The sequence below is a fragment of the Oreochromis aureus genome, linkage group 23 (assembly GCF_013358895.1).
Source record: "Oreochromis aureus strain Israel breed Guangdong linkage group 23, ZZ_aureus, whole genome shotgun sequence".
Taxonomy (NCBI): Eukaryota; Metazoa; Chordata; class Actinopteri; order Cichliformes; family Cichlidae; genus Oreochromis; species Oreochromis aureus.
Genome location: NC_052963.1, coordinates 33,128,887 through 33,338,954, shown reverse-complemented (window position 1 = coordinate 33,338,954; position 210,068 = coordinate 33,128,887). Strand labels below are relative to the sequence as shown.

Genomic DNA, 210,068 nt, shown 5'->3' with positions numbered 1-210,068 from the left:
AGCCCACTTTAGAACAGAGAGCCCTACAAATCTCACAAGTCCCCCAGTTTATCAAAGCCGATCCGGGAGGCAAAGCCGCCCCCTTCCCAGTCATCTCATGCCCTCACGCAGCTTCTCATCTCCACAGGGAGGTGAAGTTTGAAACCAGATAAATAGCTCACCCCATTTACCAGCAAGCTCAACACCTTGATTTCCCCTGAATATTTGTTCAGTGTAGCTGGGTGACATCTCATCTGGATTTTTATTTTATTTTATTTATTTATTTTGCCTTTGCTTGTTTGCAAAAAGAGGTGCAATTGCTTCTAAAAATAGATCCATTGACCCACTTTTTTTTCAATAGGACTCACTGGTATTGTCGAAGAGAACAGATCGCATCAAAAATATCCACTCATCATCTTTTCAATATAATCTCGAGTTTATGATGACATTGCCCTTTCAGTTAGACGCTCAGCGAGGCCGACTCGGGTTTCAGGCGTTGGGGTTCGATGATGTGTTTGAACATGGACACCTGGAAAATATTCCTCAGTGAAAGCAGCAACCACACCAGGCTGTAACGTTGGGCTAACCGCCTGCCTTGACCTTTTATAGACATGTTCATGAGCCACGAGCAACGTCAGGCACCTTCAGGGATTTCCCTCCAGGGAAAGAGATTAGAAATAGATTGTAAAAACTGTACATATAGGCTGTAGGTTATAAACATATGTTGAGGAGTAAATTTGTTGTCAGTGTAAATTATTCTCTTCAGTCATTCGAATACCCTGTGTGCATGGCAACGTGGCAAGGAGCTTTGGCCAAAGGTAATGGATAAATATTCATAGTCTAAATGAATGCATGCAGAGTTCTTACGTAAAAGCCACTCTGAGATTGTAAGGCTCACAAAGGCTTGAAGCTAAATTGTGCAGTTGTTTATATGTTCACCAAAGTCCATGCATCCTTTCCATCCATCTCCTGAACCACCTGTCCTATCCCAGCTGCCTTTAGGTGAGGGGCAGGGCTCAACCTGGACAGGTCGCCAAGGCTAACCAGACAACAGCAGGCTCAAATTATTGGTCATCAGGTCATATGTCAATCAATAGCATTCTTCACTCTTATTGGAAGTCTCTTCAGCTGCTGGGCTGGAAATTGAGAAAAGTTTATCTTTGTTTCCACCCACTTCCTGTCACCTGTGGTTATTTCAACCATAACTGCTTGAAATCACATAATGCCTTTCACTTCCTCTGGTCGCCACATCGAGTTGCTTCCAGCTAAAAGCCCCAGCTCAACTTCTGACCCTTGGTGTTCATACTGAACTGGCACATCTGGGCTGATTCTGTCGGTTATCATCCAGTGTTTTCACACGGACGGTTCAAAATCTGTTTCAGGAAGAAAAAAACCCCATCTACCATTGACACAAACATAGCCCAATAATTAGCTTAACTGAAACAGTTTAAAGTAGCTAAGGTTTTGAATGTTTTGACTATTTATCTTAAAGAGATGCAATAATAAGTTCAAAGCACAGACTAAAAGATGGCTGTAGCTTCAAGTCTAAAAACTGAGGCTAATCTAGAAGTGCCTGAAACCTGCTGTCCTTCTAATGGCCAGCAGGAGGCGACTGCAGGAAGCAAGACTTTAAACCAATTAGTGGTGTTGCAGAGATGCGACTGGCTTGAGGGAACGATGTCACGTTGACGTGTTTCCCTCATTTGTCCAAAATAAATATCTCCCAAGGAAGACAATAAAGGCTAATCTAATCTAATCTCATCTAAGAAGTCTGGTTTTATAGAAGCAAATTGGAAAAGTCTGCCAGTTGCCTTATCTATGACCTCAAAAATACACTCATCACATTTGTGACGAGTGTATTTTCCGGTCCTATTGAACCTAGCATTATGTTCACTTCGCAAATTATGGTCCTCATTAGATTAAAAGGGGATGATAACGCAGGGTATGCTGCAGGGTGGGGCCACCTTCGGACTGACAAGCTGCAACCACAGGAGTGTGCAGTGGCCCTGCTTTTAACACATCAGTCACTGTTTAGCTGAAAATAACACAGTAAATGTTAACAAAAAATAATATGTAAAGAGCTAAAAATGAGTTTGACAGAAAAATAAATGTGAAGTATAATAATAATAATATTAATAACTGACTAAGGGGTAATGGGTAAACACTTGAATTTGTCCATGTCTTCCTTAAAGTAATGAAAAGATTCATTTAAAGCAAAAAAAAAAAAGAAGTAGCTAAAAGTAATGAAAAGTGTGCCCTGGTCCAAAGAGTCGGTCCTGGGGTTTGATGTTTTTCTCTTTCAGATTCTTATGTTTGAGGCTCGTTGTTCTGATTTTTGACGTTTTATATTTTGTGTCTAAATGTTGGATTCCTGTTTTGATTTCTTTCACCCTCTGACAGCTGGAATATGCTCCAGCATCCAGGCCTCTCGTGTCTTTGGATCTCTGTTTAACTTGGACTCTGACTGAGCCACAATAAAGGCTTATTTGTTCTCTTGTCCTGCATTTGGGTCTGTTGTCTACTTCTAAACTGTGACTGAATAGAGAAACGGCATAAAATAAAGTGAAGTGACTGTCGAATCAAACAACATTACTTAATGTCTGCATTAAATCAAATGAAATTGGAAAAGACGGTAATGAACAGGAGAGGTGGTGCCGATTGGGTTCTTGGCTTCATCTGACAGGGACGTGATGTTTTTCAGATGGAAAGGTTGGGAGCCTCTAACCTACAGAGAACTGCAGGCTTGTATCTCGTAGGCTGATTAGCTTTGTGTCTGAGGAGAGGTCCGGAGGGGAGGGCGACGAATGGCTCGTATCCAAAACGATCTGCTTTTAGTCTGACTTTTTCTCTTTTGGGTTGATTTACTGACAAATCGTTCTCAGGTGGAGTGACAAATCAAACACGGCAAAATGGAGCTTTCAAAATCTTCCAAAAGGAACAACAAGGATGACAAAACAACAGCAACCACATCCAGCATTTGCACTTTATTATGAGCCTTCCTACATGTTGGAGGATATATACATGCTATTTTTAAAGAGCTGCTAAACCCACATTACCACATCCTCATGAATCGTTCTGGAATAATAAAAACTAAACATTTTCTCCAAAGTGAGCTGCAAGTCATCTAATGGGAGCGATGATAGATGTAAAATCCTGGACAACTCCCCTGACACCTTCTTGTAGATCTGAATCCAGACAGTGTGCTCTGAAGTGCTGCACTTTCATGGGAGAAAAAAAGAGGCCTGCTCCTATGGCAACAGAAAATCAGTTAAATGAAGACAAACAGGAGGCCTCTGAACCTCCACCTACGCGCACACTAAAAAACACAACCTCCTTTCACAAATCCATCAATGTGGTAACTTTGTAGACTCGCTGAATGCTAATGGCTCGTAGCATGCAGCGCTTAAATAGGTCACGACTGGGAATAATTGTATTAACTGCTGTAAATAGAAATAAACAGGGAAAAGCGAAGAACAGTAATGGCTCGTCGGGATCTATTCAGACGCTTTCTCAGAAAATGGTGGAGAAGTCTTGAGGGAGGCACTCAGTGTCACATTCTGACTTTTTCTAAAAACTGCCATCTGCTTAAGAAAGCCAATTACAAGCAGAGAGACGGGAAAAAAAAAGAAACGTCTTTAAGACTGGAAGTTTAAACCTGATAATATTCTTTAGAAAATGAGGCTCAATAATGTTCACTCATATCTGAATAACACAGATAATATGACTTTGAAGCTATTATTGCCCTTTTTTTTACCTTACATCTCTGAGCTATTGTACAGAATGCATTAAAATGTGATTAAATGAGCTGTAATTCAGGGTGAGACGTGGGGAGGACATGAGCAGAACGAATTCCTCGGCCCGCTGTCTCTCTCCCTCTGTTTTTGTGGATCTCCAGTGTCAGAGAGTCATGGCTGAAATGACGCCAAGAACGTACTGTTCCCCGAGCAGCCCACAAACACGTGAACATCGGAGGCCTCTGCGGCGAAAACAGCAGGAAGTCGATCGATTCCTCAATCGGCCAAAAGTGAATTCAGCTGCTCGGATGTTCGCACACAAATACGTTTTGCACTCATGCGCTTGAGTAATACCGTACCACAGCTGCAGTCACATAAATTCCTAGCAGTAGTTATTTTCTGGGTTTCTTACAAAAATCCCTCGTGTCCAGGGAGCTGCATTTACTCGACAGCACATTCGTAATAGTTGTTGGTCAAGCTGCTCTTCTCTCTCCAGCTGACAAGAGCAAGGTATTCTTTAAATGTTTGAACAGATGGCTCCCGAGAAGTCTGGAGGTAAAAATAAAAACATGTGCACGAGGTTTCAAGGCTCAGAATGCCATCTATTCTTCATCCCTTATCTCCTCTGGGATCCTTGCCTGGGGGCTGATGGTTTTGGAAGCACATGCACACTCGTCCAGAAACAACAGCATAATGGTAATATATAATTTTGAGGTTGCCAACAGTATAAAAGCATTCCACTGTGTGCAGCATTGCACATGCAAATCATGACTTAAAAGACCCAAATTATATTCGGAATATCTACAGAAACATCAAATTAAAATTCACTGAGTCAAAACTGAAAACCTCCTTCGGTCTGTACTGAAGACTTTGTGTTCCGTTCACTGACAGAGGCACACCGAGATGTGATCTTATACATGTGGCATTAATGCAGCACCAAAGCTTTACTGGCCGGGGATTGGATTATCCTCTTGCAGCAGTCAAAAATTATTTACAGAAGACCAATTTCTGTAGTTTTGCCTCTATACACCACCACAGTGGATTTTAAATAATCAATCAACATGTGACTCAAGTGCAGACTTTTATCTTTAATTCAAAAGCTTTAAGAAAAGTATTGCATTAACAGCCAGTTTTAGACACAGTCCCAAATTTTGAGCAGCAGATGTAATCATGACACGCAGTTTCATGGCCAAGTGAGGCCCGTTCACCTGTTTTTCTGGCTCTAAAAATGGGGGCTGTGCATAAAAATGTTTAGTGCAACACTTTTCTGAATCACAGCTGAAAGTTCAGGCACATCCAGTCCTTGTTCGATTGATGGTACACTGGCTAAATCACAAAATACCTGTGGACCTGACTGTATTTGCACAAATTTAGAACTTTGACAAATTTAGCATCTTTCAGCAACAGCAGGGCATCTTGAGAATGACGACCTTTTAATGATGGAGAGCTGAGGAGGCGCACTAAGCTGTGTTGTGCCAGTGGCTATGTTTACCTGCTCTTTTACAAAAATGTGAGCTTCTTTTTTAGTAACTTTTTTACTGAACGCCGTGCAGTGATAGAGTAGTTTTGTCAGCGGTTCTTCCACAAAGAGCACATATCACACTTTGTGCCGTGGGTCGGCTTTCATACTGAGGGCTACAAAAGGTTTAATTAGTCCAAATGTTCCACACTGGCTAGGATGAACCTCACAGGAGAAAGAATGACTTATTTGCGGAAAGACAAACAAAACCATTTGAAAACTATGTGGAACTATGTGAAAAATTCTGGCAGAGATTCAGTCAGAACAGATGATTGGTGCGTACCATGCACTGATTTTGTTGCCTGCCCAAATGTGTATTGTAGTGGGTGAAATGGAAGGAGCTGTTTGTTACTTTTTGCTTTATATATATTGCTAAAAAATGTCGTAAATATTTTGGGACATGTAAAGTTTATTCTAAACAACTCAACATGCGCTCGACCAAATGTGACAAACCAAGAGCTGAGCAGTTTATTCTGCAGGACGATGAAAAATCCTTACATAATATTACACAGCAGCATCTCTAAGGGTCTACTCAGAGCATCCCCAGGGGCCTGTGGAGACATTACTAACCGTGCTCGAGGACCAAATATGACTCTTCCTCATATCCTAAATCATCAGGCTGGAGAAAAACATTTGACAGAAAGAAAACACAGATCTCTGCGGTTTTTCAATGTATGCCCGGGGAACGTGCGAGATGAAGACATAGTGTGAAGGGCGACATGTATAAAACATGAGCAGATCGGGAGCGAGGTGAACTCTGAGCACTGCCTTGGAGAACAGACTAAATATGAAGTGTGTGTCTGATTTATGACCCTCTAACCTTTTCACCTGAAGATTCAAAGCTGCCACGTTATCTTTTTAAATATCAGAGAAATCTGCGCTGGTTCGCTCTTTGCAAATCCTTAAATTTCTTCTTCTTTTCTCCCTCAAAACAGTACAATGCATTAGCTCACACTGTGTACCTGCTACAAGACAGAGAAGATTGTGCTTCCATTCTCACAGGAGAGCCACTTAGTGCAGCTACAACGTGTGCATCCATCGTCACACGTGGCAACAAAGGAAGCCTTTGTTGTGAAGATACAGCGAGGAGTTTTTCGAAAAAGTAGACACAGTTGTGGAGGAATGCATGAATATCATGTGTGATCCGTGTTAGGGTGTATTTCCCCATTAAGTGCCGAACATAAACAGATCATTGCACACATTGCTGGAATCCCATGTCAAGTCCTCGCCACTCAACCGATGCGAGATGCGAGAGCTGACAGCTTCGCAGGAAGACACATTACTATTTCAGCTGCTGTTGCTGCTTCCGTGCTGCTGTGCAACCATTTTGAGCCATCCCTGAGTCCTGCTCTTAATTGTTAATGATTTCTTCAAATGCGAGCGGATGTCTCGCACGCTTTCACCCCGAGAAGGCGCCACATTCCGAGATGTAAGTCTGAGGCGAAGCCACAAATTAGCTTTGCGCTGGCTGGTGAGTGGATATTGTGAGAATGCGAGAGCGTGCCGAGAGCGCGAGGGTGTGCAAACCTGAATCTAAGACTAGATTTTCAAAATGACTTTGATCGTGTAGTTCTGAATTATTTACCGGGGAACTGGAAAGCATCTGAAACACGCGTGGCCACTCAATGATGAGGAGGTAACGCAAAACACAGAAAGCAAGGTTATCCTTTAAAGGGCTTATTAAAGTTTAAGGAAGAACAGGGGTGGGCTTTAACTTGACAGAGGTGACTGTAAATTCATGTTTTTCACTCAGGTTTTCCAGGAAGTTATTCCAGAGGAGCCGCAGAACATGTAAATAGAGTTACTACAATACCACTAAGTCTTAATGCAGGGGACCAGCCATACAGCAAGGGGAGTCCTTTTTTTACCCGCAGAGATATAAACACCTGAAATGACAAGTTAAATGTAATCAATGTAATTAAAAAAAAAGAGTAATTTATAAAACAGTTTAATTAGAACTTAATGAAAACATTTTATTCAGGCTGTAATATATCAACAGTTAATTAACTCTTAAATGAATTTTAGTCACTGTTGCTGTAAACACATGATTTCATGAATGTGAGTGTCTGTCAATCACAAGGCTGCTAGGTTGATGCCTAGCTCACTTTGACTTATTTCGAAGTACCCTGAGACAAGATACTGAACCCTGATGCATTAATCAAAGAAAAAATGCATTTCCGTGAATGAGGATTGTAGTAAAAACGCACTTTGACTGCTCAAATTAAGTAAAAAAGCACAAGTCCATTTACCATTTATGCATGCTTAAACTGCAGCTGCTTCCAGCAAATAATAAATATTAACTGGCTCATATAAGGTTAAGTAATTTGTCACTTTTCTATAGTAGGTCCTTCTATGAGATTTCTTTCGTCCCTCGTTCCTCTTACTTTTGTCTGTCATGTTTCTGTCATGACTCACAAAGGTCCTGTGGCAAAATTTCACTGTTGTTCATCCTTTGTATGAGAAGTCTGACCGTTCCTGGTTTGTAATCTGAGGTCTTCACTGAGCATTTACAATATGGTCATCTTCTCTTTAATATGTACGTTTTATATTTCTGTTGATCAATAAAGAAACGAACAGAGCTGCAAATATCAGCGCCTGTGGGAGTGGCATCTGTGTGAGTTCAGGTTCATCATGCGGTGATTCTTGAGTGGAAAAGATGATGCAAAAAACTAACAAGGAACACTTTATTATTCTTTCTTCCACTGGACACAGCAAAGATTTTCGAGTGGTAAAAATCAAACAGATATTCGAAATATTAAATAAGTTAGAAGAGTAAGGTTTAAAGGGCAAGAGCAGCAGATTGAGCAATAAAATTGCTCTAAATAGTAAAGAGTGATGAAGGATCTTCTGCAAAGTCAGCATGTTGATGAGCAAGAAGAATAAATAATCATAATTCCATAATCCCACTAAAGGGAGCAGGGAGGTGTGTGTGCGTGTAGGAGGTTAGAGTGTATCACACAACTGGAGAGTTGTTTATGTCAGTGGGAGGAGGCGAGAGTCATTTACAAGTCTGATGGCCTGTGGTCAAAAACCGCTCCTGAGCCTCAGTTGGTCCTGATTTCACACTCCTGCTCTGTGACAGTACCAGTGTGAAGACACTGCGTTGGAGGTGTGTTGTGTCCCTGATGTTACTGCGTGATCTCCCGGTGATTCTGCTGCGGTAGAAATCTTAAGTAGCGGAAAAGATGCTTGTTGGATGTGTTCTGGAGTTCTGTTTTTTCCCTGAACAGAGAGCAACGAGGCCTGGGAGGTGTGCTGAGTTACGGCTTGCATATTGTTTGTCAGATTAAAAATGCTCCACCAGGTTCCAACAGCACAAACACGATCCACAGGTCCAGTTCAGGGACTGAGATTAGATCGGCTGCCTGTTTAGCTTCTGTAATCAGTTTGCTGTTAAAGAGGTGTTCATATTCAAAATTTAAAATTGATAAGGTCAACGCATGTACACAAGTTTCTCCTACAATTGTACAAAACTGAAATTCCACAAACTGGAAGAACTTTGTGTTTACGAAGTAAATTCTTGAAGCGTATAAATCAATGTTAATAAGCTCAAGCCAGGATACTAAAGATACTACGACACTGAACTTCGTGGCTCCACAAAGTTCTAAACAAAGTGCTAAAATTTGAGTTGGACACTTGTCAGCTGGTGACTTCTTCATTGTAATTACCTGCCTGTAATAAGGACAGTCAAAGAAGGACAGGTTGCCAGGAGACTGGAAGAGCAGAAGGAAGGCATTAACACTGACCTTTAGGAGACGACAAGGTAAGAAAATGAGAATTATGCATCACGTTGTTCAGGCCGTGATTCAGGGATGAGAGAAAAATGACACAGAAATCATTCGTTATTTAAAGAAACAGTTATGATATAGACCAAGTCACCAACAGCAGACGGTTGAATCTCTGATCTGGTGGGTCATGGTGTAGACAAACCTCACACTGCTGGTCTGTATGGAGATCAGTGCTTTGGTGGGAGTTTTCTTCATGTATATGTTGATAAGGAATAGACCAGATGAACCATAATGAAGCCTAAAGTGCAACATTTTGCCCCTCACCACGTGAAGTCACGGGTGTTGGTTTATTTTATGTTGATAGCTTTAAGGTTTCAAACTATTATGATCATAATAAGTGAAATTTGAAGTGAAAATGACTCAAAGATGGAAGGACAAAGGAAAAATGATGGATTATTTTCAAAGCTAAATAGTACCTGATATACTGGAAGAAACCGGTTCCTTCAGTTTGACTGCGTGCGTTGTAGCAGGATTACTGTAAAAACGTAATAACTGGAGTTGTTCTAGCTCTGTGAAAACTAGACAGTTTAAACAAGTACTATTAAACTGGCTAAATTGCAGTACTGTGGTAAAATGTACAGTCAGACCGGTGAGGGGCAGCTTGTGGTGTCTGTGGTCACTCTTAGACTAGATAAAGGTTGAGTCATCAGTTGAACCTGATGATGCTCTTTTGTCTTACAAATTTAGACAACAGGGTTTGGAAAGAAGTCACAAGAGATCACGTGACATCTGTTATATTATAGAATGAAGATTGCTAAATCTTACAGAGCAGGGCAGGGAGCTAGCTGCACCGATGTTCACAGTGCAAGACTGAAGAACCGAACACAGTCCAGACGAATCCCTCTTCCTCCTGCAGTTTCGGTTAGAATCAAACTTTCACGCAATCATCATCCAATATGGACGTCTTCCTCCAAATTCTGCTCCAGGTCAGATCATATTTCTCATTCAACTTACTTTAAATCTCATGCTGCCACTGAAGCTCTGGTTGTTATTGAGGAGAGTCATGTTGCCTGCCGTCTTGGTACCTATGGTTCCCACACTCGTCAAATCCCACTTTAACCCCTTGTTTGCATGTGTGCTGCTTCGCTGAGCAATGTTCTGTATCCTCAGCGTGGCCTGCTGTATACTCAGGTGATTGATGTCAGGCGATAACATTTACAACCTCTTTGCTAACAATAACTCAGACTCTGAGTTATCTTTTTACTGCTTCCAGAAACCTGCGTGAGACATCTGATAGGGTCAAAAATAGTTTACCGCCGTTGGCTATAGCTCCTTGGCTGGAGTACACACAAAAACAAAAAGATGCTGAACGAAAGCACGCTCACGTCAAATAACCAGAACAGATGCAAGCATTTGAAACAATTCAAAGGGCTGCGAGGGCAGGTGGTCATACTGACCTCTAACCAGAACGTCAAGATATGCATGAAGTATAAAAAGCAAAAGCCTTAATATCACCAAATTATCTCAGCCACTTTATATCTGCACAGATTCTCGATTTCCCGTCTAACATCAACAATCTTATTTCAGCACATGATATTTCATTGCTATGTGTGTTATATTGCTGTTCATCTAAATGTAAAAATACAGATTGGCTTCTGAAAACTAGTGGGTATAATCAGAATATTAAAAACATGAAAAATCAAACCATAAAACTGAATTTAAGAGCAGTCTACGAGTGTCTAAACTCTTTTTGACGACTGATGTTATTTGCCAGCTCATCCTAAAAACAAATCGTTCAATGATACCTCTTTCCTGGAATTATGACACAGTTACTAAAAAACAAAAGCAAAAAAAAAAACTTGTTGTGAGAAGTTTCATGCAGGAAGTATTTTCTTTCTGTTCTGTCCTTTTGGAAATTGAAGTTTTAACAACGTTTCGGTTGTGAGTGATTGTAGGAACTATTTTCTTTCTGTTGTCCACATGAACTAAAGGAAGTGTGTTACTGCACAGTTCTGCTGTGGGGGCGGCTATCATGAGTGATCATCTGGGCAGGTGTAGTTTGGCGATGCAGTTTAAAGCTGACCTGCTCAGACGGCCATTTGTGTTGTTTTTCTGCGTTCTCGATGCCTTTTTTGGCTCATCACTGTCTGGTCTTTATTGATGCCACTGTTGTTTTAAAAAGTGCTACATAAATACATTTTATTTCCCTACTTATTGCATTAAACGTTGGAGAACTGGTGTTTGGGATTTCTTAAAGTAATCAGATTATGATTTATGAATAAAAAAATAAAGAAAGATGAAGTAACACATATGATGATTTGGGACGGAAGCTGGTCTGCTGTGCTGACGCTGTCAAACTGATGAAAATATAGGAACAAACTGCATTTTGTGCCCATTTTAGTGTTAAATGTCAGACTGTAGATTAATATTTAAAAGAGCTTTTTGGGGGGTGTTGGGTAAAGTCAGTGACAATGACAGTGAAGTGGCCTTACAGAGGATAAGGTGAAGTTTTCGAAAAGCAAATCATTTACGATTGACAAGGTCACTAAAAGCAGTCGTAACATGACATTTTCAGTTCGAGAGAGAAGAGTGAAGGAGAGCTCGACTGCTGAACTGCGGTTCAATCGCTGCACAGCTGTTACACGAAGCCTTGGAGACCCGATCAATAATGTTGATTACACCATAAAACACACAGAACTGAGGGAAGAAGTAAAAGCTCAAAGAGACAAAGACACGCTACTGTTTACACGGGATTCTTTGCTCGAGTCATTTCTCTTCGTTTGATTTTCTCTTGGTCAATGACACAACACTACATGCTTTCCTCACACTTCACTAGAAAAATACGTATGTCGCATCTATCTTTAATTTATTCAGTTCACGGTCGCTCCTGCTGCTTTTTTACACCCACTGACGACTTCCTGCAGCTGCAGCAAACCAAGCAGCTCAACAGGAAATGTGTAGATTTTGCATTTCACATTTTACGGGAGCTGTTTGGTGGGGTGCACGGTGGCACTGCGTAGATGCTTTTTCCCTTAATCCACTCTGTGAATGGACTCAGTCATGATAGCACACACAACCTGTGACATTCAGCTGTTTACACACAAATGTTGCGGTGGTAATCCACAAAATCCGTCTCAAATCCCCTTAATCACAGATGGTTGAGCCTGAACAAAACACCGTTAGTTTCAATCACGCATTCAGGAGCATCTGAGCAACCGGAGACCTCAGCCTCACAGAGGATACAGGAAGAGTGTTAAGAGCAGGTTAATGGAGCAGCTTAATTCATGTGCTTTAAATGTGCCATTACACTACGGTCAGACATGGATAAATCAATGTTAAGTTGAAATATACTTTTCCTAAGTAAGTTATGCACATACGGACCTGGAAAAAAGAATATTTTATTATATTATATATATAAGTATGTTCATATTTGAAAAACAAGAGGTTTAGGTGATGTTTAATAATAGGAGAAATGCAAAATAAGCCAATTTTTTTTTTAATAAAATTATATTTTGTTGTACAATTATATAAATTAAATTTGAAATGATGAATTACAGCAGCAAAATTTAATTAGTCAGTGGTTTTTAGGCTCACAGTTCATCAACAACTGAGTATTTCTGACAGGGAGATGGAGCTTACTGGGTGCTGGGGTGGTGAGGGGTTTAAAAACAGCAGGCTGCAGTGACATGCTGCAAGGAGAGATGGGAAGTTTTACAACAGACTAACAGATTTGGTGTTCAAAGTCTCCACACAGCTTCCAGTGTGGCCGTTTTCTCGATTTTAAGACGTAATCTGTGATTACGTCACAGACCGCAAACTTGTAAAGAGAGCAGGCTTTAAGTCGTTTCAAAAATACTCAAATTTAATGTGAAGAAAAGCCAGTGATGAGTCTAGAGTGCCAACAGAAAAGTCCACAATGTCCAAGCCCAAAGGCGGTTCATAAAGACAGGAGCATGACCAGCAGAATTCATGTCCTTTCTTATTCTATATTCATCAGGTTGTGCACCGTGAATTCGTCTCCCAGGGTGAGACCATCACAAGTTTAAAGTACAGCCCTAAGTTTTTCTGGGCACTCAGGCAGTTCTTTCTCTATTTGCTTTGCTGTGATTTTGTTCACTTCCAGAAAAAGAAGACGCTCTCCGCTTGGACACAGTGGAAGGGATCACATCTGTGAGTGCAAGGAGACATTATAGGATGCTGGAGCAACCTGTAAATGGTCCAAAGTTCCACAAGAAGGTGGCCTTAAACATGTGACTGGGCAGAACTTTTTGGTCATACCTCATAAATAAGACGTGTATGATGCAGGGCAGTTTGAGCATGTTAGTGAACTTCCTGGCTTTGCTGCATGAAGCACAGCTAAGTTAAAATAATAATTAAAAAAAACAAAAAAATCTTAATTCAGAGGAAAATGACTGCTTTTAGTTTAGTTAGCTGGAGTCTGATGCATTGCCCATGAAAAGAGTCTAGTAGGTGACCTCTTGCATTCATACAAGGAAGATCAATGTAAAATATCCAACCTTTGCAGAGAGATGTTAAATAGAAAAACTGAAATAAGATAGTAAATACTATCAGGTCAACCTTTATTTAGCTAAACTTCAACTTGGATCCTTTTTTTAATTGTTAATTAATTAAAAAAGGAGCTTTCCCATTTCACAATCTTCTTTGAAGCTTATTTGAAGCTTGTGAAATGAGGAGCGCCAGAAAAAGTTTTAGAACCACTGAACCGGAGTCAAAGAAAATCTCTAAAGTCACAATGATTCAAATTACAAAAAAGGATTTTGTGCCAAACTGAAAATAAATTGGGGCCAAACCATCAAGTAGATGTTCAAATATTCAAATAAATTAGTGGAAACTTTAAGCTGCATGAAAAAAGATCAGTGAAGTCAATGGAATATGTTTTACAAAATATTTCACTGTGGACCAAAGAGGTGGACTATAGTGAAAGTAACCTGGAAGCTTGTTGGGTTTGAGCTGTGCATCAACCCAACCCAACAATACCAACAACATACAAAGCTCCTGACCACACTGCAGCAACAAATGGCACAAAGCTGCACCAGCTCAGCAGCAGAGACACGGTGAAGGAACCGACGTATGAATTTTATGACAGATTTGAGGTGCAGAAGTTCAGACATCTGAAGGCTTCAGTAATTCAAGCCAAGGAGGAGGAGTTGGATGAGTTTGGAGTGTCTGAGCAAAACAGTGATGAGGGAGGGAGGGAGGGGCGACTGGTTTGATGTGAATAATTTATCACTTGTGTTTCCACTGCCTTTGTTCTGTGTCCAAAGAATCCCAGTTTTAAGTTTTAATAGCATTTGTGGCTGGACTTATTATGTGTGATCAAATAATTCTCAGTCCTGGGATTAAAAAAAAAAAACTATTCTTTTTTCCTAGCAGTGTAAGTTATTGAGGCCACATGGGGATAGCCAATTTCTCTCTACCCTTCACCCTCTAATTTGAATTTTGCAAAACATACAGACATGTCTTGGGTATTTCAGTGGCTGCGCATTCATCAAAGCTGTTCAATCTTTCATTGATTTAAACATTTACTTTGGTAAAAATTCACATTATTAAGCTTTACTGGAAATAACAGATGGATACTGTACACTTGTTAATTCTTAATCCGGCTGTGTGACAGGCTTGCAAGACTCTTTTATTCAATATTCCCATGAAAGGACTGCATCCAAGTAAGATATACTAGCCCGTCTTCATGCAAGCTTCATGCACAGTCCATATATTGTACTTTAAAAGCCTCTTAGATGAAAAAAAAAAAGAAGAGGATGTCTACACAAGTTCATGCTACAAAGACGGGAAAGGTTTTCTATAGCTGAAAGAAAGGCATTAGCTTGGGAGCTGGCAGTTGAGATAATTTTAGAATTTGATGTTATCTTGTTAAAGTGTGATTATCACATGGGTGATATGTTAAGAGAGAAATTCAAATACAAAAATGAGGCAGGAGTGATCAAGATGCATCTCGTTTCATCATTTGGGCTTAACGGTTGAACTCTGACGTCTGAAGTTTGCAGCACGGTCTGATTTCTGAGAGGAGTTAGGCGCCTCAAACACACGTTCACCAAAAGCTCGTGAGCCAGAGTAAGCGTAACTTCTCTGGCAGGTTACAACAGTATTTAACACACCGTCCACTAAAAAAAGAAATCTGCTTTAAAACTTGTGAAATCAAAAAAAAAGTTACAAACATGAACCAATGCTACACCTACCCTGGGATTTACTTCTGCAGCTTATTAGGCTTATATGGAAAGACTGTGTAATAATAATAATAAAAATAATAATAATAATAATAATAATAACAACATGATAAAATAATGATAATTATGAAAAAAGTAATTATGCTGGCTGCACACTGTTATACAATTTTATATGTGTAGATTTTCACTCGGAATGCGTGAAAACGAGACAGTGGGCTAGCAATAACATGGAGGATGGCTAGCTAAGGTTCATCTGACGCATAAAATTAGCTTTAGTAGCATTAATTAGCTAATAGCAATAAGTGGATTGTTAGATATAAGTAACACATATTTAAACAAATTGTTGTTAAAATAAACCAGTTTAATAGTTTTCTATTAGAAGTTCTAATATTTTGTGTTTCAAATTAACATACATAAGGAGGGCAAAATATTAGGAACATTTTAGTGTAAGTACATGACAAACACCCCTAAAAATGAAGAACGTCATTAAAAGTAGAAATCTACGGCTGAGCTGTTGTTTTGGATCACATTCAATTTCAGGGATGTACTTAATGAACTGGCAGTGGGGGGGGGGGGTAAGTAGCTAGAAGAGTAGCTGAGGTGATTAGTAGTGGCTGAAACAAACAAAAATGGTTAAAGGACAGCTATGCTGCCCATTTTTAGCTTGGTATTTTATTCTTGGAATCTATATACATAAAAAAAATCTCCAGAATTTAGAACATCCTCCAACAGCAGCGCCTTTTCTGGCCAGATGTAATCAGCACCTCTGACTAAGATGAACATATCAGGAACGTGACTGGTGGTTTGGATAAAGGTGATATCATCTACGTGGGGGTACATCAGACAAAAATAGGTAGGAAGCACCGACCTATACGGTACCAAAATCTTTTCCCCTCGTGAAGTCGTTACCTGATATAACACACTCCTGTTTGTAAGCACAAAAAGCATGCCTGGTTCACATGGAAACACTCAGCTCCATACCTATTAAAATCTTATCTGTGGAGTTTAAAGTATAATTGGTAGCACTCAACGATCCCACCAACTGTCAAGGAAACAAGAAAGTGGTTTTCATTTTGCGCCCACTGTTTCAGCATTCAGATTTCCTCAGCTGGCTTAATCAGTCGGCCCTCTTTAGTGTGAGAATGAAAGTTCACACCGAGACACAAGGTTTTGCATTAAATCCACGGACGCCTCTCTGCCGCTTACCCTCAGGTCAAGAGGTGACAGCTCAAAGAGCGCCTTAAATCATGAGAACTGCTTTACCTTTCAGTGGAGCTGGAGAAACGCACCTACATTAAGTCAGTAAAGTCTGAGGATTTATCCGGATCTGAACGCTTCCCTCTGCGCTGCATATAAATGGATTCGACTCGGTGGGTTCAGCTCGAGCCTGACAGACTGCGAGGGTTGGGTGATTGAGCGGCACAGGCCAACAAGCAGCAGCTGCATCATTACCTTTTCATACTAGAAAACATACATTGCGAATTAAACAAAAGGAGCAGGTTCACGGCTCTGATTTCATGTTCGGGTTTAAAGTGATAACAGAAAATCCTGGCATGCTCTCAGCTGCAGTCGATAAGGTCAAACTACATTTAAAGTTGAACCTCTCTGCTTTTGTTGCCGTGTACTGTGAGGTCAAGAGGTCAACTTAATTTTCCACCCTATAAAATCAGAAATTGGTGAGCAGCTAAAACAGTGAGAAGAGACTGAAACTACATTTGGATAAGAATAATAAAAAACGAATCCAATATGTAATGTATGGCAATAAAAGCCTTGGGGTAACACAGCATTTAAGTACATATTAATGAGTTGACCTTTGTCCTTGTATTATTGGCTTGATTTGCAAGAGCTGTAATTAAAAGTGGCAAAAAAAGAAGGCTGTAAATTGATGAAAGCGATGCCGCTGTAACCTCTGGATCAGAACACAATCTCTAGTGGGTGGACTGCACACTGAAGTCCAAGTTTTAAATGTTTTCTAAGCATTTATTTTAAAGACGCTGCCTCTGTGGCTCTATTACCTGCCGTTTGTGTCTCAGCGTGCACACAGTAGAGATACAGGTCAAGCTTGGGAAGAGTTTTGCAAAGATTGGGTCATTCCGTATAAAATGAACCAAATCTGAAAAGATTAAGAATCAGCTGTTTTTTTTTTACAATAGCTTTTGCATATTTAAATAAGTCGTGTAAAATTTTATCTTTTTTTTTAATTTATTTTATTTTTTTATTACAATGTGCATATTAGTATTGTACAGCACTTTGGTCTACCAGGTGTGTTTTTAAAGTGCTATATAAATAAATGATGATGATCTTCATATTACCATTCTCTGAGCAAAGGTCCTCAAAGTAAAATAACGAGTGGGTTGAAATTTCAGCATTTCTGAGCCCTCACAAATCCTCAGAACTAACCAAGTACAGGAGATACCACCATGAAAGTTTCTGGGCTGACAAACATATTTATGCTCTATTAAAAACCACAACCAAATTCACTTTAAACCCACTCAAGGTGCCAGAATCCACAGACAAAATCAGGGTTTTTTTGCAATCATGATTCTGATGTCTAAGCATTAGCATCATCGAATACATCATCATTTCAATTAACTTTCTTATCATATAGAGGTTCATTTTGGATAACAATGTGGCTGGTCACCTTTTAACCCAAATTTTGATACCAGGCTCATCTTCTAGCTCATCTGTAATTCCGCTATTTTAAAATAATGTTCATATTTTTATGTTGATGCTCAGAGTTTGTCGTAGAACTGCGATAATCAAAAATCAGATTTTGCCCCAGGATCTTTAAACGTCCAAGTGTTTCAATGTGTTTAGTCCAGTTTATGACGTCGCTAAAATGTGTTTTTTAGCCCTGAAAATGTCAAATTCTGCAACACACACAGCAGGAAATTGAATGTGTGCTAATGGAACTGGGTAATAAAAGAGTCTGGGAACACACATAGGCATTATGTGGAAGCTGGATGATATTTTCTTACCTTGAAGCCATTAGGTGAATTGACCTAAATCTTTTAATAATTTTTTCCCCTATTAGCCACCAGGGGGCGACTCCTCTGTAGGAAAAGTCTCTCAGTGCCCTTCAAACGTGCTCAGTTGATCTGATGGTGATCATGGTTTCATTCTCTGGATGCGAGTCTTGGAAAATACAACAGCTAGCCATTCATTTTCTTCCTCTTATTCAATCAGTGTCACGTAGGACTGGAGCCTATCCCAGCTGCCACAGGGGAAGATTCAGGTACAGGTCACCAGTTGTGTTGTAGGGCTAACACAGAGAAAAAGACAGTCGTTCACACCTACAGTCTACTAACTGCGCGTACAGGAGGAAGCCGCGGTACCCGGAGAAAACCCCAGGTGGAGAACATGCTAACCGCCACGCCACCCAGAGTACAACATTATTTTAAAACAATGTTATTATCATTATTATTATTAGAGTCAAAAATGAGGTTAGCAGGGAATGCTGCAGGGCGGCCTGTCATGTGACTGATGAGTCACTGCTCTATGAGCATGTAGTGTCCCGCCCCCTGCTGGTGATGTTTGGTTTCAAAAAGCTGATATTAGACACCGATACCAAAAAACCCCACTCTTCGCATCAGGATGATAATTTTTCATATACAGTCTAAGGTGGGAACCAGGGCAATGTTAACTCCTGAGATTGGTCTACAAAAAACAGGTCATCCCTGCAGTGCTCAACTGATGCTTAAACGTTTGTTCTTTTTATTTTTAGAATGGGCAGGGCCGTTCTGAGTGTGGGATTGTCTTCTAGGCTGATTCAGTGCCTGGACTGGACATCTGGACTGTTTTTAATGCAATTATCTAACCAATAATACGGCTGTTGTCCCGTTAATTGTACTAACAGCCCATCGAAGACGTCTGAGCTCCAGTCTTGGGGAGTGATACTCTAAGATTTTATTAGTCTGTTGTTTAGTGCCAATTTGCTAGCATCTACCTCAGATGAAACTTGGTAACCAAGCAAGCTAGCCCTGGCTTCACTCCATTCTGCCATAAAGCTAATAGCAAAGCTTCAAAACAGCTACAGCTACATCATCTTTTACATACAGTCTATGATGAAGCTATTAACTTCATGATAAATCGCTCTAATCAGCCTAACATCTTGTTTTACAGCACACAAGTAGTTTATCGAACCTTTTTTTGTCTTAAAATTACATTTGGTGAGCACTATTAAATGTTAATGGATTAACAAAAAGACTCCAGTCTGGAGCGCAGTGTTGCTCAGTAGCCGAGCATTAGAGGAAACAAACAGAGGAGATATAAACGAGTCTGAGTGATGCTTGTACAACAGAGCTACCGCCAGAGGAGACGTTTCCATTTTACATGATTGCAGTTGTTTTAGAAACTCTGCCGCACGGATAATGGCACTTAAGATGCTTATTGTTCACTCATGAATGAGTCATGCAATAGTCAGGCTTTTGCTGTACAAAACAGGCACATCGACAGAGGAAAAAGTTTGCTTTGTGAGAAAGCTTTGATATTTTCCTTTTAAACAGCTCCATTAATTGCAGCTTCTCTTCACACAAAGTTGGCCGGCGCCCTCACACCCAGTGACCACCTTGGCCAGTCCTTGGATGCTCGCAGCCAGTTACAGATCAAGAAAAGGCACTAATAACGGTTTCCTTCAGCGTGCACGCTGGGACGGCTCGGATTTGTGTCTCAGAGTGATCTGTCGAAGTTCTACCCAGAGCAACACTGACTCAGTGATTACATCACTGCCTTTAGCCAAGTCAAGGACACACAAAATCAATGCTCTTGATGCAAATGCACAGTGGGAATTCACTTTAAAGCTAATAACATTAAGCTCAGAGCGCTGTGATGTCGGCCCACATTGTAATGTTATGTAAATCTGACCATATGACAGCTTCATTTAAATCGAGAGTGTGCAAGATTATGCGTGATAGCGGCCCATTTTGCTCCCTCATGCTCATCTCTGCTTCCCGGTAAATAAATCAGGGCACAATTCTGCGTATAAGAAGAAGACATTCAAAAATGCTGGAGCTGGCCCCCGGAGACTTGACGCCGGATTTCTTATGCAGAAGAAGAAATTGGAGGGTACATCATGTTGGCTGGAGGGCCCATCACTCATCAATTTGTTTGTAAACACCAGATTTATGTGCAGTAAAGCAAGTCCTCGGTTAAACTGCTGGGGGGGCCTTCGTTCCCCCTCAGACACACACCCACACACCCACCCACACAAACAGGATCGCCTGCAGCATATTTAGGAAAAAATTACGAGGAAATCTCCTCACTGCTGGCATGTCAAATTCTTCAGTTTACTAGCAGAGGAACGGGGGGGGGGTGAGTGCGTACTCTCCAGTTTACAGCTCCCGTCAGGAGCTGGAGAGCAAACAAGCCGATGATATAACCGCAGTATTTACTGTCAGCATCAGGCCAGCTGTGGATAAACAGCCTCTGTTTGCTTTCACATTCTCATGTGCATCAGTCGTCAGTGACCAGAAGAAACCCCGCGTGAGGGCCTTCTAGCGTTGCAGACGGATCGCCTCGTTCGTACCATTTCAATTTTGCAGTCTGCAAGAAGGAAATAAAGTGCTCAGCGACTTACTGCTGATCTGCAGCTCACGAGTAAAGATGACAAATGGAAAGGATTAAATCAAGCAGGTCCTGGAAAGGTGGCAGTTTAGAAAGAAGGAAAAAAAAAGGTCTTTAAATTATTCTAACAACTCCATCAAGCTGATCCCAGCAGTGAGCATACTTCATAGTCGAGTGCATTTGCTGATTGTGGCCCTAACAAAAAAAAAAAAAAAAAAAAAGAGCAAGAGAGACTGTGACACAGGATTGGTGTAATTAAACCACAGTCTCAGTTATACACAAAAGAGTGTTGCAAGTGTAGGATTTCTATTAGGCTGGTGATTCCAGCTAAGGAGTGTTTGGGGAGACGTGTAAGCAGGTGCATTAGCTGCTACTGAAGAAAGAGAGTGTCAAGTAGTCACGGCTTTTACTTGTTGGGGATAAATCTCTTTCATCTGCAGGTACAGTGCAGAGGAAGTCACCAACAGGTGGCACGAGGAGAAGACAGAGAGAACGAGCTCATTACCTGGGCAATCCACCGGACCAGGAGCTGAAAGGCCAAGTGTTAACCGGGCGGCGGGGGAGGGGGTGGACGGGCCCGAATCAGAGAGAGAGGTTTAAGATTTTTCATATAATTAAACAAAACACAGCAAAAGGAAGCAAGACACAGAGACGTGTTGCTATTGCAAAGCTTTTATTGAAGGAAGAAAGAAAAAAAAAAAAGACTACATCAAGCCCCTTCAGAAGATCAAGAACAGATGCTTTACTCAAAACAGCGGCTCGGGCTATACGAGGTGAGTTAAAGCTCGGCGGCTGCAGCCTTAAGCACCTGATGGAGACATCTACAAAGGGGATCGTCTTTATTTACTTTGGTTAAAAAAAAAAAAAAAAAAAGGTAAAGAAGTGAAATTCTTTGAGGTGAAAGAGGAAACATGAAATACACAGCAAGAGTAAGGTGATTCAATACTGCTCAGCCAAAGGCACTTTACAGATGGGGCTACGACGACGACAGCAGACAACGCAAACAAATTCACTTATGAAACCGATTTCTTTATATCTACATATGAGAGGATTTGCATCATATGTGCTCCAATGAAAGGAAGCGTAACATGTTCAAAGACTATCCATAAAAATAACCAATACATGAGTTTGACACAGCTTCAGCGCATCAGCAGAGATTTATTAGTGCACATGGACCAGACCAGGGTATGCTGAGCAGAAAACGTGCTAATAAGCCAACTTGAAATCATTCATAACTATTAATATTATCTGATTATTGCTTTGTGAGCGCATTACATCCTTTTAATGTAAAGGCCTTCTCTAGATAATAAAGCTTCTTCTTCTGTTGAGGAAAATAGCAAACGGCAGTGATGGACGAGTGCAGTTTGGAGTCGGATTCCAGGCAAATGGAAGTCCAACATTCATTTGCCTTTTAGCTGTTTTGGTTTCCTGAATGATGTCTTGTGGTGTTTTGCAGCTAGACGCCCCAGAGTGACTTGTTGGAAAAGTGAAATGGTTTTTATCCAAGCTACTTCACAGAAACCGCGCTGCTGGGTGAGAACATGAAAGTACTGCATTTTAGCATCTTCAGCTCAAAACAATGAGCCCAAAGATGCTAACATGCTCCAAGAAATGAAGGGAACGGCACAGTCTGGTGTTGATTATCTGCACCTTTCACTTACGCTACTTAATCAGGTGTTAAAGACATCATTAGATCATCAATAGAGAAATTTTGATGTAAATGTTTATTGATGGCTGTAGAATAATAACACCAACACTGCAGACTGGTTCCTTCTGTGTGCCAGAGGTTACAAAATCTCCTGGTAAAGCAAAAGTTTGATAGTGCTAAACTAAAACAGGGCGGCAGTAATTTTGTTTTCCTGGTAGCCATCAGCAGATTTTCATGAGCAGCTGACACGGTGGTCTGTGCAACAGCTGGAATAACTCTGGAAACCTCCTGGCAAAACAAGAGCTCCACTGTTCGACGGAGGCAGAGAAGGCGACGAGGGGGAGCGAGAGGGAACCTCGGACGGCCGCTCACTCGATGGACAGCGAACTTGAACTTGAGAAGGTTAAAAAGCGGCATTCTTACAAAGTAGAAATACCACCAACCCAAACCAAACCTAGGTACTCGTTAGCTTCGCGACAGTGGATGAGTCTTAAATGGAGGGCAATCCAGTCTTTGTGACAGCGGTGCGAGGGAAGGAGTGGCAGGAAGGTATCTACTGTCACTTCAACCCCTACATGCACCGAAGATCTGAAAGAATTCCTGATTTTCCTGAACCGAAGCGCTGAACTGCTGTCACGCTGGGAAGTTTGCTTTGGCGGCTTTGTTTACGTCTGTAGCATCCACTTACTGAGCGCTGTCGAGGCATGCATCATATTTTCTACACAGCCCAATTTTATTATAGATGTGTATTTTCTGTTATCAAATATTACTAAAATATGAATGAGTGGCAGCTGTTACAGTAAAGTACAGCAAATCAGCAAACAGAGGCCGAAACTAAAGAAATGTTTAACTAACTGCAGCCTGACTCAGAACAGAAGGCTGTGGCAGAAATGCACAGCTGCCACGTCCACTGCTGCAGGTCAGCTGCTGTTTCATGTGTAAAAGTCTCAGCGCATCTTTAATATTGCCGCCTGATTATCCAAACAAGGGCCACAGAGTGACATGCTATCGCAGCACGAATCCCATCTGAGCTCTCGCCATGGTATATTTTTCCCAAAGTATTAGGAATAAAAAACAGGAGAATAAATCTCCAGTTACTAGACAGAACAGACCCGACTGTCGCAGCTTTAGCACTCTTAATCACCGCCTAATTAATTAAGCTGAGATGCTCAAGATGACTGTAGACGTTGGTTCTAAACAGTTCTGTGACACCGTGGAGACATTTTTAAAGATCTTTAGGACAGATTACAGATTTTTAGTCGACGCAGTGCACTCGCTACTTACTGAACTGTAAAAATGCTGTATTTTGGGGGTTTTGTATATGACCGATGGACCTTTTGTGTACAGCAATGCGCTCCAAATATTGATGAAAAATGTCCTGAGGACGAGAAGTTTATGTTGCCTAACCTTTTTAGAGAATCAGCCCTCGCTCCGTTAGTGCTGCAGGCATGTGAGCTAGTACCGAATGTAAACTGCCTAACCAGCTTCCACCTTCTCAACTTTAAATACCCCGCTCCATTTCAAATAGAAAGCTTTGTCAATTTTTAAGTTAAAGAATAAACAAGCAAAAAAAGAAAATCTGTGACAGTAAAGGTTTGGTGAATTTGTTTACCTTATTAGCACAGTCGTCTTTACAAAGCGATACCCTGGTTGAAACTCTGCTGTAACAGGACGCACTGATTACATCTGATGCAGTAAATAGAGACCAGAGGCGATAAACAGGACTAAATGTTGTGTAAGGAAAACGGGAAAGAGGAGATACATGAATTGTTGAAATGAAAGTTAGAATGAACTGCTCTGATCGAGCCTCGGGAATAATGCGCCTCGGTTTATGTGGCTGACTGCAAACTGCTCCAGCTAATAAACTAGCAAACCACTGCAACTTGCAGTTACTTGTAGTTTCAAAGTACCATGTGGAGATTTTCTAAGAACAAATCAACATAAAGTTTCACTTTTGTTCTTCTGATAAAACAGCTGAATGTTCGTATGAACCTCATGTTCTGCTAGCTTGTAGGTGATCTTCACTGTTTTTGTGGCTGCAGAGCTGCGCTTTGGATTTCTCTGTTGTCATTTTACGTTTGTGGTCATGTGCATCTGCTTGTATTTGATTTGTGCCTCACTATAGTCGTCTCACATCACTTCGTTGTCTTTTCATCTCTGTAGATTTTTCTCGTTTCGTCTTTTTAGCTGTTTTCTGTCACTTTGTCGTCACTCTACATCTCGTTACAGCTTTTTACTTGTTTTGTTACTTCTTGTTGGAATTTTTCACTTCATGTTGCCATTTGCCTTTTTAAAATTCTTTTTACTTGTTTTGTCATGTTGCATGTTTCAGTTTTTTGGTTGGATGGGGAAACATTTTTCTTTTCATTTTTCTTTTTTTTTTTTAAATTTTTGTTTATCTTGTCTTTTTTAAAGGCTTTTTGTCACCATTTTTAGGTTTTTTTTCCAGGGTTTATGTAGTTTCTTTGTAGTTACTTTCAATTTTTACTTTCAATTTCTTTGGAGCCGAACCATTTTTTTTCTCTTTACAGTCTTTATACTTGTCTTATATAATTTTGCTGGAATGTTTGCATATCTGTGCCATCATTGTGTGCCTCTCTGTGGTCTTCTTTGTCTTTGCAGTCGTTTTGTGTCACTCTGTATCTCGGTGTAGACACTGTGTGCTTCTTTGTGGTCTTTTTTTGAAGGCGTTTTCTTTGCCTGATGTCTTTTTTGTGTTTTGATTGTCATTTTTTGTGATAAACAGTAAAGTCATACTCCACAAGGTACCTTAAACTCACCTAGTACTGCTGTAACATCGGAATGAACCATCGGATTAAGCTCTAAAGCGTCTGGTCCATCGCTCTTGGATCGAGCAAATAATATAATCAGTTATTTTGGGGAAACTCTCACGGTCCCTTCTTTGTCCATCAACTTTGAAACAAACAGCAAATATAAAAGATGAGAGTTAATGAAACAATCAGCACTGACATAAAGCACAGAGACACACAGTTTGATTACAGGGTTACAATAAGGACACTTATGATTGCATCTGTACATGTAAAATATTTCCTTAAATCATAAAATTTCTCATAAAGTGTCGATGCAATTAACATTAAAAATTGCATAGGCATGGAATATTCTTTATTTCTGTGAGAATGCTTAAAGAACAATCACTGCTTTCGTCTATGGTCGTTAAAAAGGGGCAAGTTACACAATTATAGGCTGAAAAACAACAAGAATTAAACTCAACACAAGGTTGTGTTTATATGATTGTGCTGCTCAGGCCAAAAGGGAAAATAATCAACCATATGCATGAAAGAATATCCAGCTGAAAGGAAAATATTGTGCTAAAAAGGAGGTGTGTTTTTTTTGTTCTCGACAGCGGAAATAGCTGTTTATCATTCCTGCGGTACAGAGCAGTTTACTCTAAATAATGTGGAAATACATACAAACATGGCAGTTTAGATTTGCTTTTTGGAGTTATGCGGAACTGTTTTGAAAGCCTTCGTTGGGTAATTTCATCCCATTTTGTGTACTGTACTCTGATTTGTGCTGCAGAAAAAAAACCAAACACGTTTTTTCCTAAAAATACTGCTAAAGCTACAATCACACACACACACACACACACACTGACATCCATCCACAACTTCACCTGCACAGTAAACATGTTAAACATTTTGCACGTCCTGCTCTTGTTTTAGATTAGAAGAAGAAGTCAGAGAGGAACATTATGGGCCCGTGCATGCACGTGCAACCTGGCTAAAAGATATGTACTGGTGATAAATATGATAATAGGATGATAACAGGGGGTGGTGATGTATATTGTAGACGGATTTAGATTTAAAGTAGCAGTGCAAAAATTGTAGGAAATGCTTAAAAGCTCTATGGCTTAGAGTTAAATGATGAACCAGCTAGCTTAGCATTTTTACAATAAAATAATGCAATATAATATAATTATAACTAAACCCTCTTTCATTGAGCTTTAGAGATCCTGGAAGACATTGTTTTTTTTTTTTTACCTTCAGACTGAGGAAGAGCAGTTGCTTCTCATGTCTTCCTCTCTTTATGCTAAGCTACAGGAAAAAAAATTTAAATAAGAAAAACTCTTCTGCAGTGATTGTACCGAGTAAATAATTATATGTGAGCGTGTGAATGTGATGCCACAGTATGTTTTGTTACTTAAGGTGAACATTTATATAGAGGCATATATATGTAAATGAGGAATGCAGGCTTTTGTGGATGTTTGCAAGAAACCAAAAGAGCGAGCGAGGGCCGGGTTATCACAGTTTAGCTGTTTAGAGGTCAGTGGTGGCCTTGGCGGTGAGGGCCTGGATGCGGCTGGTGTTACAGTTTTTGCAGAGCACGTGTCCATCCAGCGGGTAGCAGCCCTGGTTATCCCCCTCCGAGAGTAGGGAGCCGCAGTCCTGCAGGACACAGATAGTCCGTTAGTCCACAAACACAAACAGGGTCATTATCCACGCTCACCGGTCAGACACATTCATCCTCCTCTCTGCACTCAGGCTCTAAACGACACATTTACTGCTATTTAAAAGCTCAGCCAGTGTCACGTTACGGGAGCCTCTCTGCAGAAAAGCCTGTGCTACGGTTCTCTGCCAGTTGGTGAGTCTGAATGGAAACAACTGGTTAGTACTCAGACACAGTTGGGCTTAACTCCCAATCTTTCAAGGATTTAAATTCAGACCTTTTTTTCCCCTCATGTAAAAGTGTTTCTAGCAGAACATTTTTTCTAAGTATGATTGCAAAATGTGTGTCCTCTTTTACAGATCCTAATATAAATGTATTTTAGCTCGTCTCTTTCAGGAGTGGAAGCATCAGATATTTGTCTATTTCTCTGTGTTACGGCTCCTTTCTTTGTCACGGGTATTAATGCAAAGTGTGCTCTTGTGTTTTAACTTACAGTGAGAATGATTTGAGTGGAGAAAATATTTTGTATTTTTGGAGCTTTTACAGTTAGAAATAATCCTCATTCATAGTAAAACTTAAGCTTAAAATAGGCACCTCAATTTTGTGTGAAAAAAGCAGTTTTAGCCTGCTCCCCTTTAAACCACTTTTTTCTGATTGGCTGCCCCTCTTGAACTTGTGGGCGGAGCTTCCGTGCCTGAGACGTCCATATTAGGGATATTCCCACTCAATGACGTGATGCAACAAGCCCAACAGTGAATCTGTGTTTGGTTCACAGGGATTATAAGTACTTATGGAGAGATTTATGGAGAGTAGGAAATTAGGAAAAGCTCAATAGATTCAGTTTTATACGAACAGCTTTTATGGAATTTTACATCTTTTTAGATAAACTGAAAAGATGGCAACGAAAGGAGCATGTAGCCAAATTGCATGACTTCATAAGAAAGGTAATATGTTTACAAGGCTAAAGAAGTCACTTTGATGAGTGATGAAATGTTGCATCCAGATGAACAAAATCAACTTTCTGAGAATTCCTTACCATTATTGAGCATGCATCACCTTTATGTAAACTTAACCAGAACTGCAGGTTTAACGCCTCAAATGAACCAAATAGGAAAACATTCCACTCTAGTGCCTTTAGTTTATGTCATATTGAGATATATATTCTTATGTAGTGGTAGTTAGCAATGAGACAGAAAAAAGTGGTAAGCCTGTTTGCTTTGTCACTGTGAGCGTGTTAGCCTTTTTAGCTCAAAGCAGCGCAGCCTGACAGAGACTTTTGTGGTTGATTCTTTGATTATCGTTTCCTTTTTGAAGCACTTGGCTGATTCATGCATCACATCTTGTTAATTCTTGGAGATTTTGTAGACTCCGCGTGTTCTTTTTCAATATGCCTTAGCTCTTGTTTGGCCCTTTTCAAAGCAAAGTAACACTGAGTTACTACTGAGCTCTGCTCTGATTGATCCAGTCTGGGAGCAGACGCACTCTTAATCATGAAGCTCACAAATACCTGAGAGATGACTGTGTTTGTGTTCTTACCGCTCGCTCTGCTCTGTGAGCCTTACTTGAAAATCGGCTGTTGAAGATTTCTGTTATGCTACAATATTAGGCAACACCACTCTTAATAATTGGTACGATTATTGTTATTCAGTTTTAATCTATAGTTCTTTTTTCATCTGTGAACATTATCTGGATGCTTATTGTAAAAATGATGCTCTTGTTAAAAAATTAATACATAACAGGTCTAATTATACAGAATTAATAAACTAATTTTTATGGCACACATTTATGATTGATTATATCATAGCTAATAATTAGTACATAACATTATTATCTCATTTTTTGTTATTCATATTCAGTTATTCAGTTTAATTAACCATCGTTCTACATTCTGTTACAGCGGTTATCACACAGTGTTGTCAGGCTCAGATGATGTGTGTCCCTGTGTCACATCAGGCAATCATAAAGTCATGAAACTGTGCCTTTTTGTGGCTTGGAGACATGACAAACTACACATTGCTTCTCGGTCATTCACGCTTGACCTCTTTCACGATTTGCGTGATGTCACTGAGCAGAAGGCGCCGCTGACATCCAGGAAAAGAATGTAAACTGACGATGGCAACTGGAGCAGTGTGTGCGATACCGATCTGTCGGCGCCATTTCACAGCTCGTCCTGAGTTGCACCACCAGCTTCACTCCTCTTCTGTTCCGCTCATGTTTACAGGTGTACACAGCTGAGCAGTAGAAATAATTAAAAAAAATGCCCTCCTATTGGTTGAGCTATCAGAACTAAAGAAACTGTCGAGGAGCTTTTGTGTCAGGATGTTGTGAAGTATGCTAAATGCTCTGTGGGAATAAACAATCAAATTCCGTGCACGACATGGAAAAGGGACTCCCTATGATCCAAGTCGGGCTGTAAGCGTGCAGCGTGAACCCGGGGATGCCAAATGTTGCAGCTCTGTAGTCTGACTGCAGCCTTCAGCTGGTTTCTGTGTGTTGTGGTAAGATGTGGTGAGGTGTGCGCTCTTTACATGCCAAGAAACAAACAGAATGTACAGATGCACACAATGCTATGGCATTATTTTTCCATTGTCTGTGACACTGGCTTACACTCAACCTTCCTTTCTCTCCCCAACACACACACACACACACACACACACACACACACACACACAGAACTCCATCTACTCATTGCTCCCTGGTGACAAAATTCTTCTCTTGTTGAGCCCCTTCAGCTGAACTAATCTGCTCTGCTTTGCTTTGACCTTTATGTCTGGCAAACGCTCTGTGTGCTCACGCTGGCGCAGCTCTTTGACAATGTGACACGTTACTTCTCTTTTAGCCGGGCACGTAACGTCTCAGCGCCGCTTATCAAGCAGGCGAGCGGCGCCTGACAGATTGGTTTCTATGTAAGTCCGTGAACTTTGCAGAGGAGAGACGGGAAGCTATTTCGAGGCAGGTAAGAGAGGGATGATTCACTCGTCTCGCTGAAAAGGTGACTCGGGGGATCGGTGTGTACGTTATGCCTTATACCTTTATGCAGTAATGACTGTCACCTGGAGCCGCGCAACATTATTCAGAACCATCACTGCTAATTATAGAGGACAGACACACACACACACACGGGGAGAGGTAAACACACAGAGCTCGTACCTCACAGCGGTAGCACTGCACATGGAAGTCACGGTCCAGGGCCACAATACGAACGGTCTCCTCCTGGCCCGGTGCCGGCATTATAGGCTCAGAGCACACACAGCAGCGAGGGGCAAACTTCCTGCGAAAAACAACCAAGAACAACAGAAATAAGCTCAGAACAATGTGACACAATGTGACCTTTACTGACTGTTTGCCATTAGCCGAGTTTTACTGCACGGTTCAAGCAGAGGTGCAACTAATGGCTCTTTTCATTAGCGAATTAATCTATTAATCATTCTGTCTGTACGTGTACAAAAAGGACATCTCTAAACTCAAGTTTAAATTGCTTTTGTGTGACACGAAATCCCAGAGAAAAAGCAGCAAATCATTCCGAGAGGCTAAAACTAAGAAAAGCTTTGACATTTTTCTTGATTTAATAAATAAACGAATGATTTCTTGACCGTCGGCTCTCACAGTATTCGCCAAACTTCACGTTGTGCAGCCCCTCAATCTAAGAACCCGTGATTATCATCTGACAGCCGGGCACATCGACAAATGTTTATAGCCTTTCGGTGCAACTATCAGGACTTGTGCTTCCATGTGTGAGTCACGGTTTAGGGAGGCAAAGAAATGATGAAAAAGCGACCAAAAAGCTAAATCACTGCGATTGTTGTGGTCTGTGTTGCTCTTCACATAGACTGTTGAACCCGCTTCAACATTTACGGAAGATATTCTAGAACGTTCTTATGACATTAACTGTGGTTTTCAACCATTTTAATACAAAACTGAAATAAAAATACTGTAAAGTTCTATTTATTTAGATAAACTTCATCCTTTATTACATCCATCCTTCTGTTTCAAACCAAATCTCAACTCATCTGGTTTGTGGGTGTGCCATATTTCAAATATTTTGTGCAGAAACACTCAAATATTTTGAGATATTTTGAGATTTATAATCCAGACACAGCTTTCATTATCATACTTATCATACCGATGGCGCAATTTCTGTAAAAACTATGAAAGGTTTAACTGTGAACATAAAAATATACACGAGGGCTGATGCCCGTAAATGTTGCCACATTTGAAGTCACTCAAAGGTTAACTATTTCATCACTCAAACATGAAGACTACACAAAATCTAGAAAACTACATTTACTAAATATAGAGAAGGCATTCTGAGAAACCTTATCGGACACTCTCAGTGAGTTTTACAGAACAAACCTTTGAACTAGCAACTCTGGAAATGCCTTCAGCAGAAAGAGGTCTGTCTAACAATAGAACTGATGAGGATATGAAAAGTGCAGTGAGATTCTAGGTCCTGTCACATGACCGAAAGTTCTTCTGTTCTACACATGCATCCATTGTCTGTGAATCGGGAAGTAAAGAGGTTAGGTGGCTTTGGGGAACCACGGCCAAAAAAGAAAGAAAAGAAAAGAAAAAGAAAGATTCTTGTCGTGGCTATTCCTCGACACAAAGGGCCACGCTGTGGAGGCCACGCTTGTCACGGGAAATTAAACACGGGCCTTGCGTTGAGCTTCCCAAACCGAGAGCTGCACACTCACGCCAAGAGCCAGCGTTTTACTTCTGTTTCCCTTCTGGTCACTGAGTAAAGAAGGAACATTTCTGGGAAGCTAGCAGTTATGCAATGAGTGGAGGGTGACAAAATGACAGGAATGTACTACTAAATTCATGTCTACATATCCAGTTCACTAGATTTGTGAAACCGTTTGCAATGTTTCCCAAAAAGGAAGCCCTAACATTCTGACGAGGAGCTTTAAAAATGCATGAATTTACAAAGTTACTAAAGGATTTTAAAACAGCATGTCTTGTGTTTTATGTTGCTAAACAAGCTGTAAACACAACACTGATATATTATCACTTCATGAAATCTTTATGGGGGAATTAAGACACTAAGCAGGTAGAAAGCAACATCAGTATCCATTTCTACTGTGATTCTGTTTGTTAAGTGGTGAAGGAGCCCTCAGTGCATCACATGTAACAAAAAAAAAACAAAAAAAAAAAACAACCCACATTTTTAAGTTCTCGTCTCTTTAAGTCCCGCTCGCTAGATGCCCACTTTCGTCTGATTGGTTGCCCCTCGCTTGGCTTCCGTAAATAGCACAGCTCGCTAGATGCCCACTTTGGTCTGATTGGCTGCCCCTTGCTTGGCTTCAGTAAATAGGAGAAGTGTTTCTAATCCTCGTCTCCTCTTCTTAAGCAAGAACTGTACCGTGACCGTACAAAAAAAGTTGGCGCTGACCTGACACAGATTATTACATCCACTGGCATTAAACATTTAAGTTGCCTTTTTGGCCACGATAACCTGGTACCAGCTCCTGACGTACATGTACAGCAGACGGATGTAGCCAGGATTACATCACCCATTGGTAAATGTAGCATGGTGGGTGAAAGTGACCGAGTACCAAAGGACACCACATTATCAATGAGCATAAAATAGCCATGTCCTAAAATACACAGAGCTCTAATATATTTTTTACTCAGAATAGGAAAGTAACTTACAAAAATAAAAATAATGCTTTTTTAAAGAAGACGTTAAACTTGGAACTGAAAATTAGGAAAATGTTCACCGAGGTCAAAATCAAGTGAGACGAAGGGTCATTTTCTCACAATCATCTATACAGTCGTACTTTGTTTTATATCCAGAAGAGTTGCCCCCTATTGGCCGTTAGAGGGAATGAAGGTTTAAGGCACATTTGCAGTGGAGTCACGTTTCTGTCCAGAAGCTATTGTCTAATCCAGGTACCTTTAAGGTTAATCCTGGCTTTGCTGTACTATGAAGGTGGTTCACTTCTTTCAGGGGTATAATCACCATGGTAACCTACTGTATGCCGTAAACCTAACCTACTCCGGAGCAGGTTACGTTCCAGATTAAAGGTCAACACGCACAAAATTACTGGATGAGCATCAGTGAGAAATATAGATTCTTAGATGGAGCTTTAGTCTCTGTTGGCTGCAAACAGTTTCAAACACCATGGAGGCCGTAGCTGAAGGAACAAATATAAAAAACATTCATTTCATGTAGGGCTGCTCAATTAATCGAATTTTAATCTAGATTACGATCTGGGCTTTCAACGATCATTAAAAATGACTGAGCCGATTATTAGCACCTCCCTCGTGCTTTACTCTCACGCTGCTCCGTGTGGCAAATCGAGCGCACCTCTCTGCGTTTCGAACACGCAATTAAGAGGACCCGAGGGAAGCTCGGAAAGCTCGGAAAGCTAAGCAGAAGTTATTTGGAGAGGAGAGGATAATGGCTGCTGAAGAAAGAATGCCGTTGGTTGAAAAGAGAGGTAAAACGACTGCAGTGGTGTGGAAACATTACGGATTCGCGGAGTCAGACGTGGATCAAGTAGACATAGTGTGTAAACTTTGCTACGGTGTCGTAGCTGCACCACAGAGCAACACTACAACTTTATTCAATCATTTGAAGACCGCTCACAAAGTGACATACGATCAAACAATGAAGGAACGTAGAGAAAAACTCTTGACAACACCTGCTTCATCCTCACAGACCTCCATTCACGCTACCCTGTACAACGCAACTAAATATCCCACCAGCTCCCAGAGACACAAGGAGATAACAAACGCGGTAACGTTTTCCTCGCCAAAGACCACTGCTCAATTAACACAGTGAACAACCAGTATTACGCAGTATTTTGAAGTTCACTAAACATAGATGTTTACATTTTTCATTTATTTTTTTATATTGCAAACATTTGCACTGTTATCAGTATTTGCACACTATTTTATATTATTTTTTGACATCTTTAAAGCCATTATTCAATACATTGTTATTGTTAAATAAATATCGTCAAATAATCGAGATCTCAATTTCAGTGAAAATAATCGTGATTATCATTTTTGCCATAATCGAGCAGCCCTAATTTCATGAAATACTTGATTATAATCCATCAGATTCTACTGTGTCCGAATGATATTCATAAATCCCCCGTAGACACTGCATTTAGCCTTGCTGGCTTCAAATAGCTCAGACTTTAAAAGATCTGCTATATTAATAAAGTCGTACTGACCAAAGCGCTTAAAGCACACACGTTTAATGCTATATTATTCTACAGCGCTTTTCCTTTCACACACACTCACAGTCTGCTGCTTTGTCTGCAGCAGCTGTGCTGCTTTCAGTCTGTATTATATGCTTAACCTCTTAATACGTTTCCCATTCATCTTCCCTTGTAATATCAGCCACTCTGCTCCCATTACACTTATGAATAATTGTAATTGGTCAGCTGCTGCTAACGCCACATACAGGAGAAACCCTGGGGAAACTTATAACCAGCTTTGTGCGACCTCTTATCTGCGTTACAGTATGACAAGTGAAAGCAAACTTCCCTCATGCGTACACATCGTCTATTAATGTAAATGTAGCGATGAGTAAAGCTCTAAATCTAAAAGGGACTTGTTTACATACTTGTGAAAATCCTCGATGCAGTGGATGTGGTTGGAAGCGTCCACAGTGAAAGGGATGCCGTCCAGGCTGCGGTGACACACCACGCAGGTGAAGCAGTGAGGGTGGTAGGCTTTCCCAGTAGCTCGCAGGATGCGCTCCATGATGGGCTTACTGCAGATGGTGCAGGTCTCAAGGGTGTTCTGTAGACACAAACACACAGACACCCACACGGTTACACAACAAACCTGATGATGAATGAAGTGATTTTGATGATTCACTTACAGTGGGCCTTGTTAACAAGTTGGCTAAGAAATTTCACCAGCATGGAAAATGTGAAAACCCTGCATTTTCTTCTAGTTTTTGTAGGCTGTGATTAGAAACTTCCTGTCGCCAGTGTTGCACTTCTGGTGGCTCTGCGCCCATTTGTGCTTGTGCAACTTATAAATCCACACTAGGGACCTTTAGCTCGGCTGTCCTCAAATGCCTCCGAAGCTGAAGGAATCTGATTAGCACTCCTCTCGAAACACAAACACAGTCATTTTTCAGCTGCCCTCACCCACACTCCATCCTCCCGTATGCAAGAGTGCGAGCAGTAAATATTTCCACTTTGTGATGACTGCAGGATTTCTGCAGCCAGGCGACTGGGCAAGCGGCCCGCGGGGAGACGTGGCCGCTGCCTGCCTCTGACTTATCTGTGGCATCTCTCTTCTTAATATCTGCCGGGAGACACCATTTGTTATTTCAATATTTCATAAATAACGACTGCCTCTCTAAACAGCAATGCAATTACAGGGGGATGGATATATCATGTGAGAGTGATCAATGTGCGGCCCGATGCGGCTGCGTGCGACTTGATGGGCCCCGCCGTCGCTGCTCCTCGCTCAGGCATTTCCTGGATCTCTGTTGTCTCTCTGTTCGCCTCCTCCTCCTCCTCCCCCCCATTTTGCGCTTGGCTGGGCTAAAGAGTGCACGGTTCAGCTGTTCCCATTGGCTCCCACTGTAGTAGCAAGCTGCCTCAGTGTTTCCAAACACAGCTCGGGGTGTGTAGCAACACTGCGCTGCGTCATCGGCTGCCTCCCAGTCGCACCGCCGGGCCCTGCCGCTTAAAATGACACTTCTGTGACCGCTCGGCCGAGGTAAACTCGCAGCCGCCGCCCCCCCGTCCGGCTGTGCGGCACATGCACCGACGTTCACAGTCTGTATGCAAATGAATGAAGAAGCCTTTTACAGAATGAGGCTCATTGGTTCAAGTGCACGGTTAAACTGCTCCTGACACGGCTCTCGTAACACGATCGCGTGCCACCGGAGGGCGAGAGGGCAAGAGAGGAGGGCTGCTGACGCCTGACTGCAGGCTGGAGAAACGTGGTTTGAAAAATGGCCGCTTCTTCAAGGCACTCCTGGAGAGGCATTATTTCATGAAAAGCAATGAGTGCAGACATGCTCAGCATTCCCCCCCTCCCCACACCCCCCACACCCCCCACACCCACACCCCTCCAAGATGGTAATAGAAATAAACATTATTCCCAGGGCAACATTTGTGTATAAACAATGTCCATATTGCAATCCCGCTCGATCCTGGAAGTGGAATAAAGCCTTTAATGAGCTCGCTGCACTGAGCCCTTGAGGTTTGCCTCACGCACGCACACAGACAGAGAGAGGTAGAGGTAGAGATCGAGAGAGGGGGGAGAATATATTTGCAACCTGAGAATCTGAGTGAGATACCAGGGCCAAACAGCACTAAACCATCTTCAACTCTTACTCATCTGCCTGCATTTCTACTTACTTATTCTCATCTGCCCTTCATGTGGGAATACCTTGCCCTTGTTTAGCTTAACTAGAGCATATGATTTCACAGCACACAGTTCCTCCGGGCCATTGTAATGAGTACAGTACTCAAAAGACAAAATTTCTCTCTTTCTCTCTGATGGTAAGATTCTATGACCTCAATTCATTTATTCTGCTCAGCCGCTGTCGTTTTTCCCATTCACTCGTGACTCCTGTTATTTGGGATTAGGTAACGTTTATTAAGGTCTGTTACACAAACCCGGGTCTGATGTCAACACAGAGAATGCTCATGGTCTGCGGTTGGGCACGACTTCCACAGATGGTTTAGGAAATTCTGCATAAATCACTTCATGCCCTCCCTGTCAGACATTCAGGTCCCTTGTAGTTTGCCACTAGAGGGCTGTATATGTCTGCAGATGTCCGGGTTTTACTTTTCCCTTGACTAAATGTGATGTATTCAAGCATATGTATTCTTTTTTTCCTCCTCTCTCCCTCAAACATTTCTCTAAGTGTTTGCCCAGAAGGCTAAACAAATGTCTAGGCAGATGAGGTAAAGTGAATTTAGGTCAGACAGCCTCTTGCTGAACCGAGGGGTGAGTAGAGTGTGTTAAAGTCAATCGCGACCCCCCCTTTTTCTTTCATTGTAAGCCATTTTTCTTTTGCTGTAAAGTGTTCTGGCAACACCAAATGAGAGCTCGCACAGTCCAGTTCAGCTTCTCACCGTTTGGGAACGGCCCAACAAAACGGCGTTCGACACAGCTGTCTGTCAGGATGAGAACTGCGATGGCGAACGAAGCACGTAACGGAGTCAAACGGTCCCATGTGATCCGCTCTGAACATGAGAGTCGGGTGACAGAAAGAGACGCTCACACCAGAAAAAAATACACACCATGAAGGCTGGGAGTCTAATATTAAGTCTTTTGTCTAGTGAAAATGTTTCACTAATTTCCGCTTCAAGTCCACTTGTAATTTGCAGCTTTACTGGATCAAGTGACAGTCAGCTCAGTTTTCAGAAATACTGGAGGGTTTGATGATAATTAATCAATTAGCCCGCACTTGTAAAAATACTGACGAGAAAATAAAAAAGCTAAAAAACTCCATTCAGTTCCTGTAATGTAAGCGAGGGAGTTTGCTTGTCTGGCCAAGACTTTAAAACTTCCATGCCTCTTCTCTCCTCAGAATCCAGCGAACACTAATGTGTCTCTGTGTTTCAGTGCAAAGAGCAGCTAAAGGTAAAAGAATGCGGGAACAAAGACGTGTTTTCCGTGTTTGCACATGAAACGATAAACAGCTGGAAATGTGATGTGGCACACTGTTGAGCTGAAGCTGTTCATCGTCTCCGCAACCGTAGCAACACAGATTTTTACACCTCTCTCTTCTCTCTCTTTCGCAACTCGGGCTGACAGGAGGTAGGCTGGAGATCAGTGAGGCTACACGCCATTTATGACCTGGCACGCTGAACTCAGAGCGGGCCAAATTTACAGATGATCTGATTCCGTGTGCATGTGTGTCACAGAATGTGCTGGTCGGCGCCCGGCCACGCCGTGTGACATCGCTGCACTCTGCTGAAGGTAGCTCTCTGATACCTAACAAGAGCTTGTGGGAAACATCTGAGCGCTCTTCATGGACTGAATGAGAGTTAATGACTTGTTGTTGAACTATGAGTCAAATCACTGACCTCCCGAGGGAAGATGTCCACTGATTTAATGAACCTTGACAAGCAGCTTCTCTCCCTTTTATTGCTTAATATGAGTCAATCAAGCGGGAAAAGCCTTTTGTTTAAAACAGTTACTTACGTATACAAGTATTTTCTCCAGTGTCAAGTAGAATGGAAAAAAAAATTAGAATGTTAAAAAAAGGAAATTTCCCAACACAATTCAGCCTAACATAACACTGCAAACCACAAGAACAGAGTCAGAGGTTTTGGGAAATGATGTTAATTTAGACTGCACGGACTGCAATGCTGTTAAATCTCATGTTAAATACTGCACTTCTGCCAGGTGCTGACATCATCCTAGATATGCACCAGGTTACCTTTGACTTCAGTTCTTTCACACAAGAGCAAAAGGAGCCAAGAGACCAACTTCAAAATGAAGTTGAAGGGGTGAGATTAGAGGTTTGCTTTCGTTGGCTTTCCAAGTTTATGCTAGGCTTTGTAATAGATGCTTGTTTGGATCCAACTACAACTGTTCACAACATTAACCCTGCATGCTGAAAGTGACACTTAACCAGTGCATCTAAAGGGACCTCTCTGAGCTTCCACATATGGTGATTTAGAAGTGAGAGACCTGTCTCACCACTGCCGCAGCCGACTGTGTCACAGCACAAGTATCAAAGGACACCTGATGTGTATCTGTGAGATGATACCAGCTTTGACAGCGTGCCAGTATTTGACACTTTGGGATGGAGAACAAACTCAAAGACTGACAGCTGAGCACCATGGGTGCATTACAGACTCAACTCTGTGGTAAAACACAACGCTCCACTTACTCTTTACACCACAGATGTATTAAATAAACTTGATATGGTGCTGATAACTCTTCCCACTGGTCTCTTTTGGTTTTTTCGTACAAACCAACAAAAAATCCCTGCAGTCCCAAAAACATTTCCCAAAACAACTGTTAGAACAGAGACAGCTACAAGCTGCTAACAGGGCACCTTCAAAAAAGATTAGACTGAATCTTCCGACTATAAAATTTTTATATTCCCTAATTTTTTTCCTGACGCTACAAAAGCCTCGTGCAAGGTTGGGATGTGGGTGGGACAAAAGCAGGAAAACGATAATGCAAATGTGCAGGAGGAAGCAAACGTGGAATCTAAGAAAAAAAAATCTGGTTTGGCTCATCTGACAGACAAGGATCTCGTGACCGGGAACCCGGGTCCGTGTTTGGGGCAAGCTGACGACCTGCTGATTCATCTCCTCCAACCATTTTTTCTAAAGGATAGTGGGGTACACACTGGACAGTAGACACGAATAGACACACTAAGAAATTAAGAAAATGAAATTTAAAAAAATAGGTAAATTGATTTGATTCTGATAATATAACAAGTGATACTGGGGTATATGGAAAAAAATCTGAGCTGCAAATTTTTTATGATATTATCCAAAGTGTGTGTCTCAGTCAGAATCACCTCACAGCCCTGCGGTTTTCCCGAGGTCCTCTGAACATGAAGCTAGAGCCAGCAGCTTATTAGCTTCTTGGCAGAGTGCAGTGACCTGCAATCCTCATTGGTTCAGGAAGCCAGTGCACTCGGCTTCCCTCCACTGACAGCAAAGGCATCCGAGGCTCAGATGGTAGAGCAGGATGTCCACTAATTGCAATGCTGGTGGTTTGATTTCTGACTCCTCCACATGCTCAAGTGTCCTCTGCAAAGACACCAAACCCCAAGCAGCTCTAGATAGCAGCTGAATTTCCCACGACATCTCTGGTATGTGTGCGATGAGGAGAGTAAAATCTAAATTTTAAGCCAGTTAAAACGTGCTATTAAAGTCCAGAGTTTTATTAGTCAGTTCAAAAAAAGAAAAAGAGGGGAAGTATTCGTGAAATCGATTCCCTACTTTTGTCATTTTCAGGCAAAAAACCCCTGAAACGTAAAAGAAATTTTATCATAGCTAACTGAATACCTTTTGGTTTGGGAGCTTTGCTCTGAGAAAATCAGAAATCCACAATGTTCTTTCCAAGATCAAACAACTGACTGAGAAAAAGAGATGACGCCTTACATCGATTTATTAACAAATAGTTCCTCTTTAGCACAGCAGTTGCTTACAACCCCACATACTACAACTGCCAAGGTCAACGCTGTAAAAGCTCTCAGTAGTCAGTATCTGTGTATGCACGCTGTTATTTGAAGCAGTTTCTCGAGGAAGAAGCAGTTACCTCACTCACAGCTGACTTGGCATCAGCTTCTCTTAATGAATATTTAAACTGGAGATTTGGCAAACCCGTGCCCGTGTTAGCGTTCGCAGACACTGATGCTGCTAAGTTTCTGTTCATCGCAAAAAAGGAAGCAAGAGCGTTAAATGAGCAGTAACGGTGAGCTTTTTAGAGCTACGCTGGGTGACTTCATAAAGCAAAGGGAGTGCAGTTTTATACGAAAGGTGTTTTTATATTCTTAAAACAAATCACGAAGGGGTCGGCCTGGAGAAAATCCCAGAAATCTGTTGTTGTTGAGGGAGCCTGGGATCTCATTTAAATCCACGTTTTTGCAGAGGGACTGTGGGAGCATCACCCTCACCTGATACGCGGTGTGCTCAGGCCACGGAGATGGAAAGGTCTGTGTTTAAAATTATGTTTCCCCTTCAGCTGTTTGAGTTCCGTGACTGTGATCATCTCTATGCCTCATCCTGAGAAGGTTAACAAGTGATCAGCACCCCTGCCTCCTCTCACCTGAGACCCCTGACACAATCTCACCCTCAGCCCTCGACATTCAACCTAAATTCCCTTTAGAAGCCGTCACTGCTTTCCAGTGAGCAGGACTGGCATCCTGACTCCGTCGATCTGTGTAGTTTCTAAACATTAGGTCCTCAGTTGTGAGCGCATGAAGATATATTAACGACACTTGACTCCTTTACAGAATCCTGTCATTTCTAAGCGCATTATGTAAATCACCCACTCGTATCTTCTCCACTGCCTGGATGCAGATGACTGAGGTGTGCATGGTTTTTTTGTTTGTGTGTGGGTGTGAGTGAGCATGTCACACAGTGGAAAGCGATTCTCCTAATGGTTTGCTAACTCAGAGGATCAGTGACCTTGAAAGTATCAGCTGCATAATTCACAGACGGAGCGTTTGTGACACTCATCTGTGTGCACGCCAGTCAGTCAGGACGAGCGGGCCGAGGTTTCGGTGTCTCTGACCTGGAAAGGCCTCGTTTCCTCAGAGTCTCCTGTGCTCAGCTCTGCTCAGCCCTGTCTGTCAGGGTAATAAATTCACACCGGGTTATAAATGACCAGCACGTGCAGGAATGGGATGGCATCCCGCCAGAGCTTCCTTTCCTGTTTTGTTTCTTTTTAAACACCCGGTCGGCTGGATGGTCTCGGCAGCCGCCGCCCCCGAGATCCTTCTCACCAGCAGCCCGTGCAGGTTTCACTTCAAAACAACGCAAACTAATGAAACAGCACACGTCCGCTGGGATTTAAATTTTCATACATGCTAGTACACACAGCTGCGTGGCTTTACTTGTTCACACAGATTTCTTATTTTAGCTGCGTGATAACATCAAGCTACTGCCAACATGAAGGGACAGGGTCGACCACTCAGCTCATGCCTCGCTCAGGCCTTTCTTCAAAAAATAAAAGGTGGCAGTGGGGGCCCTCTCTCCGGCTCAGGCAAAGTGGCCGGCCTGCCCGTCTGCCTCTCCGCCTTAAATTCAGCTCCGCAGCAGAATGTGACCCCTCTGGACTTTGGGCAATGTCTCCTGCTCTGGTTACAGAGAGAAACTGACAAAGACCCCGGCAGTAGTTCTCTCATAGCATGAGTTAGAGTGACATTGTGGTGGGTCAGCACTGGGTCACGGATATTTTTCTCTCCTGCTTGCCTCTTGGGGGTGGGGGGGTGGGAGCGGAGCGGGGTGGGGGTGCTTGGACGAAAAGCAGGAGGAAGGTTTAGTGGGTGCCGATACATGGATTTGCTCTCTTGTCTAAACAGTGTATTCTAATAACAACACGCGCGCTTTTCATTTTCCTGCTTGTAATGGATAGGACGGCTGCATTTCCTGTAGTGCGGGTCAGTAATAAGAAATAATGACCTGCTTGAATTTAGCTGGCTCACACCCACTGTACGGCACAATTACACACACGCGCATAATTGTCTTGGCAAGTCTGGAGACGCACCAAGATGTGAAATCCTATTCATGCAAGTGCTATCTAATTGGCTCACTCCTTTGAGGAATTAGACCGAGTTAATCACGTCTGAATATACAGAACTCAATTAGAACTCTGCAAGCTAATGCAGACAGCCATGAATATTTGATGACAAAGTCAGCAGAAAGCCTCCGTGTGTTCGCCAGCTTCACATGAAAAGTCGAAGCAGGGTGGGAGCACACCTGCCGAACTCTGCGTGGCGGCGCTCCTGCCGTGAGCTTCAGCGCCGCAACGGCGCGCAGCGACAAGGGGCCCTGAACTCACCACGATGGCTGAAAGTCTCTGGATCTGACTACCTGGATATCCATCACGGAGAAGTGACAGGTGTGTGGGTGGTGTGCAGTCATCTCTAATTAGAGCCATATTACTGTCACGGAGGCTCTGCTGCAAACTCCTGTGTTGTTCTGTTTATATCACTGGTGGTGCATATGAGAGGAGAGATGATCTTCTGTGATTGGATGTATTGTTTTCCTACATCGCCTTTCTCAATGACAGCAGCAGCCTTAGGGGACTTCACGGGGATATCCCTTTGTTAGCTGGGAGAGTCTGCTATGATGTGCTGTAGAGGACATCCAGGAGCCCCAATACAGCTGGCAACGTGCCTGTCGCCTCTGGGTGCTCCGACATCCTCAGCAACCTCCCTCCACTGCCTGGATTGTTTGATTATGGCGTGCGTGTTTGAGCTCGTTCTTCTTCTGAAAAATTCAGCACATTTTTTGTCGCCACGAGATCATCTCTAGTCCCGCCACACTCACAGTCTGTTTATTAGCACCTGCTATTCACACATTCACAGTTATAAATCATTCCTGGGTGATTCCATGAAAAAAAGGAAAAAGAAAAGAAAAATCAGTGAGTTCTGCCCACCGGACAACCTCAGAATCAGCTGATGTTCTTTGTTGCTATAATTACAGAATATTTAATGAAATCACATAAAGTCATGTTCCTGCTTTTGGTCAATATTTTTTTCCAGCATCTCTGATCTCTCTTAACTTTATAATCAAATTATCATCATTTAAGCTCTGTTAAAAAAATGCAACCAAATTAAACGTACACCTGCTCCACGTGTGACAGTCAAGAATTTGTTTAAACTCTACCCCACTTTGAGTATAAATATCATGGCATATATCATATATATTTGAACAAACGGCACTGTGACGCAGAGGAACAGAAACAGGAACCCGGGATGTTTGATCAGTTTTCTGATAATTTACTGGAGGAAACTTTCAAGGCTCGTATCAGGATGTGGGATAGATGACTGTTGAAGACAAGTGATAGCACATGAATGGTCCCCTTTATACCTTCGATACCAGGATCATCTTCTAGCTGTGATTCCTTCTCCGGCCTTGCACTCAAGCACACTGTCAGTCGCTGATTTTTCCCTCATTTCCCACAATCAAATATTATTTTTCAAAATTAAATATTCGTTCAATGTGCAATATTAATTGCACACTACTGATGCTGAAAAATACCACATTGGCTGCTTAACATGATGGGACTAAAGACAAAATAATCCAATCAAACTCCACCTTCACAATGGATCAGCAAACCGAGTTTTCCTCCAAGTGCACATTTAAAAATTAAACAGACATAAAAAAAAGAAGCAGTCCATCAGTTAAGCTTTTATAAAGGCGGCATGAATGACGGCGACCAGTACGGGTGACATCACTACTTTCCAAGACAGACAAACGGCCGCCGAGGGTAAAAGCTCATCAGTCAATCACGAACGTTTCCTGGTGACTGGCAGGTCAGGGCCGCCGTGTGAAGTTCTTCCTTTACAATGGCAGAATGGAAAATCTTCCACAGTGTGTAGCCAAAGAGACCAAAGCCCATTCATTTTAAATAACGGAGCCATAGTACAACACCAGATAATGAGCATAATTACATTCAAGCAAGTTGGCGTCCGTGACCTTGATGGTCTCTGAATTTCTGTCAAAAGCGGAAGAAATAGATTAAGGTTTTTATGTAGGCAAATCCCTATCTCTTTATTACTGCTCTTTCAATACGAAGCTCTGCTCCTGATGTGACCTTGTGGTACTTACATCAGTCTTATTACAGCACACTTAAACCGGCTGCTCTTTGGATGATCTACAGTCGCTGGGAGTGGCAGTATGAACAGGAATGTGGGGCTGCGATTCTGCCTCCAACAGGAACCTGTCTGCAACACTCTTCCATTCACTGGTGTCATTTAAGCAGATTGAATGGCTCTGTTTACCGTCAGAGAGACTGAAGTGAAGGGCAGCTAAAAAGCCTTTTTAAAGTAAATTAACTGGCCCAAAACTTGGCTGTGGTAATGCTGCAGCAAAGTAAGCGAGCGCTGTAGCAACACGGCGGATATGAGCACACTTAAGAACAGTAGGCATGGTAACCTGTGTAAGCAATTAACCTCGGTGACAATGAATCCCACTGCTGAACTTCTTCAAAGACCAGCTGAGCTATCAGACATGTCAAGAGTCCCTGTTGCTCTCAGCTCCGTTAACTAATATGCTCTCATGGTTACAGTCAGACTTCCTAAAGTGAAAGGAGAAAGAAAATTGCTGTTCATTTCTAAGATTACACCAGCCCTCACTGCTATAATCCCACTGATTGAGAACAGTTTGGGGTTTAACCACCTAGAAGATATAATGAATCTACTTCCTTATGCGAGGCTGTGAAAATGCCAACCCTTATTTTCTGTCATATACAATATGGATACGCTGTTGCACATTAAACATGGTTAACGTTGCAAATACTGCAGATACATACAGCCTAAAGGTTCAGGCTTCAGACTACTCTAAGTACTCCATTTGAGAGTATTTCCTCTACTCTTGACTCTGAATGATATCAGTGAGAGGAGCTATTGCTAATATGATCATCTCAAGTATCCACCTGCTGTTCAAACCTTCAATTTACAAGTGGCAGCCAAGCGCAAGAAAACAGAGCTAAAGGAAGGCGTAATGGAGCTGAAACTGTCTGTATGAGACAGATGAACTGAGGCGTTGTGTCAAGGCCCACAATCAGGGAAATAAAGATTATTTTGATTTGTGAATGACAGAAAGTTATTCTAGCAAAGTCCGAGAATAAAAAGATGGAAATGAGCAAAATGCACCGACTCTTTATAATTCTATAAGTCTTTAAAGATGGTTGGTTTGATGAGCCCTGCAGTTAACTGCTGCTTAACAATTTATTAACAGATCGTTTACCAGATTGATTCCATAGAGCAGCGGGTATGTCTGCTTACAGTCAGCCTAACAAACTAATTGTTGTATTCCTGATGGTGAAATTTACTTGTGTGTCATTTTAAAGGCGCTCCCCTCTCCGTTCCAAAGACTCGCATGTACATGTTTCAAGACTGGCATTACAGTATACTCACTTGTGGATGTGCAGGTGGACAGTTAAAGGCAGTCTCCTCCTGTCAACTCCTAATTTGGCCAGAAAAGACTGTGATTTTATAAAGCATGAGACTCGAGCCTAGTTCTCTCTCAGACCAAAACCATGGTGCCTGCTGCAGCTTACATTAGCAGGAAATAGTGTGTTAGCATTAGCAGCAATTTAACGAGAGAAGAGCCCAATATTAAGAACATAATAATGCTTATGAATATTCTTGACTATTGGACGCAGGGTTTTATTTGTTCAAATCCAGCACTGGAATGGCAGACACAGCCACCAACAATAAAAAAAACAAACAACACATGCCCCAAGGACAGCAGTCCCTGAGAGAACGCAGCAAACGCAAACAAAGGAGCACTGCACTCTCTACATACACTGGTGTAATTATAATAACACATGAGCCGTAGCTGGTGTTTCCAGAAAAGAGCTGACACCTTGAATAAACTCTCGGCCTCTTAAATACCTGCACTTCTTCCTAAACGTATTACATGTTATTGCTCTGCAGCACCTGAGACTGCATCCTTCAGAACAAGCCTCAGAGCTTGTTCACTTTAATGTGCATTTAACTGCATCGATTAACGAGATTAAGATTTATCTGGAAATTTGTGCTTGAGATCACAAAGCAGGTCCTCTGGTTTTGGGGTCACTGTATAAACTTAGTGTGAATGGCGTCAGAAATGCAGGGTTATATAATAAGGAAATGCATATTTTGCTGTTTTTGGGAGGTCAAGATTGCATTTTTCTCCAGATGAATAGCCATAGATATATCTGATTAGCTTACCATCGACACATACGGACAAAGGGACACAGGAAGCCTGACTGGTCAGAGAGTACAATCAATCCACCAGCCTTGATGTAATAAAGTCAACTAATTATGAGCAATTGGAGTAAAAATATCACGCTGTAGATCATTTTTACTTTAAAAGCATGAAATCAGACTTCACGTGGCAATGCAACTAAATTTATTCAGTTTTATTTGGATAGCAATAACACCTAAAATCAGATGAAGGAGTACTTGGCGACAGTGGGACAAAAAACCTCAGTTTTCACAGGAAGAAACCTGAGTCAGAATCATGCTCAAGGAGGGGCAGCCACCTGCCATGAGCGGTAGGGGATGAGGGGAGGAAGACAGGACAGAAGACATGCAAGAAAGGGAATTATCTAATGATAAGAACAAATGCCACATACTAGCACCAAGCTACAAAAAACTGCAGTTCCTTCAATGTCCACTCGAGGCTCCAGCAACGACTTTGTGCCCACAGACTCCCCATTCTTAATATGTCCAACTTTACAACAGAAATAAAAAAATTTACAGTCTGATTTATATAAAATGGGTGCCGTTTGGTGCACTTTTTAAAATAATATATATCGCATATCAATCGGCGGTGATTAATTCTGCTCACAGCCTGTCTACATGTCTACAATGGTAACCCTCATGTCCGTGCTCTGCAGCTGTTGGCTGATAGCTTAGCACTCCACTACTCCTATAATCCTCTTACAACCAAAATGGGACAGTAAAGCTAAGTTTGAGGCTTTGATGGCCATCTTTAACAATCAGCAAGACAGACAGACCGCAGTAATCATTACTCACAAACATCACCACAACATTTATTTGGAATCACTCAGAAATACTGCAGAAACACTGTTAGCCGGCATTGTTGGTTTCTGGTGATTAATTAGTTCCAGTTTTGCAGGAAACAAAGTCAGCAACAGTTTGAATCATCTGGAAAACATTTCACAAGATAGCTTTCTTCGAAAACGGCACTAAAGCTCAAAACTTCTGCATCTCTCAGTAACAATGACGGACGTCTTGCCAGGTCGTGTGTGCGCACATCCTTACTTTCCTCCTCGTTATGCGTGTGTGCAAATACTGAATGGGGTGATCAGGAGGACACCTCAAGCTGAGACACGTCAGACAAGGGAAAAAACAAAAAAAACCCAAAACAATGGCAATGCCAGTGTTTTCACACTGACACGATCACAGATCACTCCATGCAAAATGACACATTAATTGAGCGGCTGTAGAGTTTATCAGCATCACCGTGCATTCAAATAGGCGGTGATAAGACCTCTGTGGAGGCAAGCCAAGGGAAGTGCCACGGACAAAGGCTGATTTCTGCCCTCCAGTTTACGGGCCGGTGGTGTGACTGAGGCTGGTTCGAGAGAAAGATAGCAGGTTGTAAAATCAGGAAGTAGACAGGAGCTGATAACACATCTGTGTGAGTTCCTGTACATTACTAAAAGGAATTACTAATATCTAGGCAAACAGTTTGAACGAGGCAAATCACCCTGCGGAAGAGATGGATCTCACCCGTTCAAATGCCAGTATTGTTACACAGAATATGTAAAGTCCCAGCTCAGATAAGAGCGCTGCTGATCGCCTGCTCTGATACATGGCAGAAAACTTTGTTGGATGGCAATCAGCGTGCAAAATGTATTCCTCCAATTCCTGGCAAAGGGATTAATAGAGTTTTGCATATTATTATACAGATTCTACACACAGCAAGTTTCCTCAGGCACCTGTTATACCTGTAAGATATTCTACATCAAATATAATACGCTGCCACGGGCTGATGGAAAAATCTATTTCGCAGAGAGAGCACACAGCATATGGAAATAATTCAAGAAATAACAATAAATTGTTTTCAGTTTTTAAATGACTTGCAATGTTTTTACTATCACACATCGACTGTATAGTTTTACAAATGTAGTCTCGACTGTAAGTGAAACAGTTAAAGGGAACTCGGGGAAGAATGCACATGTTAAGCAACTGTAAGTGTCATTTTTTTAATTAACTTCGGTGCTTCTGGTGCTGGACTACTTGCACTTCCAAGACAGAAAAGAAATCTCTACATCTGCTGTTTTTATTTTGATCATGTATTTATGTACTTTAAGCCAGGGTGTGAGGTATAGAGACAGATCACTTTTAAGTTTTGGGTTTAAAAAAAAAAGTCTTTTAAAGGCTAATCCTAAGCTTCTGGAAAAGCCTTTCCAAAACCCCCGACCTCAAGCCTGCTGAAAATGTGTAAACTATGCTTTAAAACCGAGTCTGTGCCAGGAAACCAAGAAGAACAACCAAATATTCACACAGAGTTATGTTTGCTGATGGCTACCAAAAACATCTGGTTGAGGTGCAGTTTGCCAGACAAATATTAGTGGAGGTGCATTTATACTTTTTAACCTATATCTATATTATTTTTGAAAGTGAGCAAAAATAGAGAAGACGTGCACCTGATTCTTGTTTTTAAAGGCTTTAAAGGTGTATGCTCTGCAATTATTTCACCCTGGCAAAACAAAACAACAACAAAGAAATCAAAAGGCATAAATGACCACGATGCCAGCAGGGTGAACCTTAACCTTTAGTGACTAAACATGAGAGCAGTTTCAGTCGTCCCATCTGACTGTTGGCAAGTAGGTAAGTCAGTAGACTTCCTAAAAAGGTAACCTCTTAGGAGAAGCAGGCATTTAGGCCATTACAACATTCCACCAAACTAAACCAGCCTCTGCTTACGTGCTCCTTCAGGATGGAGAAGAACTGCTGCTAATATCATGTGACAGGTGAGAGTGTGAAGAAATAAATTCAGTGTGTCATTAATGTTGGTTTGCTCTTAAGACATTCCTAGACTGACTGACTTGGAGGCTAACTTGAAGTTTTCCTCTTTCCTCTCTGGGATTTTGCATTTCTCTTCAGAGACTCAACTCTCACGTTCATTCTCTAATCGCACAGAGGCGTATGACCCTGAGGATGGGAATAAAAGAAGAAGAAATTACTTTCATTAAGAAATTCAGATTTCCCCCATCCTTTTGATCTTGTGCCAGAAGAACATTTATGCTGATGAAATGCATAAATAAAGTTCTTAAATTATCCCATTCCTCTTTAGCGTATGTATCAGAGTTGGAGAACTTCCAGACAAGACAACTACAATCACACTGAGTGCCTCTGAAAAGAGATGATTTAAGAGATGGCCTGCCACTGGTTTAAACATCATGTAGCTCGGCTTCAAGACTTTACTGGTAAAATGCACATCGAGCCATTTCCTGCAAGTGAATGAAAAGAAAACTGAATAAATGTGGCACTATGTGCTGTCAGGAGAATCAGCATTACCTAATTAATATCCCTAACAAACAATAATCACCATTCCCAGATTTTGTTTAGAGACTTCTTCTGTCCTCAATGTCCCTTAAAGCGCCTCTAACCCACCTTAACAAAAAATATCCTTATCATGAAGTAACTAAATCTTAATCATCTTTAATGCATGTCTTACAGTTTGGACACTGGGGTATTTTTCCCAAGAAGAAAAAGGACTGCTTGAACGCATTTGAATCAGGAGCTCCATGAACAACCTACACAGGTTTTTCATATATGTGCACACACACACATATATATATATATATGTACATAATATATATACTTTGTTATATACTGTCATTTCCCTATGTTCCCACTGCATAATACGATGGGCAGGTGACCCTTAACATGTCAAATAGAGCTTCTTAGCACCCTGACAATGCAATCTCAATACTTTCTCATCTTTTTAAAAAAGGACTTTTAAAATAACTCTTTTAAAAGTCGTCCTCTCTGTCATCACAGCAGCTGATCTCATCCTCCAAACTGACACATCTGTACAACTGGATGGATGTCACTCACTCTATCCTCGCCGGTTTCCTTTCTTTCTTCGGCCTGTGTAAAAGCACCTGTAGTCAAAGCACAGGGCACAGTTGTCCAGTTCAAAAGGGGAAACAGCGGGAGCTCAAAGACCAGGAAGAAACGGAAAAGGCGGTGCAAGAGTAGACAAAACAATCTGTTATTAAATTAAGATTGGGACCACGACCAGTCTGCCCGTGTCTAGTGCTTCACTTAACAACAGGTCGAGAGGTGACTCAGCCTGTTTTTGGTATTAAGTCGCTGAAGCCAAAGAACAATCTCAGCTGTAGTCACCATATTTCAGCCAGCTTTTAATTACGCAGACAAGCTCAGGCTGCAGCGACTGAAAGAGGCGAGAGACTGTAAATATAAATGTACTACTGCTGGAATATTTACTGTGTTATCATATGTGTATTAATAACATCGTATTCAATTTTCATTTTGAAATATGACAGTAACTGTATTCCTCATATGACTCACTTATTTTTAAAAGAAAGCAAAAGAAAGTTCAAAGTATTACAGTTAAATTTAGTTTTCCTCGCTGCAGCGCACAGTTATTTCCCATCTCAGCTTCCAGGAATGACCCGCCGACTGACATCTAATATCGCTGACAGTAAGAAACATGTCCGTTCCCGCTGTGGGACCGATGACCATTTTCTACTGAAACTGAATGAGGGAAACACTTCTGCTTAATAAATTCCTCATGGTGTTGCCAGATGACGCGTCTTTCCTGATAATATTGTGCAAGGAAACACTTTCATGTGTGTTGTGCAACATACTGACAAGAAAACCAGTCACAGTTTTGTAAGCTGGAATAAAAACATTCCAAATTAAGAATAACTCACACAAATTTGTGGCTCATTTATCCCCAATCATTTCTTCCTTTGATAAGAAAAGTGATTATTAATCGTTTAGGAGAAGTCTTATCTCATCCACAAAGAGAATTAACGCCATGTTTCTTGACTTAACCATATCTGGCTGTTCATCAGCCGTCACTGTAGACAGTTATGCATCATTTAAGAGTGATGTGTGAAGGCAAACATCATTCTTCAAACTATTAAAAATTAGATATATTAAAAAAGGCCATGAATGCATATCTGACCTGATTATTTCAGGAGAAAAAAATGGCAGGTGGATCTATCAGGTAGTGTTGGGTGAAGATCAGCTAGAGATGAGAAGCCACAAGTTTTGCACCACCTGCTCATGTCTATTACAAAGGATCAAGCTGTGCCATATTCACACCAATCAGCCACAGCATTAAAACCACCGAGAGTTAAAAGTGAAACCTGGGTCTTCTTGTTACAATACAATGCTCTGCTGGGAAACTTTGTGTCCTGGAATTCACATGCATGTCACTTTGACATGTAGCACCTAACTAAACATTAATGCAGACCAAGCACACTCCCCTATAGTAATAGCAGAACAAGACAATGGCATTTTTAGGAGCCTCCTGAACAGTTGTGATCCACTGAGACCCCCCTAGACAACAAGAACAGGAGAGTTTTGCTGTATTTTATCGTCACTGCTATCATTTGCCATAATAAGCATACGTATGATTTAAAACCTATATTTCAAATGTCCAGAAATTGTTTATTTGGCCACCTGGGGACAGTAGAACAAGCTTCAAAAACCACACTGAACTTGCACGATAATCTAGCTAAGGGAGGGATTATAATCCAATAAAAACATACAGGCAAGAACTGCTGCTGCATTATATTGTAGCGCCTCTGTGGGCGTCCACACAGGCCCTCGCAGGCACCATCCGATGAGGAAATGTATGTCATTTGGACCCAAGTGGACTCATATTTGGGGACGTGGAAACTATTACTCCCGTGGCACGTGTTCACCAGCTAGTCTCCAAGTTGTTCTCCCTGTCTTATGATGCAGGGCTGAAACTATAGTGTAGCATTTTAAAGCTTTACGCTAAACAGCAGCCAGAGGAAAGTCGACAGGAGCGAGAGAAAAAACAAAACAAAAAAACCCTCCGTCTTCACAAACCTGCGTCCATTCTGCTCGTTTCCTGCTCCTTATTTTCACTCTCGGACTCTAATAGAGCTCTGCATGATTCACAAATCAAAGCTACCTTATGCTGGGCCTCCAAAGTGAAGTCCTCCCATTTCCTACTATCTTTAAGCAAGCTTTCTTCTGATTGGCTGGCACTTATTAAAAGCAGGTGGGTGGTGCTTCTTTGATTGTATATTCCTATACTGACATGATATAGAGACAACAATAGTAAGAAAAAAAACAGCCTTAAACCAGGAGGGCTCATTCGCAGTGATTAATTGAATGTACCTCATGCTTAAGATGAGGACTATAGCAGGATTTCTACATGACAAAAAGCAAGGAAGAGGATAATAGGTCCAATTTAAGTAAGCAAGTGGGTCAGCAGTTACACACAGCTGCAGGCCAGCTGCCTACTAATAAAATTTATTAGTCAAAGATGTTTGAGAATGTCAAAACAAGCTCAAAGAACAAACTTGTTTGCTAACCAGCTGACATTAGTTGTGTAACAGGACGAAAGTTCATTCAGGAAAAGAGACACAAGAGAGTTTCACTGAATGACCAAAAACAAAACGAAGCCAATAAAGAAGAGGAAATGAAAATGTGTGTGTGGTGAGAGGTGGCAGCCCTCTGGGCTTTGATGAAATGAAATGTGGTTGCCTGAAGTGAAACCTATGAAACATTCCAGGCACAGCAATACCCGATGATATAATGTGCACTTTTAAAACGCGGACGCATGTAGTGAGCCTAAGTGAAGTGTTGAGGCAGGTGGATTTAAAAGAAAGGAAGCTGCTTACAATATAGCAAGGCTCACAGTACGCCTTCTTCTCCACAGCATAGAAGGGCTTTCCACGCAGCTTGGTGCTGCAAGTCATGCAGACGAAGCAGTCGACATGGAAGACCTGGTCCATGGCAGTGCAGCCGGTGCCTTCACCCACTACGTTCTCTCCACAGCTGGCGCAGCGCCCTGGGGAGAGGAAGAGGAGGAGAAGCTGAGAACAGATTCCCCCTAAAACCACAGATTTTTCATTTCTTAAAGTAAATAACATCAGTAACAGTAAGGCTAAGAATAACGCACAAACAACATAAATGTGGTTGTAATGGGGAGCTGAAACCTGCGACTGCTTCCGTTCGCTGCGATTGGTGCTTGACCTTGTGAGCGGCACCCTACAGTGCAGCAAATCTCTTACTTTCAGCCTAAAATGCAGCCAGGCCGAAAGCAACACTCTTAACAGGTTTCTTAGAAAGATGTGAAAATAAGGATCATGTATCTACAAGGTAGCAGATACAAAGAGAGGGTTCTGCTTCTTTGAGTGGGAATCTGTGCATGAAAATAATTAAAGAAAGAACACAGCTAAAACTCTCAGCGTGCACTTTGATGAGAAACATCGGACAGTGCTTTAAAATCTGACATCCATTCATCCATTTTTCTTTTCCAATTAATTCCGCAACTGCAATTCAAGAACCAATAAATGTTTAACCTTAAATATTCCCCATGTGTGGAGAAACCTTGACAGATTTGATTTCAGGTATCAAACAACATTCAGATGGAATGAACTCCAAACAGCCATCAAGCCTTCGCTCCCTTTAGAAATCCTAGAGGTTGTTAAATCAGTGCCTTTTATGATTCTTTGATTAGCCCAGCCACGAAGGGGTGGGTGAGGGGTTGGGTTCACAAGCCAATCCTAGTGCTGGACCTAATCCCGGATAAATGGTTATGGTTCTGATCAGGACGGGGATTTGGTGTAAAATCAAACATACAGAAAAGAAACTGAGATGATTGTCTGCAGTGACCCTTGAAGCCAGCTGAAAGAAAGACGACTAAAGGCTCTGCTGAAGGCTCTGCTTAGAGCTCTCTTGTAAAAGAGATTTTAATCTGAATGAGGCTCCCTGCTTAAATAAAGATTTGTATATACCCGCCTCACATCGCGGGGGAGCTGGATCCCATCCCAGGTGACACTGAGCATGAATCAGAGAACATCACAGGACTAAGACTGAAATACAAACAATCATTCTCAGTTGCATCCACACCTACAGACATTTTATAATCAGTTGGCCCAACATGCATGCCTTTGGAAAGCTGAGAAAACCCAGAACCTTGCTGCTAAGTAAAAGCATGCCACCCAAGCCAATTTTTTTCTGCCACACCTAATTCCCACCTTATAGTTAGTTTTGAGGACTCTGGCAATGGGAGTCTCAACATAAGTCTAAGGATCCATGAAGAAAATGAATTGGTCAGTGAACCAAAAGGTGACAACGTTTACCTGCTTTCCATCATTTGTCAGCAACACTGTGCCGTAAACAAAGAGGAAAGTTGAGCCACTGAATTTATAGTAACTTGATATGAGCGTTAAGTAAATTCTAATAACGACAGCAGCCGGCAAAGAGCCAAAAAAGAAAAACAAGAACTTGAGAAACTACAACTGAACGTTGAACTTAAAAGCGTTTTGACATCTAAATCGAGGATCCGTAGACCGAGCTTTGGTCCACGCGTCACCTCGCGCTCCCTCGTGCCACGAAGCTGGAAGCTGTCCCTTTAAATGCTTCATTTCCTGACATCAGGGGCGTCTAATCTTCATTTCTATTTCAAACGCTGGATAAGGAAGGATTAAATAATATAATTATGCCACATTAAAGAAAGCATACACATCACCAAAGAGTGACATCTGTTTAAAAAGTTGAGCATTAAATGATAAAAAGAAAACTTTAGAAGTACAACGAAGTCTTTGTAAAAGGGGCACAAGTGAGCTGATATTATTGCTCCAGAAAGAGGCTGATTGCATATTGCGGGACATGGCATTTGGATATCTTTAATTGAGTTGGAGATATCTTTAATTGAGTTTAAGATGTCCTCGACTCAATGCAAGTTATCTTCAACCCAATTAATAACACTGTCAATTTAATTACTGGTATCTTACAATAATAGGGTTTAAAAAAAGATATCTGAGAATGTTTTATTTTTTACACATCTGAGGACAGATGCAATCTCACAGAGCAAGCTTGATACAGTATATTTAATTAATTCAAGTTCAGTTCTGTGGATCATTTTCCTTCCCTTTTCATTTTTTGCTTCATCTAAAGGCTGATTTGGGCGATGATTGACACTCTGTATGTTCTGAACAGAGCGGTTCGAGCGTGTTACACACAGAGGCGAGACACTAACCGGGGGGAGATAGAGTATCTGATGCTCGCATTTTCACAGTTCCACTTGCCGTTTTCATATCAAAAATTCAAACGGAGTGTAAAGCGGATTCTGTCTCAGGTATCAGCACAACTTTTGGAAGTCATATGTTGCTGAGATCAAATATCTGCTTGACTGCGAGGCTTGCAAATGGTATTCTAATGTCACATAACTCATTATCTTATCAGTGCAAATGGGGGAAAGTTGCTTAAAGAATGAGCGGATCCACAACTTTCTTTTCCTTTTCCAGCAACATTTTGAAATCATTATTAGAACACTGAACATTAGATATTTTTGCCTCTTGTATTAGATGACTCAGGATTCATTGAATGAGGAAACTGACATTTCCCTTCTAAAAATTCTTGTCACAGCAGCATTTTGTACATTAATTTAGCGACTTCTGTCATCCAAGGCGACTTATAGCGCAGACAGGTTTTCATAAAGCCTGCCACCGGTTTCATCTGCTCCCACAGCTCTATCCACACCTCAATTATGGCTGTGTTACCTACTGTACAGGGAGGCAGATTAAACAAACTAGTGAAGGCACGTCTCGGGGGGACATGTGGGTGTCAGTGGAATCACAAGCAGGGTAATCACTTCAGAGAGCCAGAGGGAAAGAGAAAGGGAGAGAGAGGGAGCGAGAGACAGAGACGGAGCACGCCGAGCCTGTTAGTGGCTTCAGATCACAGGCCATCTTCAGTGAGTGGATGAGAATGCCAAACATGTCCCACAGGGCTCCCACTTTAAATAGCGAGAAGGAAACCTCTCGGAAATCCTTTTCCTTTTGGCAGTCTGTGATTGCGAAGGCCCTCAGGAGCTATTTGTGCACGACTGCGAGCGCAGTGTACACAGTTTCGCACCAACACACACACAGGAATAAAAAAAACAAAACATCCCTCTGCGTCTGACATGCCACACATGCAGACGAGTACATACAAACACAGACACATGTATCATATAGTGTACGCGTACCCACAGACACGCCGTGCCACGCTGCGCGCAGCCCACACATGATTTCACATCAGCGTGGAACAAAGAGCAGCAGATCTGAGCCTCTTTCAAACTACTGTACGCCTTCTATTCCTATACATTTCACATTTTAATAACAAGCTAAAGGCAGCGTTTTAATGCAACTGTGTATACAACTCTTTATTATCACACATAATCAGCCGGCTCCCTTTTTTCTCTGTTAGACAAGGAAAAAAGCAGCAGTGTTCACACTAAAGCAGCTGAAACCAGAGATTTGTTTAATTTCTTGCTGGAATAATGACATGATTACTATAATAATGGTAGATCCATTCAACTGATTGACTGACTCATCTCCTAAGCTCTGATTTTAATTGTTAGGAAATAAGTGTTTTGGATTCCAGCTCCTCGTGTTCTCTTACCACGAACATCGCCGATGGAAATGATGATCTAGTTTTTACCTTCTTCAAAGAGGTTATATGGTAAGGTTTTTTTGACCGTTTTGTTACTCAAAAAGCTGTGGACATATTTATAAAATCCTACCAATTTGGGCAAATTAGAAGTAATTCCATTCAGATCTGGGTCCAGGAATTTTTGAAGGGATTCTTCACCACTGAGAGACAGGCTACATCTTCACATACACATTTTTAACTGAAATAAGAGAAACTGACGGTCTGTTTCAGATCCAGATATCTTTTCTACAACCTGAGAGTCAGAGCACGGTGCTGTAAAAATATAAAGCCTTCCAGTGCATCTGTAACTGTTTTTTATCAGCAGTCTTACTGTATGATAATGGAGACGAGTGCTGTGTTTTACATCAATAATTTCACACGATGGAAATAAGCATTTTCAATTTTAAGACACTACTTCAATTGACTTCTTGAATAATACAGGACAGCAATTGAAGCAACATCGTATTTACCCCCGTGGAGATGATCCCAAATACTTTCGAACTATTTCAGCTGGGCATAAAGGAATCATGAAAGGCCTCACCGCTCCCCAGCGTCCCTTTGCGCGGGGAATGGAACCAGAGTCTTGATATCAAAACTTCAAATACTTCCTGTAGAACCAATGCAATGGTGACGGGGTGGGAGGGGGGAGTTCATTTACACTTTACTCACTTTCTTTCCTTTCATTCTTCAACCCTCAGAAGTGTCTCTTCTCTGTTACATCGAAAGTCAAAAGAAGGACTGAAGAGAAAAATCTTTTCTTCTTTTCTTTCTTTTTTTCTTAAAAAAAAAACGAGGCACATTCCCTGTGAGCTATAGAGGCTTAGAATGGTTAGACAATTTAATTGGATAAAAGGAAAAGATTAAAGAGGCCCTGACTCTGTTCCATAAATAATTGATTTCTAATGTATTTGTAGTGGCAGTGAGACGCTGTTGTTTGGGATTGGGGAATGTTGAGTGGCAGAACGCTTCAGATTTCCCTCAGTCTTTGCCTTCTTTGTTTTTTCACGCCGTGATATTGAAGCGGCATGAAAGGCAGAGAGGGAGCACACTTGCAGCTCAATTTGATCTTACATCGTCAGAAATCAAAGATCGTGCATGTAAAGAAGGATCGCAAGGAACTTTTTTTTGTGGGAGACCAAACTTTTCGCACTATGTTACTAAAGAATACAATTCTGCTGGCGCAACCCTTGCAAACCCCAAAGGCAGAGCCAGCGACTGCAGCTCGTATCCAAAACTAATAAAAGAACCACAAAATCCATTTTGGGACTTCAACTAAAGTTTTGTGCTTGGATTAAAACATCTGATAGACATGGTGGTAAAAACAGAAAAAGCATCTAACTAAACTGTGTGTGTTGTGTTTTGATATTAATAAAAAAAAGTGTAAAAAACAAGGGTAAAAATAAATAGAATTAAAAGACACTTAACAACCACGTGACACCTAGAAATGGTCTTGCATTACAGCTAATAAAAAGCCTACAAAACAGCATCAATTTACTGTGACAAGTTGGAAAAAGGTAGGCTGAATAAGCGCACAAAGTTGTGCAAGTTCTTCACGCTTGGAGATATAAACAACAGGACAGTAGGAAGCAAGTCTGTCGAACACATTAGGAGTGTGACTGCTAGCTACTCGAGTGCCAGAGGCCGTGATTTGTGCACTGTTTCGTCTCTTTCCCCTCTAGGTTAATCTACTTTGTTGCTTCAGATTGCCCTCCATGCTGCCTGACAATGCTGTGGCCTTCAGTTGCCTTGGAATGACAAGAGAAATCGCTGTCATCGCTACACTTCAATCTCTGAATGCCTCTTTCCTAACCCCTGCCTTTAATATCATTCCCAATGTCAGCAAATAGCAATCTGCAGAACTGCTGCGGCGATGGTGGAGGATGGAGGATAGGCGAGCCTGTGCCACTAAGCATTACAGCTCAGCCTGTCAGGGCCCACGGCGGCACAGAGAAGGGGGGGGGGCTGAGTGTAGGTTACATGTTTTAGAAGCAGGTTGGCAGGAACGACGTGGAGGGGTGCCAGGGAGCGAGCGGGGCTGGCGAATGGGGTGAAAGAGAGAGAGAAAGCGGGGAGAGGCAGGGGGACAGGTAAGCGTGTTTGCAGCACAATATTTGTACAAGCAGCGCGCGTGTGTTGATATGCTGTTTATCCGCACTGGGCCGTGCGCTCGTAAGTGTGCCTGTGTTTGCGTGCATGAGCGTGCGGATGTCTACTCGTTCCTGAGGTCAAACGCTCACTCACAAATGAAATCTAGCAACGTGAGTGCCCGGAAGCCTCAGCTGGGCTCGCACGGCAGCTGATCTTGCAAGCCTCAGTGGAGCTGTCTCAACGAGGCAGGATAGCAAGCGCCGAGCCTGGCGGGGGAGGACGGGGGAGGGGAGAGGAGGGTTGTAGAGGGGATGGTCACCTCACGTGAACCGCTGCCAAAAAGCGGGCTACTGTCGCTGGGAAAAGAAGCCCCATGCTGGCACGCTGCATCAGCTGAGAAACTAGAAAGCAGCGCGGCGGGGTCAGCGGCAGTGAAGATAATGAGAGCGAAGAGGACCAATAAACTCTGGTGACCTGAAAATCAGCAACCCTCCCCTGCCCCCCCCTGCTCAAAATAGAAACAAATGACTGAAAATCAGTTGCAAACAAGATGATGACATGGCAGAAAAACTGCTAAGATCTCATTCATAAAAGAAATGAATTATAGACAGTTGAAATAAAGCAGAGCTGTCGGTTTTTGTGGAATTTCTACAATCTGGCAAATTTATAGATTAAGATTCAAAGCATTTCACGTTATTTACATGAGAAAAAGGGTCTTAGAAGTCAAATCCGCAGCCTCACACTGACATGCATACAGCATTTTTCTTATAAAAGGCAGCTATGATGGATCATCCGTGGGTATTGTGTCGTACAATTCAGCCTCTTGCAGTCGTACATTATAATCCACTGTAGGTGGTATAGTGATGCATGGGCTTTAGACAAGTTGCCATGTCACCAGACTGCCTCATATGCTGCCCTCCTCCCCCTGGGTGGTCTGTGACCTCCTTCCAGCCGCATTATGCTTTTCGATCTCGTTGTGACTGCTCCAACGTACATATACACAGAGTCCAAGACAGCACAACAAAGTGGACACTTAGCCGCTGTACCTGAAGGATGTCCTCACATAGAAAAAAGGGGGGAAAAACACTCATCAGGCTGCAGGAGCTACAAGAAATTCAAGAGTTAAAGAGAGAATGAAAACAATGGATTTAGGAGATTTTTGTCAAATGCTTTGCTTTTAATTCTTTCAATGCTTCAATTTAAACTTATAATCCTTAAGATTTCAGTTCTGGTTGATTTAGCAACACCTGTGGTTTCCATGGTAACATCAAGTGCAGTATAACAGTACAATGAGTGAACTGTTGCTTTGCCAGTAATAACACAGATGAGAACCTAACGTTTGCAGAGCAAACAAACTCGTGTTGTTTTAATAAAGAAGTCCCCCACTGAAGCCTTGAAGCCTCATCACCATCTTATTTATTTTTTAGATGGCCGACATGAGCGCTAGGAAGCTTGGTCAGAAAGCGTACAAACAAAATACTAGAATTTCACACAGGACTAGTTAATGACCAGCCACAGTATTTGTCAGAGAAGGCCACAAACACTGTGGAGAGGTCCAGTCTACAGGCTTAGCTGACAATTAACCTGATGAGCAAACTCTGATATACCTGTAACGATGTACACCACAGTAAAGGGCATTATTATGTTTAATTCAGTGAATTAATAGTTTATATAATGATCACATTAAAGAACCATTTTTAAAGGGATGGTACTGCTTTTTCCCTCAGCTCACATAGTGCTGACAGGGCTCACTTAGATTAAAAATGAACAACCACAGAAAGATTAGACATTTCTCCTTGTTATTCTACTTTTCATCTTACTTTTAATGTATTTATTTATTATTTGACCTGATTGTTGTTGATCCGCCTTGACATGCAAAAGTGTTTGTGATTAGGGGTTGTGTGAGTTTGACTGGAAACAGCAATTTTGGGGGGATTAATAAAGTTGATCTGAAAAAAAAATTATATAATATTTTTCTTCTGCTATTTAAAACTTTGAGCAAAAGGTGTTATTATTATTCCCTGTCTTTTATCCTGTCTTATTCCCCTCACCGCCAACTGACTGCCCCTCCCTGAGCCTGGTTCTCTTGGTGGTTGGGGTTAAAAAGGGGTTTTTCTTTTCCACTGTTACCCAGTGCTTACTCACAGGAGGTGGCCTGATTATTGCTGTTGTCTCTGTATTATTGTAGGGTCTTTACCTTACTATAAAAAGGGCCTTACGGCATCCGTTGCTGTGATTTGACGCTATATAGATAAAACTGAATTGAATGTTTAATTAGGAACATAAAAAAATAAGACATCGATGCATAAAATATAAAACACTAGGTTTCCAAGCCCAAACACACTGTTAAACTGTTGCAGCAACGCTGGACTCTGGGCTTTACTTTGAGGACCTGTGCTCCTTTACGCCAGCTGTGGAAAACGCTGTGCAGCAAAGCTCAGTTTTCTGGTCCGTATCAGCTTTTATTTAATCGTTTATAACATTTATATTTATAAGTTCAGCGATGTTTATTATTGTAATTACAAAAAAAGCTTTAGAGCTTGTATAGATGTCATGTCGTGGTTATTTTATCAGTATCAACATCTAATTAATGGCATACACAGGGCGACGTGTTAACCAGCTTGGATTATCTGTTTGGATGACTGGAACCTTTCTGGTGGATGTGTGTGTGTGTGTGTGTGTGTGTGTGTGTGTGTGTGTGTGTGTGTGTGTGTGTGTGTGTGTGTGTAAATGGACAGATATTGCCTTTGGACTTGATGAAGGTCAACAGGATCAAGACTTTGTAAGTGAATAAATGTAAAGCGAAACAGTGTGTAGGAGATTCGTTCAGCTGTCATCCAATATTTCGTCATAATGCACAGCCCTCCCTACCCGTCACTCAACCTCCCCATATCTCAATAATAATGCAAATTTCAAGCCTTGATACAGTTTAAAGAGGTGAGTTACATAAAGAAAAAACCCTTCCCTGTACAGTCTCTACGAAGGGGGAAATTAAGTAAGCATTTACCGTCAGTTATGTCTGCGCTCAGACGGGGCTTTCCTGCACAAGAGAACTTTTGGTGCACTACAGACAGAGCCAAAGGAAAATCAGCAGCACTGTGCAGCAGCAGTTTCTGGCACTTCCATATTTGCTTCATCTTTCAGCCTCAGAGGTTGCTGCATGTGCACAACCAGTAGTCCTGATCCGTTGAACCACATTTCACCGATGGTGCACTTTGTGTGGCCGCTTCACAGCACAGCGTTAGTTCTTAATGCGTTTCATGTTTTTAATGTGAGGCAGGTAGTTTCAGCAGTATCAGTGGGGTTGACATAAATGGAGTTAAATTAAAACCTGTAATGTTGGATTAAAAGCACAATTCCTGAATCGGAGACGGGAGCTCTTAGCCATTCTGGCACGAACTGTGAAAACTACTACGCGGGGAGTTAATTAAAGAAAATTTGAAAAGGAGAAGAAAAGCGTTCCAATTAAAACTGCAAACAACTTATATTTTTCAGATTTTATTTAAAGCGCTGACATTTTAATGCATTATCACTTTGTACCTGCTTGTTTACTGGAGCTTTCCCCTCCTCTGTATTCACCCTAAATGAATATTAAAAATAAAGCGATATTAAACGACTCACCTTCAGACACTAAGTGGAAACAGTTATCTGTTTTCGGGAAGATGGTTGGCCAAAGGCATTTTCAGACTGTGGAGGTGGAGTGCGGTGGGGTAGCGTCTGTTTGAGGCAGCAGAAAGGTTTTCACTCTGACACACATCCCATTTGTTATGACATGTAGAGGCACATCTAAAAGCAAACTCCTAAGAGGTTGCTGAGGGCGACCTCAGTAAAATGCAAATGAATTCCACCAGAGTATCTTAGACAATGCACAAAGCTGTCTAAACTGGAAGCCTATTAATCCATTAAGTTGTGATGCTCAGTTGTGTTCTGAAGAATTAGAAGCAGCTCCACAAGAGCACGCAGCATGAACCCAAACTTTTTCTGACCCAATTACCTTAGCCGATCTGTTCCTCTGACTCCTCTGGACGGTACTGTTACTGGAGCTACACTGCCATTTGTATCTCTTCCAAGATTCCACATGAACTTTTCATGTGAGGTGTCTTATAAATTATGGGGGCTCTTCCAGCTGACATTATGCGGAAAAAAAATGGCAAAGCCTGCCTTTTCTTCTCTGGCTCTTATCATAAAACAAAGGCTAGCTCAAACCAGGAGGAAAGGCTTTCCTGACAGCTCAGAGTCCTGTGTGGAGTACAGTATGCCCATATGAATCTCTCTGCTAATTTCCAATGACTGTCTGTTAATAACATTTATGCCACTGCTCAAAAATCGCTCTGTATAAATATTGATTGGATATTAAAATTTCACCTTTTTCCTAATTCTATACAGTGGAAATGCTGAAAGTCTGCGATCACAGGGAGGAATTCTCCACTTGTCATTCGGGTGTTAAAGCAGAAATAAAAACAGATTCTCTGCGGCAGAAGGAACTACACTGCATAAGTATCATCATCACTAATTGTAAATAATGCAGAGCATCTCATCCTTTCAATTATTTAGCTTTATGTCCTGGTTTTGGTTGACAGAAATGTAGTGATGACAAAATATTGTAAGTTCCTCTGATGCACAAATGCCAAGGCATCTGTACTGCAAGCTGAGTAGCTGTGTCTTATTAGATTTCCACAAACACAGTACACCTACGCACAACCTAAGTGGATTAAATATGACGGATGATGACATTTGGAGAAAAGGCTCTTTCAGATTACTCAAATCTAATCTGGAACTCTAAATCAGGACTAATCAGTTGCTTTTCAAAGAAGCTTCAATCATAGGGGGAATTTCTGGCTTGCAAACTGGGTTTCTCGCAAGAAAAGCCGTTCTTTTATAGTGCATCATTTTCAGGTTTTTTTAACAGCTTGAGGAGCGTTTGCATTTGGGAACGGCTGCTTTTTTAAATGTCGCCGCAGAAAGTCTTCAAAGACTTGTCCGGCGTAATTGCTGGACTGCAGCAGGAGAGCGTAATGATGGTGTGCAACTACAAATGGTGCTCCACTGAGTCTAATGAAAAGTTTCCTGGTGACATCACAGAGCCAGAGTGTAACGTTAATTCAATTCAATTAACCCCCTCTGGACCAATGAAAACTCACTACGGCTGTTTCAGATTAGAAGCTCATCAAAGACATTAGTGACACCAATAAAACTTTGCTATAGGAAGACAATGATCCAGTCCAGTAGCGCGCTCGAGATCGCAGCCCCACGTTGATTAATCTTGTTAATTACTAGCCTTAGGGTTTCAACAACTGTTAGCCCTCTTTCCCCCAATATCCCCGACAAAAAAGAAGAGGCCTATGTGTCATTAGATCCTTTGTAATTACAAAAGTCTTGCGCTCTGGGACCGATTCTCCCACAGCTCTGGATATACAGAAGGAAACATGCCGGACCGGCGATGATTCTCACATCACTGTGCTGAGTGTATGTACATTATTCAGCGGGGGAGGAAGACGGCTCTGTGGATTTCCAGAGCAGCATCTGCCTGCGCTTGAACTCCATCCTAATGAGTCCCAGCAGTCGCCTCAGTCTCCGGCTCCTGCCCTAACCCTCTTCCCATCTCTCATCGCTGTCGCCATGTTTAACCACAAGATGACCCTCCCTCCCCCTCTTCCGCTCCCGTAACAGCCATACGCTGTCAGCTGGGGATGCACATGCTATCCCTAACTTGCTCTGGCTACCTCAGCTCACATATGACCCATTTCTCAACTCCCCATGTCCTCGCTTTACCAGCCTTCAGCCAGTCAGCCTCAGAGCTGGCAAACAGGGGTGACTGCATGCATGGTATAGCAGTACACAGGGTTCATGCCCAGGCTGCAACACATACACCCAAAAATTAGGCCATTCCTCAGTAAAGCGACTATACTTTGTTTAAGCCAGCAGATCCGTTTGACCTATGTCTAATGCGAACCAATTAAGGTCTTTACATGAGTGCGCACCAACGTGAAGCCGAATATCCCTTAATACCAGTTAAATACACGTCCCTGTAGCTATAATACACCTACACATGGTATCATGGTGTGCTGTGTGATTATGTGCTGATATAAAGCCTGCTGCAGAGTCCCACTGAATGTATTGAATGAGGTATCTAATGGGCATGGGAACTAATTCCAGGGCAAAGGGGATTAAAGGCTAGAGAAAAGAGAGCAGCAGAGGGATGGCACTCGCTGGCAGCTGTGGGTGCAGAGGGTGGAAAAATAGAAATGAAATATAAATGCACAGAATCCTTGCCTTCTGAATCCTATTTTGCAAAATAGTATTAAAACTGGTATTTTGTTTAATCCTGGCAGTTATATATTTTTTTTTTTTCACAATTTTAGCAAAATTAAATATCAAGTGCTACACAGGGGGAGAAAGGGGAAATGCTGTGAAAAGATGGACACTCAACCAAGATATAGAGATATATTAAAATCCATCTCCTTCATCTGTCCAACACCTTCACTGTGTGCCTCGTTCTCATTACACCTTGAGCCAGAGTTGTGCTTTCGCCTTTGATCAAACTGATATAGTTCTGAGACTCTACCTTGAGGACTTCTTCCCAGACAAGAACAGTCAGTGCTGTTTCTACACCATGAAAATTAATGGATAAGAGGAACAAGAATACAGGGTAGCTTTGCACTGCGTTCAATGCTTGAGCCATTACCTGTAGGTAATGACCTGCCGAGGAGGTCCTGCAGGAATTACATATCTTTCTATATTCCTTTTTCCTCTTTGTATTTGCAACACGAATATTTACTCTGAAATAATGCGATAAATAGTCAGTGGTTTATATTTTGGTCGCCTTTCTTGTAATTGTGTTCCAACATTTTCTCCACTTATTTCATCACTGTGCCCCTATTGGCAAATTAATTGGAGACTCGCTGAAAAACTATGGTTACTAGGGAAAAATGTATACTCCCCAACCGCTTACTGGTTTACTGGCTGTCACTGGGGGAGACTGGTCACAAAGAGGGTGCTATACCAAAAACACTGCTGTGATGCTTTGGTCTCTAACGGATTGCCGTGGTTGCTCATCGTTTGATTGGAAGACACCGACCTGTCTGCAAACACTCGCCAACCAACCAAAGAGTGCTGATGAAACTGAAAAGTGCAACAGAGTTCAAAGAAAATCAAAAGGTACAACTTTTGCTCTGAAGGTGAACTTTGCCCATTTCTCATTTGCACTGCAGTTTTCACAGTTTCAGTATCTCTTAGTGAAGATGCCACGAGTTATAGTGGTAATCTGCTAGTTACCAAAGCTATTATGAGCATCTCTTTGCGACCAATCACAAACAAGTGGTTTCTGGGGATTATGTTCTAGCAAATGATGACAACTGTTCTCTAGGCCTGTGCAACTGGGGTCTAAGAGAACCAAAGGTTTTTATATTTCTCTCGAATTAACGAATAATTTTTTAATGTTGCACTTCCCCTGTTGTGTAAATAAAGCCTGGACTTCATGGTCAGATCATTTCTGTGTAGAGCTGTTGTTGCAATAGCCAATTATTTTCCAGTGTCACTTTAAAGGTGGTTTTCATGACGCCTTCATGTGTTCAACAAATCAGTATTGTCAAGTTGAGTGATGGAGAGACAATGAAGAAAGGCTTAGCAACACAACTTGACCAAGTGGTGCCCTACACAATCCTAATGCATGCATAAGATTATATTTGCGCTGGGAACCAATTACACTAAGAGATCCAGGAGGGAATGAGACACAGGTGGAAGTTTTCAAAAATTAAACCAATAAAAGAGGGACAAACAAAAAGGGAACAAGCAGGAAATAAAACTAGGGTAATAAAGATGAGAAAATAACCTTCAAGGCAAAACAGGAAATGAGACAAACAATGAGACATGAAGTCTAACAAAATAGCAGAGACAGGGGAACACAGGAGGCAGAAGAAACTCAAACAGACGCACAAAAACAACAACTCTATCAAGAGAACAAAGGCTGGAAAACCCCAGGACCATGACAAACGTACACTTACGTCTGGACCAATTACAGTCCTGAAAGCTGACTTCTAAGAACTACAATGGTCTGCAGCTCCTGCAGTTCGAACACAGAAAATCTCCAACACAGTTACTACCAACCACTGAACCAGATACCAAACTAACTTACGTCACTACAAGGATGAATCTAGGAACTCTTAAATTCAGGTTTTTCCCTTTTAACCCACAATTTCACATTTTGTTAGTCAGCAATCAAACCCAACAGCAGACAATCGGTCTCAGATTCTTTGCTTTTTTAAAACTAACTAAGGAGCCTGTTTGGTTCTACTTTTAGTTTCACAAAATGTCACAGTGAAAATGACAGAGTGAGTGCTCCTAATGAGATCACACTGCCTGCACTAATGTTTGCAGAACTGCTTTTGAAATCCTTCAAAAAGAATGCTGTTTATCTGCAAAGCTCTTCCCACTAATACTCACACATGACCCAAACAGTGAGTAATGAGCTAATTTTAACCACTTTTCTACTAGCACCTATGACTGTTGTCATGTCAGCGACACTTACTGCTGAGATTCCAGATCCAATTACAGCAAAAATTACTATTTAGATTTGTTCAAGCAGCAAAGCGGGGCTGAGGGAGAACATTAAATCACCCCGAGCGCTATACGGAGCAAATATGTCGCTACCATATATGAAAACACAACAGGGACAAGGCAAATGATCCTGTCACCATGTTGGTAATAGGAACAGGAACAGGAGGAAGGGGCTGAGGGAGAAATCAATTAAGAAACACTGTGATATTATAAAAGAGAAAATATCCAACTGTCTTTATGAATGTTAAGACAGTCAGCTGATGCCCATATAAGGCAAATATGTAAGTTTTTAATTCAACCTCAAAATGTTTCCCAAGATTTTCGTGTAGCAGACAATAAAGCGTCTGAGGTGCCAAATTAATAAATAAGATAATCCGGTGCTCTGTCAATATGAAAATAAGGATGCTGGTGCTATTCATTAGTTCCACTAGGCTGCAGCTCTGTGGTTGGTTAGTTAAACCAGAAGGAGCAAAAATGTTATAATAACATGAAGCATGTTCATGCACGCCAACATGCAGGTTGTTGCTGTATGCTTAAAGTGTGATTATCTGACAAATGCAGGTTATTACATTAACCTCTTTTCTAAAATGAAAATATGAATACAGTTCAATGCTGGTTGGATTTGGTGTTAAACTTAAAGAGGTACTCACAGACTTTTAGGGAATAGTTTTAGATTGTAAAAATGTTTTTAAATGTTGACTTATTTTATTTGATTTGTTTTATTTTTAAATCACTTGCATTTCACACGTGTATATTTGCACATTTGCCAATGCATATTTGTATCTTCAGCATTTCGGACTTTTGTTTCGGCATTTTTTTTTAGTTAGTCTCAGATTCATATAGAAAAATGCAAAGTATATTACTCAATACACCTCCAAAAAAACTGTAACTTCAGGAATAACCTGGTATTCCAGTTGTCGTAAAAACTACATACACTGCAGATCAACTGTAAAAGAAATACTGGCAGTAAGAATTAAATGCATCCTAACTGTCCATATCATTTACTGCATATAAAACCTGCTCTGACTCCACTTATTGCTGAATGAAGAGCTGTTTGATATCTCGAGCTAAGCTTTTTGTCCGTTGCAGCATGAAGAAGGGATTGATCATCCTCCTTTCTGACAGTATTAAGGATAAAAAAAATTCCGAAATGACCATCATGTTGCATTCAATAAGACTTGAGACCATAAACTCATTAGTAAAGTGCTTACTGAGGTTGGAGATCAAAGAAACCAAACTGTTATTTTCTCATAGACTTCAAAATAGTCACACTTCTTTCTACAACCAAAGAAGTCGCCCCCTGCTGATCGTTAAAAAGAATGCAGGTTCAAGGCCCTTATACGTTAGCATACGCTACATCTATATTTCCTTAGCAAAAGCATGTTGCTAATCAGGTGTTGGTGAAATGAGATTTAGGCTCTTACCAAAATATTCCTCAGACGGAGGGTTGTCCATGTCGTACAGCATCTTCTTGGTCAGGCGTTCCAGCTCATCTTCAGGGTGGGCCATGGGAGCGCTGCCCTGAAAACAGAGAAAGGAACATACAGTGGCTGTGACTTGGAGAGAAACCTCAAAGAGGTAATGAACATTTACATCACTCTGAAGAAGCTTATCTGTGATCTGTTCAGCTTTAAAATGAAAGAAAGGGTACAGCAGATGTATATAAGTAACGCAAGTCTAGCTTCAAGTTAAAGCTTCACAAAAACCTGACTAAAAAAGGATGAAGCATGGCCTCAAGGTCAACCAAAACACTTTCACCATAATTAACATGCAGCCGACAGTCCTGGGTCTGCCTTTCCCCTCTGAGATATCTGACCCTGGCTCAGGCCCCGGTGGTGTGCAGCCCAGAAGGTTGAGCATTTCCTTCTGTGCAACACAAGTATGTGGAAAAAACTGTGACCCTGACTAATCCCTGTGTTTGGAAAATAACGATAGCGGAAGAAACAGAAGGGGAAAACATTAGAAGATAGCTGCTTTTTAAGTCTCCTACGTTTGGGCGATAGGTCGGGAGATACTTATTTAATCATACTCTGAGCACAAAAAGATTTCAGGTGTGAGCTGTGCCGGGGCCTAATCTGTGAAAGAGTCTGAGAGGATGACATAACTCTCTGAAGATGCCACTTCTTCTTCTTCCTTGCGAGTCTGCCCTCCTTCTTATCATGCAGCATCTGACATCTGCCTGCTGTGTGTCTGTATGGGGCTGACGTGTTGTGCCTGACATTTTCTGCCAATCATCCTCAGAATTCGAGAATCCCCCTCCTCCCCTCCAGCTTCGGCTCACGGTGCAATCCCGTCACAGGTGCGTGTGTCCTTTTAGACGCCCCAGAGGCTTGAACTCGACACTCTTCGTGCTGCGTGGCCGAGCTTTTTCAGAAAATCAGCGACACTCGGATGACCTTCCCTAGATCTGGGGCCGGCTGAATCTTTACAGAAGATTTGATTTTCAATACTGCAACATGGGCAAAGATCTGAGCTGACCTTTGAGGTGCTCCTAATTGTGGCATCCGGGAGCTGGATGAGTGTGAACTAAGCATTCAGTTCCGTACTAATTTATTCACGGTTTACTCGGTCACATAAAGGAATCAGATTGGTCGATAGAAGATTTAGAGAAAACATATTTTTGTATGCAGAATGAAAGCGTAATTACAGATCCAGTCACCCAGCACTTCTGGTGTTATCGACTGTTATCGTCTGTGTGCATTTTACCCTCAGGTGTGCACATGACTATATTGCACCCTCTAATTCATTCATCCCCCCCAATTCGGAACTCAAGTCGCTGGTATTCCTCAAAATATTTGTTTTTAACACTGTTTTTGTCAAAGTGTCAAGAAGGATTAAGAAAGCTTTGTATAGATGTTTTTTTTTCCCCAAAATGTCGCTGGTGACCTGAGGCGTGTAATAACTTAAGTTCTTTGAATAACAGCATGCTGTAATCTCTTGTAATCTCCAGTTTGACTTCATGATGGAAGGCCTGTCTCATGCCTAAACTCAGACTGTTGGGCCAAAAATTGAGTGTAACGCACACCACAGCAGCATTTTCTTAACAGCAGCTCTGCAAATGAAGACTGCTTGAGCTCACTGATGAGTAGGCATTCATGAAAACGATCATTTAAAAAAAAAAAAATTACAAATCAATTAAGAGCGCCTCGTGCGTAAATTAGCAGTACTGATAGAAGTTAGCATTAGCAAGTAAGCATCCCGCTGCTTGGACTGCGGCTGAAGACAAAGGAAGCTACCATGACTTCCAAAAGTTTCATTTGCTCTGAATCGGAAGAAGAGCTCCGGTGGACTCCACAGTGAGCCACAATTTGCACAGTAACCAAGCTAAAGTAACTAAAAGCACGTTACCGTGATTCATGATTACAGTTCTGACAGGCCATTTACGTTCCCACGGCGAGAGAATAATGGCACTGTCAAAGCTGCTGGCATGCTTCAGTCACGCACAAGGTGTCCTTTGGCAGCAGCGTGTGACACAATATTGAGACTACACTGTCACTCCCAGTGTGCCACTTAAACATGCAGGATTACTGTTGTGAATGGGGAAACTTTTCCTAACCCTAAAATGAAACAAATCTCCAAAAATGAAACAAATGAGTCAGAAAAACGGGAGACGGTGTGCACCAGCCTCCTGGGTGAGAAACCTGCAGCCTAATGAGGACTTCCCTGATCTCTGTCACTGGACCGTGGGTTCTCTGCAGCCAGCACACGTAAACCACAGACGATAAATAAACGAGAACAGAGAGCTTGTTGGTGAAATCTCACAAACGCTCGGGGATGAGATCACGGTGACTGCTTTGTAAACAACAAAGTGAAATTTCAGCTCGTGTCTGAGGTCACAAATAGGATTTCTGGCCCACAGGCCACCGTTTGACTATTGCTGCAGTACGGGAGGGCTTTCAGAGACCAGATTACAAACTTTAATAAACTGTAAGTAAATAAATACACAAATATTAAACTTTGCTTCCACGCTGCTAATTATTTGACATGCACCCACTTTGGAACACAGCACAGACGCTTCTCCCAGCGTATAAACACAGCCTCATGCATTTCAGGATCCATTTTCATGAACATGACTCACCGTGCGTGTCAAAGTTACGGGAACACGTATACAACTGTGTAATTTCAACAGTACATTTAAGGTTGTGTTAGAAATGTGCAGTGTGTCTGAAAAGAGTCAGCTGCGTGGTACGTTTATTTACAGAGATGGTGAGAAACGCTGAGCTCTGCGTACTGTCCACGATGTATCAGCGAGCGTCAAAACTTTATGATGCATGACTTTGCTCGGCCTGGCTCAGGATGCAGCTAGCTCATAATGGAAGCCCAAACAGCAGGCCTCATTAACTCTGAGGGATCGACACGTTGGACGTGCAAATCTTTCTTCTCTCTAGAGAGCAGCTGGGTCTGAGCTCTCGGATTCCTCGGGACCTTGCGCTTCCTCAGCTGCTCAGCCATCATCGGCCAGATCACATGATTAGGAGGAGACGAAAGGAAACGTTCCTCAGCGGCCGGGTATTCCTCGTTTTCACCTTAAATCCCTTTTTTAATAATACAAAATGGTCAAAGGTGGCACACAACAACTCGCACAATAGAAAACAAAATCAATCATATACCTGAAAGAAGTGCCCCTGTTGTCAACCTTCTGCTCATTATGCCGGTGTTGTTAGCTTGAGACAGTGAAGTAGACGATTTAACAGTGTTAATCTTAGCTCCACATCAAAAGCACACTGGAGAGGGAACGAAATGCTGCTATTACCAGAAACAGACTTTTGAGTTTAAGCTTCATTTATATCTTATCCACTCTTTGACACCCCGCAGCAATGCACTGCCAGAGAGTTTAAAGCACCTTGTTAGGGAGTCTTTTGTGACAGCACAGAATAATTTTTCACTTGAATAAGAGAAAGAAATTGCTTCCCTGCATGCTTTATGATTGAGTCGCAGTTCCTGTTCAGCTTTTCAGAGGCAACAATAGAAACCATACAGCAGCTATACGTGCCGCAGACGTGAATTTTTCAGTTATGTCTGGCTCAATTCAGTAAATTGTTTGCCTACGCCCTCGGGACACTCTGCTGCAGTTTCATTGAAGTTGGTGCTTAAATTTAGTTGGCCTAACATCTGCACCCTTCGTACACTGTTTTGCACGGACAGGCTCGCAGGTTTCACTCGTAACACCCCTGAAAGATATCCTGATGGATCGTCAAATGCTTTCCACTTGAAAAATGATTTTGTTAAATGCCAGAACACATAAAATCACAGACAACAATAGCATCTATAAGTGACCGCCGTTGCGTGCTAGCTGATATGGCGCGACAGAGTCTGGGAGCTGATCGCTGCCCGACTGCCACATCTATGAATAAAACCGTGTGCACCACCCACTGTGGAATTGGCATTGTGTCAGACCCGATTAGGTGACGAGTGGAGTGTGCTGGGTGGGGTGAGGAGTCGGGGGGGCTCGGTACATGCTCTCACCTGATGCCCTGACAGCGCTGTGTCCCGCTAAGAACTAAACCTCAGGCTCTGTCTTTCCTGCTTCCACTGCAGTGACAGAGAGTGAACAGGAGAGACAACTGTTCTCAGGGCATCACATCTGCACCTTTGTTAGAGGAGGTGCAACAAAGGAGTCCAAACAGGAAGCTGGAACTATACGCACAGCATCACTACAGATCTGTAGGAGGAAACCACGCAGAGCACATCAGCTGTCACAGTAAAGATCCAACGTTTTTAAATTTGTTGTAACAAGAGAAGACGCTAAATTAATACACTAAATTACATTTGAGAATTTAATTGTCTTAAAGTGGATAAACTCTATATGTGCAAGTAATCCCTGTGAGCCCAGGCTCAGTTTCTTCTTCTTTGGGCTGCTCTCTTTAGACGTCACCACAATGGATCATCTGGATGGAGGATGCCTCCTCCTCTTCTGTCACTACTTCCACGAAACTCCTCTGAGGGCTTCCTCTTTTCCTCCTGCCTGGCAGCTCCATCTACATCATCCTTTGTCCATAAGTCCGCTATCCCTCCTCTGCACATGTCCAAACCATCTCGGCCTCACCTCTCTAACTTTGTCTCCAAACGGCCCAACCTGAGCTGTCCTTCTGATGGACTCATTTCTAATTTTGTCCATTCTAGTCACGCCTATGACATCTTCAGCTTACGTCCAATCTTAACATCTCACTACCATTTTGTAAACCACCCCTTTTGGTGCCATCCTTCTGTCACAAATCACCCGACACTAATCTCCACCCACTCCACCCTGTCTGCTCTCTCTTCTTCACATCTTTTATGCACCATCCTTTGCTTTGGATGGCTGACTACAGGTGTTTAAACTCATCTACCTTCACTTTCTCTACTTTTTGAGTGTTCACCCTCTCATTTACACACGTGCATTCTGTCTTGCTTCCACTGACTTTCATCCTCTTCTCTCAAGAGCATACCTCCACCTCTCCAGTCTCTCTTCTAGTCGCTCCCTGCTACTCACAGTGCTCACAGTGTCAGATCACAGTATCATCTGCAAACACCTAAACACTCAGTTTCATACGGTTCTTTTAATGAGAGAGTGGCTATTCCTAATATGGCCACCACAGGTAAGCAGCTCTACCCGCTGTTTAAACCATTTGTTTGAGAGAGGCAGCCAACCAGAAGCAAGGTGGTTTAAAGGGACTGGAGTTAAAAAAGGGCTTAGATCCACAACGCCCCAGTACTTTTATATGGCACTTTTTAAACAGCTCGCACAGACTCATTCACTGATGGGTGGGTTGGGAGGTATTTGGGGTTGAGTATCTTGGAGTGGAGGAATCGGGGATGTTCCAATTGGATGATGAGCTTCCAACTGGTGAACCCATCCTAATTCCTGAGCCACAGATGCCCCAATAAACAAACACTGACTATTTATAGTGGAGACTTAATAGCAACATGGCTTCTTCTAAATACTGAATCTCATGAAACGAGAGATGACTGAGAATATAACCATAACAAGCCAAAAGGGAAACATGTGGTTGAGTATACAAGGCTGTAAAATGTTCCCATCAGTAACCCACCTGCAAGTCTACAGAAGGCCAAGCAAACACGGCTCATCAGGATCTACAAATACACAAAACTGTACTTTCCTCTCTCTAAAAACAACACACGCACAGCAGCTACAGTACCATTACAGTTTAGATTTCTTTACCCAAAAAGTGAGAATAATTCAAATGTCAGTTCAACTTTTGAGGAATCGTGAGTTGTATCTTCATATTTAGGTCACTCCTTTTTTTTTCTTCTTGTTTTGCATAGTCCAAAAGGAGCATGCGAACACAATGAGACCGAGAGCCGCTGCATAAACAGCACAAGCCACTGAGCTGAAAGCGATAACCAGAAGGGGGGAAAAGTACAAGCAGTGTAAAAAGAGCCCGATGGAAAGCAACACTAATCCGTGTCTCCATCAGCTGCGCGTTCCTTCTCATCTACTTCCTGTAAATGCAGCATTGCACCTTAAACCAAGCACAATTGTCTTGCCTTTAACAATAGCCGAACACTTCCTGCATGATCAGCACAAACTGAAGAAAGACATAATCACTCACAGACACATTTATCCACAGATTAAATGATGATGGACTTCACAATGCAGAAATACTCTTTAGTGTCAATGGAGCTGCAGCTTTAAGTCAGAGCAGCTTTAGTCAGCTCACAAAAATGTGACACCCTGGCTTTTTGTCTCTCGCAGTCACAGCTGTATTATTTGAAATGGACATTGAGCCTTTGGAAGGGAATTGGCTTATTAAAATAATAGTAATAATAACCACAACAACAGCAAATGGACCACTGCATTAGTGAAGGTTCACGAGTGGATTGAATTTTCTTATTGGATTGGAAATGTCTAAAAATATGCATTTGTTGCCGCAACACTAAACGAGTGATTACAGCAGCTTAGGCGACTCTGTTTCACCAGAACAATGAAAGGATTGCTGGATCAGTCATGCTATCCTTTCAGAGTGTGCACGCGTGTGTGTGTATGTGTGTGAGGGGACTTCTGCACGTCATGTGTTTAGAGTCAAACGTGCAGGTTAAATGCTGTGTATTAACAGCTCTCACTTTATAGTGGATGGTATTAATTGTATCAGGGTGACACAATATAAAACCTCTGAAAGCTCCTTTCATTTATAAAACTGACCAGGGTGCACTTAGAGGCGGATGAGATGCCACTCTCTCTCTCTCCGACTCCAAATGAAGGTAATAAAAACATCACCTGTGGTGAAAGTTTGCTTTGTCATTTCTCCAACCGATCGCATGTTCGTAGCTTTATGTAATCCAAATGATGAATTTGCAGCCTGCGATGTTAAACAGGTTACGAGTAATCTGTAACGCATTACACTTAGAGAGGAGACATCGCGGCGCTGCAAATTAAGCTCAAGGCCACCTTCTGAGGAGGCGCAGATAAAGTATACATTCTCTCCAAACAAAATAGGTCATGCTGTTTCAGCTCCAATTAAACAGAGAGGAAAAAAATAACAGTCAACTGTAGAGCAGCTGTGTACAGAGCAGCCGACGATAATTAAAAATTAACCAATTCCATAATTGACTTTTTCCACAGCCATTCAAACCTTTGCTGAGAAGTGAATTCACATAAAGGGATGAATTTCAGAGTGTTTGCAGACATGTAATGTATGTAGAGGGGCCTTTCAATGTTTGTAAGATGTGCGTGTGTAAAAACTAGGTCATCTGTTTGGAACTGACACATCCCCCTGCAAACAGATATTTGAAAATCTGAGCGTGCAGAGAGGGGTGCCACAAGCAATCTAAAAAAAAGAAAAAAAACCCCAACAACAACAACAACAAATGACTGCACAAATTGTTGGGACGGAGATAAAACTTATTTGGCATCTCTTTGTATACAATTACCATCCTGCGACCGGAGCAAACACCATATTAAAGAGGATGCAGGTTTCCCTGGTTTTGGGTGCGAGCTCCAAGTTTTCTCCTGCAGTTTCCTCATGTGGTAGCCTGGATCCATATTTAAACACATGTGGTGGACATAATGAAGATTCATACAGGTTATCCTTTCAAATCGATGTATCGGGAACCTGCACTTCCCTTTTGTAATACACAGTGGTGCCGATCTCCTGTGTAATTTTACCTCTCAGGCAAAACCATGATATATCCTTCCCATTTCCACCTAAACAACTGCATGGTTTATCTGAATGACACCCTGAGAGATATCTCCTGACCAAACGCTACCGCTGAAACGCTGCAGCCAAGATCACACAAAGGCCGATCCGCTCGGGGACGCTTCCCCGATGTGGGAAAAAAAAAAAAATGATTCGAAAGTGTACACGTTTCATTCAAGGGTGGATAAAAGCCTTCTATTGTGGTCGGAGAAGGATGTGAGGAGGGAAGAGAGGACATCAAAAACTGAGAAAACTTGGTGTGCAGAAAGGTGTTGAGGAGATCATGTCCAGGAGGATCCAGCAGGGGCCACTGTTCATGCAGGTGGTTTTGGCCACATCCTTTGTGACTGAACCAAAAAGAGCCTTTTCCTTACTGTGTGATCAATACATTAACACAGCCAAGCAGTGTCAGACAGTTCATCAGTTCTTCCCCATTGAATGAAGTGAGCTAATTAAACCCATTCTTTACTAACTAATCTTGGACACAGAGGGCTGAACACTCTTCACGCCAAATATTTTTTATTGTTTACATACAGGGACAGTCTGTCACTGGAGTCAATGCAAGAAAGCCATCCGCTGTGCCAGTGTCAGCTCTGGTATAACAAAGTAATAAACGGTGTTTAGAAAGCCTACCTCACCTCTGCTACTCTTTCACTGCACACAAGGGCTGTGGTGATGAAAAGCTAGAACCATCAATCAAGCACAATCTACATGGACATTATTGTACAGCACTGTCTGGAATTTAACACAATATTAAAATAGATGGACGTGGAATTCACAGAGATCAGACTTAGCTTCACTAGCATTATTGCAGCCACCAGCTTTGTCTTGTGGTTGCACCGTCACATGACTTGGTCTTTTTTTTTTTGCGATTTGCACACCACAATTTTGCACGTGCCCAACAGTGACTTGATATTTGAAAAATAAACAGAAAGTTTCTCAGCCATGAGCAGTGGCTGACCAAATGGGTCATCAAATTAAGAAATAAAAAATATCATCTAGTAAGATGAACGCATAACAGCAGAATGCTTAACCTCTGAAAAGTAGTAGAGAGGGTCTGCAACCAGTCATCGGGTTTCTAACTGTTGTTGTTCAAAGACACAACAAGATTTTACTGTTTGCATTGCAAGAATATAGCAGACTAATGGCATATTTACTAGAGAACTGAAAAACAAAGAGTGAAGTCTCAGTGTTCTGTGCTTTGGTAGCCGTTTTATGGATGCGAGTCCCTTCCTGTTGCATGAAAGGCTCGGTTTCGGATAGTTTTTTCTATTTTAAGAAAAAACTATCAAGATGCACGGATATCCCTAATATGGTCATCTGTGGCAGAGAAGCTCCAAACACCTACTGCTCAAACTTTCTGTTTGTATGAAGCAGCCAATCAGGAGAAAGTTGGCTTGAATGGAAGGGGAAGTGAGCTAAAAAAGCATTTCACACTTCAGATCGAGAAAGTCTTTTGTTAGAATGTCGTGGACCAAAAAAGGCAGCACTATGCTAGGGTGGTTTTTTTTGTTTTGTTTTTTCCAGTGGTGGGAGATAATGGAGCTCACAGAGGAAACTTGCATAAACATGAAAAACAAGATGCAAAGTGAAACAGAAAAGCCAAACCCAGCACTCAGGGCTACACCAAGGCCCAGAACAAGACAGGGAAGGATTATTTTGAACTGTGAATCATGCAAAGCTTATACAGAGTATAAAATAGGCCCAGCCTTTAACTTGGCTAATATGTGAAAAGTTGGGCTTCTTATGATTGATGTCTTAACATAATAATAATAATGATAATCTTCAATCAGCTGACTGCTGAGCCGATGCTGAGTTTTTCTCTCTTTTCTTCCTGTGCAAACATTCTCTTAAAATTTTGAATCTCCTGCAGCTTCTTAATATTTCTGATTGCGCTGTTGCAGTCTCCTGCTTACTGCCTTCTGTCTCCTCGTCCCTTCATTTCCTCTCTTGACATTTAAAAAGCCTCAGTTTTAAAAATCTATCACGCACAGAGCACTACAGTAATGTGGCGTGGACACAGGTCATGAGCTCTGAAGGTGCCTTTAAAAACAACTTAAAATCGAACTTTGAAAACACTGTAAAAACATCTTCAGGCCCACTTAGGGGCTCGTAACTTCCTACTCTCTGGTCTTTTCGCCTGACAGGGTAATATTTTCAATTAAGAAAGTCTTTCCACAGCCTTTTAGCTTCAGAACGAAGGGTGCGCTTGCTTTGGGAAGAGTGGGTGGTTTGTTGTTGACGGGGGGCTGTGTGAACTCTATTTTAGAACTCGAGAAGTGGGTAAATGCCACCAAAGCCCCACACAGCAACACACACTATGCTTTAAAGCTGTGGTAAAATCTCAGTACTGCAGGATATGGCTACACCTCTTCAATCCAGCCCAGCGACGACAGCAGGTTGAAAACAAGAAAATAAACTGCTCAGACATTTTGGATTGCCGGAGCTCACTGAACTGCAATGACAGGTATCGATCGGGCCAGTTATTTACCAGCCAAGCCGTTCGTCTGAGAGGGGGCATGAAGAGAACACAGTGGCAGGGGCTATTATTTATGAGCAGTTATGTGACAAACACTTCTGATCTACGAGGGGTTACGACTGGCTGAAGGTAACGGCCAATCAACAACTAACAAAAAAAGAACCTGAAAGCAACTACAACAATATTCAAGTGACACCAATAAGCTCATCTATAAAATGAGTATCATGAATCAAATAATCATTAGAAGGTTTTCTAGAACATTCAGGTTGCAGCTCTGTAAACAAAAGCTTTGTAAAAATCATTTTTATTCCATGTAAAGACTCAGAGCTGCACATCTCTTTATTGGAGTTGCCTGGAAATAAGAATCTGTAGTTCATTGGAATTCACACATACAATTGAATGGAGCCTTCCAGGAAAGAAAATACCCATGAAAAGCTGCATTACATAGATTTATAGCTGTTCTTTTTGAAATTATTTATATGTCTTTCATAACCCAACACTAGGCTTACAGTGGCCATACGCTCACTTATACTTACAGCGATAATGACCAGGACACTTTGTTCATTTACTAATGCTATAAAATTGTATTTAATCACAAGAAACCCAGCTATTTAGCAATCAGACAGGGTCATTTATGACCCCATTATATTTTCCACAGGAATCCGTTTTTAATGGTTTTGTCTGTTGTAAATCAGAGTTTGTATATGTGGAATACTTCAGAAATCCTGCAAAGAAACACTTAAAATCAAGCCTTCCTCTACACTACTTCTCTAGGTTTGCAAGCCACTTGACTGTAAAACGGCGCAGTGATTGGAATTAGAAATTAAGATACAATCAAAGCCTATGGTGTTCAAAAATTATTGCACATAACCTGCCATTCTCCTTGCCATACTGATGGACCAATTCATGTAAGGAACTATGAAATGGAGTTACAGGAACAATACTACTCGAAACTATTAACCAATTAGTAGATACTAAAGAAAAGTATTATTTTAAATCTTTAGTGACCTGTTATGATTGTAAGTTCACCTTATAATTACTATCAAGGAGTAGCTGTGGTTAAAAACTCTCAGTATGTTCCTTTTTTTTCCCAGCAGGTGGTTTTGTATACCATCAGGACAGCTGTAGTTTTAGTGCACAATTAAAAGTCTTCACTACGTTGTCATTATTTTATTTATTAGTCATCTGTAGAGGCATTCCAATTTAAAACAAAAGTCAGAACTCCCATACTTCAGCAGCTACTCTGATTTTGAACAGCGGTGGTAGTAAAACATCACTTAGGTAATCAGTTTTCAATATTGTCTCATGCATTTATTCATAGCACAGCGTCTCTATTAACCTTAATTGGCCCAGTTCCTCTATGTTGTTACACACCTGTTTTAAACCTGGAAGCAGTAACTGAGAGGAAGCTTTCGAATGTGTTGGCAAGAAAGTGAACCATAAGGAGATCCGCCATAAATCGCTGACCTCGGATCAGGTCCGCCGGACTGACCTTTAGTCTGCGAAGCATTCGGTAACAAGATCCTGAGTGGACCACCGCTACACACCGGAGGCACAGGAGTATTTACATACAGTAGCTTGTACCTCTGCAATGCTACGGGGAATACAGCTGATCCTTGTCACACCGTCTGACCTGCATTAGAGGTGTAATGACTTCTGATGATATGGCAGACAAGAATGTGTGCTGCATAGTTACAAGGCACAAGTCAGTCAACCGATACGAGGCCAAAGATTTAATATTCCAAACTGACATGAGCTTAAAGGGTGCGAGGATGTAAGTACCTCATGTGGCTTTTTTCAGCAGTATGTGACAAAGTCCTGCACAGCCTCCTATTTAAATGACTATAACAGTCTTTATTTTTAGATTTAGTTATTAAAATGGAGTAGGCTTTACACTGCTGGAAATACCTGCTGTGTAAATGTTTATTGATACCAGTTTGGTTTCTCTTGCACTTTAAAGATTTATCTTACACACCCTTACATTTCCTCCCAGCAACTTCCTGATATTTTTTCAGAAAGCACAGAATGCTTTAAAAACTTTAAATTGATGAAATGTCAAGCGCATCCCTAGTCAATGCCTGTTGCAGCTCTTAGTTTATGTGTATATTGTAGTTATATTTACTGGTTTTTCCAAGGGCCTCCACCTCGACTGACCTGCTGCTGTGGTATTCTACACATGGAAGGAGGCACTTCTTAAAAGAGCTCACCACCAACCAATGAGCTCAAAGGTTGGAGCAAATATAGGAGATGTTTCCATATTTACATGAATGACTAGAAATTTCCTGTCAGCTGTACAGTATTGGTGTGGTTACCAAAGACTGTATATAAAAGATGGCTGTAGCCATTGTGACATCACACACTGTTTGTGAAGGTTCAGAGTCACTACGATTTACAAAAGTTGACGAATTGCTGATACGCTTCAATCGATCTGGGTCAGTCTGCTCCAAAGACTGCGTCTCGTCTGCGATGCATTTATGTCTCATACGGGACTCGGCTGATGTTACTGTGGTTATATAAAAGCAAGACTCCCAACTACCTATATCCTTTTGCAGTACATCCCCATTTGTGCAGGAATCAACCAGTTTTGAACCATTTCTAAAGCAACGAGTTTACAAGTTGCAGATCACACGCCGCGGTGCCAAACCACTGTTTTCCCTACTGTAAAGCACACCCTCCTTAATCCTGCTTGTTGACGCTAATAAAAACCACAGTGTTAAACATAACAATCATTATGTTTTATACAGTAAGGTGTTAAGTGTTTAATGAGGTCATGAGTCAGTCAAAAAGTATGTTTATTTTGTTTTTCCTTGACTTCTGTACAATCCAACTTCTTTTTGCATCCAGAGGATTCCGAAAGATAAGATACCTTATGCCATTCTTGGATGCTGTAATCTTTAAGTAGCGAGATTTTCAGCACAATTTCAACTAATTGAATTCAACTAACTTAAAAAAAATCCTAAGAAAAACCAAATTAATGCTCATTTCTTCCTTTACTAATAGCAGACATCGGGGTTTGGTTTGTTGAGATAAAATGCTGGTGGTGCCAATTCTCCATCCTCTGCCATTAAATCTCGTCAGCAGAGATAAATTTTAACTGAAACGTTGCCTCTGACAAAAAAGTGGAAAACATGATGGAAAGATGTTTTTTATGCACACAGAGATGTGATGTTTTCATCTGTCACAATATTTCGTCTCGCCAGTGGATTTTAAGACAGCTCCGGTCTGTTCTTATTTTATGCGTTTCTACTCATTTGGCAATGCGTAAGAAACACATCAACGTGCCAGCAAAGGCAAATATGATGATTTCTAGCAAGTAAACATTAATCCAAGTTTATAATTTTGAACTAATCTGCAAATTACTACTGCAAATTTCTATTAAAGGCACGGACAAGTTCTATGTCGTCTTGGTGCCGTGAACACGTAGCAGTAAGCAGCATTAACTGCCGGACTAAAGCTCACAGACTACTATTAAAGAAAAGCAGAGAAAAGGCTATTTTTGCTTTTATGTGTAATCTTGCCTTCTTAAGACATGGAAAAAAAACAGTTTAAAGGGCAAAGCAGCTCACAGGTGTAATTGGAGTATTCATACTTAGATATGCGTGGGTGTGCTTTTTCAAAATCATAACTCATTTTGTTTTTAATTGTGCTGTCAAGACAATAAGACTGAGAAACTGCATGGAAAATGTTCTAATTATACTTTCAGATTCATTACCTGCACAAACGCACTCGGATTCACACATAAAGGCTTATTTTAGTGGCATCGTTCTTCTGAAAGCACCACTGTAAATTAATATAGCAGGAAAAAAAACGGTTTTACGGAAATAGATGTGATTGTGTCCTTAAGTATCGTGGCGTTTGAATAGAAAACACATAAATGTGTTGAGGTACAGCGTGAGAATTTAAGGCTGCTTTTTCTGATGTTAAGACTTTATGGTTAAGTAAAAATAGAAGGCAGCTTTAAGGAATTCTAAGGAGTATTTATTTCATTCCCATGTAGCCGGAGGGAGATTCTGTAGACTGAAGAAAAACACATAAAAATATGTGGATGAGCTTTCTATGTAAAGGCTCCATGAAGCTGTGAAGGAAATGAAAATAGACAAAAAGGACAGTAGATGTGTATATGTGACATGATCACTGACCTGATGTAAGAAAAATCCATGTTTTTAATGAGGCCAGCGCATAGATGCTAAGCACAAATTGTCAGTACAATAAGAAATATGGAGCCGTCTGCCTGTCAGTACATATTTGGTACAGAACACACTGCAATTTGTTTCAAGGTGCATCTACATGCAGAGAAGATCACAGGGTTACAGATAACATGTCTTCATCTCATCGAAGCCTTTGGCTCTCGCTTTGTAGTTACACATGGTGGTAACCCTGCACCAGGCGCTGAATTCTCTCTGCAGCCGAGCTGGTAACCCGGCACTCAGTCTGCTGGCTTTTTTAAGATCTGCACATGGTTCTTAAATTTAGGGCAGCTAGGGTCATCTCCTGAGGAGACACGCATGTGATGTAAACAAGCAAGTGTTCACACATGCATAAATATAATTATCTCTACCATGCAAACCTACCTCTGAGAACTGGGGTCCTACACAACCAAAAAGCAACAACAAAGACGATTTACAGGTAAGCTACAGGTAACCAGAGCTCATTTTTTCCAGCATAACAAGGAAAGTCCTTTAGTTAACTTTTTCATGGTAACAGTCAGTTAGATGACAGATTACAGTCACCTGACATCAGAGAACAAAGAAGCACACGTGAAAGGTTTTCACTGTTTTTAACGCTCAGACTCACTTCACAAACAAGGTCTTGGACTGTTATCACTTCCTTTTTTTCTTGTAGCAGGAGCCGACGACACCACCGCAAGCACGAGCACGAGCAGCCCACATCATCGGTTTTTTCACACATTTTCTAAAATGCCCCCTGATGACAGTACCCAGGTAAGGAAATCCCAAACAGTTCATTCTGGTTATCTATATACAGCGTTTTCAGTGAGAGAAACGTTTCCACATATCAATGGGACTTCTTCAGTCCTATAAATGTGCCAACATTGTGTTTGCAAAAGCAGAAATAAGAAGCAGACTGAGAAGTCACTTGGATGAGTGATGTCCAGATGAACAGAATCAACTCTGTGGGACTTTTAAAATGCAGCACCGTGATGCGATATTTACTTTTATCCTGCGATATGACATCATGCTATACATCATATAGTCTTCCATTGTGATTGTAAATGTGCAGTCTGTACAGCCAGCGATGCATTACTTAAATTCTGACTAAGCTCTCCCTGGAGAATGAGGTGCACTGATAATGTTAAAGGACTCCAAGATCTCACTTCAAGGGGGGTGTGGGGGGTAATTAACAAACAAAAGAGGAAGGCCCCTTTCAGGTTTCTCTCTTCACTTAAGTATAAAAAAAAAACCCAAAACAACCAAGTCCAAGTTGTCATAACGGGACTTCCAGGGAGCAATTAGTTCCTAAAAATGATCCGTGCTGATGTCAGCACTTTCATTATTAACATTTCTCATAAAGTCAGGGCATTATTCAGCACGCTTGAACGAAAAATGTGGGATCTAACAACAACTTTTGACTTCTGGTCATTTTTTGAATGCTTTGAAGTTATTTACTCTTTTTTTTTTTTTCTTGTTTCACTGAACTTATACACTTTTTGTGTTTTGTCTAAAGCTCGTGATGAATCCTCTTTATTCCACCTCAGACAGAAGCTGTTTTTTACTTTTCAAGATCTGCACAAAAGCATAAAATCATTCTGCACTTTCCATTTTAATAGCTGTTTGATTAGCCTTGAAAGTATTATTTTTTTATTAGCTACTCTCTTAAACACCGTAGTAATATTAAAATCAGGAATACTTAACTTTGCCTAACTTTTGATCGACTTTCACCTGGATCAGTTTATAGGTTAAAAACACAGTTTTGGGAGATGATTCGTACCCGATTACACAGCTATAAAGGTTTCTCCGGACATGTCCTGATGGCGCCATATGCAAATGTTGTCGGGCAGGTCAAAAGCCAACGTGGCCAGAACTGGAAGGCAGAAATACGTCAAGCTCTTTCAACATGTTTGACAGTTGAAACCATCATTGACCTTCGAGGGGGCTTTAACTGGCTGCGGGGACTGAGCAGTGCAAAATAATCCTCTCCTGTCAAACGTCACTCAAGCTTAGCAAAAACACAGGGCATCATCCAGCTCAGCTTTGCTCCAACAGCTGGAAACACTGAGAGAATCGCGGAAAATGGTACGTTAACCGGCAGCCATGAAATCTGTTTGAGATCAAACACTAGTGGATTTAGGTAATTAAGTGTCGTTGAAGTGTGTTAATGCAAGGAGCTCTTCTCACACCTTCACTTTGCGGGTGAGTAAGGGTACGTTGGGGGATTGGGCGTAGGGTAGCTGAGGGTGACGTGGGGTGACGCCGGGGACAGAGCAGGCGAGCTAATCAGAACTAGTCTAGATCACAGAATTTCATCCAAGGATTTTCTCTTCGACTTCTGATGAAACTGACCTTCTATGAATACCCTCAATTATGCAAAATGATCTCTTTAATAAAGTCCTCAATCAAAGTCACAGACCCCCTACTGAGAAAGTCCCGGGTTGCATAAAATCACCATTAGCTCTCAGTGACTTCAGATGGCTTTTGATAATTATGACAAAAAATGTAAATAGTTCATTTTATATGACTGGGCTTTGGGTTATTTACACAACAGATTAAAAGACTCACTTTAAGTCGATTTATGACTGTTTGTATAAGGTTATGAACATGTCACGACACTGGGTCAAGCAGAGAGATGATCATAAAGGCAAAGTTGACAGAGCCTGCTTTCATTCTAATCTGCCTTTTATGATGTCCCTGCTCTGCTTTGGCATTAAAACGCTGCTATTCTGGACACAAGTGAGAAAACAAAATGATTAGATTAAAGGTTTGGATGCACATGTTTTAGAGGAGGTTCAGCTCAGATTTGATCACTCATTTACAGCCCATTCATGGATATGGAGCATTAAAGTTTCCTGATGTGTTTCACAACATCCAAATACAGCAGGAGGAGGGGTGGGGGTGAGGGGTGGCTCACAGCCCATTATCTTGCTGCAGAATATCCTTGGGAAAGAAAGACAAATATATACATATAGAGCACAAGCTATATCTGTAAAATTAGTGATTCGCTTTTATCTGAAATCAAAGAGATGCTCGCAAATGTAATAAACGCCACCTTTTGTTTTTTAATAATGCATCATACTGGGACCGCAGTGAGCTTTTCAAGCAAAATGTAGACTTTTGTTTTGAACAAATATAATTAGACTTATTTTTAAAATACTTGCTGCAATGCTGAATCTAATTTGTATTTAGTAAAGTACAGTCCTTGATGAGCTATTCCCAGAGGCTGGGAGGCCCAGTTTGTATTTTCAACCATCATAAAATCCTTGAATTAAAGAAAACTCAAGGGCCTTCCACTTTCCAGAGATTGTCGAAGGCTGGATATGTTGAGATTAGAATAGCTCGTCTCTGTGGCATAGATTCTATGGGACAACAGAGGGTTTTTATTCTTTTTAGTCATGTACAAATCTATAAAAAGGTTTAGTACTCAATCCTTTGCCTTGTTTTTTACTATATTGTCTGCTTGTTCCCTTTAAAATATTATTTATATAATTTCTGTTCATCCATCCGTTGCTTTCTATTTAAGCAAGCCAAGGTTGTGGGGGGGCTAGAGCCAATTCTAGGTCTTGTTGGGTGAGAGTCTGTTGCACAGAGACGTGCTCATAGGCTTCTACATTAAAATGCCTGATTTCAGAGCATTAACAAACATTTAGATTCTGGTATAAAAAATGGTTTTTGGTCTGGATAGTGTCTCTGTTCATAACTCATTCATTGGGATTGATGGTGATTGAGCAGATGGGCACCCGTTAGTCTGCACCTTAACTGGAGTCACTGAGCTGGACCTCTCCATTCTGTCTGAGCTGTTGGAACCTTTTAAAGCATTTTTAATGGAGCTTTCTAAATGTTTATTGTACTTACAGACAGTCAAGTCCACTTTTGGTCAATGAAATTCTAACCGTCTGTGCTTCACCTGGAAATTTTATGGATGCAAGCCAAACAAGAGTCAGATAATAACCTCGAAGATATGGCTACTTCTGGCTCAAAATAAGCAAATAAACAAATAAAACAACATGGTCGTTGCCAAAACACTAAAACTTAGACTTCAAGATGCAGACCCAGAAACTACATCCATACACTAGTAGACCGGGAGACATATTGGTGCAGAGTCCGCACTGATGCAAATGCTATCAATCTGCATTCCTACCCTCGCCTATGGCCACAAGCTCTGGGTCATGACTGAGAGAATGAGGTGTGGATACAATTGGCAGAAATGAATTTCCTCCGTCAGGGTGAAGAGCTTAGTTATTCATGATAGTGGCTCAAAGTAAAACTACTACTACTCCACATTGAAAGGAGCCAGTTGAGACGGTTCAGGCATCTAAGCAGGACACCTCCTGAGCACCTCCTAGGTGAGGTGTTTTGGATATTTTCTGCTGGGAAGAGGGACAGAGCAGGCCCTGGAAACACTGGAAAGATTACCTCGGTCAGCTGGCTTGGGAACACTTGGGAACCCCCCCTCGACAGGTGGGGAGTAGGTGGCCGGGGAGATCTGGGATTTGGACTGCTGCCCATGGATGGATGGTTGGACAGTTGGAGGGATGGAATCAACCCATTAAACACTGAACTCACGCAATAAAACAAACTAACCAACTGAGGCAGCGGCAGACAGACAACTCCTGTGTTTTGTGAGGTAAAACAGTGTTTTCGTCAGTGGAGTGTGGTGGAGTGTAACAACTTCAGTTCCCTGTGGAAAAGACCTGTCTGAAGGCAGGTAAAGCGGTGAAAATGCTCCAAATAAAGCGTACGAGTAAACCAACATTTATTTCTTGCCTACAGTCTTCTACTGCAACTAACACACTGACTATGGATCTGAACCTGGATCTGAAGGCCCCGCGAAACCAAATGATTTACCCAGTGAAAAGGTTTTCATCATAAAGATCAGAAAGAAATATGTAGAATAGTTTTACTGAGTTTTTTGAAAAGCGCAGCAGTTCCTGACTAAGAAAACAACATTTCTCGCACTTTAAAATAAAACAGGTCAATCTAGAAAGTGATTGCACCATAACACAGTTGGTTTAATAAAAAAATACAAAAATGTATATCACGTATCATCATTCAGTCTAAAGATTTCCATGTTTGACTGTTTTTTAAAAGCTCTTCTTTGCTTGAAGGACAGTCATACAATAGCTCCTAACCCAGGGGTCAGCAACACGCGGCTCTTTAGTCCTTATACTGCGGCTCCACGTGGTTTGGGAAAAAAAATTAGAAGTATTTAGCTGAAGTACATTTTATTTGTGTTTAGTTCTTTTTTTTTTTTAAAACTTGTAGTTCTATATTGGAATATTGTTGTGATTTTGAAATATAAAAATAAAATTATATTATTTTTTTTCATCGCTCAAAATAAGCGTCACACTCGGGGAAGCCGGTGTACCCGCCTAAACGCCGTGCATTTATCGAGACTTTCAACCCCAGACAGGCCAATTATGGATCTTCGGATCCACATTATGTCGGCAGCTGTTCTCAACCGTGAACTATGTTAAAAACAAACACCGCTCACGCCTTACAGACGACAGCTTACAGTCCTGCGTAAAGATGAAAGCCCCGATTTGCAGACGCTGTGCGCCGAGGTTCGGGACCAGAAGTCTCATTGTAAACATATCACGGCAGACCCGACGATGTTTGCATGGACACGCTTTTCAGCATCTCTTTATTGACCACTTTTCACACACGGTTGCTGTACACATACAGCTGGCTGTAGCTTTTCAGCTCACAGCCCGACATATACCAACAACAGCAGAGAGAGCACAGACTTTAAGGCGGCGAGGCGTGATTGCGGGTGCCTCTCAGGTGCGTCCGACTCCCATTCAGCGGTACTCCAGACCACGCACCGCCACACACATTAACAAGGTAAAATAGATATTTAGGCAGAATTTTGCGAATATCTTTTTTTTTTTAGCGGCATAGTGCTTTTTTTCCAATTACTTTTTAAAAGGGTGGCGGCTGACAACAGTTTTTGTTTGCTACATGGATCATTTTAGTTCAGCTGGGTGTCTTTCCTTTTGTTATATTTCTTTAAGAGTTCAAAATGTGTTAATTACATAAATAAAATGCAATTTTCTCTTTAGCACTTCATGGATTTACACACACCTTAGTTGCTCTGTGGATTCTTTTAAAAACCAGTTAAAAACTTTTCTGTTCAAACAAGCCTTTTGTTGATCTACGTATTTTATATTCTTTACATTTGATCTTTTACATTGTGTATAATGTCTATTGATTGTATTGTTTATTTTAATATTTGTGTACAGCGCTTTGTGACTGCCTGTCTGTGAAAAGCGCTTAATAAATAAACTTTACTTACTTACTTTAGTTGTTCACACAAAGCACAAAGGTAAAAAAAACAATATGTACAGTGTTATCTTCATTTTAGATTTCAAAAAGTATTTGCGGCTCCCAGTGTTTTCTTTTGCGTGGAAACCGGGTCCAAGTGGCTCTTTGGGTGTTAAAGGTTGCAGACCCCTGTCCTAACCACATGCACATGTTTGGAAACTGACACATTCACATTCCAGCTGTGCACAAATAACTGGAAAAATAACTATTACAGTGAAGTACAAGCTTAGGTTTACATAACACAGCTGGTAGATTCACTGCTGAAGTATACTAGTACAAGTTGCCTATTATGGTGTAAAGCCCAACAGGTTCAGGTTTAAATAACTTTATTCAGAGAATTTCAATGAAAGATGGCTTCATACTGCTTTGGCAAATAATGTTGCACAAATGTATGCATACCTTCCACACAAATATGAATACACAAATAACAGTGATGTTTACAGTACGGAGATCTGCACTGTTGCACACCCACTGTTTTTCCTTTATTAAATTGTATAAAGCATAACTGGAAAGCTACAACAGAGAGAGAATGAGACCAGGCTGTGTTTTTCAGACTCTTGCTGTCTTGCTGTGACCTGCAAGGCTCAGTGGATGTGGGTGAACACTTTCTAAAGGTTCTGTCAGTGAGCTGCTGAACCAAGCAAAGCAGTTTAAATACCTGCGGGTCATGTTTGTGACAATAAAATGGAGGAGGACTTCAACGGGAGGAATGAATGATGAGGTGGTCTAAGAGATAACCAGAGCTCTTTATTTATCTTTTGATTTTGCAACTTTAAACCATTGGCACCTGGTGACTCAAAGACCACAATTTCTCATTTAAGTGACTGAAATCCTTTCTTCCCATTTTTGATATATCTGTAGAGGTTCACAGAGGTTTGAAGAGGAGCAACTATGCTTTTGACAAATGCAAACTGAGGTGGTTCAAGCGTCCAGTAAGGACACCTCCAAGTCAGGGACTCCAGGGACATCTAACCCTAACGCTGCAGGACAAACCTAGAACACATTGGAGGGATTAAACGTCCCAGCTGAGCGTAAAAATGCCTTACAATTCTCAAAGGACAGCTCGGCAATTCTACTTATTAAAACAGGAAGTGAAACTCTTTAGAATGAGAATTGCTTTGTGTTTTGTGTGTTGGCATATTTTCATGGGAGAAACTGGAACTCCCAGAGAAAACCCACAGAAACAAGGGGGGGCGAGGGTGCCTCCTGCCCAGCTTCAAACCCAGGACCTTCTGGCTGTGAGGAAAAGAGCTAACCGCTAAAACACTGTGCTGCCACAGTGGTTAACCTAAAGCTATCAACTTAGATTCTTAAAGTGACAGAAAATATTAGACTGGTGGATGTCAATAACGAGATTAAAGCCTTTTCCAACTACCATATCCAAGAATATGAACAACGACTGCATTATGATGATGACGTTCTTACCTTTGGTGGAATCGTTGGACTAGTAGTGTATGGAGCCAAGCTGGGTGGCACATCTGTAATGTAGGTCTTCTTGGGGCCTGGAGGCTGGTATCCTTGGGCTGGGACTGCTTGAGGTCTTCTAGAGTTTATTCCACTTACTTGGGGCGCACCTGGATGCTGCTGTTCTTGATATGGCCCCGGTGCCATTGGGGAGAAGCCAGGCTGTGGCGGGCCATAAGCAAAGTCAGGACCTTTGGGCTGAGCGGGCATGTACTGCACCTGTGCGGGGCTGCGAATGGGCTGCTGGCCAAAATTGTGCCCACCTGGGGCTGGATGCTGGGGTCCAGGCTGAGCCGACCTCACTTGGACATTGAAGGTGGGCTGGCTTGGGGTTGATGCTGTAGCATAGGAGGCTGGAACCGGCTGAGGAGCCATGTGGGTTTGAGTCTTGGCCACAGGACTTAGAGGAGAAGGTGATGTAGATGAGACTCCCCCAGGAGCTTGAGGTTTGGGCGTAGACTTCTTGGTGGCAGTCAGTGGAGGCTGAGTTGGGATGACCATACGCTTGTAACCTGTCACGGGAGCGTTCGGGGAAGAGCCTGCTGAAGGTGCCATGGATCCAGAATTCTGAAAAGAGAAAGAGAATTTCGGTACTGCTCAGTGACATTTTAGAAGGCACATATACATAAAGAAAAATTTAAAAAACAACAACATTAAATGCTAATATTAACATGTCAAATCTCTCATGTTTTCCATCCTAGTAGAGTTTGATACCACATCAAGTTTTGAAAATTAGCATAGCATAGCAATTTTCTAAAACTGCCCATCTCACAGTTACATTAAGACAAATGATAACCAGACTTAATCTCCTCAGCACCATGCATATATCCGAAATATTTAAGAGAAATCCTCTGAAAAAATATTTCAGTTCTGACTTCTTGCTACATGCAAACAGAAGACTGCCATGTCCACAGCTGGGGTGCTAGCATGACTAAAAAAAGATGCTAACTGGAAAGTAAAGTGAACTAAAAGCACTGAAATGAAATCCTGCACAGTGCCAAAATAATACAACAGATGTATTCTACAGCATTTCACTGACAGCGTAGTTTACGCTCAATAAGTATCCACCCTGCTTCCCGACAGTCAATTATACGGCTACCTCGACAGCAGAGGCTCTACACTGTCCATGACCACCCATAATCTATGGCTAATAAAGCAGGCGGGGTGGGGATAAATTGTTTGGCAGAGGACGTCGTGACAGCAGATTGGCAAAGGCAAATGACACTTGTGCTGACTCCAGCTGCTTGGACGGGAAGGATTTTAAATCACAGAGATTTGTGGCGCTGGCGTTCCTGGGAAGAGATGCCTGTAAAGCAGCAACACAACCCGGAGCTGAGATTCTCTCCATCTGAACGACTGTGGCGTTTTGATCCGATGTCCAAAGGCTATGTCTCATGTACAAGCCAAACTAGAAGAAAATATAGCAGCTAATAACAGGCAGAATAACAACACTTCATTCATATGTCAGAGGCTTCTGCCCCGAGTGTCTCTCATGTAAGTAATAATTGTTTTTCACCACGACTACATATCGGTGTCAGACATTCAGCCAGTCTAAAAAGGGTCTATCATTAACCTTGGATGGCCTTATTAGGTTACTGCCTGAAGCCAAAAATCAGAGTCAATTACTAAATTTGCAGCACTAAGGGAACAAAAATGAACACTTGTAGTCTTTAGACCCTTTGCAACCCGGTTTGATGAGATGTCTTCTAAAATGGGGCAGAGCAACAATTCCAATCGATTTCCCTTCAAAGTTGATCAAAGCCGGCTGCACAGAAATGTCACACGCCATTTTCCCCACACTGCTACACTTATGTAGTAATTCTATCAGTGAAACGTATACAGTACCATGCTCCTTATAATGTCCACAGATAAAAAAGAATTCCAAGTTTTGGTAAAAGCATCAACTTTGTCTAAATCCCATCTAATCTAAGTCAGAGGGGAGCCCCTAAGGAACCATTAAAGGATCCAGAAAATATTTCCTGCTCGCACTAGGATTTCTGTCTCAGTGATTAGAGCTGATGTTTATTTAAAAAGTGAGTGTGAGTATGTATGGAAACATCTTCCCTATGCCCTTTAGGAAGTGAAATTACTTCATTTAAATGTTTCATGGGTTTTAAATACTCTAGATTATTCATTTATCTTTAAGGCCTTAGAACCTACAGTAACATTTAGCTTGCCGGGCAAAGGAAATGCAAATTGGCCCCCTCAAAATAATTACACTGTCATGGTACATTTTCCACAAATTACATTAAGAGAATGGATTCACTCTTTTCTGAGGGTGATGAAACTGCTCGATGCACCAAATCAGAAAGAAAAGTCTGTGCAGGGTAAAAGATTTTCATATCGACTAAACTCTCTTTTTATGTCTTTGACCTGCCAACCTTAACGAGGCCAGTCGGAGGCACTATCAGTGCATCTAAGGGAAGCGATTGATGGGCAGGATCTGAGACTCTTTGTATTGATAATACTGAATGTTATTAGCTGGTAACAATTATAAAGAGTATTTATTTTGAGCAAAAACGGGAAAAACTGCAGAACACTGACTCAATTAGAAGAGCACAGTCTCGTGTAGGCTTGCTTTACAATTAAAGCCCGCTCATTAAGCCATAATTATCACCACCTCTGCTTTATGCTGTTGGGCCTTCGTGTGCCATCAAAACAGTTTCGATCCACCAAATCCTGGTGTCCTATAAGGCCTGTGAAGTTTCCCAGGAGTTTCAGGAAACTAGACATTAACAGCAAATCCTTTAAAATACTGGAAGTTACGAGCTGCAGTCGGCATGGATCTGATTTTTTCCAGCACATCCACCAAAGACTTGCCTCTGTTTACACCTGCTCTTTTCTCCCAAATGAACACACCATGAGAACTGACTCTTATGCCATGTAATGTAACTCAGATCATAACATATCCCAGTATTAAAATGTTATAATGCTTGGGCTCATCACTGTAAATCAACTGAAGATCTATATGTCAGCAGTGATGATGATGATTATCTTGGCTCTCTAGTAAGCGAGCACGATGCAGCATCTGCAGGGATGAAGATGCTGTCCAGGTTGGTCATAGGGAAGAGAGGGGAGTGAAGCTGTCGATGACCCTCACCTTTGGCAATGAAAGGTGAGTGAAAGAATAAGATCTCAAATATAAACTGTGGAAATATTTCTGCATATAAAGATGTCTGGGCTTTGTCTTGGATAAAAGGAGGAGAAGCTCGGTCATTTAGGTGAGAATCAGAGTGGAGCCATGATGACTCCATCTCAAAAGGTGTCAGTTAAGGTGGTTTGGGCACCTCATTAGGATGCCTTCTTGATGCCTCCTAGGTGACTTGTTCTGGGCATGTCCCACCGGGAGGAGACCCCTGATGATTTTGGCCTGGTCACCGCTCAGTGTTATGGATGGACAGATGGATAAATTATATATATATATAAAAAAACGCCTAACCTACATACAGTATTGTGCAAAAGTCTTGAGCCACCTCTCATGACCTTATATTTTGCTAAAAAAATGAGAAATAGGTGCAGGGATTTATTGATTTATTTATTTTTGTAACAGGCTGCTGGTAACAAAATGCTTAAAAAGATACAATTTAAAATATGTTATTTTGTTTCTAAGTTGTCTGCGATCTGTAAACCCAACACTTCTGTTAGGTGCCTTGGTTCATAGGTCAGTGTTAAGTGGCTTAACAAATGTTTGAAAATGGGCAGGTACAAGGACTGGACTGAAAATGAGTGAAAAAGACGAAGAAAATAAAATACCTGCAGAAAGCCTGGAGAACTATTGCTCAACATCCCTTTTAGAAAGTGTCGCTCCTTGCAACCAAATTATAAAGAATAAGGGGGGTGGCTCAAGACTTTTGCACAGCTTGGTTTTTGGCACTAATAAAGTGGGACCTCCCAACTGTATGCAACCTATGATATGAGCATTACTTCCAGATATGAAGTAATGCTTCGCAAAGTATTACGGCCACCATGACAAAAACATTTGCTTTGTTTCCTCTTCATTAGAGAAATCTTTTCTTGTTTTAAAGAGATTTCCTTCATGCCTTTTTTCTTTTTACTACTTTTTGTGATTTTTGAGTAAATCACTGCAATACCAAAAAGCTCTCTCTTTGTTGCACAAAATCAGTGTTGCATATAAAAACAGAACTCCCTCGTACTGAGGTGATAATTTGATATATAAAAGAGCTGCATGTGAGTACATTACAGTATGCACTATTACAAATCAAAACTTGCCAATGCTTTGTTCACTAAAATTAAATTTCAGATTTTATTATCACAATTAAAATTCCACTAAAGCTGAAAAATGATATTACCCGTTTCTCACATCCGAGTGTGGACATACAAGCAGCATCACTGATTTCTAAACACCCTCACACCCTCCTCCCCCTTCTGCCATACACAAACACAACATACAGACTTTAAAAAGTTTCCCCGACCCCTTCAGAAAAGTTAACCCTCACTCTACACTGTAATTCAGACTGACTTTGCAAACAACTTAAGTGTGAAATTTCACAGAGACTCTCAAGAAAGCCTTTTGACACATTAAAAAAGATTAGGAGAGACTATACAAGCCTTTAGGGGGGGCTGAGTAAAACTGTTAACTTTGCATTTCAAACCACGAGGGTGGGGGATTTTTTTATTTTTTTTATGTTTCTCAGCAAGCTTGGGGAAAACCCCTAAAGAGAGAGAAGTTCTGCATCTTTTCAGACTCATCTAAGACCTTGGATATTTTTCTCTCAACTTTTTTTCTGTCTCTCATTCGTACAAAGAAGCTGCTCCCCCCCGTTTGGCTCTGCTGTCCATTTGCATCTGTCCTTTTCAGCAGTTACACTATGACCATGGAAGAATTCCCAATCAACGCTGAGGCGTGCATTAATCTTCCCCCCACAGTCAGGCACAACAGGCACATTTAACAGTACAGTCATGAAATTGGGGGTATCAATTCTCTTCCTAAAATAGTTCCAGATAAGGCATATTAAATATGATTAAATAATGTGTCTGTGGAACGTGGCAAGACCTCTAGCTCTTTTGGGCTATCTCACTCTGTTTGCAGATAACACATATATACACACATATAGGGAATGTTTTGTTCTGTGGATCGTTTATCTGCATATCTAACTGTGGTTTCGCCCCTTCAAATGAGCCCCGCTTTTATGAGTGAATATTTCAAAAATGCTTCTATCCTCGCCTGAAATAAATGTTGAATTGATGAACTTTATCGTGTCGCATCTTTTTCTCTTGAAACACTACCACTACAACTGGTTACTAATCACTTTGGGACACTTTGAGAAAGTGAGCCGACTACTACTGCTCATATTAACAGCACAAATAAAACAGTGTTGGGGCATCAGCCAAATGTGTTTACAACATCTACGACTACTGCTCGCTTAATTTTTAAGGGATCGCTGCAACAGGCAGCTCCGCATATTTGACTCGGCATATTTTCACGCGAGATTCAACCCCCGAGGAGTGTGCATATCCTCCCGGTCCTGAACCGCTTGCTAGGCTTGTTAATGTGTAAACCACTACACTATGGAAATCCGACTGAGAAATTATTTTCTTTAAACAATTTATTTAAATAATTAATTATAAACCTTTTTTTTTTTTAAACATTTACATACATGAAGAATATTTTATTGATTTTTTCTGGTTTCTACATGTTTTTTTCCCCCTGTATCATGTTTGGCTTCTTAAAAACCATCTCGATGTCCTTTTTCGTCTCCACTGGTTCATTGGCATTGCTGCAGAATTAGATGCAACTCTATATCGCAGTAATATTAGAAGAACATATTAGTTTATATTTTCCTTTTGCATATTCTTCGGAAATCCTGATTTCTATTAGAGTTGTGAAAACATCTGAATAGATCTGGTCCTACTCGCTGAAGAGATGAATGTGAAAATATCAAATTCACAGATCCAATAAAAAGGGCTATGAGTTATTTGAATGAAAAATAATAGAAAATATACTCAAATTAGCATTTTCTAATACTGATTTTCCATAAATTATGTTTAAATTTATGTTTGAAGCCCATGAGGGGAAACATATTTATGCAAGATTTTGTGAAACTGAATTATTAACCAAGCACTTGCTCTAAATATTAGATCTTGTGTCTACACAGACAAAACCTGGGAAGTAAGCAGCTAACGTGTACATTTCAATATAAATAAATACATTCTCGTAATAGCTTTTAATGATTGAAGATAGTCATTCACAAGCATATCGTAAAGTAACAGCTGTCTGAGCAGATGTGCAGCAGGTTAAAAGACAATGATTAAATGATTAATGGACTGAGGGTTAACTATGTTTTTAATAAAAGGCATACAGCAAATATATGGGGTGTATACAATGAACTGACCCAGCAATCTAAATGATTTATCATTTTATCTTTAGTCAATAATTAAAAGAAACAAACAGAAAAAAAATACATTATTATCATCTGATGATGTATTTTTAAGTGTTTACAGCAGTAATCTTAATAAACAAATTCAACTTGCAGTTTATGGAGATTCTCAAACGACAGCATCCCTACTGTGTTGTATGAAATTTGGATTAATGCACAGCTTAAACATTTAAAAAGCACAGATTTCACCATAAGATCCTAAAAATATTACAGCCACACTTCTATTTTTAGGGTTAAGGAACTGTTTTCTTTTCGGTTTTCCCATTTACAGTAACTAATATCAGTCAGTGGAGCTCCTGTGCAAACACTTTTGAAATGCACACAGACATGCAGGCAGCTGTAAGATGTACATGACATGGAGATTCTATGCTCTTACCACCAAGACAACCTAGAGACGTTGTAGTTGAACATTAAGTCCATGTTTCAAAATTCATGGTTATGTAATCCCTTAAAAAACTAGGTTTCAGGGGGAAAAGTATGTAATATTTCTAGGATGATGTAACAACATCATACAAAGTAGGGCGTATTACTCACTGATGCAACTGAAAAATCATTTTCGGGAATACTGTGTGAAAAGTTACCGATCGTGGCACTTCTGCAGGCTATCTTTACAAAAGAGGGAAATGTGTGTTTTGTAGCTCTCTCACAGCAGAAACTAATTGTTTCATTCACCTCCTGCAGAACTACAGGCCAGCCTCTCACCACACATCTCTGACTCATCTCTGTAATGAGCTCTCTCTGCACTTGTGACCTCTCCCGCTTCGGGAGAAATACTCGGCTGTTGAAAACGTCCATCGCTTACAGTGTGTCGATGTCATCAATCCCAGAGATGGCCGTCTTAGAAGCTGCGCGCGCTCGCTTGTGTGCTGTAAGCTTGCACGTGTTATGGGGTATACAGATAATGCGCGATGACAGCAGTTGACGGTAAGCCTTTTAGCACTGGTATTTGATGATGTAAAGAGGCAGGTTACACACACTGTCACAGCTTCCTGGCTCAAAGTAAATTTGTCATTGGTTCACCCTGTTAATAAAAGACAAAGGGGTGATACTACACAGTTTATTTGACTAACGAACATTGACGGAACACACAGAGCGCCTGAAGGCGTCTGCCTCTCTCCACAGTTGGCTGCCCCTGTCAAAATTCAGAACCTGCTGCCAGATTGACCTTAAGGTCAATGGGTGCCACCGGCACTGTGGCGACATCATTGTTCCATACTGCAACAAAGCAATCAAAGAGAATTGCAGTGTATAAAACAAACTGAGAGGAAAAACTTAGACACCAAGAAGCCCTATAATTACAGCACTGGAGCGTCGTCTCGATACAGTCCGATCAGCTCGGGGAGATGAGCTGGAGAACGATCGCGCGCTGTGTCGGAGCCCCGAAGAGCAAAATATCCATTGCAAAAAATAGTTGCCTACAGCCTTGACCTTTAATAAGGAATAAGAGAGGCTGGCTAGCATACATACCAGTGTCATGACCAGTGACAGCGGCACAAGCTGGAAACAACCGAGGCTAATATTACTGAGCTGTCACCTCTGAGCACAAAAACATTTTGTCCTCACAGCTTGAACTGCTTATGTGTAAAGCGCTCATTTGTTTGGCTACAATTTGTCCTTAAAGGCATAACAGAAGCCGGCTACTCGCGTTCACTCTGACTGACCTTTTTTGCTACTATAGTGTCTCTACATGCACTCTATTGTAAGTGTTCCTCAATGAAAATTTAGAGCAAAGTTTGCCACTGTGGTCACAGTTAAAAGACGAAAAGGGCAACAAAACAAAGAAGACGACGGCGAGGTGATGGGAGGTGAATTTGAACTAAACCTCAACCTGAGGCTAAGAAACGGTCGACCAATCAGCCACAACTTTTGAATAATCATTAATTATCTCATTAATGGATGGGTTAGCTCACGGCGTCACTCATTCAGAAAAATAAAAATAAACCAAAGAGTCCAATCTGACCCACAGAAAAGTGTGAAACTGTGAAAATAAGAGATTTTTGGACCGCATCCAGAAGCACACCCCCAATGACAGAATCAAGGGGCTTTCTAATGTTTCGGATCTTGTGTTTCTTACAATATTCTGACACATTTATGAATGTAAATGTTATAATCGTTATTGTTCTGGCACCTCAAAAGCAACTAAATGTGGATAGGATGAACAGCACACCTGAGGGGATTGTACAAAAACCTGAAACGGTGAAGCGTTCCCATGAGATGCCTCCAGAGTTCGAGCCTAACAAGAGGAGCTGAAGAAAGGTCATAAACCCCATCACACTCTCAGGGAGCCGAGGTACCACCGCAGAGGTCTATAGTCTATATTTTCTGAGATCGCTCAGCAGACGCCACGATCAGTGGGAGACTTGGGAGCAAGCAGGGCGAGCCTATCATTCTGCCATGTTGTGACAGTGAGTGCCAGACGCAACGCTCTGCCTGTTGAGAGATGGGAGTGTCACAGTATGGCTTGACTGGCACAGTGTGAAGTAAAGGCTCCTTAGGGCACTCATGTGGTAAGATCCATCTCAGCAGCATTTCAAGCGCTCGACTTTAGCTGAACTGTCAGCACACTTCAATAATGCTCATCTGTTTTGTATGGACATGACAACTTATTATAGAGACATCAGGATATCTGACAATGAGGAAAAAAATGCAAGCAGAACAATGCAGCGCTGTGGCTTTTTCGGATGAGTGACGGTGCCTTTCTATTTGGGATTTCATACAGTGTTAGCCAAAGAGATGAAACATACTGTACCTGCCAGCTTTTTAAATAAAAACGCTTTTTCTGTGTGGGACAGTTGGAGAAATAGGGCAGACATAAATGCACATAATACTGCATAAAATTACAGCAAATTTAAAATTGACTTGAGCTTGTCTTTTAATGGGAACCTACTGTATTTTGTTTTTGCTTATTCTCTGTATTAAATATACATATATAAACAGCTCCGATGGGACAGGCGGAACAGCTTTACACAAATGCAATCAGGTGAAAATTTAACGAGTAGACTCAAAAGATAGTCGCACGTATGACTACTTTATTAGCACTTTGAAGCCCTGACTTGTTTTTAAACCATCTTCTTGGGAGCCTATCACAAGGAGGGAATTGGGAGTGACAGTTCAGATAATGTTTTGACCTTAAGTTACTTTTATTCATTAATCCACGTTCATACTTTACATGACTGATAATTTAGATGGTTGTGAGTGCCCTCCAGGCTGCTAGCTTAACATACCCGGACAGACAAACTACGCACTAGGCAGCTAAATACTGTAAAAACTGTGAACTTATATTTCAGGCTTCCAAACATTATATACTGTATATTCTAGAGAAGTAGTAATTCAAACCACTGGGATAATAAAACACTGGTGGAAACCTTTTAAACCCCACAAAACTGTGTGCTCCACTTTCTGGGGACGATACTCAACATATAGATCAAACAAACTGTTGTCGAGAGAAGTGAAGAGCGCAAACACCATAAGTCAGAGAGCCCTCAACTTATCGGTGGGTGACAGAAATTGTCAAACGAGTCCAGGGTCCAGTCATTTCTCTTTTCTGAAAGGCACCGCCATGATCAGCAGTCATCGTTGCAGACAGCACCAACATTTGCACTAAAGTTCCCTGCATGCGTGGAAACAAAGAAACCGCTTCGCTGACAGGTTTTTAATTGAGGTGGAACCATGAGTGTAAGTGAGTCGCACAACCTTGCTCCCAGAAGCTGTGGCACTGCCAGAGGGCAGCCTAGTAACAGCTGAGCATCTCTCCCTCTTTGAATCCATCTGGAAAGATGCTACCTCAGTTAAAGCACCGCACACCAAGACACCATCAAACGCCTCCTGATGCAGCATGGCAGAACTGGGGAAGTTTACTATGGGGGCAAGTGTATGTCATTTAGTGAGCCCGGGCTTTCAATATTTTATTCATGGCGTTGCACATTATTGTTTCACAGAGAGTGGAGCCATCAGACGGGGAGAGCTTTTTAATTTCAACTTAAATCTTATCATAACAGACTGAATCAGATCAGAACAAGCTGCTGCTGCTTTAATGGAGAAAGCACATTAGAATTTAATTGGGACAAAAATGTCACTGCTTATTTTCAGGGGGAAGGGGACTGGTTACTTAATTGGTTATACAGTGGATAACTAGTAAAGTACATTACTGCTGTGTACACATTTCTCCTCAAAAAGACAAAACATGTTTGCAGACTATTTGTTTTAACTTCTTTCATATTAAAATAGGACTCAAATGAATTGTCTTTGAGCTTCAGATATGACATTTCCTATTCCGAAAGTCAACACATTTTACATTTTACAGCATGTAACAGGGATTAGAAACAACTACAGTAATTACCGCCTGCTGTTGGCGGACTAGGTGACACTTTTTGCTTCTGTATTTTCCCTTGTGCCTGTGCGTAGTAGCAGAATATGCTCTCTATAGTCAGCCAACAGCAGGGCACCAAATCTATCAATCTCTGCCTGTGAATGCAATCAGTGTGAAGAGATACACCAAATAAATCAGATTTGACAGAGTGCAGATATTTGGATTTTAAAATATCCTTAAGATGAGAAAGTTATACATTTATTCTTATATCCATCCACCATATTTAGCTTTGATGTCAAGGCGCGCATGAGAGTTGAAATATTCTGCTTTCTTCTGACAGTTTACAAAATAAACTGGATGTTGAAGAATCTCAGTAGGAGGGCTGCTGATTCATCTGATTACTAGAAATGCACCACAGGTCAGTGTGAATTAGAGGTTGCAGGAGAAGCTTCTGCAGCCTCCACCAAAGCAGTGGTGCTGCTCTGGTGCTTGATGAGCACACTGTTTTGACACTCATCTGGGCCTCCTTGTTAACTCCCCCACAACAGATCTGATGTGCTTAGACAGGCCTACGCTGCATATTAGTAGGGCTGGTTGGGCTCAGATTTCAGTGCATTTCACTTGCAGGACTTAGCATGAACACACTCTCCTGTGTTTCCTCCGATCACCGTGCCAAATAAAAACAGTTATTAAATATTCAAACAAGGTTTCGAACAAGCAGTAAGCCAGTGATGGAGCGTAAAAAGGTGGCCCAGTGGTGGCTGCTTGTTGTATTCAAAAAGCAGCAATTTCATTCTTTAATTCTTAATAGTGTGTTGGTGATGATTTTTGAAATTACTGCTGCACAAATAAGGTTTACTATAAAGATCTGCAACCCCAGCAGCTCCACCTGGGCTAACACCCTAGGTTTTCATACTCGTCCTGTCTCTAACTTCCAGCAAAAGCTCGATATTGTGCAATAGCCCAGCGCAATTCATTTTCAGGGCCTAGTTTGTTAGCACAAAGTAGCTAACTGAAGTAGATAACACTGGCGAAGATCAGTGGTTCCAGTAAGCTACACTATATGGACAAAAGTACTGGGCCACCGACACATTAGACCTACAGGAGCTGCTCAGACATGGAAACCTATGCCGCGAAGCTCCCGGCTCACAGTTTTTGTGCTGATGTTGATGCCAGAGGAGGTTTGGAGCTCCGCAGTTATTGAGTCAGCAGAGCACGCGCTACATTTATGACTCAGCACATGGCAACCTCGCTCTGTAGCTTCATGAGCAGTTGTGGTTCCTAAACGCTTCCACTGTGCACTTTGTGGAATATCTAGGTGGAAATGAATTTAACGAACTGGCTTTAGAATGCTGCAATGCCCATCTTTATATACTTTTAGTGGTTTCAAACAGTGGAGGTCAGACGACAACACGACTCTTGGGCCTCAAAGTTTAACATCTTTTATTCTTTGTTACGTCTTTGCTTTTAGATCTATATTTGTGGCAGTTTTAGATGTCTCTGAACTTTTCACTTAGAACAGTGATTCTTAAAATGTGGGCTGTGGTCCCTCAGTGGACCATGAAGCTATTGCAGTTCAGCAATGAGGTGTTTCAAGGAGAAAAAAAAAGAAAAACAAAATTTTTAATTTTCACGTTTCTAATTTAAGCTAAAATATTTAACTTTAAAAAGAAAAAAACAGCAGGAAATAATGAAAAGAAAACAGCAGCTATCTGAAAGTAAAAGTATTAATGTCGAGCCCACCTCAACAAGCAAAATCTTACATTTGGAAATGGTAAAAATGGCTTGAAGTGTGTATATGCAAAAAATTAATTTGAACAGCATAGCCTCTTTTAGCTTAACGTACAGCCTGACAGTCATACCCACAGAGGACAGTGTGTCTGTATTATGAGTATATTACATGGAAGGCTCCAATCTTATGAGTAAAGATAAATTAAATTCATTTACAAGGATGCTTTGCTGCTATAGATTTTATGTCAGTGATTGTAACCTTGTTAGAGAGCTCTGGAAGGCAAAAACCTGTTGAGTAATAAAAAATGACATCTGTTTGGTTCTACAAAGCAGCACGCTGGTGTTACGAGAGCGACTGCATGATGTCTGACTGCAGTACATACCTATTTTTGGACAGTAGACACTTTGTCCCGTCACCGCAAGAATAGCAAAGGTGTAAACTGATCATATTTAAACAGTAAAAATATTCATTTTATCACCTTGTTGGCTGCAGTTTTGATTTTTCAGAGGTGAAGAAGAAACAGAAGTGAAGCCAGTGAATCTGTGCACTGTTAACAGAAATTATTTCTAATAAACAAAATGACCTTTAAAGCAACAAACCAGTGAAAGAAGATTAAAGAAATTCTCTTTTAACAACATTAAGATGCTTTTGATTTGAGTGCGGCATCACCAGAAATAACAGAAACCACTAACTCGATAAAGGCCGAAACATTATTATCAGCGTTTCCTTAATTTCTGCTGTCACAGGATAAAGCAAGCAAACTGCAGCACAAACTTAGTTAACTGTGTCAAATAACAAATGGCATCTAAGATGGAACTGGAGAGAGAACAAATGGGAATTATATAATGATCACATTTCATTACCCACTGTTATGCCACAGAGAATACCAACTAAAGCAAACAAAATTGTTTTGATGTCTGTGAAGCATCAGTGCCGGCTGAATGTTTGCAGGAATGCTACTTAGATTTTTATGAATGAGCAGCAACGTCCATTTCAATTTCATCTGGGAGGCGAGCACACATAAGGTCCCCTCTCTGATTCCAAATTTACCGTCGGGAGGGAAGAGTCCTCTCCTAGAAGCTTGAAGGCAGAGCGCAGGGTGGTCTATTGATTTTGGAGTGCTGGCTGTGTGATTGCCTGCGCACAGAAAGCTTAAATCAAGAGCACTCGTTGCTCTTTTGCTTATACAAGTGGAAGATTACTGTGCAGCAGTTGTACCGATGCTGGAGTATGAAACCTGGCCCATTACACACACTCACACACATACACACCAGTGTTATGTTGTACATAATGCATTGAAAGAGCCTGAGCATGGACTGACAGGAGCAGCTGGGTAGGGGAAAAGGTCAACCTGAGTTAATCAGCTAGAATCAGCATCAGCTGAGTAGAAAGTAACTCTGTGTGTGTGTGTGTGTGTGTGTGTGTGTGTGTGTGTGTGTGTGTGTGTGTGTGTGTGTGTGTGTGGGTGGGTGGGTGCATATGTGCGTGTGTGCGTGCACTGCAGAGTGCTCGTATCTCTGGAAAATAAACAATCAAATAGAAAGCTAAATCTTTTACACGGCAACCGCAAAAGGGCATCATGATAGCAGAGAGATGTTAGCAAACTCTGCAAAACGTCCGACGTGAAACGTTTCATTATTAATACATGTCACAGAATGTATGCGCACTCTGCTGAGACACAGGTGGTGTGGCTTCCCACCCATAACCCCGAAAGCTCGCAGCAGATTATGATAAAAATAAACACGCAGATCACATCTGACCCTCACAGGTAGAACCAACACGACAGACATACATTAGTTAGTATGACATTGGGAAGCTGGCCTCTCACAGAGCTGTACAGGCGCACATCAATTTTTCAAGTCATGTTGACAAAAGCTTTCAGACCCCTGTTAATACACGCTGCACGGTTTTTCTCTTCAGGAAAGGTATGCACTTATCATATATTTTATTTAGGAAAAAAAAAAAGCCAGCAGCTAGAAGCTTCACATCCCAAAGATGTGCTTCCTTTTATTACACGTGTACGTGTGGGCACCCGTGCATTGTCAGTATGAATAGAAATCCTTATGTGTTTATAAGAAAGAAAGAGAATAAAGGAAACACAGATGCTTTGTGTTCTCCACACTGTTAAAATTCATGACCTTGTAACACTGACAGCTAACAGCACGTAGACTATAAACAGTATATTGTAGGGCTGCAGTCTGAAGGTCAGCTCTTGTATACTGTACAGCTTTACACAGAAGAATAGAGAAAATAGTTATACTGTTAACTCCACTGTTAAAATGTCTGCTTTCACATTTCAGGAAATCTGAGTATTTTACATCAAGTTGCCAACTTTCATATACCAGTGAAATGACTTTTACCAGTCATTTCGGTGAAACAGATCTCTAATCGGCCCAAAGGCAGAGGTGTATTTAATGTGGAAAGATTCATTTTGTGACTTTATTTTAATGCCACAATATTAGCCCAAATAATGATTTATAGATTAAAAGCTCCAATCGGCAGATTTATGTAAAAACAGCAACTTCAGCAGCCTCCTTTGTGATGCTTACAGGCCAGCAATGGCACCCAAATATGGAAAGAGACTCTATGGAGATTCACACTTTGTTCTTTTGGTACTGGGGGGTGGCAACAATGAGATGAGAAGGCTGATGTCACTCATGCCTGTTCCTTACATATTCACAAGCTCTGCTGGTGGAAGGGCTCTAGTTACATATCATAGGTAGTCATTGTTTTTAATAAAAACCACTGATAAGCCCTATAAACTCTGTATAGAAATGCCCTTTTTTTAATTGATTATTTTCATATACATATATATGTATATATTTTTTATTTCAAGCAATTGCAGGTAATCCATCTGATTGCCTCAGGGGAGATAAGGGTGCCATCACGTAGTCCAACCCCTGCCTCGGTACACCTTTAAGTCTATCAGAGAGACAGATAATCATTTACAGTCAAATTCCTAACCTAAAATGTGGGAGAAAACCCAAGAACCCGGAGAGAACCCACATAGGTAAAGTCCACACAGAAAGGCTTCAGCAAGCCGGTGGATTCGAACCCAGAACACGCTAACCGCTGTAAGAAACGCAAGCTGGAACGATAAAATTTGAACTGACTTGCAGACTGGCAGAAATGCAAATGAAGTTCTTTAAAATAAAAAGCAGAGTCACTTATGCAACAACAGAAAACAACTACAAGCATCGATGGTCTTTAATAATTCATAGAAAAACTAGCTGCCAACTGGCACAAGCCACGCAGACCAGATGGAAAGGTATGGAGGGGGCAATACGTGCAGAATTTCTGCCACAAAAGTTGTCAACCTCAGCACTGTGACTTCAACCAACAAGAGGACGGGATGGGGCAGTACGAAAATACAGCACTATCAATCCACATCAACTGTTTAACCCTAAAACCAGCAAGAGAGGACCATCAGTCACATACAGCAAAGAATGACCATCGATGTTGAAAAGTTAAAATAGTACTCGTTACTTCTTTTTCAAGATGTTTTTATAGCGTTAGAAGCGTTAACAGCAAAAACAGGCTATCAAGATTTTACGGTTAGGACCAGCAGGGGGTTTAATTTAGGGGTTTAGCCAGCCTTATAATACACTGAAAGAAACCAAAATGTCAAACTACTCCTTTAAAACATACCAGAATTAACCAAAAAATTTCCATCCATCCATCTTCTTCCACCAATCCAATTCAAGGTCACGGGGAACTGGAGCTAAAATAAGTAATACCAGCTGTCAGGCGGCGAGTTAGGGCGAGAAGCTGGGTACAACGCTGGACAGGTTGCTTTACACATATGCATGCACGCGTATCAAACTGTGTCATAGAATCATCAGAAATGAGGTGATGGAGTGTTAATGTACAACAACAAATCGACTCAACATGTTTAAAACGTGCCCAAAAAAAATCAGCTGGAAAGAAAAATTTTGATTTCTCCTTAAAATGCCATGTTTTCATTCATTTTTCATCACTTTATTCATTTTACCTTTAAACAAGGTTCTGTTATTTATGCCGTCCTCTTCCGCAATGTCTTAACTCGTGGAGCTTCAGCAGTTATTTATCCTAACGGCAAATTTTGCTTTTTACATAACGGACGAAGAACTAAATGAAAAAAGTCATTAGCATTTAATTTTGCAGAATGGTTCAAACCGGTGCCACCTCTGGGTGAAAACTGAAACGCAGCATAAAATATTACCAAACACGATTCTTGTCCGGTACTGCAAAGACGAGTTCTCGGAAAACTGACAGAGACGAGACCTGCAGACGTCCCGATCTGCTCAGACTCTGAATCAACCTCTGTCTTTTTACCTTGTCTGTTCTGAAAAAAACATACGCTGAGATGTCAATTTGATTTGTCAAAAGAGCATTTCACCATATTTTATGAGCACATAATTTCATGTTATTACAGTTTCCCCACATCAGCACCCACGAACACACTCGCTCACCACAACAGTAAGCATACTAGAAATCATCAAGTCAGGTTTTAGTTATTGCCGTTAAAGCGTATCATTTCAGAGCCGCAGCGTTTACTTCCTTTCTCTCCGTGTCCGCTTTGTTTCCCCTGTGTGGTGCAATAATTTTAACTCTGTGAGCAGTACACCCTTCCCTCTCCCTCTAACCAGAGAGCCAGGAGTCACCTAACCAAAGGACGTCAACACTTGCAATCTTCAGTCTTTGTTTGGCTTTTTCACATTGCACACGTCCCCCAAAATACCATGTTTCTCAGACTACTTGTAAACCTAACTTTGCCTCGTGTGAGTTTCCAAAACCGAAGCATTTTACATTTTAAAGTCGCTGAAGAATTTTTTCCTGAACTCACACAAAGGTCAGTGGATTTAAAGATGTAGATCTCGTATGAAGATACGGACCCCACGAATACCCACATCAATAATTCACAGTCTTAAATTATTGACTTACATATAAATACTTGAATAAATGTACAAGGAAACAAAGCAGATATGGTAACTATTCCATAAATAATCCACAGAAAAAGCAACACCTTTAAGATTTGTTTTAACTCCGCTTTAGCCACATATCCACAGAGTATGAGGCCCCCACAGAGAACGCCCTTTCAGGTATTTCATTTTTGCTCGAATATGTCACTAGAGAAATGATCCGCATGTGTTCAAAGCCCCACTGAGCCTTCCTACGCCAAACACAATTGGTTAAGGTTTTTTTATCCGCTTGTCCTACATTCATTGTGTGTCAAACAATTTAGTGAACTGCCCAAGGCTTTGACTTTTTGAAGTTGCCGTTAATATCGTTTAATATCAACTAATGATATAGGTCAAGACTCATTTTGTCATTATTGCATTTTTTTTTAAAAAAGATGCAACATATATGGGTCTGTTTCATGTGGAAACCTAATTCGTATTTTGAAACATTCAACGGTTTAAAAAACTTTAATTATTCTTTGCATTTTTTAGCACACTTCACAGAACAGCAGCTACAGGTCTATAAGTGTGCCATTTATTGTGTTAATATGAGTGTTATTGAATGCCAACAGTGGCTGCACTCACATACGTCAGTAAAAGCATTTGATAACAGCGTGCTTCATGTCCTACTAAGGTTTTTAAGTATTATAAGTAAAAGCATCAATTCTGCTTACATTTAGTTTCTGTAAAATGTATTTGACAATATTAAAAGGCTAATGTTTCCCTTATAGGTCCATGCAGAAACTGCAACAGTAAGTCATTCTCAACTTTGGCCTGCAGTAAATGCCCAAGAAAAGCACAGCCTTAAACTCACATCTGCATGACATTTTGTAGGTTACGTACTTGTGTGCTTCGAGGCTTGTAGGGCGAGCTGCTCTCCAGGTCTGCCAGTATGCTGGTGAGGGAGTCGATCTCTGCGTCCAGACTGGAGCGCCTCTCTTCCAGCGTCTTTTCTGGGCCTTTCACCTGTGAGAAGACATACGATAAAGTGTTGAGACTCCTTCACTGTTTGCACACTCTACTGTGTTGTAGCTTTCATTTGAAATATATGCACTAGTTGAACTTCTACATTACATTAAAATTAAAAACATGCTATTCAAAAAATTTCTAAAATTGCCAAATCTGTGAGCAGATTTCCTCGAACATGAGAAGCACTTTCAGAGCCTAATGGTGCCTCCACCGTGCTTCATAAGGATGGATTTATGCACGTTATAGCCTTGTGTTAGCAATATGGTGACTCTCCAGCCTACCCAGACTATAGTTACACCATAGTTAGTACAAATCAAAGTGAAGTGAAGCAACACCAAATCTGATTGGTCTCCTTGGTAGTCATATGTTCTGTAAATGCCTGATCAGACCTGAAGTCTTCTCTCTTTCCTGCATTTTAGTAAAGTAACTGTTGTTCAGTATTTAAGTGCTCCAACAGTATCATTCATGACTGTAGAGAAATGCAATCAGACCAGCATATAGATATAAACATCAGCATCACGCAGTCTGTTTCATACTCGCACAGCGGCAGTTTGTTTTTTTTCCTTTGTCCAAATGGTAAATCTACCACAGATGCACCAACCAATCGGCCAGGGACAAGAATTGGTCGATTTCCACTCCTTGGCCTTGACCCTGAACCCCATTAGAGGACCACAGTGAAAACGTTTGTGTCAACAAACCTAAATCACCAGCTTAACATGGACATTTTAAAGAAGCCAACAAATGAAAAGTGGCTAAATCTAAAGCGATCCTGAGGTCAGAGCCAGCCACAAGCCAGCAGCCTCGGTATTAGCAATGGATCAAAGCAGTAGAGGAACGGGTTGATGTCCTTTTATTTGGTGAAGTTATGAACATACAGTGGTCCCTCGCTATATTGCAGCTCACCTTTCGCAGCCTTGCTGTTTCACTGATTTTTTTTTTGTGCAATTTTGCATGCTTTTTTTTTTTACAGCGCATTGTGTTCTGCATCCTGATTGGCCGCAGACCATTGTCAATCAGTCTTGTGTAGCACAGAAAGCGTTCAGCTTGTCAAATTTACATAAATCTTCGATCGCTAGCAGTGTGACTCTGAAGTGCTGTACTGTATGTTTGTAAGTTTTCCCCCCAACAAACACAACGTCGATGAAACGTCGTCACCTGCAGGTGCCTTTAGTTTCATTCTATAATACTGGACTTGTTTTTCTACAAGGTTTGAACTTTGAGAGTATTTAAACAAGAAAGAAAAGTGTGAAAATGTTCATGCCTGTCTGAGAGAAGTCTTAAAGTGTGTAGTGAGGGGTTTTACAGCCTTAAAACATCTATAATAATTGTAAAAAATAAAGTTGGCTACTTCGCGGATTTCACTTATCGTGGGTTATTTTTAGAACGTAACTCCCGCGATAAACGAGGGACCGCTGTACTGTAAATGATGAAGTACCTGGCATTAGTTTTGTACCAGCCTTTGTTTGGTGAGGTCAAATAAAATCTGTCAGGTAAAGGTGGGGAGGTGTACAGCGACCAATTTTGAGTTTGTGATTTGTACGCGTTTTCAGCAGGGGAAACCTTTTATTTTCAGTTCCTGAGTCAGATCTTGTAACTTAAAGTTTAATAATTGTTTTTTATCATTTTTTTTTAGCGTTTTAAGCTGTAAATTGTTATTGTTAGGATTCTCATTATTATAATTATTTGGTAGAAAACCATAGCTGGCAAAAATCGTGATCGGCACGCTTAAAGTGGAGTTGCCCAAGAAAATTGCAATCTGTGCATTTCTAATCCATGCATCTTGGTCACAGCAACACTCACCTTGGGTGTGGGTTACGTTGTAACAGGTACAGCCCGGGTTCACAGGGTTAAGTTACTGTCACCAGATGCCACCGGCGATGAATATTTCTAGCTCTGTGCTGCTCAGAAATATTCTCTCCTGCTTTTTTCTCTCCGCACTTCTTAAACTTTGCATTACAAGTTCATGTTTCACCTTGACCTCAGACAATCCTTTTGAAAGCCACACATCAATAGCAGAGACTTCTCTCAGTGAGAAAGAAACGATGCATTGTATGAAAGACAACTTTCATAACACGGTGCACTATTAACCTGCTTTTTACTGCTCTTGGATTTACAGTATCTCATTCTTCATACATTATTCATCACAATCTCATCCAGCACTATTTCACACAGAAAGGTCAATTCTTTAAAATCAAAGTCAAACTTTTTTTAATCCACACTTTGAATGTATTCTGCAAAGGATGCTAAGAATTGCTGTGATTTTTATTTAACTCTGTTATTATCAGAGGAAGCTTGAAAGCATCAGTAACAGGATCACTGCAGCGGCAGTCACTGATTTATTCATCCGCATTTTTTCTGTTTCGCTTCAGAGAAAAATGCAACCTCGACATATGAAAAGACACAAACTATTTAATCAAAAGGAAAAACAAAAGTGATGCGCAGAAATCTGGAAAGTAGTTAAAGCGATCTGACCGATAGTGGCACCCGGTTTTCTACAAAATTCCCGGGAATTTCTCCATGGAACGACAGATGTATTTTTAGTCTTCTGAACTATGCTGCAACTGCAAGAAGACTTCTTGCAATTGCCTGTGGGGGCTTTTTGAGTTGGCTGGATCAGTGACTGCTTCTTATTCTAATGTTATGTGTTTGGATTACCTGTCACAATCTATTACAGGCAGGGCTTGCCTCCATTTGGAGCAGAGCTGCTGCTTAAAAACATCTAAGGCAATCATGAGCGGGAGTAAACAAAGCAAAACACTAATGGCTTGTCTCAAATCAACAAAAGAAAAAACGGGCAAACTTGTTTAACGGTGATAACGAGGAGGATGAAAGGAAACATCGTAGACTTTGTGTTGCGGAGGAATTTGCCGTGTAGGGCTTCGTAATGTGAACTGCAGCCAGGATGAGAGGTTTGTTTTTCTCTCTCCCGCTAAAGGTCTCGGCTTTTACGTGTCATAATCCAGACATCTCCCTCTGCCAGGGGGATAAAGACAAGAGCATATTTCTGCTTCTTTTAAGTAAAATACCATTAAATCGCTGATTTATTCATTCACTATGTAGAATTTCTCCACTAAGGCCTGGAGAAAAAGACAGACATTTTTGATTGATATCTTTCCTTTTTTTCTGAACAGCGTTCTCTTCTGCTCTGGCTGCAGGACACATAATTAAGATACCCGTGGTGTTTTAAGGAATTAAACTGCAGGCCAGAAAGACTCTGCAGTTGGTGTGATAGGAAAAGAAAAGTTCGAGATGAATACAGGAAAGCACTTTTAAAACTAATTGAGGGACGGAATTTCTTATGTAATTTCAGGCCTTGAAAATCTTTTCCTTCATCTCTCCACACAAGAAAAATTAAGAACAGTGGCAAAAATTACAGCAGCAAAAAAGGGAACTAAATTAATGCTCATGATTATAACCATCATCCTGTTCAGCTAATGTGTTACACTTCACAGCTGTCCTGACAAAACCACCGATCTCCAAAAGCTGAGGTGTTCACACACGAAGGAAAACAATAATATTTATACTCTTATTAGGTTTGCATTTTTAACCTACGGGAACAAAGCAGTCTGAGGTAAAGGGCCCATATCATGCAAATTTATATGTTATATTTATATTCTGGGGTTTTTCTCGCACATGTCTGCATGATTTACAATTCAAAAGAAACCATTTATTTATCATATACAGACCACAAATGATGCAGTCCCATCAGTCCAGCCTCTGTCTGTTTTAGTTCCTGTCACCTAAAGGCCCCAGTGGTAATACGTGGGAATACATGTAAAAACACCAAAGAGCTCTATTATGATTAAGGGACGTATGCTGAGCTAGAAGCCAGTTTAAGGCCCAGTTTCCTTTTTTTTTGCTGTGCATTTCAAATCCATGCAGGTTTCCCACTTCTAAAACCTTCCCAGCACCTTCAAAGGTCTGTGTGTTTATGTGACATTATCACTTCAAGTCCACGGGTTCAGTGGGAACTCGCAAACATAATGCACATGTGCAGCGGGATGCACGGCACAGATGCAAACCTGGAAGCTATCAGCTTTATTTTGGCTCACGGACCAGACGACTTCCACTGGAGTTAACAGGTAACCAATTCTGCTCAATTTATACAGACTTTACTTCTGATTCATCAACATTTTCTCAAAAACAATTACACGCGTTTGAGCATGATCAAAATCCGAGGCACGGGAGCGGACAGATCCAACCGAACGAGTTTAAAGCCAAAGTCTACGTAAGGGTCAGTGACCCTGAACGAATGGACAGAGGTAAACTGAAATCCCTGGCACTGGAACATGCAGGGAACATTTTTACTTCAAGTTTGCAACATTTTTAAAATCATTATTTTCCTTTAACAGATGTGATCCAGACAGAATATGGAGGAAAAAGGGGACATATGAGAAAGGTTTGGCATTTTTACCATGAAGCTATGTGGCACTCACCTTTAGTTTGTGAGCTTTACAAACATACAGGGCTTTTTGACATCATAACAATATATATTTGATTTGATATATTTGATAGAAGTTCAGAAAAGGCCAAAGTGCCACATGTTGCCTTCAAACAAATCCATCTGATTGAAGAGATGCTTACAGGAAGTGGAAACGTTGTACTGTACTGTAACTTGGCAAATTGATTTCATTTTCTACTGTCTCTGATTTGAGGTAAAGTTTTAAAAATACATTTTTGCATGATAGTAGGAGTCTGGATTTCATCTCCCAATTATACTGAAATCCCACTGGAATATTTTAATAGCTGATTAAGAAGGGAGGTGAAAGCATGGAAAACCTGCTCATGTTCATATGGACACAAGTGAAAATTTATAGATCTGTTGACAGTTAACAAATGTGTAGATACCAGTAAAACTGACTGTTAGATGTCCAGAAAACCCTCCAAGCATGCTGCCTGTAAAGTCTATGCATGTCTCCATCAGACATGTGTTCACCGCTTTGCTCACCTGTTACCGTTTAGCACATGCAGACAAGGTTTATTCCAGACCTCGATTATTCCCAGTTAGATTTATTTTAAAAGCTTTTTCATCCAGAGAATTTTGACTGCTTAGAAATGCATAAAACTGCTACAAAGGTCTTCTAAGCATAAGCGATAAATGTGAGCCAAAAGATTAATAAGAAATACCAGCACCAAGGAGACATTTTTTAAATGATTCAAAGTTTCTGGATGTGGCGATGTAGATTAAATTCAGCTTTTTCAACGATCATCAGAAAAGCGTACAAGATTTAACGCTGAAAATTTAAAAACTTGTGCTGCATTCCTGTCTCCAGGTACAAATCAAGAGGATGCTGGGTCGTAAGTGTAGGTGTAACATTATTAAACAGTAACAAAGTGAACAGGATCAACACTGACTGTTGAGCAGCAGCCGGAGTTTAGGTAGAAACTGCCCCACCCAGCAAGCACAAGGCCAAAGTCGTCGGCCTTCATTAAACTAAGGGGTATTTGGGCGTTTAAGGTTTCTGTAGACTTCTAAGAAGAGAAGTAAATTCTGTTGTATGCTTATTGCATTCCTCACTGCTCACGTGTCTCTGTGCTCTGCATAAAGTGTAAGAGGGGAGCAGCTCTGCTGGCTGGCTGAACCTGACGTTCAACAAAGCCATGAAATTCAGAACTCCAACAGTCGTCTGCACCTTTTAAAATAACTGCATGACTTTGAAAGTGCTTTAGATTACATTAAGGTCATAGCGCAGCATGCATGCACGTATACTGATAGTCCTAAGGGTTTTTTAAAGCTTCGAGTTTTATCCTTACTGTGTTTACAGTTTGTGTGGGAAGAGCAGTGAATTTACACGCAATGCATAACTTATTTGAATTATGCAGCATTCTGTCTCCAAGCTTACAAAGGAAGCATTCATTTAGGATAGAAAACTGGTCAGATCAAATGAGGGGCTTGAAGAGGGAGACTTTCTTTCTTCCTGTTTGCAGCGAACAAAGGAATGTGAAGCACTTGGAGGATTTCATAGCAGAGGTCGAGCGCCGAGAGCGTCAGTCAGAGCTGCAGAGGCCAGAAATCCCAGGAGGGCCAAATGCCTGTGGGTATTATGACCAGCAAAGCGCAGAAAAGTGACCGGGCTCCACCAATAGGTGTCAGCCTTCCATCCTTCCTGCATCAGAGCCCTTGGAAATGTTTGTGTGTGTGTGTGTGTGTGGGTCCACGAGTGGAGAGCGGCTGGCTCCAGGCAGCATCTGGAGCTGGACGTCTCTGCAGTTGGCTGCAGCTCAAATGGACAGATAGTTTTGCTGGACTTGGTACATGAACTCAGTGCGGCGCTCGGGGCTGTCTTTGCTTTCTGTGCCGACTCTTAGAGAGTTACTGACAACCAAGAAAATTTAATAGAACAGCGGCTCCTCTCACCTGATAATCGTATGAGTTCCCCAGCGGTGGAGGAGGGAAGGAACCAGGGGATGACAGGAAGCCGGTTGACTCTTCGACAGGTGGTGGAGGGGGAGGGTAGTCCGCTGGGATGGAGACAAACGCACACACACACACCAAGAAAAACAAAAACGGCTCATTAAATACTTCCCCTTTTTTTTTCCTTTTACAAACAAACTGTCACAATTGTGAAAGAACACACACAGTCCACCGCTGAAAAAACACAGGGCAAAAAAATAAAATGATTAAAAAAGAACCAGCACAACAGGTGCCGAAAACAAGGTAAAAGGTTACAAATCTATGGAGAAATAGTGCACATGATGCTCTGCATGGTCGAGGTTAAAAGTAGATTACACTGTAAGCCTGCTTATAGCGCATAAATACATGACTGGCTCTGCAGCGTCCAGCATGTTGACACAAACATGATTTATAAAGTATGTCGTTCCGAAAATTTTTAAAAAGTGCATCAAATCATCATTTTGAGACAATGCGCATTAATGCATCACCGTCTGTTTTAACATTAAGTTTGTATTTTCTGCATATTTTATTCTCTATATACCTTGTTTGTTATGATTACTGCGTGCCTTTCTTTTATCCCCGATGTGGGACAGTCCCTCAGTTTCGTTGTACTACTCTACAAAGCATGACTGTGCAATGACAATAATAAGTTTAAGTATTTTACAGGAAGTTTTACGAAGCAGAGAGATGTTCTTTACACCTGCAGGTTAGAAGTCAGCTGGATCAAATGCTCAAACATTAGATTTGAGCTTTATCAATCAATATATATGCATATTTTTTATTAGTAAGAATCAATAAAATGACTGTTGTGTAAAAACTGCTTTTGTTTTTCACCATCATGAGAAACAGCACTGGATTCTGCAATTTCCTTTATTTCTAATGAGCATTTTAGCACCTTTCAGCTCTTTGTTCTGGTTTTCCACCTCACTGATCTCAGTATTACTTTTGCCCACTGCACAGCAGGAAGTTGCTAACCCAAAAATGTTACCTGTCTAGTTATGACACAACAGAATTTCAGTAACTAGGTGGTCAGCACCACTGATACCAGAGGTTACTGGGAGTGGGCTTATGTAACAAAATAACCTATTATTGGCTGATGTAGCTCACAGATGCTGTCCACCATCAGTTTTATTCCCACTTCTCCAACTTGCACTACCTAACGCTGTTTAACATTTGGTCTTTTAACCTGCCTTCGAAAGGCACCGAGGCAGACCTGGCTTCATACCAGGAATCCATCACTCGAAGAGAGGTAATAGTGGAGCATGCAGCCACTGAAGAGCCAGAAATCTCCCTGAGGAGTCAGCGGAGACCTTAACGGAGCTAAAATCGAGTAAACTGGCACTCAAAACGAATGCTGATATTAATCTTTGCATCTGCACGTCACTTTTTGCAAACATGTCTGCCATTTGAGAGCCGTGTGCACAAATGTGTGGTGTTTTTAATTTGAACTGAACATTTTTTGATCAGCGCGACAGCATTTTGATTATTTTTATTATTAACGGTTTAACTTGCAATTCAATTGAAAACAACTCAGCAGGGTATAAATAAGTCAGAATAATGAATTAAGTAGCTTAAAACGCCAGAATGACATTTTGCCATTAAGGTGCTGAACCGACTGAAAGATGCAGTACAATGTAGCAAGTTGTTTAACGGAGCGCACGTTTGTTATAACCAGCATCTGTGCAAAACGCCGGTTGCAGAGTAGCTGATGAAGACTTATTATTAGAAGTCATCATCATTTGCCTGAACTGCAAAATCAAATCTAACATTCGAAAGAGGTCATAGAGTTAAAAAAAGAGAGAGACGGCGACTGAATGAGACAAAGAAGTACAGCCTCGCTATCCCACGTCAACGGGCTGACACACATAATTGCAGCAATTTGGTTAACTAAGAAGTACTAATCTGGAGCAAGCGTGGCTTTTTCCCCCCCTCTCTCCCTGAAATTGAAATTGAAATGTTGTGTTACAGACGGGTTAGACTAGGTGTTTGCCTTGCCAGACGACGAGAAACAAGCTAAATTTGTAGTTCTGAAGTGCACGCTAATCCAAGGATTGCATCCCGCCACATGTTTCAGACAGGATAAGGAGTTACGTGCCAAATTAAATTCTGATTTGGCTTCTCTCGGCACAGGACTTAAGACTGAATCATTTGACCATGTACTTCTAAGTACCAAACCAGACATGAGCTTTGCAAATTAAAGGCTTTTATGAGACGTAATGGGAATTTGTTCCAATGCTAAGACTTTGATGAGTCCTGTTCAGAAATTCCATTTGCATTCCATGGCTTTTATCTGTTTTCATTAGAATCTAATTGATGTCATCAGTGTAGTTTATCCAAGGCAGCTGACCAAATTAATTAAGCGTGGTTTTCAGTTGCCTCAACAAAACAGCAGAAAGAGGGGGAAAAAAAGGAAGCGAAGACAGAGGGATAATGCAGCATGGTTAAAATTGGACACTTCTGCGTCTTGAGCATTACTACGTTCAAGAAATTGTGAGCATTGCATTAAACATTCCCTCTGGGTACTTGAGGCCCTCCATGTGAATTGTTTATATAATAACCTTGTGACCTCCACTAAAACTCCAGAGTGTAACAGCTCCTCTAAACCTCTGGGAGAGAAAATAAAATATGCTGCTCGACAACAAGGCTCGGGCCCGGCCCGCCCTCCCCTCTCGCTTCACCACGGATCCTTTTTACCCGAATATAAGTCACTTGTAACTTGTGGCTTACAGAGAATTAAATCATTAAGTTGCATGTACGTTTCTCTCAAACATCAAAGATGTTTTGGATTCATCGATTCAGGAAACACGAGTTGTAAATGTTTCAGAGAAGCATGTTTTATTGAAAAGGTTTTATAGCTTTGTGCGTGGAACAGTGGAAAGCAAGACTTGGAGGAGGAACGGGGGTCATTAGGCATCTTTGCTCAAAGGATGTTTCTGACCATTTCCCCTCTTGACCCAATTTCTTTTCTCCCATCCGTCATCGCACCAGTCATTTAGGAGTGAATCGCATTAGTGTGCTAATGTTAAATTAAAAAAAAAAACCTTTGCATGCACTGTTTGTACCCCCAGTAGTCTTTTCAAGGAAAACCATTCTCTCTCATAAAAAAATGCACTCAGCCTTGGAGATGTTTGCAGCTGATTCAGGGTCAGAAAGAAACGGCGTTTAAGCTTTAAGAAGAAGCCTTTCGAATTAAGTGGCATGTAATGTTATCCCTCACTTCCATAAGTGAACATTCTTTTATAAGAGGAATGATCTCACTTTGAAAATACAACACACCTGTGACCAGAAGATCTTCACTGCCATTCAAACACTCCTGACTTTATTGGTTTCAACTAGAAGCCATACTATATATATATGTAAAACAATATCTTAAACCAACATAATTTCTAAAGTTTACAACAACAAAAAAAAGTTTAACTTCCCTGAGCTAGTAATTACAAGTGTTTACAGACAAGCTGTGTTTTCCACTGTGGTAATCTGCTAGCTACCAAAGCAGACACAAGGAGGTTTTCGGTTCAGGAACGTCTTTGCGACCATCAGCAACTTCCAGCAAGCAGTCGACAACCAGTCTAGTGACCAGTGGTTGCTAGATGGTTGCAGAGCGGTCTCTAGGTTTGTGTGATTGAGGCCTAAGACTTCTGCTGGAAATCTACGTCGGAACTTAACTGGAAACCCCTTTAACCCTGTGCCATGGCGCCGTGGCCTACACAATTCAGTCTTCACAGGCTCGACGTGTAATCATGTTTCTTGGGAGGTGCACATCAGGTTATATAAAAGGCTATGAGTAGCGCTAAATGGGTTTCCCAATAGGTCCCAAGTTACAACGTAGATTTCCCACATTAGTCTAAATGTTGTTGCTCATCACATGGATATGATGACGATAGCTTCTCTTTGTTTAGATCCACCCTTAGCATCATTGTTCAACAGCACTGTGTAATCAAAAACTATTAAGGCTACCTTTAATAGTCAGTTTGATGCTTTTATTATCTTAATATTAATACCCTTCATCATTATTCCTTCGTGCTTGCCTCGTGTTCAAAGTGCTATTCACATTTAGCATGTTTAAAATACATAGCATATCATTCTAACTGCATTACTGTAAAAATAACAGGAATAAAGTACAGGGGTATTCAGAGAGGGCAACCACCAATGCACAAATTAAGTCCGAAGAAATTTAACGGGTTCTTCTTTTTCCTTCCTTTTGGCATAATCTTGGTAGATGAATGACAGTAAACTGTAGGCTTGGTGTCAAGTCTTCCAGTACAACCTCAAGAACCCTTCAAACAAGGAACTTAACTTATATTTCTACGACCTGTAGGACATAGTTCCAGTTTTGGTTCCTGGACTCAGTTCCTGCCTCTGAGTCAATATTAGAGCGAGAGGTGGAAAACTGGATGAATATTATAAAAAAGTAAACCGCAGTTTCTGTAGGCAGACCGGGCTGAAAGGGAGAACATAAGAGTGTGGGCAAAAACACTGAAGCAGGCTATTGTAATATTCATTTTGATTCTATATTAGTGCACAGTGGTTGTTTTAAATATTGCAAAATGGGGAAAATCTTACCCAGAAATCTACATACTAAAAACACCATTTGCAGTGCAAACAGAAATATTTTTAAAATTTTTCACTTCTCTTTCTTTTCAACCACACACACACATACACACAGTCAAATCTTCATGTCTTCCTCATCAGAAAGAATCCCTCTCACCTGCATCTAAACAGCAACATAATATGTGAAAAAAGAACTTTTTAAACTTGAACCTGGACGTCCCAACGCTACAAATCAAATCTTGGGTCTTTGCTTCCTGAAATGACGAATCCAAAACATCTTTGTCCACAGAAACTTTGTCCCATTGGTGTCAGCCATGGGAAACAATCTTTCTATTTCTAATAATAAACAAACAAAACCGACAACACGGGTTTTAGCACTCGCTGTTCTGCTGCTCTGAGCTGTGCTAATGCCGTTAGGCTTTTAAGCAGTGTGAAGCAGACAGAGCGAGAACGGCTCCTGTGCTGTGAATGAAGCTGACTCCATTTGTGACAATAGGGAGATGAAAGCTCCAAGTGTGCACTAATGAGAGAAGCAGCAGGAACACCTACTTAATACGACAACTTCCCCTCTCTTTATTGAGCAATTACTTTTAAGTAGCCGCTTTGTGAACAAGGAATCCTAATCAGTGATTAAAGTTATTTGAGAGGCCGTAAGAGGTGTAATTGGTTATTGGGAACCCTGAGTATTGTTAAGGGGGTGACAAAGGGGTGCGGATGGATCCAGCTGTGATGCTGAGGGACTTGTATTTAACTTTTGTTTTTAACTAAGTGATACATTTATTAACACTTCAAATACTGATAATTCTGAGCGACTCATTCTTGAATGTATGCGTGCGACTGCTCTTTAGTATGGTGTATTTTATTATCCCCTCCGCGTGGATTTGAATCAGTTTTTCTAAATTATGTAGTTTAGAGGGGCTTCTGTGCCTCGGATGGAGGAGTTATAAATTTTGAGGGTCTTGTTCACCACATTGGGGGAGGCTGGAGCGACAGATTGAGAGGTGAATTGGTGGATCTTCTGCCGGGATGTGGACGCTGTACTGGTCTGTTGTTGTAAGGGCATAAAGAAGAAGTTATCGTTTTACCAGTCAGTCAATCTAAATAGATGCCTCACATATGGCCGTGAGCTGGGGGTGCTGAGGAGGAAAGCCGCGGAAACTAGCTTCCACTGAAGGGTGTCTGGGCTCAGCCTCTGCTCGAAAGGAGCTAGCTGAGGTGGTTCATGCACCTGGCTTGAATGCTTGGGTGAATTTTTGTGTTTCTGTTCTACTGGTAGGAAACTGCAGGACAGAACCAAGACACAAGGAGAGATGACATATTTTGGCTGGCCTAGTAAGGCCTCGGGATCCCCTTTAAGACTTGGATCACAGAGAGACGAGTCCAGGTGTCTCTGCTTAAACTGTGACTTGAATACAGGTAAGTGTCAGAAAACGGATGGATGGATGGATGGATGGATGGAAAGATTTCAGTATATGAGTTGCATGATAAACTAGTCAAGCGTCATGAAAATTTCCCCAGAGATAGATGTTTTATTTTAAAGTATAGTTCACGATGACAAAAAATGATTATATCTTCAAAAACAATGAAAAACTGGAGAAATCATCTCAGTTTTCTCAAGAAAATATTACAGAAAAACAGAACTGATACAGTTCTCGTTCTAGTTTCAGAGACTCCATTCATGCATATTGTGGAGGGAATTATCAGCAGTGGTGGAGGTGTGAAGTCTCAGACTGCTCTTGTTAAAAGTGCTACAGATAAGAGATTTCAGCAGAGGAATAAAAAAAATCTTTGCAGGTTGTAAATGAGTGTTTGTTGTAGTACTTCTGATCTGGACTAAGGATTAGTCAGTTCTGTGGGGGCAGGAAGATTGTACTGAAGGTTGAGCATATGTTTTCAGATTTACATATGTACAACATTATCAGAGTTACACGTGTGTAAGCGGTGGCCATCTGGCCTCTAAGGACTTAGGACAAAGCCTGGCAAAGAATATAACTGCCTTTCGCATAACATAGCCCACATTTCTGCAAACAGAACAGTCTGCAGCAGAAAGAGCACAAACTGAGGAAACCTAAAATACAGGGAAAGAGCGATTTGGGCGTGCAGCACATAAATCCTCTCCCACAATATGAACTTGATTTATTGCTGAAAGCTTGAGCCTCTGCTGTCTGTTAGCATTTACACATGCTACACTGAGCCTAAATAAGGGCAGGACAGTGATCCAGTGTCGGTCCACACATGGTGGCCAAAGTTCAAGAACGTTAACAATACCAATCCTCTAAAATCAGTCTTTTACATCTGTACAAATGGGAAATAACCAATATTGAAAATAAAGGGAAGTCAGGAAAAACGCTTTGTTTTATTGAGCAGCAAATACATAATCCCTCTCAGACAAAATGGACAAAAAGTGTTTCAAGTCCACATGTTTTATCTCCACATACCCACTCCAAATGTGCTGTGGAAGAGGTTGAGAGCACATTGTTTTGACATAATTATGGACTCGTTTTATTCCATCTTCCGCTGGTGAAGAGCAGCTGAGCCCTGTTCCTAATTAGCATGATATGTATAGAAGAGTGATTTACGACTTCATTTGGTTTAGAGATGCAAGGGAGGGATTTGAAGTCTTTGGAGATGTACTTGTTTTAAGTGTAAAAGGAGCAGACCAAAATTGGCTTCTGCTATTCTACAGAGAAATCCCACAGGAGGAAAAAACTGCGATCAGGAACAATAGGCGGATTATGTTTTCGCACAAAAGCAAAGAAACAAATACTGAGGAAAGGTGAACGCTTGAAACGATAAATGGGCTGAACAATTAGTGTCTTAAGATGTGTAGTTAGCAGCGTTTTGTGATGAGCGAAAGTATGATTCATCAAAGGTGCAGAGGGGAGCTTTGCTGTCGTTTCTTCTAAACAAAGTGGTGAGCGAGTAAATGAAGCGAGTCAAATGTCACAGCAGAAAGCCACCGCTGTGTAAACTCTGCCAGTTTCATAACATGAAACCTTTTCACAGAGACAATCGGCTGTAAGCCTGCAGACGAGCCGTGCCGTCAACTTTAACTTATAACACATGGCTTCGTGATCCGATAAAATGACACATTCGTAAGGAGGCTTTTCTAAAGCCAACAAGTAGAGCTGAAGACTGTAAATATTAACATCAAATTTAAGCGTAATTAAATTTAATGGATGTTTAATGTAACTTCTTAGGTGTCCTAAGAAGTTTGAGTCGCTGAGCTGTTCGGAAACATCTTTAATCATTTAAGGAGATGTTTAAAGCACCAATACAAGAAGTTAATCTAACACAGCAACTGGAGGAGCTGAGTGCTCTCTCCAAATACTGATCAGAATGTCATGTGCTCATAGTGAATCAAAGGAAATGCCACATCAAATCATATCATCGACGGAGTACTCATACAAAAAGCGGCACATAATGAATCACCAACGAGCTTGGAGAATAAAACGTTTGTTCTCGAGCATTAGGAATATATTTAAGAAGTGTTATATTAGTAGGAATTATGTTATGCATACAACTCTATTACCATGCAGCTACCCTGAACATGTAATAATATGCAGACAGCTACGCTTCCATTACAATTGATTAAGAAGTCTACACCGTGTGTGAGAAAACAGAGAGAATGCCATGAAAATAGAAAATAGATTAGTTGCTATTTTTTCCTCCTTTTTATCTTTGGTCTGCTTAGTCATTTCACAGAGAAATGCTTCATTCATCACTAAAAATGAGCACCGACTCTGGTATCAGTATTTATCTTTGCCAGTCCCAGCAGGCTGTTGGATTCCAACATAGATGACGGTCAATGTTTCACGGAGCTGCTCTGGCTCCAAAAACTAAAGACACGACAGCATCTAAAAGCGAAAGCTCACCATGTTTGGCAAATGATTTGCAGCCCCTGTGGATTTGGGGTCACCACAGGGTTAAAGCTACAGGAAAGAAAGAGCTGTGCCAGAAGGCTGCCAATGAATCTACAGTCTGGGCGTATGACCTTTAGGTAGTGACCAAAAGAATAGGAGTCAAACAAACTGAAAATTGTTTTTCATTGTAGGACGGAAGGGGTCACTCCAACAGGAAAAGAAAAAGAAGACTGTTGGTGCAGAGCTGCTGCTCCATTGTGTCCAAAAGATGCCAATTGAAGTGTTTTGAGCAACTGATCTAGAGGCCTTCTGCTCTCAACGTCTCGTAAGCTTAGAGGAGACTCGGGACATGATGAACACATCTCTCATCTGCAATAAGAATATCGGAAGATCCTAAAACCTGAAACTTGACTGTTTCTGGTGCCACCCAAACAAGACACAGGCTGGATGAAACAAATCACCTGGACCAATCTATCAGCTGATTGTTCACAGGTAATGCAGATATTTGGGATCGTTAATGATGAGTGCAGAAACGCCCAAATGCTTATGGCAACTTGGCATCAACATTATCGTCTTTCAAAGCACCTCGAGTACAATCAATCTCCTCTGATCTCAGAAGTTAAGTAGGGTCGGGTCTGGTTAGTACTCGGATGGGCCGCCCGGAAATACCAACTGGTGTAAGCTTCAGAGGTGGCTGTGGCTCAGGAGGTAGAGCAGATCGTCTAACTAATGGGACTGTTGGTGGTTCAATCCTGGCTGCTCCAGTCTCCATGCCAAAGTATCTTCGGGCAAGATACTGAACCCCAAGTTGCTTCCGATGCTTCCATTGCTTCCATTGCGAGTGTGAATGTTCGATAGAAAGCTCTTAGGCATAGAGAGAACGGGTGTGTATGAAAGGGTTAATGAGGCTTGTAGTATAAAGCACTTTGGGTGTTCAAGCAGAGTAGAAAAACACTATGTAAGAACCAGTCCATTTACCATACATTATGCTGGGCTATAAGATGAATGTCTGTTTCTTTATGTCAGTTACTTCCTTGTATTTTAAAATATCAATATGAACAAAACTTAAGAAACACTCACACCACACTTTAATAGAAGTTATTGAGCAGCGACTCAAACTAACAAGATGGCAGTCCAGGTGTGGGGAAAGCTAATAATGACTGTCTGATTGAACAAACAAAAGCACTCCTGCATTTAGCATTAGCCCAGAATAAATTTAAATTAAAAACTTCAATTTCTCCTTTTTGGATTGAATTTTTGACATCATGCACAAAGGAAATGTAATTTTTTATTAAAGATGATGAAGTTTATTATTGCTGTTATTTGATAAAATCCAAAACTAAACTATGAATGACTAGAAGGCCAAGATTTCCCATGTGCAAGTTCAGTTTTCGAAATCTTACTCAGCAGTCAAACTTCCTTACATTATGTAGACACAACCGTAAAAGAATAGACAGGATATGTAGAAAACCGTTTTAGCAATACTACAAACATTGAGGACGAGCCATGCGATTTAGAGAAGTGAAATGTCTCATACTTGTAAGATTACACTAAAAATCAGTGGCTGTTATAGGCTCATGAAATACACACTGTAATAAATATCGTTAGCACAGAGGAAACAACATTGCGCGAAACTTCCAAGCAGAAAGATTCTCCTCGGTTAAGAGTTTGCACACACGGCAGAAAAAACACAACAAGTAGCTGAAGTAGAGCATGTGTTCCAGTTAAGATAAAAGTTGCCTTGTTATGCGCTCTGAGCGGGAGCCTGTGGTATCTACGGGGACACTGACACACTCAGTGGTGGATTTCCTGTAAATTCTCCTGGTGACACCCATGAGGGACTCTGACATAACAACCGGTAGTCAGTTTGCCTCTGGCCAGTCAAGCAGGGAGGAATAAAAACAGCTTATGCACATGTTCGACACTTTGGAACTGCTCTGAGCAAACAATTAGCAGGTTTCTGGTAACTTAACGTGAAAAGTTCTTTGTTTTAAACAGAAGAATAACAGCACTTCTCAGATGTTTAACTTTCACTATGATTAGCCCACTGCACAAAAAGTTTTATCTTGAAAACAAGCAGAAAGACATTATGAGACATACCAGCGAGTTACTGACGCAAAATAACTTCAGTATCAAAGGTTGTGGTTTTGAGGCCATCTATCGCTTCACATCAATCAGACTATAAAGCATTTAATATTTGAAATATTCTGAATGGAAATGCAAATGATGACTCACTCCAGAGTGATTCAGTTTCCCATGCTGTGTCTGACAGTTTTTGTTCACACCATATACATGTTTACATTCATTTCATGGAGGGGAAAAAATCCCCATCTGAACGCTTGACTAAGATCATTCTAAACAGAACTTAAGAGCAGCTGTTTGCACGAAGCAGTGAATCAACGACAAGGCCCCTCTAAAGACTGAACCGCCTCTCAAAATAGTGTCAGAATTGGAAGGTGGGAAAAAAGGCACAAGACATAATTCAAAAGACACCCCTGGTGTGAAATCTGAAGAGAGTCAGCAGAAGCGAATCTCCGGTCTGTGTCGAGAGGACGGGCTCTGTCCTCGACATCACGTTTACCACCCCGTTCTCGCGCGTAGGTTACAGCGAAACAGAGAAGTCCCAGGGAGCGCCGAGCGGACACTGACTCGTCATCAGCATGTGTTGATCTGTTCGCACAGCTGCACGAGTGCTAAACATTTTAACCAGCATACCTCTCTCTATGACTATGAAAGCAAAACATGTCAAAGAAGAACATTAGCTCTAAAACAGGCCGTTTCTCATAAAATATAATGGTTTATTCCTCTGGGTTTTAAGGAAAGGCCGCAGTGTCCTACATCAATAACACAAGGGCTTTTTAAACTATTTTCAGAGCTTGACGGCACCCATTAAATGACACACTGTTGTCAATACCGTTTTAGCAAAGCTGGGCCTAATATGCTTCAGAGGAGTAGTTTTCATTGCAGAGCTGTTGCAGTGGATTGCGTTACCTTGTACAGTTATTCATCATATTTTGTCCACCTCTCCCACAGGATGTTGCATCGTGATTTTAAAAATCACACAACCTTTAAAAAAATTTGCAAAAATAAATCTTTAAAGCTAAGCTCCAGCGTAAAAGCCGGCATTAAAAAAAAACAAAACTGGAGCATTAGTGGCTCTACGAAAAAACAATCAAACCTTCCTACAGTGCATGTACCATATGAGATCAACTTAAACCTCAAAATCTTTTATTGGAAGGAACTTTGAGTCTCTGTCTGAGACGTATATGTCTTTCACTTCCTCCTTTCTGGGGCTTTAATCAGAACAAGTGATCCTCAAATAAAAAATAAATAAATAAATAAAATCTGAATGCAGATTTGGCTAACTGTCTGCCACCCCGTCTGCACACAATAAACATGGCCTCAGAGTGTTCATTCTAGCCCCAGTGCTGGCCCCTGCTAGACAAAAGGGACAGCAGGGTGCTGTGCCAAATTGACTTGTCCCTAATTTTTTATGCTAATCCTCAATTTTACATCAGGCAGTCCCTACGTTTGATATAACCGATATTAAACAGATAAACGAGGAGACACCCAGATAATCTGTTCATAAAGACGTCTTATCCGCTGACAAGTGGAGATGTCTGCAGATGGCTTTACATATTTGCACGATCAAAATGCTGACAACAACCAATCAAGTGTCATTTCTAAATGTTTTAATGGAAAGGGGAATGCTTAAGCAGCCCATAAAAGCTCAGTACTCTGCAAAATCTGCAAAATGCTGCAACCTATAGATGTTTAATCAACAATGTCACATAGAACTAAACCCAGAGCAGCTGGAAACATCTGCACATGTGCAGAAGAAGAGGCTATTTGACAGTTTTCCCAGTTTATGTAAATACAGTAAAAGGTGACATTGAAAGGTCAGGTTTCCATGGGTCACAGAGGTCATGAATATTTTAATACAACTTTGACCTCATTCAGCTCAGTAGAGTAAAACATTTACATTACAAAGTACAACACTGCAATTATTATATAATCTACAGATGTATTCCCACCCTCTTCATATTGTTTCATTAATCCTCTTAATACCCGGACAATGCATAACGCTGAAAATAAGACAGTGGCTATGGGTGTGGATTAAATGTTGGTGAAGTGACATTTTAAAATCTCAAGGGTTTAATGGAGCCACAAATCATCAACTGGCCATGAAAACACTTTTTTTTTCTAATTTACAGAAGGAGCAGTGCTGTGGGCTGGGGTAAAAATCAATACTCAAAACCGAGCCTCATTTATTCTGTGTGGTGTAGCACTGGAATTTGGACACTGCTTGAAGAAAGGCGATCACAACAATAAGTAAGGGCTTGAATGAAAAACCAGTGACGTACATAATTTAAAATGAGAATTTTTAAGATTTGTACCAATTCAAAGTCTTTTTCCATATAATTTATAATTGGAAATCTTCAGTAAAGTGTTAAGTTACAACAACATACATTTCTGCTGCTGCACTCTGTATGCACACTGCTGATCTCCTGACATATTTTCTCCTAATTAATGCAACATAAACAAGCAAGCATTAAAGGCGGGCCTATTGTATTAAAGCACACCTATAGATCCCACTAATGTCATTATAGCAGCATCGTATATATCTAAAAGATTTAAATGTTTTCTTGGGCATTTAAAACTTTGAAAATAATAATTTCACGCTGGTTGTCTCAAACCACCACACATTTAAGGAGCGTTTTTATGGCAAATGCAGCATTAGGAGGATTATTTTACTACAAAGAGCACACAAAGCATCCTAAACTTTGTAACAAGTTTCCTACTTCCGACTCAGAAAAAGAGCCAGACCTTGGTGCTGCCAGTGACTCCTACAAATGAGTAAGTTTATCAGAACTCTCCCAAAATGTACAGATTTAAAAGCATGAATCATCCGTGGTAATTACTGGGATAATCTGGCTGGATTAATCTGGATGAGCAAAATGGGCAAAATTTATGGATTCAGCCCTACCAACATCAATCCTGGACCTCCTGGTAGAAGGCTAAAGAGGCTTTGGAACATTCCTGCTCAGGTAATTCTAATGCAGTAACTAAAATACAGTTTTGAATCATTATTACACATCAATAAGACAGGTGGGAATGACTACTGATGGGCTTCAACATAAAAAAAATATCAAAAAGCGTGAAGAGCCACTGGTCAGACATAAGAGCAAGCACCTGACGCTCAGCACGAGGGTTAACAACCTGGTCACAGGTCACGCTTCCAGTTCCTCTTCCCAGACTCACTCTACTTGGGATTCACACATTTCCACATCATCTTCCTTCACCCCAACCAAACACACTGCAGAACCAACTCTGCTGATGATGAAGACAATGAAAAGATGCCAGCAAGGACAACAAAACTTTGTCCAGTTATGACTCTCGGGGATCTGAGAAAGTGGATTTGATGATTACAAAGCCAAAGAGCTGCACTACCAGCTCTAAAAGCATCGCACAGCAAACCTAGATGATGTCTCAGACCCAGTCTTTCTCTATTACACTTCACCTAACCTCAATATGAGTCTTCTTTCTTTATCTTTAATCTTATCAAATTTCTATATCTGTGACTTACCAGCAACAGTCTGCCTGCACAGAAAAAAATTAACATATCACCAAATTTAATCTCATGAAATATCAGCTTAACCTCACCAAATCTGTCACAACTGCTACCATTTTCACCATGTGAGTCTGTCTCTGTCATCATGGCAAAATGCGTTCCTGGGAAAATATATTGTACCAGCAAAGGCGGTTTGATTACTTTGGCGGGTGTTTATACATCTGTGGAAAGATGCTGTCAGTGCAACAGAATCACTAATGTGTGAAATGAAGTGATGAAGCTTGTGTAATAGTTGAAATCAAACTGTGGGCAGGAGTTTGAAGATGGGTGCCGTCCAACCCAACAGCAGTAAAGCTGACCCTTGCCTCTAGTTAATGAATGATTTAACGATCAGGTATAATTTCTTAACCTAAACTGAACCAGTGTAAAAGTGCACCAGTTATAAAGTCAAACATTTCCAACTTTCCAGTTTTACAGGTAAAGCCGGTGCAGCCATCTTTTAAAAATATGTTTTTCCGATGCGAGCAGAAACTTTTCGCTTTTCTGTGTCACTCTTCAGTTTACTTCCTCAGGCTAAGCTACATCTTTTACAGGCCACCCAAATGGTGTCCAAACATTTTTCACAGCTTTGTAGGTCATGTTGGCTTTCAAAGTTTAAAGATGGATAAGGTCTGCTTTGTGCAACAGAATCACTGATGTGTGAAATGAAGTGATGAAGCTTGGTATTGCGTGTGCAAAAGAGCAGTGTGGCGTTCCTCAAGGCTCCATCCTGGGGTCTTTTCCATTCAATGCTCTAGCTCATACAGTGGGGAAATAAAAACAATAAATGCAGCTTCTGCTCTTAAAGATGTCAAATCAGCCCAAATATCTTGGTCAAGTCAAGGACACAGATCTAAATTTTAAGTGCAAGTAAATTAAAACAATATTATAGAGTTAGCCCATTATCACAATAAGAATTCATAAGAATTACAAGAATTGTTCTCAGACTTCAAAAACCTTGATGATCAAGTAAACAAGCTCTACATTCTCTCTGTTCTTGGTTAATAACACAATTATAGAGGCAATTAAAAGGTGAAACTGTATATTAGTACAGGGAATGTACTTTAAAAAAAAAGCTCAATGTGTCTTTTCATGACACCTTCAGCCTTTTTCCTCTTACCTTAATTTTTTTCTACGAAAAGGGCTTTGTGACACCTTGTGTGAAGCATATAAAGAGTTTTGATTTTGAAAGCTTAAAAGCTGCTTTACAGCTTCAATTGTTGTTTTTTTATTTTTCTCAAATGGTGGGCAGAGCTCAAAAAGAAGCCATCTAAGAACAATTTTTACACCACTAACATCTGGAGTACAAGACGCTCTGTAAGTCAAACCACAAACCCCTACAGACAGCAGTGTTTTCAACCTGACAGTGTGCTCTGGTCCTGCTGAATTTCATAACCGTTTCCCCTGTTTTGGAAATCTAGGGCTCTCGGGGGGGGTTGAGGGCAGAGGTTTAGATAATTTTCACGTTACAACACATAACTGGAAGGGAAAGTGAGGACAGAGAATATTATTGTTTGTGTTTGCAGCTCCGTCTTTACAACACCGATTGGTAAATTAAATGGAGCTTAAATTGAAAACACGTGCAAAGCAGTCATACGGTACAGTATAATCACTATACTATAAGAGCATATGCAAAATAAAAGCATCAATTCCTTTAAAAAGTCTATAAGTAGCTCTGAGTAGGTCATAATGTTTCAGGTTTCAGTGTTATTTCTTGGCAGTAAAAGAAAAAAACCGCTTCCTGTGTTCTCGTCTGCTCTCTTATTTAAACAAAAAGATTTTTTAAACAATTTGCATATGTCTTCCTATTATTGTGCTGTAGAAAACGTGTGCTAATGCAAAGTATGACTTTATAAAGGTAAAAATATACGGCACACTGTACAGATTTAATTCCATTTGCTTCCTTTTTCTACTGAAGAATATGAATTTATCCGACCCGGCCTCGGAAAAAGCGGATGAAGATGGATGGATGGATGAAAAAAGAAAATTGATTATTATAAGCAAGTGGAATCCACATATTTTAGCTTTATTTTAAATAATCTTTATATGACACGACAATCTTAATAACAATCTTAATTATAACCTTACATTTCAACACGTATTGCATATGAAGTTGCAGCACTAGAGTCTTTTTTTTTTTCACAAAAACAAGCCATCAGCTCCCAGGGGACCTAAAAAAAGCAGACAACACAAGGCTTCCTGCGCTCACACTTGACTGCAAACCACACTACCAACACTGCTTGTAAATTAGACATGCAATAACACCTCTGCCACAATTAATAGCCAGAAATTCAATATTGTAAACAGGCGATAACTGGTGAATTATCCAGTTTTCATGAGAAACTCAAAGATAAAGCAAATAAAACCGCCCATTTCACAGAGGACTACAGAACAGGATGACATAACTCAAACATTACCTAGAAATTCTCCAAATCTCAAACCAACAAGAAGGTCAGAACAACTTTGATGGTTGATTAAGTGAAAGACCTCTGTAAAAGTTTCTAGGGACGCTTTCATGAGGCTAATTTTGGGTGTTTAGTCACACTGTGAGCCATACACAGCAGCTGTGCACAGCTGTGGCTCAGGAGCCAGAGCGGGTCGTGTGTTCAATTCATTTTTTATTTACATAACACCAGCTCATAGAAAACTACAGGGGAGAGTCCTGGCATATAAACACACAGGGAATGAAAAGAAGGGAGCAGAGAGGAACAGAAGTGCATCATGGGAAGTTCCCGGGCCCATAGTAGCATATCTAAGGGATGGTTCAGGGACACCTGATGAAGCCCTGAGTATAAGCCTTACCAAGGCTATTCTGGTAATCAGAAGGTCAGCAGCTTGATCCACTGCTCCTGCATTAATCTATAACTCATCCTGATTGGGTGTCAAATATAAAGTTCTTAAAACAAGCTCCTGTATGAATGTGCAAGTAAAAATGCATAAAAGCAGTTTGAATGGTTAAAAATATAAACATAATCTATAAATACAAGTCCATTTAATATTGATCTAAATTCAGTTTGGCCCTGTTGAGCCAAGATTTCTTTAATATTAATATTATCTTTAATGTTAACTAGTTAACTAGTATTTACTACTTATTTAGACTCTTTTTCTCCAGTTGATCTTTCTGAGTTCATCAACGTGTCTTTTACACCCCAGTCCTACAAAAGTCCTGCGATTAATTAATGTTTCAATCCTAAATATAATCAACCGATCTCCAACTAACAAAAAAATAAATGAAAACAAAATGCTCTTCATCATCACTTCATATATGTTTCAGTGTCTTTCATCAAGGAGCTTTTTAGGGATGAAAATCATGCTGTATGTACATTGTATGAATTATACTGTGTGGAAATCAATATCAAGTGCAACTGGGAATATTTGTTGAACAAGCAGCTGTAGCACTGGCTATGTACCACTGACATTCAAGCTGGCAGTAGTTAAACCGTTACTTGATCCAGCTGCTTTAGCTAATTATAGGCCAATGTCTAACTTATCTTTTAATCTCAAACATTCTTGAAAGAGTAGTTGTAACAGCTAACAGATCACCTGCAGAAGAATGATTTATTTAAAGTCAGGTTTCAGAGCTCATCACAGTACAGAAACGGTTACAAATGTAAAGGTTACAAATGATCTTCTTCTGGCCTCTGATAGCAGATTCATCTCTGTAGTCTGGCCATAATACTTTACTACAGTGATTAGAGCATGCTGTAGCTATTGCAGGTACTGTGCCGCCGCTGTTTGAATCATAACCATCTAATAGGCTCCAATTTATTTATGTAAATGGAGAGTCGTCTTCACACACTAAGGTTAATTATGGAGTTCCACAGGGTTCAGTGCTAGGACCCATTCTGTTTACATTATACACACTTCCCTTAGGCAGCATCATCAGAAGCCATCGCATACATTTTCACTGCTATGCAGATAACACCCAACTTTATCTATTCAAGAAGCCAGATAACACACACCAATTAGTTAAACTGCACAAATGTCTTAAAGATATCAAGACCTGGATGACCTCTAATTGTCATGATCCTGGGTCGCTGACCCAGCGTTTTGAGTTTGTTGTTATTATTTTCTAGCTTCTTCTGATTTTGCATCAGTCCTTAGGGTTTTTTGGTTCTTGTGTCTTGTTATACCCCGGTGTTGTGTTCGTGTCCTTGAGTGTGTGTTTGTAAAACAGTCTGTGTACTTCCTGTTTTACTTTGATGGTCTATGTCTGTTCTCACTGTGTTCAGCTTGTGTCTTCCTGTCATCACATCCATTAGGATCAGCTGTGCTTCCCTCCTGTGTGTCATTGCCTGATTACCTTGTGTGTGTGTACATATAGTGGGTGTCGGTCTGTGCTCTTTGTTGGCTCATATGCATTAGTTGGTGTTTCTCCGCCCTCATCCCGTGTTTCTCCCTGTATGTGGCATGTTCCAGGTTTGTTCTTTAATTTTCCCTAAGTTCAGGTCATTTCTTAGTGCTGTTCTTACCACTCTCGCTTTTGTTTGTATATCACTGGTTGTAAATAAAACGCTCACTCGCATCAAGCCAGTGCCTGCATTTTGGGCCCTTTACTCTCACACACCAGACGGCTTGCCCCGCAACCCGTGACACTAATTTTCTACTTCAGATAAAACTGAGGTTATTGTACTCAGCTCTACAAATCTTAGGAACATGGTATCTAACCAGATTCTTACTCTGGATGGCATAAGCTTGGCCTCCAGTTAATGAATGATTTAACGATCAGGTATAATTTCTTAACCTAAACTGAACCAGTATAAAAGTGCAGCAGTTATAAAGTCAAACATGTCCAACTTTCCAGTTTTACAGGTAAAGCCGGTGCAGATGAAACGAGGTGAAGCTGCCATCTTTTTAAAATATGTATTTCCGATGCGAGCAGATATCTTATGGAAACTTTTTGCTTTTCTGTGTTACTCTTCAGTTTACTTCCTCAGGCTAAGCTGCTTCCTTTACAGGTCACCCAAATAATGTGCAAACGTTCTTTCACAGCCGCACTCTCATCAACTGTGCTGCAGTGACTGTAGATCATGTTGGTTTTCATCTTGACAATGGCTAAAGAAGTGTTTGGTATTTTACATACCTGTGAACAAACTCATGTGTGTAATTTAGCACTTACATAATAAATGAAAATGCATCTGCATTACTACATGTTAGTGTCGCACATGCTGCTTTATCTAAAACTGAGGTTATTGTACTCGGCTCTAAAAATCGGCTCTAAAACTCTTACAAACATGGAATCTAACCAGATACTTACTCTGGATGGCATTACCTTGGATGCCTCCAGAGATACTGTGAGAAAACTTGGAGTTGTTGCTGACCAGGATATGTCAAATATGTCGGACTGCTTTCTTTCATTTGCACAATATTTCAAAAATTTGAAAAATCCTGTCTCAGTGTGATGATAACAAACTAGTTCATGCATGTATTACTTCTAGGTCTTGAATAATCAGGCACCATCTTGTTTTAACCATCTTATACTACCGTATCACCCCATTAGAGCACTTTGCCCTGAGACTGCGGGCTTACTCTGGCTTACTTGTGGTTCCTAGAGTATTTAAGTGTAGAATGGGAGGCAGAGCCTTCAGCTTCAAGGCACCTCTCCTGTGGATCCAGCTTCCAGTTTGGATTCATGAGACAGACATCCTCTTTATTTTTAAGATTAGGCTTAAAACCCTCCTTTTTAATAAAGGATATAGTTAGGACCCCGAATCCTCCCTTAGTTATGCTGCAATAGGTCTAGGCTGCTGGGGAATTCCCGTGATGCATTGAGTGTTTCTTCTTCCATCACCTTTTTCACTCACTATGTGTTAATAGACCTCTCTGCATTTAATCATTACCTATTATTAATCTCTGGCTTTCTTCCACAGCGTGTCTTTGTCTTTGTCTTCCTCCCCTAACCCCAACCGGTCGTGGCAGATTGTCCCCCACCCTCCCTGAGCCTGCTTCTGCTGGAGGTTTCTTCCTGTTAAAAGGGAGTTTTCCCTTCCTACTCTCACCAAAGTGCTTGCTCATAGGGGGTCATATGATTGTTGGGGTTTTCTCTGTTTTCTTTGTATTAATGTAAGGTCTTTAAGTTGCAATATAAAGCACCTTGAGGCAACAGTTGTTGTGATTTGGCGCTGTATAAATAAAACTGAATTGAATTGAACTTTCCATTCAGTCTTAACACATCATAGCCAGAGCACTGTAAGCTCCATACTTCAGTAAACTTTAATTATATTAGTGATTAGTGAACAAGAACAAGATAAAAAAGAAAATGCTGTTTAGCATCACTTCATATATGTTTTAGTGTCAGAGCTTTTTAGGGATGAAATTATATTGTAAGTAAACTTTATGAACTGTACTGTATGGAAAACAATATCAAGTACACATGGGAATATTCACTGAACAAGCAGTTGTAGCATTTAGAAAATTTAACACTTAGATTTCTGTCTCAGTAACTGTTAAATATAATGCTGAATAAAGAAATGCCCAAGACACTCCAACAGTAAAATTTAAAATGTACTCTATTGCACTTGTAACCACTGTAAGGTAGAACGGGTTTACTGCTAACTGCAGAAGATGAAATGTGGGCGAGCACTAAACATGGAGAGTGCAGAGTTTAACAACAAAAATATCATATTACTAATAAACGCTGCAAAGTGGGACACTTTAATTATTTTGTAAGATAATGATATTTTCTTAGTTGAAGCAATTTGAAGACTGTGTGCTTACCTGCTGGCTCAGAGAGTGTGGCCTCTCCCATCTGTTTGTAAGGGTTGAACTTGGGCTTGGGGGCGACCACAGGGGCAAACTTCTTAGGTGCCTGCTGCTGCGAGACGGAGATGCTCGCACTACCCAAAGATGGAGTGGTCTCCATCCTGGCAGTCACCTGTCCTGTCTGCTCACTCGCTGGGTTCCACATGGTTCTAAGGAGGGGACACAGAGTTATTAAAAGTCAGGAGCTGCAAACTGAAGAGTGATGCATTAAGTAAAAGTGTGCTGCAGGGACAACAAATTTAATGGGTGGGGTGTAATGTTAACTATGACAAAGCGCAGGTTTCTCTGCATGTTTACTAGATGAGGAAACAGAGACAATGCAGATTTTACTTCCCAAATTACAGCCTGCAATGGCAAGAAGGAGCATTAATATTGTTCACATGACAAAGAATGATGCTAAGTGTATGATACCAATTAAATTGGTAAAGCAGTAATAAATTACTACATTTACATTATTATTTCTTCACTTTTTGAACTTGTTTTGTAAAACTAATTGTAACACAGGAGCCCACAGACGTTGCGCCACTCTCTCCGAGTGATGTGAAAACGAGTAAGGTCCAAAGTAAGACATGCTAACCAGGTCAGTTCTGAAGTATTGTGATGTAGAAAACAACTGTGAAGGACTGTCAAGTAAACTAATGATGTTAATAGAGCAAACCCCAATCATAGGTTTAAGGTCCACCAACATGTGGACCCTAACCGGATGAAGTAAGCACGGCTAATATCAACCACAGTCGGCAAACTAACATTGCGTGTGTTATAGATGAAGCAACGACCACACAGCAACTAAAATATAATTTCATAACACCAATAACAATTTCAAAATGCTCTTAAGTATTTAAAACTCATGTATTGTGATCAGGAGTGTTCTACTTATAGTTGGTTATTTTTTGAAAATTAGTCACCAGGAACATCCCTACTTATAACATGAAACAGAAACCCTGCCCTTTCACCTTTGGCTGACATATGTCAACAGGATGGATACACTAGCCATGTGTGAATGCATGAAACACCTTCTATGTGTCACCAGTTCTGCTTTATAAAAGAGGTGACCGAGGCCACTGTATCCACATGCAGCACAAGTTACACTAATTATAAGCGTACACAGATCACGTCTACTTTTTTTCTCCCCGACGACTGAGTCTGCTTGAAAGTGGCTGGCAGAATTACGCTGTAAAACGAAAAACAAGGCAATAAACAGCGTGTTCTGACATGCAGCAAAGTGTCCGATTTAATAAAGTAACAACAAGCGTTAAAGTCGAAAGGAAATCACTTTGAACTCTGACTCTGAGCCTTCGCTTTCTTTACTTGCACACTTGCTTGCGATGTCGGCACGAGATCAACAAATCAAAAGAGTGATATGAGAGACAAAGAGCGGTGAAAACAACAAAGTACTTTAAAAACAAAAAGACTTTGGAAGAGGAAAAAGTATCGAAAAATGCTGTAACCCTGATGTAACCATCAATGATTTTTTTTGCGTTGATGTAGCTGTCAAAAATGAGATCAGATGAGTGTTTGGGAATGACAGAACAATGATCCACAGTCACGCACGCACACACACAAAAAAACAACACTTGACTACTTATTACTTAATTTCATCTTGTTTCTGTTGTCTGTGTTTTTCGGAGGGTGCATGAGAGTCGAACTTATCAAAATGTTCCAAAATGGCACCAAGTCTCACCTCTAACCGATGGTTTTGTTTAACATGCATGTCGGTAATACAGTTCCAGTGAAGGGAAGACCACCACAGAGTGGAGGAACTTGCAGCAGCTGAGGACACAAACCTCCAGTATTTCACCATCGCATTCTGAAATCACTTGAAATATTTGAACTATTTATACGGCGCGCTTTTCCCCATCCTTCTTTTTGTTTGTGTTTGTTGTGCTGTGTTCTGATGTTTTTACTGTTTATTATCCTCACTCTGACTGATACAGGGTTTACATTCTTTCTCCGGAGCACAGCAGTAAAAGCCCACGCACAATCATCTTTTAATATCTGCTCAAATCCCTGCTCCTCCTGCCGTCTGAATGGTTCTTACTTTTGATTCCCCCCCCTTCTCCCTTCTCTCATGCTCTTAATGCTACAATTCAGACGCTTGCTGGTGTCTCACACCCACCTGTCCTTTCAATGCAAATGCTTTCATTTCCCAATGCTCAAATGGCTAACAAAATAAAAGATGAATTGAAAGGAAAAAGGAGGGAAAGAGAAGAAATGATCTTAGGATGTGTGAGTAAGACTCAATATGTGACATCCTGAAAGGAAAATTTCTGTGTCAGTGTGTGGTTGCATTCTTTGATGATGGCAAATAATGCGCAGCGGGGCGTCGCTTTATGGATACTGGGCCCTAAAGTGCACATTAAACCCACTCACATCTGTTATTTTAAATAAAGTTTCTGCAAAACAAGTGACTTCTGTGCCGTTCTGAGCGCACAACACAGAAGCCACTTCACTGATGACTTCAGCATATAATCATTCCTGTGATTCATAGATTACGTGTGTGAACAGCTAGGCTTATAAATTGCAGCGGCCTTCATTTTAAACAGAAAATCACGACTGCACTGAAATAATAATTCAGGACTGGCCTCAAATAAAAATCTCTGATTGTGTTCAAAAAAATGTGACCTCTTTTAAAAATAGTTTAATAACAGTGCTCTGGATTTTTTTTTTTTTTTTTAAGATTTGTTTGTAGCACGAGCGCCGTGCGATTTTAAGATTTCAGGGCTGCAAAGCGAAGCCGCTTCCTGGATGCTTTGGAGACTGTCTGGATGGGAGTGTGCCGTTTCATAGCAGCAGTCTTCCTCAGCAGGTCTTCTCGCAATCTTTTGTGCGCTACATATTAATTGACTATGATCAATATGGTTCAGTGACTTGTGATGCAGTTTACCCCGGAGGCACCCTGGCGGGGGTTTTTTAAGCTCAAAAAGGCTGCATACAGGCGTGTCACACGTATGCGTACATTTCAGCATTTCATCTGTCAAATGATTTTTTCCCCCTTCCTTTAAAACATGAACAAATAAACTATTTGAAAAACACACACTCGCTCTATATGGCTTTAAGTGCCATTATTTTATCCATTCAAGGTCTACTCTAGAGAGCAGTTTATTTCAGAAATGTACTTCAGCCAGTCCAAAGCTACTCCTTTGTGTAAATAACAGAAGACTGGCTTTTTCACAGATGAGGTTGAGGGTGGAAGCAAACAAGCCACATCTACTGCAGTGGCAGCTTACATTTAAACCTGTCTAATAAACACTCAGTGCTGATAAAGGACCACGAAAAGTGGCAAGGAACTCCAGCAGAGCCCGTTATATGAAGGTTTGAAATGGTGACATACGACGAGACACAAAATATGAGAAAAATACAGAGAGAGGAAAAGGTTTCCACATCTAACAACTGATCTGATTAGCATTAGAGTGCATCCACTATGACATGCGTGCATAGTGATTATGATTTTCAGTGACAGAAAGTGTTTAGGCCAGTCTTTCCCAACGCCTCATCTCTGCAGAGTCGGTACAGAGTAAAAGTTATCAGCTATGAGCCACACAAGACTAAAGACGCTTAAACCAGAAGTCTTCTTAAACTGTTAGAAGACACGAATGTGGAAGATCAGTGTGTTAGATAGGGGTGCGGTTCCCTGCTGCTGACCCTGTGTTCACCACAGTGTGATTACAATTGTGTAATAACTGTGCTGCACCTCTTGTGTAGTGCTGTATAGCTTAATGATGTGTATGATGAATCATTAGTACCAAATGCAATTAGTAGTTGCTGTGATGTATTTCTATAATTTTACTGAAGCTTTATTAAGGTATGTGGATGACTGTATCTTTATTATGAACTGATCTGTGACTTGGTGAACCAAAGGCAACTTTCCACTCATACTGAAGATAAAGGTTTTCTCTTCTGTTCTATTCTAATCCTTTAAAAATGCATTTAAAGGGTAACCTGTGTGGGCTGTAATAATCAAATTCAGTATCAAAAATATGGTTATTACATATGATCATCCTAAATACATCCAGAAGTATTCCCTGTAGTGCTGATTACACGATGTGACACTGATACAGTGATTAAATGATGGTTATAGTGTAACGGGTATTTTATTTATACCTGTGTCTGATTTGCCTCCTTTGCGATGCCCCACCCTCACTTGTTTCACTTGTTTTTTGTGATCACTTTATTCTGCTCTGCACATTACTTTCAGGTCCTCTCTCCAGGAGTATTTTCCACTAACTGGTTTAGCTCCTCCTCCTTTAAGACCAACTCCACATCATTTAGGCCAGCTTTCTTCCGATTGGCTGCCCCTCACAAATAAAGTTTAAATGACAGGTGGGTGGGGCTTCTAGTAGGCTGTAAATCCCACTCAGTGGCATCATACGGATCCAAGAAGAGACAGAAAATGCAGGGATTACTCAATATAAGAAAATATGTGATACTCTGGTTATGTTTAATATTACCACCAACCGTTGGAACAGCAGATATATCACAAAAAATAATGACAAACTATCACTTTTTTGGCCGTCACCCTGATGAGGCACTTTGTGCAATTCCCTCTTCTCCCTCAAGAAGTGCTCGTGCAACTCTTTCACACCTGTAACTGCACTTTGTTTTGTACAATCAGGGGAATTTCCCTTTCAGCTTGAGAAAGTGAGGGGGTTTATTTTGGACAGACCATCAGTCGATAACAGGTAGACGAACATATTCACGCCATTGCAGTTTCCATCACACCCACACTCTACACCACAGTCTTTGGACTGTGGGAGGAAATAAAAGCAACTAGAGGAAAACCACACAATTACAATTTCTGCAGTACAGGACATACGTATATGAAGGTTTGCTGTAAACATCTTCTGACTAAACACGTGGACCAATTGCAATTCCTACTTCAGGCCTTTCTCTACCATAACAAAGGTCTGTGGATTTTTCTTTTGAGCTCCTGTCATTTAATTAGTTGATCACAGCATCGCCCGTCTGCTCTTCTGTACCACCTTTTATGTGTTCTGGAATAAGAATGTACACAAAAAGTGCAAGAAAAGGTGTAAATGAACACACAAAGCTAACCAAAACACAGTGAGGAATCACATCGAAAGTGCACTCGCAGTCACAAAAACACTATTGGAGCTCATGGAAGGAAAATCAATTCTGGTAGCCGGGGCAGTTACAGGATGACTCACAAAGCGGTGACACCGTGTTTAACAGTTTGTTTTATGGGGGCACGGCAGCCCGGCTGTCTTCTCACAGCTGTTCCGCTGCACTTTTACAGCTGTCATTGAGGAACTGCTGCAGGTGCTTCTGCTGCATTAATCTTTCATATCCACCAAGGAAACTATCAAACAAAACCATCCAAAGAGGACCACTGAGAAAGCTGAATTCTAACATAATATGGCAAGGTTCAGAGATTTTTTGGGGAGGAAAAAGGATGACATGCTTTCTAGCAAAAACTCTTTTGAGGCTGCGAGCTGAATCACATGTCGAAAACCTATCGGAAAAAAAAAGATAAGAAAACACACACACACACACACACAGTTCACAAGCTTCTGTTTTTTAAAATGCTCTAGCAGCTTCTACATCGCAGTTTTCGACAGGTAAAAAAAACAAAAAACTGAGGAGAGTAAAGCAAAGCATCATGGCCTAGGAAACCAGTGCATTGGTATTTGATAATGCAGTTGCGACTGTGGAAGAAAATGGATGGATGGACAAAAACTCAAAAACTTCACTGTTACCTTGTTACTTTTTTTACTACTGCTCAATATCGACTGGTTGTACTTGGAAGGCGTCAGGTATCAGTGCGTACCAGTCTGAAGTTATTTTGACTCATGAAATCTACACCTGGAGCCATGAGAGTAAAGTCTGCAATAGGCACGACCACAAAATGTATATAATGGATGGACGTGCCCACTGTCACTTCAAACATTGGTTATCAAAGTCTTGTTATGTGGGTTTGAGCTGAGTCTTTGAAATAAGATGTGATGAGATACTATAACTCATGCATTTGCCAAAGGTGACTTGTTAATAACAAGCTACGCCGTGCTTCATGTTTTTGATGCTAATGAAACTATTATTAAGAAACAGACATTATTTTCTTAAAATAGGACATGACACTGGAGATTTTAAACCAAAAACTTAACAGGAAAGTGTTTACTGAGGTCACACATCAAGGGAACCAAGAGCTGTTTTTTTCCCCTCATAGACTTCTATAGAGAGCCGGCCTGAGGCATAAGCAGACTTAGCAGCTGCTTAAGGCCCCACACTAACAGGGGGACCCCAGGAGCACGCAAAATGTCACACAAGACAAGTTGTTTGTATATTTTTGTGTACACAGAAAGATGTTAGTTAAATAGAAACCTCAAAGTCTATGCAATGAGATGACGTATGAAACCAAAGGCAGCAGTGCAGTAAAGCCACGTTAATGGCTTTGTAACATATATAATGTACAAATGATGGCGCATGGACATACTAACCATCCATGCATCCATCCATCCATTCATCCATCTTGTTCCGCTTATCGCAGGGGCAGACCCCGAGATACTTAAACTCTTCCACTTGGGGCAAGAACTCGTCCCTGACCCGGAGTGGGCACTCCACCCTTTTCCAGCTGAGGACCATGGCCTCAGATTTGGAGGTGCTGATTCTCATTCCCACCACTTCACACTCGGCTGCGAACCGTTCCATGGCGAGCTGGAGGCAGTCACCCGATGAAGCCAACAGAACCACATCATCCGCGAAAAACAGAGATGAGATTCTGAGACCATCCAAGTGCAAGTCTTCCACCACCACTAGAAATTCTGTCCATAAAAATTATGAACAGACTTTGTGACAAAGGGCAGCCGTGGTGGAGCCCATCACCCACCAGGAACGAGTCCAACTTATTGCCGGCTATGCGGACCAAGCTCTTGCAACGGTTGTATAAGGATTGAATGACCCGTAGCAATGGGCCAGACACCCCATACTCCCAGAGCACCCCCCACAGGACCACCCGAGGGACACAGTCGAATGCTTTCGACATACTAACCCCAAATCAATTTCTGCTTAAGAACTCATAAGACCTTGGGCTGGTTCTGCTTCTATACATTCACAATTCTTTTTAAAGTCAGAGGAGTCGCCCCCTGCAGGCCATTAGAAAGAATGAAGATTTAACCGCTTGGACTTTGGCTTCGGTATTCAGATCTGGAACCGACGTCAGTCTATAGGAAGGACACAAAAGACCACTTACTAAGCGCTTAAACACCTGACCTTGCACATGACAGAATTTTTTATGAGGGAGCTGGAAGTTTACAGACGGTCGAATTGTTTGGAAAGGTTTGCATGCATGGCATCTGTAAAAATGGCTTTTAGTGAGGTTATTAACAAAAAAATAATATGAATTAAAATCACAATTGGTGCAGGGTTTTAATTTAACCCTTTTTACCCCAAACAGTTACAGAATGTTTTCACAACCACTGACGTTTTGTGCATTTTGATGTTTGACACTCTTAAAACTGTTCATTTTCCGATTTTTCGCATTAATCTACGTACACTGCTTCTCAACAACAAATACAGAAATAATGTATTTGCATGAGCATCCAGATGAGCATATCTTTATAAGAAAAGAAAACTAAGATTTAAAGGGCAATTACGCTGGTTTCCGCCTCGGTCTTTGTCCCATGAGTAGAGTTCAGTTAAAGCTACACAGATCTGGTTCACTGGGCACCAATCAAAACATTACTTCAAAAAGACACTACAGAGACGAAGAAGGAGATCCACTTTGGCTCGAAGATTTTTCATACTAAATAAAGAGGTGGTTGGCGACTGGGATTAGCACTCATGGTTCGTGACGCAGTGTGCGGAGGATCACCCATGCGAATGAAAATGCTTTAAAAATTAAAGGTTCCCATCTGCAGGAGGTTGTTGCTGAGTTTTTCCAGCACTGGACCTGCTCTGCTTTAGAGGGCTGGTTGAATAGCTGAACAGGTTAATGCGACATTACACAAACAAGCACTCGCGCTCTATGTTCCACTGTTTGGAAACAGGGAAAAGCAAAGAGTTAAAGTGGTCATTACGGATCCGGAAATGTTTTGTGCACAAGGGTAAATATTTGAAGGTGCCAGAAGTCTGACACCATGCCATGCTGGCATATTAATAAAAGCAAAAGGCTGTTTTAGACCTCTTTCTAGTGTTAAAAATTTAATAGTAGAGGAGCAATAGCAGTGTCAGGGCATCAGAGGGCTGGCTAAGTCAAACATCATGTTCTGAAACATAGACAAGGCAAACAGTACAGCTCCACGACAAGATCATCTTTCATTACCGCTGTAGGCAATTCAGTCATTTCTCCATTCATTTTAGACCAAACGTGCTCTAGTTACATCAGCATAATTGATTAGCAGTCAATAAAAATACAGGAAATTAATCAAATATTTCTTGTTATAGAATATTGTGCTGCAGGAATGAGTCTTAAACTATGAAATGATATGTTCAATAGATTTTTTGAATGTATTTGACGTATTCTATTTGGCTAGAATCCTGACATTCCACGATTTCCTCTACATTGCAATCACCAAGCAGTGAATTACTTTTGTTGCATGGCTCAAAGTAGATGTTTACTAAAAAAGTGGTTAAAAGAGGCTGTCGAAGCTGACAGGGAACATTCACACAGGAGGTTAGCGATGGCGACATTGAAGTCATACAACTGTGGTGTAATTCATTTACAGCCTAACGTTAGCATTTCGTGTCTTTGTGATTGCAGTTATGCTTAAAAAGCAATCATGAAAATTTTTGTAACAATTACCTTGATGAAATAAAGAGTTGAGTAACACGCTTTTAGTCCTCACAGGGACTATTTTATGAAATACCACAAAAGATGACAAAACTCTTGTTGGATTTTTGTCATGGAGTCATGGCGATGCAAACACCTGGCCTGGGCTGCATCACTTAAACCTCCTCCTGAAATAACTTCTCTGCTTTACAATATCACAGCTCAAGTGCTACTTGATCGATAAGCAATATCATAGAGATTCGAATACTACTGCTTACCCTTAATTAAGTCGTTGTGAAATTACAAAATACTTGCATCATCATGCTACTCCCTAGCATGACCGCTTCTCTTATCTCATCACCAGATCTTGCATATGCCTTATATATTTAGCAGTTTTTTAAAATATATACATAGTCACTTTTTTATATTTACTGTATAAATAACTGCATGCTTGTTCTTTTTACACCTGAAGATGTAACCGCTCTGAAGTTTTGTCATACATAGTATAAAGACAATAAAAGGCTTCTAGTTGCAATCTAACACAATCTGTTGCACTCTGTGTTGCATGGAGTATTTTGCTGGAATTTCCTGTAATTTCTTCCGGGCATTATCACACTATGACCTACAAATAATCCAGCTGACAAGTCTGGGTTTTTACTGTGTGTAAATGTAATACTCAAAGTAAGGATGTACTTTTCTAGACAAGACAAGCAATTCTCTGCACTTAAATGTCAGGCATTACTTTATTTTACTTATGCTTGGGAAGCATGTATGGCGTGGATTAGGTCGAGTAGAACATCTCTGTTAATTCCCAGCACAGTGAGAGGTCTTGGTAAGGCCCCCCAAGGGGTAAAAGAACAGGCCAGTACTTTAATCTGATGGTGGTGTCAAAGATTTTCTTTTTTTATTAGGTATTTTTGTTTAAATGTATCAAGGTTAAGCACATTACATCTTTAAAAAAGGCAAGAAGTCAATACCAATCTGCGTATTGTCCAGTTTTTTCCTTAACATCTTTCAGCTGCGTCCTAACAATGGATACCCCAATATGTTTGCACCTTACAAGTTCACTAGTCTGCTCTGAACTTGATTCCCTGCAGCTGTCAGTACTGTCCAAACAGTGTAACAAGGCACAATGTAAAGAACAATACTTCCAAGCTCCAACGCAGATCAAAGGGGAAAACAAAGAATCTAAGCACCGCCTGATCTAAAATACGTATTTGAAATATTGGCTTTGCAAATGTTTTATGAGGTGAAAATCAATTGAACAAGTCTGATACGCATCAAGGAAACGCAATGTGTGTGTATGTGCCTTCCAACCAAGGATTCAAACTAAAATATTTTTTGTTTCTTTTCTGGTCTCGAAGGTGTTTCAAATTTCTCATTTTGTCCAACAAAAAGCCAAAAAGTCTCAAGAGATCTTATGATGATTTAAAAACAAACAAAATAAATGGGCAGTTGAGTAAATGAGGGTTTAAAGTGAGACTATAAATGGGTTATTCAGCTGGTAATTGGTTATATTTTATTTTATTCGATTTAAATTGAATTATTTACTGTCAATAAATAAACAGTTTTCCTTTCCATTTCCACTAGTCTTATATTTACAGCATGGTGCTGTGTTCTAAAAACACTTTTTGTCACTTGAAATATTTCATGTAAAGGCCACATGTCTTGTGGTAGAAGTCGAGATTTGCCCCACAGCCCTCTGGGGTCTGGTCAAGAAAAGTTTACAAGAGAAGCCATCAGACTAAAACTAAAGTTGTATCCTCAGAGTCACAAAAAGGCCTAAATTAACTGTGAGGAAAGAAAAGGTCTTCGGAGGTCTTGATACATTACTGTGAAATAACTTCGCGTCCAATACGAGCTGCAATCTGTCCTGTTTCAACACCTGCTGTAAGTCAGTCATTGCACCAGCGCTTGACACAAACCGGCCATGACAAAGGGGACTGAGGAGGCTAGCAGGCAAAATCACCTTTTTGTTGTGTCAAAGCAAGTATGCTCAGAGCTCGGGGAAGAAGAGGGTCCCGATCACAACTCATCCAGTCTGCACTCGGACGCAGATCTGACGAGAGCTGGCAGACTCTGGTTTGACAAAAGCGAGCAGGCAGCAAGTTTTCCCCAGAGATGCAAGAGCAAACTTGTTGGGCGGGTTGCTGCAACGGGTATTAACGGTTCCTTGTCTGCTTCTACACTAGGCGCGCTCTCTTTGTTTGACATCTACCAACAAGAACCTTCTGCACAAGGCAGTTTGATGTGTCTGTGGATTTTAGATTTTTTAAATGATTTTATAATTTTATCACTTTATGGAACTTACAACATGTGTCTGGTACACACTCAATTTTAAAAGAAAAGTATCGCTCCATTTGAACAAGGCCAAGAAATTTCAGACCTGTTTATACAAGCGATATCAGAGTGTCAGTGTAAAGCCTCTCATAATTAGGCTAATTACACAGAGGGATAATATGAAGGTTAATCAAATGATAAACATGGCAAATACCGATTTGTTTTCCCCATTAGCTATTGTGAAGAGCCCAACCAGCTGATAACCATTACAAATGAGATTTGGAGCTGTGACTACTACAAAGACGAGCAACCCCCATCCCCCATCAAACACCCTGCACAACCACCCTGAGCAACGAAGAAGAAAAAAAAGGTGCTCATGGAGGTGGGGGGGGCATGGGAAATGAAAAGGTCGCTTTGCTGTTTTCAGTTAATCGTTTTGAAATCATCTGAAATGTATTCAAGTAGGAGGGATCTGACTTAAGACCCTTACAGCAGCAGCCTGGTTACAATACAGAGTGTGTCTGTAGATTATGATCCTCAGATTTTTCTCTCAGCCAAAGAAAGAATTTCAAAAAAAACTGTAAACCCACAATCTGAGCAACAGCTTTGCTGTATTTTATTATTTTTTTTTAACTTGCATTTGTTTGTGGTGAACGCGTCTGTGTAAATGAACAAAGCCCAGAGGTCAAGATGTCAACGAACCACAAGCAATGCAAATAACAAAACGCCATAAAAACCATAAAGACACGTGCAAATCACAAATGCTTTATTTCTGAGAATAAGCCAAAAGATGCATAAATAGATGCAAAATCCTTAAAAGCAAATGCAAAAAACACCACTTAAGCGATAGAAAATAAGCATTGCACTCATAGCACGACACTGTCACTTACAGATATATCAAAGTTTCGGTTGTTAAGCTAGCTGCGCTAACATCAACAGTGATCTACAGCTTCATCTTTACCTCAGACATTTCAAGTGTGAAAATCTGCACTTCCTCTCAAGTGCACTCAAGGCTTTTTTGGCTATAAAAAACAAGGCAATCACCAGAAACTCCCTTAAAAAATTCAAATTTTTCATTTTAGTCTCTCAAATTTAGGTGTGTGGCTGATAGGTGTCCTCACAAATAGAGCTGTAGCTGATCGTCATCTGACAAGCCTCACCTCCGCTGACTAGAATCCCTGAACTAGATGTTTAGACTGTGTCTGAGCTAATGATACCTTGTGGAGCATTTTCAAAACAATTATCTGAAAAATAATTTGGCTTCTAATAAGTCTGTCAAGCCAAATTATTTGTCATATTCGTTTATGAGTGAAATTCTAGTGTTATTGTTACTCAGTACTAATTAGCAGGTGCAGGTCTTGTGTGATGCACCTGTACATTTTGTGACTACAGCTTGTTAACCATGTTTGCTAGCCACAAATTGATCATTTGACACTCCACCCTCTCATGCAAATGTAGTAGCTTCTGACTCCAAAAACATAAAATGATGTGGCTTATCAAATGGTAACGTTAAGGTTTCAACAGTGGCTACATCAACTGTTATATACAGTCTACGCATGTGAGTGGGTGTATCTCGAGAAAATGACGGGAAAATGTCAACAGAGAGAGACGAAGCTGTGACCAAGAATCACAAAAGGGCCACAAAGAGATACAAAAGAATGAGAGATAAATTACAGCAAAGAGATTACGTCAAAACCACAACAAAGACAAGAAATGTGACCAATACGTGAGCTAGATCAACTGCAAAGAAAGAAAATGGGCACAAAACAACCTCAAAAACACAAAAATAACATCAAAGACACGTCAAATGACACCCAAAAAAAAAGACACAAAACGACCACAAAAGTTTCGTAATGACGCTCCATAACCTTGTTACTGGCTGTGTTCACACCGTAGGATCCTTCATGTACCTTAAGCTTCCAGGGCCAAGGTCTTTATCCACTTGCCACTGAGGGGTTTTCTTTTTCTCATAACTGACCTTAAACAGTGATTTTTAACAGCATTTCTCTTCACAAGGATTCATAGAACATTGAAAAACCAATGTCTCTGCACTCTCTCTGGTGCCACCATATCTTTGAAGTTTTTATCTGTGCTTAAAAAAAAACCCCAAATGTACTATTCATGCACAAACAAGAGGCAGAGAGAGAGTTTAAAAGGTCAAAACACTTACTGAGAAAATTTAATGTTTGAATACGCTCTCTAAACTTCCTTTGTACTCAGGAGTGGCATCATTCATTTGCTGAGTTTCAGAATTACAGTATAAAAGAAAATTATACTTCTGCATGATGTGGGCATATAAATACCCACTGATTCCACTGGTTAACGACTGTTTGCTAAAGTAACAACTTGCAACTTCCTAACATGATCTGCATGACTTTTTCTGAACAGCTGTTGAGTAGTTTACTTGAGTTGTTGGCCTTTGCTCCCTAATGACAGCAGCACAACTTTTCTGTAAATATGTGAATCTGAGTTTAATGCTGACTGACAGCTTGTATTGGCTTGGGATATATCAAATAGAATTGGATGGCTTGCATGACTGGAGTATGTGCTCCTTGATACTGCAAGTGGTAAGATGCGACGTCTCAGGAGTTTATCTTATCTCAGTCTCAGGAGGTTACTGACTGACAGCTGTAAATATATCACAACACAACCTTAACCATCTCTCGCATACCTCTGCGGAAGATGGCAGACTTAAAAAATAATATTTGCATCAACAATAAACAAAGAAGACATCTTTATATATTTTATACTTTCACAAATCAATGGAAAACAACAGAAGCTGATCTACCAGATGATCTTGAGAAACTGTACATATGGACGGATGGCACGAATACCACACCTCTAATAGCTTTAATGCTTTTTCGCACAGGTGTAGCAGCATTATCTGAGGCATGACATGAGGTCGCATTTGCAAAATTCACCGACGGGGTGGAAAGTTCTGCGGCTGAACTTTGAACAATGCAATAATTGATAAGCGATGATGCCACCAGTTCATTTCACTGGTCACCGATATTCCACCGAGAAGCAGCGCAAATTAGCGCCTCAAAATCGAGCAGACCTGGCGAGGGAGCGAGTCATCTGCTCACTAAATATTTGAACTTTTAAAAACTCTTAACCAAAGGACGAGGTCGGTTCAGACATCAAAAAAATCCCAGCAGGAGTTTTATTCAATGCAGGACTATTTATCAACCAGGTCTTAGTTTAGTTTAGTTTTTTTTTTTTTTATCCTGGAATAAAAAGTTAGCTTTAAAAAAAGAATTCACACACAAATCACAAATTAGCACTAATTAGCATGAAACGTCTTTCTCATATTTACGTTTTTTTCCAATTAATTTGACTTCAGAACCCTTATTCCAACAAACCAATCCTTAAAACAGGAAGAAAGGTTTTAGAATGACAGAAAGGAAAGTATGGAGACTGCATACAGAGGACTGTCTCCTGTGAGAAACTTACCTTCATTTTTTTAATATGTACGTTTTTACTCACGGTTATTGTTAGGTTTAAGAAAACCAAAAGAGTTGACAGACTGAGAAAAAGGTCATGCTTTCACAACAATACGCACATGTTAGAATGCATTTCAAAATGCCCTGGAGGCAAAAGCTCCACAAGTCATAAAGTTATGACCTTTATGGTTTCCCACTGGCAACAATTATTTTCTGTCCACATCTAAGAATCCTTGAAAATCAATTTCTCAATGAATTTCTCACTATGAGTTATGAAGTCCAACATGAAAACAGGTGAGCTTTGAGGATGGCTTCCCCAAAGTTAAACATTTTTAACTCCTTATGCGGTAGTGAATAAGAAGTAGTTCTCAGCGACTTTCAGAAAATTAAACTCTCAGCAAGGACATCATTAGCTTTAGCCTTTTTATCTGCAAAATGCAGTGCTATAGTAAATACCTTTCAGCAGGAAGCACTGGAACTCTCCCAAAGCATTAGACTCTTTAAATCTTAAATGGCTCTTATCTGATCTAAACATAAAACAACTGAATCTTCCATCTACTTAAACTGATATCTTCGTGGTGAACCCTTAAATTAGCATGGAATACATCCTTTTGTAGTACGCAGCACTTCTTTGCACATCAAAACAAACAGCGCTCATTACGAGCGATCCAAACGGCCTTTCTCAGGAGCCGAAGGGGGAACACTGGTCCTTGCCTAAATAAACGCTATCCAGCTCTGTTGTGTATATGATGGCTTAAAATCAAATCAAACTGTTAATCCAGAAGCTACGGAGGTGACAGTAAAGGACCGTTATTCAACGCTGGCCTGTAGCCACACATGTCACTCTCGGATAGGTAGCTAATAAGTGCCTTTGGTTTTGGGGCAGACTGGGGCAAAGTCAACAAAGTAGAGCTTATCTGGGAGGTAAAAACAGTGAGTGAGGAGCTGCGGACTTGCCTCGAAAAGATAAAACATCACATCAAGCCATCATTAATTGGCCTCATTTGACAGTCACTATCCCTGGGCTTCTTATCACAGCAGAGGAAATGCTTATCATACAACAGGGGGACTTTTTTAATGCCGTCTCTACCTGCAAAGGCTGGAGGAGGTGGGGGGGAAAATGAGCGCGGTACTAAAGTCATCCTTGATGTGTTAATTGCTGCTTTTCATTTTGGAAATGAGCACTCGATGTTAAGAAGTGACTGAGCGGGATCTGCTGGTCGACTGATACCAGAGGAGTACAACAGATGACTTCTCTGTTTTAAATATTTGTGCACTGAGGTGGAAGCGGTATTCTAAAGTTATATGATGAGGAGGAGGGGGGGATGGTCAAAGGCCAGAGGAGTGAAGTGCACATAAAGCTGGGCGTTTCGAGGAGAGTCCACAGCAGGAGGCTAGATGATAATTAAGTTGACAGGCTTCCTCAAAGAGAATTAAAAAAGCACAAAGACTATCTCAAAACTTTCAGAAATCTAATTTATGGAGACAGACTGGAATCATCGTCTCATGAGAAAAGCATGAGCTGCAGGAGCACGCATTTTAAGGTTGGACAGACGTAATTATGATCCAGAACTCGCAAACACTCAATTGTCTGACTGTGTGACTGGAACCGGTTGGTTGGGGAAGAGTTGAGTGATAAAATATGATAAAAGGGAGGCAAGCTTGCAATTTGGGGGCTCGAAGTGTCAGCGTTGTGAGTCTTCATAATTGCATGTGTGTGGTGTTGGAGCTGTAAATCACTTCTGAATGCAGAGTTATTTAAAACCTGTGGAGATCTGGGAAGGATATAGTTTTCTGACTGTATTGATATTGAGGCTTAAAGTCCTCTTTTTTTCTGACAGCACAATGAAATTTTAAAAGAAGAGCATGAGAATTTTTTCAACTTTGTACTACTGTGTTTATTTAATTAAGATCTGCTGGTTGAGAATTGCAAAGTGGCCCTAGTTGTTCATAATCCAAATTTAAGACTAACCTTTGCTTGACAGCACGTGTGTTTGTTTCTGTAGTCATTTCCACCCTGTTGGTTATTAAAATATTGCTGTGAGTTTGCAGAACTTGCTGGGTCAGCTTTGTTCATCCCACAGTTGGATGTCCAAACAAATACATGCAAGTGCAAATCCTCTCTGTGAGGCGGGACCTTCTTCACGATCAAATTCTAAGGATTTTAAAAAAAAACTTCTGACCTAAAGCTGGAACATAAAAAAATGTTTCGTCACAAGTGTTAAAATTTTACTTTGACAGAAGGAATCACAGGTAGGAGATGGACCTGGCATCCAAATGTAGGTGAAAAGAAGACCTTTTAGCTCCTTTAAACTGTCCCCAGCTTGTTTCTGTTACTCTACATCGCAGACACTAAACTGCAGCAGTTTATTATCATACAACACTTCAACCCATCCTTTTGTATTGTGAGGGCCTGTACCTCAAAGTATTAAAACTGGAGGAAATATTCATGCTATGAAGTTAACGGTCTCAGTGATCCAATAAAATTTGAGTTTAGCATTTATATAATAGTTTAGGGTAAATGATAGTATTTCACGTTTAATTAATTTTTCCCAGAATTACATCCAAGTGTGCAGGTAGTGCTTGTAATGAAAGTTTACATGAAATTTACATGTAATGAAATGTGCTATATATTAATAAAAATTGTCATTGCCATTCCTGATCATGCGAGCAGCGCTGACAGGATGGGATTGGATCGGAGTATCCCTAATGTTTAGTTGATCTGGTTGATCTGTTACTTCAACTGGACTTGCTGCACTATATTTCAGTCACACCTGTACCTGAAGCAGCTCACCGCATCACCACTGCCGCCCGCTTGGTTTTCCACCACAGACCACAAAAAAAAAAAAGAAAAAAAAAGTAAATGACATCTTCTCATCTACGTGTTCTGCACAACTGCCATTGTCCCCTTTACTAAACAGTTACTTGTTGACTGCCTGCATATGATGCATTTCGGGGACATCTGTAAATTATCGCTCCAAACCTGGGTTACACTCTCCCCGAGCAACAATGGCAAGACGTGACAACTGAAACATGTCAGAGAAGCTGTAATCTCTGTACGGTAAGAACGGTGGATTAGAACATTTTTGGATTCCTCACAGCACCTGCTGTTGTTGTTAGACCTTTCCTCTCTTACTCAGTCCTTCAGCAGATGAAGCATCTTCAAAAAGAAAAAAAAAAAAATCTTCCGCTGCTGCCCCTCGCTAAGCTGTTATCAACAAAAAAAAACTAAGTCAAACTTCTTCCAAACACAGTATTGGAGCAGCCATGTTTCCTATCGTGGACTCTTGGTGGACGGTTTATCATTCTGAGACAGTAAACGGGCTCGTTTCCCATTTACGTCTGAGCTTTCTGAACCTTTTCGTATCACAGGTATTGAGCTGTTATTTTAATGTTGAACACAGCTTATCCTCTCCTTCTACAATGAGCGCTGCACATCTATCCCCTTATTCAAACTTGTATTGGGTTTTGGCTTGGGGACTTAATCCTTTCCCCGGCTCGCTCACTGGCAAAGCCACATAAAATCAACTCATCAATAACGCGTTGTTTACTGAATGCAGATGACTTTGCTCAGGAATCCCCTTAGCACAGCACAGAGGCATGAGTTTAAATCATCTGAGCATGTTTAAATACTTGAGCTGCCATTTAAGCAATTGCAGCAGACACAGATTTCACATTGCAATTGTTTCCAAATCACTTGGGTTTGGCCCCGATGAAAGATGCCGACAAAGAGCCAGGGCGCTTTGCCCCTTTGTTTCGACTTGCAGGTATTACTTCAGCTGCACACACAGAAGACAGCATCTCATATATTCTCCTTCACACTCTATATTCTACAGTGCTGGACTGCAGGACCACAGATACATAACAATGAGGAGCTTTAGGCCCATAACTTCATCATGTCACACTAAGCCAGAGTTTCCTCATCTTCTTTTTAAGGCGCACAATACCAGCATCTAAGCGCACTGCAAGTTTCTAAGCCACGGTGGGAGTGCAACAAAGAGCTTGTGAATTACTGCAGACGGATAGTTAGCTGTGTCCAAAACGGTGACATTCTTTAACTATACTGACAGTAGCTAAGGTCTTTACAAGTTGTCGACCTAAAAGTGGGTCAGAAGTTGCTGTCCTGATCAGCTGACACACCCTTCTATACATTTTTTTAAGGTCGTATTTTCACATGATCGGTACATAACACATTAACCACAGCTATCAGTTTAAAAATGAATTGTGGCTTCAAAGTTACATTTGGCATCAGCTATGGTAACCAGCATCTCCAGCTGTTTGCTAGAGTATTCACAGACATAGCATGCTACAGAAAAAAGATAGGGTTATTTAGGTTCACATAATCCTTTTGCAATGTTAATCATGTTCAGAAACATCTCCCAAGCAGCAACCTCAGGGGCTGACAAATCAATGCAGCGCTCCCAAAAACTGCAATTCCTCTAATGTCCACTTGGGGCAGTGTGTCAAGTGTGGCTAGGCTTCACCTCAGCTAACTGGAGACCCAACCTGGAGTTTTTTGGACCATTGTAATGTGATTATCTGGCCCTGCAACTAATAAATAGTGGCTACACCATGTTTTACATCAATTTTAACATGTACTTCATCACTTAACACCATTTAGCTAAAGAGCATTTTCCTAACCTCTTAAAAAAATAAATAAATAAAATACAAAATTCTTTTGAAAGTGGATTCAGTGAAGAGGGTGCCTAGTAACACCACGAATAAAAGACATTTAGCATTACTGCTTGTGTCTCCACTTTAGTAGTTAGAAAAGAGACTTTTTTAAACAGGTTCAACAGTATCAGTGTTTGATTATATGAGGTTATGATTCACTCACTCTCTCTAAATTTACAGCTTTTACTTGAGAGAAGAAAAAATGTGAAGTTTTGATTGAGTTTTCATGGATTTCACTCTGGCATTGATGATGGGTGAAAAAAGACTTGATGGATTTGAGCATTTCTAAAGTGACTCTTAGCCATAAAAAATTAAACTGGTAGCTTAGACCTTATAATGGGGCTTTTACTAACTGATTTTTTGTCACATGTAAAAATAAGAAAAATCCCTTGTTGGTGAAAGTTGTTGGCAGGATGGAGCCTAAAGGGAAATCGCCTTTCCACCACATGTGCATGTTTTTGGAAAAACTAAAAAATCCTAAATTTTGCTTTTAATCAGTACGATGTCCCTGAAAAGATGACGATTTGAACATTAATCAATATAAACCTGCAAGACACAATGTCTGCTTTTAATGAGGAGTACTTCCTTGTTTGTGAAACATTCGAGGTCAGGAGGCTTTGTTTTTCTCGTGCTGTAAATGTAATTTGATTATTTGCATTCACACCAGTGAACACCGCAGAGAGATTTGCAGCCACGCTTGATGAGGACTCGGGGAGTCTCGGGAATTTTCTTACTGATCGATCTGACAAACAGATCAGATCACCGACGTGTGTTTTTTTCCCTCTTCAAATGATTTTGAATAGCCTCGGCTGAGTGGTGAAATGTAGGCGGCTGAGTAAATCTAAAATCTGGATACATCTGGACATCCACGATTCATCTGCGGATAACTTGTTAAAAGGAATCAGATGTTTGTCTAACTCCTGCACAAAAACAAAGTGCTGAAATCCTGCTTGGCCAGAAGCATCTGTGCAGCATGAGCGGGGCTGCTTTTAATGTCTTAGTCCTCGTGCCCAGTTGTTTGGACTCTTTCTTAATCTCTCACTTCTCCACTGCTCACTCTGCAGCGCTGTGACTCTCACTGGCACTCAAAGAAGATTAAATGAAAGGCAAATTTAAACTAGTTGTTTTTGGGAGGCTTTACACTTAATTGACTGATGGCTACTGCTGTTTACGCGTCCCTGCTGCTTCCAACTAATCCAAAACCCGCTCACTGGCACATCCAAAAATCCAACCAAGGTATCTATGTCAGCTCTCTTAATCACTCTGGGCTTGTTTTAATCTAATCTTTTCCTCTTAAGCACGTCTTATTTACTTGTTTTCTGCTCTTCACTTTCCGTGTAGAAGGTGATCGCGGCTCAGCTGTGCATCCTCCTGTGCTCCAGTTTCTCGTGGAAAGCTGCAGTAATTGTTTAAGAGCACTCCTTTATCCTCAGTGTGTAAACATGCAGTGTGATGGCAACCAACAAACCAGCTGCAGAGCTCAGTATAAAGGCTACAATTGCTCTATCATACGCCAGTTCAATACACAATTATTTTCCATCGCTGCGCTAAGGCGCGTGGCCCCTCCCTGTCGACGGAGCAGCATTGATTCACTGAAATAGATTCATGCTCACTGTGTCTGCATTCTAAATATGCTCCTTGCTAGTCAGAGCGTCCTTGTAGCTGTTGTAAAGTTTGCTATCCGAGCTATTACAGCTCTTGATAATTGAGATACAGTAAATTAAGACTCCGGTGTATTAAATCTGTACAAGAAAGCGCTTGATTTTAACCAGCTTTTACCTCTAAGCGAGACAAAATCGGATACAGATAGTCTTCTTGGTTTGGTTTGAGAATATAAGAGCCTAACTGTCAGTGCTGTAATGAAAAAAAGGTTGAAATTAATTATTTAAAAAAGCAACTGTGAAAAGAAAGCAAAAAAAGAGGTGCAAGCAGAAGCTGAATTTTCCCTATATTTTTTGTACTTCGAGCTAGGCCGACTGAAAGATTTGAAGACAATATACAGTAGATATCAATATCTGTGACTTAAAAAACATCACTGACACGATACCAAATGCTACAATTAAACTTGAACATAAAACATATAAAACCATAATATTGCCAGAGACCCTTTTCACTATTTCAATAATTAATTTTTTTATATAAGTGAGATCAAAGATGGATACACACTATATCACATCTCAACCACCCTCTGATAAACCAGTATTTTGTTCTAAATATGGAAAAAACAGAGGGGACTGACTGAATCCTCATTTTATTTTATTTTATTTTAATGGACTTTTTTTTAATGCTTCACATATAATTTCTGCAAACTTGCTAACATGGCTGACCCTAATGATGCTCACACAAACTTCAACACAGTCCACCACTTGAGAATTAGCAATTAACGCACTTTGCTTTGGAATTTGACCAGAAATATTTGATTTTGAAGAGGATCAGAGTTTTTACCTGTGCATTCGCAGGAATGCAGACATTGCTGAAGAATGCTGAAGATTTTTACTTTGGCTATGAAAGGAGTCATACAAAAACAATGTTATGACACTACTTCTTTCACCTGCACTCTTCATGGGTCCTCAGAATGGATCATCTGCCTCCATCTCACCCTCTCTCTACCTGTGTCACACCAACCCTCCTTCACTATATCCACAAACCTCTTTTCCTCCTGCCTGGCAGCCCCAGCTTAAACATCCTTTGTCCAGTATGTCCACTCTCCCTCTTCTGCTCATGTCCAAAACATCTCAAGCTCGCCTCTCTAACCAAACTACTCAACCTGAGCTGTCCCCCTGATGTCCACACTTCTAATCCTGTCCATCCTGCTCACTTCCATTGAAAACCATAATTTTTTCAGCTCTGCCACCTCTGGCTCAGCCTCCTGTCTTTTCGTCAGCGCCACCGTCTCCAAACCATGCATCATAGTTAGTCTCACTACCATCTCGTAAACCTTCCTTTCACTCTTGCTGTCCCAAATCACCCTGACACTCGTCCCCACCCACTCCACCCCTACTGCATTTCCTTCACCTCTGTCGTGCACTGTCCGTTGATAAAGTAATAACACAAAAATACTCGAATCAGTCTTGAATAAACCAACGGTGTGCACAGTTGTAAAAGTACTACAACGTGACCTCAGCACCCTCAGGAGCTCCAGCAAGGCTTCACAGACATAGACTGTATAGAAAAAGCTTCCTCATCATATTGTCCATTCATTTCTGGACTAACCTTAGAATTTTGGCAACTAAAACTCCAATTTATTAGCAGCATTATCAGTCACATGGAGTATGAAATCATCTGATGTAGGACCTGCAAGTCTAAAAGTACAAAGTCTACCTCTGAAAAAGAAATTAAACCTACTCTCTCCAGTACAAACAAATGGTTTTTGAATAAAGTGTGTCTGGTACATTCAGCTTTAAGACAGCATGAACCAACAGCGTGTGACAGAGTATCTGCCCTCAGCGCTGCTGTGTGCGATAACATCTTCAGGACAGATATCTCAAGTAAATATTTATTTCAGATGCAGTGTAATCTCACTCTGACCACTTGGCCATGTCCACCTCGGCCATCATAACTCACTGAGTCTTATCTGCTGAGGCTGGTCTGGGCAGAATCTCTTTCTAATGATGAGTTGGGGGTTTTTTTCAAGGCTGAAAGAGTGAAGAAAGAAATGAAGAAGAGGTGAGCAGGCAGGAAAGAAAATGGAAAACAAGTGAGAAAGATTACCCCTGTGACACGACTGCACTCTCAGCCTCATTCATCCAAATCTGCCAAATTTGATGTTAATGAGGCACACAGTCCCATGGTAATAGATACCACAACACAGCTATCGCAGCTCTCCGTTAAGCAGTGCTTATGAATGTAAAACACTTCAGGCTCCATGTAAGCAAACCAAACAAACTTCTGTTCAACAGCTTTTCTATGTTGTTGCTCTCGACCATCCAATCAGGCCACGCGGGGCGTTCAGACATGCTGACGCAGGATCAAAGCTGTCAGGTACGAGAATGATTACATTTGATTAGGAATGAAAAAAGCAAAAAACAAAACAAAAACTTAAATTTAACAATAAAACAAGCTTTTCCCTTTTTCTACATGTAAAAATAAGCATTTAAAGACATCATGCAAGACTTTCTTTACATAGGATATTTACAAGAAATTAAGGAAAATGTTTCATTTCTTGGAAAAAAGAGAAAAAAGAAATGACTTTATATGATTAAGTCATCAGTGCCGACTGTACATTCCTCAAAATAAGGAATTCCACATTTTCAAGGAAGTCATAAGGCCTGATAACATGACATCCACCATAATAATCCAATTATAAAGACTCTCATTAGTGCATACTTATGTCTGTCTTAAACAACTTAAAGCTCATCGCGAGTTATTTAAAAAATCCGCCTGAAAATCATTACACAACAACAACGTCACATTTTGGCCACAGTTTCGTTTTGTATCATTTTGATAAACATTCAAAGGGTCATTCAGTATAAAATCAACAAAATCTAAAAAGAGTTCCCACCTGACATCCCTCAGAATCAGCTGATTTTTTTTTTTTTTTTTTGGAACAATAACTTCAGTTTATTTAGATGAAGCCAAATGCAATTTCTCTTCAGTTACAGGCCCTGCGGGCATTTCTGATCCGCCATGCCTTCATAAGTACAGGGGATATGTACATGAAACTTTGAGTGCTGAAAAACACATTAGAGCTCCTTTAAAAAAAACTGAAGCCAAATCAATTTTACACCCACTCCAACTGTCGCAATTTAAAGCCAAAATCGGGTTTTTGTTCCGTGGTTTATCTCAAACTAACTTTGAGCTTCAGTATCATGAGATATATCGTAGTTTAAATAAACTGCACTAGCTTAATGTCTGTGACGCTGAGAAACAAGCATTGATACAGTGGAAGTTTGATCTGTTTTTCTGAGGTTTTGCTGGAGAAAACTTCAAAAAAAATGCATTTTGGGTACATTTTCAAGGGCGATATCAGCAAAAAAGTGTCAGGGATGGCTGCTCAAAATAAGCAATAGTGTATGAAAGGTGTCATTTTTAATTAGCATTTGGATACCAACTCATCAAATCATTGTAATAAGCAGAAATCAGTTTTAGAAATGCTGGAATAAAGTTAAAAAGTGCAAAATTTCAGTCTGCCCCTTGTACTTCAAGAGCCTGTAACTAAGAAAATATTCAAAATATGAAGGTAAAACTTTCATTAAATATTCTGAGGAGAGTTCGGTGGGGCTGATTTTTCATTGACCCATAATAAAAAAAAAAATGCAAATGAATAAAGTCCAGTCATTGCAGTTGCTGCTATAACAAGGTGCTGTTGATGTTTGCCAGATGCCTGGAGAGGAAAGTTTGTCTTCCTGTGCCGTCGCTCTGTTACATTTTAAAACCAGTCAAATATTTGGTTAAATGTGGGCACAAGGTTATCAGAGCCAGCAGGACGTGCCTCCACTGAACATTTACAAGAAACAATGAATAACAGGATACTTGAAACACTTCTTTTGTGGCGTGAAACTTAGACTCAGTGGAACCAACCACGTGGTAACGTCCCTACACAGCATCCTGAGCAACACAGTGAGGCAGCTCACATATTATTACAGAGTTTCTCATCTAGGCTCAGAGCCTATTGCTCCCTGCAAACGCAACACACACAGAAATAGGGGAGTGATGAGTAAAAATCCTCCCGGAGCCTACATTAGTCTCATGGCCCCAGTATCTCTAAAGTGGCACTGACATATCAGAGGGATAGGTGGGAAACACTGCAGCTCTACGGCATGGTGTATGCCATACACTGTATGGCATGAGGGGCCTGCTTTGGCACCAAAGTGGGCACAAAAACCCTCATGCCCTTAGCTGTGGTCATCTTGACTGTTTTGGATGGCCATGTTTTCTGCTTTTCCAGGTAAAAAACAATGTGTCACTTTGTGCTACTCATGTATCATATGAACATAAATCATATCAATATGCATATGAGGAAAAAAAATAGGTTTAGGTAGTAGCCACTAAAACACAATTTACTGGCTTGATATGAGCAGCGAAGTGCTTGTTTTAGATATAATAAGCTAAAACCAAGCAAACATGTTTGGATCAGATTTTTCTACATGGGGTTTTGCTTCAGTCATGAAAGCTTTTAACAATAAATGCACATATAGCATGCTGCCAAGATTATGAGGTTGGAAAAGCTCTGGAGAGAATGTAAAGAGGGAAACGATTCAGAGTTAGGACTTATATTTTTCTAAAAAGATGTCTCCATTCAGGTGCCGTGATTTCTCTACATATGGTAGGATGGTATTAGGACTGGGAGGAACATGAAGAATAAAAACAGAACAATCGTTGGTGCTGCAATTCATGACTATTGATTGAGAGACCACAACAATTCCTACAGAGGACATAACATAACTTCCCTGATGCAGTTCCCCGGAGAGTCCAGTAAAACCTGAAGGATTTATCCATTTATATAAAGTCCTTTCACGGAAATGAGTCAAAGAAAGCCCGTCTCTGGCTCAACAAAGAGTTAAGCATTTTATATTCTACTGTGAAGCTAAACTGTTCTTGAAATTCAGCTGGCAGCCAGCCTCACTAGTCATCCGTCGATTTGATGTGTGCTTCAAGAATCTGGCCCAAACACCCAAACTGTGAGCCAGCAATCCAAACAAACAGTGTGAGAAACCAAGAAGCATCTCCGGCAAGTTAAATTTACACCAGTGCTGTGGCCCGGTCGTGTGCGGTGGTATCCATCAATTCACTTTTCTGCTTCTGTGATCCTTTACTGTTGAAGGAGAAATGAAACCAATCTCTGTGTAAAGGCAGGTTTGCACTACTTTACCTTTAAAACCATTTGATTTGGAGTCAAATCCCACCTTAAATGTTCAACACTTTTGGCAGCTGCTGCTAATTTAGTTTTTAAAGGATGACTTAAAGGTCATTTTGGGTAGAAATGCTTCTCTTTCTGTGAAATGACTCACCTTATTGTCTACCACATGACAACTGTTGTGAAAGGAAACAGATTTCAACAACAATTTTAGATGAAGCTTTACAGGTATAATTATTACATATTGTTTTATTCAGAATTTCCAAATTATAATTAACGCATGTAAAATTAAATTAAAAACAGGATGTAAATGCTTTTCATCTGTTAAATAAATTTGAAACAGTCACTTAGTCCTCTGCATGTTAAAAATAATGCATCATCTCTCTCGAGCCTTACGCGTTATAAATGTAAACCCACAACTTTTTGAATGCATTATATAAGAAAAATGCTGCAGATGATTTGTTTTTAACCAAAGCTGAAATTATTTCTTTATAAAGAGTTTCTCTACAGCATACCCGAACACTGCGGTTTAGGCTGACATGCCAAGGACGGCATAACACTTTTATTTGACTTTAATAAAGTCAGCAAAAGGTCAAGCATTGGATAACTAAATTAAAATACTGTTACAAATCATAACGAGGATATTCCTAACTAGTGCTGAGTGGTATACCAGTCGTAATTTCATGCATGATGTGAAGTTTTCAAATTCTGCTACCCCACAGAACAGGCAAAACACCCACTGTGGCTTTCAAAGTGATTGTAATGTAATATATTATTGCCACAATGCACACTGGAGTGTACTGAGAGGGGAACTATGCCAACGGAGCACACTTCCTAGGATGGTATTCTAGCTAGCCAGGTATCACATGAGGTGGATGTGAGCGGGATTGAAATCCAGAATAGCTGCCCAACACCTTCGAATAATGAGAAATTTAATGCAAAATAATATAAAGCTCGCTAATGTTTTGTATTAAGCAGCCTAAATTTGCTTCTGTCACAATTATACTCAACAAATCAGAAAATAGTGTCTTAAACTCTAAACTTATCCCAGTCATACATTCATGGCGCTTCTTCACGTAGCTCGCTCTGCTGAAGAGGAGCGAGCGTGACCATAGTAACGTAGCTGATCAGTTCAGATGCAACTTTCCAAACAGCTCAACAGATTTCAGCAATGAAAAAGTGAATCTGTCAGCTAAAGCTAAAGTTTCTCTATTTCCTGTGTGCCAACTTCACATCTTTCACCATTTCTCAGACGTACAGAAAGATGGAAGAAAGAGAAGAAAGCAGAGGATGATGAGAGATCATTTGCAAAAATAAGGAGTGCTCAGCTCAGGGACATTTGATGAAGAAGCTAGTTTTGGCTCCTCCCTCGTTCCCAAGGGGTCACTACAGCGGGTAGCGCCAAATGTTCGATTTGGTAGATTTTCTGACTTTCCTGGGATTTGTGTCTCCTCCCAGAATCAAACTGGCAAATGCGTAAAGCACTACATCTTGGAGTAACTCTATACAACCTTTGAGATCTTACATATAGCATTTTAATATTCTAGTTACCATTTTTGTTTCCTTAAAATCAGTTTACATGATGTATTGATGAAGTTATCTGCTAAATACATTTTTTTAAAGTCATTTCTGGTTATTTTGTGCTATTCAAAATGTATGTTTTATGACTATACTGGCCAGGGTAGTGGCTACTTTGCAGCAGTGTGGTACACTTTACAGCGACGCACTGTAAGGAACTGTGTGGAGCAAACTCTGGTCTCAATGGTCACCGCGAGGTTAGATCAAGGGAAATCAATTTAAGCCGTTAGTGTTTAGTTTCACTCACCACATTCTACCTTTTATACTTTATTGCGTCGAGGGACTGCAAAGGAGCCATATTAGCTCATGCAACATCTGCTTTTATCTCGCTGAATTCAGTTGTCTAAATCCACAAAGAGCAGTAAATCTCAGAACAGCAGCACATCAGCTGATAACAGCCTGTCCAGAAAGGAAATATTAAAAGCACTAAAAATACAAATTATTATACGACTTTTTTTCTGAGCGATTCTTTACCCAACACTGCACCACCTCTCTGAATGTTGGGGTTTCCCCCACTAGCCAATTCCCGCTTGAACCCCTGCACAGAGGAACCATGTCTGCTACTTTTAAAAAAATTAAATAATTTCACATACTTCTGTGTGCACAGCTTCTGTGCTGGACAATCACAATGGGTGGGACTTAGGTAGCTCTGCCTATGCAGAGTGATAGAGAACCAGCTATAGAACAAATCCCACTGCTAGGTATTTCACATAACCACTAAAAAGACTTGGAAACACAACTATGAAGTAAATGAAACAGATTCTGGATGCTTATCAGATCATTAAAACGCTTGCACGTGTGTCTCATGATTTTGGGTGATGCTGATGTCTAATACTATATAGCAAGGCCTCAATTTTTTCCATTTCTTACCTAGAAAAAAGCAGCAGCTCTTTTGTCTGTCCCTCTCCAAGGGCAAGAATAAGCGTATTATTACTAGAAGAATGAAAGTCAGTTAATGAAAGCTGCAGGAGGGAATGAAGCTTCTTGGACCACCTGTTCAGCATTTTCATATTCAGTGAAGAAAAGCTCAAGTTCCCACATGAGCTCCTTGCCATCTGTTTCAAAAATATATCAAATTTTGGTTTTCAACAACAGTGCATGCTTTGCTAAGCACAGACACCTCAGAGCTTATCTTAACGTCTGCTTTTATGATTTGTGAAATTTCTGTGAAACTGTATTCGCTGCTTAATAGAAGTAAAGTGACTTGAAAGTGAATTCAGGTGATCTAAAACAATTCAAGCAACAGGTTTGACAAAAAAAAAAAAAAATATCAAGCTTGCACATCTCCACAGGGATTATAGATGCAGAAGTGTGACTGAAGCACTGATCAATCAATAAACTGCATCTGAAATCAATTACAGCGAGAACCATTAGTGTTATCGGAAGACAGAAACACAAGTTTGATGTGGTTGTTAAAGGAGTTCTCAGCAGCTTATCAGAAATAATGCCAACAAAGAGGCAGCTAATCAGGAGATAAAGACAAAGACTCACTGTAGGCCTTAACTAATACACCAAGTGCATACTTAATGAGCAGCGAAAAACTTTGCGACAACACTAAATTACCAACAGGTACCATCATTTTGATTTTAAACATTTTTGCAAAGAGGGTGGTGCCTCAAAAACCTCCTTTTGATTGCTTTGGTTGCCTGCAGCCATAGTCACTCGTAGTCTACATGTAATACAGCGACTTATCTGCAAACACTCATCAAGTATTTTCTGAGCTTTAGTGAAGCTGGAAAAGTGCTGGAGCGGAGAGCATTTGCCTTCAAAAACAAAGCTGTGCCTTACAGATGCAACCTGCACTTTTCAAAACAATCAAAACAACCAGTGGTCCAACACTGTAGACCAGTTTTTCCCTACTGACTACTTGCAACTACCAGCAATGACTTGCCAACCATTCACACTGTCCACACTTTTCCTTAGCAAGCAACCGTTGCCTGAGGGTCACTGACTGGTCCTTTAGGCCTGTGTGAAAGGGGCCTTAGCAATCAGTTTCACAGAGATTGCCTTCAGCAACTATTTGCCACTAGTTATGGATTACACATTTAACCCTCGCAACCAGTGGTTTCCAAACAGTGGTAGCCAACCAGCTGTTGGTTTATGGTTTCCAGCCAGTGGTTGGCAGGCGGTTTCCAACAAGTAGTTGCGAGACCAACGTCAACTATTCTCTAGGCTTGTGTGACTTGGGCCTTAATGGTTATTAAATGGAATTGTAACTCGTGTATACTAATACTCAAGGTATGCCACAAAAAACAACAACAAAAAACATGTCTTGAGGTCAAAATGACCTTTTTCCTTGACCTCTCTCTCAGTCTGAGCACTTTTGCCAAATTTGAAACACATTTCCTTAAAAAGATCACAATCCAAAGAAGGATGTTAACTAGAGATCAGAAAGAGGAATATAGTTGGCCATTTAATTAAATTCAATTAAATTTTATTTATATAACACCAATTCACAACAGCAATTACCTCAAGGCAATTTATATTATAAGGTAAAGACCCTATAATAATACAGAGAAAAGCCCAGCAATTAGACAAACCCCTATGAGCAAGAGCTTGGCAAGAGTGGAAAGGAAGTACTTAACAGGAAGGAACCAACAGAACTAGGCTCAAGGAAGGGCAACCATCTGCCTCCACCCGTTAGAGGTGATGAAAAAAATGTTTTTAATGAAAATATTTTTTGTCTAAAGCACATATTTCCCTTTGTTAATAATGGCATCTACACCGCATTCCAAATTATTATGCAAATTATATTTGTTGCGGACTTTCCTACATAGTTGTTGCAAATGAAAGTCAGTATACTTTCAAAGTCACCAACCATTAGAGCACATTTCAAATTTTATTTACACTGTTCCAAATTATTATCCACAAAAGAGCTTTAAAAAATGTATTGGTTGTAAAGAAGTGAAAATGGTAATTTGTTGAATTTGTAGCATTAGAAGAAAACAAAAGTTATTTCAATCAAAAACATCCTAAGAGGCCAGGTTACAGGTTAACATAAGACCCCTTCTTTCATATAACATTCACAATTCTTGCACCCATTTAATTTGTGAGGTTTTGAGCATTTTCTGCTTGAATTTCTTTGCACAATGTTAGAATATCCTCCCACAGCTGCTGTTTTGATGTAAACTGCCTCCCACCCTCATAGATCTTTTGCTTGAGGATACTGCAAAGGTAGGGGTGAGGTCAGGGAAGGATGGGGGTCACACCATGAGTTTCTATCCTTTTATGCCCACAGCAGCCAATGCCACAGAGGTATTATTTGCAGCACGAGGTGGTGCATTATCATGCATAAAGATAATTTAGCTACGGAAGGCACAGTTCTTCTTTTTGGACCATGGAAGAAAGTGTTCAGTCAGAAACACTACATACTTTGATGAGGTCATTTTCACACCCCTAAAGAGGCCTAGCAGCTCTCTCCCCATGATTCCATCCCAAAACATGACTCCGCCACCTCCTTGCTGATATCGCAGCCTCGTTGGGACACGCTGGTCATCCACCAACTATCCACTACTCCATCCATCGGGACCATCCAGGGTTACATGGCACTCATCACTAAACAAGACTGTTTGAAAATAATCTTCATGTATTTCTGGGCCCACTGCAGCTGCTTCTGCTTGTATTTTTTTTTAGGGATGGCCAGGTTTATGCACAACTACACGATCCTACACCTTGAGGTTCGTGGGACTCCAGAGGCACCAGCAGCTTCAAATACCTGTTTGCTGCTTTGTAATGGCATTTTAGCAGCTGCTCTCTTAATCCGATGAAGTTGTCTGGCAGAAACCGTCCTCATTATGCCTTTACCTGCACAAACCTCTCTGTGCTCTGAATCAGCCACAAATTCATTCACGGTACGATGATTACGCTAAAGTTTTCATGAAATATCTAATGCTTTCATGCCTTGTCCAAGGCACTGCACTGCATCTGACACATTTCTGCGACAGGGAGATCCTTTTTCTTTCCGATATTGTTTGAAAACTGTGGCATGCTAGGCTCCCTTTGATTGGGCTCACCTAGCAAACTAATTATGACATCACTAATTATGAAATTATATCAGTGATCCTAAGTAGCTTGAGACACAATATCGCCACTGAGTTTAACTGAAAACAAAAAACTGAATATTTATGATGCTAAAATCCTATTTGCATAATAATTTGGAAAGCGGTGTGGTATTCTGTAACTGAGGTCCACGTGAATACGGAAACCCTGGTCATGGAGTCATGTTGTTGTGCTCTGATCACCAAAATCTATCAGTTCATCGTTGACGTCAAGTGAACTGATGTGAAGAAATTCCCTCAAGACGTGTGTGGTCATGAGGATATACAAGAGAACATCAGATAAAATTCCTGGTGCATAAGAATTTTATAAAACCATTTAATATCAGGGTGAAGACTCCTTGTGTTAAGGACCCAATGATCAAATTCTACATTTTTTAGACATACAAAATTAAATTCACACAATTTCAACATTTTTTTTGAGTGTCATGCACCTAAAAATTAATTAAACGCAATTGTGCACATTATTAGCAAAAACAAATTCATTAAAAAATAATTACATAATGAAGTATGTAGTATGGAGACTGTAACAACCCAAAGCATGATGCTCTGGATGGGTAAAATTAAGGTAATTTCAGAATTTTACTAATGTTTTTAATGCTGTTTAGAACACCACAGTGAGTCACGTAACCGTTGTTTTCAGGCTGAAGTAATGCAGTTGAAAATCACGACACACCTGCAGAAAACTCCCCAGGTATCCATGTAACCTCGCTGTAGATCAGAGTCAATCACAAATAAATTCTTATGCAGGGTTTGGCTCAGAGCAGGACAATAGGAGCACACCGGAGCTGAAGGCTTGTGGTCTTTCTGAGTAGTGGAAAACTAGACAAAGTTCCGCTTTTTTAAAAGGAGCCCGATTTTTCCCACATTTGGTATCTAAAACACATGATCTGTTTTCTCCTCACCAAAGCTATCTAACTAAATTAAGACTGCATCACGGGAACACCCTTAAGCCAGTTTTCTATGACGCAAATACATTGAATAATATACAAGTATCTGTAACTAATAAACTTCCAAAAACAACAAACTACAAGTAGAATTTGCTACACATTTATTGAAAAAAGTTGCAAATTATTTAATCATAAATGTACATGTTTTAAAATTTCCTACCTCCAAATTTGCTGTACTTGTGACAGAAACAGAACTCACCGAGTTACATGTGCATCCTACTTACTCATCACAATGCACATCCTGATGAAATGGTGTTATAAAAGAAACAAAGGTAAGGTAGCTTTTGGTTCAATGTCTAAACAGGAAAACCAAAAACGGCCACTCCTCATTAACTACCTCTACCAATCAAGCATCACATTAGTTTTCCTGCAGATATGCATGTAAAATGCCCGACCTAAAGTATGGTAATAAAGAAATAAAACCAGACTTTGTATGGAAACACATGCAGCGTTCATGGAAGCCTGTCTGGTCCGTGAACACATTAGAAGAGGAGGAAAAATTAGGTCGGGTACTTACCCAAATTTGACACAAAGTGATGGCGGGGGCTACAGGATCAGACACCTGAAAAAACAACGCACACCTCATAAATAAAAACAAGTTTGTCACAAATAATAAATAATCATTTCAAGAAGAAAAGATCTGAAGAAATAAACTGAAATGGTCCAATTTTGAATCCATCCACATCGCCTTTCATGCAGCTGTTTACTTTAAGAAAGTTGGCATTAAAGTCTCTCTCTAACTCCTCAAGTGAAACGCTAACTTTTGACTGCAGGGGATAAATTCAAAAATGATAATTGTGACTGAAATTTCTATTTCTGGTGTTGTCAATGTCCTACATTCTGTTTAGATGCAGGTAAGGGTGGGGGTGGAATGAATTTTGTCTCCAGGGCCCAAAGATGTGTATTTCTCTTGCTGAGGAATGCTTTTGTTCTGATAAATTGACAGTGTCAGTTTCCCACATTGCCACAGTGTGGCATATACTATAGGGAGCAGTAGTGGGAACACAGATGCTACATACGATTGGCGTCAGTCAATGTGACAGTTCTTGTTTTTTCTTTCCTTTTGAAGGAGGGGAGGGGGGCTATTTTTCTAAATCTGAACTTCCAAGTCGAGGAAGCAGGAAGGAATAGGAATTAATACACCTACACTCCCCTTTTCCCTTCAGAATGGCAAAAATCTCTTTGTACTCGCATCATAATTACTGGTGGGCGCCAGTTTGGGATCGTTATCCATGTCTCCTTCACACTAACTTTTTCTGTTTTTGCAAGTACTGTAGCGTGTTTTGAGAACAAGCAACTGACAACTAGGTCTTTTCTCAACCTCACTCCAGTTTCTGTACGCAGTCTTAATGTTAAGGAATGGGTATTGCTTGAAGTGGCGTTCCTTGTTCTAGCATATGCTTCCTATTTTGAGATTTTTCTTTTGCAGCCGGGCGTGGATGGAAAGTAACCAGCAGACGAGGTGCTGAGGACGTTCCTCCAGGGAAATAATGTTGATGAACAAGCTCTATTTTGGAGTCTTTCCATGCAGTCTGACAATCTGAGCCTATTCAAAATGCAAACAAAAGTACTCTGTAATTTTATCTCAAAAAATGTTTTACTTTTCACTTTTAATTAGGAGTTTTACTGCCGAGCACCTGGGTATATTTTATATTACCCAAAAAAACAAAAATACCCCCCCCCCCCCAACACACACACACATTATCATTAACTAAACTTGCATGCTTTGGTTTATATTTATTAAAACCTTCCACCAGAAGGGAAAATACACATGACAACCTGTAAGTACTTCATAACAATATGTAATAATATATGTAAATTACATTAAATTTTCTGAAGAGTCTGAAGAGTCTGTTCACAGAAAGTAAGTACACTTGCTCATTTTTTCAGCTGGTAACTTTTGTATCAAGCAATTATGCGCACACACGAATTTTAAAAATTAGAATTTTGGCAAAAAATCTATTTTTATTTCTATTAACCTTTCTTGTGCCGGAAAACAAATATATTTTCACAGTCTGATTATCTGTCTGCTGATACTCACTAATAGGTTTTGGCAGTGTGTTACACTTTTTCCAAATTGTTTTTATTTTAGCTTGGACAAACCAGGTAACCCAACGAACACGACTTTCAGAGAGGTTATGGAGATCACGTACACTGTTAAATAACCTGCGTGCAGATATTGTAACATGTGGTGTTGACAGTGAAATATCGTCCGCACGTAGCTAGCATACCGAGGATTATGTTTGGCGCAGTAGGATCAGAAAGGTGACTGGAGTTGAGACTTCTACAATGGTGCTTTGTTCTAAATGTATAAGTATTACCATTAGACATCAAGCAAGAGTGAAATATTTGATGGGATGTTAAAGAAAAACAAAAAAACTGATGCTGTGAGTACAATTTCATGAATTCTCAAGAAGGACATTAAAAAAAATTAAAATGAAAAAAATCCTTTAAAAAAACAAAACAAAACAAATCAAACACCTGCTGACTGATTTTGCCAAATGTGAAAATATTCTACCAATCATCCAACCCCACTAACAAAAAAGCAGACAATTTAAATATCAGTCCACAAATTTATTTATTACAAAGGTTTTTTCCAATATTTCCTTCGTGCTCCTTGCCTTCTAATTTATCTGCTGAAGTACTGACGCACGTGTGAGCTAGCCTTCTGTCACCATGCCAGTACAAAGAAAGCAAAGAATTCATCTGTTGTTCTCAAATCTTTGAGCTGCATGCCGACAGAATGTTTCAGAGCTCGCCGCCCTGACCCATTTTCTTCTACAGATACCAAACAATGAAACGTGGCCACTCTCTTATAACACCATCTTCAGCTTTTCTCCCCCAAGTATCACCATCAAGGCCACCCTTTACACACACACACACACACACACACACACACACACACACACACACACACACACACACTAACTACTGTGCTTTCTGCACATGCAATGTTGTCTGAGAAAGTAACAGCTAACTTGGGACCTTATTAAGTGTTTAGAAAATATGCCTCACTTCCTGTTTGCTTGTCTTACCATCAACTTAAGTTGCGTGCCACTGCTTTGTGGTTTGGATTCTTTATTTATACCTTTATTTACCCAGTGTGGTTTAGCAAGTGCTAATATTATTTTTCTGCAGCTCGAAGCAACACACACACACACACACACACACACACACACACACACACACACACACACACACACAAAGCTTACAGGAGTGTGTGTGTAACACAAACAGACTTTTGAGGCCAAATCCAGATTTCCTGAGGAAAAAAAAAAAGAGAACCTGGACTAGCGTTAGCGCCAACATCTGGCCAATGGCTTTGATGGCTTTCCTGAGTAGTAGAGGGCCTGAGACCTGGGCACTAACTTTGATTGATCTTTGAGTGTCTGAGTCCAGCACGTTCTGTGCTCAGACATCTGGGGAAATGTCCAGCTGAGCAGAAAATGTGATCTGGCCAGAAATCGTGGAAAACACGGGATAGAGTTGCTCATGGGTGTGTGTGCGTGTTGCTGTCCGTTGCCAACCTTGGCCAACTCAGAGAATTTAAAGCAACGTTATAGTGAACGAGCTCTGTGCCTGTAAGGCAGCAGTAGGAAACAGCAGCTGTTCGAAATCTGTCCGAGAAGAAATGTTTTAAAACTACTTTCAAACTTTTACAGTTTCCCGAAGATTGTATTCATGGTGGGGCTGGGAAGGGGGGGGGGGGTTATATACATATATACACACACATACATACACACACACACACACACACACACACACACACACATATACACACACACACACACACACACACACACACACACACACACACACACACACACACACACATATATATTTATATATACATAAATTAATTATTAAACCCATTTTATATGATATATTTCTTTAAATCTACTAAGTACTTTTTGATTTTGTTTTTTTTTTTTATGTGTGTCTGGGGTGACCTACCTTGTAAACATAACACATGACAGGAAGTACCAGGAGTAGTTTGTTTGGTGAAACTAGCTTTCAAAATAAAAGTGAGTCTGTCCACTTGAAAAATATATATATATAAATCACGGATTGAATCACTCTCTCAAAAGGATAAAATGCTAACTGTATATTTTTATTTCTTTGGTAAAGTGGACACACATTTTTCAGTTAGTTTAGATTTTTCTCTAATTTCTAGCTTTTATTTTCTCACACTTAGTTATATTCTTTCACCTGAGTAAAATTATGTGTGGGAAACAGTGTTTTCCTAAAGTCTACACTAACAACGTGCACACAAGTCTCATGATATTCAAAAGTGAGGCTTTCAGGTCATGACTACTATACATGGTTATGAGCTAGAATAAGACCTAATTTGGTCTAATTTGGCAGCTTTCACCTATTTTGTGTCTAACAAAGAGACAGTCTAACAGAAATGGTGTGCCAGTGCTGACAGAGCTTTCACTCAGCTACACTGGAAAGAGATCACCGTTAATCCTGAGCAGATAACCTATGAAGCACATTTTTCTAATCTCAAGCATATATGACTCATATTTTTTCCTTTCCAAAATAACTGTTAGAACTGTAAGAAAACATCAGCTTTCAGACATAATCCTAATTTTAAAAAACAAATAACACAAAGAAAAAAGATTAATGCTCAGACAATTACAAAGCTCTAAAAGGAAAAATAGAATGATTGTGTGTGGCAGTTGTTTAATACAAATAAAATAAAAAATAAATGAATAAAAGACAAAGATGACAAATCTAGATTGAAAAAAAGAGGAAAAACCACTCATGCTGCAAGCTCGGCCTTAATTAGACAACACTTCACTTTCATGAAAAGTAAAAAGAATACCTGCTGTAAATTATGGCACAAAGGCTTAACCACCACTAACACATTTTTATCCGATATATGTTGATATATTCTACAAATAAACACAGACAAGTGGAAGAAGATGGATTGAAGGAACAATAAAAAAAAACTTTTTCGAACTACAATTCCCAGAATGCCTTGGAAGATGTAATTTGTGTTCATTTGTTGTTCATTGTTCAGTTTGTTTCAATAAAAGGTGTCAACTAGCTTTTTTCAGCATATCTTGTTTTCACTGTGAGAGTATATGAGACAACTATAACCGAACACCACCGATTCTAAAGTAAAAATAAAAGTTATGAAGTTAAAGGGACAACTTTTTTTTAGATTTAAGTAGGTTTATATGTCAACAATGATAACCTTGGAAAGTATACATCATACTAAATCTAAAAATATGTGTATTATTGAGATATGACTAAGAAAAGAACTAAACTCTTTCAAGTAAAGTGCAGCAAAGAGGTGGGAAAGGAAATGTCATGTCGTCCATGACCTCTGAATCACACCGTGCCATGCTACATCGATCTCTGGCAAACGACAGCAACAGCAGCATGCACCTGTCACTGTTACCGCACATCACATCTCAACTCAATTTAGCACAATTACTACTTAGACATGATTTGGGGCACAGGGGCATTTGGGGAGTTAGAAACAGACTAGTGCTGGTATCTGCTGGGCCATGGTCCTCGTCGGCAAGATGTGTGTAGATGCCAATAGGGGCGCGAAGAGGCCCAGGTGGCAGCAGATTTGGTCCCTCGGGAGACCTGCACATCAGTGACAGGAAAAGTGGTGGAGTCCCAGGGTGCCAAAAATAAACCGGGTTAGAAACCACCGTTAATGATTCTTCCACAGGTTGAAATATGAGATTCTTTTATGATCTTTACTTCTTCCAGATCAATTTTGATTACCAGATGTTGTCTTTCTCTCACTTTGGCTCAAGCTAAACTAAACTGTGAGTGAGCTTGGGCTTTTAGGTCGGGGCAAAGATGCACCACTGTGAAGGAAAGGGGTGCACTTGACTTACAACATAAAAAGCATTTTGGACTAACTGCAAGCTATGGAGAGATGAGTGTTGAAGACCCAAATAGAGAGAATTGCAGTAGTCCAGCCTAGAGGTGATGAAGGCATCAATATGTTTTTCTAGGTCTTTAGCAGGAAGATAAGACTCCGCTTTGGCAATTTCATGTAACTGATAAAAGCTGGTTTTCACAACTTTGGACACTTGCTTCTCCAATTTAAAAGAGCTATCTAAAAACACTCAGAGATTTCTTACAGCGCGGGAATGATATTTTCTTACTCTTCTTATATTTATTGTTTGTTTACTTGCACTGCTGTAACTGGAGCCCCGTCGTCTCGTCTCTCTATATACTGTACTGTATATAGCTTAGATGACAATAAAGTTTACTTTGATTTCAGCACAGCAGCAAGCAGGCGCACCGAGGGCTCTCGCGCTCACTTTTCGCGTATAGAATTTCGAAAAAACATTGAACAACAACAACTGAAAAACTGAACTGAAAAACTGAAAAAACTGAAACTGAAAAACTGGTGCAGATTACAAGTCTCTATCATAATGTCTGGTGTTTTTGTGTTTGTTGGTTTGTTTTTATTTTGTTTTATTTTGCGAGTTATTATTAAATGCCGCTCCAGCCAGCCAGAGAATCCCCCGCCGCCCCGCCCTCTCCTCCCTGTGCCGCAAGCAGCAGGCGCACCTCGCAAATGGAGGGCGCCCTTACTCCCAGCAAATGGGCGATAGAAAACCGATCGGTGCCTATGCCATCCCCAAAATGCGCTGGCAAGACGTCAGGGCAGCAAGAGTACGAGCAACTTTTTTTTTGCCGATGCCCGTGATGCCGCCCTCCACCACGATGCCGCCCATATCAAAAACTGCTACTGTGTTAACCATTCTTTAACATCATGTAGACAGTTAAGCAGAGGCTGCAGTGAGATGGAGCCATCCAGTTTCAAGGGGAAGTAAATTTGGATGTCATCAGCATAACAGTGAAAGGGAATGTTGTATTTCCTGAAAATAGATCCCAAAGGCAGCGTGTATAAAGACAACAGAGAAAACAGACCCCTGTGGCAAAAATGGTGACTATTCCACTTTCAAAGATACTGTCAGCAGCCAGTAATACCTCTTTTTTAAATTTTTACTTAATTTTTTACTGCTGTTGTACTTTCTGCCATGACCAAAGATTTCTCACGTGTGGGAGTAATAAAGGTTTATCTTATCTTAGAGGTTTATCTCTCAGCCACCTAAGTAGATGCACCTGTTGAATGAATTTCAAAATCTTATGTTGTCTTATTTGAGTTCTTACATTCACAAGATTTTCAGAAGACTTGGCCTTTGACCCTTTGACCTTGAGCTCGAGGTCAACGATATTCAAACTTGTCGAAGATTTTTAGTAGATACAGCAACAGTATCAATTTGAAACTCCTACATCACTTCTTTCTTGAGTTATCACATTCAAAAACTTGGGTGCCTGCCTACTCAGCTGACAGGATGTCGACAATACCCATCAGTCTTTTATGACTGATGGGTAAAAACCATGACCATCTGTACATAAAATAAGAGTTTCATAAGGGGGAAAAAAAAAGTTTTACTGCTTATTTTGGCTTCTTATTGTCATTTGTTTACAAGAAAAAAATTATAATTCACATAAAACCACTTGGTATAGCTCAGCAGGTTGTGAAAGCGACCCAGAAGGTGAAGGCCTACTGCAGGCACCAGCTTCCAGTCCGTATGGACCATGTACTGCATGTCATTCCCAACTCTCTTCCCCGGCTTACCTGTGTACTCCCCTGTACTGTCACCCAGAACTACTCTGAACTCTCCTTCTTCAACTCTGCTGTAGTTTGAAAACCTCTTTGTTAGCTAGGCAGTAACAAAGCTGCACTAATAAATTAAAGAGACATGGGCAAAGAAATGTGCAATCTTTTTTTGATAGCAACTTAATAAAATGAGGCAATTTCACTCAATGTCACATCCATTATGATAACTTAGGTTGAAGTATTTTCCAAGGAAAAAAGACAATGAGCTAAATGCTAAAATTATCAAAGCCATTAACTGTTCAGATAGAGCACTTTCCTATCAAACAGAACTGATCATCCAAGTACATTAGACCATTTACACAATTCTAAAGAGCCACAATCTGTCAAAGAAAAGTAATTTGGGTCCTGAAAAGCTCTTTTTTTCCCTCGTCAGGTTACGACAGATGGGATTAAAAGTGTTTAAAAACACTGTACACACATCACCTTTGTTCTAACCTTCAACTCCATGCTGCACTCTGGACCACTTTGCTGTTTTTAACGGGGTATGTGATGTTTGCGAATGCTCACGTTGCACAGCTGACCCAAACTTGTCACACAGATCTGCCAGGTCTGAAGCTGGGTCCATTTCCTCTGTGGACACATGCTTTCTAAGTGCTCCTACAACGGACAACTTGATTGGGCCTTAATGTTTACAGCCCGAAAAGGTAGACCAAAGCAATGAAAAATACATATCCCTGTAAACACCTTGCCCTTTTCCCTGGGCTTTATGGTGTATTTATAACCACTTCTTTCCAGCACTAGAGCAGAGTGAAAGCCATGTTCAGATTAAATTAGCGCACGGCACCCTTTTCTGAACTAGGCACAGTTCAGGACCAGTGGGCTTGCACGAATAGGCCCGAGGGCAGACTCAAGTGTAGGGAAAATAACCTCGATAAGGAAACAAGTGGCTTCTTTGCTCTATACCTGACATGTTAACCGCTCGTGAGAGCTTCACCTGGACTAAAAAAATAAGACTACAGACTTCAGCTCCAGGTTTGAATTTGTAATTACACCTTTCGTAGTATAATTACTAGAGATGGACCGATCCGATATTATGTATCGGTCCGATACTGACCTAAATTACTGGATCGGATATCGGCGAGAAATAAAAAATGTAATCCGATCCATTAAATATCAAAAAAACACCTCACAAAACTTGCGACAAGGCGTAACTCGGCTCATAACCGTAGCATGTCGGAGCAGTGTGCCTCACGTGATAGAGCGGCTGTGTGTATTTGTAGCCTCTACCAAACCAGCATTTCATCTAGAGGAAGTTATCCCAGAGAGAAGTAAAGCAAGTGTGTAAGTTCATCTCTGAATGTTTGTAAAGCGTTCCCATGTTAAGCTTAACAACCGATATATGGAGCGACTGACTCTCTCTCTCCCTCACCTTCCTGCAGCTACTTCAATCGTGAAACTGCTTAATGATCAGCTGATCGGCTTTTCTGTCGCGAGTCCCTCTCTCTTCTTTGTTTTTGGTCCACTTTGCACCAGAAAGAGGAAACCAGCGGCGGAACAACAGCAGCACGTTTAACCTTGATAAGCTGTTGTTAGAATTTATTTAATATTACTTTCTACACCAGGATCCTTTTCTACGTAGCTGACGGCTGGTAACTGTGCAGGGGCGGATCTAGCAAAGTGTAGCCAGGGGGGCCGATAGGGCATTAACAGGGAAAAGGGGGCACAAAGACATACTTTTCTTTCTTATTCTCATTTAAAATGCCTAGCTTTTAATAAATAATTATCTGAATCTTACACCCAAAGTTTTAATCTGATGTAAAATGTATAGAAGTCCATTACTGTATATAGTAACTGTTAAGTCTAATATACCCTAGTAAGCTATAGTACTTTTTTTCTTTGAGAAGGTACCATCTGTGAATTCTGCAATTCTGTTGAAGAAAGATGTTGAATCTATTTAATTATTCTTGAAAAATAATTTATTTCTGTGCATTTTTTTTTCACCCTGCATCAAATTAAAGTTGATTACATCGATTAAGCATCATGAGGTGGAGGGTGGGTGGTTCCCTATTTTTTTTTGCTGGGAGTTTGCAACCCTATTAGTTAGGTTGCTTAATATTTCTGCTAAGTACTCTTTAAAATACCAGAATAGGGAGGATTAAGTTTATTAGATTGATCAGTGTTGCTGAACTATGAAATATTTTGGGTGCAGTGTATTTTTTACATACAGGTATAACAGAATAGCTTTAGTGTTATTGTTTATTTAAACTTGAGTATGAACTTATACAAAATGCAGCAAGATATTAAAAAAAACAGTTTTATTGATTAAAAAACACACTATATCGGATTCATATCGGTATCGGCAGATATCCAAATTTATGATATCGGTATCGGTATCGGACATAAAAAAGTGGTATCGTGCCATCTCTAATAATTACACAAAGTTTCAATGATAGAATTAAAAACTACAAACCCTTTGCTGGGTCCTTGAAGAGTAAACAAAATGTACCAGGAAAAATAAAACGCAAGCTGTCTACAACAGATTACAGTCCCACTTCCTGTTTAACATTAACTGCATTTTTCACATTTGTGCGGACACATAATGTTCCTGTGCAATTACAGATTACTGCCAACATTATCAGACTAAACTGTGATCTCGTTTACAGTCTTTATGACTGTTTAACTGCTTATCCTTGTAACCCAGTTAGACTTTTGTTTAGTGAGATTGTCACTTCCTTTGATCTCGGCAATAAAGGTGCACAAATGAGGAGAGCTGCATCTGCAGCTCGGAGTTCCAGAAGTAAAAGTAAAACTGGTGTGTGAGTGTGTTTTCAGACATCAATTGTCAACAGTTGCCCTTCCACACACTACATGGTCCACCTCAGACTCCTTCTCACTGATGAAAACGCTCTCTTTGATTTAGGCGAGGGTGGGACAGACAACACCCACTCGCTCACTGCGAGTTAAACAGGTCATTCCCTTCCTCTGCACGGACTTTGTGCCAGGGAGCTGGCAGATTAAAGATTGTTTGTACTCATGTCTGTCTGCATCACTTGTAAATTCACATGTACACACTTTTTTTTTCCAAACTGAGATTTTCTTTAAGGAATTTTGGTCACACCTGTGTATAAGTGTATCTTCAGGCACACACACATTCAGACAGTTCCCCCTCTAAACTCCCCGAGTTTTCTGGAAAGTTCCACTCTGCTTTTGGGAATTTTCCACACCTGTCCACAGGTTGCCCCCACCAAGTGTCACCTAATCCCCCCACCTGCCTTGCCTGTTTAATATTGCCTTGCAGGGACCAGCCTTTCCCGCCTTCCTGTTACCTGTTTATGTTGTTTGCCTACTAACTGGTTTGTTCTCCTGATTATACCTGCATGTTTCAGACACAAACCCTAGACGCTGAATATAATAACAACCATGCTGCATTGGGAAAACTGCATCTCTGCACGTCCCTCCCTCCTGTTCCCTACTTCCCCCTACGAACCAGTCCCAAGTCCACCATCACAGACTCTCAGACTTTTACATGCATCTCTGATAAATATGAGAGGGCTCAGAGCTGTCCCACTGAGAAAACCCCTAGAGCTGGAGGGCTCTCTCACAGACCTTTTAAACCAATATGTTCAATTTCTTTCATGATACAGCATTTGTAGTCCTTGCATTGGCCTGTCTGTGCGGGTTCAGTGTGAGGGTCGATCCCCAAACCGCTCCTTGTATGAACTAAACCCAAAGCACTGCTGGTTTATCATTTCATATTTATATGCAAGTAAAGAAAGCATGTGTAGCGAGACCAGTACTTTCCCACTGAGGGTTTGTAGTGAGCTGATTATCTAATGATCTATGGAGGCATTCAGCAGAGCTGGAGTAAACTGGTTAATGGTTACTATGCTGGCTTGAATATTACTGACAACAAAAGGGAGACTTTCAGTGTTTTAACAGAATTTTTTATTTTATTTTTTTTAAAAAGGCTCCTTCAGAGAAATGGTCCTCAACAAGAAGCAGCAAACTACACTAATCTCCTTTAAATTAAAACTGACTCAACTTCCTCTGAATAATCAACTGGCCCAGAGTCTAAAAAAAATTATCATGTAAATATACATAACACAAAAACACTAGATTTGCTTCACGCAAAGTAGAGCTTAGAGCTGATGTTTTATGTCAAAGCAGTTCACACACTGAAATGTTGATCCACTGATTTGCTGAAAGGTGTAAGGCCTTAGTGACAAAGGGAAAAAATCTCACACCATTTGCTTTGGTTGCAGGTAGATTGCCACAATTGCCTGTATTTTACACTGAAGATACTGAAATGTCTGCAAAACCCTCACTAACCACAGAGCAGCCTTGAAACATGAAAAATGTGACTCAAACCACAAATGCAGAACATTCACCTTCAAAATAACAGTTATAACAAACACATTTCAAAAGGTGAAACTTCTACTTTGAAAGCAAATGACTTTTAGTTCCTGTTTGTGTAGCACTGTTCACTTTTGAACCACTAGTAGTTTGTAGTTTGTGAGTGTTTGCAAACAGAGTGACAGGTCTTCTATACTACAGACAAGCATAGCAATGTGCTAAAGCAATCGCAAGCAGGATTTCGGTGCTGCACCACATAACCCACTGCGACCAATTACCAACAAACTCCAGCAACCAGTCGCCAAACAGCCACAGAAACACACATTTTCCTCTGCATCTACTGGTTGCCAGGGGGATGCCAACTAGTCTCCAAGCCTGTGTGACTGAGGCCTAAGTAAAAGTGTAAGGGATTAGACGAGACCTAAATAATGAGGGCTCTCAAACACTTAAGTGGCGTTTACACACCAACACAGCTAGTTGGAGACACCATGGACAAGTAGTCTTTCCTGTTCACCTGAATGTCACATGTGTAGTTGGTGGGCTGTAATATGCAGTCTAAGCAGAGAGGCTGTGGGGCCACAAAAAAGGCATGAATGCAGATGTCTGTTCAGAGCCACACTGAGCAAAGGGCATGCTAGAGGAAACCAGAACACAGCTATTCCTGTTTATAGGTTACAAAAACATCATCTTCAGTGTTAGATCATAAAAGACTGGCCTGTGAGTGACAGCCAGGATCAGTTTCTCCTCCAAAATCGTTGCCAGTATCGATATCATAAATCCCAGCCTTCTTATTTTTGATGAGTCAGTCAGGGAGAAGTGACAGTGATGAGTGCTGTGCTGATCCAAATATTTAGAGTAGCTGAGAGCACAGTGAGCATCACACACAAAAAAAAAAAAAAACACTGAAGGCATTTGTGTGTCGTCGGCTTCAAAGGATTTGTAAATAAAAAGGAAAAATGCTGCCTGACCATACGACCGTGCGATGAGAGCCACAAGCAGCTAAATGATGTCAAAAGCTGGCACAAAAGCAACCTGAGAAGCAAACAGTAAGGGCCAGACAGGGCTGGCTTTCAGTTACGGGACTTTTTAAAATAAGAGGGAAATTTTCATAATATATCAAATAATGACTGAATGTTTGGGGGGAAAAAAATTTAGATGAGTCATCAAATGTTCTAGGTCAGCTTGTACTACGCCTCCATGGTCCATCAAATTAGAAACACTGGTGTCATATTCACTGCTTTTAAACCTTTGCCCTCTTAACCGCTCTGACAGATTAACGTGTAATAAAACACAAAAATTCAAAGTATGAAGAGTTTTTTGTGTGTCAACAGAGAAAACTGCCCCTTCTCACCGTTCAACCACACGAGACTACCGTTCCACAAAGGAGACGGGGAAAAAATAAAGTTTAGTTGTAAACAAATACTGATGTCTCATCATATTTATTAAAACCAAAACTTGAAAATAACCATTTTTCTTAGAGATAAACTCTAGATACTAGAAAAATGCCCAAGGCTTATTTCGCAACGCTTTAATCATCAGCATCAGAAAAAAAGTTGCATTTACGCAGACTAGAGCTCGAGGCCAACAAGTGCAATCCCTGAAAAGTGGCAAAACAAATTTAGGGCTTTGGTTAATATGGCTCTTTTTAATTTGATCCTTCTACAACAAATGAAAGTTGGGCCAGCAGAGGGTTTTAAGAGATTAGGGAATACTTCTAATGTACTGGATCTGTCTGATGATAACAAAAGTGACCTCAGACCTGACATAGAAGGCCCCCTTTCACCCTGAGCTTAAACCTATCAGGGAGCTTAAAACAACAACAAAGCCATATTATGTGAAAGCGCTGTATGTGAGCACCGAGGGAGGCTGCACATTGTTACCAAACTCGCATTGCACGCAGCAGTATATAATGTAAAATTGGATAATCCATTAACCAAGCGGATTCTAGGCCAACTCACTAAGACCTAGAGCATACCCTTTGACCCCTCATGTATTATATCTGACATGTGAATAGTGCAAGTAAATGCAAATGTGGACCCACAGAGGAGCTTTCTCTTTATGTTATACGTGGAAGTCCCCTCCACCTCTTCCCAAATACTTGTAATAGCATTAAAGGTGCTTTAGAGTCTGAACCTTGTTGCATTACTGCTCTTATCTCTGCGGATAAATGCTTTCCATTTAGTTAAGCCATGACATTTTATTTTTAAATGTATATGTTTGTTGCTATATCGTTTTTCAGAATCCAATAAAGTTCAATCAGTATTATTACCAGACAAAATAAAGAATTACCATTGAGGTGATTTTTAAATACATAGCAAAGGTCACTTTCTAGATGCCACTTCTTCTTCTTTTTTTTTCTTTTTCAATTTAACTGTATTGTTGGACTAGAACTTCAAAGTTAGCACTAGTTTAAACATTTTCACAAGCTGTCAGCGTTAATCTCGTTAAAATGACGTTAACGCCATAACCGCATTAACGCGGCAAATCTCCGTTAGCAAGTTAGCGCGGATTGCCCCGTTCGTGGGGCTGCACGGCGTCAACGCGTTAGCGTGGTTAGCTCATCAACGCATTAGCACGGTTAGCTCGCCAATGCGTTAGCACGGTTAGCTTGTCAACGCATTAGCACGGTTAGCTTGTTAGCGCCGTGCAGCCCCACGCACGGGGCAATCCGCGCTAACTCGCTAACAGAGATTTGCCGCATTAATGTGGTTATGGCGTTAACATCATTTTAACGAGATTAACGCTGACAGCACTAGTTTAAACAGTATTACAATTTTCATATTCTACAATATCTACACACAAAAAAAAAATAATACACTGAGAAAATTAAAGCCATTAAGTTTGGCTTTGAATGATTATGAAATTGGATACTAGGTAGCATTTTGTTTCTAGCTAGGGAGTTTATTGCTGTCTTTCTGTGTGATTTTACAGAACTTATGAGACTTTATTCTCTGCAGATTTTAATGTTAATTATTTTACAGTAAATAAATGTCATTGTTTGCTCTATCTGAAGGTGCTTCAGTGGGAGGTTTTTCTCTGGGATGTGTTTGTTTGGATCCATATCATGGAGAGATCTTCAGCACATGTTCCCATGGATGTCAGGTAAAAGTCATCTCAACAGTTGACAACCAGTCATCTATTTCCTCAGATGCTTTCAAGCTCTTTTACAAATTTCTCACATTTTTTTTCTTGAAAACAATAATAAACAATTACATTTGTAAAACTTCTATGATTCTGATAGGACAACAACATTACAGGTTTGTCTAGCTTCAGCAGAGACTCACGTTTCCAATCTGTCAAAGCTGTGCTGTCAAAGCAAACATCCTTTTCACCTGATAGAGCTTTGTTTGCTTCAAACAAACACCTCATATCTGTAGCAAATAGGGGAAAACCCTGTTTGCAACAGATATGGCCTGAAATCAAAAGACATCAGTTCCTGAAAAGAAGCTACCACGTTAACACGAATAAGCCCCAAATCACAAGTCGAAATCAGAAGATATATTTGCTTAATCCCAAAACATTACATACAAGTACCACAAAATGGCCTTGAGGGTAACAAATAACCTGTCACGCCTCCGTTTTGCATACACAGCCTGCTTCTCGCAGATACAGAAAACTGAAGTCGTGATGTACGGGTGCATCGGGGACGAATGCGAGGTTACGTGAAGACTCAGTCCCAGGTGTAAGCCGGTGGAGTGGAGACAGCGGCTTCCAGTCAGGATAATGATTTGGGTCAGTAGGTAACTACGTTCCTAGACCACGGGGGACTTGTTGCCAATTAATCCTGCCAATGAGCCAAGTGGGCACGGGAGACTGATAAATGCAGCTCTTTCAAGGAGTGATGGGGTAAAACTTCAACTGCTGACACCACAGTCGGAGTTAAAATGACACAGTAAGATTAGGAATTGTACCGAGCCTGACGTAATGGAAAACCACAACTCTTGCCAGTCAATTAAGCATTGTAAGCATTGCCTTAACTTCTCAAACACTGGCAGAGAGCACTGAAATCCACTCCAAACACAAAACCCTGAAACATCAGGTTTTACCAACCACTTCCTCTCGTGCCTACAGTTCCTCCTCGACTTTAAATCAACCTCAAGAGAGAGGTTTATGCTATGGTATTTCCCCCAGTCTCATTGACTTTATGAGAACAAAGGCAACTTCTGGGCAACAACAGACTTTTACACACAAACACACACAAAAAAAATGTTCCAAAATGTATGAGTCTGAATCCGATTAAAGAAGTTTCAGGTCATTTACAGTACTAATAATAAGCGTTTCAAATCGCTTGGTTTCACAGCATACAAAGGTAAAATCTGAATTCTTCATCCTGTCATCATTCCAATCTGTTTTATGTTTTGGACTTGAAATATTCTGGCACCTCATTAACAGCCCCGTGTTTTGCCAACTGCATGCTTCAGTAATTTGATGGTCTTTAGAGGCCAGCATCTGTCACTGCATGCCAAGCAAGTGTAAAGTGTCCCATTAGCCTCGAGCTTCTGTCTAATCTGAGATTAATCATTTAGTGGCATCTGATCCTAAATGATTGGGGCGCGCCTCGTCCTTTACTGTGTGAAATATTTACTGTTATGACAATGGCTCCTCTCCACGAAAAATCAAATCGGTACTTCTCACCTCAACTTGCTCAGAAACAAAAACTTGTTCTGTTGCGCTGCAATGCGCAGAAATTCTCCCACATTTTATGAATATTTTCTGAGCTGCAGGCCCTTGAAGTACACGAGGAGGGGGCAGGGGCTTAAGATTTAACGCTCTTTAATTCATGTCATTCTTTCCAGCACTTTTTGAGCCTTCATCACCCCCTTTGGGAATCAAGATGAATCATATGAGTATCATGACCATCACTTATATATGTGAATAAGATTAATGACATCTGTCTATTATATAGACACCAATGTTTTTTTATTCCATTTTGCCACCCTAAGCTACATTTGCTTAAAGTCTTATAATAATACTAATAGAAACAGTTTTAATATAAAAGGAATCACGGCTAGAAAAAGAGTCTTGGGTAAAGATAAAAAAGGAGACCTTTCAAAAGTGAGGGCCTTAAATGCCTTGAAGTTTTCTCTAGTGAATTATCCGAAATCAGATCAAAGATCCAGGTTACCAGTGGCTGTTTCTGTTTCTCTACGTCACAGACATTAAACCGTTGCAGTTTATTCAAACTATGACATATTTCATCATCCTGATGCTCAGAGCTGGTTATAGAAAAAAACTGTTCTGATCAAAAACAGATCTTAGCTTTAGATTGTGACACTTGGAGTGGGTGTAAAATTGATCTGGTTGCAGATTTAAACGGAGCGTAAATGTATTTTTCATCCCTGAAAATTTCGCATGGATATCTCCTGTACTTGTGAAGTTATGAGGCTCAGACGTGCCAGAAAAAATACGAATTAAAGGCTGATGCTGACGTTTGAAACTGGACTCAAGAAAACATTTTAGGCAAGAGGAACTTCCGTGGGAACCCTTTCAGGAACTTCATAGTTTGATCAAAAAAAAATTGTTTTGTTTTTTTTTTAACTGTGGTTCATGCCTCCAAAAAAAGTCCCTGCTCCTCAGCGAGTCCCTTCTGTGTTCCAGAAACTGAGAAAGTATAAACTAGTAGGAAAAATCAATAGAACAAAAGATGGGAATTTCAAAAACAAAGGGCAGCAAGAGCACGAGAGGGAGAAATCTGACAATGTTTTATTCTACTCAAGCAGAAAGCAGTGCCTTAAAAAAAAACCAAAAAAAAAAAAAACCAAGTAGTCTCAATAAATCATTTTAGAGATGGGCCTCCATTCTTTCCTTTCAGCTCGCCCTGATGAGTCAAATTTTAGAGTTTCCTGTATTTATAAGCCCTAAAGTTCTTCTCTTTTTCCCCCTTTTTCTTCTCTTTCAAAGGGTTTTTGTAAATGATCAATTAAAAGTACGAAAATATATTCAGCTTCTTTTTTATGTTAATATTTACCTCTGGAAAAGGAAAATCCTGTCAGAGATGGCAGTTGGCCCAACATAGAACTGATGACATTTCTGAGTCAAACTGGATCAGTAAGAAGAGATTTTAGGAAAGAAACGTTTACCAGTAAAACTGGACTCGTTTAAGTTGGAATAAATATCCGATTTAAATAAGGACACATCATGGTGATGTTCGAAATATCAAGCTAATCTGGATCCAGTTTTCCTCCTGCATGCTGTGCAGTGAATTTTCAGTTTAGGCAGAGGTATGCACACACTGACTGCTCTTGTTCTAAATTTATAGGCAAACTAAATCTAACAAATTGAGGAAAAATCCAAACTTGAACTTAAGAGAACACAATACATGGCCACAGGCCTCGGGAGCCGAGAGTTCACTGGCAGCGTACGGAGGGAAAGTCTGAGCTCTACAACAACACCAAAACACAGTAAATTTAAGCAGAAGTTGGAGACTCGATTATTATGAAATATGTCAGCGTATGCCTGGCCCAGGCAAGTCAACACAAATCTGACAACATGCCAAACACGAAGGTGGATCACAACATTAAGACCAGGGTGCGGGCCTCTTTTTGTAATGGGAACGCAGACAATCAATGCAGGCAAAGTGTTGAGGAAAACCTACTTCAAAGTGCCGAAGAGCTTAAACTGAGGTGATGATTGGTGTTCAAACATGATAAAGGCCACCTGCATGCTGCCAAATCAACAATAAAATGAGGGGCGCGGCCAAAGCTTTGACTTGTCCTGAAAAATAATGCGTCTGAGATTGTTTATTGACTCAGCATGAGTGCGAGAGAAAGAAAATTCAGCCTCAGCTGCGAGGAAAACCCCTAAATCAAGATGCCCAGCCATATTCTGACATATGAATAAAGATTTGCGTATTTTGATTTTCCTCAAAAAGCACACATTCCAAAGCTTGACTAATTCCTGAATATGTCACGTCCATCATCGCTGATGCCACAGGAGAAAACAGGAGCCGCACTAAACATGTGTGAGTTTGATCTGCACTCTAAAGGTCTAAGCAGCACAGGAAAATGGCTGTAAAGAAAACATCATTAGTTACAGAGTAAACAGGAGTTCAACAGAAAAACAGAAAGCAATCAAACCCTAAAGTGATTCTCCTTAATAGGAAAGATAATCTCCTCCACTTTAGCTTGATTCTCCTCAGCTCAGCTGGTTCCTCAGTGTAATTGCTCCTGTTAATCATGCCTTAATTTGTTGACGAGATTCATTTGGAAGACTTGACTTTAGAGAAAGAGAAAAAAAACGACACACAATCTCCTCCAATCTGGGTGTGCCAGCATCTTGAAATTAAGGATACGCAAAGAAGAGCGAGACCAGATTAAGTCATTTTAAGAGTATTAGAGATGCCCCTAAAGACTGATGTAACACCGTGATCGGCGTGTGTCACTGCTTATTAAACCAGCAAAACTGATCAACCATCTCATTCTTCTTAATAGGAATACTGAAGAAACTTCTGTTTGTCCCTCTTTACAGTACTTTAAACTCTTTTTTTTTTTTTTTTTTTTAAACGTAAACATCAAAAAAAGAGTTAAAAATCCAACAAAACACATTACCCGGTGTAAGAGTTGTAGCTTGTTTATAATAAAAACATCATAAAAATCCCTAACGCTCACTCCCTGCTGGCTCACAATCCAATAAAACCCAGGGCTGGAGCTCAATATTTATTTAAGATAATTATAAAAGTGGTTGAGGTTTTTTCTGCTTAAATTTTAGAGCTTCCCTCAAGGAGGTTTCGTCCTTCCCCCAAAATCAAGGGAAAAAATACATTTTTATTGGTTAAATAGTCAGAAATTACACTAAAGTGTATAAACTTTTGCTTAGCAAGATAACACAGACTTAAAATTGTCTTAAATTTCTTCAAAAAGACCCTGATTAGAGAGTCATTTTCCTATAAATATTGATGCCACTTTACAACTATCATTAAAATAAACAACACTACCACCTAACCTTACCATCTGTATAGTTTTTCATATTTATATCCTGTTCATAGCCTGTACATAGCTTGTACTCACTACAGCCTGTACATACTTATAGTTATAGAATATTCATAACATACTTCATACCATGTACATTATAACATACCATAATAGACCCATTTCTGTAATATACTTACATATCTATATTATTGCTAATATATATTGTAATATATCTATATCATGGCTAAAGCACTTCTGGATGGATGCAAACTGCATTTCGTTGCCCTGTACCTGTGACATGTGCAATGACAATAAAGTTGAATTCTATTCTATTCTATTCTATTCTATGCTAAGCCAGGGCTTTTGATTCTCCTTTCATAAGGTTCCTGCAATAAAAGCACAATTGACCTTTAAGCCAACCAGTCTGCTTTTCAGTTACTTAAAATCTCAAGTTAACAATTATCAGAATTATTACATTAGAAAATAATTGGATTCTCACTGTACGTATAATGCTTGCCATCACTGAGCAGCCCTACTAAATATCTGTCACCAGATATCTCAGCACACCCTTAAAGGTCACATGTCTGACCCCCATGGCTCAGAGAAGTTTTTTTTCCCACAAAGGTGGAAACTACTTAACATTAAACGGTGTAAATAATCATTTCAAACATATTTTCAGTGGCATGTAATAAAACACAAATTAAAAGGAAACATTTACGCAGGCAGTTTATCTCTCAGGTTAAAAGGCTTACAGAGTCCCAGTGTAATTTAGAGATAGAAGTAATTAGATAATCAGACCACACCATCACTAAAATCAGCAGCCTGAGCCCTCGCAGCAAAGTAAAATCATTTACCTCTTGCTCGACTTGTGAAGTGGAAAAAAAACTGCCAGGCAGCTGCCATTAAGTGTTTGAAGTGTGAAAGTAAGAGCCAGGAGGGAGGTCAGACCTGTTAAGGTGTAGCTATCAGTAAGAGTGGCTGTTTGCAGAACCAGAATTCTTCAATGACCTGAGCTGCCCCTCACTCACTCACTCACTCACACTCAACCACAGGACAGCTACAGGAAAACATACTGGGCTATTTAAAAAGTTCTGCCCCAAAAATGTGTGTTCGGTTTGGTCAGACATAACACGTTTTTTTTTTTTTCTCTCTTTTGCATTTTTCACCTTCATCTCTAACTTTCTGGCATAACTGAGACATCTGCGTACAAAGTCAGTCTTGCAGTCAGAAAAATGTGTCACCGCAGCGCTGCGCTCATCTGAACTTTTTAAACATTTTCCGAAAATATCTGGTGAGCCAGAGAAACAATCCAAATCGATCCCCTCACCTTTTCATATTATGATAATAATGATAAAGGTTTCCCAAAAGCAGCCGCATTATATGCAAAGAAATACATGTGTGAAACAGCTACTTAAGCTCCTTTTAAGTGATTATATTATAAATTAAGCACATAATGATACTCACAGTTTCTCTTTAGATCACTGAGGCACACAAACTGCTAGCTTCACTAAATGGCAGTGACTTGGAAGACTCCTCTCACCCCCAGAAAGCCTTGTGCAGCTGAAATGACTCACATCCCCTCATCCAACCTCTGTCAACCATCATGAGGAGGTAAACACTTCCAAATATGGAGAAAATATGAAGACGGTATTGGAGGGCAATATCAGTTTGGTTTGCTTTTAGCTTGGAATGCCATACTCTGTGAGCCAGAGTCACTCCACGGAGCCAGTTCTGCGGTGCATACCTTTCACTTGAAATAATAATGATGATTGTAGAGACTTTTCACATTGTTTTGAGTTGAGTCTGACCTAAGATGGGTGACACTGTGTGTGCTCTTCTATTTAAAAGAATATAGTTTAAAAAAGGAAAGAAAGAAAAGAAAAAATGAGCGGCCTTAAAAGTACAGGAATCTCCAAGAAATGCAAAATAAAGTGAATATCAATATAATTCACTCCCTATTAACCAGGAAAGCAGGGCCAGATTAGCAGGTAAAAACAGCCCACGTGCTGTGAGGAGCGGTCTTGTCGCACAGATTGTCTTCAAGTGATTAAGAGGGTGTAATTAAAGTCTGATTACGCCCCATGAGTGCCATAGGTCAGCCACTAAACAGCCGGTAGGAGAACATTACAACGCCCTGCATGGACTGGAAGTGTATTGAGGAGCAACTTGGCTTGAGAGTGCTCATTTCCTGAAACAGCTCAGCCCACTTCATTCAAATCCCACAGGAGAAGACCATTCACTGACACTTCAACATACATTTTCTGTTTTAGTCCCCTAATTTCTAATGCGGGCAATCGTTTTCTGTAACAAACTTGATAGAAATCTGACTCAAAGTCAGTCTAAACAGTTAAATGAGAAGTCAAAGCTTTCCCCTCACTAATGCCACATATGTAAATAATGTGCACCTGAGATGTCTGTGACACGAAGGGTCTACAGGGTTAAAGTAAAGCTCTGCCCTTTTTTTTGGCATTTGCATTACTTTTATAGGAAGCTGAACTCCAAGTGCATGTTTGGAAGGATATTAGAAGAGACTGCTAAATGGGGCCTCACAAGAAGGCAGCTGCAATGTAAACACAGAAGAGCCTTAAAAACTTCACGACTCATTTTTGCAAAGGCACTTATAAGCCAGTCTGATGCAACTTCAGTCTTTGCACAGAATTTGAAAGCATCAGGTGGCAGCATGGAGGCGCACCCAAGCTTTCCAAAACAAATCATTAAGTAATACTTGATGATAAATCTCAAAGCAAAAATCAGCTGCCTGTCTAGTGAGTGGCCCTCCTGGACTTTAGATGGTAATCCCCATTCTGCTTTGCAGCCTTGTGAGATTGACACGTTGGAACTCCACCTGACACAGGTGTTGGTTACAATGACCCTGCAATTCACAGAGGACAGAGAAGACTCCTACAGCCAGCATTCGGCCATGACAGTCTGATTTTTTCTTGATTTTGGCTTCTAATGATTATGCAAACAAAACAATCACTTTTTTTAACATTCATTTTGATTATGAAGTTCACCACTTTCCTTTACTGAGGTGTGTTTTCCACCCACATAAAGTCACTTGCCGTTTAGTTCAGCTCAATCCAAGACAATTATAAGACACGCTTCAGTCAACAAGATCTATCTGAAGGAAGAAATGTTCACAAGGCCGCCTGCAGCTGTCACTGGTTTGAAGAAGTTCATCGGCTCTCTGTGCTTGTGTACAGGTTCATTAGACACCTCAGACCACTGCCACTTGGGGTTTTTCCCCATCTGAACCCACAGACATCACATGGAAGACTGTCTGGAACCAGTGGTTTACCTTGTAAGATATGCTTTATGGTCAAAATCATTCCCTAAGTCTGTGCTGGATGAACCTAAGGAACCTAAAGGTGTGTCCACCATATCTGCTATCGTCTTGTTCTCAAGTTATCACAATATATAAGATTTTCAGAAACCTTACCCTGACCTCGAGGTCGAGGTCTCTGAGATTTTTGGTAGATGCATCTATGGTATCAATCTGAAGCTCCTACATCGCCTCATTCTCCAGTTATCGCAATCACAAGACTTTTAGAAGATTTGATCTCTGTCCTCTAACCTTTGTCCTTAATATTGAGGTCTTGGAGAATCAAACTCATCTGAGATTTTTAGTAGATATCATACCATAGCATCTTCATTTAAAAAGCTTTTTAGAACACCCATAGCTGACACAAAGTGCTGTACATTGAAACTAACAATAAATAATATGAATCATTTAAAAAAGATATGCCTGTGATATCAGTTTGAACCTCCTACAGTGCTTTATTCTCGAGTTATCACAAACTTAGGTGTCCACGCTGCCTGCCTACCCACCGAAAAACAACATCAGTCTTTTAAGGCTGAGGGGTAAAAACTTTCTGGACTGAAAGAAATCAACTGCCTGGTAGGTTGAAGCATGAGACAGGAAGTGCCAGAGCCAGCTGGTTAGCAGGAACTGAACTTTCAACATAACATAAGGGCGAGTAAATCATTGGTGGCATCACCCTACCAAAGTAATGTGTATCAAAACATATTTGGGCGACTGCTGAAACACGACGGTGGCCTGCTGGGGTAAAGTCTGCGTGGGAAACACTGAACTTCTTCAGACTGGATTCAATCTTCTGCCTATGAAACAGTGTGAGGGGAAAAATGAAGCCATTTGGTCTCCTTTATCACTGGCAGACTCACAATCAAGCAAGGTAATAGTAAGGTCAGAAGTCAAATGTCACATAATGTTTGGATGCAAACTATGATGACATATTTAGAATCTCTATATATCAGTAAGTGTTGCCAAAACAAACAAAGTCAGGGGTTTAAGCGTACTTTTAATAATAAAAGACATTTTCTGAAAATTTGACCTTATTTGAACTGCAAAAGTGCAAAGAAACGTGATATTTAGATTTCCTATACACCATTCCCAATATGACTTTATTCTATCAATACAAACAATGGCAGTAAGAGATATAGTTTTAAATAGCATTACTATCACTTTGACCTTTAGATCATTTACCTTGAAGGAAAGGTAAGAGGTCAAATCTGACATTATATTTTAAGTCATTTATATTGTACCTGATACCACAAATGTCCATTTCCAACCAATAAATCAATAAGTTAACCCTGACGACCTTTGGTGGATGCAAGCCAAGTTTTGATGGATTGTTAACATGACTCCACTCTACACCCCCACAAAGTTGATAATATTTCATTCAAAACTTTTTGAGCTATTGTGTTTAAAGATATAGAAATGCTACCAAAAACATAGCCTCCTTTGTGGAGGTAATTAAGATGATTCCAAGCATTCTTTTTTTATTCGTAATGCCTACATTACCCACAATGCACATCCACTACCAAAACAAGTTGGAGAATGCGATGTATTATGGAAGTGGCGGCTAATACGTTAAGTTTTTTCTTACATTTGCACGACTCACTTGCCTCCACGCTAAGGCTTGCTGATAAGTGACATTACACCTGATGTACAAAAGCTCACGAAGATAATAGAGCAATAACAAGTTCATAGGAATCCTCATTGGAAGGAACACAATGATTAACGAGTAACTGCTTGTACTGTTTAACACTGAGCCCATCATAAAAGCTTCATTGTGGGCATGCTGTTTTTATGGTAGAACATGAAGTTCAGGGCCAGAACCAAGTCCCTACATTTCTACAATGTGGAAAGTAGTACACTTAACCTTCCAACCAAGCTTGACAACCCCGTGACAGAAACCACAGCAACATGTAAAAAGGTCAAACTCAGCAAAGCAAAAAAGCTCTCTTACTTTTTCTCCACTTTGACGTCGCTGTAGTGTTTCTGGAAGACGATGAAAGCCGTATGTTGAAGTCAGTTGACACTGAGAAATAAAAAAAACTCAGTGTTACTCAAATGGATTACACAACTTTAATTGTGCTATGCAGGACCCACACTGGCATGGTAAGTTGGTCCTGTCATCTCACAGACATTTTTTTTTCCCATGACTGTGTTGTTCATCAGCAGAAAGATGAACCTTGGGCAGGCTTCCTATAAATCGTGTATGAACCTAAGCGCTGGTTGTCCATTTAAATTTGAGTCTGTCAGGCACCTGTCACCCCTCTGGGAGCAATACTTCATAGCAAAGATGTAGAGCGGGGACAACAATGCTGACAAGTGACACCGCAGAAAATATTTCACCACAGCACAACAATTATTTAGCAGAGAGAACTAACAGACTAAAATTCAATATAAATGCACTCCTGACAGGTGAAGGACCAATTTGTTTGCACTGGCCATCATGTGTTCAAGTTGAAGCATCTCATTACTTTGAAGGGATTAGGCGTCAAATTTAAGACACTACATACTCCAACAGGCAGGTTCAATGAGCCTGGCTGATCTGACTTCCATCTGATGGTACCAAACCAGTAAGAATGTTGAATGTCCAATTTATCCAGCCAAAATTGGAGCAAAACTAAAAAAAGGCTAAAACCTAATTCTGGATTGAAAGATAAAAGGGTGAAAAAAATTGTGATAATATTTTAGTCCCTCCAAAACAGTCATACTGCGAGGCTCAAAATTAAAATCATCTTGCAACCAAAGACAGGCTGTGACAAATTTTTTTAAGCTTCAAAAAACTATTAACTAGCCAACAGTAATGAAGACTGTAATAATGGAATAATTAACATGGTAACTTATTTATATTCTAATTCTTATTCATGGTAACTGTACATAGATTTTCTACAGGCTGAGGTCACATGGGCAAAAATATGTATGCTACAAACACATTTACAAGGACTAATTTCTGTATCGCTGCATTTTAGACTGGTTTTGGCCCATTTACCAGTGACTACTCTGCATGTCAAACAAAGAAATTACACAATCCATATCATGCTTTTTATCAGATGAGTTACTTGAACTATATTATCTACTGATAATGTCAGCTTGTTGGCTCCATAATTATGGGATCTGGTTGTGTAACTGTGAAAGAGTTACTGACAAACAAGATCTGCATGGTGCCCTGGTGAGGCATCACAGAGATCTGATCCATCACATTTATCAAATCTTTTAAATCTGGAGGTCATGTCATCGTATGATAACTCAAAATGTTTCTGTAGGTACTTTTAATATATACAGTATTTGGCTTTTGATATGTATGTATGATATGTAAGTGCTCCAGAGCAAAAGTTTCCCAGGGTTTTCTGAAGGTCTTCAACGTTTTTTTTGTTTTACTAATTTTCAGTCCAGTCTTCGTACCTGACCATTTTCAGATGAATGATATTTTGGTTGTTTGTTTATTAAGCTACTTAACATTGATCTATGAATCATTCAAGGATAAGAAAGGCACCAAACTAAATGGATGGACTGCTGTTGGGTCTATACATAAAAGCAAAGAACCACTTTTAATTTGTATTTTTGGGGACTTTGTTACTGGAAGCCTGTGGCAAAAAATACATTTGTTCCCATTTCTTTTGCAGAATCCATGAAAAATGCCAAAGAGTCGGCATTTTTCATACAGTTGGTATACAATTGGATGGAAATAAAATTGTATTTTTGCACCAACAAGGTGATTCTTAAATAGCAATTAGCTTAAATCTTGGCATATCTTGGAATGGGGTGCAGCTATCTATAAAACACGGTAGAGGCTCTGTCAGGTTTTGGGGCTCCATTTCAGCCAGTGATGTTGTACTTGTTACAGAAAGTACAGTTTTGATCCGCACTTACTATGATCCAAAACACACTGCCAATGATATAAAATCACACCTGAATAGAAAACACACAGTGGAACACTATCAGTCATGGCCTGGCTTCCCTAGAGCCTCGACCTCAACATTACTGAAACAGTGTGGGAGGCAGAAACATCCATCTACGAAGCCTGGAGAACTATTCCTGAATACTACTTAAAGAAACAACAGGAAAGCTTTCCTGAAAGTGTTCAGGCTGTGCTGAAGAATAAAGGTGGTCACACCAAATACTGACTTTCAAGCTTGTTGGAACTGTAAAAACTTTTTGACCTATTTACTGTATTCCCATGCATGTTTGCACATCTTTTAATAAATCTGTTTCCTAGAAAAAGAAAACAGAACTATCAATGGTGGCTTTTGTACAGGCCCATCTCTACACCCCATCTCTACATTCTGATATATGAGCAGTTTAAACAACACCTGTTTGCAATAAAACTTTCAAATAGTTTCATTGCTTTAAAAAAACTCCTCAATAATGTATACGAATCTAAAGCTATGGAGCAGCAAATCCAAATAACCAGAGTGACCCAATTGAAGACATTAAACAGCAAACTGATGACTTGCGTCTCCATGAGATATAAAAATTCTACCTTTACGTTACTTTTTGTTTACAATTTGTGCTGAATGGACATTAATTATATACCGTAGACTGCATTATTAGTAGTAGCATTGTCTGGGCTCAAGTGTGTATTTCTATCTGAAATCAACACTCATAAAATTCAACAATCAAACAAATACTGCAAGTACTTACAAAATAAAAATCCCCCTGAAATGGTTTTAGCTTTGAAGGAGCCCTGCAGCTGTAAGGGACGACCCCGAATTATCCTACAGGATTCTTTTGGATTAAATAAGAGTCAGATAGAAGTATTGGGAAAACCAGCCTACTAAATGTCACACCCCAACCTGAGAGAACAGCAGAAGTCTTAAACAGGCACAGACATGTAATGCTATGCTGTGTAGGTTGCATCATGGGGCTGGTGGGGCTTATCGGTCCCAGACGATCTTTGGTGTTCATTTAACATATTTGCATTAATTTTATTGTTTTTTGTGCAATAACAATAAACTCATTCGTCATCCTTTAAGGAAGTTTCTTATAGAATACATGACAATTTTAGTGCTAGCATGTCTTCTCAAAAAAAGTATAACATTTAGACATTAATGTGTTTTTTAACCTCTGAAAAGGAGGCAATGTGACTGGTTCAAACTGGTTTGTTTGTTTGCTTGTTAGCAGGATTACTTAAAAGGTCATGGAAGGATTTGTCTAGAGGTGGAGCTTGACCCAACTTCAAATGATGAGTTTTGAGTTGATTAAGATCTGGATGCAGATTCAGAAATTTATGGAGTATGAAAAACTGGGAGATAGTGTCTTCAGCCACTCAAGAAAACATCACTAACCCATTCAGATCCAAATGTCCTTCAGGATCTAGGGATGGGAATCAGGAATCTAGTAATTCAGTTCCTTGGAATTGTTAGTCTAGCTGCCTGTTGATCCTGCTTAGTGGTCCCAGTTGCACTTGCGCTACAATCCAATGATTTCAGTTCACATGGCAGTGGAGGAAATAGCAGCGCAGTCTACAGCGTTGATATGGACATAACTTTTTTTTTACTGCACAAAAGGACAAAATGCATGACAGTAAAGTGGAAACTGAATAAAGGACAGAAACAGCTGCATTAAGCTGCTAACACAACTTCGGCTTTTTGCACAGACACCATACTAATGCTAAGCTAGCCAGACAACAATGCAAACACTAAGTTAGTCAAGAACCCAAAGTTAAAGCTGTCTTTGGACCGTGGAAGGAAGCCAGAGTACCGAGAGATGACCCACACAGACACAGGGAGAACATGCAAACTCCACACAGAAAGGCTCTGGCCTGATGGATTCGAACCCAGGATCAGCTTGCCATGAGGCAACAAAGCTAACCGTCATTCATAACAATGCTAATTGTAATTAATTATCTGCAGCCTTAGAAGATTTTTTTAAAGGCTTGTAGACCTGCTGGATGATAGTAAGTGTTAAAAGACCATCTGGATATTGTTATTTAAATGAAATGTTCTAAGTGTTCATTCCCAGTGATCCACGCTGGATTTTGGTTTATCATCGATTATAGAGGTGGTGTTTTCTAAAAGCCGTGCTGTATGAGTATGAAAAACTGCTGCTGTTTCTTTCAGAGAAGGACATTCTCATTAAAATATGCCAAGAAACACAAACAGTGGAATAACTTGACTAAAACTACCAGGGGGGGCCAAGGCTCAAAGGCAGCTGAGCCACTCATCTTTTAAGTTTAACATCATCAACGCTGTCAAACGAGTTCTTTTTAGCCAGAGATTTTAAAGACAGTTCCGTTTAATGTTGCCTGAGTAGAAAATGTGTCGGAGCGACGCAGATGTATTCAGTTTGATGACAGCTCTCCCAAGGGACCTTGGTGTTATTGATTTGAAATTCACATCCAAGTCAAAGCTTGAATTCAGTCTTTTAAAGAAGAAAGTGAGATTTATTTTTCATTCCAAGGCAGAACAATACCTACAGCCTGGACCAAGATTCTTGTTTCACTCACAAAGAGGAAGATGATGTCAGACCCATTTAGGTATAAAAGGGTTCAGTTTAGTCAACTTTCTGAGGAAATCTTGAAGCAAAATACGGAGGTATTGCCTCAGTACTGGTTACGTCAACAGACCACACATTTTTAAACATATCTGCAAGGGAAAAGTCCATGTCTCTGGCCACTATTTGCACAAGCACTCCTCCCCGGTCTACAGCCTGGCTTGGTGTACACTACGGATGTGCATGACTCATTATCTGACAACTGAATGTTGCTGCCCTGTCCAGTCACCGATACAAATATTAGTCGGGTAAACTAATTTTTCATATTTTATTGATGTACAACACCAGTTAACAACCGTTTTGGAGATGTTGCATCACCTATGACTATCCGATTCTGAAACGCTTTCAAAAGGCTGTTAACCACACAATGTAAAAAGCAGAGACCCATACATTTACCATGAAACAATCTTACATACAGTGCATCTGCATTTTAAAAACACACAACAGCAGAAGTATATATCCCACTTATACTGAGACAATGTTCCAAGACATGTGGTGATCTATGGATGCATTAATACAACCCAAAGATGATCACAGGACAGATATTTAGCTGGAATGACAGCCAACCGTTTTAACAGGTACTGCAACACAAGATAGGAATACAGGACTATAGAGAGGCCATCACACATGATCATAAAATGCTTTCATTTATGCTTCTAAGAAGAAAAAAAGGATGCAGTATTTTTATTCATTATGCGATGCTGGACTTTTAACCTGCCTAGTTTGTGTCTGTGCAGCAGAAATGAGCCTCCCCTGGAGGATGTCTGGGCTCTACCTTAGAGAAAGGGTGAGGAGCTCAGTCTCTCAGAAGAGGTTCAGAGCAGAGCTAATATTCCTCCACATCAAATGGAGTAAGGTGAAGTGGCTCACTGACTAGATGCCTCCTAGACAACTTAGAGGTGAAATGTTTCAAAGATATCTTAAAGGAAGGACACTCTGGAGCAGACCCAAGACAAACTGTGGAGATTATGTCTCAGTGTCAGTTCCACAGGCTGGAGGAGGTGGCTGCGAGACAGCTGCCTCTATGACCCAGGACCCGGATAAGCATTAGAAAACTGCCACATTGATAGTTTCAGTTTCAAACTGTAAAATAATTACACAAACGGCTAACAAACAGTCACTTGAGCTTCCAAGTCTCAATAAATATCTACACCAATGCCTGAGGCTGGCTGTGTTGTTTACAAAAGACTAAAACTGTTTGTCTCTTCAAGTTGATTCATTCTCTTCCAGTCGATGGGAAAAATGGCGGCAGGAGCTGGAAACACGTAGCAGACGACAGCGGTGCCCAAAAGGCCAATTGCAGTGAATGCAGGCTGATCTGATACATGTGTATACAAGGTTATGGGGTTGGACTTCATAAATGTCTGCAGTTACAATGTGCCACCACCATAAAAGCATAAATCCAACATAATCCCCATGGCAGGCAGGCATAACATTGACTTTTGTACTATATTCCTTCATTTAAATAATTTAACAGATGAAAAAATGATGGATCATTGGGCCATGTCTTATCTCATAGTATCATACCCCCCCCCAATAGAGTGCTTCACTCTCAGACTGCGGGCTTACTGTGCGTCCTAGTATATTTAAAAGTAGAATGGGAGGCATACCTCTTATTTTCAGACCTCTCTTCTGTGGAACAGGCTTCTAGTTTGGATTTAGGACACAGAAACCTTCTCTACTTTAAAGTTTCACCTTAAAACTTTACGTTTTGGTGCAGCACGTAGTTCGGGCTAGATCGGGTGACTCTGAACCCTCCCTTAGTTACACTGCAATAAACCTGGCTGCTGGAAGTTTCCCATGATGCACTGAGTGTTTCTTTACCACTCTCTCACCACTTTGCATTTAATCAGTTTAATCTCCAGCTCTCTGTCTTTTATCCTGTCCCCTTTGCCTTGCGCCCAGCGTCTTGTTATGCCTGAGGTTTCTTCCTGTTAAAAGGGAGTTTTTCCTTCCCATTGCTGCCAAGTGCTTACTTACAGAGGGTTCTCTCTCTATCATTGTAGAGTCTTTACCTTACATTATTAAGCACCTAGTGGCAGCTGTTGTTGTGATTTGGTACTATATAAACAAAACTGAACCGAACTGACAGTGGTGTATGGTTTAAGGATAAAAACTTTATTTTCTTCCTTGTTTTTTTCCTCGAGTGGGCCCCAACTGTGCTCAAAGTGCCCACTAGATGATCCACCCAGGATGGGCGATAGTGAGATGCATAGACGTTATAATGTGGTGGCGCTTATGGTAAAGCGAAAAAAACGTGACCACGCTCAAAAGTACCTTCACCTGACAGTACAGTCAAAATTGTCACTGACGTCATCAGCGGCAACATAAAGGCTTCTTTCCAAAGTGGAGAACACAGATTCGCATTGATAGCTGTTTTTTGGCGTGTCTCGCCTTTAAAAAGTTTGACTCCCCTGCTGTGAAGGATACTTGTGTAGCAATAACGCCAACAAAGCACAGATGTGTTACTTTGTAACACACGCGGCTATGAAAAGTACTCGAACAACGTGGCGAATCCGAGACAAACGACTCCAACAAGCAGCAACAGCGACGATACAAATAACTATTTTTTTAGTAAACGGAAGTTTCTGGGCGCTCTAAAGTAAAAAGCAGCGACATGTTTCCCTTCTGATGGAGGGCTCTGTGGGGGCTCTGGTGTCTTCCGCATTGCTCTGCAGTAAACCACTGTGCTAAATCTAGGAGCCCCGCAGAGACGCCCCGAGTCTCGTTTAGCCAAATGAGCCGCTTCACAGTGTTTGAACGTGTTTTCTGTGCATGACTGAGTCCAGCTCGGCACCAGCTAGCGACAAGTTAGCTCTGTTAGTTTCCCCGTGTCACAGTCCTACCGGCCCGGGCTCTGGTACCGAGTCCACGCCCTCACTGTGAACCCGTCCGAGCTGCAGTAAAATCCACACTACATCCCAACAAGGCCGAACAAAGTGAGCACGAACTGCTCCAGAGCCGGGTTCTTAACAGCCACACGTCAAACTGCACCGGAAACCGCCCGTATGTTTGAAAAGGTGCGACGTATAGTTTCACTTACCTCGCTTTCTAGGAAACCTAACACAGGGGCTGAAATCCCACCAAAAAAAGTGAAAACTACTTGATCCAAATTCTGGGAGAGTTGTAGGCAGTGACGTCACGCTGAAATTCCAGCTCGTCTGAGTCAGTTCAGAGGTTTGCCCATGTAAGGCAGCAGGCCAAAACAGCACGGCCCTCAGTGTGCACACAGCTCCGGTCTGTGCGCACAGCTGCACGCTGCAGTCAAGCAAAGGTCCACGCTGGAGGCTTTCTCCTCAAATAAACTGTCATCCTAATAAATACTGAAAAAATTGAACCGTACCGATACTTAGAACCCTTAAAATGTAAATGAAAGTAGAGTGTGCAGTGATTTGGTGTCAAACATGTGGCCTGGGGGCCAGAAGCGGCCCTCCAAATAAGGGTCCGGTTTAACTTGTGGTATTTGTTTGCATATTCCACTCTCTTTATTCGAGGTGTTGTTGTCATATTGCACGAACAACAGCCTCTGCCTGCTAGTATCTGACATCACCAAAAACAAATAAATAAATAAATAAAAAGTTTATTAAAAAATAACACAAAACTATGTCAAGATCATCTTCAGCCAACAATACAAAATACGGGACAGCCTTGAGTCTATCCCAGGTTTTCTCATGGGCTGTATCACTACAAAAGAAACATGGGGGCCAGAACCAGCACTCCAAACGCTTTCCAGTCCAGCCCACGGGATTCCTTTGCAAATTGTGAGATGATTACTTAACCTGTCACAGGTAAGCACATAAGTTACACATTAGATGTGACAGGAGGTACAGGCCAGAGGTCCAAACAAATGTGTAAGTTTGGAACACCTGTGATCTTATAGAAGCACTGGGATTTGAAGAAGACATAACATTACTAAAGTTACCTTTTTATATCTTCTCTCCTCTCTTTGATGTTTTTCTATACTTCAACGCTCATGTATATGCTGTATATAAAAGATGGGCTTGGCTATTGTTAGTACTTTGGCCACCTTTATGTTATTCTTGTTTCTATTCATTTATTTTGGAAACACAAATATAACACAAATATATAATATACCATATTTGGATGACAGGATGGAGTGCAAAGTTATCAGCTAATGCTAACTAGCTTCATTATTAAGTATCATTCATAAGCTGTGTGGATGCAACACACACATAAACACAGATACCTGCAAATTAGTGCAAATTATGAAACCTATAAAGTCACAATATTTTCTATTAAAAATGCTCCAAAAGGCACTAACAGCACTAACAGCAGTTCAGTTTGGTCACTCCATTTACAGGATCTAAGGCCTAGTCAGCACACATGCACACCTGTCAGTCAAAGTGGTTATTCTCATAACTGTAGATTCTAGATGGATGAGTTATATAAAATTCATAGTTTTTATGAAGGAGGAAACTATTCATGGAGACCAAAGGGTTTTTTTTGTATCTGGCTGTAAACATGTTTATTTCTGCTGTAAAGTTAGACATTTTAACATGGGAGCCTATGAGGACTGACTTAAAGCTGGACCCTGAGGTTGTTTCTTGGTTTAACCAGGCAGGAAGTGAAACTTTCTCGACTAAGAACTGTGTTTTGTATGAGTGTCTTTTAGTAGAGCTACCGTGAATTGTGATGCATATCTGTCATTGTAACTGCATTTTTATTTATTTTTTCTAAGATATACTTCTTTGTATTGTAAAGAAATAAATTTAGATACAAAATAAACACAGTACATAGACCTGATATGATATATATATCATGTGTGAAATGTGTGTGTTTTTGAAATATATAGGCTCATCATGACTTATAAAGTTCAAACAGGGCAGCAACATTATAATAAAGAGAGATGGCAGTCAGGAATCCTAAATTGAAATTTCTGGAAGAATTCAGCAATTGCAAAGATGCAAAAAGATGTTCAACTTTCAGGGGAAACAGCAAGAATTTAAAGCTTTTTTCATGCATGTAATTTTTAAACTCCTTAAAAATTAAAGAAAATTAAAGTAACCACATATAATGCTTTAAAACATGTAGTCGCCCAGATGCATCAACATGGCTGCCAAATAGCGTGACTAGTTTCTGGAACTTTGGACAGGGCCAACAAAAGGCTGAAAAGATTGTGTAACATACCGAGTAGAACATCTCATAACTAGTAAAGTTAATTAGTAACGTGAATAGATATTAAAAAAAAAGAAAGATATATCATCCCGTAGATATTAAGGCTTGGCTTTCAGAAGAAAGGATACGTGCAGTTTCACCATTCTGTCAATGGCTGCTTGGGAAAGCAGTTCAGATATGTAGTAATTACACTTCTCAAATGTAGAACTACAAAATTCCCAGCATCCATATGAGGCAAAGCAAACAGGATTTTGACTGGAAATCACCACATTTGCTCAGACACACTTCTGATAACTCGCAGTGAACATCGCTGCTGTGCAAATGTCATTTAAACGCTACCATGCAAAAGAAAAATAAAGACTGCTGCTGCCTTCTGTGGTCATTTAAGATGGACTGAGACGGAGAACTACACTCCTCACAAAGAAAAAAAGATTTTAAAATAAAGGAATTTATCAAGGAATGGGTTTGCTATCAGCACACAGTGAGCATCCATGATGATAAGAAGGTGCATTAGTAAACATGCACATCTGTGAGGGCACCATCATTGCTGAACGATATTCTCAGGTTTTAGTGCGACATGTGAGGCCATTCGGAAAACTTACTTTACTGGAAGTCTTTGCTTATTTCAGAAAGATGGTGGCAAACCATATTTTACTCTTATTACAACATAACATGGGTTTATTTATATGGCATATTTAACTTACAACAGGTGCTGATCAAAAACAAAACAGACACAAAAATGACTGAAATTCATTAATTTAGTTAAAAGACAAAATAAACTGGTCTGCCTGCAGTCGAGATGCACCCCTCACTCAAACTCCATCCATCCATTCTGTTCCATTTATCCTTAACACGATCACAGGGAGTCTAACTTAATGATTTACATTCTTTAATTTGACTTTTATATGATGTCCATATTTATAGCATATATGCTTCCCATATTCTTCCTATGTCTGAAATACAATCCTGGTTAAACATCCATGCAATAAACTGTGCAGTACTTTGTCCGGCTGGTTTTAACAGGAGACTTTCTGCTTGTCTCATAAACTCTAAGGTTTTTTAAGGTACCTGCTAAAGACTAGTGGACAAATGACTTTGCAAATTCAAGGTGCTGGTTAAAAAGGAAGGAGCTCAGCAAGTATCCGTCCTAACTTAGAGCATTCAACCAGTGAGGTGTGAATTGGTACATTTTATAATCTGAACAGATTCAAATTCAAACTCTGCGTGTTGCACGCTGCAGTGCTCGCATGTCCTGTCATGCACTGTCTGCCTTCTGGAACCACGAGAATGAGCCAGCGCTCGCTAGTTTCGGCGACACTTTTCTTAACTATTAGAATATTTATTACTGATGTATGTAGAAATATAACTTACCACATATCGACGTGTGACAGCAGAAGATTGAACCAGTACGTTTCAGGTTTTAGTCTGCATAAGTTAAAAAGGCCTCAGTGCTTGCTCTGATTGTGTCACACAGTGAGCAGTTTGAGTAATTGTTTCATGATTTCTATGTTCAGTAATGTGAGCTTCTTCCATATTGTTCAGACTGTTGTTCAGACAGTAGCTCACATGTGTATTTGCTCACTGTCATATTGGTTTTAGTCACATGCTTCATATCTTAGTATCAGTTTACACTGACAGAAATAATTACCTGTAAATGCTCACACTAAGCTAATGAGTATAAGTTCTACACAGTTTATGTTAATGTAGTTCAACAATGGCATTAAAGATGGTTCTGTTCAATAGTAGTGTTTTTTAAAAATATCCAATTTTTATAGTGTTATTGCGATAACAGAAAATATACTCAAACATATATTTGTGATTTTGTGCATGTGAAGGATTTGCAACAGGCCCTTTGTTATACTGTATACTATAACAACAGCAGCTGTTATGGTATACAGTATAACATACAACAGTGAATGTAGTTACAGTACATTGTTTTGAAGTTACTGGGCAACAAACTGCAAGACCTTTTTTTTTTTATTTCTGACCTTTATTTCACCAGGAAGTCCTATGACTCTCTTTTACAAGAAATACCTTACCTAACCAGCCAAATATGTTAAGTAACATTAACCTGTGATCCTTAGAGAAAGCTTTACTATTTTACCTTTGAAATATTTTTCCTTAATATGGAAATATTAAGTTATTCTTTGCACTGTGATCTTCTGACTCTACTTTCATATTACAAAAAGTCATTTGACCTATTGTTCTCAATAAAACATTCAAACACTGAAAGTTTTGAAGCCTTTTTTGTGGTTTATTTGACATTTTCAGAATTTTTATTATATCACACTATATATATGTCTATAGGGTCTATGGCTAAAATGCATCTGAAATATCTATCCGTCCTTCCATGGTGTGGCTGTAGCTCAGGTAGTAGAGCGGGTCACCTACTAACTGGAAGGTTGTTGGTTCCCAGTCTGCTCCAGTCTGCATGCCAAATATCCTCCGGCAAGATACTAACCCAATGCATTCATCGGAGTGTGAATGTGTATGAATGTTAGTTAGGTAGCACTGAAAAACGTAGAAAAGTACTTGTGTGAATGAACAAGTTGTATAAAGTGCTTTGAGTGCTCAGATAGAGTAGAAAAGCTCTATATAATAACCAGTCCTTTTGCTTCTGCTTGTCCTTTTTCAGGGTCACGGGGGGCTGAAGCCTATCCCAGCTGTCTTAGGGTGATAGGCGGGGTACCCCCTGGACAGGTTGCCAGTCTGTCACAGGGCTAACACATAGACATAGACAACCATTCACGCTCACATTCACTCCCGGTTTCACACCTATGGGCAATTTAGAGATTTCAATTAACCTATCCCCACTAAGTGTTGTCTTTAGAATGTGGGAGGAAGCTGGAGTTCCCAGAGCGAACCCACGCAAACACAGGGAGAACGTGCAAACTCCACACAGAAAGACCCCGGCCTGATGGTGGAATCGAACTCAGGACCTTCTTGAATGTGAGCCAGCAGTGCTAACCACAAATAGAGTGGTTAGCACTGTTGGCTTCAGTGGGGGGCTAATTTCCAGATGGCCCTTCATCCTAAACTATCCATCCAGTTGGATGAAACTGGGCTACTTGAACTGGAAATGTAGCACTGGAATTTGAAATGCAGTTGTCAAATTTCAAAACTAATTATATTATCTTTATTTGACCTTTTGACCTTCATACTGATTTTGTATTTGAGCGTCCAAGTAGAAGGAAAATTGTTTTTATAAATATATTTAAATATACCGCAAGTAAGTAAGTCTTTCACAATACTGTGACTCAGTGAAATGCATATAACATGGCATTTCCCTTACTGGTGCTCTACGATGTTAAATCATTCAATAAGCATGTTTGTTGAGATATCCAAAGACAGACAAGTGATGAAATATCTGTGTGTCATAATATTCTGGGTAATTGATGAAACTGACGTTTCTCTGTGACACCTGGCCCGGCAGCCTGGGCTTTCAACACACAACTTCAGTACGGCGTTTGTGAACTGACGTTGAGAAACCCTGTTAAGCTTTCTAATATAACATCCTTTATATATTGACCTTTTCTAAATTTTTAATTGTTAAGTAATGTAGATAAGTGAGTTATACGAAAATGCCAAAAAGAGATGAGAGATCATCATCATTATTATCCAAACTCATAAAAAAATGTACATAAGAGCCAAACGTTAAAAAAAAGTTTAATATTTTGGGAACGGTAGCCGATTGACTTTTAATTATCATATCATGAAAATGCACAGGAAAACAGTGCATTTTATCTTTGAAGCAGATAACTGCTGAGAAGTGTTGTGAACGTGTTAGCTAATATCTTTAATGCTGGTTATGATCCACATAAGGGCCTATGTAATTATTTAATTAACACCAGTGCTCTTGTTCTGCCACGAAAAAGGCTTCCAACTGATATTTTGTCACCAATGGCATGCCACATTTTTTTTAAACTATTCTATTAAATACTATTATTTGAATATTACTCCAGCATTGTGTAGTTCATAATGGCCGAGCACTCATTATCCTCAGCTTCACTGAAATGAACCGCCGCCGCCTCTGATGTCCAACACGAGCAAGCCGCCGCCAGGCGTCCAACAAAGGTTTCGCTTCATGTGGGCTTTGTCTGACCTCAGTGAGCTCTGCCATGCAAACTAGACAATTAGTTTGCATGCTCGTGATTGCATGCAAATACAATAACTGCTTTTCACCTGACTCTGTTCTCAGAGCTGTTTCGCACTGTTGTCGAGCATAATATTGACGCTGCGTATCTGTCGTGTTTGCACATGCCAGCGCATTCAGATAGTTAGTCTTATCTCTGTTAAAAGTGAGTCTGATGGGGTGATTCATTTCAACGAGAAGGGGTAATGAAAACATTTAAAAGAAATCTTTGTGGAAGCCAAATGCAAAATGGAATCATTCACTCTGAGCTCTATCTTTCCACCCATAATTCTTACTTCACTCGAACTGATTACATTGTGCTCCAAGCTGTGAGTATACTTTTTTCAGCGTGCATGAAGAAAGCATAAACAGCACTTGCAGATCGAGCACGCTGATAAAAACCAAGCGATTTGAGCTATTTTAGTGTCTCGCCCGTGCATCCCCTCATCTCAAACTTCCAGGGGAAACTGCAAAAGGTAATCTCATTTGTAATGTGTGACAGCTTATTTGCAAGTGTGTACACTGGCAATTTTTTAATGGGCCCGCCAGTAATTCTTCTTCCACTCTTAAAGCTGATTTCACAAAGACACCCTGGAACAGTTTAGATGACACATTGCTGTCGCCTGTGAACTCAAGTTATCAATCAAACCCCAATTAACATGCTTGGTTAGAGGAAATCAGGGGCTCTTTGATGTTTGGCACTTAGGGATTGGAGCTACGCATGTCACAGACATGATGGGCTTCAATTTTATCCACAACATACGGGAAGAAACGTGCTCACAGGCAGAGTCCAGCACAGCAGACACATCAGACTGGAGTTTTTGATCCAACTTGGTCCTGTTTTGCTAATTTTAACTGGAGACAAGAATTACAACAGACAGGGAAAACAATCTCGTGTCGAGTTTTAGCGTTTCAATTGTTCCAGCATCGGATATCCTGTTTTATCTGCTGGTTGTAACACGGTCTTCTCCCCCACACCACTTCCTCTGAAGTAGGTGAAACTCAAACATTATACCGAAGGCAGCTGCTGCACGGGCGACGTGTACTTCCTCAAAAAAGTGTGAGTGAAAGGATCTATTTAGCGCCTACGTGCTGAATAAGAAAACAAGAAACCAACTGTCATCTAAACGCAGCACCCCTAGTTTCATAAAGGCTCAGTTTTCAGGAATTAGAGGCTGACGATGAGGTCATGCAGGTTACATCCTGGCAAGTGAAACCAACACGAGTGGAGTGATGTTTTTGTACATAATGTCATTTGGTTCCTGACTGCAGTCATTATCAGAAGGCAGGGAGTGCATGTGCACAAAAACAGCACTGAGATCTTTGCAGAAAGGAAACAAAAACAACAAATGTGTCTGGGAACTATGCGCGCTCTGTTAATTAGAGCTCAGATAGCAGAGATTAGTCCTCATGCACAACCATATTACAGAGTCATGCCAAATAAGGAAAAACAAAAGTAGGAGACAGGCACACTCACTACAAAAACAATGTCCCAAAGCTACTAATCAAACAACTCCCGATCTAGATCCAGACCTCAGATTACACTAATGAATTCTAATTCTTATGTTTTAGCATGTAAATATGTATTAAAATTGCAGACAGAGAAATCTCTGCCTACAGCAAAGGTTTTAGCATAAATGATGCATACTTGTGAGCCTCACGCTGCACCTTTGAAATGCGTTTAAAGCAGCCGGATTTTGTCGTCGTATCCTGAAATCATCTTTTTTGAGATTTGCCATTTAACATGGCTTCTCCCCCTCCACCCTGGTGAAAACGATTAAGCGTCTCACCCACAGCAGAGCAGTTAAGCACAATGCCTGGCTGATATTATCAACCGAAAACCTATTTTTTTTACAGCATGGTGTCAGTAACAATGTGAAACACAAATATAAAACTGATTTTTAAAAACCAAAGACATGAACGAACATACACATGCACACAAAGGAGCAATCTTACTGTTTATATAAAAGATTTTCTATTGCAGCGACTCTGGTCAAACGGTAAAATATTTACAAGTGTAGGAAGTGGAGGTGGTGGTCGGGACTGTTTCTGACAGAAAAATCAGATATATTTGCAGGGGTGTTTAATCTGTTTTAACTCTGTACAGAGAGGGCATTTGGCCTTAAAGCAAATCTCTTTCTTGATCACAGAAGTACGACGGCCGGAGCAAAGGCTGAACAGTATCAAAATTCTGCATCAGCGATGACAGTTAGTAAGTGTTTGCCACCACAAATAATCAGTTGTGCCACACAAAAAAAGTCTGTAGCAGCAAAATTATCATGCA

At 40.5% G+C, this 210,068-nt stretch overlaps 1 protein-coding gene and 1 long non-coding RNA gene across 6 annotated transcripts; one reads left to right on the top strand and one right to left on the bottom strand.

The window, feature by feature from the left end:
• Positions 1–21,381: 21,381 nt before the first annotated feature.
• On the bottom strand, positions 21,382–201,745 carry LOC116312983 (LIM domain containing preferred translocation partner in lipoma). Of its 5 annotated transcripts, none has more exons than XM_031730525.2 (12): positions 201,560–201,744; positions 193,982–194,053; positions 169,357–169,401; positions 136,297–136,490; positions 115,519–115,622; positions 109,035–109,157; positions 90,774–91,379; positions 68,664–68,760; positions 52,794–52,963; positions 34,360–34,538; positions 29,931–30,051; positions 21,382–26,779 (listed from the first exon to the last, which is right to left on the bottom strand). In XM_031730525.2, exons 4-12 carry the CDS (start codon positions 136,484–136,486, stop codon positions 26,651–26,653), a joined length of 1,719 nt encoding a protein of 572 aa, XP_031586385.1. In that variant the 5' UTR covers positions 136,487–136,490; positions 169,357–169,401; positions 193,982–194,053; positions 201,560–201,744; the 3' UTR covers positions 21,382–26,650. The 5 variants fall into 5 exon arrangements, with proteins under 5 accessions (XP_031586385.1, XP_039462670.1, XP_039462671.1 ...); XM_039606736.1 differs by lacking the exon at positions 201,560–201,744 and adding an exon at positions 201,363–201,439; XM_039606737.1 differs by lacking the exon at positions 169,357–169,401 and having other exon boundaries at positions 201,560–201,745.
• On the top strand, positions 113,203–125,274 carry LOC120436209. Its single transcript, XR_005610241.1, has 4 exons — positions 113,203–113,422; positions 113,513–113,559; positions 121,382–121,521; positions 124,160–125,274. It is a non-coding gene; the product is annotated as an uncharacterized LOC120436209 (long non-coding RNA).
• Positions 201,746–210,068: the final 8,323 nt, after the last annotated feature.

Coding starts and splice junctions, on each gene's coding strand:
- LOC116312983 (XM_039606737.1), bottom strand. CDS start 136,486: ATGTGGAACCCAGCGAGTGAGCAGACAGGACAGGTGACTGCCAGGATG. Junction 109,158..115,518: donor GGAACTCATACGATTATCAG/GTGAGAGGAGCC, acceptor GTCTTCTCACAG/GTGAAAGGCCCAGAAAAGAC. Junction 26,780..29,930: donor TGCAGTGCTACCGCTGTGAG/GTACGAGCTCTG, acceptor TGTGTCCTGCAG/GACTGCGGCTCCCTACTCTC.